Source organism: Pinus tabuliformis, chromosome 2_2 (genome assembly GCF_031772625.1).
Source record: "Pinus tabuliformis cultivar Carrire ecotype Pingquan chromosome 2_2, CPIR1, whole genome shotgun sequence".
In the NCBI taxonomy this organism is placed as follows: domain Eukaryota; kingdom Viridiplantae; phylum Streptophyta; class Pinopsida; order Pinales; family Pinaceae; genus Pinus; species Pinus tabuliformis.
The window spans coordinates 286,953,609-287,241,966 of NC_142300.1; the positions used below are offsets into that span (position 1 = coordinate 286,953,609).

The 288,358-nt window shown below is 40.1% G+C and overlaps 1 protein-coding gene and 1 pseudogene across 2 annotated transcripts; one reads left to right on the forward strand and one right to left on the reverse strand.

Annotated features, from left to right (window-relative positions):
• Positions 1–12,499: 12,499 nt before the first annotated feature.
• On the reverse strand, positions 12,500–195,160 carry ABCI12 (cobalt ion transmembrane transporter). Of its 2 annotated transcripts, none has more exons than XM_089404601.1 (7): positions 194,488–195,160; positions 121,720–121,836; positions 63,097–63,333; positions 13,369–13,533; positions 13,155–13,230; positions 12,879–12,943; positions 12,500–12,653 (listed from the first exon to the last, which is right to left on the reverse strand). In XM_089404601.1, the coding sequence occupies exons 1-7, from the start codon at positions 194,926–194,928 to the stop codon at positions 12,501–12,503; spliced, it is 1,254 nt and encodes a 417-aa protein (XP_089260727.1). In that variant the 5' UTR covers positions 194,929–195,160; the 3' UTR covers position 12,500. The 2 variants fall into 2 exon arrangements, with proteins under 2 accessions (XP_089260727.1, XP_089260726.1); XM_089404600.1 differs by having other exon boundaries at positions 12,500–12,656.
• Positions 195,161–212,785: 17,625 nt separating this feature from the next.
• LOC149192453 (putative membrane protein At4g09580) lies at positions 212,786–216,804 on the forward strand (annotated as a pseudogene).
• Positions 216,805–288,358: the final 71,554 nt, after the last annotated feature.

A 288,358-nucleotide genomic window follows, 5' to 3' on the forward strand; every position in this document is an offset into this window, starting at 1 on the left:
CTGTTACTTTTATAGGACTGTCTCCGTTAAGACTCTATTGGATATGGAGGGCTATAATTGAGATTGGGTCTATTTTTCTGAGCAGCTTTATTTCCCACTCTGTTTCGTCAACAAATCTGTGCTCCCAACTTCTTATCTGATATGACTAACATGGTCGGTCTACAAGTTTTGAATTTGGATCTTGGACTGCACATATGTGCATCCTCTGCATCCTCTGTGTTTCGTTCAACTGTTTAGGCTGAGTCTACATCTGTTTGAATGGGCGGCGGCCGGGCTGAAGCCGCTAGAATGGAAACAGAGGCTTAGCATTGCCCTCGATGTCGCCCCTGGAGTTAAGTTTCATTACATTTGTATGCGGGCACATTAATACAGAGATCCTTATGGAACCATGGGACAGTCTGTACTTTGCAGTGTCATTCAAATGAATCTTACTCATGTTTCAGAGTTTTCAACTTTCAAAGTTGGATAACCAGAAAATGAACTGTCACTTTTTAAGTTAGATTACTTTTATTATAAACAGATATATGTATTTTCACCCCATCCCATAAATCCAAACTTTCAGCCCACCTCCTTAAGAGTTTTTTTACTCTTGTTCATGGCTGGGGTAGCCTGGGGATTGGACATTTTATGATCTAAATGCTGACCGAAGAGGCCATCTACAAAATTCTGTTTTCTTTTTGTATCTGCCTCGTCTGTTACTTTTATAGGACTGTCTCCGTTAAGACTCTATTGGATATGGAGGGCTATAATTGAGATTGGGTCTATTTTTCTGAGCAGCTTTATTTCCCACTCTGTTTCGTCAACAAATCTGTGCTCCCAACTTCTTATCTGATATGACTAACATGGTCGGTCTACAAGTTTTGAATTTGGATCTTGGACTGCACATATGTGCATCCTCTGCATCCTCTGTGTTTCGTTCAACTGTTTAGGCTGAGATGGAGAACAAACACAGAGATTGAGCTGATATTTTTCTTGCTCAGGCTACTTAGAACGTAGAATCTATGAACTCTGATTATGTGTGTGATGATTTATGTTTTCTCTGGAACATTGTATTTTCATTATAATCCATAAAAAAACGTTTTATTTTTCTATTCAAAAAATGTTGGGATATACACATTATTGAATCAACTTTAAAATATTCAAAAGCAAACAATCAGTAACTTAAATGTTATATATGTTGAGATATATACAACTCTGAACTATTCAAAAGCAAACTATCCGTACATTAAATGTTATATAAGTTGTCCGTATATTAAATGTTATATAAGTTGGGATATATGCATCATTAAATCAATCATTGAATCAACCCTGGAATAGGGTGTATACACCATATGATTGGTCCAATCGGATATATATCCCAGCTTATACAGCATTTTATCCAATCCACTGATATTGCAAGGTACATATGCATATTGTTTGCGGAATTCAACAGATTATACGTAACCTGTTTCATTACCGGTTGTGTACTGGTTCATTTCACTCAGCTAGTATGTTTCTTTAACTAGGTTCCAGATATTACTTGGCGCCATCGTTTACTGCAGTCTCCCTGTGTTAGTCTTCAGCGCAAGCTTCTTCTACGGTCTACCTGATTACTATCTTAGCTTGGTGAAATGTTGAATCCTTGTGCAGTTCAGTGGGTCGCAATCCCACTCACGACCAGATCATTTTATGCTGATTTAGACGATCAAGAACAGAGAACAGATGAGGAAAAGTTGAGAATATAATGATTGAAAATGGGAAGAAAAGGGATGAATAATCCTATCAATAACAAAACACCTGTGGCAAATTCTCCTCTTTAACTATCTCATAAATGCATAGCAGTGACCAGATGCCCTCTGCAAGGCCATACCTGTGGAAAATTCTCATCCTAGACTATCTCATAAATACGTAGCAGTGATCAAATGCCCTCTGCGTGGCCATCTAATGATGAATGGAAATGTTAAAAATCACATCTGAGATAATCAATAAGGGAGAAGGAGATGGCTTTTGCATCTGTTAAAGCTATTACAACATAGACTTATGATTTTCCCACAGAGCCCACAAGCCAAGAGATAGATGCAAACATAGTTTGCCAATGTAAACGTTTGGGTTCAGACTACAAAAAAAAAATCACATATTTGTAAAATTTAGGGTCTAAACATACCAATATTAATTGCATGAATTAAATCAAATCACAACTATGGAATCCCACCAAGGTACCTACTGCCACATTTAGGGCCAGAAATAAAAATCAGACAAAGTAAGGACCTTAATGACAGTATGTCATGTGAGGAAAAGAATCAAAGCCTTTAGGTGATTTGTGAATTCCTCAAGCTTTTTTATATATCATTATTCTGGGTCTTGTTATTTACCTTCACACAGAGACCATATGCCGAAAGACACAGGCAAACATAATTTTGCCAATATCAAATTCTGGGTCCAAACACATTTGATCAAATCACAATTATGTGAATATGGGTCAAACATAAAGATATTAATTGTACATGATCCAGTCAACTCATGACAGGAAACCTTCACACAGAGACCACATGCCAAAAGACACAGGAAAACATAATTTTGCCAATATCAAATTTTGGGTTCAAACACATATGATCAGATAAAATCACAATTATGTGAATATGGGTCAAACATAAAGATATTAATTGTACATGATCCAATCAACTCATGACAGGAACAACTGAAGTTCTGTAACCTAGCTTTTCTCATTACATTACAGCACCTTAGGTAACCCACTGCCAAATTTAATACCTTGAACAGCAATAACAATTAGCCAATCTCAGAACCTTAATTGCACTGTGTCACATGAGGAATGGAATCAGAGCCTTTCGGTGACTAGGGAAGTCCTCAAACAGAAACTTTTTCATATACCATGACTTGGTTGATATGCTTCTACCCACCAGAATGAAGAACATCATGGCAACTACACAGAAAGCAAACGGAGTCTGGCAGATGAAAGCTACGCCCAGGAATTCAATAAGCTCGAAAAAATAATGGGGGCAAACCACACACCCAAATAGGCCTCCTTGGGGAATACAGTACAGTTTCACTCCATCTTTGCGAAGCTTCGACAGCAAATAATGGTGATAGAAGTTCCCACTGATACCCACAATGAACAGAACTATTCCCAAGGGTATCAACTTTGCTCTCTGCTTATGTGTCATTACTTTGCACCATTAGATGATATGTTAGACGATTGAGCCATCTTGAGTCGTTGGATCATGTTGAGATAGCTGCAACTCCTTAACTGTCTGAGCAGCGCATCTGCTTCGTCTCCTTGGGTACTGTATCGATGGCGAGGAGAAGATGCTGGTGTACGAGTATATGCCCCAGGGGCCGTTGAGTTTGCATCTGTTTGAATGGGCGGCGGCCGGGCTGAGGCCGCTAGAATGGAAACAGAGGCTTAGCATTGCCCTCGATGTCGCCCGCGGAGTTGAGTACCTGCACAGCCTTGCACGGACGAGCTTCATTCACAGAGATCTGAAGCCCTCTAATATCCCTCTGGGCGACGACATGAGGGCCAAGGTCTCGGATTTCGAGTTGGTCAAGCTGGCCCCTGATGGAAACTTTTCTGTTGAAACCAGGCTGGCCGACACTTTTGGTTATCTGGCCCCTGAATACGCAGGTATGCATGGAATCACTCCATTTCATTCCATTGCCCTCGATGTCGCCCGCGGAGTTGAGTACCTGCACAGCCTTGCACAGACGAGCTTCATTCACAGAGATCTGAAGCCCTCTAATATCCTTCTGGGCGACGACATGAGGGCCAAGGTCTCGGATTTCGAGTTGGTCAAGCTGGCCCCTGATGGAAAGTTTTCTGTTGAAACCAGGCTGGCCGGCACTTTTGGTTATCTGGCCCCTGAATACGCAGGTACACATGGAATCACTCCATTTCATTCCATTGCCCTCGATTTCGCCCGCGGAGTTGAGTACCTGCACAGCCTTGCACAGACGAGCTTCATTCACAGAGATCTGAAGCCCTCTAATATTCTTCTGGGCGACGACATGAGGGCCAAGGTCTCGGATTTCGAGTTGGTCAAGCTGGCCCCTGAGCCAACGTGCTTTCAAGGGTTGCAGTTTAATGCACATGCTACATAGGAGATAGGTGTTGCCACAGTGTTCAGCCATGGGATGTTCAGCTCACAACTTACTTTCTCTGCCAACGGGCCATGTGCCTTGTAATGGTACATTGATGCTTGAAGGCCTCATTCAATCAAATCTGCAGGGAAATATGGAAGGAGGAGTGGCAGCAATCTGACTATCTGAGTTCGAGTCCTAAAATTGAAAAAATCTCGATTGTTTTAGGAATTCTCCAACATTTGTACCTCACTCTGCTACAGTGGGATCATATTAGAATATGTGAAAACAAATATCTAAACATTTTAATTCCTTTGAATAGTGAGAGTATCTAGCTTACCAATCTTCTTTGGCCCTGTTATGGCATAAAAAATATAAAATCTATTTTGGTTCATGGACCATCTTCAGCTTTTGATTGTGACCTATGTCATGTTATAGGGTATGTTTCCAAAATGGCATGTCCCTTTGTTGAAATTCCATTCCATATTAGTATTCTTCTGTCTTATCTTTAGCTTTAATCTTGTGACATCTAATTTATTGCTTTTTGATAGTCATGGTTACTCTTCAGTTTTCTTTGAACCCAAGAAAGAACAGAGTAAAGTTTCTTATTCCTTTGAATAGTGATAGTAACTTTCTAGGAACTTTCTCAATAGTCACTGTAAGGAAGGAGGAATATAATTGCTTTTCATGCAAGTTCCTGGGTTGATGTGATAGCCTCCTTGCACAAAATTCCTTTGTGCAGTCCCATCATTGCTTTGAGTGGTCTCAAACATTTCCAAAAACCATTTTATACAATTGGTTTATAACGGCTTTGCCTTTACAAAAATCTAGCAAACCTTCTTAGGCCTTTCGTCCCTCCACCATAGTCTGATCTTGAGGTTCAGGTCTCTTTTAGGGCTTGACCCTTTTCGGACTGCAAGTTGGCCTTTTCAATTTTGTTTTAAGCCCATCCACCTGGCTAAGCATTAAACTTCCTTTGTACAGTGCCATCATTGCTCTGAGTGGTCTCAAACATTTCCAAAAACCATTTTATGCAAAAACTGTTTTATGACCCGGGTGCGGGTGTTTTCAAAGAGCATTAATGGGCTCACTTAGAAACGCCAGCGCAAGGACCAGCCAGGTGATGAATTGGGCCCGGATCCAGGCTCACTGCAGTCGAAATCTGACCAGCATGCAGATGGAAATAAATGGCCCATCAGGCCGAGATATGGAAACAGTAGATATCAGAATGGCGCCTCCTGTTCCCATTGTTCATCCCCTGATTCGTAGCTATTGTCCGCTGTAGGCAAAGCTCGCAGGTACCAGAACAGCTACATGAAAACGTTGTTGGCACCTTAGTTGCATCGATTTTGGAAATGGCCACCATTTCTCCCACTCCATGCTTTGCCCTGTAAATCCTGCTCAGAGGCCCTCTTTCTGTAATCAATCCCCCTCCCCAACTGAATATCCCATTGATGTGCTCTCAGTCCTCACCAGGATGGTAAGGCATCAAATGAGGAGTCGATTTGGAGGTTCTCGGGGAGTCAGAGCGAGACCTCATACTCCGCAGAGCTCGGCTCCCCCTTCCCCTCCTCAGGACCAGGAAGATGAGCCTCAACCCAGACCTCAACTCAGACACTATTCCTACGCGCGCAGTAGGCGGGGGCGTGGGATGGAGTTAAGGGATCCGCTCAGAGATTTTGGGCTCCATTTTGTTATTTCCCAGCAGAGTCCTAGCTATGCCTCTCACACTACCCATTTCAGGCTCCATATCCATCTAAATAAACCTACTATCACTGCTAAGGTGACCGTTGTCTTCACTGAAGAAGAAATGTTGGACAGTGATCAAGTGACAAGCTCTAAGGAGCATTCTCAGGGGATGAGAGCCCAGGATATGAGAGGAGTCAGGAGAAAAATTCAAAGGATGATAGCCAGGGAATCAGGCATAGCAGAATGCATGGTGACAATGAGCATGTAGACGACTTTCAACGGGCGGGTGGCTGCTCTGCAGTCATGGCTTTAATGGTGGGGTGTGTTGGCAGATCAAGAGGCACCCAACAGATGGAGGGGCCTACAGGCGATGTTGAGAAGAGCGATGTGGAGAAAAAGGAAGACGATTTGGAACAATATGTGTGTCCCGTGGTCGAGGAAACTCCGGAGGAGTAGAAAAAAAATTGATGTCCTCTGCCAAATGCAGCCACCCATGAACCAAATCGGCCTCAGGCAGGTCACGGTTTGGTCCAGTCGCTTGATATTTTTGCGTATGTTTAGCAGTTCAGTAGTTTTGTTGGTTTGCTGTCATGTCCAATGTTGCTGAGTTGCACCTTTTTTCTGTGTCACAAGGTCGTATTATGGTGTCTATTGATGTCAGTTCAGGGTTATATGGTAACTGTTTTGCAATTTCATGCTGGTTTCCCCAATCTGGGGCAGTATCAACTGTTTCGATGAAAGCTAGAAACAGAGTTTGAGGCGGGGCCTCGGTGTAATTATATTTTTGCCTTTTTTAATTGAATTAGTCTTACTTAGAAAAAAAAACTGTTTTATGCATCCTATTTACTTTTCCAGCTATTGTATGATTGTTGCTATGGTCCGAAATTAATTTCTACATTAATTAAATTCAATAATTGATTTGTTTGGTTGAGATCATAAGGGAAAGAATCACTTAGGGCTAGAATTTTATACAATTGGAACAATGCACAATGGGTTCATTATTGAACAATTAGAAGCTAAAATGCGAGAAATTTCACAATGGATTCATGATTGAAACCATTAACTTAAAACAAACATGTTATTTTTTAATCACCTTGTCAATTTCGAATAGTCACAACTATGGAGCAATTTTAAGGTAACCTTTCATGAGGTGAATGCTCAATTTGAAAGAAGTTTCAACTTAGAATAGGGTTGGTTATGCCGATATTAGTCAACAGTGTCAATTTTATAAATTGAGAAAGAGCCAAAGCGGACATGCTATTGCCAAATCTCCTTGCTCATGTAGAAAGGGAGTGGCATTACACTTGACAACTCCTTAGTTACCTCAAATATCATTTCTCAACTTTTACCTACATTGTATTTTTAATTAGTAGCATGTCGGATAACCTTTGAAGGAAAAAATCAATTATAATTGAATTGTGGAATGGTAATATTCAAACCTTCAAGTGAGCAGCTGCTTTCTTTTTGTCGATGAAGACACCTGTGGGTTCAACCACATACTCATTTGTTGACACAAATATAAGTTCCAGGCCTGTACAACATACTAAGTACCAGGCGGGTAAGCTGTTCAGAGCTTTTAGATGTTCCAGAATGGTGCCAAAGGTGAAGTTATTTGGCTTAAAAAAACTCTCCTCATTTCACCAAAAACATTTAGGGCCTCATGGCATTACCCAACGCAGGCCTTGACAATGGTGCCAAAGCTGAAGTTGTTTGGCTTAGAAACACTCTCCTCATTTGACCAAAAACATTTAGGGCCTCATGGCATTACCCATTCTTTGCATATCATCAAATTACAGAACCTGAAACAATTGCACAACATCTCTCCACCATTATGTACAACATCGTTTTCTCTGGAAACAACAATACTCATGCAAAACCCAAATTCCACAATACGAATTTTCCCAATACAAAACCCACAACATAGCTCTAGTGTTGCTACTACCCAATGCCCTAAAAAATGTATACATTATTTGGCATTAACTGCATTTTGCAATTTAGTATTTAAACATTAGCCGATGATGATAGTAATTGTTGCTAAGCTTGAATAAATCTCTGTTTATAGTTATGACAAACTTTATCGGTCAGTTGGTTTAACCTTGTATGTCTAGCTAAGCCAACTTCAACTCAGTTTGGTGATTCTACAACTAGACCTTAGTCGATATCAACTCCACTACACATTTTTACATCAACTCAACCAAAGCTAACATGAACTTGGCTCATTCAGTGGACTCAATCAACAAAGACTTTAAGTAACGGGAAACTCAATCATCATGGCTTATCTAATTGTTTCTAACATGTGTAGGTTTCTGAAATTGTTAATTTACAGTTTTAACTATGTTTCAAAAAGAATAATCATATAGAAGTTGTTGTAATAAATATCTTTTTTATTATGTTTACGAGCTTAGATAACCACTCATTTAGAAACAAATTGAACATGCTTCTTGCCCTTTCTCCACACCCATTTACTCTAACAATGGACATAGAGCATGTATATTTATACCTGTGCGTTGGAAATACCATTTTATACTTTAATGTTTATTATTTTTGTTTTATTATTATTACTTGAATTTCTTCTTAACAAGTGGTTGTGTTTCTTTTCCTTTTAGTGAAAGTATGGGCTCCAATGTTGGCTCTCTTATTATGGAGTATAATTCATCTTTGAGAATTTTTCAATTATTAAATTAGGTTAGTCAATTGCTTAAACTATTAAATTTATTTCAAAAAGTTTTTGTTACTTTATAGGTTACACACTGGCTTGAAATATTAAACTTATTTCAAAATGTTTTTGTTACTTTATAGATAAGGCGTAGATTTCTTGGCTCTGTGATGAAAATAATGAAGGGAAAGTACATGTTAATCTGTTACTTGTGCTCTTTGATGGAAGTTTTGTAATGCATGACTGAAAAATACATGGTGAGAAAAAAATGCATATTATGCTAATTGAGGAATTTTTTTCGCTTGTCAAACTTACAGTATTCAATTTAACACACTAACACTTTACAACAATGAACTAACAATATTCATGATGAAAATAGCAACATGGAAGATTTATCTGCATAATTAAAAAGACAATATGGGAGATTCCAATCACGTTCCAAGGCATTTTTTAAAATGTGAATGTGACAAAAGGTTGTTGTGGAAGGTGGTGTCTGTATATGGGAAATTTCTTGATCATTGTATATAATCCTAATGTTGATAGATATGTCTACTAACTGGTTTCAGTTAATGGGGCATTGATTTGAGTGTTCAATATATTTTTATTCTTTATCAAAGTATTCTTTTGTTGTATTTGTGTTCTTCAATTTATGCCTTACGGCGTTTCTTTTGCAACATCTGGTGCAAATGCTAGTTATACTTCAGAAATTCAACCTTATAAAAGCAATAGAACAGTAGAGATCACAATGCACAAAGAGAGCACAAGATTTACCTTGGGAAAACTCACTAAGGGGAAAAACTCAGCGACCTTTTCAATAGAGAAATTCTTTATTTCAACAAGAGACGCACCGAGACCTCTAGTCAACAACTAGGTCAAACTGACCTTCAACAATTCTATGGTCAAACCTAACCTTCACCCTCTAAGACAAGCCTCCAAACTGATCCAGTAACTCGACCCTCTTTTTCTACCCTAGGCCTTATTTCAACCTCCTGTCAAAATCCCAGAATTTCAGCTCCCTGCAGCTACCCATAAATTACAGCCCTTGCAACTGCAACTGCCCAAAAAAATATGCATGCTAGAGGGAGAGAGTCCTTCCACACGTGTGAGCTACATAAAGAGAGAAAGAGGTAAATTTTGTCTTTTTTGCCCTCCTTGTCCTTCGCTTGGATGCCCAAAAGATTCTTGATGAGAGAGATCGAATTGTTGTCTTGTGGAAGCGGTCGAACTGCCTTTATATAGTGTTTTGTTGGGTCAAATGGGTGTGTCCTTTACTTGGGTTGACTTGACTTGGAGGGAGGCCAACTTGACTAACTTTGGAGCCAAAATTTCAAATTCAAAAATTTAAATTTTCTTCTTTTAAAAAGTCCAAATGGACATGACTCAAAAATATAATTTTCTTTTGACTCTAGCATGAAGAACATGCTTTACAATAATCAATATAAATACATCAAGGACCAAAATATACATTATGAAGACCGACCATAGTTACAAAATTCAAAACAAATAATATTCTCATTCTCAACTAAGCCCAATAGGTAATTAAAGGGAGAGCTTCAAATTCAACTAAAATTTTTTCCACCCACTAAGGTTTGAGTGCCTCCACAAAATTTATTCCACTCCAATGTTTAACCTCCCTAGGGAGAGTTATCACTACATCCCAGATTTCCATGGAAAAATGACAACCAACAAGCATATGAATCATAGACTCAAATCTACTCCTACACATGCGACGCCAACCCATATCCTTAAGCATCTTTTGAGTGGATTGCCCCATTTTAAAACCTTGCTTGATAGAGCCATCCAAAGAAAAATTCTAGTCTTTAATGACACCCTGATCTTCCAAACCTTCTGCCACCATTGCTTGATTTGAACTTGACCATCAATGAGCATTGTCTCATGTCCTAACCCTATTGTATAGCAATTCCCAACAAGATTTTGGCCCACACTAATTAATCCTCCTCATATCTAAGTGTAACATTGTTTTTTTTAAAGCGAAGATTGTATTGCCTCAAAAAATAAAATGTTCCAATACATCAATCATCCAACCACTTTCAACGTGCTTTATAGCAAGCAGTCTCAATCTACCCAATGGCAAACCAAATAGTTTTGACCACCTACTTATAGAATAATTTGTCCAAAACTTTAAGAGTTTTATCAAATGTAGCATAATTAAAATATCTATCGCATAATCGCAAAACAAAAACCTGTCAACAATAATTTAACTAGGAATCAGAGGAGGTAGCAGGTGTCAAATCCTTTGCACTTGATCATGGATGGCCTAATGTCGCACGGAATATGATGCTCAATATGAGCTAGACAAGCATCCATTTTCTCCAAACAGGCCCACTGGTTTCTCTGTACACGTTTCACATCCACAAGACTTGCAAATACATTATACCTTTCAGCCTACTTCTCATTAAGAACCCTTTCCAACAAGGTTTTCATTTGCCAGTAGAGAGATAAGGCTTGAAAATATTGTTGTTTCCTTCCCCTGGTGTTATCAGGGTTAGGAACCCACTGCCCAATTTCCTGCATGAGCTCTGAATTAGAGAGAGTTTGCCCATCTCTAAACGTCATAAACTCCAAGTGGTGAATTTCACTGAGTTTCAGGGGGCAATTGGAATGTCTCAACAACCTCTTGGGCCTATTGTTGGGCTCAATTGCAACCCTAAGGGTCGCAGCCTCCCCCCGCCTGCTTCTCATGCACTGGCACTACAGCTAAGTGTAGCATCATGAGATGTTAATCTTTGAATGGAAACTTTCCACTCCACATCTTGATCCTTTAATCCTAGATATTTTGTGTTCAACCACCTTCCTTCCTAGAAAAAAGGACCTCCCAAAGAACTTACCTCTACCAAAGAGGTTTTATTTAGAGTTATTAGAAACAATCACAATCGCATAAACAACCTAATATTGTTGCCACCATTGTTCCAAGCATTCACCCTAGTCTAATGTCTTTTCCATCTATTGTCTTCTCACATGTAAATTCCCAACAAGGGGGGAGGCTTGAGCCAAAGCTTTATTATTATTGTTATTATGATGCAATGTTTATTTATATATTTTATATTCATTACAATTAAGCATTAAATATTTAAAAAAAAATAGCGGGTTAGACATATAGACTTTGATTTGGTTTTCTATGAGGATCACTAGAAATCGACCTCTAGATATGTGTTTCATATTGGATCTAGTTTGATTGTTTAGTGTTATAAAAAACAATGCTTTTCTCCTTATTGACCATGGAAGTTGAATCAGATAAGCATGGAATTATGGCATTAATAGAATGTGGATTTGCAATATGATGGAAGAGCTTCAGTTTCCTCATATGGAATTGACTACAATGTATTGTAACAATCAGAGAGCAATGCAAGTGGTTCATAATCCTATTGCACAAAGTGAGATGAGGCATATTGAGCTTCATGCACAGTATTTCAAACAACCAATACAAGTTAATGCAGTGACTCTTGTTATAGCATTTCAAACAACCAATACAAGTTAATGCAGTGATTCTTGTTATAGCATTTCAAACAACCAATACAAGTTAATGCAGTGACTCTTGTTATAGCAGGATAGATAATCGAATTGAAGTCATTGATAGAGGACAAGTTTGTTAAACTTGGGTTTTGCTTGAGATCTAAGGTGCTATCATTATGGGAGGGTGCTGAGATAATGCCACCTCTTGATTTAAAATGGGATTCCAATATTCACCATCTCAGCTGTTTTACTGACATACCTTTATAATGCAAGAGGTATGATCTTTAACTTTTTAAAATCACCGTTTCCATTTTACAATGCAAGAGGTATGATCCTTAACTTTTTAAAATCACCGTCTTCATTCCACATTGCAAGAGGTATGATCAAACCGATGGTCTGTAAGAGGTGGTATTTAGATCACATCCACTTCAATTCATTTTCCTTGATAATGGAGCTCTTGCTTCCAAGATTGAAAGAAAAGAATCTTATATGACTAAATTCAATTTAAAGTTTTAGCCGGATGAAGCAAATCAAGTAATCGATATAAAATAATTACATCTGGACTGGAAAACAATGGCCTTCCTCATCTGCTTAAATCAGGAACCGTTTAGAAATAGATATATTCATATAAAAGTGCTAGGCCCATCAGTCCACCAAGCAATACAATTGCTACTATATCTGCTCTCTGGATTGAGAATTTTGTTAGTAAATAAATCTTATGATCCCCAGCATTTCCATGGAAGCCTCGGGCCATCATTGCCTGCTTAAGAAAATTTCAATAAGAGCAAATTTTAATACAAAAATAAGTCAAATATCTCTAGAATCCAACTTCCAAAAGAATTCAAAACGCTTCCAAAGAAAATAAGAATGACAAGGAACAAAGTGACAGGCATTGCCATTTAATGAAACTTCTTATTGCATAAAAATAGTAACATTTTGAATCAATTTGGTGCCATATCTTTATATTTGCAATCCGCTGAGTTACCTGTGAAATATGTTCTGCATGATTAAATAGATTGTTGAAAATGCGCCGTAGGTAAAGAAAGAGAACTGCAAGAGTAAGCATGAAATTGTCATCTGATTTGGTAGGCATACTTACACAAGATAAAAGTTAGAAAGTGCAGCTGTGCCTTTTAAATACATAAATGTGGGCAAATAAATTGCTATAAGCAAGAAGAGAGACAGCAATCATTTTTCTCCACTGGCACCATCAAGGTGATGCTCTAGATGAGGATTGGAACTTAGATGTTTCTTTACTCACTGTCAACAGTCTCTAACAGTGTCAAATTTTTCCAATTTATCCCACGAGCTACGATTCCCAATGCTATGTTCCGCACCTGTCCAATTTAAGACTATCAATCGACGCATGTTTTGACTCCACTATAGTCCACTAAAAATCACTAGAAGAGCAAACATAGCAATACATTCTGATCATAAAATTGTAGATCAAGCCATTAAATCAAATTGAGGGTTACCTCATCAAACACAAGGCTGATAAACCGAAGAGAAAGTAAGAGTGTGAGAACTATTTCATCCACTGGAGCTCCTACATGTGCTAAAGGCAGCAGATACCACCGTAAAGCAGCAGCCAGCTGTTCAGGCATTGTTGTTGTCAGGCAAAGGCTTGCACTTTGCAAGACCTGTAAAGAGAATTGAAATATTCAACAGCTGAATCAACTTTATGAATACCATCATTAAATTCAAGTTGAGAAAAACAGCTAGAATATACAAACTGTTAAAAGGGGTTATGAGAAATAATATGATTGATTTAAAGCCCTTCCACAGGCTGAGGATCCTCATTATGATACACTGCACTGGAAAATAAGCAGTTGAACAAAAAAACATAGGTGCAAATTTAGATGTGAAGATTCTGTGAATGTGTAAGAGGAAAGAGAGGTAGTTACATTGGCCTAACATCCCTCCCTTGTATAATGTAATATAAAAACTTAAGTCTTTACAATTTGATCCACTGACATTCAATTGTCCTTACAGTACAAAAGAGATTATTAATGCTCAATAGATCATATACATCAGGAAATCAATCCAACAGCATAGGATCCAAAAAGGTATAGGCAAAACTCAAGAAAGTGCTAAGACAAAACTTTATCCCTCCCTTTTCCAATTTCCATTGACATGACAACTTTGGGAAGCTGCAAGATAATGGGACGAATTAAGATCCCATGCCTGGAAATTAGTCAAAGAATGTTTCATGCCAAATACCAAGTTCTCCCAGCTCAAAAAGATATGAAGACAATAGTAAAAGTCCAGCAAGGGTATTAGGGTGGTTGCAAGGGACAACAGCAGCTGAAGGAGGACTGTAGGCTAAAGGAACATGCCCTGGTAAGTGAATTGGTTTGTTGATTTACTTAATTTGATAGAGCAGTAATATTTGAAGTGTTGTACGTGTTGGTTGTTGGGTAGATGAGAGCCTAAAGGACTTGGCCTCATCCCTAGGTGTATTGGTCAAAGGATGACCTGCTATTGGAATTGTACAGGGATTGTGAAGGGCCACTGTCCTTGGTGCAGGGGCCCTACGTTTTCTTATTGAAGGACTAATAAGAAATAAGTTTTGGGCCATAAATTTCGTGTATTGCACATTGATTTGATTGCTAGTATATTTGGTTGTGCAAAGTTGTTTTAAAGTTAGGCATCTTTAGTGTGTTTATGTTTCCTACCTAAGGCATAGACCAGACCTGGTGTGTGTGGATTTCAAACATGGTTTCAAAGCTACTTTGAAGAGCAGTTGGGTCAGAAGTGTGCACAGGGATCAGCTCTAAGAGGGAGCTGAGTTGTCTTGCTATTGAAGGAAGGACAGCTGGTCAAGATGGTTTCTAGCTTGAGGTTTGAGGTCCAATTGGAAGGGATTTCAAACTACAGTTTGTGGAAAGAAAGAATCAAGCTAGTATTGTTCGTGAATGATTTGTGGGACTATGCCAACACTGAGATCAAAGCACTTAGTGATGCAGCAGCTTTGGCTTTGCATAACAAAGCAGATGCAAAGGCCAAGTTGATCATTCTTTACAGAATTAAGGATCACTTGATACCTCATCTCACCGGGAAAGACACTGCATGGCACATATAGAAGCTCTGATAGCGTTGTTTCAGAACAAGAACGAGAACCGGAAGATGGTATTGAGAGAGAAGCTCAGGAACATCAAGATGACAGGTGGTGAGAACGTAACTTGTACCTCACAAGGATTCTGCAAGTTCGTGAAGAGCTTGCAGCCATAGGGGACAATGTGCAAGAATCAGAGTTGGTGAGGACGGCAATAAAGGGCTTCTCAGAGCAGTGGAAGCCATTACTTAAAGTAGTCTCATGAGAGAAACTTCCAAATTGGAACAAGTTATGGAATGATTTCATCCAGGAGGAACTTCAGGATGAGGATCTTCAGCAAAAGACTGATGGGGAGAATGTTCCCCTTGCCAGTAAGTTGAAGAAGGGCAAAGGGAAGTTCAACAATGGCAACAAGAAGAAGGACTTGAGTAAAGTTAGATGCTTTGCATGTGAGGAGTATGGTCATTATGCGAGCAAGTGTTCGCACAAGAAGAAGGACTTGAGTAAAGTTAAATGCTTTGCATGTGAGGAGTACGGTCATTATGCGAGCAAGTGTTCGCACAAGAAGAAGAAAGGAGGGAAAGAGAAGAAGCCTAAGATGGTGGTGGTTGCTCCAACTATAATCAACGAGGATGAGTTCGCTAGAAGATTCAATGAGAAGTTTTCTCTAATCTCTCATTTCTTCGAAAGCACCATTCATGAGGGTGCTTGGTCCATAGATAGTGGGTCGTTGAAGCATATCACAAGATCACAAGAAGTATTTGAAACCCTGACCGAGTGGGACTCTGAGTTACATATAAAGATTGGTGATAAGAGTCAACATGCAATCAGAGGTGTTGAAAAATGTAACTAGGTTCGGTCTTCATAAAATGTATTTGTCAAAAGAATTTTTATTATTGTTACAATGACTTATTAAAGCATGGGTTTCATGCTTGGGTCACCATTTTATTAGGAAAAGTCCCCATTGTGGACTCCTAGGATTAATAAAGAGTCATGAGAGTTATTGTATATTTTATGAGACCCTTCTTGGGCTTTCGAATGATGTAAAAAGAATTATTTTTTAGTCAAAAATGAATTATGTAACCTCCACACCAAGTTGGCCTCAAGAAGATCAAGTCGGCCTCAAGGAAGGCAATTCAACCTCATTGGAAGGCTATATATACAAGGCAGTTCGACTTCATTTGAGTATCTCACTCTCTCAAGCATAGTTCGATATTTGGAAGCTGGGAAGAAGTGCGAAGTTGAAGGAGAGGGCTAAAAGGAGTGCGAGTTTGGTCAAGAAGGAAGGAAAGAAGAAAATTGAAGTTTTGGTGTGTGTGTCTCTCTCTCTCGTGTGGGCTGGTTTAGGAGATCGAAGTCTCCTTGTCAAGGTCGAAGTTGTTGCTGATGCCGGAAGCTGCCAAGTCAAAGTTGTTGCTAATGTCAGAAGTTGTCAATTCAAAGTTGTTGCTAATGTCAGAAGCTGCCAAGTCGAAGTTGTTGTTGATGCCGGAAGCTGTCAACTCGAAGTTGCTAGGGTCGAAGTGTTGTTGCTACTAGGTCAAAGGTTGGATCGAAGAAGAAGAGGTTGGCTTGGTGTGGAGGAGGTCTTTGTCTAGGTTGAAGAGTCTCAAGGAAAACTATTGAAGGAAGATATTTTGACTGGGTTTTCCCCTAGATAGGGGTTTTGCCCTGGCAGAGTGCCTACATCTTGTGTCTTGTGTTTTTGTGATCTTCATGCACACATAATTTGGTAATTGCTTGATGAAATATAATATAACAAATAAGTAAAAAGAAGCCAACATAATTCACAAATAATTTTCAAGAAAGAGAAATCTAACCCTAATCCTACTAGAATTGATTTCTCAACATGGTATCAGAGCAAAGGTCAAAGAAGATTGAAGATCACTTCATTGGCTTGAAGGAAACGATTACTCCCTCTATGATAAGAATGAGATTCAATACTGCAGGAACCTATATCAAAAAAATCTTCTACCACTTATTCAACAAAGTCAAAAGTCAAGGGTTCTTCGCTGCCCTTACAGTGGAATTGGGAGATAACAAAAGCTATTAGAGGCATGGGATCAACATCATTAACGCTGAAGAATGGAGCTAAGATGGAGAACGAGGAAAAATACAGTTTAAGGATCTATTGAAAGTAATCTAAGGAACCTCAAGGAGTTGATTAAAGGATCATATAAGGAGACCTTATAAGGAAAGAAGCTTAGTATCTTCAAGGACAATGTCTAACACAATAAAGGAAGAGAACAAATTAGAAGAATCATTCAATTACAATGCTTGGAAGAAGAGGATAGATCTCATCCTCGAAAAGAATAAAGTCTTGGATCTAGTAAAGGGAAAAGTGAAGAAGTCTACAAAGAAATCAAGAAGTCTAAAGGGCCGAGAAAGAGGGGACGAGGATCAAGCAAACCTTGCCATGGAAGATTCACCAAAGAAGAACATGATGGAAGGACCCAAAGTCAAAGACCTATTTGCTAGGAACTCTTAGGGACTCTATCCCTTGCATCCCTCAAGCTTGGAAGGAGCCCTTACCAACTTCCAAAGATAAGTATCTTACTCCTTGTATTGTCTTTTATATTTGGGTTCCCTTACTTATCTAAGTTTGTTTATATTAAATACTAATCACATTTCTAGTCATAGTTTTAGATAAGACTTGTTGAATACTCAAGGAACATGGAAGAAGGCTTCACAATACAAAGCATTGAAATTACAAGGTTTGTTAAGAAACAAGAGGTATGTTTTGAATTACAAGTTTTGCTCTTTCCATATTCATTCTTGATAAGCTAATACTAACATATTTTTGTCTAGCTTTCTTGAATCTTAAAGATTCTTGATTGGGCGATTCATCATTAGATAAATCTACCCTCTTCATATCTTTGATTACTCTTGTGGAACCCTAGAAATGTTCACTGTGAAAACCCTAACTTACTGGTATGATTATGTGTGAAATCCAAACCTACTTAGGGTTATTGTTGAAAGAAAATCTTTGATGTTTTGATGAAGTCATGTTTGGGGTTTTGGTATGGTTATGGAAACTCTAACTTGTTAGGGTTGAATGGTAATGTCTAAAATCCCAAACCTTTGAAGTATTGATAACTTAGGTTTTGCTATGTTTTGTATTGAAACCGTAGATCATTAGGGTTTGGTAGAGTGTATAAGAAAGACCCTTATAATGTCTTAAAATGAAATCCTTGGCATGTGTGTGTTTGTCTGATAAAACCCTAGTCTGATCAAGTTTGTTATATGTCTAACTCTTATTGATATTTGTGTAGTTGGGTTTGACTAACACATGTTATGATGTGCTTGTGCATGATGATGGAATCCTAGATATATGAGTTGACCTAATTGTTGATGGTCATGAGTCCTAGGGTTTGGAACTAAGCCCTAGTCGAAGTTTGATTCTCTAGGATGATAGTATTTGTGAATTCTAGGGTTTTGTAATCAAACCTTAGTAGAAGTCCAAATCTCTGATATATGATGACTATGTGATAATTTGAGATTTGTGTAAGATTGTTGAAATCTGAGTTTTAGTTATGACTGATGTTTGATTGTTTGAGAAAATCTAGGGTTTGCAACAAACCCTAGTGGAAGCTAGTCATGTTGTTACTTTGAATTGAGTTGTGATTGGTTTTGGTTGTTAAAAGCTCATGTATGAAATCTAGGATCTCACACTAAATCCTAGTGAGAAGTCTAACATATGAATTCTGAAGTTGTTAGATACATTGTAGATCTATATTTGTTTGAATTGTTTCTAGGGTTTGCAATATGATGTAGTAGGGTATGTCATACCTCTAAAAGAAACATTGAAACCCTAGATGTAATGAAAGTTATTATGAAATGCTCAAAGTCTTGATGAAGTAGTCTAGGGTTTATGACAAAAACCCTAGCAAGAAGTTGAAGAGTATGTGTCTCTTGTTTGTAATTAAGTTTGGGCATCTGATATATAAAGTTGAATGCTTCCGTGATTTTGATATGGTTAACTTCATGCTTCTATAGATTTGGTTGTACTTGCTATCTAAGTTGTGCAGGTACACAATCTTCAAGATGGTGAAGATGTTCATAAAGTAAAGTTGATGTGATAAGCATGATGTGAATAATGATGGTCATGATAACTCTGATGAGAAGGATGGAAGCCATGAAAGATTCTCTGATGTCATAGAAGTTGAGCCCCCTAAGTTAAGAGGGAGCTTGAATGAAAGGAATCTCCCTAGGTTAAGAGGGAGCTTGGGTATATTCCTTGTATAGGAATGATTAGATCCTCCCTGGTTAAGAGGGAGTGATGGATATGGTTCTCTATTTCATGTGTCATGCACTAGACCAGGACTAACAATCGTAAGTTTTAGTGAAGGCCATGAGTGAGAGAAGAAAATTGGAGAATGTGTTTTGAAGGGTTGTTGAGATAAGAAAAGTCGGATCGATTTGTGGAATATGTTATTGCATGAGAAGTAGGATAGGAAGTTGTATGGATGAGGAATCTTTGTCAAGATTCATTAGGAAAGCTCCAAGTCCTACTATGAAAAGTTGAGAAGCAACATCCAGATTGTCTAGAAGACCCTAGAGGTTTGTATCTATTTATGTACATTTGAAATTTTGTTACTGATTGGGGTTGTGTTTGTACAGGTAAATCTCTCAGAAGTTTGATAGCATGTTTTACATGCCTAGAGTCATCGATCAGTTTGATTGGGAGAGATTTGGTGCCGATCTATTTGATCGAGGAGGATTTGTTACCGATTGGAATAATCAGGAAGTTCAGGCTTTGTGTGTGAGACAATCGGGAGGACATCTGATCGACACTATGTGTTGATATCTAGTTCCAGAGTAGGGAGGGTGGCATTGGTCGTAGAGCTTTGACCTCGGATACACACCTAGATCCCTGGGTTGATGGTTAGTAAGTAAGCCTGGTGGTACCTAGAGAGGTTGAAACTTTGAAAGCTTTGGTCCATCTTAGTCCCACTTGTATAGATTTCCCTGGTCAAGAATCTAGTCCATGGCATTACGGTGCCTAAACTGTTGAGAGACCTTGGATAGATTGCCCTGGTCAGGAATCTAGTCCATAGCATTGCAGTGCCTAAACTCTTCATAGTTCATATAGTTTGAGATCTTCCATATGAATACCTCCATAGTTAAGAGAGAGCGTTGAAAAATGGTTCAGTCTTCATAAAATGTATTTGTCAAAAGAATTTTTATTATTGTTACAATGACTTATTAAAGCATGGGTTTCATGCTCGGGTCATTATTTTATTAGCCAAAGTCCCCATTGTGGACTCCTAGGATTAATAAAGAGTCATTAGAGTCATTGTATATTTTCTGAGACCCTTCTTGGTCTTTGGAACGATGTAAAAAGAATTATTTTTTAGTCAAAAATGAATTATGTAACCTCCACACCAAGTCGGCCTCAAGCAAATCAAATCGGCCTCAAGGAAGGCAATTCGACCTCATTGGAAGGCTATATATACAAGGCAGTTCGACTTCATTTGAGTATCTCACTCTCTCAAATATAGTTCAATATTTGGAAGCTGGAAGTTGGAGCTAGGAATAAGTGCAAAGTTGAAGGAAAGGGCTAAAAGGAGTGTGAGTTTGGTCAAGAAGGAAGGAAAGAAGAAAATCGAAGTTTTGGTCTCTCTCTCTCTCTCTCTCGTGTGGGCTGGTTTAGGAGATCAAAGTCTCCTTGTCAATGTCGAAGTTGTTGCTAATGTCGAAAAGTCAAAGTTGTTGCTAATGCTGAAACTTGCCAAGTCGAAGCTGCTGCTGATGTCGAAAAGTCAAAGTTGTTGTTGATGCCGAAATTTGCAAGTCGAAGCTACTGCTGATGTCGAAAGTCGTCAAGTCAAAGTTGTTGCTAATGCCGGAAGCTGCCAAGTCAAAGCTGCTGCTAATGCCAGACGCTGTCAAGTCAAAGTTGCTAGGGTTGAATCATTGTTGCTACTAGATCGAAGGTTGGATCAAAGAAAAGGAGGAGGTCTTTGTCTAGGTTGAAGAGTCTCAAGGAAAACTATTGAAGGAAGAGATTTTGACTGGGTTTTCCCCTAGATAGGGGTTTTGCCTTGGCAGAGTGCCTACTTCTTGTGTCTTGTGTTTTTGTGATGTTCGTGCACACATAATTTGGTAATTGTTTGATGAAAGATAATATAACAAATAAGTAAAAGAAGCCAACATAATTCACAAGTAATTATTAAGAAAGAGAAATCTAACCCTAATCGTACTAGCATTGATTTCTCAACAAGAGGAATGGGGACTATACCATTCAGGATGGAGTCAAGTGGATTGATGTGAGTCCAGATGTACATTGGGTACCAAAGCTCAAATGCAGCATGCTTTGAATATCAACACTTGACGCAAAGGGGTTTGAAGTTATATTCTGAGATGGAAAAATGATGTTGAAGCCCAGTGGATCTAACGCTAGTCTAGGAGTGGTTCTTGGATTCAAAGGGAATGGTTTGTACGAGCTAAACGGCAAGCCTATTGACCAAGGAAAGAAGAAGGTCACGAAGACTCAAAGGGAGTTCACAGATTCAGAGGGAGAGTCAACAACCCTAGAAGAGTGCACCAAAGGAGACTTCCACATCTGAGAAGGAGCCATGGAATGGCTTATTGGCCTATCTGGAAAAGAAGAAGCAGGAGGCTTCTAGTAGCAGGGACACTTCCAAGGAGGGTTTTGATTTGGCAGTAGGTTTTGCTTCTGTGATGGAAGGTGAAGTTGATGATGAATGTTGAAAAGCAGTCATGGAAGATGATTGTTTTCTAGTGTGAGAAGCAGAGATACTTCCAAGGGATGGAAGTACTGCGCTCGCTAAGAGGGAGTGTTGAGATTGGGTAGCATCAGGAGGTACCCTCACATGCCCTTGGGGCTAGGCTTGTGAGAGAGAAACACCCACAAAGTGACCATGTGGGCAATGCACCCAAAGTTTGGGGTGTTTGACCCAAAGGAGAGGGCTTGGAACCCAAGGAAAAACATTTATAATTCTAATTTAATTAATAAGTCGACATAAGGGTCAAGTCAATTGAAGTCGACCAGCAAGGCCAAGAGACACACCCCTTGGAAAAGTATAAATAAAAAGGGCAAGGACATTCTTCTTATGTGTGAGGAGGCAAAAGGACCTCGCTGCAAGCAACAAGCTTTGGAGAAGAGTATAGCCACAACAACAGTGAAGAGAGGAGTATCTTCTTTTTTTAGCCTGGTTAGAGTTGTTTGGACAGCTAGAGGACAAGCTACAACTACAAGGAGGACAGTCGAATAGGTCGTAGTCAAGGGGGCCACAAGCTAACCGCAAGGGATGGGAGGCCTAGAGCAATTAGACAAGGGTTGGTTGATGGGCAACTGCAGCCAAGTTAAGGTTGGCCGCAAGGCCGAACAGGGAGAAGAAGGTTGGTTGAGTTGTAAAAGGGATTGAACAGCAAGGGTCATGATCTAAGGGAGTAGGTCAAGGTGGTCTATAGTGGGCTGAGGTGGTCAGTACAGCTACAACGACCTAGCAGCAAGGTTTAAGGGTTGCTGAAGAAGAAACAGGCTAACAGCAAGGGTATTAGGGCGGCTGCAAGGGACAACACTAGTTGAAGGAGGATTGTGGGCTAAAGGAAAATGTCCAAGGAAGTGAATTGGTTTGTTGATTAACCTAGTTTGCTACAACAATAGTATTTGAAGTGTTGTAGGTGTTGGTTGTTAGGAAAATGAAAGCCTGAAGGACTTGGCCTCAGCGCTAGGTGTATTGATCAAAGGATAGTCATAGATCTAATATTGGCACTGTACAAGGATTGTAAAGGGCCACTATCCCTAGTACAAAAGCCCTAAGTTTTCTTCTTGAAGGACTAATAAGAAATAAGAGTTGGGCCATAAATTTTGTGTATTGTACATTGATTTGATTCCTGGTATTTTCCATGATGCAAAGTTGTTCTAAAGTTAGGAATCTTTAGTGTGTTTATGTTTCCTAGCTAAGGCATAGACCAAACCTAGGGTGCGTGGATTTCAAACAAGTCCTACCTTCCCAAGGTTGCTTTCCCTCAAGCAACTGCAAACTAGGATGTTGCAAGATTTTATCTCTTTTCCACATGGCATCCTCAATTGGCAAGTCTCTCCACCTGATAAGATATTGACCTGATTGCTCTACTCCTTAACTTCATTTCCTTGACATCCAAAATCTCCTCAAGAATCAAAACCAATTTCCCCTCCTCATCTAGTGGGGGTAGCTCAGTTTAAATAACCACCTGCTATCCTATTGCCTTCTTGAGGCAGGATACATGGAAAACATTATGGATCTTGTTACTATCTTGACGCTCAATCTCATAAGCCACTTCCCCAACACTCTTTATTACCTTGTAGAGACCATAAAAACATGATTTCAATTTTACGCACCACTTTTCTTTTGTGAGGTTTGTCTATATGGTTGTAACCTTTAGAAAAACAAGTCTCCTTCCTCAAAGTTGCAATCAACCCTATGTCTATCTACATACATCTTTTGTTGATTATGGGCAACCTATAAGTTTTCCTTAAGATCCTTGAGGACATATTGGGTATCCTATATCCAATATTTGGACTTGGGAGCTCTACTATCCCCAAAAGCCAACTCCATAAATGAAGGAGCATTATAGCCATAAAATGATCGAAATGGTGTCATACCAATGGAAATATGGTAAGTGGTCTTGTAGAAGTGTTCACCTAAATGCAACCACTTAATCCAAGTCTTTTGCTTCCCGGACACATAGTTAACATATACCTCTCAACCCATTTGTTCACAATCTAAGTCTAGCCAATCGTCTGAGGGTGATAACTAGTACCAGGAGTCAACTCTATGCCAACTAACCTGAATAGCTCCTACCAAAACACACTGAGAAGCATGTTGTCCCAATCACTGACAATGTGTTTAGGCAATCCATGAAGTCTAAACACCTCCCGAAAAACAACTCTACCACCTGTGTTGCCTTATACTATGATGAAATCGCAAATAACTGCACAAACTTGGTCAACCAATCAACAACTACATAAATACAATCCTACCCTACACCTTCAGAAGGCATATGATGAAATCCATGGACACACTCACCCACTTGTGCTCTGGAAAGGGCAAGGGTTTAGTGCCTAATTTTGCAATTAACTAGACAGTCACCAAAATTTACCAATTTAATTGCAGATACCTACCTGGATATATTGCATTGTTGTTGTTCCCACTCCTGCTACCAAACCAACCTTTTCCTCATAGCCTACTGGGATCAACCTATTTGGTTCCCAGATCTAGAAGACTTTGAAATTTAGTTCTTCTAGGCCCTGGGCCGAAAGCCCCAATAACAATTGCTCAAACTTCCTCCTTTGTCTATGGCTCTCTCAGTATTTACACCTTTGTCTTCGCTTTCCTCTAAAGAAAAAAATAATCCCCCTCTTGCAGTCCATTTGACCCTCTATATCGAAGAGATTTCTTCCTCCCCATGAAACCTCTCCACCGCCCTTGCATAAAAATCTTCTTGACTCCTCCTAACTACCTGCCACCTGCAATGTTTTTATGACTCTTAGGTGGTCATCGTCTTCCTTGTGTTAATATATGTATATATATTAAATGACTTTTGAATTTACTAAATGACTTTTAATTCTTATGTAATGATCCTAAATAGGAATACAAGTGATATAAAGCAAATAATCTGTGCAGCAAATTATAAAAACGAAATACACATTAAACATCCATAGAAAAGCTGGAAATATGGAATTGTTGAGCCATTTTATTAATTTTCCGAAGGCTAAGTACAATGGATGACAAGATGGTGCACCTGGGCTTGTCTCAATGGACAAGCATGACCAAACACAGGTGAGAAAATGGCTGAACTGAAGGTTGTCCAACTGCTGCACCAATCTGCACTGCACTGCCCCAGAAAATTGCCTTTTTACTGAAGTTCGAATGGTTGGAAGGTGCACTTCTACTACCCAGAAAATTATGTGCTTTTAACCCCGAACTCCTTGGCCTAAACCCAGAAAAACCCACAAAGGATTTTGGATGGTTTAAACTTTTGAAATTCGACCCCCTTGGGGCCCAACTTCAACTGCAACTACAAAACTCGGCCTGCTAGAAATTGCTTGTAAATCCTCCCGAAAATGGTCCCAAAGTGTTGGGTTGGCCCCTGTTATCAAATCTCTAGCTTCCCGAATGGGCTTCCGGACTATGGCACCTACTCCCAAGCTCCACAAAAATTGTTGGAATGGCCTCTACACTGTCCCCTAGCCCAGCAATTCGAACTGCTGGAATGTTGGCTCTACTGGCAATAAAACTTAACAAGAATGTTGATCTATTACTGCTCTCTCAACCCCCTAACTCTCCCAACAAACACCTGATCTCTAATGGCTCCTAGCTCCCTCTGCATATTCTCCAGCAGCCCAGAAATGTGCACTCCCTGCGCTACGTTGAATGATGGTGTTGTCTCACAACCCCGGAACTCCTGAAAAACTTGTGGAACTGCCTCTCTAGGGCGGGCACGGGCGGTCCCCCGAAGTAGAGATTGAATCTCCCGGTTGCGAGATTCGTGGCTAAATAGTCGGTTGACTCAGCTAAACATCAAAGCGAACAGTCAAGCAATTTTGTTTGCAAGATGTAAGAATGAAACCCAAAATGAGAGTTGCTCCCTCCTTATAACTCCTTGGACCTCCCTAGCCTCATGTGGGCCCCTCCATCCACTTATTCGACTTTCCCTCCAAGCTATTCGAATGGGCTAATTCGATCTCTCATGTAGGTGGCCCCCACATTCCACTAGCAACCAAATAAAGTCGAATTGCCTCCTAAGTCCCGAAGTCGAAAATGATGGGTTCTCTTCCTTAGCCAAAATTGTGCAAAATTGTGTAGCAACACCCTGTTACAAATGTATTTGAGAAGGGACATGCCAGTCCTCCCCTCCCAAATGTTGCTTGCCCTCAAGCAACCTCAAAGTTGCGTGCTCCAATATGTGCTCACCCTCCCAGGAAGCATCCTCATCCGGCAAGTTCTTCCAACGCACCAAGAAATCCATGATGGTCCTGCTCCTTAGTTTCTTTTCCCTGCTCTCCAAAATGGCCTCCGGTTCCAATACCAAGAGGCCCTCATCATCCAATGGGGGTAGATCAGCTGTTGCTGTCACCTGTTGTCCCAACAACTTTTTAAGGCATGAGACATGAAAAACATTGTGGATCCTGCTCCCTTAAGGCAGCTCTAGCTCATAGCCCACCTCTCCAACTCGTCTAATCACCCGGTAGGGCCCATAGAAGCGTGGTTGTAGCTTCTCGGCCCCCTTCTGCTTCAGCGTGGACTAACTATAACGTTGCAACTAGAGGTATACTAAGTCCCCTCCTCAAAATGCCTCCCCGTCCTGTGTCGGTTTGCGTATACTTTTTGTTGATTTTGGGCTATCACCAAATTATCCTTGAGAGCCTTGAGGATATCTTGGCTCTCTTGGACCTAGTATTTGGCCTTTGGGGCCTCGCTGTCTCCAAAACAATGTCAACAAAAGATAATGCATCATATTCATATAGAGCATAGAAAGGAGTCATACCAATGGACATGTGGTGTATGGTGTTGTAGCAGTACTCGCCCATATGCAACCACAGAATCCAAGCCCTCTGCTGACCGATCACGTAGTTCCTCATGTACCCCTCCAACCACTGATTAACCCTCTCGATCTAGCCATCTGTCTGAGGATAGTAGCTGGTGCTAGGAGTGAGCTCAGTCCCTACCAATCTGAAGAGCTCTTGCAAAAAGCCCCCCATGACCCTGTTGTCCCTATTGCTCACTATGTTCTTAGGGAGCCCGTGCAACCTGAAAATCTCCCAGAAGAATAGTTTTGCAACCTATGCAGGCGTGTATCTGGTGGGGATGGCGAAAAAGTGGGAAAATTTGGTCAACCTATCGACCACTACGCAGATGCAGTCCTTCACTGCACTGCGGGGAGCCTTGTGATGAAATCCATAGAATTACTTTCCCATTTCCCCCACGGATGGGAAGTGGTTGTAGCAATCTTGTGGGGTGGATCAATCCCCCCTTGTTCCTCTAGCATGCCTCACACTCCTGTAAGTGCTGCAACACATCCCCCTTGAGGCCCTTCCATGTGAATCTCTCCCTAACTGCCATATAAGTTTTCCAGAAACCCTGGTGCCCGGATAATGGTGAATCGTGTGCTGCCTGGAGCACCCTTTCCGTCAACTGCAAGTTGGGTACTGAGAAAATGCGCCCCTTGTAATAGATGACCTCATCCATCATTCGATAACGCTCATCTGCATGGGTACCCTCCAATACCTCGCACGCCCTCCTGTCCTTGGAGTACTCCACCAACCGCTGAGCCTTTCAATCATGGCAGATGCTCATGAGGGATAACCCAGCTGGCCTTTGAGATAGAGCACCAGCCACTACATTGTGCTTCCCCCGCACATACTCTATATCTAAGTAATAGGTCTGCACCTTGCTGACCCATCTCTGTTGCCTATCATTGAGACCCTACTGCCCCATGAAGTGACGAAGATTGTTGTGATCAGTCTTCACTCAAAACCTATTGCCCACTAAGTACTAATGAAATTTGGCCAATCCATGCATGATGGCCAGCATCTCTTTGTCATATATGGAATATGATAGCTCATGAGGTAGGAGCTTCCGACTCTCGAAAGCAATGGGATGCCCCTCCTGTGACAATACTGCTCCAACTCCTACCCCGAATGCATCACAGTCCATGGTGAATGGCTGGGAAAAATCCGGAAGTGCCAAGACTGGGCAACTGCTCATCGCCTCCTTGAGGCGGTCGAAGGCAACCTGTGCTCCATCAGTGCATATGAAAGCGCCTCTCTTGGTCAAGTCGGTCAAAGGTGTTGCCAGTTGTGAGAACCCCTTGACAAACTTCCTGTACTAGGTGCAAATGCCCAAGAAGCCCCTCAGCGCAGTCACATCTCGAGGTACTGGCCAATCCCAGAAGGCCCGAATCTTCTCCTCATGGACCTTCACCTGATCCAGATTTAAACAGGAACGCAATAAAATACCGAGATAACCATAAAGATAGATATGCAGCGGAAATAATACTTCATTTCATTATTGTAAAATACTGAATTATGCTTACAAACAGAAATGGAAATAAACCAGCTAGGGCAATGGTAGCTTACCCCTGAGAAGAGATGTGGTGGCTACATGCCTCTTTACTCTATTACAATGAGGCTCGAAGGCCTATTTATTGTTGAGAAACAATGGAAAACCCTTAACATCCCAAAACCTAACCCTAGAAGATAAAACACCAAATTGTGGGCCCCGTTTGGGTAAATTGATACATCAATTTCCTAGGGTCGTAACTTTGGCACCCGATCTTCGTTTGACACGTACAATAGCTCGTTAGAAAGATCTATCCGAGAACTATAAAAATTTGGGAAGAGACCCATGTTGCTCCCAGATTTCCCAAAAAACGTCATTTAGGGCCTCAAAACAGCTTCGGAAGTTCAGGACCCAAAAAACTGCTAAAAATAGTAAATTGTGCTACAATTACGGAAACTGAAAACTGAAAGAGACAGTTGTGGGGGTCCAAATGGGATAGGTGGGTGGCGACCAACATCCACCTGGATCATCATCCCATCAGCACCAATGATATGCCCTAGGTAGAGCATCTATGTCAAACCAAACTCACACTTGGAGAGCTTGGCATAAAACTGTTGCTCCTCCAGAATGCGTAGTACCTCCTCCAAGTGTTGGAGGTGCTCCTCCCATGTCCGACTGTAAATCAAAATGTCATCGAAGAAAAGTAGCATGAACCTCCTCAACTATCCCCGGAAGACATGGTTCATGCATGACTGGAAGGTGGTCGGAGCATTAGTCAACCCAAATGGCATGACCAGGAACTCGAAGTGCCCATAGTGGCACCGAAAAGTTGTCTTAGGGATATCTTGATCCCTCACACTAATCTGGTGGTACCCTGAATGCAAATCGATCTTAAAGAAGTATTTGGCTCCTCTAAGCTCGTCCATCAGCTCAGCTATGCGGGGAATGGGGTATTGGTTCTTCAGTGTCTTTTGGTTGAGGGCCCGGTAGTCAATGCACATCCGAAGGGTTCCATCCTTCTTCTTCACCAGTACCACTGAAGAAGCAATGGAACTAGAACTTGCCCTGATATGGCCCAATGCTAGCAGCTCCTGGATGGCCTTCTCTATCTCATCCTTATCATCCTTATAGGCCTTGGGATGCCTATAAGGGGTGGTGATCACTCCCTGCACACCTGGCTCCAACTCAATAGTGTGCTCAAATCCCCTATCTGGTGGCTGCCCTGGTGGAATGTCCCCAAACACCACTACATACCTGTCTAACAAAGCCTGTATGTCTGGTGGTGGTGACTGAGCATGTCCCCTAGCCTTTCAGATCCTCATTTCAACTGCCCATGCAATGTCCCCATGTCACAGGTCTGCCTCCATCCTGTGGGCCGAAACTGTCTGAGGTGGATAAGACTGCATGCCTCTCAAAACTACCAATTTGCCATCCGGCCCAATGAACTCCATCTCTGGCTTCCTCCAATCTGTCGTGACTCGCCCAAGGGAATACAACCACTGGACACCCATCACCAAGTTGGTGTTTGGCACATCGACCACAAACAAATGATCTGTCATCGAGTAGTTCCCCATAACTATTGTCAAGGAAAGCACATATCTAGTGCATTGTATGGTACAATCACTTGGTACTAGGACTGAAAATCCCTTGAACTCGGTCGTGGTGAGGCCCCCCTATGAACCAACTGGGCATCTATGAAATTGTGGGTAGCCCCACTGACACACTTTGCCCCTGTACAATGCCTCTGATCCTCAATGTCAAAAATTTGGGAATCCCGCATAAGGAAGCAAGGACTCCCCCGCCTGGGGCAAGGGATGCCCCACCCTATGGAGGTGGTGGTGGTGGCCCTATATCTGTCGAAATCTCACCATATGCCACACCACAATCCTGCTCCACCTCGTCCTCCTGGACACTGTCAAAAAAAACCTCAATGTAGTGTGCTCTACCGGCAGTGCACCGATGGCCTAGTGCCCAGGGCTCCCTGCATGTGAAGCACAACTTCCTCCTGCTGAGGTACTTCCATGTCTCATCATCTAACTACCCCCTCCCCTATGTGGTCCTCTGAGGTGGAGGTCTATTCTCATGCCCCTTTTGTGGAAAAGGGGTCTGTGCAAGAAAAGGTGCTCTAGTCTTCGGGATGGCCCCCTGTAGATCTCTGGTGCACAAAACTACCTCCTACAGCGTGGAGGGTCTGCTTGACTTCACCAGTCCACGCAGGGGCTCAAGCAAGCCCTCAATGAAGGTATACACCCTCCTAGCCTCAAATAGATCCAGAACCATCACTGATACTCGTAGAAACTCTAAGATATACTCCTCCGGGTTGCCTGTTTGGCACAGTTGGGTCAGCTCTCTGAAATGGGCCTCTGGATCTCTCTGGTCAAAACGCTCCATCACCCTCCTGGTGAAGTCCTCATAAGAAGCCACGTGGGCATGCCCTAGGATGGTCAAGCCATGAAACCACCAATCATGGGCTTCCCCCTCCATGTGCAATGTGGCCATCTTGATGGCTTCCTTCTCTGTCATCCGGTTGAGTTGGAAGTAGGTGTCCATCTTCTCAACCCAAGCCCTACTTGTGCACTCGGCAGTGCCATCGAAAGTAGGGAAATACATCCTTCTTATGATCCTCTGTAACTCGTAGTTTTGGGCCGCCTATCCTCCGTAACCCTTACTCTTCTCACTCTGCTTGAGCTTGCAGTAATCTCTAAAGGAGAGGGCTTCCTTAAAGTCTTCATCCATAGAGTTCCACTCTCTGAAATAGTCTCCCATTTGAGGGGGGTCTTCCCGCCTTGCAGATTCAATTTGTGCCACTAGCACGAAAGAAGGCAGTGTAGCACGAGTTGGCCCGCTGGTTGATGGGTGTTGCGCTATTGGTGAGGGATGATCGAATGGCTAAGAGGCCCCAAAAGTTTCCCCAAATAGAAACCCTCTAGGAGTGGTCCTCTCCCTATTCTGCGACTTGATCTCTTCCAGCATGTCTTTCTAACCCTTGGCTAAGTCATTCAGGACCTTCAGGAGGTTGTCAAAAGCCATCTCTTCCCTACTCTTGGGTTCCACCATGTCCTCCTCTACCACTGCTTTCCCTCTGTCCTCTGTGTCTAGAGTAATCTCTAGCTCTCTTTCTCTACTCCGATACCTCTGCCTTCGGTAGGTGATGTATTTTTGGTCCCCTTCTTTCATAGGAGACAATCCCCACAGTTGAGCCAAGAACTAGGCTCTGATACCACTGTAATGATCCTAAATAGGAATACAAGTGATATAAAGCAAATAATCTGTGCAGCAAATTATAAAAACGAAATACACATTAAACATCCATAGAAAAGCTGCAAATATGGAACTGCTGAGCCATTTTATTACTTTTTTGAAGGCTAAATACAATGGATAACAAGATGGTGCACCTGGGCTTGTCTCAATGGACAAGCATGACCAAACCCAGGTGAGAAAATGGTTGAACTGAAGGTTGTCCAACTGCTGCACCAATCTGCACTGCGCTGCCCCAGAAAACTGCCTTTCTGCTGAAGTTCAAATGGTTGGAAGGTGCACTTCTACTACCCAAAAAATTATGTGCTTTTAACCCCGGACTCCTTGGCCTAAACCCAGAAAAACTCACGAAGGATTTTGGCTGGTTTAGAATTCTGAAATTCGACCCCCTTTGAGCCCAACTTTAGCTGCAACTGCAAAACTTGGTCTGTTGGAAATTGCCTGTAAGTCCTCCCCGAAATGGTCCCAAAGTGTTGGGTTGACCCTTGCTATCAAATCGTTGGCTTCCCGGATGGGCTTACAGCCTATGGCACTTGCTCCCGAGCTCCACAAAAACTATTGGAATGGCCTCTGCGCTGTCCCCTAACCAAGCAATTCGAACTGTTGGAATGTTGGCTCTACTGACTATAAAACTCAGCAAGAATGTTGATCTATTGCTACTCTCTCCGCCCTCTAACTCCCCCGACAAACACCTGATCTTTGATGGCTCCTAACTCCCTCTGCGTATTCTCCAGCTGCCCAGAAATATGCACTCCCTACTCTGCACTGAATGATGGTCGTATCTCACAACCCCGGAACTCCCAAAAAACTTGTGGAACTACCTCTCTAGGACAGACACGCATGGTCTCCCGAAGTAGAGGTAGAATCTCCCGCTTGAGAGATTCGTGGCTAAACAGCCGGTTGACTCAGCTAAATAGCAGAGCAAACAGTCAAGTGGTTTTGTTTGCAAGATTTAAGAATGAAACCCAAAATGAGAGTTGCTCCCTCCTTATAACTCCTTGGGCCTCCCTCGCCTCACATGGGCCCCACCATCCACCTATTCAACTTTTCCTCCAAGCTATTCGAATGGGCCAATTCAAACTCTCATGTGGGTGGCCCCCACATTCCACTAGCAACAAAATAAAGTCGAATTGCCTCCTAAGTCCCTAAGTCGAAAATGATCGGTTCTCTTCCTTAGCCAAAAATTGTGCAAAATTGTGTAGTAGCACCCTGTTACAAATGTATTTGAGAAGGGACATGACATCCTACGTACAAAGTTATTTAATGGATTTTGTATGTAAAATTATGCTATATATGTGAAGAGATATTATTCTCTAAACAATAAGATTTTATATACAAACGTAATTTCTATCCATAACTTTTAATGGAGTCAGGTTTTAATGAATTTATTAAATAACTTTTATGATGATTGACATCAATATCAAATGCCAAACAAATATTGTATATATATGATGATACACATTAATGTCAATAAATTCCATTGAACAATTAATAAGTTATTACATGAACATTTGAGTTTAACTCGATTATACATTGGGTGTTACACCAAAGTAATCATAATGATTTATTTAACTCAGTTTACTATTAAATGATTTTATTAAATGGATTTAATTAATGGGTTTATTAATTATAATTTTACTTTAAAAGGTTCATTAAATTTTATCATAGAGTTCTAGACTTAATACATTCATGAAATTCCTAATAGTTAGATATTTAATTTAATACTAATTCATTTATCTATATTTAGGCATTCATCATAGTCAATTAGTAGGTACACTAGTGCACTACATGAGATGCATGCATATGTAGCTATCATAAGCATGCTAATAATCATATTCTATCTGTAATTCGAGATGGGTTATTACAAAGGGTTGTAGTAAACCTACGAGATGAGTATGCTCTGACTTGTTTTGCTAACAAGTCATACACTCCCTCACATGTCTCGGTACATCATCCTTAAGGCCCTTCCAAGAGAACCTCTCTCTGATCTCTTTGTAAGGTTTGAAATGCCTCGGGTACCCTACTAATCATGAGTCATGAACAACTCTAAAAATCTTCTCCTTGAGTGCGGACTCAAGGACTAAGTAGAACTTATCTTTGTGGAAGATAATGTCATTCACCACTTTGTACTTATCATCCTGAAAGTGTCCATCCATCAACTAGCAAGCAAAATTATTCTTCGAGTACACCAACAAGTGTGATTTCCAATCAATTGAAATCTTCATAAGAGAGCATGTTGTTGGTCTCCTAGAAAGGGCATCTACAATAATGTTCTTCTTGCCTTCATATACTCAATGTCAAAGTCATAAGCTTGTATCTTTCTTACCACTTCTACTGCCTCCCATTCAAATCCTTCTGCTCTAGGAAAAACTTTAAATTGTTGTGTTCAGTCCGAACAATAAATCTGCCACCTACCAAAAACTACCTAAACTTCGCCAAGGCATGCATAATGTCGAGCATCTACCTGTCATAGATGGAGTAGAGTGTCTTTGCTCCCTGAGCTTCCGACTCTCAAATGCTATAGGATGTTTGTTTTGCATCAAAACACCCATATACCTTCTCTTGAAGCATCAAATACAAGCACAAAGGGCTTAGTGAAATCAGGAAATGTTAAAATTGGCAACTAGGGCCAAACTCCATGTGGGTCACCTTATTTATGACAGCTGATTTTTTTCTTGGATTCCTCTCTCCGAGAGGTGTAGGATTGATCTAAAGATCAGCCGATTCCAACATGTAAAAATGAAGATATGAATTTATTTGTATTATTGAAAAATTGTCAAGGTCGGCCAGCAAACAAAACAAGCATTTTAACCCCCAGCTCATCTTCAACATTGCATATAAAAGGAGGAGGCCTCAAGTCATTATTTGATCATCTCATCTCATGATCTCTCTCTCCACTTGTTTGGGTATGTCTTCTCAAAAGGAGGACGTGGTGGAAAGAAATATCTCAAGCCCTAGCCATAGCCTAGAAGGAGCCTTAAGACAACGTGAAGGAGCCTGGAAGGACAGCGTGGGAATTTCTGTGTGTTGTAGATGACAGCATGGTGAATAAGGTTGTTCTAGGGCATGAAACAAGGACTATTTTAGGTGTGTTTGCTAGGCAGGGACGTCGCAGCCATAAGGAGAAGTAATTCGTTGAAGAGTTCTGCCCTAAATGGCTAAGGACAAGTCAGCGTAGGGCTCGATATGTATGTGGTTGGGTGCTGGCAGGTGCAGACAGCTAGGCCGAGTTCACGAGGAAGATAAACGTTGTTGTTTGGGATTGTTTGGGTAATATTTGTGAAGGTCGGAGGCTATAGCAAGTTGTTGTGCTAGGCCACAGGCCATAGCACACAGCTAGAGGTTGCGTTAAGGGTTGTCAAGGGTGGACAACACCTTTAGGAGGCAGTGTGGCATGAGAGGAGGGTCTCCAAGGTGGACCGCAGCCCTACAAGGGCTTGTTTGTTGACTGTGTGGTGGAACTAGTGCTGCAAGATGTGTCCTAACCAGGAGTGCAGCAAACAGCAATGCAAACAATGTTGCAGCAGTGTTTTGTGGAGGGATGCTGGATTGATGGTGTTTGAGCTCCTCAAGGGTATGTCACAGCTCTCTTAGGGACTGTTTGAAGACTGTCAAGGGAGTTTAGGGTTGCAACAAGTGCCCTAACCAAAACGGCGATCAACTGCGGAATGTTAACAGAATTATGAGCAATGTTTTGGGTTGATTGAGCTTACTGTTGAAGGCTGAAGTTGACTAGGCTTGACCAAGCTACTTAAAGGAAGAATTATGCCCTGTTTGACTAGCATTGACTTTTCTGGTCAGGGCTTATCTGCTGCTGTCATAAATTATCAGAATTGTAATTTGTACTATCTCTCTCTCTGCTGAACTATTGAAGAATATAAGAAGAATTGATCAAGGGTTCCCCACATTGGGGTTTGTCCTAAGTTGCAGGAAACGCAGGGGGAGGGTCCGTTTCCGTACGGAAACGAAACGGAAACGCGTTTCCGCGTACCGTACGGCCTGGAAACGCGTTTCCGGCCGTACGGGCACATTTCCCGAAATGGAAATGTGCCCGTACGGCCGGAAACGCGTTTCCAGGCCGTACGGGCCCCGTTTCCTCCAAAAAATCACTTGTTTTTTAATTTTTTTTTTTTTTTCTAATTAGTTTGTAAATTTTTTTAGGGTTTCTAAGCTATTCTAGAAACCATTTCTAAAGTTTCTAAGCTGTTTAAGTAAATGTATCATTAATGCTTTATGATTGCACATATGTATATTAATAATTTTTAAATGTTTTTAATATATATATATATATATATTATTATATATATTCGCGTTTCCCCGTTTCCAAAATTTGGGGAGGTCGCGTTTCGTTTCGCTTCCCCGTTTCCCCGTTTCGTGCAACTTAGGGTTTGTCCCTGGCTAGTGCCACATCTTGTGTCCTCTTGTCTTGGCTTGCCTTCTATTGTTTATGTTTATGTTCTATCTACATTTCACTATCATGTTGATGTGATTGCTAAACTGGATATTGATATTGGGCTAATAAATAAATTGAAGTAAATTGCTCTTAAGCATAGAACATACCAAAAATTAACATGGTATCGGAGCTCAGGTGAAGACAAAGCCCAAGCAAGAGTGAAAGAGCAATCACCGAAGACAGTTGGACAAGGACAAAGGCTCAATGGTTCCTCATCCCACTTCCCCACTGAAGACAAGCTCCGTGAAAAGTCAGACTATCATGGATGGAAGATGTCTCTTGATCTAACATTGGAAGAACAAGAAGTGTTGGATTATGTGAGGGGTAAAATCCTTGAGCCTCCTTCAAATGCACCGGCAGCTACAAAGAACAAGTACAACAAGGTTGAATTCAAAGCGAAGAATATTATCAAAGATTCCACTGGCAAGCGTCTGGTGACCTACATCTCCGATCTAAACACCTCCAAGGAGATCTATGACAGGTTGGTCAGTATGCTCAAGGTTAGTGAAGCAAATCAAATTTTATTTCTCAAAAAAAAATTGAAGGATATTAAGAAGGGCAAGGACGAGGATATTCAATCCTACTTCTTAAGGATCACTGAGATCAACAATGATCTTCTGTCAATTGGAGAGGTCATTCCTGATAGGGAACTTACTATCACTACACTTGGAGGACTCCCACCCGAGTGCTATATATTTAGAACTACTATTCTTAATAATGATCGAATTCCAGGTTTTGAAGAATTGATGTCGAGATGGATTCAAGAAGAAACAAGAATGGTGGAGCAAGAAATGCCTTCTAATAGAGGCAACCCCACCGCTTTCTCTGCTCGTGCCAAAAGGAGAAATAATGCAGGGTCTAAAGGTCATTTCAATGGAAAGCCTAGATCTAAGGGTGGAAGGAAGGGCAGGGGCTTTGTTCACAATAAGTTTGGCCACTATGCAAGGGAGTGTCCAAATAGAAGGGACACATCACATGATGATGATCACAATCACTCTAGGGGCAACTTCAACAACAAAAATAGAAGGAATGGCAAGTTCAATGGCAAAGGAAAAAGGAATGCGAGACGTCAAGGAAATGGTCAACCCTCCAAGAAAGCAAGGAACTCCAGGTATGAAGAATCAAATGTTGTTAACAATAAGCAAAAGGAGTACTATCTTATATCTACCCTCTCCACTACCTCTTCTCCGAACACTTTGGGGAATTGGCTAAATGATAGTGGTGCCTCGAGGCACTTCACCAGGTACAAGGAAGCTCTCTCTAATCTGATAGAGAACGAGACAAACTTGGAGATTATTCTTGGCGACGATGCCACCTATCCTGTAAAGGGAGTAGGAAATGTTACCCTTCAATTGAATCAGGGTAACACGATTCATTTACAAAGAAGTTATATGTGTACCTGATCTTAAGAAGAACCTGGTGTCCATTTCGACAATGGAAGACAAAGGATACAAGGAGGCATTTATCGATGGAAAGGTATGTGTTTGGAAAAGAAATTTTAAAGATGCTTTTACTCTTAGGTTCCGGGTTGACACTTTGTATCAAGTTGGAGGAAGTCCATTAGGAGCCATGTCTTGCGACACATCTCTACAATCTGAACTATGGTACCGGAGGTTTGCCCATCTTCATTATAAGGCTCTTCCCAATGTGAAACAGATGGTGACAAGCATGCCCGAGTTCAAAGTAGAGAATGAAGGTAGATGTCCAGGATGTGTCATAGGAAAACTTACAAGGGGACCATTCCCCTCAAGTAATAGCAAGACCACCGATATATTGCAGTTGATCCACTCTGACATTATCTGGTATGATCCCTGTAAACTCTTTCGGAGGATACTTATATTATCTCACTTTTACGGATGACTATTCTCACAAGACTAGGATCTACTTTTTGAAAAAGAAGGATGAAGTGTTCACTTGGTTCCGTCACTTCAAAGCAGTGATCGAAAACCAATCCGAGAAGAGAATCAAGATATTGAGCACTGATAATGGGACTGAGTACAAATCAAATGAATTCCATGACTATTGCTGAGAAGCTGGCATTAAAAGGGAGTTGGCTTCTGGATTTGAGATGAGGGACCTAGGACTGATGCACTACTTCCTAGGGCTGGAGCTCTGGCAAAAGCTAGGAGAAATTTTCCTAGCTTAAGGAAAATATGTTGTGAAGATATTGGAAAGATTTGGGATGGTAGACTGCAAGTCCGTGACTACCTCGATGGAACTTAACTTTAAGAATTTATATGGTAGTGTTGTCGAACTTGACTTAGGAAATGCTTTTGAGTATTGTCAACTCATAGGAGAGTTGATGTTCTTGGTGAACTCCTGTCCAGACATATGTTTTGCAGTTAATACATTGAACCAATATAAGGTTGAGCCTCATCATTTACATTCTATTGGTGCCAAGAATCTTTGGGGCACAATCACTCATGGATTGAGATACACTGTCGGAGATGTGAGGCTGCATGGTTATTCGGATGTTGATTGAGCAGGCAGTGTGGTAGATCACAAGAGCACTTCTGGGTGTTGTGTTTCTTTGGGTTCTGCTTCGATATCCTGGATGAGCAGGAAGTAGAAGTTGGTTGCCTTGAGCACCGTTGAGGCCGAATACATAGCTGCAAGTATGACCTCTTGTGAAGCTTTCTGGTTGAGAAAGCTCTTCAGTGAGTTGTTTGGACATGTGTTGGATACCATCGTGATCCTCTGCGACAACCAGAGTGCGATCCGATTATCAGATAATCCTGTATTTCATAATCGCTCCAAGCACATAGATATCAGGTACCACTTTATCCGGGATATGGTACAATGATGAGCAATAAGGCTCCATCACATTAGGACTGATAAGCAGGTCACCGACATTCTGACAAAACCCCTGGGAAAGGTCAAATTCTTGACTTTCCAACAACGACTAGGAGTCGTGGAGAGACCCTCTTCTGAGAGTCCTGCATGATATGGACATTGATCTTTGGGAGCTCTAAGGGGCTTGGGGTACTTCTTGGAGCAATGAGCAACCATAGGGTGAGTGGTTCAGCCTTCCCCTAGTGGTTTGTTGTGTACAGGGTGAGTGGTTCAGCCTTCCCCTGTGATACCCCGTGGCAACATGTAGGTAGGATGAGTGGTTCATCCTTCTCCTGCTGAGACATCCTACCCATGCAGTCTGGGACTCATGGGAAGTACCTCTCATTTGGCCAATGAGTAGGGAAATGAGGATAGGGACCATAGTACTACCGATGGACGCATCGTGTACTACCGTACTCCCTATGCTAGGATGATATTGATCTGGGATCAATTGGAACTGACTTCGGGTCAGTAAGAGTGGTATGACACACTCTCTTTATTGGAACTGACTTTGGGTCAGTAAGAGTGGTATGAGACACTCTCTTTTATCTGGGACTGACTTTGGGTCAGTAGAGAATGGTATGATACATTCTCGATCACTTCTTCTTCTTCATAGTTCAGCAAAGCAAAGCAGTGTAGAGTAGTGCATTGATGGTAGAGATAGTACCAACTGGCAGATGGACGAAGAGATGGAGTTCTCCCTAGTTGAGAGGGAGTGTTAAAATTGGCAACTAAGGCCAAACCCCATGTGGGTCACCTTATTTATGACATCTGATATTTTTCTTGGATTCTAGTACCAACTAGTAGATGGATTAGCAGATGGAGTTCTCCCTAGTTGAGAGGGAGTGTTAAAACTGGTAACTAGGGCCAAACTCCATGTGGGTCACCTTATTTATGAAAGCTGATATTTTTCTTGGATTCCTCTCTCCAAAAGGTGTAGGATTGATCTAAAGATTATCTGATTCCGACATGTAAAAATGAAGATATGAATTTATTTGTATTATTGACAAATTGTCAAGGTCAGCCAGCAAACAAAACAAGCATTTTAACCCCCAGAGCATCCTCAACGTTGCATATAAAAGGAGGAGACCTCAAGTCATTATTTGATCATCTCATCTCATGATCTCTCTCTCCACTTGTTTGGGTATGTCTTCTCAAAAGGAGGATGTGATGGAAAGAAAGATCTCAAGCCCTAGCCGCAGCCTTGCAGGAGCCTTAAGACAGCGTGAAGGAGCCTGGAAGGATCGCGTGGGAATTTCTATGTGTTGTAGATGATAGTGTGGTGAATAAGGTTGTTTTAGGGCATGCACCGAGCACTGTTTTAGGTGTGTTTTCTAGGCAGGGAAGTCGCAGCCATAAGGAGAAGTAATTGGTTGAAGAGGTTTGCCCTAGAAGACTAAGGACAAGTCAACGTAGGACTAGATATGTATGTGGTTGGGTGCTAGCAAGTGCAGATAGCTAGGTCGAGTTCATCAAGGAGATAAACGTTGTTGTTTGGATTTGTTTGGGTAACATTTGTGAAGGCCGAAAGCTACAGCAAGTTGTTGTGCTAGACCACAGGCCATAGCACACAGCTGGAGGTTGTGTTAAGCGTTGTCAAGGGTGGATAATACCTTTCGGAGGCAGCGTGGCATGAGAGGAGGGTCTCCAAGGTGGACCGCAGCTCTACAAGGGCTTGTTTGCTAATTGTGTGGTGGAACTAGGGCTGCAGGATGTGCCCTAAACAGGAGTGCAGCAAATAGCAGTGCAAACAATGTTGCAGCAGTGTTTTGTGGAGGGATGTTGGATTGATGGTATTTGAGCTCCTCAAGGGTATGTCGCAGCTCCCTTAGGGACTGTTTGAAGATTGTCAAGGGAGTTTAGGGCTGCAGCAAGTGCCCTAACCAGAACAGCAACCAACTACAGAATGTAAACAAAATTATGAGCAGTGTTTTGGGTTGATTGAGCTTACTATTGAAGGCCAAAGTTGACTGGGCTTGACCAAGCTAATTAAAGGAAGAATTATGCCCAGTTTGACCAACATTGACTTTTTTGGTCAGGGCTCATCTGTTGTTGTCATGAATTATCAAAATTGTAATTTGTACTATCTCTCTCTCTACTGAACTATTGAAGAATATAAGAAGAATTGATCAAGGGTTTCCCCACATTGGGGTTTGTCCCTAGCTAGTCTTTTGCTATTTATGTTTACGTTCTATCTGCATTTTACTATCATGCTGATGTGATTGCTAAAATGGATATTGATATTGGGCTAATAAATAAATTTAAGTAAATTGCTCTTAAGCATAGAACATACCAAAAATTAACAGGAAATGCCAAAACTGGACAAGTGCTCAACACCTCCTTGAGCTTGTCAAATGTCTGTTGAGCTCCATTTTTCCACCTAAAATCCCCTTTCTTTGTCAAATGTGTTAAGGGTGCACCCAATTGCAAAGACCCCTTAACGAAGCAACTATAATAACTACATAAACCCATGAATTCTTGTAACTCTGTAAGGGTCCTTGATGTTGGCCAATCTAATATGGCTTGGATCTTCTATTGATGTACCTCTACACCCTACGTACTGATCACATGGCCCAAATATAAGATCTTTGTCATGCCAAATTCGCATTTTGACTCCTTGGCATATAACGACTGCTCCTCCATGATACCCAATATCTCATCCAAATGTTTCAAGTGATCCTCCTATTGCCGCCTAAATCCACACCTGGGTTAATTTGACAAAAAACCTTTAACTCCACTTGGTGTGGCCTTGGGGGCAAGTCTCGAGTTGAGCAGTTGTCACTCAAATCTCAACTCCTTCGTCTAGGCTAACTCCTAGTGAAGCCAAGGGCAGTAGACCATATGAGACAACATAGGCTTAGGAAGCTTTAACAAAAAGAAATATTAGTTCTAGAAGTTAATTATAATTGACCAAGATACATTCAGCTATCAATATCAAGATTTACAGCAAATGACTTCAAAGCATGTAGATAGAATCAATGAGCATAAACCACCATAACCATCCACCATAAGGGTTATAACCTAAGTCACCGAGTTCGGCGAATTTAATCCTTCGGATTCGAAATTCACCGAATCTCAAAGCAATTCGAACAAATTCGTTTTTGTTCGTCGAACTTCATGCTGAACACGCACCTATGGTAAATTTGCAAAAATATATATAAAAATCATCAAAAATTCGATGGAGTTCATTTTAGGATTTGTTTGGTTGGGTGTTTTCCAGGGTTTATAATTAAAAAAAATAGAATTGGTAAAAACATAGGCGAGTGTGAAACTCTCACTCTCACACTCGACCATTGACTCCTGCCGCTACTACCTACACACTCATCCCTGGACCCTCAGTGCCGACTCGACCTCTCATGCATCCAAACTCTCACTCTGCTCTTGAGTCTCCACCCTGTAGCCAAAGGAAGTGTTTTGTTTTATACGCTCGTGATTGTTAGCAATAGCCGATGTTAATGAGAGTGGACATAAATAGAAGGGAGTAGGTGAGAATTTTCATTGGCATTAGTTTTTCATCTTAATAATTCTCAACATAAACACTCCATTAAAATTTCACAAATCCAGTAATGTAATTGACAAGACTGGTGGATGTGGACATTTCTAGGATTTGTCATCTATGGGTCAATTTATGGAGCATAAATGTGGCTCACGCTATGATGAATGATCTCTCATATCTCTATTGCAATATTCCTCACAAATTTAAAGAGCATTGTAATTTGTGACAAGCATATGTTGTATTGTTAAAAACTTAAATGTCATGACAAATAACCCATTAAACTGAACTCCTTAATCCGATAATTTATTCTTGCAGCACTGATACACCAAGTATAAGCACTGGAATTCGATGTCATCTTCACTAAACATACATTGATGAATCAAGCATGCTGTAACAGTGGTTTATGTATGTCACGTGTCTTTTTGCCTCCTTAAAATTGAATATATATATATATATATATATATATATATATATATATATATTTCAAATTCCTGTATGTCAAATTTTATGTCGAACTTTATCAGCAAAATTTTAGGTGTCAAACTTTATTCGAATTTCAAGGTCGTCGAACTCGAACACGAACACTAACACGGTGACTTAGGATATAACAACAAAGATGAATGAACGAAATACTTTTAAAGCATAAGATGTAGCAAGTAGATACCAATGCCCAATGTAAATACTTGTGAAAGTATATATTCCAAGTAAAGGACAATAACTTTGAAAGTAAAATGCCTAGAAATAAATGCTTGAAAAAATGATTGCTCAAAAGTAAATGCCTTGAAAGTAAATGTAATTGCGTGAATAAATAAAGTACTTAAAAAAAGGTGCTTTGGAAGTGTAAATGCCCAGAATGACAGAACTTTGAAAGTAAAGGCAATGACCAAGTACGAGACTGCTAAAATCGAAATGTTTTGAAGTGTCTCTTGTTTTGTTTTAGTTAAAGTTAGGTTCTCACTTGAATTAAGGTAGATTCAATCTGTGAGTGTATCACATGCAAATGTAATTGCAGAAATTAAAACTAGTTAGAAATCAACTTCCTCTTCAAGCCTTATCCTCGTTGGGGCCCCAATCTCAGAATAAGAAGTCTTAGAACAGGACGGGTCTCTAGTTAATCTACTTCAACTACCAAGCCATTGGAACTTGCTAGAGGCTTATTGGAAGAAAATGAAAGAAACTAATGATATTAGATCTAATCTAAAGCAAGAAAAGAATGCTACTCTAGATTACTTCAATAATTAGATCACAATTAGATTGTTGAAATGAAAGAGAAACTTAGCTAGATTGCATGAAATGAAATTGACTCAAAAGCAATGCTATCTACTCTAATCTTATGATGTGATGATCTATTCTAAGTTAATTTTAGATTCGATCCACAAAAAGAAAACCATGAAAATGCACACCCACAAGAAGATCTCCAAATGGGGAAGAGCGATGCTTAGGGGGATTTCCCCTAACTCCCAAGAAAGGGTACAATGCTTTATTAGATCCCTTGTGAATAAGCGATTGAAATCAAGAGAAGGAAATCCCTTATAAATGAAGGGATGGAGGGAAATTGAAAAAGTTATAATGAATTACTTGATAGATCAAAGGGAAAAAAAATGCTCAATGAAAAGTTAAAAGGTAAATTTCATTGGTTTTACAATAGGAATGTTCTAGATTGTCTTGGGGTTCTCTAGATCCTCAATGTTGGACGAAATTCGCCAGCATCTCCCTTTGTTATGGCAAGGGTCTGTTAAAAACCAGCAAACAAATCAAGTTAGAATGTGACAAAAAATGGGATTAAAACACCTTAAAGCTACTTGCATATGTTAACCAAAACACTAAGTAAGAATCCCTATGACTAAAGCTAAATTCCTTCACTAAATAACCAAGAGAAAACCAAGAAAAATGTGGTCTTCTCTTAGTCAATCTACTGCAGTTAGAACTGTTGATTTGGGGTAGCATTGGATGTGCTCTAGCCACGAAATTTGGTGGAGAGGTTGGGGCACATGAGATCTCCAATACCTAGAAAGGGTTTGGGCAGATTCTAAACAGATCAGGAGATATTAAAATAATTAATATTTTTAATGGAGTCCCTAAGTCTAAACTTAGGGAAAATAAAATATTAGTGTGTATTAATATGAATCTATGTTAGAATGGTCCAAAAGACATGGATCAAGCCAGATCTAATCTTAGCCGTTGATTAGGAACTTAATCTCGGTCGTTGAGATATCAACAGGAAAAATATAAGAGGAGGCTTGAGGGTCACTTGGAGAAGACACCAGAGTAATCAGTTATTCTATTCTCTAGAGCGGCGTTTGCTAAGAGAGATAGAATCAATGATCGGGAGAGCAGCTAAGGGGAATTGAGTACAGAGAAACAGAGAAGGCAGAGATTGTGTCGGGAAAGCAGCGCAGCAACCAAGGAGAGTGACACAGAGCCAGCAAAGGCTCACGCAGAGGTAGCCAAGTGATGCGCAGAGCACCAGAGAGGCCAATGTGTTTGACGCAGAGGCCCAGAAAGCTGACACAGGGCCTCCTGGGGCTGACGCAGGCCAAGAAAGGCTGACGCAGGGCTAGCGTGGGACAGAGAGGGGCTACGTAGTCTAGATTAGGCAAACGTTGGGGTTGCAAAGCAGTTTTGTGTTGAGGAGCTGTCGGAAGGATTTTCTGGGGTTTCAGCAAGAAGATTCCTCTCGAACTGTGAGGTATAGCTACTAAGGAAATTCTTTGTTGGGTAGGCCAATTTCGGCACCCAGATTGTACTCTGATATTGCTTAATAAGAAAACCCTCAGATAGTTGCACCAGTTTTCCCGCATTGGGTTTTTCCAGGGACATTGGTCCAAAAATAATGGTGTCATGTGGTGTGTTTGTTCTTGTTTCTTTTAGTTGTTGATCTGTAATATGTTGAGCATGCACTAGTGTTTATTTTCAGTATTTACATTGTACATAACTTGTTAAGGAAAATAACAAGTAGGTAGGAATAAATCAGATAAAGTGCATGGAAGGTTTCTAATCTAAATAAACTTAGAAACTTCAACATGGTATCAGAGCGTGATTGCAGATCACAAGAGGACTAAAAGACATTAGTCGAGCAGAGTAATAGCAGCAGAAAACAATTGTCCCGAGGTGACAGAAGTTGTTTCTAGTAGAGCAGCAATAAGGAAGGGTGACACAGTGCCTGCATCATCAAGGGTGAGTCGGGAAGAGGCAGCGCAGAGGCTAAGGAAGGCAAGAGAAGCCTCACGCAGAACCACACAGTAGTTGGGAGGGCTGACATAGTTGGCTGAGGAGGTCGGGTTGCAGTGTCGGGATTGCGCAAAGCCTAGGAGCTCCCACCTGCAGGTCGTTGGGGTTTAGAAGGCTATGGGAATATTGCAGAGTGGAGCTGGTGAGGTACTGTAGTCAGAACAGTACCTGACAGAGCAAGGCCAGAGGAGTTGCTACCGAGGCTTTCTAGCCGAGGAATCCGGATCAGTGGTGTGGTTGCACAAGACGATCAGAGTAGGGGGCATCTCGACAGCGGCAGAAGGATTTCCAGGAGGGAAATCAAGACTCAGAGGGAGTACAGAAGAGAACTTCCAAACGGGAAGTAGGAGTCGAACAGAGAACTTCCAGACGGGAAGTAGACTCAGCAAGAGTCGAATAGAGAACTTTCAGACAGGAAGTAGACTCAGCAGGAGTCAAACAGAGAACTTCTAGGCGGGAAGTAGAGAGACTCGGAGGAGTCGACAAGAAGAGCAGAGAGATGGCCATGAATGGGTTGAGGGATCAGGACAGGTTGGATGAGGCATCCAACTTTGTCATCTGGAAGGCCAAGATCCTGTTTGTTCTATGTGCCATGAGTGCTCACACACCACTTGAGCGGAAGTGGGGAGACATCGAGATGTAGTCATGCGAACTACAAGCAATGAGGGGTAGGATCCTTGAGGTACCAAGCCTCTTGGATTAGACCTTGCTATGGGAGCCCTGACAAGGAGTAGCAGGACTGGCTGAGTGGGTAAAGACGGATGCGGATGGAGCGGCAGAAAGAGCTACAATGCAGGAGTCCCGAGACAGCGAGAGCTAGCAGGCTGCAACAGTGTGAGAGGCACAGAAGTGTTGCACCAGTGCAGGAAGGCACAGAGAGGTGTGCAACGGTGCGAAATGCAGGGAGTTGTTGCAGCAACGCAGAAGTCAGAGAGAGGAAGCACTTGTCGACGGTAGAGGGAGCTTCAGCATCAGTGGGTGTTTCTATCCCAACAGGGAGGTCAGTTGGGAGATCAATTACTTACTTCTCAGTAACTGAGTTGGAGTGCAGCAATGAGCAACACGATGCAACATGATGAGAGGAGGTGCAGTGCGGATGCAGTGCTCGAAGAAAGGACTAGCAGCAGCACGGATGCAGAGGGAGTTGTCGTACAGATGTAGCAGTGGCAGTTGCAGAACCATGGGCAGCAGTACAGGAGGCAGCAGTGCAGAGGATGTTGGGCAGGAAGGCCTAGTATCAGCACAAGTACCGATGCTGGATGATCAGAGTAATACTCAGTGAGGAGTATTGCTAAAACACAGTCCTCGCTAAGAGGGAGTGTTGATTTGGGGTAGCATCGGATGTGCTCTAGCCACGAAATTTGGTGGAGAGGTTGGGGCACATGAGATCTCCAATACCCAGAAAGGGTTTGGGAAGATTCTAAACAGATCAGGAGATATTAAAATAATTAATATTTTTAATGGAATCCCTAAGTCTAAACTTAGGGAAAATAAAATATTAATGTGTATTAATATGAATCTGTGTTAGAATGGTCCAAAAGACATGGATAAAGCAAGATCTAATCTTAGTTGTTGATTAGGGACTTAATCTCAGTCGTTGAGATATCAACAAGAAAAGTATAAGAGGAGGCTTGAGGGTCACTTGGAGAAGACACTAGAGTGATCAGTCATTCTATTCTCTAGAGCGGGGTTTGCTAAGAGAAATAGAATCAGTGATCGGGAGAGCAGCTGAGGGGCATTGAATACAGAGAAACAGAGAAGGCAGAGATTGTGTTGGGAGAGCAGCGCAGCAACCAAGGAGAGTGACACAGAGCCAGCAAAGGCTCACGCAGAGGCAGCCAAGTGTTGCGAAGAGCACCAAAGAGGCCAGTGTGTCTGACACAAAGGCCCAGAAAGCTGATGCAGGACCTCCTAGGGCTGACGCAGGCCAAGAAAGGCTGATGCAGGGCCAGAATGAGACAGAGAGGGGCTGACACAGTCCAGAATGGGCAAACGCTGGGTTGCAGAGTAGTTTTGTGCTAAGGAGCTGCTGGAAGGATTTTCTGGGGTTTCAGCCGGCACGAACTTGCACAATTACTTTTGGAACACATGGTTCATGCAAGACTAGAAAGTAGTAGGTGTGTTGGTCAGCCCAAAAGGCATAACCAAAAACTCAAAGTGGTCGTAGTGACACCTAAAAGTTGTCTTAGGGATATCCTAATCTCTCACCCTAATCTGATGGTACCCTGAACATAAATCTATCTTAGAGAAGTACTTGGCTCCTCTAAGGTCATCCATAAGCTCATTTATGCGGGCAATGGGGTACCACTTCTTCAAAGTCTTCTTATTAAGAGCCCTATAATCAATGCACATCTACAACGTACCATCCTTCTTCTTCACCAAAACAACTGATGAAGCGAAGGGACTAGAGTTGGGCCCAATGTGCCCCAATGCCAGCAACTCCTAAATAGCTCGCTCAATCTCATCCCTATAGGCCTTGGGATGTCTGTATGGGGTTGTGATGACTACCTGTACCCTTGGTTCCAGATCAATAGTCTGCTCAAACCCCTTGTAAAGTGGCCGCCCTAGTGGGATGTCTCCAAATACTGTCGGATATCTATCTAGGATGGCCTAAACATCTAGATGTGGTGGTCGAGACTGATGCCCTGCCTCTTAAATCTTCAGCTCCACTACCCACTCAATGTCCCCATGCCTTAGGTCTGCCTTCATCCTATGTGCTAAAACTGTCTGTGGTGGATACGAATGCATGCCCCTCGGCACAACTAACTTCCCATCCGGCCCTGTGAACTCCATCTCCAATCTTTACCAATATGTGGTAACTCACCCAAGAGAATAGAGCCACTAGACACCCATACCCACATTGGTGACTAAGACATCAACCACAAAGAAGTGTTTGAAGATTTCTGTGGTGAGAATCTTGAGTATCTTGAGAACTCAGAATATGATCCACAGTAGCCATTTTCGTGTCGGCGTTTCAAGTCTATAACAAGACTAATCGTTAGGACAAATCCACAAAGAAGAGCAAGGATGAAGGGAAATAAATATGGAATGGAAGGATAAGAAATGAGAAAGAGTCGACCAACTAACCATAAAATTAATTTCAAGGAGAGATTATGAAGAGAAAAATCACTAAATTATTATGGGGAATTTATTAGTAATTGATATTATTAATAATAATAATTATCATTATAATTTTTATCAAGGATAATTATCATTAATGATAAAGCTAATAATCTTTTATTATTATTAGTATTAACTATTATCATTATTAGTAATAATTTATTATTTACTACTAATAATAAAGTTAATTAATAACAAGGCCACATAGCTAGCGTTCATGCCACTTAGTTTAAATATAGTTAAATTAAAGTAAAAATACTGGCTCTAAAGCAATTGTATTATATAAAAATTGTATTCTCCAACTCAAACATACAGTTAATGTTGCATTGAATATTAATTTGCATTTACATTTGAAGTATATTAGTTAGCCCGCCTAAAAATTTGGCTTTTGTGCAAATTGGAATAAGTTAATAACATGGTCTCACATTTTTTTTAAACACTATGGATAATCATAGTAATAAAATAATTGTGGAACTAAATAAAACAACATTAAAAAATTATACAGTTTTTTTTAAATATGTTAATGTTTATTGTTCAATCTATATGAATTGATTTAAATTGTTTTAGTTATTCTAATTGTATATATTTATTAATTTTTATTATGATTTTATTAATTTTAATAATATGTAATTAAAAAATAGTATGATTAAATTATGAAACTTAATCAATCATAAGAATTGTAAATTTATTATGGAACTTTTTAAGTTACAAATAAATTTTGTTACAATATTATAATTTATCAATATCACATGCAGAAAAACTATAATAAAATTTATTCTTACCTTATTCATAATATCAAAAAAAAAAATCAAAATTCATATTTTAATGTAAAAACTTTAATCAGCCCATTAATTAAATGCCTATTTCTTAAGGACAACAAATCCCTAGTTTGGTGAAAGGAGGTGGAAACGTTACTGGGCACATTGATTAAAATGGGTTGAGTTCGACTCACGTGCCACCTTGAGCATAAATATTATAAAAAAGAGAGAAACCTAGAAAGTTAATTTTTATTTTGGTGCATTCTATGACAAGTGAATAATACGTGATTTGAGTGGAGTTCAAGAAAATCGTATCAGCAACCCACATCTTCATGCTTACATCAATCTGTTTATATCAACCAATCCTCACAAAAAATTGGGGAAGAAAGGTCGTTCAAATATGGCATGACATATTCTCTGTGTATAATCTTCGTGTCTGGATTTTGTCTGGTAAGATTGTTATTGGCTTTTTTTATCACATTTATTTATTTATGTGACGGTGTTTACTGTTTTGCGTAGGCATTGTAAAGTGGTCTGGCTTGTTGGGTTGTGGGGCCAAGCAGATCATGGAGGCTTGTACCATGATTAATTGACTTGATGAGTGTTTTTGAGTATGAAACAACCAACCAAAAGTTCAGACATCGCGTCCAAATACTTTCAGTGCTTCCTCATCGAAACCCTCCTCTAATCAACAGCTTTTCCTCCTAACACCCGCGAAAGCATTCGTCAATTATGAAACGTTAATAGCAATCCTTTATGTTGATGTCCACGCTTAAGATTTGCTTGTACTCTTATAGATTTTATTGTACTTCTCTGATTGTCTCTGATCTTATGCCACGAAGTTGTTGTTCCGCAGAACGAATTTGACGGCGGCCAATATCCGTGACGCATCAACAGCCACGCTGCTACAGAGCATTTCGGCGATTCCTATTTCCAACCCCATAGAAAAGTTACTGCGCTTGACATGCGCCCTCGATAGTCCCATCCCTCGATAGCCCCATATAACACGCCGCTTGTTTTTTTTCCCTAGTCATCACCGCGCGTGTGTTATATCTGGTTATCGAGGGCGCATGTCAGGGCACAATAACCCCCATAGAAAAGTTATTGCGCCTGACATGCGCCCTCGATAGCCCCATATAACACGTCGCTTGTTTTTTTTCTCTAGTCATCACCGCGCACGTGTTATATCTCGCTATCGAGGGCGCATATCAGGGCGCAATAACTTTTCTATGGGATTGGAAATAGGAATCGCCGAGCAATTTATCATCTCTATCATAAGTTGCAGTACAATACGACATGACCCATGAGCCGTATAGGCTTCAGGCCTGGCAAATCGGCGGCGGCATCATCATATCACAATAAGACACAACCACACCAATCAAAATTAAAAGAAAATGAATTAAAATATTTTTAAAAATATATTATTTTTAGTTTGAAAGGTAAACTTTATATATAATGGTTTAATTTTAAGTCAAACTTAAAACTAATTTAAAGTCAACAATATATCGATTGCGATATATCTGCCTGTAGCAGGATAATAATAACAAAGCTAATAATTTTATTATTAACTTTATAGATTAATAACAATTATAATTAATAAAGTTCCTAATAATAATTATTGATATTAAAATTGTTTAATAATATTGATAATAAAGTTTTAATTATTAGGGTTTATAATTGTTATAGTTAGGGTTAATTATTATTATTGTATGTTATTAATGATTAAAATAGATATGCAGGTTTATGTTATCATTATTATTAAATTAAAGAATAAAGTTAATAGTCATTATTAATGCACTATTAACATTAATCTTATGATAAGGATATTAGTATTTTATTATTAAAGGGATGAATTGTTCTAATTATTAGTTAAGGATTATTAAGGATGGTATGGAAGGAATAAGGAAAAGGTTATGTAGTGAAAAGATTTTAGAGGGGGATGAATGTGAGGGAGAGGGCAGGAGGGAGAGGATTAATGGGGTAAAAAGGTCGGGTGGGGATGATGGGAAGCGATCTAATCTCAGTTGTAAGTTGTGGGGTCTTGGGTGAGTAAGAAGATCCAACTCCTGCTTACTTCCAAACCCCCATCTCTATTAAGATTGTGAGGATGCTTTATAATTTCAAGGGCTTCACGGATCTTTCGTTTATACTGATGCTTCTCTTTAGCGATTATCTTAGTGTCTTCAAGGCAAACATGGTGACATGTCTTTGTTGAGTGCTCTGCAAGTGCTAAAGACCAAGTTCTACCATTTTTTATGTCAGTGTCATGTTCTTTAAGTCTTATTCTGAAGGATCTTCCTGTCTCTCCAATATAACATTCCCCACATGAACACATGACTTTATAAACACCCTTTTGTTGGAGGTGATCCGGACTGTCTTTAATTGATCTCATCTTCTATCTTATGGTTGACAAGGGCTTGAAAGAGGTTTCAATATCTTTCTTTCTGAGAACCTTGGCTAGTTTATCTGTGACTCCTTGAATGTATGGTAGATAATCCTTCTTGCTAGTAGCCTGGGAGCTTGTTGCAAGGGGTTTTAGCTTTGTTATTATTATTAATTAACTTTAATATTATAAATAAAATAAAAAAATTATTACTAATAATGATAATAATAAAAGGTTATTAACTTTATCATTAATGATAATTATTCTTAATAAAAACTATAATGATAATTATTATTATTAATAATATCAATTACTGGGGTGGCAGGAGGGCAAGGGATTCTCATTAATCCTGAAGGAAACATCGAAGACAGATATGCTTGGGGCCTGGGTAGGAAGACAAACAATCAAGCTGAGGCTTATGGTATGTTTCTAGGACTATCCTTGGCTCAAAAAAAGGGCATCAGAAAGATCCAAGTCTTAGGAGACTCAATGTTGATCATAAAACATATGAAATACAATTCATCAGCAAAAAACATGAACCTAAATCAAATTATTCAGAGATCCCAAGGTATGATTCCCTTCTTTGATTTGGTGTCGTTCTTTCACATCCTAAGAGGGAATAACCAGGAAGCAGATAAGCAAGCAAATTTGGCTTGTTAGTTGAATGCAGAAAGAAGTATAGTGAATGAGATAGAGGAAATGATATGCATTCCCTAATCTTAGTCATGGGTTCCAAATATTGGTCTGAGGTTGGCATTCTTGGCTCAACCAAGAGTTTAGAAAGGCAAAGCAATTTGGAAATTTTAAGGATTGTAACACATTATCTCTCCTTACCCCCTCCTCTCTCCATTCACTCCCTATTTAATCCCTCCCGCCCCTTCCTCCCCCTCCCCTCATCTCCTATTTCACCTCTCCTCCCTAGCCCCCGTCAGTGCCGTCACCCTTCTCCTTCCCATCCCGTTAAGCCTCCCATCCATTTCGTTCCTCCTCCTCTCCATTTAGTTATGGCACCCTTCTCCATTTCATTCCACCTCCTGCTCCTCAGTCCCTATCTCATCGGCCTTTACTCAGCCCGGCCAGTCCTCATGCCTTGTGGCATTGGTAGTCTCACCTCGTTGCAACAATGTGGCTGCATCCATCACAAAGGTACTACACTTGGGTTAGGGAGACCTCATAGCGTGATAACCCAACCCCCATAACATAGAATCTGTTGCAATGGTCGACGATCCAGCATAGGAGATGGTAAGTTAATGGGAGAGCGTGAGAAACATTTAATCCCTCTGCTCTGAACTACTCAGACCACACGTGGGAGGAAGGTGTGGGTTAGGATGAAGGACAAGGAGAATAGATGGGAAATTATGGTGGATAGATGGGAAATTAAGGTGGAGCATTGGGATCTCAGCTTCATGAGTACCAATCTCTAGTACTGCATCAAAATCTAGACTTGCACCTTCTATAAATGGGGTAACGGTTTGATATGTTGTCATGGATTATGGTTAATCTTTGCTCAAGTGGTCTCTGCGAAAGCCTAGTCGCTGAACCTGGGGTCACTGAGCAAATGCTGTGGGTTTTGGGTCAAAGGGCTAACCTTCAGGATGGTCTCTGGAGGCGTATGCAGTGAAGAGGGGAAGTTGTGTGTTGATATGCAGAGTGTTGGTTGTCTGAGTGAGGTCAAGAATTGTGCAGGTAAGCTAAGTCAGGAGGGGGAGTTGGAGCAGAACATCGTGGGCTTTGGGTTAAGTGTCAGGAACATTCCGGAGTTGGGTGTCTGCATCATATTGGAGACTAGGTTTTCAGGTGGTTCCCTGATGAAGATCATGAGCGTGCACAGTAATTCAGCAGAGGAAAGCTCTTTGTCTGGTTCTTGGGGCCATCGTCGGCCTAGGATAGGGGGGTCGAAGGAGGTAAAAGCTTGGAAAGGTGGCAACAATAGGAATGCCTATAAGGACTGTGTGCAAGAGCATTTGGAAATTTGGGAAGGTTTGGATATTCTGCAACGGTGTATCCATTAGCAGCAAAAGGAGGCTCTGGCCATGCAGGAGCAACAGCTCCAACAGGAGCGCATCAGGAAACTGGAGGACGAGGTGGATGCGTTGAGATAGCAAATTGAGCATCTAAAGCTCAAAATTGAGGAGAACAACCAAAGGAATGAAGAAGAATTCACTGGACTTGATCTTAATAGTCCAGCACCGATGGAGGAGTAATTTGTTCTCTCACTCAATTTAAAAAATGTTTTTGTATGGCAAACTACAAGTGTAAATATTTACTATTTCAGTACTGTAGAATGTATAGCCATAGGCTACCAGTAATGGGAATATTTTGTAAGAAGCATAGGGAAACTCTCACGGAAGGGATGGGGAACAAATGAATTCTCAGATGCCCTTAGTAGGCTCGAAAATATGCTGTAAAATCTTGATTTTGAACGCGATCAAGCGCGATTTATATATATAAATATACTACTCATTCTGGTTATAAAAAAAATGTATCAATTACTAATAAATTCCCCATAATAATTTAGTATTTTTCTCTTCATAATCTCTCCTTTGAAATTAATTTTAGGATTAGTTGGTCAGCTCTTTCTTATTTCTTATCCTTCCATCCCATATTTATTTCCCTTCATCCTTGCTCTTCTCTGTGGATTTGTTCTAACAATGAGTCTTGTTATAGACTTGAAACGTCGACACAAAAATGGTTATTGTGGATCATATTCTAAATTCTCAAGATACTCAACACAAAGAAGTGGTCAGTGACTGAATAGTTCCCCATGTTCACCGTCAGAGAGGGAACATACCAGGTGCACTGCATGGTCCTATCCCCTGGCACAAGGATTGAGAAGCCCTCAAAAGTCTCCATGGGAATGCCCCTCCTCTGTACCATTTGTGCATCAATAAAGTTGTGGGTAGCCCCACTATCCACCAATACTAAGACACGTTTCCCCTGCATTGTGCATCTGATCCTCAAGGTCAAATATCTAGGAACCCCTCACAATGAAGCAAGCACTCCCCCAGCAGGTGCGAAAGGTGCTCCCTCAAGTGGTGGTGGTGGAGGTGGTCCTCCTGTTGCATGTGGTTCACTGACACCTCCATCTGCCTCCTGCTCCACATCATCCTCATGGTCGTTGTCAAAGAAGACCTCAATATAATGGGCCTTGCCCATGGTGCATTTGTGGCCTGGAGCCTTGTTACCGCTCAAACTAGCAACAGTCCTAGGAGGGGTTCCTATAGAGAAACTACTATGTCAAGGGGTAACAATGGAGCAATAGCCCACTGTCACCTCAACTAAAGCTCCCTGCTCTTTACAGACTTTCACTGATGGGAGGAGACTCAGTATAAGAGGAATCACAAGGATGAATAGATCAATGAATGGGTGGAGAGTGATTCCTAGAGCCTATTCACAAGAGAGACTCAATTAAATGGTTTACTTGCTTAAGAAGCAAGGTGATGGGCTCTCTAGGAAGGGCTAAGAGGATACTTAAGCCTAGGTTTGGAGAATATCCCTTGACAAGAGGTGTCCCAGACCTAAGAATCCTTAAGGAGAAGTGGCTTTCATGTGATCCTTGTTGAATTTGAGTTATCAAGTTGCGGGACCATAAAGAACCCGAGTGGACCCAAACTAGGTCAAGGGTGTGGAGTTGATCAACAAAAGAGGGGCTTGACGTGGTTAAGGAGGAGAATAGGATCAAAGAATTAATTTTCTTTTGAAATTTGAATGCAACGATCCAAATGAGGGCACTAACCCAAATCAACCTAGGGAGAGAAATGATCCTTGAGCTAGGGCTTGCGATATCTCGGGATTCCACTGTTGGATTGTGCTCAAATTTGGAGGACCCCTTGAGAAGACCCCAACGTAGTTGTGGACCAATTTTCAAGGTGTTTGGAAGGCTACAAAAGTTTTGTCTTGATGCCCTAAGTGACCCTCTAGGGTTAGGCATAGAATTGGGAAAAGAGAAGAAAAGAAAGATAAATTTGACCACCAAGGGGTTGTGAGGATCAATGTCTTGTTTTTTGGGCTTAATGGAGTCACGATACACATAGATCGAGAATTCTCGTGAGCTGAGGAGCCCTAATTGACCTTCGCTAGCCTTTCTAAGTGCAACAACTAGGTTATTAGGGATTTATACTTCAAATTTGCAAAAGAGATGAAGTTTCGAGGTCTTTCAACCTAGGAGGCGCCTCTAGGAACATTCACCCAATCCCTCGAGAGCAACACATGTTTTAAATCATTTATTCATAGGTTTCTAGAAGAATTTTGCATTATTATAACCCATACAAGAATAATGACAACAATATCATGCAATAAACAAGTAAAATAACAAGTATAACATTAAAATTTCACTTACATGAGAGAGAGAGTATATCCATTCATCAACTTTGCATTAGAAAGAAGCTCCAAAGACAATAGCGAAAATCCAAACATCATAGTGTGTCAAGAATCTCAAAAAAATTTACCTAGCAGCAAGTGTGAAAATCTCTCTAGAGATACTAATCCAATCCAAGTGATGATGAGAGAATTGAATCATCCTCTCATCTATTTGTACAACTCAAAAGGGGATTTGATTTGCCTAATTGGCCTAATTTAACCCCAAATAATAAAATAATACACAATAATGACATGACATGGTGACAAGCCCACCAAGATAGCTCAATAATACAAAGAAAAGCCTCTCAAGAAGGAAAAATAGTGAACATTATGAGTCGTTGGCCCATTGAGGAGGCCTAGTGGAGTCCAAAGTGTGCCAATCAAGAGAATAGGCTCCAATCATAGTGAGCAAGGGGTTGGCCCCATGATATCCAAGCAAGTCACATGTGGTGTCCCCAAGTGGGTGTGGGGGCACAACGACATCCTCATGTGTCTCCAAGTGGAACAATAATGCCTGTAAACCATCTATAAGGGCTAGGATGATGACATAAGCCCTCCCTTTGTCTCCTATGGTTAAACACATCCTTATCTGGACCCTGGAACCTCTGCCAAGTGTGTGGTACAAGTGTGAAGCCAGTTGGGCATGGTGATCTAGGTGCATCATCCTCGTCCAAAGGTGGAACACGAGCAATCACTGAATGGTGTTGGGGATCCATGAAGTGCTCTCTACTATGGTGGAGACCCATGGATCTCTACGCTCACCCTACAAGTGCCACTATGACCCTCTGGAGGGCTCAAATCTCATATAGTGAGACCAAACCCCAAATGGAGACCCCCCTGCAATCCTGTGTAAGATCCAATGTGTCTCCTTGCCTTCCAGTACAGCAAATCATTAGAGTAATTGAGTAAAAGAGATTACAAATCATGGAAAACAAGTAGAACTTCATAATGGCATGCCCTTCCATAGTGGTCTTTGGCATGTATAAGTGTCTCCAAGCTCAATAAAAGGTTTAACCAAGGACTCTATTAGGTGGTTTCAGCCTTTAAAGGGGGTGACATGTCCATGGTATATCCATCAAGTGGTGGTGGCATGTGATATAATGATGGGATGGAGTGGGGATCAAGGGAAGGCTCTAAGCCACATGCTATGGTACAAGGGTAGCTATAACAAGGGAAGCCCACACTTGAGTATATGAGTGTAGGGGGGAGAAATTGTGGTACGAGTTACCCTGGCCTTTGTTTTACCACCCTTCTTCATATGCCTTTTTCCTTTAAATGTTTTTTCTTCATAATTGCTCAGGGCTGCAGGGGATGAAAGTATGATGTGTAGAGTATAGTAGTCGATACCCCCTTAAGGTGGGGTGGTTCATCGCCCACTAGGGGTTGGGACAATCATGGGTTCCTTATTGATGGAGGGGGATCATATAGGGCCCATAGGAACCAGGGTGATGGCCATAGATAAGGGGTAGAGCTGATGTTTGGCTTTTGCCCACATGTTAAATTTGTATGTCTCGGCCATCTTTTGCATTTTATGGTACATTTTCCTAATGAGAGCGGCCAAATTATGTTTTTTCATTTTGTTTTAGCTGCATTAACCTCCGGGGCATCATTTCAAGCCCGATCCAAGGTGTGGACAAGGGGAAGGGGAGGTTAACTCCTTGTGGACCTAGTGGACAAATGTGGACCTAAATGGGAATAATGATGAATGGGGTTGTCATGAGCGGAAGGGGAGTGATGTATATGGTATTGGGAAGCAGGACCACGCAACCAAAATCAGGGTTTCCCATGTAGTGCTAACCCTAAAGCTTAGTAGCCAATAAAGGAAATCCCACCGGACTAGGATACAAGGTTAGGCATCAAATTAGGTAGAGGAGACAAGAGTACAGACCTAGTCCACTCTTTCCGTCGAATCCCCCCACTAATCCATGCCCACAAGTGTCCATGATAAATAAACAAAAATACCCAACTACATAATGAAAAGCCATACCTTTGGGTTTGGAAGACCCACCTTCAAACATACGATCATAACAAATGGGCAAGGGACCACATAGCTAGCTCAAGTGGCGGAGAAAATAGCACATCGAGCTATCTGGTGACTGCAAGGGGCTGTTGGCTGCCAACTGAGGACCATCTAGGAAAAACAAAATCTCCATTGGATATCACCCACAAAGTGGTGGGTAACAAGCCCAAGGCTCCTGGCAGGTGAAGCATAGCTTTCTCCTCCAAAGTTCCCTCCTAGCCTCCTCATCCAACCTCCCATGTGTTGGTGCCTCACGTTGTGGTGGAGGCCTAGAGTCTCTACCCCATTGTTGGAATATGAGTCTAGTGGGTACCTGTGCTCTGGTCTTGGGAAGCGCATCTTGCAAATCCATGGCTCTTCCTACTATATCCTGCAAAGTGGTGGGCCTGTTGGATCTCACCAAGCCCCTCAGTGGCTTTGCTAACCCCTTCACGAACAAGAAAACACTCCTTGCCTCCGATAAATCTAGCATAATCATTGATATCCTCAGAAACTCAGAGATATATGTCTCGGCACTACCGGTCTGCTTGAGATGTGTCAGCGCTCTGAAGTGCTCCTCAAGGTCTCTCCTCTCAAAATGCTCCAACACCCTCTGTGTGAACTCCTCATAGGTAGTAACACCTACATGCCCCAAAGTAGCCAATCCATGGAACCACCAATCATGAGCCTCTCCCTCCAAGTGCAAAGTGGAAATCTTGATTGCCTCCATCTTTGTCATTTGGTTAAGCTGGAAATAGACATCCAGCTTCTCAACCCACACCCTGATTGAGCTCTTAGAAGAATCGTCAAAAGTTGGAAGGAATAATCTTCCCACCGTGCACTGCAAATCAACGCCATGTGCATAAGCTCCCCCACTCGGCCCCTTGTTCTTGTTGTTATTCTTGAGCTGGCATAAATCTTTGAAGGTGATGGCATCTCTAAAATCAACCCCATATGACTGGTACTCCAAGAAGTAGTCTCCCATGGGCATATCCCCCTACCTGTGCTGCCCTCTAGTACCAGATGCTAGAAATGTAGGGATAGTCGACCTAGGTGGTGCATTATAGATGTGGGCCGTATTGTGTGGGTTTATGGCCTGATGGTTCAAGTGTCCTTGGTGGTGTAAGGTACCTGAACCCTCTCCCAAATGGATGTCTCCTTGGCTACCCTTACCTCTATTATTACTGCTATTTTGTTGTCTCAACTCATCAATACCCTTGGCCAAATCATTGATAGCCTTCAAGAGGCTATGGGCAAAGTCCTCTTTCCTATCTCTGTCATTAGGATTATCCTCCATGTCTGGTTTCTCAACCTCCTACTCAAGGGTTTCTGGGTCAGAGGTAATTTGTAGCTCTCTTTCCCTGCTTCTATACCTCTGCCTCCTATAAGCGATATTCTGCTTGTCCTCTGGTATTATAGAATGAAGGGTTTCCCACAGGCTGAGCCAAGATTATGGCTCTGATACGACTGTAATATTCTGACTATGAAAATATAATGATAAACCACAACATGCATGCCATGCAACTCAAAATAAACCCAAACTGAAGTACAAAAGATAGCAGAATATGAGTTGAGCCATTTTATTAACAAAATATGAGAGTACAATGGATAAAATGAGGAACCTAGGCTTGCTACTGCAAGCTGGTCAAAAACCCAAGTGTAGAATGGCTGCCAAAGTGCAAGTACAAGCTCCCTCTAAATGCATGTGTTGGCCCAATAAATCTGCTATTGTTGGCTGAGTAAAAATGGTTGTGCAATGCTCCAAACTGCTCCAAAATAGTTGAAACTCCAGCAAACCCCCTATCTCAACCTGCTCCACCAAACCCAGAAAGGATTTGGCCACCCGAATGGACTCCCGAAAACCCACAAAATGGTGCGAGTTCCCAAAGAGACTAGTTGCACGCACTTCATGGAATAATGCTAGAAAGCCCTCCAAAATGCTAGCAAAATCCAGCCAAACACTCCTCTGGATGCCTCTACAAAATCCCAACTCAAATCAGCCCCAAATGCTTATCCTCCTAGATCCCACAAACTGCCCACGAAATGCTTTTGTGCAACGTCCTGGAAATGTGCCAAAATCACTGCAAAATCCCCACTGAAATAAGCCTAGCTAGTACCCCAAATCTCCAGCAAATAATGATCCAAATCTCTCCCTAGAAGCCTGGCAAAAGATTTTCTTGTTGATTTGGGATAGCATCAAATGTGCTTTAGCCATGAAAATTGGTGGAGAGGGTAAAGCACATGAAATCTCCAAGACCCAGAAATGGTTTGGACAGATTGTACCCGGTTTGGGAGATATTAAAATAATTAATATTTTTAATGGAGTTCCTAAGTCTAAACTTAGGAAAAATAAAATATTAATGGGTATTAATATAAAACTGGGTTAGAAGGTTCCAAAAGTCATGGATCAAGCCAAATCTAATCTTAGCCGTTGATTAGAGATTTAATCTCAGTCATTGAAGGACGTACGAGAAAAGTATAAGAGAAGGCTTGAGGGTCAGTTGGAAGAGGCACCAGAGTGATCAGTCATTCAATTTGCTAGAGCGGGGTTGCTAAGCAAAGTCGAATCAGTGATCAACAGCAAGGGCCAATGAGTACTGGGCAGAGAGGCAGAGACAGTGCCAAGAGACCAACACAAAATCAGAAAGCGGGAAGCAGCAGCCAGAGCAGGGCATGCAGAGCCCAGCAGAGACAGCACAGAGGCCAGAGGGACTGCATCATCCACGTAGAGGACAAAGGGAGTGACACAAAAGATCCCAGAGGCTGCACAGTGCCTCCAAGGGCTGACGCAAAGGGGTCTGGGGCTGACGCAGAGGCCAAAAGGGCCAACGTAGAGCTTCAGAGATGCTGGTGAGGGTTTTGTGGGACATGTTTTCTAAATACCTGTTTCTGAATAGAGAGGTATTGCTGCCGTGTATTTTTCTCTGTCAGGTGAGCTGGTTAGCCACCCAGTTGTAGTCAAGAAAATATTGCATAATAATATACCCTCAAAATAGCTGCACCGGTTTCCCGCATTTGGTTTTTCCAGGGACACTTGTCCAAAAATAACGGTGTCACTTGTGTTTTTGTATTCTTTCAGCTGTTGATCTCTAGATGTTGTGACTGTATTGTGTTTTTTTCGGTATTTAACTATTTTAAATAACTTGTTCGAATTTAAAGAAGTAGAAGAAATAAACCAGCAGAATACAAATTAATTTTCTAACGAATAGACTTCGAAAATTCAACATTGCTCCACAACTAGCTCCCCCAAGAAGTATGAATTCCCACCTACTGTGCCCACTCTATTGAGGAAACTCCACGAAAACACCTGAAAAAACCTCCCTAAACAGCTCTCCAATGTAGTGTAGATGACCTCCTATGGCTGGCACTCGAATTCCACTGAATGTAGAGTGACATTTTTGCATGGTAACCTCATGTGCTAAGCAGCACTATGTAGTCTTGGCTAAACAGCCCAAGAGAACAATAAAGACAATGTAAGATGATCAAACGTACCAAATGGAGGCTCTCTCCTCATACTTATACTTGTTGGTCCCACCTTCCTTCTGTCTCCTCCAATTCGCTTTGCCTCCCACAAATGCATACTAGCTTAAGGGGTGCGAATTCCCCTTTGGATGGCCCCCACTTCCCACTAGCATTTTAATCTTTCCCTTTTTCTAATGTTTGGCTATGCTTTCTCCCACAAAATGAAGTGATTCTCGCTTTTCCACCCACTTATCCTAAGTTGAACCAAAAATTAATATTACTTAGACAAAATTGCAAAATTGGTGTAGTAGCTGCTATGTGAATTTAAGTAAAGGGGGCATCACAAGCATTCAAAGAGCATTTTTAAAGCTCCAAGGAGCATTCTAGGAGTGACCTAAGAGCATTCTAGTAGTGCTGCTCCCTAAACGCTCCCCACAAAAATAGGGAGCACTCTTAAATAGCTGGGCACACACCCCAAAATTTGCTCCTAGGAGGGAGCATTCCAAAATTGTGCTCCTGAGGGCACTTCTAGAATGCTCCCTCTCAAAGTGCACTTTGGGAGTGAAGTGCATGTGGGGTTGGGGGAGGAATGTGGGGTTGTTTGGGGGGGGTTCCTCTCTGCAGCCTTGATTCAAACATGCCCAGAAAAAGCTTTAAAAAACCCCATTAACTTCATTTATACCATCTTGAAATTCTTCCAGTGCTTACACATTAATGAAACAAATGCATCTTGATACCAAGAACAGGTTGTATACTAGATTGAGCCAATGTAATGATTGAAGAATATGATATGGCCACAAAGAAGTTGAAAGGAAAAATCAAGAATGACAGGGCTGTATCGACATGAATTTCAGATGGTTTCTTGGGGAATCACAATAAAATCTGACACTCTTTCATGCATATTTATTTACCACTCCCTTGAGAAACCAAACCAGAGCGAAAACAGGGAATTTCGGCATCATCAACAAGCAGTCCAGATTGTTCTTAGGGGAAACCACAAATAAAGTTTAGCAAACAGAAGTCAACCCTATTTCCAGCATGTTCCCTTCTCCCGCTATGGAAACCAGACATAGAAACTAAATTTGGGAATTTTAACAACAGATACAGTAAACATTGAGATGCCTCAATGATGGCTTCTTATGTCAAATGCAGCAATACAGAGATAACATGCAGGTTTTATGATCAATTCTGAACAGGGATAATCCTACTGCGTGCCACGTAAACAATACAATGTGTCTTGTACATGCAGTGGTTACTAATACAACTATTAACTCCATTAAAGCATCACATACAAGACAAACAACCATAAAGGAATGATAGCATCCATCAATGGGGCTCTGTCAACTCAGCAGTAAAAAAATATATGGAGGTCCAACTCTCACTTCAACCAACATTAGAACAGATAAAGCATTGCCTAGACTGATTTGAAGAATAAATTGGAGACTATGTGCCTTTAAGGATTGAACTCTAAAATACCGTATCATTAACTTGTAGTTTGAAGATACACAGGAGATACCTTGGACCAAAAAAAGGTTTTAACCGTACCTTTTTTAAAAAGAAATTCATTTGTCTCTTTCTACCTGAGAGTATACCTACTGCTAAGAAGAAAATACTTATTTGGAACTCTTCCACTTGATGTTCCTAATAAACTAACTTACTCTACCTCAACTTTAATGCATGTCAAATATAATTAGATTTCGCTAAGCACAAGCAAGAAGGTAAAATGGAAAGAGAGTGAAGGTTATGAAACCCCACAATACAAACACATCAGCTGCTTAACTTACAGCAAATGACAAACATGAAGCTGTAGTAGCTAGCGATAGACCTTTCCTGGTGAGCTGCAGTGGACCCAACTTCATAAGAACATATGAATAAGCCCCCGGAGCTGGTGGTAGGTTTGGCAGATGCAGCATATGTGCTGGCGGTGTACGCGTCTGAACTAGGGGTGGAACTCCATCTGTACTCAAGGCTAACATGACAAATAAAATGCCTGAAAGTAGAGACATTCGGGTAAGTTGATCCTGTCATAAGAAGAGGTGATTGTCAGGAATCTTCATATATAGGTGGTTAAATGCTCAAATTGAAGAACAAGTTATGCAAATGCCCAAGTATATCTAATCTAAAATATCCTCGCAGTTTAAATGAGTTATCAATATGAATAAACATCATGAAAAAGAGTAACAATTAGTGTTAAGAATATGACTTGAATCATGAAAGCCCAAAACAATTATACTTGATCACTGTTTAATCTTTATATCAGAGCATTGCATAATAGTTGTGGCCCTCTGACATACCTTGCAATAGACACAGAATGCCATGGACATTCATAAACGATGGCACAAGGTTGCACAGTCCAAGAGGACAGAAAAACATAAATAATAACTGTAAAGATACAAGAGATTTTATATGCAGTCAAGAAGAATGTCATATTTATAGTACATAAAAGACATGACTATCCTAAAATACATGACTCTATATAATAATTATTGATATAAATAGTATAAATTATGAATATTACATGCCCTCTCATCTCAGGAGACTTTGTCATTGAAGCACAAGGAAAAAAGATAAAAAGATCACCATAGCTTGGAGCCATATTCATGCATTGTAAAAGCATCAGTCCATCCAAGGTTGGTTTTCCTCAGAAATATATGTTGATAACATTTTTTAATGACATTTCTTTTTTTATTGGTCCAAGTAGGTCTTCAGGAAGAATCACATATAAGTGTTGTCTTTGTACAAAATAATGTGAATGTTGACAAGTCGACTGATTACAGTGACTACTTCATAATAAGGATGACAATAGGGTTTTATTGAAAATTTATTTTTCTTGATTTCAACTTTAGGGCTCCACTGGTTAAATTTAAGCCCTGTACTAATATCTCCGTCAAATACTTATATTGATTTATCAAGTGATAAAATTCTTAAGTAGTGAAAAAATCATTTTTAAATTCAACCAAGTCTGTAGACATTTCTTTATTAACAAACTGCTTTTGAATTTTGAAATTGATATTTCCTTCCAGCTTAGTTGTTTGACTTTGGTAAGCAAGGTTTGCTTGTGGTTTTTCAAATGGGAAATTTACTTATCTTTTCTTAACAAAACTTTGTCAAAATTTTGCAACTTTTTTCTTTTGATCTTACTCCTATTGCAATTTCCAATTGCTTTGAATCACAATATCTGGCTGAGGGTGCCATAGTTTTAATACTCGGATCAGTTCGACTCAAAACCAATTTAACGAGTTAAAAGCCGATAGGAGACCGAGTCAACTCATCCTTCAGCTCAGCTTAGCAAAACCAATTCAAACCGCTACAAACCAACATGAAGTTTGAAGTTTAAACCTTTCACCTGAAGCACTATGTTAAATTGGCAACTAGGGCCAAACTTAATGTGGGTCATCTTATTCATGGCTAATAATATTTTTATTAGATTCCTCTCGTCGAAAGGTGTAGGATTGATCTAAAGATCATCCGATTCCGATAAGTATTTATGGAGATATGAATTTATTTTGATTATGGAATTATTATCAAGCCGACCTACAACTCATGTAGGCTCAGAAGCCCAACAGTCGCATCTATTCAAACATCAACGTTGTGTATAGATACAAGAGGACTTTTCCTCATTTGCACTCACTCATCTCATCACATCTCTCTCTTTCTACTGCACAGAAAAGAGTCTCTTCTCTACTGCGCAAAAAAGGGTCTCTCTCTCACACATGTGAAGCCGGAAGTTGCTGAAACTGAAGCTGCAACTGCAGATCCAAAATTTGACCAGCGTGGACCATCAAACCTCCTCTTCTGATCTAAAATGTAGGTTCATCTGAACCTCCTTTGAACGCTGCAACTTTTGGTGGTGGAATCAAGTCGATCCGCAGGACGGTTTGCGAGATATCGACTGCCCTAGTTTGAAGGAAGCTGCTGAAACTGAAGCTGCAACTGCAGATCCAAAGTTTGACCAGCGTGGACCATCAAGCCTCCTCTTCTGAACTACGTTGTAGGTTCATTTGAACTTCCTCTGAAGGCTGCAACTTTTGGTGGTGGAATCAAGTCGATCCGATAGATGGTTTGCGAGATATTGACTGCCCTAGTTTGAAGGAAGCTGCTGAAACTGAAACTGAAGCTGCAACTGCAGATCCAAAGTTTGACCAGCGTGGACCATCAAACCTCCTCTTCTAATCTGTGTTGTAGGTTCATCTGAACCTCCTCTGAAGGCTGCAACTTTTGGTGGTGGAATCAAGCCGATCCGACGGTCGGTTTGTGAGATATCAACTGCCCTAGTTTTGATGATGAAGCAGCTAATGTTGATGCTGCTGATCTAGAGTTTGCTACTGCTGATATAAATCAGATTTATTGTACTATTTCTCTCTACTGAATTACTGAAGATAAAAGAAGATTTGATCAAAGGGTTTCCCCACACATTGTGGGGTTTGTCCCTGGCTAGTCGCCACATCTTGTGTCCCTTGTCTTGGCTTGTTTTATGTCGATCGTTTAATGTTCTATCTGCACTTTACTTTATGTACATGTGATTACTAATCTATGGAATATAATAAGAAAAAGAAGTAAATTGTTATAAGCATAGAACATACCATAACTTAACATGGAATCAGAGCTGAGGTGAAGACAAAGCCCAAGCAAGAGCAAGAGAAATCACCGAAGAGAAGATTGGCAAGGCTATCCTAAAAGAACTATGGGGTCCTCAACACTCTTTCCTGCTGAAGACAAGCTCCGTGAGAAAGCTGACTATCACGGATGGAAGATGTCTATCGATCTAACCCTAGAAGATCAAGGAGTGTTGGACCATGTAAGAGGCAATATTGTTGAGCCTCCATCAAATGCATCCGTTGTTGCCTGGGACAAATAGAAAAATGGAGAAGTCAAAACAAAGAAGATCATCCGGGACTCTATCGACAAGCACTTGGTGGCCTACATCTCTGAACTAGACACCTCCAAGGAAATCTACGATAGACTAGTGAGTATATTTAAAGTTATGATGCAAATCAAGTTTTGTTTCTTAGAAATAAACTGAGGGAAATCAAGAAGGGTAAAGATGAGAGTATGCAAGCATACTTCTTAAGAATCACCGAGATCAAGAACGATCTCCTATCTATTGGGGAGACTATTACAGACAGAGAAATGGCACTCACGACTCTTGGAGGATTACCATCCGAATGGTACGTGTTCAAGACTACTCTTTTGAACAATAATATAATTCCTAGTTTCGAGGAATTAATGGCTAGATGCATTCAAGAAGAAACAAGGGTAGAAGAGCAAGAAATACCCATGCCTAAAGGTCCTCCTGCTGCCTTTTCTTCTCATGCTAAGAAAAGAAATAATTCCGGGACTAAATCAAAAGGAAAGGCTGGACCTAAGGGTGGAAGAAAAGGACGATGTTACATCTGCGATAAAGCAAGTCACTATGCAAGGGAGTGCCCTGATAGAAAGGACTCACACCGGGACGATGATCAAAATCCCTCTGATGGCAATCAAAGGAATGACAAATTCAATAGCAAAGGTAAGAGGAGAGCTAGGAATCAAGGAAGAGGACAACCATTCAAGAAGGCTAGAAATTCCAGGATGTATTAAATGCACCTGACCTCAAAAAGAACCTGGTGTCCATCTCGACAATGGAAGACAAAGGCTACAAGGTAACTTTCAGCGATGGCAAGGTACGTATATGGAAAATTAATGTTAAAGATGCCTTTACGCTTGGGTTTCGTGTTGATTCATTATATCAGGTCGATGGAAGTCTGCTAGGTGTCATGTCTTATGACACATCCCTTCAGTCCGAACTTTGGCATCAAAGTTTTGCCCCCCTTCATTATAAAGCTCTATTCAGTGTAAGACAAATGGTGACAGGGATGCCTGAATTCCGAGTAGAGAAAGAAGGTGTATGTCCAGGATGTGCCGAAGGAAAGCTCAAAAGGGGACCATTCCCCTCCAGCCAAAGCAAGACCTCCGATATATTACAGTTGGTTCACTCAAGCATATCTGAGGCTGGCATTAAGAGGGAGACTACTACACCACGTACTCCTGAGCAGAATGGTGTGGCGGAAAGGAAGAACCATACAATTGTGGAAGCTGTCTCTATGGGTAGATGATGTAACAATTCCTGATGTGGAGGAACCCATGGATCCTATTTATCCACCTGAGCCTTCCTCTTCTAGGAAGAGGCCTTCATGGCTTAGGGGGATACTTGATGATGCTAAAGGACATGCTGCACCCCGAGGAACCTTCTGTGAAAGTAAGAAACCTAACAGGTATCAAGGATACCTGACCATCATGAGCACGATCATACAAAATGAGCCTTCATCATTCTCAGATGTCGTCAAGCATAAAGTATGGAAGGATGCTATGACCAAAGAATATGAGTCTATTATGGAGAATGATGTCTGGGAAGTAGTTCCCAGACCCCAGGACAAGACAATTGTTACTTCAAAATGGCTTTACAAGATAAAGCTGCAGCAGATGGAAGTACGGAATAGTATAAGGCTCGTTTTGTTGCTCGTGGTTTCTCCCAGAAGGAAGGTATAGACTATGATGTGATATTTTCACTTGTTGCTAGATATACGACCATCCGCTTGATCATAGCCCTTGTGGCTTCACAAGGATGGAACCTACACCAGATGGATGTCAAGACCGCGTTCTTGCACGGTTCGATCAAAGAAAAGGCTTATGTGCAACAACTTGAAGGATTTGAGATTTATGATTGAAAATCTCATATATGCAGGTTGAAGAAGCCTCTCTATGGGCTGAAGCAAGCACCCCGAGCATGGTATGAGAGGATCGATAGCTACTTGATGAAGCTGGGATTCACTAGGAGTGAAGCCAATCCTAAACTTTACCTTAAGGTTGAAGATGACAATCCTCTCATACTAGTGTTGTATGTGGATGACCTCTTTCTAACAGGTGCATACCCTCTCATTCACAAATGTAAGAGGGAGTTGGCTTCTAAACTTGAAATGAAGAACCAAGGACTTGAAGTGTGGCAGAAGCCAAGGGAAATTTTCCTATCTCAAGGAAAATATGTGGTGAAGATTCTGAAAAGATTTGGTATGATGGACTGCAAGCCTGTGACTACCTCGAGGATCTTAAGTTTCAGAAGTTATATGGTAGTGATGTCAGACTAGATTTGGGAAATGCCTCTGAGTTTCAAAAACTCATTCGCGTTGATGTTCTTGGTGAACCTTCGTCCGAACATATGTTTTGCAGTTAGCATTGTGAGCTCATATTTGGTTGAGCCTCACTAGATTGGCGCCAAGAATCTTCTGAGATGTCTTCAGACACAATCTCTCATGGATTGAGATACACTGCCGAAAATATGAAACTGCATGATTATTCGAATGTTGATTAGGCAGGTAGTGTGAAGGATCACTAGAGCACTTTTAGTGTTGTTTCTCTTTGGATTCTGTTTCGATATAATGAATGAGCAAGAAGCAGAAGTCGGTTTCCATAAGCACCGCCAAGACCAGATACATATCTACGAGTATGATCTCGTATGACGCTGCCTGGTTGGGGAAGCTCTTCAGTGAGTTGTTTGAACACATACCACTGTGATTCTCTGTAACAACCAGAGGTGGGATTCGATTATTGAGGAATCCCGTATTCATCGATTGCTCCAGCAGATAGACATCATTTGGGATATGGTAAGTCGATGAGCAAGAAGGCTCCGCCGCATTAAGATGATGTACAGGTCGATACACCTTGTCAAAGCCCCGAGGAAAGATCTAATCTGTGATTTTCCCAAACGACTTGGAGTCGTCAAGGAAACCTTGTACAAGGGTCCTGCATGTTGCATACATTGAGCTCTGGGAGCTCTGAGGGCTTGCGATTCTTACTGGAGCAACATACGACCATAGGGTGACTCACCCTCCCCTGGTGGTGCGCACTGGAACAAGAAGATTCGCTCTCTTGTGGGACAAGATGATTCGCTCTCTTGTGGAACAGGATGATTCGCTCTCCTGTGTGGCAGGATTGATGTGTTCTCCTGTGAGGCCTGGATTGATGTGCTCTCCATGGCGATTGTAGCAGGATTGATGTGTTCTCCTGCGAGGCCTGGATTGATGTGTTCTCCATGGCAATTGTAGCAGGATTGATGTGTTCTCCTGCGAGGCCTGGATTGATCTGTTCTCCATGGCAATTGTAGCAGGATTTATGTGTTCTCCTGTGAGGTCTGGATGGATGTGTTCTCCATGGCGATTGTAGCAGGATTGATGTGTTCTCCTGTGAGGACAGGATTGATTAGTTCTCCTGTCGAGGCATCCTACCCATGCAGTCTGGGACTCATGGGAAGTACCTCTCATCTAATCAATGAGAAGGGAAATGAAGTTAGGGGCCATCGTAGTATCAATGGACGCATCGTTGTATCTACGGTACTCCCTACGCTAGGATGACCTCCATTGATCTGGGATCAATGATACTAGTCTGGGACCAGTGGTAGGAGTGGTACATTCTATGACACTGACTTCGGGTCAGTTGAGACTGGTCTGGGACCAGTGGTACGCACTCTGAGACTGACTTTGAGTTAGTGGAGGATGTCACTGGTCTAGGACCAGTGGTAGGAGTTGTACATACTATGACACTGACTTCGGGTCGGTTGAGACTGGTCTGGGACCAGTGGTACATACTCTGAGGCTGACTTTAAGTCAGTATGATACATCCTCGATCATTTCTTCTTCATAATTCGGACAAAAGCAGAGCAGAGCAGAACAGAGCAGAGCAGTACAAATCAGTACAGGGCAGAACAAGACAAAGCAGAACAGGTAGAATAGAGCAGAGCAGGGCAAGGGTCAGGCTATACAGGGCAGTGCATTTGATGGATGAATAGTAGCGACCGACAGACCGATTGCAGAGGAAGTTCTCCCTAGTTGAGAGGGAGTGTTAAATTGGCAACTAGGGCCAAACTTCATGTGGGTCATCTTATTCATGGCTAATAATATTTTTATTAGATTCCTCTCGTCGAGAGGTGTAGGATTGATCTAAGGATCATCCGATTCCGATAAGTACTTATGGAGATATGAATTTATTTTGATTATGGAATTATTATCAAGTCGACCTACAACTCATGTAGGCTCAGAAGCCCAACAGTCGCATCTAATCAAACATCAACGTTGTGTATAAATACAGGAGGATTTTTCCTCATTTGCACTCACTCATCTCATCACATCTCTCTCTACTGCGTAGAAAAGAGTCTCTTCTCTACTGCGCAGAAAAGGGTCTCTCTCTCACACATGTGAAGCCGGAAGCTGCTGAAACTAAAGCTACAACTGCAGATCCAAAATTTGACCAGCGTGGACCATCAAACCTCCTCTTCTGATCTGCACTATAGGTTCATCTGAACGTCCTTTGAAGGCTGCAACTTTTGGTGGTGGAATCAAGTCGATCCGATGGACGGTTTGCGAGATATCGACTGCCCTAGTTTGAAGGAAGCTGATGAAACTAAAACTGCAACTGTAGATCCAAAGTTTGACCAGCGTGGACCATCAAACCTCCTCTTCTAAACTACATTGTAGGTTCATTTGAACCTCCTCTGAAGGCTACAACTTTTGGTGGTGGAATCAAGTCGATCCGACGAACGGTTTGCGAGATATCAACTGCCCTAGTTTGAAGGACGCTGCTGAAACTGAAGCTGCAACTGCAGATCCAAAGTTTGACCAGCATGGACCATCAAACATCCTCTTCTGATCTGCGCTGTAGATTCATCTGAACCTCCTCTGAAGGCTACAACTTTTGTTGGTGGAATCAAGCCGATCCGACGATCGGTTTGTGAGATATCGACTGCCCTAATTTTGATGATGACGCCACTAATGCTGATGCTGCTAATCTAGGGTTTGCTAGTATTGATATAAATCAGATTTATTGTACTATTTCTCTCTGCTGAATTATTGAAGATAAAAGAAGATTTGATCAAAGGGTTTCCCCACACATTGTGGGGTTTGTCCCTAGCTAGCCACCACATCTTGTGTCTCTTGTCTTGGCTTGTTTTCTGTCGATCGTTTAATGTTCTATCTGCACTTTACTTTATGTACATGTGATTGCTAATATGTGGAATATAATAAGAAAAATAAGTAAACTGTTATAAGCATAGAACATACCCTAACTTAGCACACTAAGAGGTCTATTAATGCCTATATTTGCATACCTTGAAACTATGGTGGGATTGTAATCTAACACTTAGAATGTGATATACATTGGAGATCATTTTTCCCCTATGCTGAAGCGTGTTTTTTGTAATGTTCCTAAGTGGTAATATGAGTGATATTCTAAACAAATAAACAGTACAACAGCATAAAGTTAAAAACATGCATTATACATCCATGGAAACATTGTAAATCTGAAACTGTTGAGCCATATATTATAAAATCTGAGAGCATAGGTACAATACAAAATGGAGTGGTGCACCTGGGCTTGTCTCAAGGACAAGATGGACCAAACCCAGGTGATGGAATAGCTGAGCTGAAGGCTGCCCAGTTGTTGCACCACTCTGCACTGTGTTGTCCCAATAAAACTGTGGTCCCGTTGAAATTCAACCTGCTAGAATGTGCCCAAAAACCGCCCAGAAAATTATGTCCTTTCAGCGTTCGACCCCTTGGACAAAACCCAAAAAAAAACCAAAAGGGAATTGGTTTTGACTTTGGATTTTCGGGCTCCTTGGACCCTCTCCCCAACTGCTACTACCAAATTCGACTTACAGGAAACAACCTGCAAATCCCTCTGAAAATACCCCTAGAACGTTGGGTTCACTTGTATTGACTAACTCCTTGCTCCTTGGATGACCCTTGGCCCGGATAACTGCTCTTCCAGCACCACGAGTTTGCTGTCAAAGGCCTCTGCACAGTACCTCTGTCTAGAACGTCAACTGACTGCTGCACTGGTCTAGCTGGCTGCTACTCCAGCAAAATTTCCTTTTCTATGTTACCTCCTCAACTCCTGGCTCTCCCAGCAAGCTGTGAATGTCGTTTTGTTGATTTCCAACTCCTCCTGCATGTTCTCTGGCTGCCTAGGAATACGCAATTTCCTCCCAGCACTAATGGCTAAAGTGTGTGACTGTACCGGACTCCCTGAAAACTCCTGTGTAACAGCCTCCCTAGCGCGGGCATGGATGGTCCCCCGAAGAAGAGGTTGAATCCCCCGCGTGAGAGATTCATGGCTAAACAGCCGGTAGACTCGCTAAGTAGTAGAGCGTACAAAAGGGTGTTTGTTTGCAAATGTTCAAAATGCTGCAAAATGAGAGCTCCTTCCCCTTTTATCACCTTGGGTCCCCTTAGCCTCTTGTGGGTTCCTCCTTCCACTAATTCGATTCCCTGCAACGCATGACTTGGCCAACTTCGAATTATTCATTGGGTGGCCCCCACATTCCACTAGCTACCAAAAATAAAGTCGAATTGCCTATAGTTCCTAAGTTCTGCATGTGGGGTCCTCCACCTAAACCAAAAATGATGCCTAAATTTTGTCGCTGCACCCCGTGACTAATATATTTGAGAAGGGACATGTCACTTTCCTTTTCCCTATTTTGCGGTTTGAGACATGCAAATACCTTGGAATACTAAATCTTTCCAGCGCATTTTCTAACCATTCCAAGTGCATTTCAACTTTGGAACCATATTCAACTGAAAAGTTTCCCTTTCATATCATGTACTTGTAAGATGTAACCGAGATGTATTGCCTCTCAAGGTAATTATTTGGAAGAACTCATGTTTAATTTTTTTCCTGCAAATATGGTAAATGAAAGAAATTTCCCTGTAAAATTCTTGTACTTGTATCACAGTAGACATTAAAAAATGCAATTATTAGAGGATTCAAGATTATGTCTCACCAGCATTGTCATGTCCCTTCCTAAATCATTTTGGAACAAGATTAATTTTTTATTTGTGGGGCCAATTTTGGAGCTAGTGGACCCCATTCGATTTTATTAGGAGAATAGACTTAGGAAAAGTTATTTGTGTTGTAGTTAAGTTACACACTCCCTAGTTCGATTTGCATGGAGGTGGTTAAGTTTTGCATGATGCTGGTTAAGTGAGGGCCTACGATAGAGGACAAATTGGAGGGAAAAATGCTCCACGAAATCTATATAAAGAAGACATCTCTCCTCATCTCATTCATTCATCTTTTTGGTAATATTGACTTCTCTTTGGTCGCTCGAGTTGCTTAGCCGAGTCACTTCTTGTTCAACAGGGGTTCTTCAAGCGAAGAGCTCACCCTTTCTTCGAGGGACTTCGAGTGCTACCCTAGGAAGGTTTTCTTTCATTTCTTCAGTAGGAGGATCTTAGTGTGATTCTCAGTAATTGCATCCATCTCCAGGTGGTGCATATTACTAGAAGACACAGTGAAGAGGAAGTTTAGTTTTCTTGCTACTTCTTGCAGAGAAGTTTGGGTGAAGGATTTTTTGGAGATTTGGGAGAAGTTTTGGAGTTGGAGGAGTGTGCTACTTCGCAGGGTGATTTTCGCACTTCCTGCGCCAGCGCAGAGGCAGCACTGGGTGTTCATGTGGGGGGTAAAGTATCAATCTTTGAGCTTGAACTTTACCGTGGAGGTTAAGGGAAATATTTGGAGAAGTGATTGCTGCATTTTCATGAGATTGGAGGAGGATTTCGTTGGGGTTTATTGCAGGCCATATTTTGGAGTAGCTTGGAAGGCGTGGGGGCATATTGGAGGTCGATTTGAAAGTTCACAATCTGGCCAAACCATTTCTAGGTTTTTCTGGGTTTTCGTCAAGGATCTCAGATATAAAGTTTCATAATTTTTTGAGTAACGGAGGTGGGGTTTTCAGTCGTATCTTTGCAGCAGACAGTGCATAATTGCTAGGGATTGCGTAGGGCATATAAGAGGCCGAATTTGGGAGATGGGGTTTTCAGCCGTATCTTTGCAGCAGACAGTGCATAATTGCTAGGGATTGCATAGGGCATATAAGAGGCCGAATTTGGGAGGTTGGGTTCAGCCCAAACCCTTTCTGGGTTTTTCTGCGTTTTTTACAAGGATCTCAAATATAAAGTTTCAACATTTTCTGAGCACCACAGACGGGATTTCTTACAGTTCCTTTCCAGCCAACAATGTAGTTTCTAGGGACAACGCAAAGCATTAGAGGAGCAGTCATTTCCAGCTTCGAGATAATTGTTTTATCACCTGCGTCCTGTCAAGCTTGTCCTTGAGGCAAACCCAGGTGAATTTCTCCATATTATTGTACTTGCTCCATTTCATTAATAAAATGGCTCAACTGGTTCTTACTTCTAGAGTTTTAATAAGCATTTGCTGATTTTTTTTATTTCCTGTGTCACAAATCAATTTTGTTTTGTATATCACTGTTTATTTAAGTTTGGAACATTACAATGGTATCAAAGCATGATCTTGCCCCAATTGTGGGAAACTAGCCAGAAGATCATGGAAGCTTTGGGTATAAGTGCACAGTGACTGGTGAAACCAGAGACAAACCCATGGCTCAAGGGAAATCCAGTATGCAGAAATTCTGGGGTAGAATTCATTGGGACGATGGGAGGTTGGCCCAATTGAGGAGGGTGACAAACCAAACCCATCCTCACCTTTACAATAGAGACATTAGAGGTGAGCAGGTCGTGGGGGTGCAATCATCTACACCATGTGGGGAAAGTCGACAAAATCAAGGCACCAGATCTCCTGAAAAGGTGCATGCGTGACAGGGACAGTTAGAGGGTGAAACCAGGGGGCGCTTTTGTTGGTGGAAACTTGGCTTTAGACATCAAAAGCCTGAGGAGGAGGTTGAGCATGATGTTGAAAGACCACAGGATGGTGAAGAGCACATCGATATACCCAGTGTGGCATAGGAGTCACCTTTATTAGATACCTCTTTGATAGCCCCAGTTGACACCTTGGCGGAGAGGATAGAGCCTACACACATAGAGCCATCTGTTGAGGAGGTGCCACCCATGGATGAGATGCTGATAGTTGTTGAGGTATCTAGAGTTGTGACTGAGTCTGCAGGTGATAGATACCCACGACAGTTTCATCAGTTCCAGGCCAACCTTCTAGCATTGAGAGAGGAGGCCACGACAATACGAGAGGCCATTCTACAACAAAAAGAGGAGCTAGAGGGCATGAGAGTGGTTTGTCCTGAGTCAGCAACCAAACTGACTCGCATTAGGGAACGGTTGGATTCCCTAATGGTACAACTAGAGTGCACATTAGAGCATCAGAGCAACCCTCTTCAAACATACATAGATGGGGCTTGTAGCATCAGTAGTTTACCTTTGCACCTTAGAGAGGGAGAGGCAGAGCCACCTCGACATATTTTATGTGTTGACCAGGTTGATGAGATGAGGCGACATGAGCAACACAGGGTGCAGCATTCGCAAGATGGAGGGCTTGTCCTACGTATGGGAGTTCGTACATTCAATCCCTCTCTTGGGGTTGGATGGCGAGAGATTCTGAGTTGGTACCCGATGGAGTGGGCTATGGAGATGGTAGTGGACCGATGTGAAGCTCAGCAGGAGCTTTCAGGCATTAGGGATACCGTAAGCCCATACTGCAACTGGGATCCAGGTGGGACTACCTATCATTCCCCAGATATGTTAGTTGAATATGGTCGTGGTGGTGTAGTTGGCCTGGCAGTTGAGCACACATTCGTTAGGGGAGTCTTAACCAACACTAGTGGCCAGCCAGTTTATGGACAGACTCCCTAGGTCGTTTTGGTATGATGGTCGTGCATTGGATCACAGGATGACCAACATACTCTGGCAGGAGTTTGTCGAGGATGTGGCATTGGCAAGTCACCAGTCAATGCCTTGTATATGGAGCTGGGGATTCTTCACATTTGTGTGGGGAACAAAGGACATGGAGGGGCAGAGCAGTGGTGGCATCACTACTGGTACATAGGGAGATTCACTTCTTGGATCCCTCGGGAGGTTATGGAGGGGAGATCCCCTCATTGGAGAGCATGGTGATGCGACGGTGGAGGTGATGATACAGGTCGGGTGCGGGCCAACGCATATGGACACAGCTTTAGGCCATCACATCCAGGGATGGGTAGGAGCATCTAGGGTGGAGCAGTGGTCTGCAGATGGGCATGGAGACGCATGGGGGTGTGCCATAGTATGTTGGACTGTGTTGTGGAGTGGGAGTGCCTCACATCGTGTTGAGTACATGCAGGGAGTGACAGGTGCAGTGACACAGGTGGGACACAGGATGGTACAAGATGGTATAGCCATAGCTGGGAGTACCCAGTGGTGTACCGGGACAAGTTGCAACGTACAGTGGCATGTCGAGGAGTGCGGCGATACTAGGGGGTATGCAATGGTAGATGATGTGGTGCAATGAGCGCTTGGAGTTTTGCCTCCCAGGAGACTTATGGACAAGGGCACTACGTGTACCATTGGATGCAGCCCACCTAGGATCGATGAGGACATTGTTGAGCATCTAGGGACACCATGTTTAGTGGAGATAGGGCTTCAAGGGGGTTATTAGTAGATTCGAGACAGAGAGGGGGTTGTCCATAGGATTACTCTTGAGCATTCCGACAAACTCTTGATCGTACCCATCCTCGGTGTTGTTTACAGTTGTAGAGTGTTTGTTTGTTGCCCCTTGACACTCTCCATTCAGGCAACAGGGCTTGGGAGGCTCCTCCTAGGCAGTTGGATGAGACACCTCGTGTCATGAGTCGGGATGAGACTCTCCAATTGAGGCACTTGGTAGGTGCACGAGTTGACGAATACAAGCTTAGGGATGGCATGGTTGATTGTCAAGGTAGCATATGTTCCACCCCTAGGCTCACACTTGGGGAGGTGACCAATAGGGAGTTACATGGTGCTTTTTCAGCTAGACAGCTTGAGGCGTTAGGTGAGCATGAGGTGCAGAGGACGGTAGTCCTTGTTGGCAGGATGATGCCTAGGCTTCCGACAGTACCCAGGCACATCATCAGGAGCTGGGATAGCAGATCTCATTGTGTGATTTGGCAGGCACAAAGCAGCTAGATATTCGTGGCACAGGTTCTTGATGCTTGGTGCCTACCTATTGGATACCTACATGAGGTAGAGACAGGGCACAGAGGGGTCCCAACAACTAGCAACATATCACAGCAGCAGGCAGAGAGGATTGGGGGTTCTGGACCTCCAGTATGGTTATGGGATCTAGGGATCCAGTGGATTGGTGGGATACTCCACTCCTCAGTGAGCATGGTCGAGATGACAGGCGGACACATGGGGGATCATTGAAGCCCTCACCATAGGATGAGGCAGATTGTTGCTCAGGATTGGGGCTAACCATGGAGTGATAGGCGCCGACACTGTTGAGTCGCTTTGGCAAGATTGGCCTAGCCTCCATCATTGCATGGATTATGATGAGAGTTATGGGAGAGGAGGCTTTGCTATGAGCATGCTAGGAAGTCAGTCATTACCAAAGTGTCACGATGTCAGCAAGATAGGTTCCTTCTGCGATGGGCAAGGGATTCTAGCATAACAAGGCTGCGCAGTTCAGCTACCCATAGAGGTGAGCAAGTTTCTACAAGGGCAAGTCATCCAAATATTCCATTTAGTTTCCATGATTCATTGATGGCGTGGGAGACTTCATCAGCATGGCAGATGGCTAGCAAGAGGATTGCAAGAGGAGCTCATGCATGAGAGGCTTCAGTCACATGGGGATTGAGTTATATCTTCAGGGGCCCACAATTAGAGTGCATGGGGTGGACTATTCGATAAGGCAGCTTCATGAGGATTTGGATGGAGTTTCACATCGTCAAGATGCTCTACATTTTGGCAGTAGACAGAGGGGTTCTAACGCCCCTATCTATCAGGATAGTGAGTGGAGCAAGGGGTGCTTCACATTGATCAAGTTGGCTTGGGATCCTGGTATTGAGGGACTCCTTCACTATAGGATAGTACAATGATCGGAGACGATCCAATGGCATATTTGGAACCCTAATGAAGTTGGAAGTGACAGTGGGGATCCACAGTCAAAGAGGGCACTTGTTGAGGCACTGCTTGAGGATAAGCAATTTTTGGTGTATTGGAGGAGCTTGCCGGATGAGGATGCTACTTGGGAGGGTGAGCACATACTTGAGCATCTAGCACCGAAGCTGCTTGGTGACAAGCAACATTTGGGAGGGGAGGACTGTCATGTCCCTTCCTAAATCATTTTGGAACAAGATTAATTTTTGTATTATGGGGCCAATTTTGGAGCTAGTGGACCCCATTTGATTTTATTAGGAGATTAGACTTAGGAAAAGTTATTTGTGTTGTAGTTAAGTTACGCACTCCCTAGTTCGATTTGCATGGAGGTGGTTAAGTTTTGCATGATGGTGGTTAAGTGAGGGCCCACGATGGAGGACAAATTGGAGGGAAAAATGCTCGATGAAATCTATATAAGGCAGCTCACCTCATCTCATTCATTCATCTTTTTGGTAATATTGATTTCTCTCTGGTCGCTTGAGTTGCTTAGCCAAGTCACTTGTTGTTTAGCACGAGTTCTTCAAGCGAAGAGCTCACCCTTTCTTCGAGGGACTTCGAGTGCCACCCTAGGAAGGTTTTCTTTCATTTCTTCAAGAGGAGGATCTCAGTGTGATTCCCAGTGATTGCATCCATCTCCAGGTGATGCATATTACTAGAAGACACAGTGAAGAGGAGGTCGAGTTTGCTTGTGGCTTCTTGCAGAGGAGTTTGGGTGAAGGATTTTTCGGAGAGGAGGCATAGGAGGATTGTTGGCATTTGGGAGAAGTTTTGGAGTTGGAGGAGTGTGCTACTTTGCAGGGTGATTTTCGCACTTCCTGGGCCAGCGCAGAGGCAGCACTGGGTGTTCACGTGGAGGGTAGAGTATCAGTCTTTGAGGTTGAACTTTACCGTGGAGGTTAAGGGAAATATTTGGAGAAGTGATTGTTGCATTTTCATGAGATTGGAGGAGGATTTCATTGGGGTTTATTGCAGGCCGTTTTCTGGAGCAGCTTGGAAGGCGTGGGGGCATATTAGAGGTCAATCTGAAAGTTCAAAATCCGGCCAAACCATTTCTGGGTTTTTCTGGGTTTTCCTGGGTTTTCGTCAAAGATCCCAAATATAAAGTTTCATAATTTTCTGAGTTGGGGTGGGGTTTTCAACCATATCTTTGCAGCAGACGGTGCATAATTGATAGGGATTACATAGGGCATATTAGAGGCCAAAATTGGGAGGTTGGGTTCAGCGCAAATTCTTTCTGGGTTTTTCTGGGTTTTTGACAAGGATCCCAGATATAAAGTTTCAGCATTTTCTGAGCACCAGAGATGGGGTTTCTTGCAGTTCCTTTCCAACGAACAATGTAGTTTCTAGGGACAACGCAGAGCATTAGAGAAGCAGTCATCTCCAGCTTCGAGATTATTGTTTTATCACCTGGGTCCTGTCAAGCTTGCCCTTGAGGCAAGCCCAGTTGAATTTCTCCATATTATTGTACTTGCTCCATTTCATTAATAAAATGGCTTAGCTGGTTCTTACTTCTATAGTTTTAATAAGCATTTGCTGATTGTTTTTATTTCTTGTGTCACAAATCGATTTTGTTTTGTATATCACTATTTATTTAAGTTTGGAACATTACAAGCATTTTGCTGACAAACTCCATAAAGGAACTTTTAAGACATTACCATGAAACAAGATAAAAGAAAAACTTCTAGAAAGCTTCGCTTTAAAAAATGGTAAACTATGCAATGCTGTGAAAACCTTGTAGGCTTTTGACTTATTACTCCCACAGAAGAATTGTGGGTTATGGCTTTATAGAATGGATGTTGTGCAGCATTCTGGGATATCTGATGCTAACAAAAGCCCCAGAGATGTTCTAGAACTAGAATTCCATGCCATTACATTGGCACCTGCAGTAATGGAGCTTCGGTTCATTTAGCTTTAACTAGTTTGAATTCTTGAAGTGCTAATCATTGGTATGCTTCTTATGCCTCTAATGGTTTGGAATATTAAAAATAGTTTTTCATTAACTTCAGTATTTTCTGTATTTTTTTGAAAGCCAAGTCATTAAAATCAAACTGTCTGAGTCAAAACTCGAGTTAATAAGTGGCCGAGTCCAAGTCCGAGTCCAAGTTTTAAAACTATGACTGGTGCACCATCTATATCTATTTGGGAGGTATCTTCTGTACATGATTTTGTTGAAAATTATGTAACATTATCTTATTTTATTATGTCAAAGTGACAAACATTTCATTGTCATGTTTAAAGAAATAGTAAACAACATTTCATCCATGTTGAACCCAAAATTATAACAACATTATCCCACATAGACACAACTTTAAAATGGGATTTTGAAACATAATCGCCGATTGTTGTTCGTTTATTTCATACACTTTTTCACCTAAAATTAGGTTTTTAATTGTGTTTGGCTTCAAAATTTGAACTTGATTCACAAATTCAATATTAGTGTGATTGTTAATCTCATTGTTGGCAATAATTTCTACTAGGAGGGACTTAGGATAAGTTTGGGACCTACTCTAGAGTTCTTTGAGATTCCCGTATGCAGCAGGAATATTAAGGGCGTGCTATCTGGCAGTTCCCCATCATTTTTTAGAGGGTGGGACTCCACAAACAACCTCCATAGGTAAAAGACATCAAAGTGCATGTCATTGTTATTGAGACAAGAAAGATAATGCTATAAAACCAATGGAAATAAAAAATACACTGTAGAACATTCCAAATTGATAAATGGTATCTGTAGTGCTACCTTTTATACCTGCAATTAGAAAGTATTCAAGTCCAATAAAAAGATGCAATCCTAGGGTAACAATAGAATATCCACCCACTATCACCTTGGTGGACACTTCTCTCAGTTTAGGTTGGCTTTCATCTAACAAAGGAGGGGTTCCCGAATAGGATTGTGCAATCTGTCTTTTAAACCCTTGAAACCAAGGCCATTGAGAGAAGCAAGTGGGAGCAAGAAGCAGAAGAGTTGGAAGCAGTGGGAAGTGCAATTTTCAATAAGATTCTGAGAGCACAGTGTTTTGTGAGCATTTTTTTATATAATACATATTTTGATGCATATATATTCAAAAAAAAACACGCAAAATGTTGAATCAACTGCTGAAAACATGAACATAGATTTAACTATTGAATTAATGATGATCATTAATGCATGAACCATTTAGTACACATATAACATCAATCATCTAGTAGTTATAACTTATAACATTGATATAAAATGATCAATCATCAACCTTCAGGTTTCAATACACAAAATTTGTCATCAAAAAAAACGTGACACATAAAAAAGACCACGAAATGAAACAAAGCATCATATTCATTACCAAGGATTGTAAGATTCAGTCAACAGTTCAAAGGTAGGTTCAAAGTTCAAACTAAAATTAGCATAGAATGTTTACAAAATAAGCCATAACAAATACAAAGTACTAAGTTCTAGAGACTACTTCTAAGCAAGGAAAATAAAAAGAGAACTTCTAGCTTTTTTCTTGTGATCTCTCAAGAAGAGGAGCAAAGTAGGTGGGGGTGTTTGTGGAACACAACCAGCAGCTACATGGCCTATTCGATCTTATTGTACTTGAAGTCAAAATGTAATTTATTTGTCAAAAGAAAGTGAAAAGAATTTTTATTATTAAATTTATTTGACTTATTAAAGCATGGGTTTCATGCTTGGGTCAAATGTATAGGTCAAGCCTCCATTGAAGGCTTTAGGGTATTGTCAAAGTCAATGTGTTGATTGGTTAAAGACTCCTCCATCATCAAGTCAACCTCCTCATCGACTCCTTCAAGTCGGCCTCAAAGAAACTGTCATAAAATGAACTCATGTCGGCCTATAACAAGACGCAACTCTTCATGAACATATGTCGGCTTATTTACATGTGGCAACCACTATATATACCAGCCTAAGTAACTCGCATCAAATACAGAGACACAAGTTCGGATCTCATCTGAAATCTAGTTCAGACATCACAGAAGTAATCACAGTGAAGAAGCTCGGATTGTTTCGGTGTTATCACAAGGAAAGGAGATCGGATTGGTTGCTAGACAAACTTCACTGTTATGAAAGAAAACCATCTTCACTCTTATCACAGTTTTGGGCTATCACAGTGAATATATATCGGTGCTATCTCAAAAAGGAATTTTCGGTGCTATTGATCACAAGCATGCAGATTACAGTGAAGAGATGAACTTACAGTGACCACAGAATTCACATATATCACAGTGAGGAGATTCAGTGAAGAAGTTTGGTGCCTGTGTAAGGAAGAAGTTCAGTGCCCGATAACATCACAGTGATAAGGATTCGGTACAAGCATAGAGATGAGGTTGACTTAATGGATGGAGGTAGTCTTGAGTCTAGATTGTAAGAGTCATGGTCGTCTCATCTTTTGAATCTACTAAAGGAAGAATTTTGTGACTGGGTTTTCCCCTTGAGGGGGGTTTTGCCCTGGCAGCGTGCCTATATCTTGTGTTCTCTTCTATTTGTTGCTTCGCATTATCTTGATAATAAGAAAAGATAATTATGAGATTTAATACTAATAATGAAAACATCACAAGTTAATGTCATAATAAGGGAAATCGATTTAACTGCCACCTATATGGATTTTCCAACATGGTTCAGAGCTATGGTCAAAGGTTAAAGGCAGTTTGAAGAACACTCATCCATCTTTGAAGCAGTCTCAGTGAGAAGTTCTGTTTGCATTGAAGATCAAGATCCAAGGACATTTCTGAGCTATATATTCTGAGGTATATTGAAAGGATGGAAAGCAGATTATAGTAAGCCAGTTCATTCACACCTTGAGGAAAAAGACAAATCAAGTAACAAGGTTTTACTTCAGTGATATCTCAGAAGAAAGAGGCTCGGGTCAATCTCAGAAGTTTCAGGCTAGTTCGATGCCATTACAGTCTCAAAGACTATCACAGGTATCGGTATAATTACAGTGGTAAAGAATCTTGGTATGCCTGCAGTAATAAAATCATGGGATCTCGGTGCAACTACAGTGATGAGATCTCAATACAGTAATGAGATCTTGGCACTATCTCTATGAATTAGTTCTTGGTACAAGGTCTAGATACAGTAAATAAGGCGGTGCTACCATAGCAACAAAGTCTTAACAGTGAGAAGGTTTCAGTGTTACTACAATAACACAATTCTGATGCCAACAACAGAAAAAGGATTTTGGTACTACCACTAAGATTCGGTGTCACAACAATGTGAAGGATTCACCACAGTCAAGGGATCGGTGTTATCACAGTAAAGAAAATTCAGGACTGAAGATGGATAGTCATTGCTTGGGCTATATCTACAACAAGGACTAGGTTACTATCTCTATGATGATGAAGACAGGAATGACACTTCAAGTATATAAATACAACCTTGCCATAAGTTATCAAATAGAAACATGAATTTGTGTCATCTCATCCGAAGTTTGTCCTATAGTCTTGAAGATCTGATTGGATAAGTCTGGAGCACAAGGTACCAGCACAAAGAAATTCAAGTATTAAGATACAGTTAAAGTCAGAGGTATGTAATTCTCAAGATACGTATGTGTCTAAATTTCTATTGTCTTAAAGGTACGTATGTGTCTAAATTTCTATTGTCTTAAAGGTACGTATGTGTTTACAAATAAACTAGGATGTCAAGTAGAAGGTCCTACTAATGATTGAAAGATGAACAACTTATCATAGGATTCCATCCTCCATGATTATGTAAAAGAACTAACTTGAGAAGTTAGATTATGTCCTTGGTATCACATGTTGTGCTTGTAAGTATGTACTACATGTATAAGAGATGATGGCTTAATACAAAGAGAACCCTTCAAGAAATCCTTCAGGTTTGCCAAAGAACATCCCCAAGTATCTCCAGGTATGACTTTGACAATACTAGGGCTCATTCAAGAGAGAGGCACAATAAAGGTACTAGGCTCCAAAGAAGCAAATCGCTCCCAATGAAAATCCCTAGAAAACAAGGCTCAAGACCTAGGGTTTTGAGGTTTCTCAATGGTAATGATTATTCACAAGGTCAAGGCCCTAGGGAAAGGGTTTCTTATAATGATATTCAACCAATCCAAGGCTCATGAAACCCTCAAGCAAGATCTCAAATTGAGGGAGAAGAAACTAGGGTTTCCCTCTTAAAGCAACACTTGGGGCAAGAGATTGTATGGATGAAATATGAGTCAATGCCCACCAAATTGATAGATTAGGTAGCCTAAACCTATCTCTTGATGTTTAGGCTCTCAGATCACCAAAATGCCTCCTCCCTAAAATTTTGCTCCAAGCCCTAGATTTTTGCCCTAGCCTTAAAGGAGCAAATTTGAGAAGAGAAAAATTTAGGTTGATCACCAAAAACTTGGACTAGTGCCTTATCCTTTGGGCATATGGAGTCAAGGATGCTCAAGATAAGCTAAATTTGTTGCTAAGGAGGTCAAAATTTAATGCCCTAGGTATCAAAATTCCAGCATTTACCCTTTGAATGATAAATGGAGTTTGGTGGAGAGTTATAAGAATTCCTCCACTAGGAACATTCATTACATGTTATACAGTGAGTAACATATGCAATTCTCAACTATATAGCCTTTAAAATTAATTTTCAACAAGTTAAGAAACAAATTAGCATACTCTAGAAGCAGCAATTGCATACATTAGACAGTTTCAAAATGAAAATCTTCAATAATAAGCACTTACAAGATAACGTGTAGTATCCCATCCACCCATCAAAGAAATAGGTCCAAAGACAATCCAAAATAGCTTCCACACATCGAAATGCATCCAAGAATACTCTAACAGCCAAGAAGGAAACAAGAGCGAAATTCTCTATGAGGTCTAAATTCTCCAAGTGATGATGATGAGAGAGTGAAATGATCTCTCTCAAATTTATACATAGCTAAATATCTCTAATTTTAGCCTAAAGCCCCTCAAATTGTAAAATAATGGGCTTGATGCTAGGTGAGGTTACAAGCCAACCTCATGGCCAATGAAAAACATAACAATTAACCCACAGAAGAGGTCGAAATGTTGACATCATGCACATGTAAGCCCTTCTAAGGCATGTGTTGGGCTCCTCCAGTGCCAAATTGTTAAAATTGGTAACTAGGGCCAAACTCCATGTGGGTCTTCTTATTCATGGCAGATGATATTTTTCTTGGATTCCTCTCATCAAGAGGTGTAGGATTGATCTAAAGATCATTTGATTCCGATAAGTATTCATGGAGATATGAATTTATTTGTGTTATGGGACAATTTGTCAAGGTCGGCCAGCAACCAAATTGCCCCCATCTATCCTCAACATTTTACTATAAAAGGAGGTGGCTTGCAAGTCATTTGTCACTCATCTCATGTGATATTTTCCTCTCCACTCGTTTGGGTTTTGGTGGAAGGAAAAGTCACTAAGAGTATACGTTGCCCTAATGGATGCCCTAGACCCTAACGTTGTCATGGAGGAGGCTTTAATGAAACTACAATAACGTAGCAAGGAGAGATCTAATTGCAGGTCTAGGAGAGACCCTATTCCCTGTCCTAAAAGGCTCCCTATACACTGTCATGTAAGGGATGCCTAATTCCTATACGTTGTCATGGAAGGGATGCCTAAATCCTATACGCTATCATCCTAATGCTAAACGTTGCCATGGATGATCTAGTCTCCTAGCCGCAGTACACGCAGCAAGAAGGGACACTTACACTCTGTGAAGGGAAGGCCTTAAACCGCAGTTTGAAGAGGCTTTCATCTAGCCCTATCCGCAATAAAGGAGGTCCACTCTCAGCTCAAGATACGCAGCTGTAGCTGCACTAACCACAGGCCTGATCCGTAGCTATTGTACAGCCCTCACTCTCAATCCAAACAAGGTGACTACAACACTATCATATCTGGCCCATCAGCTATAAGGAATAACACCTAACCTCATCAAGTGAAAGGTCACATGGCCACATGTTGACGGTGCTGGATCCACCAACATGTCAAGGGGATCTCCCGGGTAACAAGTCCCAATTAAACCTCAGACCATTTGGTGTAGGAGTCCCAGCAGTGGGTCGTAAGGTAATGCCTTGACTGTGATGTCGCACAGAGGCACGTAAGATAACTCTGTCAGCAGAAAGGGTGTGACTGATGCAGAGAGTCAAAGAATGTGTACGAGAGGTTCCAACACTTCGAAGGGAGAGGAAGGTGAAGGTGAGTTCTAGGTTGAAAGGGATCAATCCCAACTCGGCTAGGAACACACCACACAAAGGACATGCATAGCTTCTGGCGAAGCAGTCCACTCGGATGCGATAGTCACAACATACAAGGTAAGATAACACGAACAACACTCACAGATCAGTCCGAGATGAGTGTGACAGTTGATATAGCAAGGTTCATGAGAAAGGTTTGTCTGATGTCTGGCAGAGAAGTCGACATGGACGGTGACAGCATTAACAACATATGCAACACATTAACAACAAGATTCATATAATTGCATACAAATCAATTCATATACAAGTACGTAAGTTAAACAACATATATCATTAAGGCAACCGAAACAGTCCAACTACAATAACAACATATGCATGAAAATGTGTTGCCTCTTATTATTAAAGAAGTGTAAGTCACAATCATACAATACACCATGTAAACTTGCTAGCCCCAATAGTGGAACGTTACAGCCACATCCGCCTACTCCTCCAAAGAGATGTACTAGCTCCGTGCAGTGGAGAAGCCAAGGCGCGTTGCAATACTGTCCAAGCCTTCTTCAAGATAGTCTTAGTAGAAGCTTGGCTGACCAAAGGACTATACAATGAGTTATGAAGGACTATTTATGGCAAAGGGTGGGGTGACAGTTCAACTACCCTCATGACTCTTCACCTACTCTATGACTGTTACATCCAACTGTTGACACTCGACTTACATTTGACATGACTCAACATTACAATGCACATGTACTCATGTGAGACAACATGGCTTGAGCAAGCCTTGCAAGACATCACTGACACTCGGTCCGCTATGGTGATACAAACTCTTTGACATTCTTGTGATGGTGAAGCTAGTGAGCTGATGCCAAGCTTGGTCATCCGTGATGGTGTGCGTGCACCTCATGGTGACATCTTGTTGAAGCGAACTCTTGCCTTCGTTGCAACCAGTGCATTGGTTCGGCCCCTTCATCCAACTCATCTGCTAACATGCGCATGGTCTTCTTGGGTACGATTGAACTGGCAACACACTGATGCATAGTGTCCGTGCTGATCTTCAAGTGTGTGTTGGTGGTCATGCGCATCAACTTGCCAAAGTGCATGTTCAACCCCAGTTGGACTTGCTTCTTGTCTTCGCCTTGGTGAGTGTGTTGAATGGGTTGGATTGCATGCGTGCGCTCAACGACATGCATGTTGTTGGATCCTTTGCATGCGATCAACAACACTACTCACCATGTTTGCTCTGTGTCAGCTGTTGGGATGGATCCTTAACTTGTACTGGCGCAATTTCATCCGTGAGTGCATGTTGCGCCCATTGTTGTTCCTATTCCTGCTGCAACTCATTGGATTGTCTGTGCAGCTTCATGTTCTTCCTGAGTTGTTGCTTTAGCACATGCAACTCCTTCTTTGTTCCATCTTCTGCCTTCGCGCGATCTTCATGTCGCGCCGTCACTTCATAGCCTGAGTCTCCAAAGTTGCTTTCATTATCAGTGGATCTGCTTGATCTTGCAACTTTGCTCCGCCTCTATGTTGTCAACAACCTTCCTCTTGCATTCATTGTGTTCGCTTCATTTGTTGCATTCGTTGCATTCGGTATGCTGCCTTCAGTTGTTGTTCATGATGTTGCTCGCTGTGATGTTGCTTCTTGATGTCCTTGTCCACGAACAACTTGATGTCTTCGTGAGTAGGTAAGCCCATGGACACTTGATCGACTGCATCCCCAAGCGTGCTCTGAACGGTGTCTTCATCTCTGCTCTCTTGGAAACCATTGTACCTATACTGCTGAGAGGCAGATGAACACCTGTGATACCTGGAGACATGGAAACACTCATAGCAAGCAATTTGTCAGTCGAAAACCAAAATGAACATGAGAACTGACTTGCAACATACCTGGGTGAATGATCATGAAGGTTGCGCAATTTTGGCAGGGAGGTCGGGGGACCGACTGCCGAGATTGCACAAGGCACAGTCCAGGCTGCTAGGAGACTGACTGACTGCTGGAACTACGCAATGCACAGTGCAGTCTGGCTGCTAACCGCTGGGATTGCACAATGCGTGATTCCAGCTGGGAAGGACTGTTGGCCCAGGGACAGATTTGCGTAATTTCTTGGGCCAAGCAGCCAATGTCCTCCAAAAATGCGCAAAACAATCCTAGAGGCCAGTGTTGGGCAGGAATGTGCAAATTTGGAGAGGAAGGTGAGCCTTCCTTTCCTAGATTGCACAATGCAGCCTTGGTGAAGGCAGAGCCTGGGCCAAGGTTGGCCCGACTCGCCGACGGGCAACTGAAAGCAAGTTAGTGAATGCATGGTGACACTCAGTGATAGCAGAAGTGATCGACAGTGTATGCAAAACATGAATGAAAGATTCAGCAAACAAATCAACATGCATGTGGGTGAGGCAGTTCGTCTGTTGGGCGAACGTCCGTCATGCATGCGGCAGCAGTGAGATAGCAACGAAAACTGAAACAGCGCTAGGGTAAGCTAGTATACATGTAAATGACAGTAAGCGTTCAAAGAAATCAAGCATACAGTATCCCACAAGCGAAAGCACAAAAAGCGACAGAAATGCAGCACAATGCATGGGAAGCGACCTTACCCCAAAACAGTTGAGTTCAATGTGTCAACTGCTCCTAGATGTGATGTGGGATGTCAAAGCTACAAGGTTGATGTGAGGAATGAGCTCTGCAGCATCCAGTTGATGAGTTTTGATAACATCGAGGCTATGACGCGCATGCCGCAAATCTAGGGGAAGCGACACTTGGAGGGAGGTTTCTGAATCGTTCCTTGCATGTAACCTCCAACTGCTAAACATAGATCCCTGAAACAAGGGATGCCTTTGCATGCTGCCTTGGGAGAAACAGCCCATGCATGCAAGTCTGTTTTGCTCAGTCCCAGAGGGAACTGGTCAACTCAGCTGCACATGCAAGAGACTGCTTGACTGCTGGAGAAAAATGTGCATTCCTAACTGTAAGTTGGGCTGACTTCCCAAGGGGATTGCGCAATTTCTGGGCCCAGCAGCTGACTGCTGCCCAGATTTGCGCAAATCCTGGGCTGAACTGCCTATTGATGGGAAAAATTGCGCAAATCCTGCTGGGAGGGTTGGCTGGCAGGATTGTGCAATCCTGGAGCCCAGCAGGCTGTCAGAGGGAATTGCGCAATTCCTGGAGGGAACGTTGGTTGCCCTCCAGAAATGCACAAATTTCACTGGGAAGCTGCTCAGCCTGCAGCTAGACCAAGTCCGGATGAGTAGCCTGTGAAGGGAAAAGATCAAACTGTGATCGACAGGCTGCCTTTGAGCAAGAAAGATACTGAAGCTTGAGGACTTGATGAAGTAAGGCAAGCTGTTGTGAAGGTTGGTAGGGAGGCTCCAAAACAGGCTAAGGCAAAGTTTTGGAGGGTGGTTGTAGCTGCTACAACACTTGGCGACACACTGGTAGAATTCCAGCTCTCTGAATGGACCTTGTTCGTGAAAAGCAAGTCTAACACCTCCGAAAGTACTGTTCAGCTCTCAGCTTCACACTAGCTTGATTGTAAGATGTAGCATCCGCCAGACTCTTGGTCGATTGACACGCATTCCAATCCAAGGCAACACAATTGTTTCGATTAGGGTTGAGGGGTTTATAAGTGCACAAGCAGTATAGCCGTCAGAGTCTAAGTTTCATCTCTGATGTTGCTCCACTGCCAGCAAGGCTGGATAGTACCCCGGTGGAGTCACAAAGGAACACAAACATGGCTCTGCTGCCAGCAAGCTTGGTCAGTACCTCGACGGAGTTACTTGCATCACCTCTCTGCGCAGGAAGCTTTTCTCTTCTTTTGCCTTATTCATTTTTCATTTTGAATTTTTTGACTTTTCCTTCTTTTCTTTTCTTCATTGTGCATAGCACTTATTCATTTCAGAGGCAGAAGAGGAATCCCGACTTATTAAGAGCAGAAGAGGTTGTTCCAGCAGAGAGGTAGTTTATTGTATCTCTGGCGTGCCTGTTAAGGTTTTCCCCCTCACCTTACTCTACTTGATTGGGCTGACAAGGGTTAACCCAAAAACAACCGACTAGAGAAGGTGACACTAGTAAGCACGCAAGCGTTGTGTTTACACCAGGGTTCACTTCAAAGAGAACGTATTTTCCTTCGAATTATCATGGATTAAGAGTAACAAGTTCATCATACATAGGCAAGATGACAGATAACCAAGTAGTGATAGTTGTACAAACCCTCTTGTACTTTACCCAGCTCGTTTCATGAGTCACACATGGTTTCATGCGAACTAACCTACGAATGAAACAAGCGAACGAACTAACAATCAACAAAGCAAAGCAAGAGTAGAAGCAAAAATGAAAGTGAAGCAAGTAAACAAACAAGCAAGCAAACAAACAAGCAATCAAAGCATGAAAGCAAACAAGCATGCAAGCAAACAACTGAAAGCAAACACTACTCCTACTCCTACACTAACGGTGCATGGGCCTGATCACGTGAAGTGATACTTCCAATGCAACCATCGGCACATTGGTAGACCCATGTTGGTGAAGGCTTGGTCCGCGAGTAACCCAATCGTGTGGACTAGCATACAAGAAAGATATAACAGTGAAGACAGCCACACTTCGTGTTTCAAAGTGCCCACGGGACATAAGTGAGTGCATGTGCATGACAAACAGTCCGTGGACTTATCATGGTGTTATGTGACACTACATGCAACTTTGAAGCAAAAGCACACTCTTGACTGAGACATGCAAGCAAACGAAAGAAACAAAGATAACTTGTGTCGCGAACGAGTGCTTGCAATGTAAGACTCCTCCAATGCATGAGCAATGGGATTATGCAGTTCGAGTGGAGGAAGTGTGATCTATGAGTGAGATGAATCTTCAATGCATACAGATGAGTGATGAGGAGCCTCGAGTGTTTGAACAATTCCCTGATCGGAAGCAAAACCAATCTCAGGACAGCGAGGGCCTAACATAACCATCAACGAGGGCTGAAGTGCCTCGACGGTTTGTGGGGTTTCGACTTCGTTGATAGATGGATCTTCGTAGACCAGAGGCTTAGACAGATTAACGAGTGAATCAACATCATGATCAGATAATGAGGTGAAGAGATCACGACAACCAAGATCAGAAAATCCAAGATGTTGGTCAACATCCTCATGATTTGACGAATCACATAGAGGGGTAGATGAGAAGGAAGGATGTTCACCCTCTGCATTTCCGGAAAGAGCAAATGAAAGATCAAGTGGATTTTCAATGAATGATTGGTCCTCTTCATTGTTGGATGATGGGCTAACATACGGTGTGTCCTACGAAAGATCAACAATGGGTGCATCCGTAGATGAAGACACACATGCAAAATCATGGATGGCAGGTTCACCAACGATGTTAGGAAAGAACAGAGGGGGCTCGGACGGAAGGGAGTCATCCTTTGCCGAGTGTTGATGCTCAAGCTCCCACTCATACTCTTCATGAATGACAACGCATGTTGGTTGTGCAACACCAACTCCGTCAGTGGGTTGTTCCTCATTCACAACAAGTGAAGAGTCCGGAATGGACAAACACAAGACAGCATCATCCAGAGGAACACCTGGGTGCGAAGACGGAGGTCGAAAAAAGGAATGCATATGAGAACTCGAAGGACTCACAACCAAATCTGCGCGAAAATTGTGTGGAGTGATGTTGGGAGGGTGTGAAGGTTGAACAAGTGTGTGAACATGATCCTCAACATCACAGGGCGATGGTGGAATTATTGAATGAGAGGGAGGCGGACAATCCGTTGAGACAGTGCCTGCTCCCACATGAGATTGCACAGTTCCATCAATGAAGAATGTTGAGTGAGGCTTGATATCAAGCTTCCTATTGGGTCGAGCTGATTTCTTAAGGCAATACTCGAACCGGTCCCAAAGATAAGAAAAATTCATCTGGCTCTTCGAAGCTTGAAACTACAAGTCACGAAAGCGCTGCCAAAAATCAATAACGGATTCATGCGGAGCCCTCTGTTGTTTTAACAGTTTTCGGTCAAGATGGTCTGGATCAAAATAATAGAACATGTCTTCAATAAGATCACAGAAGTGCTCACATGAGTGCACGGTGTCAGCCGGTAGACTGAGCACCCAACGAAATGGGGATTCGCAAAGTGTGAATGCAAGCAGCAGACCGGCCTATTCATCAGTAAACTCATCTTCTTCATAAATCATGGAAAGGAAGTTATGTAAGTGCTCAGGCCAAGCCACTTCGCCTTCACCATCATACGTGTGAATGGACAAGAGATTGAAAATCTTCCCTGAGATGGAGACATCTTCACGATTCAAAAAACACCTCAAGGAAAGAAGAATGCAAGACTCCATGAAAGATATGCAAAGGTTCAAAACTGCATGAGAGGACACCGCTTGTCATCAGGCCCTCCTAGCGCCAGAAATGTTGACAGTGCTGGACCTACCAATATGTCAAGGGGATCTCCCCAGTAAAAAGTCCCAATTAGACCTCAGACCGTTTGGTGTATGAGTCCCAGCAGTGGCTCATAAGGTAATGCCTTGACAGTGATGTCACACAGAGGCAAGTAAGATAACTCTGTCAATAGCAAGGGTGTGACTAATGCAGAGAGTCAAGGAATGTGTACGAGAGGTTCCAACACTTTGAAGGGAGAGGAAGGTGAAGGTGAGTTCCAGGTTGAAAGGGATCAGTCCCAACTCGGCTAGGAACACACCACACAAAGGACATGCACAGCTTCCGGCGGAGCGGTCCACTCAGATGTGGAGACGAGTGTTGCGGTTCATATAGCAAGCTTCATGAGAAAGGTTTGTCTGATGTCCAGCAGAGCAGTCGACATGGACGGTGATAGCATTAACAACACATGCAACACATTAACAACAAGATTCATATAACTGCATACAAATCAGTGCATATACAAGTACGTAAGTTAAACAACATATATCATTAAGGCAATCGGAACAGTCCAACTACAATAACAACATATGCATGAAAATGTGTTGCTTCTTATTATTAAAGAAGTGTAAGTCACAATCATACAATACACCATGTAAACCTGCTAGCCCCAACAGTGGAACGTTACAGCCACATCCGCCTGCTCCTCCAAAGAGATGTACTAGCTCCATGCAGTGGAGAAGCTAAGGCGCATTACAATATTGTCCAAGCCTTCTTCAAGATAGTCTTAGTAGAAGCTTGGCTGACCAAAAGCCTATACAATGAGTTATGAGGGGCTATTTATAGCAAAGGGTGGGGTGACCCTTGACATTCCTCTTTGTGACAGTCCTCATGACTCTTCACCTACTCTATGATTGTTACATCCAACTGTTGACACTCGACTTACACTTGACATGACTCAACATTACAACAACCATGTACTCATGTGAGACAACATGGCTTGAGCAAGCCTTGCAAGACATCACTGACACTCGGTCCACTGTGGTGAGACCAACTCTTTGACATTCTTGTGATGGTGAAGCTGGTGAGTTGATGCCAAGCTTGGTTGTCCGTGATGGAGTGCGTGCACCTCATGGCGACATCTTGCTCAAGCGAACTCTTGCCTTCGTTGCAACTGGTGCATTAGTTCAACCCCTTCATCCAACTCTTCTGCTAACATGTGCATGGTCTTCTTGGTTATGGTTGAACCGGCAAGACATTGATGCATAGTGTCCGTGTTGATTTTCAAGTGTGTGTTGGTGGTCATGCGCGTCAACTTGCCGAAACGCATGTTCAGCCCCAGTTGGACTTGCTTCTTGTCTTCGCTTTGGTGAGTGTGTTGAATGGGTTGGATTGCATGCATGCGCTCAACGACATGCATGCTGTTGGATCCTTTGCATGTGATCAACAACACTGCTCGCCATGTTTGCTCTATGTCAACTGCTGGGATAGATCCTTAACTTGTACTGGCGCAGTTTCATCCGTTAGTGCATGTTGCGCCCACTATCGTTCCCGTTCATGCTACAAATCATTGGATTGTTTGTGCAGCTTCATGTTCTTCCTGAGTTGTTGCTTCAGCACATGCAACTCCTTCTTTGTTCCATCTTCTACCTTCGCATGATCTTCATGTCGTGTTGTCACTTCATAGCCTAAGTCTCCAAAGTTGCTTTCATTATCAGTGGATCTACTTGATCTTGCACTTTTTTCCGCCTCTATGTTGTCAACAAACTTCCTCTTGCATTCGCTCCACTCGCTTCATTTGTTGCGTTCGCTGCATTTGGTATGCTGCCTTCAGTTGTTGTTTATGATGTTGCTCAATGTGATGCTACTGCTTGATGTCCTTGTACACGAACAACTTGATGTCTTCGTGAGTAGGTAATCCCATGGACACTTGATCGACTGCATCCCCAAGAATGCTCTGAACAGTGTCTTCGTCTCTTCTCTCTTGGAAACCATTGTACCTGTACTATTGAGAGGCAGATGAACACATGTGTGTTGATTTGGGGTAGCATCGGATGTGCTCTAGCCACGAAAATTGGTGGAGAGGCCAAGGCACATGAGATCTCCAATACCTGGAAAGGGTTTAGGCAAATCCTAAACAGTTTGGGAGATATTAAAATAATTAATATTTTTAATGGAGTCCCTAAGTCTAAACTAAGGGAAAATAAAATATTAATGTGAATTAATATAGAACTGTGTTAGAATGGTCCAAAAGTCATGGATCAAGCCAGATCTAAGCTTAGCCGTTGATTAGGGAATTAATCTCAGCCGTTGATTTGTCAACGAGAAAAGTATAAGAGGAGGCTTGAGGGTCACTTGGAGAACACACCAAGAGATCAAGATTTCGACTTTCTGGGGCTGGGTTTGCTGAGAAAGTTGAGAGAGTGATCAGAGTTGTAGCTGAGGGGTAGTGAATATAGAAGCAGAGAGGCAGAGATAGCACCGGGAGGATCAGCACAGTAGCCGGAGAGAGGGACGCAAAAGCAACCAAGGGTTCATGCAGAGCCAGCCAAGGCTCATGTAGAGGCAGCCAGGAGCTACACAGTGCCTCAGAGGGCCAGCGTGGGTGACGCAGAGGGCCAGAGGGCTGACGCAATGCCTCCAGAGGCTGACGCAGGCCAAGCCAGAGTGACATTGGGCTAACGTTGGGCCAGAGAGAGGCTGACGTTGGGGTTTCGTGGGGCAGATTGGAGCTGTGGAGCTGCCGGAGTGTTTATTTGGGGTTTCAACCGGAATATCTGCTTCCGAGTAGAGAGGTACTACTGTCGAGAGTTTTCTCTGTTGGGTGAGCCGGATTTGGCACCCAGATTGTATTCTAAAATGCTTAATAAATCAAACCCTCAGATAGCTGCATCGGTTTTCCTGCATTGGGTTTTTCCGAGGACATTGGTCCAAAAACAACGGTGTTAGTTGTGTGCTTGTTTCTATTTCCTTCAGTTGATGATTTGTAATGTGTTGATCAAGTACTTGTATTTATTTCCAGTATTTCCATGGTAAATAACTTGTTAATTAATAGAACATTTAGGTAGGAATAAATCAGTAAACTGCATGAAGGGTTTCTAATGTGTCAGACTTAGAAATTCCAACACTGTGATACCTGGAGACATGGCAACATTCATAGCAAGCAATCTGTCAGTCAAAAACCAAAGTGAACATGAGAACTGACTTGCAACATACTTGGGTGAATGATCATGAAGGTTGCGCAATTTTGGCAGGAGGTCTGGAGACCAACTGCCAAGACTACACAAGGCACAATCCGGGCTGTTGGAATTGCACAATGCACAGTCCAGTGTGGTTGTTGACTGTTGGGATTGCGCAATGAGCGGTTCCAGCTGGGAAGGACTGCTAGCCCAGGGGCAAATTTGTGCAATTTCTTGGGCCAAGCAGCCACTGTCCTCCAAAAATGCACAAAACAATCCTGAAGGCTAGTGTTGGGCAGGAATGCACAAATCAGGAGAGGAAGGTGAGCCGCCTTCCTTTCCCAGATTGCACAATGCAGCCTTGGTGAAGATAGAGCCCGGGCCAAGGTTGGCCCAACTCGCCGACGGGCAACTGAAAACAAGTCAGTGAATGCATGGCAACAGTAAGTGATAGCAAAAGTGATCGACAATGCATGCAAAACATGAATGAAAGATTCAGCAAACAGATCAACATGCATGTGGGTGAGGCAATTCGCCGGTTGGGCGAACGTCCGTGCAAAACAGTTTCATGCATGCGACAGCAGTGAGATACTAAAACAGCGTTAGGACAAGCTAGTATACATGTGAACGACAGCAAGCATTCAAAGGAATCAAGCAAACAGTACTCCACAAGCGAAAACACAAAAAGTGAGAGAAATGCAGCACAAGGCATGGGAAGCAAGCTTACCCCAAAACAGCTGACCTGAATGTGCCGACTGCTCCTAGATGTGATGTGAGATGTCAGAGCTACAAGGTTGATGTGAGAAATGAGCTTTACAACGCCCGGTTGATGAGTTTTGATAACAACAAGGCTATGACCTGCATGCCACAAATCTAGGGGAAGCGACACTTGGAGGGAGGTTTCTGAATCGTTCCTTGCATGTAACCTCCAATTGCTAAACATAGATCCCTGAAACAAGGGATGCCTTTGCATGCTACCTTGGGAGAAACAACCATGCATGCAAGTCTGTTTTGCTCAGTCCCATAGGGAACCGGTCAACTCAGCTGCACATGCAAGACACTGCTTGACTATTGGAGAAAAATGTGCATTTCCCACTGTAAGCTGGGCTGACTGCCCAAGGGGATTGCACAATTTCTGGGCCCAGCAGCTGACTGCTGCCCAGATTTGCACAAATCCTGGGCTGAATTGCCTGTTGATGGGTAAAATTGCGCAAATCTTGTTGGGAGGGTTGGTTGGCATGATTGCGCAATCCTAGAGCCCAACATGCTATGAAAGGGAATTGCGCAATTCCTGGAGAGAAGGTCGGTTGCCCTCCAGAAATGCGCAAATTTGCTCAGCCTATAGTTGGTCCAAGTCTGGATGAGCAGCCTGTGAAGGGAAAAGATCAAACTGTGATCGATAGGCTGCCTTTGAGCAAGAAAGACACTGAAGCTTGAGGACTTGACAAAGCAAGGCAAGCTGCTATGAAGGTTGGTAGGGAGGCTCCAAAACAGGCCAAGGCAAAATTTTGGAGGGCGGTTGTAGCCGCTACAACACCACAGTAAAAGAGGTTTCAAAGTTGAAATGACCTAAGGCCTCAAGATGCTATTAAGGGGTTCTAGATTCACAATAGATGACAGCGTTGTACCAAGGTAATGAATAATCTTGTTCCGAGATTTATCTAGGCCTGTTGAAATAATTTACAAGTTACAACTTGCTGCTTTGCTAGGTTGCAAGCCATAACAGCCGATAAGGCTGTCCTAAGGTCACAATGCAGTGCGTATTATATAATGGTTCAACGTAGTGCACAGTGATGGGTACAGCAGTGAATGGTGCAGCATAGTGCACAGTGGCGGATACAACAGTGAATGGTGCAGCATAGTGCACAGTGACAGTGGTGCAGCACAATGATGCATAGTGCAGCATGATGCATAGTGCAGCATGATGAATAGTGAAGCATGATGATGAAGAGCAGAATGTTGGGTACAGCATGATGAGGTACACCTCAATGATGGTGCAGTATGGTGCAGCACAGTGATGATGGACATGATGATGGTGCAGCATGGTGCAGCACAGTGATGATGGACATGGTGATGGTGCAACACAATGATGATGGACATGGTATGATGGTGCAGCATGGTGCAGCACAGTGATAGGTACAGCAAGGTGATGGAATCACCTGTGTTCAGATCAGCTACCTCATGTGACATCTTCTTAGAGAAAATCTCTGCTCTTATTTTGACAAGTCAAAGCGTTGACTTCTGATGTATATGTACTATCTCTCTCTCTAAGCTGAACTATTGAAGGACATAAGAAGAATTGATCAAGGGTTTCCCCACATAGGGGTTTGTCCCTGGCTGGCGCCACATCTTGTGTCCTCTTGTCTTGGCTTGTCTTCTGCGATTTATGTTTATGTTCTATCTACATTTCACTATCATGCTAAATGTGATTGCTAATCTAGAATTGATATTGAGCTAATATGGAAAATTTAAGTAAATTTGCTATCAACATAGAACATACCTAAAATTAACATGGTATCAGAGCTGAGGCGAAGACAAAGCCCAAGCAAGAGTGAAAGAGCAATCACCGAAGACAGTTGGACAAGGTCAAAGGCTCAATGGGTTCCTCATCCCTCTTCCCGGCTGAAGTCAAGCTCCATGAAAAGTCTATCATGGATGGAAGATGTCTCTGAATCTGACATTGGAAGAGCAAGAAGTGTTGGATTACGTGAAGGGTAAAATCCCGGAGCCTTCAGAAAATGCACCAGCTACAAAGAACAAGTACACTAAGGGTGGAAGGAAAGGCAGATGCCTTGCTTACAATAAGTTTGGCCATTATGCGAAGGAGTTTTCGATTAGAAGGGACACATCACTTGATAATGATAACAATCATTCCAGGGGCATCTTCAATGATCGAAGGAATGACAAGTACAATGGCAAAGGAAAAAGGAATGCAAGTCATCTAGGAAATGGCCGACTCTTCAAGAAAGCGAGGATCTCCAGTATGAAGAACCAAATGTTGTTTCAAATAAGCAAGAGGAGTTCAGCCCTCTTCACTACCTCTCCTCCGGACACTTTGGAAAAGTGGTATATTGATAATGGTGCTTCAAGGCACTTCACAGGACACAGGGAAGTTCTCTCTAATCTGAGAGAGAAGGAAACAACTTGGAGATTATTCTTGGACACGATGCCACCTATCCCGTAAAGGGTGTAGGGAATGTTACTCTTCAATTGGATCAGGGTATATGTACCTGATCTCAAGAAGAACCTGGTGTCCATTTTGGCAATGGAAAGGTTTCAAGGTGGCATTCATCAATGGAAAGGTACGTGTTTGAAAAAGTAATTTTAAGATGCTTTTGAGTTCAAGGTTGGCAATTTGTATCAAGTTGCAGGAAGTCCATTGGGGACCATGTCAGTTGACACATCTCTTCTATCGCACCGGAGGTCTGCTCATTATGGGGCCCTACCCGATGTGAGACAGATGGTGAAAGGGATGCCTGAATTCAAGAAGAGCATGGAAGTGCATGTCCGAGATGTACTGAAGGAAAATCTTACAAGGGGACCATTCCCTTCAGGTAGCAAGTCCACATGTTTGGAACAACCCGAGGGGTTTGAGAATCAAGATCGGGAATATGATGTATGCAGGTGGAAGAAAGCCCTCTATGGCTTGAAGCTAACACCCCGGGCTTGATATGAGAGGATTGATAGCTATCTAATGAAGCTGAGATTCACTAGGAGTGAAGTCGATTCAAACCTTTGCTTTGAGGTTGTGGATGATAGACCTCTCATACTTGCACCTTATGAGGACGACCTCTTTCTGACAGGTGTAAACCCTCTCATTTGCAAAAGTAAGAGGGAGTTGGATTCCGGATTTGGAATGATGAACTACAAGCTCGTGACTACCTCGATGAAGCCTAACTTTAAGAAGTTATGCGGTAGTGATGTCGGACCTGATTTGGGAAATGCCTCTAAGTTTCATAAACTCATACTAGCATTGATGATCTTGGTGAACTCTCGTCCGGATATATGATTTGCAGTTAGAATGCTGAGCTCATATATGGTTGAGTCTCACTGGATTGGTGCCAAGAATCATTTGATATATCTTCAGGGCACAATCTCTCATGGATTGAGATACACTGTCGGAAATGTGAAGTTGCATGATTATTCTGATGCTAATTAGGCATGCAGTGTGGAGGATCACAAGAGCACTTCTAGGTGTTGGTTCTCTTTGGGTTCTATTTCGATATCCTGGATGAGCAAGAAGAAGAAGTCGGTTGCTTTGACCATCGATGATGCCGAATACATAGCAATGAGTATGGCCTCTTGTGAAGTTGTCTAGCTGTGAAAGCTCTTCAATGAGTTGTTTGGACACGTGCTGGATACCGTCGTGATCTTCTGTGGCAATCAGAGGGGGGTTTGATTGTTAAGGAATTTTGTGTTCTATGATCGCTCCAAGCATATAGACATCAGGTACCACTTTATCTAAGATATGGTACATCGAGGAGCAAGAAGGCTCCATCGCATTGGGACTGATGTGCAGGTCACTGATATTCTGTCGAAGCCCCTGGGAAAGGTCAAATTCTTGACTTTCCGAGAACGACTAGGAGTCGTGGAGAGACTCTCTCCTAAGGGTCTTGTAAGATATGGACATTGAGCTCTGGGAGCTCTGGGGGGCTTGGGGGTACATCGTGGAGCGATGAGCAACCATAAGGTGAGTGGTTTAGCCTTCCCCTAGTGCTCTGCTATGTAGGCAAGATGAGTGGTTCATCCTTCTCCTACCGAGACACAGTCATAGGGCGAGTGGTTTAGCCTTCCCCTAGTGATTTGTTGTGTACAGGGTGAGTGGTTCAGCTTTCCCTTGGGATACCCCTAGGGACATGTAGGCAGGATGAGTGGTTCATCCTTCTCCTGCTGAGACATCCTACCCACGCAGTCTGGGACTCATCGGAGGTACCTCTCATTTGGCCAATGAGTAGGGAAATGAGGATAGGGACCATAGTAGTACCGAAGGACGCATCATGTTACTACCGTACTCCCTATGCTAGGATGATATTGATCTGGGATCAATTGGAACTAACTTCGGGTCAGTAAGAGTGATGTAACTCACTATCTTTAGGAACTAATTTCGGATCAGTAAGAGTGGTATGATACACTCTTTATTTGGGACTGATTTCGGATCAGTAAGAGTGGTATGAGACACTCTCTTTTATATGGGACTGACTTTGGGTCAGTAGAGGATGGTATGATAAATTCTCGATCACTTCTTCTTCATAGTTCAGCAAATCAGTGTAGGGCACTGATGGCAGAGATAGTACAGTCTGGTAGATGGATTAGCAAATGGAGTTCTCCCTAGTTGAGAGGGAGAGATAGTGCAGTCTGGTAGATGGATTAGCAAATGGAGTTCTCCCTAGTTGAGAGGGAGAGATAGTGCAGTCTGGTAGATGGATTAGCAAATGGAGTTCTCCCTAGTTGAGAGGGAGTGTTCAAATCGGCAACTAGGGCCAAACTCCATGTGGGTCATCTTATTCATGGCAAATGATATTTTTCTTGGATTCCTCTCATCGAGAGGTGTAGGATTGATCTAAAGATCATTCCATTCCTATAAGTATTCACGAAGATATGAATTTATTTGTGTTATGGGACAATTCGTCAAGGTCAGCTAGCAACGAAATTGGCCCCATCTATCCTCAACGTTTTACTATAAAAGGAGGTGGCTTGCAAGTCATTTGTCACCATCTCATGTGATCTTTTCCTCTCCACTCGTTTGGGTTTTGGTGGAAGGAAAAGTCACTAAGAGTATATGCTGCCCTAATGGATGCCCTAGACCCTAACTGTTAAAATTGGCAACTAGGGCCAAACTTCATGTGGGTCATCTTATTTATAGCAACTGATATTTTTCTTGGATCCCTCACATCGATAGGTGTAAGATTGATCTAAAGATCATCCGATTTCGATAAGTATTCATGGAGATATGAATTTATTTGTGTTATGGGACAATTCGTCAAGGTCGGCCAGCAACCAAATAAACCCCTCTTGTGCTCAACGTTTTAGTATAAATAGAGGTGCCTTGAAAGTCATTTGGATACACATCCTCTTGGTGATCTCTTCCTCTCCACTTGTCTTTGGGTTTTGGTGGGAGGAAAAATCTAAAGAGGATACGCTGCCCTAGAGGATGCCCTAGATCCTAACACTATCATGGAGGAGATTTTAACGCAGTGAAGAAAGGGTTCTACGCAGCTAGTCAAGATGCCTTCTACGCAACCCTAAAGGAGGAATCTTGGAGGAGCCCTAGCCACAGGTATACATGCCCTAGCTATAGTCAAGGAAGGAAGTAAAGTATAAGCCCTCAATGTTGTCAAGAAAAGGCTCTCTAGTCTAAGGAGCTTCAACACAGATCTAAGAAGTACTAGAGGGAGCCCTAGCCGCAGTGAAAATGAGCCTACACACAGCTGAAGGATAAGCCCTCATACGCTATCCTAAATACCGTAGCCACAGGTCATGATTTGTTGTCACAAGTAACCCTCAAACCGCAGCAAAAGAGAACCTTGATCTGATGTCTGAGTAGCTCCTAAACCGCTGTCCATAAGGATCCTAATCCGTTGTCATAATGGAGACTCTAGCCACCGTATTGAGAAGAGTTATATATGTTGTCTAGTAGAAGGTCATGAAGCCCTAGCAACAGTGAGGAGATCTGAAAGGAAGATGTATTACGCTGTCAATCTAGAGACCTAATTGGCAGCCCTCATCTAGCTCCTATTTGCCATCATGAAAAAGGTCTTATATGCAGCTCTATTAGCTGCAATAGAAGAGGCCCTAATCAGCGGCATACAAAGACCTAAGACACAGCAAGAAGAAGTGGTCTTATGCCGCAGCTAAAGGAAGTATTTCATCAACGTTAAAGTCACATTGTTGTAGGTGACAGCGTGACACATTTGAGATCTGTTCTGGGCATACTGTGCAGCAATAAGGCTGATTGGTAGACATTGTTCTTCAAGGGTAATAGTTGGGTACTGTATGATAACCTTGCTTGCTGCTGGGCTAGGCCACAGGCCATAGCCAGCAGCATATTGTGTTAAGGGTTGCACAAGGATAAGGACTAAAGGTTGATGTGACTGCTTGTGTGGTCAGCATGTTAGACAGCTTGGTTAGATGCAACAGTTGGATGCAGCATGGTATTAGAGACAGCAGTGAAGTGCAGCATAGTAGTCATTGAGTGCAGATCAGTGATGAGTGCAGCATTGAGTGCAGATCCGTGATGAGAGCAACTTAGTGATTGGAGCAGCACAGTGACAGGAGCAGCAGCATGAAGTGCCTAGCATGGTCATTAGGTCTAGCACTGTGATGATGAGTGCAGCATGGTGCTACATGGTGAGGTGCAACATATGGATGAGATGCAGCACAATGATAGGTGAAGGAGTCACCTTGGAGAATTAGTTGAAGCAGCATGTCTTCAACTAATCTCATGTAGAGATGATCTTTTCTCTTATCTTGAAAGTCGAAGTGTTGACTTCTGTTGTAAATGTATTATCTCTCTCTCTCTCTCTCTCTCTCTCTCTCTCTCTCTCTGTGTGTTGAATTATTGAAGAACATATAAGAAGAATTGATCAAGGGTTTCCCCACATTGGAGTTTCTCCCTGGCTAGCACCACATCTTATGTCCGCTTGTCTTGGCTTGTCTTCTGCAATTTATATTTATTTTCTATCTGCAGTTTAATTTAATGCTGATGTGATTGCTAATCTGGAAAAGGTATTGAGCTAACTCTGAAATTTGAAATAAATTGCTCTATCATAGAACATACCTAAAATTAACACTAATGTTGTCATGGAAGCTTTAATGAAACTACAATAACACAGCAAGGAGAGATCTAATCGCAGGTCTAGGAGACACCCTATTCGTTGTCCTAAAAGGCTCCCTATACGATGTCATGGAAGGGATGCCTAATTCCTATACGTTGTCATGGAAGGGATGCCTAAATCCTATACGATGTCATCCTTATGCTAAACGTTGTCATGGAGGATCTAGTCTCCTAGCCGCAGTACACGCAGCAAGAAGGGACACTTATACTCTGTGAAGGGAAGGTCTTAAACCGCAGTTTGAGGAGGCTTTCATCTAGCCCTATCCGCAATAAAGGAGGTCCACTCTCAGCTGAAGATACGCAGCCCTAGCTGCACTAACTACAGGGCTGATTCGCAGCTATTGTACAGCCTTCACTCTCAGTCCAAACAAGGTGACTACAATGCTGTCATATCTAGCCCATCCACTATAAGGAACAGCACCTAACCTCATCAAGTGAAAGGTCACTTGGCCACAGTAAAAGAGGTTTCAACGTTGAAGTGACCTGAGGACTCAAGATGTTGTTAAGGGGTTCTAAATTCACAATAGATGACAGCGTTGTACCAAGGTAATGAATAAGCTTGTTCCAAGATTTATCTAGGCATGTTGAAAGAATTTACAACTTACAACTTACTGCTTTGCTAGGCTGCAAGCCATAGCAAGCAGCTAAGGCTGTCCTGAGGTCGCAATGCAGCGTGTATTATATAATGGTGCAGCATAGTGCACAGTGATGGGTACAGCAGTGAATGGTGCAGCATAGTGCACAGTGATGGGTCCAACTTTGAATGGTGTAGCATAGTGCACAGTGATAGTGGTGTAGCACAATGATGCATAGTGCAGCATGATGCATAGTGCAACATGATGAATAGTGAAGCATGATGATGAAGAGCAGCATGTTGGGTACAACATGATGAGGTACAGCTCAGTGATGGTGCAGCATGGTGCAGCACAGTGATGGTGCACATGGTGATGGTGCAACATGGTGCAGCATAATGATGATGGACATGGTATGATGATGCAGCATGGTGCAGCAAGGTGACGGAATCACCTGTGTTCAGATCAACTACCTCATGTGACATCTTCTTAGAGAAGATCTCTGCTCTTATTTTGACAAGTCAAAGTGTTGACTTCTGATGTATATGTACTATCTCTCTCTCTCTGCTAAACTATTGAAGAACATAAGAAGAATTGATCAAGGGTTTCCCCATATTGGGGTTTGTCCCTCGCTGGCGCCACATTTTGTGTCCTCTTGTCTTGGCTTGTCTTCTACGATTTATGGTTATGTTCTATCTGCATTTTACTATCATGCTAAATGTGATTGCTAATCTGAAATTGATATTGAGTTAATATGGAAAATTTAAGTAAATTTACTATTAGCATAGAACATACCTAAAATTAACACAAATCGTGTGTATAGGGCTCCATAAATCATGATCTAGGGGTTGGACCCTAAATCTCCATGCAAATCATCTTGTGGACCCCAGTTTTGTGTTTGGGGCACAAAACGAGTCTCATGGGTCTCCTGGTGATATAATAACCTAATTTTGCTCCAACATTGAGGGCTCCGAGGATGGTGCTAGCCCTCCCATGTCTCAATGGGTGATACAAACCTCATCTAGGTCTCGGATCAGTTGCCAAACCACGTGATCATTGATAAGTTAGTTGGGGCAAACTAGTCCAAGTGCGTCATCTCATGAATAATGTGGGGAAAAGTGTAGATTGTTGGGGGTGTTGTAGGTGCCCATGGAGTGGAATGATGCTCTGCAAGTAATAGGAGTCGTGTGGCTCTCAACGCTTCACCTATAGGGTGTCATATGCTCCTATAGTGGACTTGAGACCTAGTTAAGTTGCCCATCCCATCATGAAAGCCACCTGCCAATCACACACAATGTCTAGTGCTACATCTTTTCCATCAAGTACAATAATCATTTGTGCATCTAAGTAAACCAAGCTTGTTAGTCATGGGCAAATTGACACTTCATACGGGGCTTCCCTTCCAAATTTGGGGCTTTGATCACGTAATAGTGTTACCTCTCTAGGTAGGAGTGGCTAATAGACGACCTTATTAGGTGTTCCCAACCCCTAAGGGGAAACACAGGTCCCTAGTAGATCCTTCAATCAATAGGTGGCATGTGAATAACGATGGAACAGAATGGAGATAAAGGGGCTCAAGGCCAAATGCCATGGTCAAAGGGGTAGCAATAATGAGGAAGTCCACATTCTAGCTATAAATATATGAGAAGGAGCAATCGTGGATGCATGAGTTACCCCAGCCTTTATTTTTCCACCCCTCTTATTGCCTTTTGCCTTTTCTTGATTTTTCTTTATATTACTACTTGAAGCTCTAGGAAATGAGAGCATGTTATGTATGATGTATAGCAGTGGTTACCCCCTTAAAGGTGGGGCAGTTCATCGCCCACCAAGGGTTGGGACATGCAAGGGTTCCTTTTAAAGGTGTAATAGGGAAACATTGGCCCCGAGAATCGGGTGAGGGCCATAATGATAAGGGGTAGAGCTCACACTTGGCTTTTGCCCACGTGCTAATATTAATGTTCTAACCATCTTTTGCATTTTATAATTTTCTTTCTTTTGTTTCTTGCTTGTGGCCATGATATGCTTTTACTTTTCTTTTAGCTACATCAACCTTCGGGGCAATGTTTCCAAACCCAACCTAGATATGTGGAGAAGGGAAGGGGGTGTGCCAGCACCCTGTGGACCCAAAGAGGGGAGATAATGAATAGGGATTATAATGTATGGAGGGAAGTGATAAATATGGAATGGAAAAACGGAACCACGCTAACAAAATCGGGGTTTCCCAAGTAGGGCCCTTCCTAAAACGATGGGCCAATAGGGGAGGTCCCACTAGACTAGGATTGAAGATTAACCCCTCATTTAAGGTGAGGGAACAAAACCACGGTGAAAACCCTTCTTCCAAGTCACCCAATAATCTATGCTAAATGCCCAAATGAAAAACAAGCAATAGCACCCGATTGCACAATGGATAGGATACCTTTTGGATCGGATTGCCCACCTTCTAACATGTGCTCTTGACAAATGGGCAAGGAAACATACAACTTATGCAAGTGGCACATCACATTGGCTATAAGGTGGGTGGCTATCAAGGGTTGTTGGCTGCCGGATGAAAGAAAATGAATAGGAGAAAATTTCTCCTAGGGGTACCCACTTTTGGTGGGTAACATATACCAAGAATATATGACTAAGCAAGAACTGAGATGTCTCGTATTGACTACAAACAAAGTAAATCTGAGGCCACCTATTCCTCTAGCCTCCTCACAATAGGCTTAACATGTCATTTCGGGGAATTGAACTTGGGTACTCTTGACACCTAATCATCAGGATTGGGTGAATAACTAAAATTGATGTAAATAAATAATAGAAAATATGAAGAGTCACCAGGAGATGAAATGAACAGTCTCTCCCTCATGTATATAATAAAGACCAACCTGAATGAATATCTTGAATTGTTTTGAGGAGTTACCCCCTGGTCTGACATGGTATTAGAGCTAGCGCCATTTTTGGCTTCCAGCTCCATTTTTGTAACTCCCTTCTGCCATTTCTTCAGAAATTTGTCCTGCATTTTCCTGCCATTTTCTTGGTGATCTAACTCTGTCCCTCTGCCTCCACACTGGATTGAACACTGCCAAGAGTAATAACTTGTGAAGGAAATGAAGCGTTTTGAAGCGTTTTTCATAAACTGCTCTAGTGGTTTGTAGGTTGCGCAAGAGGATGCAATTGTGGTGTGAACCATCTCCAGCACACAAGCCGTCGGCAGACCAGCGTATTGGGCAACAGTTTCGGGACTGGCCCTCTCCTTACACTCGGCACCAGAGGTAACCATGCTCGGTGGTATCACGTTGTTCTCTGCCAGGTAGAAGAACACCTCTGGTATTCTTCGAACAAATCTGTTTACATATATTTTTTTATGAAATATGGTGAATGTCGTGAGCGTGGATGCATATGTTGCAATGCTAACCTCCAACAAGATATTTTGTTATGGGTGATCTTCTTGAATTTCGTGATAGAACATAGAACGCTTGGTCTCCACGGTTGGTATCACGCTGGTGCGGTGGCTGCTCCACATTGAACGCTCCCATAACCACTCCACGGCCCTCCTCCAATGCTATTGTTGTCCTGCAGCTGGGCGAATGTGACAGTCTAATAAAGAGTTGTTTTGAGGAACCCATCAAATCTTGTGTTCCATGAAATTTGGGGCCACACAAGAGGCACTCCAGACATCTCTGCGCCACTTGAAGAATGATCATGAGAGGCTCCTCTCCTGCGCGAATATATAACTCCACCATTATCATATATTGCCCTCCTCCATACGCTGTCACCATTACGGTACCTCTGATATATACATCAGAACTATATTTTACTACAGCGCAATTTTTTTTCTCTTTTACACAGCAAGTGCAAATTGTTTTACCAGTAGAAGAGCGATTTTTTTCCCACAGTACACAGATTTTACAATGCATTCAATCATATCTATTGTGGGAGTAGTTCTCACTGGCAAGGAGAACTATCCTGAGTGGTCCCGGAAGATAAAACACACCCTCGTTTTCAATGAGTTGTGAAAAGGAGTGTGTGTTGGAGACGGAGACAAAGAGCCAGAACAGCCTACCTTAGACAAGGGGTTCACCATTTGGGAAAATAAGAACAGCAAAGCCTATGCATTAATTGCAGCATCTATAAGTGAAGAGGTGAGTTGCCATATTTCGCCATTTTCAAATGCTTTCAAAGCCTTACAAAAACTGAAGGAACTCTACGACTCACACTCTGCACTTGAAGTTGTTCAACTCATGATTAAACTCTTCACTCTTGAATTACAAAATAATAATCCTCTTGCTCTTGTATCCGAAGTAAAATCTAGAATGCATGATATCAAAACCACTAAGGTTGAATTGGATATTCCTCTTATCGCTTTTCTCAAGGCACTTTATCCTACTTACTCCAATTATCTTGAGTCATTGCAAGCAAATGGAAATCTCAAAGATATTACCTTTGACTCTCTTGTGAAAAAATTCGTTGACAGAGAGAAAGCTTTTGGAAAGAAGATAGCCACTAAATCTTCTGAAGAGGCTGTGTGCCTTGCTCATAAAGAAAAGAATCTTGCCCAAGATTCTTCTAGAGGAAGAGGTGGTCGAAGAGGAAGAGGAAGATATTTCAGAGTCAGGGGGACAGACACTCTCAAGGAGAAAAGTCAGATTTGCACTGCATACGCTGCAAAAGAAATGGATCACATGATGCCTCCACATGCAAGTTACCTTGGGACAAAATTGAGCAGTAAAGAAACCAACCCAAAGGTAAAACTAATGACACAGACAAAGGTAAAGCACCTGAATCCGCTCATTATGTTGTGGCACAATGTAATATTGGAGTAAATGAAGATTTATTTAATGCTTCACTTGCTTCTTGGAAAAATGATTGGTTGCTTGATTCAGGAGCAACTTGCCACATGACTCGTAGAAAATATTTTTTTGAAGAATTTACTGACAATGTTGATGGAGCAGTATACTTTGCAGACCAATCAAAACTCAAACCATCAGGGCTTGGCACAATCAAGGTTAAATTGCCTGGTCTTCCAGACATCCTTCTGCATCATGTTCTATATCTCCCATCGCTGAAGAGAAACTTGTTGTCCTTGGTCCACATCTACCAGCAAGGTCACTCCATTCATATGTTTGATGGCAAGCTTGAGGTGAGAAAAGCATCTGACCACTCACTTGTCATGAAGGGGGTAGAAGAAGAAAGGCTTCTCAAGCTGCAAGGTACCTCTGCTCGTGCACAACATTTCTCATACAATTCTCATTATGAAGAAGGTACACTTCCATCAAGTTTATTATGGCATGCTACATTTGGACATTTGAACTATGACAGCCTCCGCTTGTTGAAGAAAAATGGTGTTACTGGTTTGCCTACAATTCCTAGGAAACTTAAACAATGTGATGCTTGTATTCTAGGAAAGCAGAGTAAACAGAGTTTTCATGATACACATTCAAGAGCACATACAAAACTTGAACTCATTCATTCAGATTTATGTGGTCCGATGCCTGTTCCTTCTGCAAATGGAAATAAATATATGATGACATTCATTGATGACTACACTAGAATGTGGGTTTATTTATTGAAGAACAAATCTAATGCTTTTCAAACATTCAAGAACTTTCATACATGGATTGAAAATGATGCACAATCTCATATTGGCTCTATTCGCACTGATAATGGAAAAAAATACACTTCAAATGAATTTGAAAACTATCTTCGCCAACATGGGATCAAACATCAAACAATTGTGCCTTATAATCCCCAACACAATGGTGTAGCTGAAAGAATGAATAGGACAATCTTAAATATGGTGCGGTCCATGATGTTTTTCAAAAATGTAAAATTGATGTTTTCGGCTGATGCAGTTCTATGAAATGTGGTATGGGCACATTCCTTCGGTAAAGCATCTCATGGTCTTTGGTTCTGTTATCACTCAGATTTTCCCAGAAGTTGGAAGAAGAGGGAAAGGGGTCTGAGGTAACCACAAACCAACTTTTAGGTATAGAATCTAGCCAATCTGTATCCAGAGAGGGCTCTCTCTTTAAGGTTTAGCTTTGTTTTGGAAGATATTAGGCTAGTTATGAAAGCTTGAGGGGTTTTAATTGTGTTTGGTAGTGAAATTCAGTAGCAGAGGGGTAGGACTGAATATTTTAGGCCATTGGGCTAATGGAGTCAAAATAAGATGGCTCAACTAGATTTGGTTTCTCAACAAAGGATGGCTTCATAGGGCAAAATAGCTAAACAAGGAGCAAATAGAGACTTGAAAAGATGGAATGGACTTAAAAGAGATGAAGTGCAGTTAAGAATCCTTCAACATGTTTTAAGAGGAGGGAACTTGGATGATCACCAATAAAAGCAATTAAAGATTTTTTACTAAATGATCAAAATGAGTAAACTAGGAAACAAGAGCAATTAAGAATTCACTGCTTATGCTAGTTTAGAGGAAAACATTTAGAATAAAAACGATTGAAAACAGATTGCACTTAAGCACTTTCTGAATTATTCTTTTTCGTTTTAATATTCAGATATGAAACACAATTGATATAATAAACAAGAAAACAATAACACATGAGATATAAGATACTTATTTGTCCGGTGTTTGACACATGAATCCTGTGAAAAGTCCTTTGTATTAATTCTTCATCCAGCCAGCCATGCAAGATTTGTCCAACAACACTTTATTCCAAAGTAATCAGTTTTACAGCAATGTCTAAGAATCCACCCTCAATACTCCGAATGAGGGAGTATTTATACAAAAACTTACAATAAAATATCTCATAACAAAGAGAGATATATTCTAGGATGACTAACTATATGTTACATGAAAATAGAGACAGATGGTCTCGTAGATAGAAGATAGAGGCAAACTGATGGCTTGTTGTCCCTATTCTTGTGAATGTGCTGGAGGCAGGCCCTATGATTTGGCATCTTGTTGTCTTCTTTGTAATTCTGTGCTAGCTGCTCTGTTTTTCATCTTCTTACTGATACTCTTTGACCTACTCTGATACTCTTTACCTGTTTGATCCTTATTTATCTTTTGTTACCATCATTGACTATGGTAAAAAATGGAAATTTACCTTTTTACCAAGGGTAAATCACAAAATTTCTGTCATATCTGTCCACCATTTTTCCTGTGGTATTCTAGTCCTTTGAAGTTTTCTAAGGATCTCATCAGCCTCGGTGTATTTGAAAAAATTAGGTTGAACTTGGAACAGATGTTTTATTTCATGCTCCACATAGAATAGGTTCTCTAGACTGTCAAAAAGAACTCTGCCTGTAGGTAATGCCTTTGGTGCAGCTGCACTACCAGATGAGTTGGCCTGGTTGTCTGCATACTTAGCCAACTTGTCAACATAGTCTATCTGTGTCATCAATTTGTCATTGATAACTAAAGGACTGGGAAGTCCTTTACTCTGCAATATGCCAAATTTCTGCATAAAATCATCAATTTCCTCTTGCATGTTTAGGCATCTCCTTTCCAAATTTTGCATTAGAGACCTTTTAGTTAACACCTTCTTGATTTCCAGAATAGTCCATGTTCTGTCTTCAATGCCCACTTCTTCAAGCTGGTGCTTATTCTTAGTATTCAAAATATTTATTAGTCTAGTAGCTTCCTCAGGCATCCTTCCTAATTCTTCCTTAGTTCTCTGGACTTCTTCAAGAGCTAGCTTTACCAAATCAATCTGCTCAAAAATTATTTGTATGGATGGCCAAACATCATTTATTGATTGAGTGATGTTGGTCCAAAGAATCTTCCTAATATCTGCTAAGGGTTTATCAAATGTGAGGTCTTTTTCTAATGATTTCACCTTTTGTTCTAACCCTTTATTTTCCCTCACCTTTTCTGCAAAATTTATCTTTGAAAGATCATATTTTTGTTTTAAGGTAAGAAATTGTTCTTTTACCTTTTGTAACTCTGAAACTTGGAGCTTCAATTCCTCCATTGATTTTATCAATTCTTCTGTGCTTAGACCTGAAGTACCTACTTGTGTTGTTCCTGCTGTTGTTGTTCCTGCTATTACTTCTGTTGTGACCACTGGGACATTTGGTGCCAAAGCTGTTCCAAGTGTTGAGGGGACTGCAGTGGAAACTACTAGTATCACATTGGGAGGCTGAGAGGTCGACTCTCCCTGCTTGTCCTTCAATGATTTTTCTATTTCTTGTTCAGTCTCCTTCAGTTGTTCATTAAGCTTTAGGACTAAGTCCATAAGCTCTTCTTCAGACCTTTGTTGTAGGATCTCAGCAGTCTGTGGATGCCTTGAAGAAGGCAACTTTAGCTGCTTTCTTAAGGCAGCTATGTCTTCATCTTTCTTTTTAATTAAGGCTTCTACAACCTTCACATCTTTTGGATCATGACCCAATCCAATGATCAATTCTTCTAAATATGTAATTCTATTGTCTTTAGCCTATGAGGAGGCTTTCTCCAGCTGTAATTGGGCAGTTGTATTATTCAAAGAATTTTCTAGTCTTTGGGCCATCATGGCCTTGCCAGTCAATGTAGAATAGACCATCTCCCCTGTCTATTTGTGTAACTCAATCTGGTCCAAGGGATGAATGTCCTTTGCCATGACCTCAAAATCGGTTTTGAGGTAATCTACAGCTGATTGAGGTTGTTGCACTTTGGGTTTGAAAAAACTCATTATCATTTTACCTTCTTTGATGTCATAGGCTGACATCAACCTATTCTGATTAGTGGGAGCCATTTTCAAATACTGATTGTAGACTTGGATCCTTAATGGCTCATTTATGGCTTTTATTTCTTTAAACTTCTTTTTGATATCTGGATTGTCTTTTCCTGGGGGCCTGAAAGATGATACTTCAGCACTTTGTTGTCTCTCCAACTCCTGTCTCTATGAGCTAGAAGGTGTCCCACCTACTGGGAAAGTTTGATGACTATCTACACCTTCTTTTCTTTGACTATCAGTAGTTTCTTCAAAAAATTCTTCTTCTGAAAGAGGATTTAGCCTATGCCTCTTAGCACCAGGTTGTTTTGAGGGTCCACTGGCAGGGGTAGCTACTTCCCTATCTCTCTTTTTGTTCTTTTCCTCATTCAGAGGAGTCTGCAAGATTGGGGGTTCTCCCACATTGACTTGAGTTGGAGGAGTGTGTATGTGGGCCTGCTCCTTAGAAGTTTCAGGCTGTTTAGACATTATTGACTGTTCTGTAGCCTGAGTGCTTGTCTCTGTTTCTTTACCTTTGGATGTCCCTGTAAGTGGTGTATCGGTCTGCTATGAGTGCCTTTCAGAGGTCCCAATTGTTGAGGCACTTATCCCTGATGCTGACTTCTGAGAAGTCTCAAAATGTACCTGTCCAAAAGAATCTAGGTCAAGAGTCTTTTCAAGATCTTTCATTACATTTTCTATGTTGACCTGCTCACTATCAATTTCTACTAAGGTTCCTTCCCTCCATTCATCCATGTTGGCAAATTGTTCAATCTCTAGGATTCTGTGGTGCAAATATGGTGACAGCCTATTCTTCATCCTTCTATCACAGATAAAGCTATGAGGGTCATATGGAACCCAACCAAAACTTTTGTGTAATTTAAGATAATCTTCTAGAATTTTCTCTGCTTCTTTCCCTGCTTCTCTAGTGTTGCAAATGAAAGGACCTAATTAGTGTTTGATTCTGAGTTGTGCTTTTTTTTAGCTTTAGTAAAATGACCCAGGTCTGAATTTATCATCTACCTATAGTATTCCAAAGCAAACAGTCTCATTGGAACATATTTTGGTAGCTTGAAAGGGGAAAGTTCACACCCATACATCCTGATTTCCGTATAATTCTGGTATAAATACCAGTCACCCACTCTGTACTGCTTGGAGAGAAGAAGGATCATTTTAATGTCACCACTGATCCTGGGAGGGGAAATCCCTGTCAATAAGGTGGTTGCTGAATGAACAAACTGATCAATGAACTCATTATATGAGTAAGGGGAATCAAAGGATTCATGGAAGATGGAAGTCCAAAAAATAACAGAGCTTGGATTGCCCTTGGTATCAAGTTTCATGACAGGGAATGGGAAATTATCTAACTGATAATAAAGCATGAGATGATATATGAAGGTGGTATATTTGAAAACTCTTTCATTCTCCAGTCTCATGAACTGGTCATGAATTTTATCAGCAATAAAGGAGGCATAATCATACTTGACAGCAGGGGGTTGTCCAGGAGTAAAGATTGACAACAACACTAGGGTTAACTCATCAACATACTCACTAGTGTTGAATCCCATAACTAAAGATATCATATCAACTATGAGTCTTCCCATATCTGTGAAGAAAGTTTGCATATAAGGAGGTGGGCCCTTAGGCTGATGTTTCTGTAGTATGAAAGTCTGACAGAGGCGATTAAGTTCAGATTGGGATAATTTAGTTGATTTCTCAAGTAAATCTCCAATGGAAATGGGAGTGAGAGCTTGACTGGGGTGAAATTGTAACATCTCATTGATTGATTCAGCAGTTATTGGAAAGAGGACTGTTTGGCTAGGCGGTTGGGGTCATAATTGGCATGGCATTGATGAATTATATCAGGGAAAACATGGACTGAGGGGAGAAAGTATATGGGAAGATTGGATTCCCACAGTCCTATGATATCAGAGCCATTCAAGTAGTCATCTCTACTTTGGCAAAAGACTTTGAGGTGATTTTTATCAATGGTAAGGTCTTTTATTTGGAAGTCCTTATCTGCCAAAGGCAGATAGTCTAAATCTCGATGAGGGGCATTAATGGGTGCAACATTCAAAGCCACCGGGGTTTCCATTTCTGGTTCTTGTGGATTCAAAAGGAAACTGTGGTTTTCTTTGTGAAATAGGCAACACAGAGGCTATGGGGGATTTTAAATGACGAAAATAATAACTGAATTATAATGAATTTGGGCCTTTTCGTCAAATTACAGTGGAAAACAAGTATTTGCAGGGTTTTTGTCGGGAATTCGATAAATACCTTTCTTTGGGGGATGAGCAATGAAATGCAGGTATTGGGTGCGACTGGAGGGTTTTGGTCGGCGTCGGCTGCAAGGTTTGGAGCAGGTTGGCGACTGAAAGCTCGAACTAGTTGACCTCGACGTTCGTTTGCATGGGCGCACAGGTTTACCGAATAAAACAGTGAAAATGATTTGTTTTTGTTTTATTTACAAAGTCAAAGATTGGCGGGTTTTTGGATTTTAGGCGGGTGACGTCAGTGGCAAACGACATGATGTTTTTGTCGTTTGTGGGAGGGCGGTAAACGGTTTTATATCGCACCGCTTATGGGGAAGGGCAGTATTTAGCCTCGAGCCAGCGATTCCATAGATCGGTTGACGCGTGGCAGGGTACTGTTTATGAAACCACTTTGTGATCGCACGCTAACGTGCGGTCACAAAGGGCCGTGCGATATGTATTATGGCCGTCAGATATGGAAGGAGTGATCAGACGGTTGTCAGGGAGTATGATGTGACGGGGTTTTAACAATGGCGGGCCCAATGTATTTAAAAATTATTTAATCACATCGAGGGCGGCGGGATTCGCTGGTGAGGTTATTAATTAACCGTGAGGGTTAATTAATCTCGTTTAATGTAGCAGAGGGTCGAGGTTCTTAATGGGTTACTGATTAACTCATTAATCCTATTTTAAAACAATTTATGGTTATATTTAACCGGGGAGACATATATAATATTTCGGGATTATTACATAATTACAATAATACGGAAGAGGGTAAACTTTATAAGGGATTTATAACTTAATACAAGTTAATAGTTAATATGTCATAATAAATGAAAAAGCGCTAAGTAAAAAAACATTTGATGTGTGTATTTAAACTTAGGCTTAAAATGAAAAAGGGTTTTTATGAGAAAGATTGCAATTTTCCTAAGTAAAATAGAATTTTACTTAGGAAAAGACCTATGAAGATGAATGAATGATTTATGAATGGTTTGTAAATACCTAGGCTTTATAAATTATTGGGTTGAGGGTCAGGTCCCTCCAAAAGTCAGAGAAATGCTCTGAGCCCCCCTAATTTAACAAATACCTTAGCACTTAGGGGAAATTAGTGAAAATTTGGGGAAAATTAGTAGGCGAGTTAATTATTCTGACTTTGTTTTGCTTGAGATGTTTTCAATATAATACATGCCTTGGCCTTGTGATGAAAGTAAAAGATTAACACATTTAGAGTCATCATTCATCACATATAATTCTGCAACCATCATCTACCTACCCTACCTACTTTAACCTAGCATTTTTACTTCTTTATTTGGGTGCACTTAGACTGGCAAACCCTTATCAAACTTTTCTTTTCTTTTACATGGCAATGCCTATCTAAGTCTACACTTATTACATCCAAGGGCTCAGATTAAACTGTTGAGCTCCTTTTTTCACTCTACCTATCTACTTATCTACCAAGATTACACTGTTTGGTCAGATCTTTATTCTCTATTTCTACAACATAAAATTGAAATATGAACTAGCCAAGCTTAAACTGTTTGACTATTCATGAATTGTGGCATAAGTTAACAATCTACACACAATTGTTTATTATACAAAAGTAAAAAAACAGTGGCATTTAGACTTGCACACTTTCCTTGGTCTTTCTTTTTGTTGGGGTTCATTTTCTTTGATTTTTTGACCATCTTTTATTCTTTTTACCCTTTGATTTTTCTTTTAGGGTATACCCTCTTTACATTTTTTAAATTTTTTTATTTTTTGAAAATATGGAAAACCTTTGCAACAAGGAAAGGTATGAACATATTACATAGCTCATCAAGTCAATCATGATATATGACACCTATTGGTATAGGGACATAACAGGTTCCACCTGTTATGCCTTGATACCAAAGGTACATAGAAACAAACTTGGTGCAAGAAGTCGTAAGTGTATCTTCCTGGGGTATTCAAACACCTCCAAAGCATATCGTCTCTATGATGAAGTCAATAAAAAGTTTGTTGTATCTAGAGATCTAATCTTTCTTGAAACATCCAAAACCGACAATGTTGTTGAACGACAACTTGATCGCTTGGATAGATTCGCAAATGCAAAATCATTTCAAAAATTTGATAATCAGATTCCACATCTTGAAGGGGGGATTCCTATACTAGATCAACCTGTGGAATCTTCTTCTAAAGCACTCTCTCCCCCGCATGAAACTCCAACAATGGATGATACTTTAAGTGATGTGATTGATAGAATTGGAAGACTCAATCTTGATTCAATCCCAACTCAATCAACGGAGCAGCCTAGACCATCTAAGAAAGGTCCCCCAAAGTGGTTGACAAAGACACTTGAAAGTGTTCATCTTGATGAGGTTGGAAAGACGGAAACTAGAAATTCAAACCAGCAAAATGGAGGTGATATAGATGACTCTAATTCACCTATTGATATGGATGTTTCTTATGATTGTGAATTGAATTTGTCTATAGATTTGAACCAACTTCCTTCAAAGAAGCTGCTTCTCATGATGAATGGAAAGAAGCGATGCAAAAGGAGTATGATGCCCTGATAAAGAATGGCACTTGGAAGCTGGTTGATCCTCCATTAGGAACCAAACCAATTGGCTGCAAGTGGGTCTACAAGAACAAGTATAAAGCTGATGGCTCATTTGACAAGCACAAAGTCGGGCTTGTGGCAAAAGGTTTTGCATAGAAGGAAGGGGTCGATTATGAGGAGACTTTTGCCCCCACAGCAAAATGGGCTACCATCCGGACACTCTTTGCCCTAGCAACTCAGAACGGTTGGAAAGTCCATCAAATGGATGTAAAAATTTCCTTCTTGAATGGAGATCTAAAAGAGAATGTTTTTATGTCCCAGCCTGAAGGATTTGCTATGAAAGGACATGAACATAAAATACGCAAACTTGTGAAATCCTTGTATGGCCTCAAACAACCACCGCGAGCCTGGTATGAAAAACTAACTGAGCATCTTCTGAAACTCAATTTCAAACATTATGATCTTGATGATGCAACTTTGTTTGTCAAGAAAGTCGGCAAAACAGTTGTATATCTTGTTGTATATGTAGATGATCTTTTGATGACAGGGAACAATGGGAGCTACATTGCATCCATAAAGAAGTAATTGAGGAAACGTTTTGAAATGACTGATTTGGGCTATGTTCACTACTATCTTGGTATTGAAGTAACTCAACATCCGAAATCCATATTCCTTTCTCAAAAGAAGTACATTGGAGATCCGTTGAACAGGTTTGGCATGACAGAATGTAATCCTGTGACTACTCCAATGGAACAAAACTTAAAGCTCACATCCATTGAAGGAAAATAATTTGAAGATGCAACAACGTATAGACAGCTTGTAGGAAGTCTCAACTACCTAACTACTACTAGACCAGACATTTCATTTGTTGTTGGAATCCTCTCCAGGTTTATGCAAAAGCCTTGTCAAGGACATTGGTCTGCTGCAAAAAGAGTTCTAAAGTACTTGATGGAACTCAAGACTTTGGAATCAAGTATACACAGGTGGGCGACTTCAACTTGATTGGATACTCTGATTCAAACTTCGATGGAGACAAAGAAAGTGGGGTATCTACTTCAGGTTATGCTATGAGTCTTGGATCAGGAGTTGTTTCCTGGAGACCACGCAAACAATCAGTGCCAACAGATTCCACAACAGAGGCAGAATATGTGGCAGCAGCTAAGGCAACAAAAAAAATTGTGTGGCTGAGGAAAATTCTTGAAGATTTGCAGGTAAAACAAGTACAATCAACTCCACTCATGATTGACAATACCTCGGCAATAAAGTTGGCCAAGAACCCAAAGTTCCATGATCGAACGAAGCACATCAATACTAAGTATCATTTGATTCGACATCATATTGAGGCCAAAACAATCCATCTCCGCCATTGTTCCACTAATGAGCAAATTGCAGACATCTTCACCAAAGCACTTGGAAGAGAAAATCTTGAAAGATTCAGAACGATGCTTGGAATCACCAACATCCCTTCAGATTAAGGGGGGGAATGTTGACACCTAATCATCAGGATTGGGTGAATAACTGAAATTGATGTAAATAAATAATAGAAAATATGAAGAGTCACTGGGAGATGAAATGAACAGTCTCTCCCTCATGTATATAATAAAGACCAACCTGAATGAATATCATGAATTGTTTTGAGGAGTTACCTCCTGGTCTGACAGATACAGAGGGAGTTAACGGCCCGTTTGTTGGGCAAAAATTTGCCTGTAAGCATGTGATTCAGATCATTAATTGCTTCCGCTAAATTTTTTTGTTAGGAACCTAATTGTGTGTTTATTTAGTAATTTATTGCTTGGAAATAAATACCAAGTGCTAAGTTGAGGAAAATCTAACAAATTTGGCTTTGGAAGCTTCACGTGGGACTATTTGATTAGAAGATGGAGCAGACTATCGTTCACTATGATAATCAGAGTTGTATCAAACTCTCGAAGAATCCGGAGTTTCATGACAAATCAAAACACATTCATATCAGGTACCACTTCATTTGAGATTATGTGCCGAAGGGGGCAGTGAAGATGCAGTGTGTACCTACGGATGAGCAAGTAGCAGACATCCTAACCAAATCTTTGATGAAGGGCAAATTTCTGTTCTTCGGAGGCAAGTTGGAGGTGGTCCAAAACACCTTCCTCACTAAGAGGGAGTGCTGAAACTGTAGCTTGGTAGGTGATTCTGCATTGGTCAAGTGCCATAACATGCAAAGAATCATCATAATTCTCTCACAAAAAAAATTTATTTAATTATTTCCTAAGTTTGGACCTTAGGCATAAAGTCACTAATTAAACTTTTTTACTTTATTGGCCAACTTTTATAATGTTAAAAGGGTCAACAAAAGATTATATCGTGACCGTAGATCTCAAGTGTGGAGATGCAATCTCAGCCCTCCATCACTTTGGAGATTAGGTCAGAAATTATAAAGAAGGAAATAGGCTATTGGAGAGGCAGATTGATTTGGCACAAGAGACTGGACTTTGAGTTGAGAAATAAGAGGTCGTACTGACAGCAAGAGAAGACAGCGAACGGGTCAAGTTTCAGGGGCAGCAAACAGGACGAGTTTGGACAACAAGCAAACTAGTTAATCTGGGCCATATAGGCCGAAATTCTCAAGGTTGTACATGCAGAAATTACCAGGGCCGTGCAGTATGAAATAGCTGAGTTGTACAACTCGTGTTTCCTGAAGTTGTACAGCAGTATTTTCTGGGACGAATAGGCCGCACAGGGCAGACCGTGACAGGGAAATTGTTGAGTATTTTTTGCTGCTGTAAATTTTTAAAGTGTGCACTTGCTATAATTGAATTTCCAAGCTGAATAGAAGCCCAAACTTTGTTGGTTTTCCCCACATTGGGGTTTCCAGGGTAAAACTGTGTCAAAATATTTTTATGTGCTTGGTTTTCTGGTTATTTTATTTCTGTTGTGCATGCTGAGTTAGGAACCCAGTGTATTTGGTGTCATAAAATTCAGATCTGAAAGTTAATTTTTATTTATGTTCTTAATATTATTTTATATCATAAAATCTGGCCTGGGTTCAAGAAATCTAACACTTTTCAATATTCAAAAAATGCCATAGACATTCATAAGAAAAGACACAAGGCCATATAGTCCAAATGGATAATAAATAAATAAATAACGTGAAGATACAGATGATGGTGACGTGCAATTGAGAAGCATCATATATATAGTATGCAAGGGACATGACTAAATCTAAAGGACATGACCTTATATAATAATTATTAATGTAAATAGTTTAGATTAGGTAGACTCTATACTCCTCTTAAAGGCATGTTGCTCCATTTCAAAATTAAGTATTAAATACACCAAAAAAATGGGAGAACCATCGTTAGCTAAGCTCCAAGTGGTAGAGACACTAGTTGCTTGTGAAAAAATACAACACCTATCATTGAAGCATAGTATTAGCACACGATGGCTCTGGAAATCAATCCAAGGATCACCCTATTGCAAATATCGCCCATTGAGGATTAGACCAAAAATATTTACAGTTGCCAAATAATTTACCAACATACGCTTCATCATACGAAAATACAGCAGAATATTAATTTTGGTGAACGAATGCTTGAAACTTAACAAAGAAATTTGCAATCAAAACTAGATTGCTGACGTAACCTCATGAATATCTGCGATAGAGACACTAGTTACTTTTGAATAAATAGTAATACAATAAGAACTAGCATCGAAGAATAGTATATGCACATGATGGCTTTGAGAATCAATCCAAGGATCAGCTATTGCAAATATCGCCCAATGAGAATTAGACCAAAAAAATTTAGAGTTGCCATGCAATTTACCTACACAGACTTCATCGTACTAAAATACTGCAGAATATTAATTTTGGCTATCGATTCCTTATAACTTAACAAAGAAACTTTGCAATCAAATTAGATAGCTGAACGAAACCTCATGCATATATTTTTGTCAGAGAAGCTAGAAGTCTTTACTTGACTGAACTGAATTAAGAAAGGATGTCCAAGCATACTTGCCAAATGTCACGTGGAAGGGTCCATATTGTTAATAATGCCAAAAACAAGACCAACCCAACACGAATAACCATATGAGACCTGGATGGCAACACTACCAGGGCCAAAAGCCATGCCTGCATCCATGACCCAATTGCACAAGTAAATTAATGGCACAGCAAGAAAAGGTACTAGCAATATAAAAGAGAGTAAATGCAAATTAAATAGTAAAATGACATTATTAAAAAGGAAAAAGATAATCATAACAAAGTTACTATGGTGGACACACTCGAGGAAAAATTAAAATGTATCATATTGTGAAAAATATTAAGAAGAATCTAGATTCTACACTATCGAACAAAAGTTTTAAAGAATATATTGTTTATTTTTAACCTATTATGGAACCACTTACTTATGCTCATAAGAATTAGAATAGAAAATCGATCAGTCACTTTTTCATCCTGAACACTCATGCAGCACCAACAAGGTGTAAGCAATACAAACGATAAGCAAGATGAGGCAGAAAGGCTTAGTATAGGCTTGGTCACATGAAAAAATGTTATTAGATAATCTAGCTACTTACCATAGAACTTAAACCTCTAAATTAAATGTTATTCGATCAGGTTGTTACCAAACAACTATTTTTGATAAGATAGTTTCAAACTTTTTATTGTAACATTTACATCCCATAGAAGCTCTAAAAGCCTAATATCTAGATAATATTTTTGCACAGAGCAACATGAGGTGCACTCCACATCTCAGTATGGATAAGAAGCATAGAGCAACATCCACAATGATAGTAAACTAGAATGATATAAAAGTTGAGGTACTTGTGTCCCATGGCAATTTGGCTTGCTATCCATGTATGCAGTAGTAATATGTTACCTTTTCTTCTTTCATAGGCAGCATATTGTGTTGCTGTCTATCTTTTTCAAAAGAATATATATTATTTCTCCCATAACAAACCACACCCATGTCTTCCCAAGAGTGCATGGGAAATAATCATGGTAAAGCCATCATAGTATCATACACATGCTAAGAGAAGCGTCTCACTAATGTCATATATAAACCTTGACCATTTTTGGCCCAAACAAGCTTATACAGGTTTAAGTAAGAGTTCACACCCAAACTTCAACGGAGATACAATATAAGTGCTAACTAAATTTGGAATGCCACCTAATAAATAATGATGAAGCATAGCATACATTGTGGTGTATATATAGTCATGCTATAACTCTACAAATTGTATTATGTCTTTTGAATCACTGATTCCTTCCCATGCTCAACTATGTGCTCTTCCTCATCAAGTTAGGTTTCATTGTATTTGTCCTTATTCTATCATGCCTACTACTTATGTCCACAATGCTTTCCCACGGCCCATATCTGTCACCTCCTCTACATCCATAGAATATAAGAGGTCCCCTTCTCCTTCCTCTTCCAAAACCACAATGGCTTCGGGCCCTCGACATCAGAGTAATACTCAAGGATAATAAGACTGGGGTAATAGACCTTCAAAAGATTCACATTCTCACTCAAATTACCGAAGTACCTAAGCTTGACTTATCCACAATTCCAATGGATTTGATTCAATCATCCTTTCTCTTCTTGTCGTTTAGAAATCTTGTTCCAACCTGAAATTTCATTCTAAGGCTTCCTCGATAAATTTTGGGAAGTGTTGTAGGAACCACCCAACCCCACTGCTCCAGACCCCAAAATCTTGCTTCCAAACAAGAGTGCTATAGGAGCACCCCACAAAGTGCACTACCAAAAAATAGAATTGTGCTCTAACCTCAATTTTCATGCTCCCTGGAAATTTGGAACAATCACACTCCTATGCGCACTCCAACATGCTAGACCGCACTCCTGTACACACTCTCATGACACTCCTAGGATGCTCCCTCAACACTCCCTAGAGGCTACCTAGGTGCTCCCTAATAGTCATGTTAAATTCTTAAAGTAAAAGTTAACATTATCATTAATTGTTTCGGGATGTTTGAGAGTGGTTCCAACCTCATCGAACTTAATATGGAGAAAATAGAATTTCATATCCCATTCAAACTTTAGCAAACTTAACAGTTTTCAAGATTTTGGGATCAATGGGATTGTTGCATTTCATTGGATTCTATCACATATGAGTATATGTGACTAGCATTTAATCAAGAGCACCAAGCCCTATATGTACCCTGTTGAAGTTGTAACTAGTGTCATTCTTCATAATGTAATCTAAATCTATCATTGATGTATTTATTATATTCTTATTTTAGTCCAAGCATGTTCTTCATGCTTATAGAGTCAAAAAGGGTCAAGAAGAATTTATTACAAGTCAAAGAAAAATATATTTGAGTCATGTCCCATTTGGACATTTGTAAGAAAAAAAAAAATTTATTTTTATGTTGATTCCTAAGACCACAAAATATCAAGTCAGCCCTCCTTGGCCCTCCAAAGAGACACTTGTTCGACCTCGAGGACAGCTATATATAAGAAGCAAGTTCAACCCTCTTGAAGATCATCCATTCGATGAACAAGAGAACATCTGAAGCAAGCAAAAAAGAAGAGAAAATAGAGTCAAAGGAGAGATAAAGACGAAGTCAAAAGACAAGACAAATATTCTAAGTTGACCGAATCTTGACCTTGAAGCAGCTCGCACGTGTGACTGTAAATTCTGTGACAAAGGCTGAATTTCTGAAGTTGCCACAGGCCGTATTTCAGCCCCCTAATTGCAGGTCTGAAATTTCAGAGAGTTGACCAGATTTGGGACAGTTTGACCTTCATTGACTTTGACTAAAGTTGAACAAATTTGGAGGTGACTTGGAGGAAGGTTGGACTTGACATTTTGGTGGTATTTTTGGGTCTTGGTCTTGGAAATCTCATTTTGATCTGATTCTATAAGAAAAGGATTGTTGGGTTTTCCCCCTTGTGGGGTTTTGCCTTGGCTTGGAACCTAATTTTTGCTAAGTTACAGGAAACACCCCTCCCAAAACCCAGAAACATCGTCCGACATTTCGGAAACGGAAACGGAAATGGGTACGATACAGCACGGAAACGTTTCAGTTTTTTGGAAATGCAAGATCCTAATTCTAAAGCGTTTCTATTTTTTTGGAAATGCAGAATCAATGTTACTTGGGAGCGGGAGCGAAAGCGGGGAGCGAGAGCGAAAACGGGAGCGGGAGCGACATTTTCAGAAGCTCCCGGTTTGGGAGCGAATCCCGGAGCATTTTTTATATAATATATATATTTTTTATATTTTGATACATATATGTCAACAAAAACATGTAGAATAATGAATTAGATATAAAAAACATAGATTGAACCATATAAAAACAATCATCTAGAAGTTATAATCTTCATCAACCACGTCCACAAGTTAGTAACATAGTAACATACAACATATTGAGTCTCATGATTCATCAATCTTAAAGTTTCAAGCTTTCAAAATTCAATATATAACATTTATCATCATTGATCACCAAAGTTGTACTTGTAAGCTAAGTGTAACCATTACAACAAATAATATCTAACATGAAATGAAATGTTATAAAATGAAATGAAATGAAACAACTTTCAACTTTCATGAGGCATCATATTCATAATTCATTACTAATGAGTTATAATTGCCAACTTCAAACTTAAATTGTCATATATTGTTTAAAGAAATATCATAATAAATATGAAAGTTGTCGATAGTTATAAAAGCTACTAGAAACTAGAAAAGAGAAGTAAATTTATTATCTATTTCTTATGCTTGGGCCTCTTGCCACCACGAGAAATGTCTAATTTTTTAGTCTTGTTGGAAAATCAGGATCTTTGTCATTAATATCACCCTCTAAGCATTAATATCCAGAGGTATCTTTGTCATTACCTCTATATTTGTATAGGGATCTTTGTCATTAATGTCACCCTCTAAGCATTAACATAAGATAGAAAAAGCATAGCATGTCAAGTCAAGATTTTGTTTGAGTGATGCGTACATTTTTAGGAGGGTCATGATAGAGGAGTTCGACAACCAATGTCACTAACATCAAGGTACATAGAGGGATTGGTGCTCTTGATTAAATATGAGTTCCATACCCTAATACATGACAAAATTCAATGGAAACATTGCAATCCCCCAATCCTAAAATCCTGAAAAACTGATCAGTCTGCTGGATTTTGAATGAAATCTAAAATTCTACTTTCTCCATATGAAATCCAATGAGGCCGAAACCACTCTCAAACATCCTGAGTCATTTCATGGTAATGTTAAAAATTTAAGTAAAATGATGAAAATGAAGATTAAGGAAAATGTCACTTTTACTCTAAGAATTTAACATTACCATGAATAGCATATCAATACTAGGGCCTAGACTTGATCATTAAGCTGCCCCACTCAAAAATTATTTGTTTCTTTCAAAAAAAATGCATTTCGAACATTACTACAAAAAAAAATTGGAAAAAGGCAAAACGCTCCCGAAAAGGCAAGGAGCGAAAAAAATTTTAGGGAGCGCGCTCCCGAAATCGCTCCCGCATGGAACGCGGATTGGGAGCGAAATCCGGGGGGGAGCGCTCCCCTGCAACATAGCGCAGAATCCTATTTTTGAAACATTTCTGCCATTTTTAAGTGTTTTGGATCCATTTCCAGAGTTTCCTGACTTGGATATGACGTTGAATGCCATGTCTCATATGATTTTGTTTGATGAGAAGGCACCAATAATCGCATCTTCAAGTGGACATGGCAGCAATGCACCCACTCGTGGAGAGGATCCAAATGATGATGTGAATCTTAATTTCATGGATGAAAACATATTTGATGATATGTAAATGTAATTTATGATAATGTTTTAAACTTTTGAACAATGGGCATTGAATACCATAATATGTCATATGATAGTACACTGCCAATCATAGTTCACTTTTGTAATTTGTGTTATGTAATGTGCATTTAGCATTATTAATTTTGGTGATGATGTTGATGATTGAAATTGGAAACAAAAACTTGATGATATGTTGAATGTTATAATAATTTCTAATGATGATGACAATGTCTATGCTGAATTGGTGGTGATGATTCCTTTATGTGGAATTCATGATGATGACAATGTTTACGCTGAATTGGTGATGTTGTATAATTGCATGATGAAGAGAACAAAACAAGTAATAAGAAAGCAGCTAACATTCACAAGTAATTATCAAGAAGAGAAATCAATCTTAATCTACACTACACTTGGTTTCTCAACATACCCCAATGTTGGTAGTATTGATTGATGAACCCCTTTATCATGGCCTAAGCAAAAATGTAACCTTCACTCAAACCAAAATCATTGATCAAGCACGTTAAGATTTTGCTACCATATTTTAAGGTTTGGACTACGCAGTTTCATCAAAATTGGGTGGTGTCGACTAATGTCCCTAGAGGATCGAGGTAGAGGCAAAGGCTAGACAAGAGGTAAAAAATGAAGAATGATACCAATGATGAGGATCCCAATATAAACGATGGTGGAACATTGTTTTTCAAGGAGTGGTGGAACACAAAGTTGTAGGAACCGACACCCCCTCCCGGTTCAAGAGGTGGATTCGCATCTCGGATAGATCTGCCCCCGATCCCTAGGAAGAACCGTGGTTTCACCATTTTTTCATGGTTCCTAAAAAAACAGAATCACGATGGTTCCATGCACAGTTTCGTTGGCCCAAACTGCGGTTTCAGCATGGATCATCGCGGTTCATGACCGGTTCCAAGATAGGACAGGGTGGTTCCGCGGGTAAGTTTTATTTTTACTTAACCAATGTTTGACTTGGGATTCAAGTGAGCTAAGGGTGAGTTAGGAAAACGAGAGGATGAGGTTAAAGGCATTTCCCCCCTCTTTTCCTCATTCTTGCATCTTTGGAGAGCTTGGAGAAGAGAGGAGATACCTATTGAAGAAAGTGTAACTAGGTTCGGTCTTCATAAATGTAATTTTGGTCTTTGTACTTGTAAAAGAAAAGAATTATTATTTTTATAATTATCAAGAATGGGTTTCTTGCCAATTTGATAGGTCAAGCACATGTTTTAGTGCTTCTAGAAAAGTCAAAGAGTCAATGTAATTGTTGAAGACCCATATGGGCATGTTACACTATGTAAATCTAAGTACCAGAGTCAAAGAAATATGTCAAAGGTGATCCTCCAAAGCAAAGACACGTCTCCTCTTCAAAGTCGGCTCAAAAATGAATTTTTGGTGCACTTAAAGTCAAGTCGGCCTCACTAGCTCAAGTCGGCCCAATAGGAGGGACAGACTCCTATATATAGGGCCATTCAACCTCATCAAAGAAGCAAGCAAGTGATCTCTGAAATCAGCGAAGGACAAGTCAAGAAAGAGGTGCGAAAAAGGAGCAAAAGGGTGCTTCTAGGGCAGCAAAGAAAGAGAAGAAGAATCTGAGTTTTGGGTACTATTTTTAGGGCTCTTTTTTGTCACACGTGCGAAGGTAAGAGAGGACATTCTGCTGCTGCAACATGTCAGAAATTGCAGCCCTACAAGAAGTTTCAATTGGGTGAAAAAGAGGCTCCAATTAGGCCTCCATATCAAGTGAAGTAGGTCCCACATCTAGCAAAGAAAAAGAGCAAGTAAAAGGGTTTATTTCAAGCCCTAGATCAGCCCCACGTGCGAAGAAATCAGACCTGCAGTAGGGTAAGAGGATCAACCTCTCAACTCGGAAATATTTCTCAAGGAAGATCTCATTCTCTAGCATAAGTATCAAGGGAAAGGAAGATTGCCAAGCAAAGTAGAGAAGGCAAGGAAGACACCAAAGAAGAGGTCTCTAAGGAGACCTTGGGTTTCTGCAATTGCTAGAAAAAAAGCTATCAATTGTCGGAAGAAGTGCTAAGGAAGAGATCAAGGTGCAAAGCAGAATAAGGCATTGATTGAAGGACAAAAGGAAGAGAGACTATTTCTTGTGCTTGGAGGATCTACTAGTCAAGGGTCTAGGGTTTGGCATTTGTCAATTGAAGCTTCAATAAGAGAAATTTGCAGAAGGTTTTCCTCTCTAGGAGAGAGATGTTTTGCCCTGGCTGAGAGCCAATATCTTGTGTTCTTATCTCCTTTTTGTTTTGGTAACTGTTTGATGAAGTAAGAGAACACACACTAATAATTATAAGAGAAGATTGTGGTAATAATAAAAGTAAAAAGTACTTCACAAATAGTTATCATCGTAAGAAGAATCATTATAACCCAAATGCCCTAGATTCTTCAACATGGTATCAGAGCTAAGGTGACACATCAAGGAAGGGCATCTCGAGAACACATAGAAGATTGAAGCATCAGGATCAAGAAGCAAGGTCACACAAAGGTTAAAGTATCAGATCCACAAGCAAGGGTTCCAGATCCATCAAAGACAAGGAGGATTACTATCTCCCCTCCTAGATCCATCAAAGAAGACTACCATCCTGGGAACAAGGAAAGAAGAAAGCCTTCCATCTAAAGGCATCTACAAGAAGGTGCATCCAAGAAGAATCTCGATCAAAAATCCTTCATATTCAAAGAAGAGCACCCAAGATCTAGGCTCATCATTGAAGATCTCTAGAACTACATATTGAAAAGTCTTCATCAAGTTGATCTCTCATAAGGCACCTTGAAGGAATCATCTTGAAGAACTCCAAGATCCAAGAAGTCAAATCATCAAATCTTCAAGGAAGCAGCAAGGTCTCTTCACAACATCTCTCTCAAGTAAGTATATTTTTATGTCCTCTTCTGGAAATATCAAAAAAAATTGCAAGGAAAGCAACAAATTGGTTGGGACTGCTAATTTCCTTGCATGGAAAAAAGAGGATTGAACTATGTTAATTTTATGGTATGTTCTATGCTTAGAGCAATTTACTTATATTTCTTATTATTACCCACAGATTAGCAATCACATGTACATAAGTAAAGTGCAGATAGAACATTAAACGATCAATAGAAAACAAGCCAAGACGAGACACAAGATGTGGCGGCTAGCCAGGGACAAACCCCACAATGTGTGGGGAACCCTTTGATCAAATCTTCTTTTATCTTCAATAATTCAGCAGAGAGAAATAGTACATAAATCTGATTTACATCAGCAACAGCAAACCCTAGATCAGCAACATCAACATCATCGGCATCAGTGGCATCAGTATCATCGGCATCAACCAGCATCATCATCATTGGCATCACCGGCATCATCATCATCGGCATCAACGGTGTCATCGGCTTCGCCGGCATCATCGGCTTCACCGGCATCATGGACTTCACCGGCATCATTAGCTTCACCGGCATCACAGGCATCATCGGCATCACCGGCATCATCGGCTTCATCGGCTTCACCGGCATCATCAGCATCACCGACATCATCAGCATCACCGGCTTCAGCGGCTTCACCGACATCACCGGCTTCATCGGCATCACCGACATCATGTTAGGATCTCTCCTCCTAAAACCCAAAGACAAGTAGAGAGAGGAAGAGATCCAAGTGTGTGTAGAAATGACTTGAAGTCCTCTTCTATTTATACTAAAACGTAGAGGTTGAATAGACATGACGTTTGGGCTTCTTGAGCCTACATAAGTTGTAGGTCGGCTTGATAATAATTCCATAATCAAAATAAATTCATATCTCCATGAATACTTATCGGAATCGGATGATCTTTAGATCAAACCTACACCTCTCGACGAGAGGAATCTAATAAAAATATTAGCTGCCATTAATAAGATGACCCACATGGAGTTTGGCCCTAGTTGCCAATTTAAACACTCCCTCTCAACTAGGGAGAACTTCATCTGCAATCTGTCTGTCAGTTGCTACTATTCATCCATCAAATGCACTGCCCTGTGCAGCCTGACCCTTGCCCTGCTCTACTCTATTCTGCCTGTTGTGCTTTGTCTTGTTCTGCCCTGTATTGATCTATACTACTCTGCTTTGATCTGCTCTGCTCTGCTTTGTTCTGTTCTGCTCTACTTTTGTCTGAATTATGAAGAAGAAGAAATGATCGAGGATGTATCATACTGACTCAAAGTCAGTCTCAGAGTATGTACCACTGGTCCCAGACCAGTCTCAACCAACCCGAAGTCAGCGTCATAGTGAGTACAACTCCTACCACTGGTCCCAGACCAGTATCATCCTCCACTGACTCAAAGTCAGTCTCAGAGTGCGTACCACTAGTCCCAGACCAGTCTCAACCGACCCGAAGTTAGCGTCATAGTAGGTACCACTCCTACCACTGGTCCCAGACCAGTATCCCAGTCTCAAAGAGTGTACTACTGGTCCCAGACCAGTCTTAACCGAATTGAAGCCAGTGTCATAGTGAGTAGAACTCCTACCACTGGTCCCAGACTAGTATCATCCTCCACTGACTCAAAGTCGGTCTCAGAGTGCGTACCACTGGTCCCAGACCAATCTCAACTAACCCGAAGTCAGTGTCATAGTAGGTACCACTCCTACCACTGATCCCAGAATAGTATCGTAGTCTCAGAGAGTGTACCATTGGTCCCAAACCAATCTCAACCGACCCGAAGTCAGCGTCATAGTATGTACCACTCTCACTGGTCCCAGATCAATACTGCACTGACCAGAGGTCAGTCTCAGACCAGTCTCAACCAACCCGAAGTCAGTGTCATAGTGGGTACAACTCCTACCACTGGGCCCAGACCAGTATCGCAGTCTCAGAGAGTGTACCACTGGTCCCAGACCAGTCTCAACCGACCCGAAGTTAGCGTCATAGTATGTACCACTCTCACTGGTCCTAGACCAGTACTGCACTGACCAGAGGTCAGTCTCAGAGTATGTACCACTGGTCCCAGACCAGTCTCAACCGACCCGAAGCCAACGTCATAGTGGGTACAACTCCTACCACCGGTCCCAGACCAGTATCATTGATCCAAGATCAATGAAGGTCATCCTAGCATAGGGAGTAAAGTAGATACAGCAATGCATCCATCAGTACTACTATGGTCCCTATCCTCATTTCCCTGCTCATTGATCAGATGAGAGGTACTTCCCATGAGTCCCAGACTGCATGCGTAGGATGCCTCAACAGGAGAACTTAATCAATCCTGTCCTCACAGGAGAACTAATCATCCTGCTACACAATCGCCATGGAGAACACATCATCCAGGCCTCACAGGAGAGTTAATCATCCTGCTACATAATCGTCATGGAGAACACATCATCCAGACCTCACAGGGGAACTAATCATCCTGCTACATAGTCGTCATAGAGAACACATCATCCAGACCTCACAAGAGAACTAATCATCCTGCTACACAATCGTCATGGAGAACACATCATCCAGACCTCACAGGAGAACTAATCATCCTACTACACAGTCGTCATGGAGAACACATCATCCAGACCTCACAAGAGAACTAATCATCCTGCTACACAATCGTCATGGAGAACAGATCATCCAGACCTCACAGGAGAACTAAACATCCTGCTACATAGTCGTCATGGAGAACACATCATCCAGACCTCACAGGAGAACTAATCATCCTGCTACACAATCGTCATGGAGAACACATCATCCCGACCTCACAGGATAACTAATCATCTTGCTACACAGGACAGCGAATCATCCTGTTCCACAAGAAAGCGAATCATCATGTCCCACAAGAGAGTGAATCATCTTGTTCCACAAGAGACTGAATCATCTTGTTCACAGTGTGCACCACCAGGGGAGGGTGAGTCATCCTGTGGTCGTATGTTGCTCCAGTAAGAACCGCAAGCCCCCAGAGCTCCCAAAGCTCAATGTATGCAACATGCAGGACCCTTTTACAAGGGTCTCTTGACGACTCCAAGTCGTTTGGGAAAATCACAAATTTGATCTTTCCCTGGGGCTCTGACCTGTACATCATCTCAGTGCGATGGAGCCTCCTTGCTCATCAACTTACCATATCGAAATATCCTAGATAAGGCAGCATCTGATGTCTATCTGCTGGAGCAATCATTGAATACGGGATTCCTCAATAATAAAATCCCACCTCTGGTTGTCACAGAGAATCACAGTGGCATTCATCATGTGTACTCACTGAAGAGTTTCCACAACCAGGCAACTTCATTAGAGGTCATACTCGTAGTTATGTATCCGGTCTCGGCGGTACTTATAACAACCGATTTCTGCTTCCTGCTCATCCATGATATCAAAGTAGAATCCAAAGAGAACTGGCACTGAGAAGTGCTCTAGTGATCCTCCACAATGCCTGCCCAGTCAGCATTCGAATAATCATGCAGTTTTCATATTTCCGGCAATGTATCTCAATCCATGAGAGATTGTGCCCCGAAGATATCTCAGAGGATTCTTGGCACCAATCCAATGAGGCTCAACCAAATATGAGTTCACCATGCCAACTGCAAAACATATGTTCGGACGGAAGTTCACCAAGAACATCAACGTGATTGAGTTTATGAAACTCAGAGGCATTTCCCAAATCTGGTCCGACATCACTACCATATAACTTTTGAAAGTTAATATCCTTGAGGTAGCCACAGGCTTGCAAGTTATCATTCCACATTCAGAATCCAACTCTCTCTTACTTCTGCAAATTAGAGGGTCTGCACCTGTCAGAAATAGGTCATCCTTATGAGGTGCCAGTATGAGAGGTCTATCATCCACAAGGGGGTGTACTTGCTATGAGTAGTTGACACATAGTGGTCAACATCTGGCTCCATTTGGGGACACGTTGCTGCACTGCAGGAATGTGAGAATCCAGAATCTGCATCCACGCAATACACAATAAAACATAAGTAGCGTCCATCCAAAAAATCATCATATAATATTAATCACATGAAAGATATAAGCTCTTCATTTATTAACTATCTAGAAAAGTAAATCTAATCCTAAAACAAAAATGAAAATGCTGAAAAAACAAAGGGTAGGGTTAGAAATACAGAGGATGCCCCATGGCATTAGATGTGTTCAATATAGTGTATACTGAGCATTTGCCTGCTTTCAGGAAAATTTGTCGACTGCTTGTCGGATGTGCCATGTCCAATTCTGCATATGGTAGGACTCTTTCCTATCCGAAAATCAAGCTGCTCCCGGCCGTCTGATGCATCAAATCTTCTTCTCATTTTCTTCCTCTTGCGCCTTTTCTTCCTGGCAAGCTGTATCACTGATGACGTGGAACTTTCTGCTTCAAAGCTCTCAGATGAAGTATGTAAGATATGCGTGACATGTCTTCTCCATCCTGCATCTGATCTTTATCGTTTTTAATTTTATCTGGATCACCTTCAATTAACCACCTTTCAATCCAACCAATGACCTCCTCATAATAAGATGGAGCTTGTTGCAGTAAATGAGAAGGCTCATGATCTATTGATGTTTCCTGGTTTCTTTCATCCTTAATCCGCTGTTGAAATTTATGTACCTGTATTGTAATGGCATTTATCTGGCTAGAGTGTTCAACTCTCATAGTTTCCCTAGCATGATCTTCTTCCATGGTCAATAACTTTTTCTGAAGACATATCTGATTAACTTCCATATCTTTTATTACTTTATCGTCTCTTTCCTTTATGGTCATCAAGCAATGCTGCATAGAGTTTATCTCTTCCTTATGATTTGCTTGCATGGTAGCTAACTGATTATTATGATCGAATGTCATGATAGTCATTTCTTCATCCATAGTTAATAACTTGTTTTGCATAGAATTAATTTCCCTATCATGATTAGCTTTCATGGTTGTCATATTTTCCTCTAAGCCTGATAACTTGCTTTGCATAAAATTAATTTTTGTGTCGTGATTAATCTTCATGGCCTCAATTTCCTTAGCATGTTGATTTTGCGTGATCTCCATCTCCCTATTATGTTTTTCCAGGTGGGTGCATAAAGTTCTCACATCATTGGCGTAATTAGTTTGATTGATCTCCATATTTTTTACCAGCAACATTAGTTCTTGTATAATCTGCATTTGATCTTCCTTTTCATTGTCATTTGTTCCTGCTTTTCCACTATCATGGATTTGATCTGCAATAGTACAAGTGGATGGCACATTCTGATATGAAGAACTGTCTTGGAATCTTTCACCGACAGCAAGACCTTTTATAAGATTACTTTCATTCTATTGCACAATTTTAGGGGCACAAGGCGAGCTATCTAGATAACCATATCTATCTTTAAAAGCATTGACAATGTCTTGTAAAGAAGTGAAAGAATCCTTAGGACAATTGTTAAACCAATTCAAAGCATCACCCTCTAAAGAAAAGACAAAAAGACGCATTTTGACATCTTCATGATTATACTGAAGGGGTCTACAATATATGATCATTATACGAGTAAACAAGCCTAGATGTCTTTTAACAGCCACTGAATCACCAGTTGAGAACAAAGGTAATTTAGAAATGGCCACTTCCGGAATATCATGGAGATCATCAATAAAATGACATGGTTTAAACGAATAATCCATGATGAATAACGAGGGACCAAATGGATGATAGAACGAGATCTCTGCTCAAGAAAATCAATAGATGAAAGAAGTGGAGTTGCCACTTGAACAATGAATCTAATTCTAGGATCCAAAAAGCAACCAATAAGCAGATATCAGGGAGGCTTCTTGTCTGGGAAAAATAAAAGAAATGGAATGGAGTCGCCACCCAAACAAGAAACGAACTCCAAGAAGTTGCGGAGCAAAGGACGCTTGAGGAATAACAAATATGTGTGTTTGCAAGTCTGTCGTGAATGAAGGTTGAGCAGCAACAAAGAGGGACGCAGTATGGTAGAGATGCTGAGTGATGGAACGGCATGGGAAATGGCAGCTCACGTAGAGGACAGGGTATGGGAGCCACAGGAAATATCGGATTGCCCACAGAAAAATTTGAAATTTTTCCTATAATAAAAATGAAACCTGTAGACAACAAAACTGAAGAAACTGATCAGAAAACAAATGGCCGGAAAACCCTTTTAAGATTTACGAGGCCTCTTAAAATTTTGAACCAGCTGCTTCACATTGTCTACTGAAAAACCCCGCAAAATTTTAAAATCTATACCTGCAACCTGCAATGGCAAAAACAGAACACCGAGAAGTAAAATGTGCCAGAAACAAACGTGAAACCCTAAATCAGCTAAAAATTTACAGTATTTACAGATCTAAGGCTCTTTAGAAGCCAGATTTGTCAATAATCACAGTAGTATTTTCAGAATTTAATTTTAACGTGAGACACTTCGGAAAACCCTGCATGCATTCATAAAAAATTTCAAATGATAAGCCCGGGATCAAGAACTGGCTGGGCTCTTTCAGAAAACACAATCCGGGAGTTGGCTGGTTCAGCCAAGAACTTCCCCTAACGCCCGGTAATCTGGAAAAAAAAATTTCCTGCACAGCTTAAAATCAACCATTAACATAGAGGGAGAAAACAATAGTGAAACCCAGATCAAATGGAGATACCTGCCACTATATTTCAGAATCTAAACTATCATTCAAACCCCAAAGATCAGACAAGATACTTGTGCCTAGATCAATCTTCATTAAGCTATCATCAATGGCTGAAAATAAAATTATGCAGAAAAATAAAACAATCTTACAACATTTCCAGAAGAGTAACACCAACAAGATTTTTAACCCCAAAGTCTTTCTTTATTGCACAAAAAAGACTACAAGAGAGCTTTCTTTAGCACCAGACTCTCAGATCCAATCTAATCTCAAATGACCCCTAGCACCCTATTTAAAGGAAAAATTCCCAACGGCTAGTTCGAGTGATCCATGTCAAACTAATCTCGACCGTCGATGAGGATCAAGATATCTCTTAATCTCATCCGTCGAATTTTTAATGCATTAAAAAATTGAAATTTTGCATTTATTTACTCAAAATATTATTATTTTATTATTTTTAAGTTTTTATTTTATTTTATTATTTATTTCTTTTTTATTATTATTATTTGTTATTTTTATTTTTTTATATCTTTTATATATATATTCTTTTTTTATTGTTCTTTTTTTATTTTTTCAATTTTTTAATTTTTTTTTAATTTTTTATTTATTTTTAAATAGGTCCTCGAACTTAGCCTTTGGAAAAAATTCCCTAGGACCTAGGACTTAGGACTTATGAAGGGATTAAAACATTTTCTAACCCTCAAGACACTTTACATCATGACTTTTACAACTTTACATCTCAAGGGGGAAAACCCATTTGACATAGACCCTCATAAACCACCCAGTTCTGCAACCAAATATAATATAGCAGATCAACACACTAGGATTCCTCTAAGATTCTAATGACAAAATTCATTCCGGCTTTGGGGTTAGGCTGAAGGAAAACTTTGCCGATCATGGATTGGTGAGACAAAAAACCTTCTGGAACGTAGATTATCACTAGAAAATTAAGTCCACCTAGGCAATTTACATACATGACTCAACTCTGCTAAGATTATTTACAATTCACACATGCAGACTGGGTTTACAACATCAATTGGTCAAGTCGACGATGACTATCGAATGGCACGGACATGTCAATCAAGCGCTATCCCTTTTGCGAAGAAAAGGGGGTGTACTTGCTATGAGTAGTTGACACATAGTGGTCAACACCAATAACATCTCAAATGGCACACACATATGCACCCCTGGTTAAATCAAAGTTGATCACCCATGGAATTGGGTAATTTCGTGGGATTAAAAGGACTTCAGAACCTTGGTAATATTTTTTATATGAACAACGCTCTTCAATGTGTGCTCCACAAACCCGAGCTAGTCAAGGCTTTTTTTGGAGATTATCAAGAACATATAAATCATGATAATCCTCTTGGATATAAGGGCAAGTTAGCAACAGTAATTGGTGAGTTATTGAGGAAAGCATGGAGTCCTAGATTAAAATTTGCACCAGATACATTTAAACAAACAGTTGGTGTTTTAAATCCCAATTTTGAAGGTTATCGTCAAGAGGATACACAAGAGTTCCTAATTGTATTGTTGGATGGACTTCATGAAGATCTAAATCGCGTGAAAAACAAGCTTTATACAGAGATTGATGATGACAATGAATGCTCAGATGAGACATTAGCAAAGACATATCGTGCATACCATAAAGCACGGGAAGATTCCATCATTTAGGATTTGTTTGATTCCTTTACGCATCTACTAGTTACATTTCCCAAAAATCTAAAAATGACAATTACAGTGCTTAGCAGTGATGGCATTGAAAGGCCTGCACAACATATAGTACATTGTGAAACTAAGATTCTGATGACGTTACCGCGTTTGTACTCCATGCAGAAGGACAGGGATCTCGCGGTGTTCCTTGCTGGGTTTTTGTTCCGGTTGGCAGGGAACAAATATGGCCTAGTTTGTTGTTCCGATTGGCAAGCTACAAATACAACCTCGTTTTTTTTATCAAAACAGGTGCCCAGAACTACAGAGTTGCAGGTGGAGGTCACGTGTAAGAATCCACAGATAAATCACATCATGGAGACCATTTCCTTTGGTAAATTGATCTATTACATCCTGGATGATCCACGCACACCCACTGTCTAGATATGGCCTATGCCTCATCCGTTGTGCAAATATCGACTCTGCCTATTGCAGTGAGGCATTTCATCGGCACGCTGCTAAATCACTTGAACAGGGGCCCTGGTTGCATACAATGTCCAAGATATAAGATTCATCACAGAAAAACAAACATGAATTTATCTCCCGATTCCGGAAGCAACCAGAGATATTATTATCCCGTAGATAATCTAGATTCTTTGCCAACCGAAGAAAAAAAATTGTTTATTTGCACTCCGTTGTCAAGAGGCATAATGTATGGATCAACAAGCGTCTCGGTAAATAGGCGTGGTCAGCAATCAAACATGCGTTGGAGTTTTGGTTCTGATTAATTTCCCAATATCGTTGAACCTTTTCTGCGGCGGAATTGTGGTGAGCAGAGAACAGTGATCCGCCGTGACTTTTTAGTGGGAATTACGAGGCGTGATGAGTTACATTAATTGGTCACATAATTAATCGTATACATAAATAAAAATTAATTCAATTAATTTGTAATTAATATAAGTTAATCGAATTAATTTATAATGAATATAAATTAATTTAATTATGGAAATATATATATATATATAGTATTACTAAAAAAAAAACTATATTAAAAAATAAATAAAAAATAAAAAATTAGAGTTATGAAAAGAAAAAAAGATTAAAAAAAAAAAATCAAGGGAATAGCTACATGATGAGAGGATGGCCAGATTATATACATCGAGACGACAGACACTAAGTGAAGAAAATCCACAGCATTAAAGCTTTGAGGACAAAGCTTCCGAAGGAAGAGGCTATGTTATGAATATAATTCATAACAAGTAAATAAATAAAATAAATGTAAATATTAAATAATCAAACACTGATTATGTTAAATAATCATTAGTTAAGTGGAAAGGCATGTATAAAAGACATGCCTAATCATGAAAGGTCACTTTCTTAGGTATAAAAGCAGGGCTTCATTGTAAGATTCATCGTCACTTATACATTTTTTATATAATAAATTATTATTACAAATACCTCTTGTGTATTTCCACATTCAAGCCTCCAAGCTATCAATTTTCATGCTTCAGTAACAGTTTTTATGCTTCAAACTCCTTCTCCCTTCGGCATCAATGTTCGCTGCAACTTTGTTTCTAGGTACATCTTTCGTTGTTCGAAAGAACCTTCATACAGAGAAGACAAAGCTTCCCACATCTCTCGGGTTGTATCTTTGCCCTGCAAGTGTGAGACCACATGATCTTGAACTCCATCGAGTATGAACCTCTTCGCCTTCCCCTGCTCGGCCTTGTACTTCTTCTTTTGATCATTGTTAGCGGGAACAGCCAAAACACTCTTGACGTATGCTTCGAGATCGTATTCCTCCAGAACAACTAAGATTCTGGTCTTCCATATGACATAGTTGGAAGCTCTTTCCAACCTGTCCTGATCTCTAAGCCCATGCAATGCCATCTCACCCAACTGTCAAACTAACTCCTCTAGTCACTGCGCAGCACTACTGCCCGGCAAGTGAGAAGTTCGAATTTTTTTGGCAAAAAGCTCTCTGAGGAGAAAATTCCCATTCTATGTGTCTTTGCTCTTTTCCGACGGATTTCTGCCTTAGCAGAAACTGCGCCCTTCAAGCATTGCGTTGAGGCTATGCATCACTACCTCTGCCTCTGCAAGTTCACAATTCGGAAATTGTACCTCTATCGACTCTCTAAGAGAGAGATTTCCTCGGAATCTCTGCTTCCCAGCAAGGACTACGCAATCCCTTCAAAGGGATTCGAATTGTTGCCAAATGCAGTTATTGGCCTCTCTGCTCAGCGTTGGATCTACTATTCTAGTTTCAAAATCATTCCTCTGATACCATGTGAAAATTCCTAATCCTCAAGGAACCCTTGCTGCAACAAATCTGAATCTACTTCACCTACTTGATTTTAATATACATTATCAAGTTATTCTTTGAATACTGAAGCAAATTACTTCTGCAGCCTACGATACTTTAATATTTGATTACATGAAACAGAAAACTGAGAAAATAACAAGATACATAGGACACAGTTGTTTTTGGACAAAATAGTCCCCGCAAAAAACCCAATGCGAGAAAATCGGTGCAGCAACTCTGAGGGTTTTCTATTATTAAGCAATAATTAAGAATACAAATGTTGGTTTCCTTCCCGGCGAACCAGTAACAAAGAAAATACAATGGTGGAAAAACTGAGTGAGTTTTACCTCACTTCAACTGGCAGATTTCGGCTGATCCGGCAGCAAAACTGGCTAACCCCAACTACTTCTGCGCTAGCCCTGCGTAGGCCCTGCATCAGCCCTATAGGCTCTGCATCACCTCTGTGTTGTTTCTTTTGCCCACTGCGTCAGTTTTCCCGACAATTCTGGCTTTCTGCGTGGAGGGCAGCTTCAACTTATGTGTTGGCCCTTTTGGCTCTGCATCAGGCCTGCGTGGGCCCAGATTGGCCTAGCGTCAATCCTCTTAGCTGTTGCGCTGCCTCCAGTAGCTTCTCTCCGCCTCTCTGTCAGTACTCCCGAACTATCCCTGCCCCTTTGTTGCAGAATGATCACTTAGTTCAAATTCTCAGCTTCCTAGCCCCAAAAATCGAACTCCAGATCAATTCGTTCTCTCCATGTGTGTTTCTAAATGAACCCCAAGCCTCCTTCTTATACTTTTCTCGTTGAGACTTCAACAACCTAAATTAAGCCTCTAATCAACAGTTAGATTAAAACATAACTTGATCCGCCTTTTAGATCATCCCCACCCATATTTTGATTAATACCCATTAATATTTCAATTTTCCTAACTTTAGACTTAGGGACCTCATTAGAAATATTAATTATTTTAATAAAATACATTCCGAGTGGAATTTCACCAAACGGTTTCTGGGTTTTTTACTGTGCCTTAGCCTCTCCGCCAATTTTCATGGCTAGAGCTCATCTGATGCTACCAAAAACTGAATGCCTGTCCAACAAGGCCGATATGTCTGGAGGTGGTGGTTGGGCCTACCCTCCAACCTCTGAAACCCTCAGCTCCACTGCCCATGCTATGTCCCCATGTCGCAAATTTTCCTCCATCCTATGTGCTGAGACTATTTCGGTGGATATGAATGCATACCTCTAAGGACCACCGATTTGCCATCCAGCCCAGTGAACTCCATCTCTAGTTTCTTCAAATCAGTAGTGACTCGCCCAAGGGAGTACAGCCACTGGACACCCATCACCACGTTGGTGTCTGGCACATCGACCACAAAGAAATGGTCCATCATAGAGTAGTTCCCCATAACTATTGTCAAAGCGGGCACATACCGAGTGCACTGCATGGTACGGTCACCTGGTACCAGGACTGAAAAGCCCTCAAACTCGGTCGTGGTGAGGCCCCTCCTCTGAACCAACTAGGCATCTATGAAGTTGTGGGTAGCCCCACTGTCAACTAAGACTGACACCCACTATCTCTGTATAGTACCTCTGATCCTGAATGTCAAGAATTTGGGGACCCCGCGTAAAAAAGAAAGGACTCCCTCGAATGGGGCAGAGAGTGCCCCTCCCTGTGGAGGTGGTGGTGGTGGTCCCCTATCTGTCGAACTCTCACCGTCCCGCATACCACACTCCTGCTCCATCTCATCCTCCTAGTCACTGTCTGAAAAGACCCCAATATAATGTGCTTTGCCAGTAGTGCACCGATGGCCTGGTGCCCAGGGCTCCCAGCAAGTGAAGCACAACTTCCTCCTCCTAAGGCCCTTCTGTGTCTCATCATCCAGCTACCCTCGCCCCTGGGTGGTTCTCTGAGGTGGGGATCTAGTGTCATGCCCCTTCTGGGGAAAAGGGTCCGTGTAGGAAAAGGTGCTCTGCTCTTGGGGATGACCCCCTGCAAATCTCTGGTGCACATAACTACTTCCTGTAGCGTGGAGGGTCTGCGTGACTTCACCAGTCCACGCAGGGGCTCGAGTAAGCCCTCTATGAAGGTGTATATCCTTCGAGCATCTGATAGGTCCGATACCATCACCGAAACTCACAGAAACTTTGAGATGTACTGTTGTGGGTTGCATGTATGGCAAAGTTGGATTAGCACCTTGAAATGGACCTCTGAATCCCTCCGGTCAAAGCGTTCCACCACCTTCCTAGTGAAATCCTCATATGAAGCCACATTGGCATGCCCCAAGGTGGCCAAACCATGAAACCACTAGTCGTGGGCTTCCCCCTCCATGTGCAGCGTGGCCATCTTGATGGCTTCCAGCTCTGTCATCCAGTTGAGCTGGAAATACGTGTCCATCTTCTCAACCCAAGCCCGAGTAGTGCACTTGGCAGTGCCATCGAATGTAGGGAAGTGCATCCTCCCTATGGTCCTCTACAACTCATAGCTCTACGTGCCCTGTCCTCCATAGCCCTTGCTCTTCTCATTCTGCTTGAGCTTGCAGAAATCTCTGAAAGAGAGTGCTTCCCTGAAGTCTGCACCCATAGACTACCATTCTCTAAAGTGTTCTCCCATCTGTGAAGGGTCTTCAGTCCCTACTGGTTCAATCTATGCCACAGGCACAAAAGAGGGCAGTGTGGCTCAAGTTGGCCCACTTGCTGATGGGGGTTGTGCTGCAGGTGAAGGGTGATCGAATTGTTGAGAGGCTCCAAAAGTTTCCCCAAATAAGAATCCCCTAGGGGTGGTTCTCTCCCGGTTCTGCATTTTTATCTCCTCTAGCATCTCTTTTTGCCCCTTTTCTAAATCATTCAAAGCCTTCAAGAGGTTGTCAAAAGCCATCTCCTCCCTGCTCTTGGGCTCTACCATATCTTCCTCTGCTACCACTGCCTTCCCCCTATCCTCTGTGTCTAGAGTGATTTCCAACTCTCTTTCTTTGCTCTGGTACCTCTGCCTCCTGTATGTAATATTTTGTTGGTCCCCTTCTCTCATAAGAGAAAATCCCCACAGTTGAGCCAAGACCTAGGCTTTGATACCACTGTAATGTTCCTAAACAAGAAATTAAGTGATAAACAAAGCAAGCAAACAGTGCAACAATCAGAAAAACGAAATACACATCAAGCACCCATGAAAACGCTAGAAATAGAGAATTGTTGAGCCATTTTATTAAATCTTCAGGAGCAAATACAATGATAAAAAGGAATGGTGTACCAGGGCTTGTCTCTAAGGACAGGCGTGACAAAACCCAGTTGAGCAAATGTTGATCTAAAGGCTGCCCAACTGTTGCACCAAAACTTATCTGCGCTGCCTAGAAACTGCACTCTCTGTTGGAATCACTGCTTCCAGTGCTCAGAAAATTATAAGATTTTAGCTCCCGACTCCTTAGCCAAAACCCAGGAAGGGTTTGACCTAGTTCAGACTTCTGAAATTCAACCCCCAAGGAACCCAACCTCTACTGCAACTACAAAACTCAGCCTATTGGAATGAAGCTCGAAAACCTCCCACCAACTACCCCAAATCACTAGGATGAGCTCTCCTATGAATTTCCTTGCTTTCCAACTGAGATTCTGGGCTGTAGATCTTTCCCTCAAGACCCACGTGTTTGCCTGGAGTGGCCCTCTTCACTGTCCTCCAAGACTAGAATTCGAATTGCCTGTTTGTTGCACTCCCTTGCTCCAAAACTCCTCCTGAGTTCTGACCCACTAATGTCCTTTGAATTCCCTCGTTTCCCTGGCTAATGGCTAGCCCAATAAAGCTCCTCCCTCTATTACGTGTTCTCTACCTGCTGGCCCAAAAATACGCACTTCCTAGTGATGGTTGAATGGATGTGTTGTGAATACTCCTTGGTGCTCCTCAAGATGCTATGGAACTACCTTCCTAGGGTGGCACTCATAGTCCCCCGAAGGTAAGGTTGAATCTCCCGCTTGAGAGATTCGTGGTTGAACAGCCAGTTGACTCGGCTAAGCAGCTCGAGCAAACAGTCAAGTAAATTTCGATATGCAAGAGTGAATGAATCACCAAGTGAGAAGCTCTTCCTCCTTATGACTTCATGGGCCTCCCTTTGCCTCATGTGGGCCCCTCCAACAGCTATACAAATTCCCTCCAAGCAATTCGAATTGCCTAGTATGCATTCCCACGTGGGTGGCCCCCACCTTCCACTAGCAAACTAATCTGGCCGTATTTCTCCTAAGTCCCTAAGTCGAAACTACTTGGGTCCTTTTCCTTGGCAAAATTGTGTAAAATTGTGTAGAGACAAACCCTCTTACAAATGCTTTTGGGAAGGGACATGACACTTCATGCAACCTTGGTGGAACATGCATGGCAGTGTTACCCCACATCTATGACATTTGGCAACATGGATGCTTTTGCGATTGGTGAACACTTTTTTTGTAGAGAGGTGTTTAGCAACTAGCTTAGTTTATTGTTTTAGAACTTTCAGTCATCATATTTTGATGTGTAGATGGCCTATTTTGTAAACATAACTATTTGGTCACGTTATTGTTAATAGTTACCAAATAATCTATTTCATACCATAAGTCAACGGTCTACTTTTGTTAATTTTAATCAACAATGGTATGTTCTATGCTAAGCACAATTACTTCAATTTTCCTTTAGCAGCCCAATGACAATTTCCAATTTAGTTTTCCAATAGCAATCACATTAACCATAAATCACATTGACAATAACTGTAGATAGAACATGAATAACAAAATGCAAAAGACAAGCCAAGACAAGAGAACACCAGATTTGGTAGATGCCAGGGAAAAATCCCAAGATGGGGACAACCCTTTGATCAATTCTTCCTATTATTATATCAAATCTTCAGTATAGAGAGAGAGAGAGAGTACAAAAAGTCAAAATTTACTTTCCAAATGAAAGTCAAAACAGCCCTATCAAATCTGCAGTCAAATGCGACCCTAACCAAAAATTCAAAGATGGTCAATGCAGCAGCAAAACATCCCCTTTGAAGCTCGAACAATGGCAATCAAACTCAGCCTTTAGCAGTGGTCAAAGTCAGCCCAAAACAATCACAAAATCTGCGGTCAAACTTGGTCAACCTAAAGTCAACCCTGTAGTCAACGTAGGCCAAATAGCCTAGAAAATCTTGATTTTCGTTCCAATCAATGTAGCTTGGTCAAACAGAGTCAAACCCTCCAAAATCACAGTCAAACTTGGTCAACCAATCTTTAGTCAACGTTAGTCAATGTTGTTCAAACTTCAGTCCACTTCTGAAATTTTTGACCCTGTACTTCTACCTAAAATTCGTCCTCCTTGCCACACGTGTGAGCAAGAAGATATGCGCAATAGTTGTACGAACCAATGAGAGAAGGAGAGAGACGAATGTGTGAGTGAGTGAGATGCCAAATGAGGTTGGAGGTCACTTATATCTATACAAGTCGTTAAGGGTGAAGTGACATGTCTCTTGGACTTCATGAGCCTACATGATGATGTGGCCGACCTTGACAATTTGCACATGTGTGGGCATAAATTCAAAAACATTTCTACTTGTCCAAATTTGATGATCATCAGGTCAATTTTGGTCCTCTTGCAAAGAGGAATTCAATGCAATCATCATATCAATCAAATGAGCTATCCAAAGTGGAATTTGGCCCTCGTTGCCAATTTTAACACTCCCTCTCAACTAGGGAGAATTCCACCTGCCAATCCATCCATCATCATCAATCATCATGCCATCCTGTCGTCATGTACCATCTTTGTATTTTATCTCTGCTCTGTTGAACATTGATATAGATAATGAAGAAGAATTGATCGAGAGTGAGTCACAAGACATTGTCACTCTCCATTGACAAAAGTCAATCTGCATAACCAAAGGTAGAACCCCGATCAGACTTGATCACAGATCAAGTTGTTGAACACCATGCATCCTAAACATAGGGAGTACGATAGTACACAATGCGTTCATCTACAGTGTTATGGTCCCTATCCACTTTTCCCAACTCATTGGCCAGATAAGAGGTACTCCCCATGAGTCCCTGACTACATGGGTAGGATGTATGTGGGGGCATCCACAAGAGGAGGTGAACCACTCATCTTGCTCGTATGCCATAGGAGAAGGTGAACCACTCATCTTATGCATATATCATCAATCGTAGGGGAAGATGAACCACTCACCCTACACACGTGTCATCAATCGTAAGGGAAGGTGAACCACTCACCCTACACACATGCCAACCATCATGGGGTATCACAGGGGAAGGTGAACCACTCACCCTATACACAGCGCACCTATAGGGGAAGGTGAACCACTCACCCTATGGTCGCTCATAGCTCCAAGAAGTACCCCAAGCCCCCAGAAGCTCCCAGAGCTCAATGTTCAACTCAAATGGGACCCCAATGGGAGGGTCCTTCCACGACTCCAAGCCTTTCTCGGAAGGCTAAGAATTTGACCTTCCCCAAGGGCTTCGTGAGGATTTCAACAAGTTGCTCATCAGTCATGATGTGTTGGAACCTTATTGCTCCCCGTTGTACCATATCCCAGATAAAGTGGTACTTAATATCAATGTGCTTGGAGTGGTCGTGGAACACAGGATTCTCTTAAAGGCAAATCCCACTTTGGTTGTCACAATAGATCACAGTGGTATCCAACACGTGCTCAAATAGCTCACTGAAGAGCTTCCTCAACCAAATAGCTTCACAACAGGCCATACTAGCTGCAATGTATTCGGCCTCGACGGTGCTTAGAGCAATCGATCTTTGCTTCCTACTCATCCAAGAAATTGAAGCAGGCCCCAATGAGAAGCAACATCCTAGCGTGGTCTTTCAATCCACCACACTGCCAACCCAGTCAACATCAGTATATCCATGTAGCCTAAAATTCTGGTAGTGTATCTCAGCCCATAGTTGATTGTGCCACGGAGATAATAGATATCTTAAGAGATTCTTAGCAATAATCCAATGTATGTGATGAGGCTCAACCATAAATTGACTCAGCATATTCACAGCGAAGCATATGTCTGAATGGGAGTTTACCAAGAACATCAAGGCCCCCACAAGTTGTCGATACTCAGAAAGGTTTGCCAATTCAGGCCCAGCAACACTTCCACATAACTTCTTGAAGTTGAGTTCCATCGGAGTAGATACAAATTTGCAATCCACCATCCCACATCTCTCTAATAGCTTCACAATGTATTTTCCTTGAGAAAGGAAAATCTCGCCTGGCTTTTCCCAGACCTCCAGGCCTAGGAGGTAGTGCATCAGTCCTTCATCTCGAACTCGGAAGTCAACTCCCTCTTGCATTGATAAATGAGAGGGTTTGCACCAGTCAGAAAGAGATCATCAACATAAAGGACCAAAATGAGAGGCATGTCCTTTTCAACCTTGAAGTATAGGTTTGGATCAACATAGCTCCTTGTAAATCCCAGCTTCATAAGATAACTGTCAATCCTCTCATACCAAGCCCTAGGGGCTTGCTTCAACCCATAGAGGCCTTTCTTCAACCTGCATACATGTGTCCTTCGATCTTGTACGTCAAATCCCTGAGGTTGTTCCAAGTAGACCTCCTCCTTAAGCGAGCCATGCAAGAAAGCAGTTTTAACGTCCATTTGGTGTAGACTCCACCCTTGAGTGGCAGCTAGAGCAATAATAAATCGGATAGTGGTATATCAGGCAACCAGTGCAAATATCTCGTCATAGTCCACTCATTCCTTTTGAGAGAAGCCACGAGCTACAAACCTAGCCCTATGCTTTTTAGCACTCTCATCAACTACATGTTTGATTTTGTAAAGCCATTTAGAAGTGACCACAAATTTGTCCTTGGGTCTAGGCACCACGTCCCAGACATCATTCTTCATGATCGATTCATATTCCTCATTCATCGCATCCTTCCATACTTGGTGCTTTACGGCTTCTTCCGAACATGCATGGTTCAACTTGAACAATAGTACTCATAGCAGCCAAATATCCTTGGTACCTACTCGGCTTCTTACATTCACGAAATGTCCCTCTTGGAGTAATATGTCTTTCAGCATCTTCAAGAGTATCTTTGAGCCATAGGGGTCGTTTCCTTGAGGTAGAGGTATCACCAGGAAGTGGATCATTAGGATCCATTGGACCATCAACATCGGTCATAGGCTCATATGTCAAAGGTTCATCTTGTTTTTCCATGGCATCATTATTGTCCTTCCTTGGAATAGGAAGATCCCTAGCTTTCCCAAGGGCAGTATCTTCATCAAAGGTGACATCACAGCTTACTTCCACGTCTCTTTGACCAAGTACATAGATCCTATATGCCTTTGAATTTTCATTGTAGCCAACGAATATACCCCTCTTCCCAAAAGCTTCCAACTTGTTCCTTTTCTCTTTGGGCACATGAAAATGTTAAAATTGAAACTACGATCAAATTCCACCTTGGACAGCTCATATGATGGAGATGATGATGGCATCGAGTTTCTCTTTTCGGGAGGACGAAAATCGACCTAAAGATTACCTCATTTGGACAAGCAAAAGTTGGTTTTTGAATTTGTGTACCCACACATGCACATTTGGACAAGTCGGCCTCAACATCTAATGTACATTATTGGTCATCCATGAAGTCTATAAATACAAGTGACCTAGAGCTCATTTGGACACCAACCAAGCATCTTCTTCTCTTGTTTCTGAATTGGTTCGCATAGATTCGATGGAGAAAAGCTTACATAGGGTCCGAAGTTTTAGGTTTGCGGCTCATACGAATTAGGGTTTCTGTTTTCTGGTAGCACGCATGTCACTAGGCTAAATAAACCACAATCACATGCTTACAAAGGCCAAGAGAGCTACTGGGAAGCTATAGTCGCTTGCATGTCAACCTAAAGGGAGCGACTGGGGTTTTGAGCTAGGATTTCGCATTTGATTGAAGTTGACCATGATCAACTGAAAGCTTAAAGGTTTCTCTATGTACCACAGTGACTTTGAAAGTCTGTTTCAAATTTGTATTGAGTTATTTTGCTGGATGATATTGTATTAGGCTCATTGTACTCTCTGCTGAACATTTTATGACAATCTAATAGAAGACGAATTTCAAAGAGTTTTCCCCCTTGTGGGGTTTTTCCCTGGTCTTTGACCAAACCTGTTGTCTCTTGTTGATGTGTTGATTGTCTCCTTTGTCATTGCATTTATTGTTCTATCTTCAATTACTATTGATGAATGGAAAGACTAATTGTAATTAGAAATATTGTTATTTGAAGTGTGGAATTGGGCTAAAGTAATTGATACAGCATAGAACAATCTGAAAAATTAACATGGTATCAGAGCTAAAGTGAAGGACAAGCCCAAAAGGAGACAAGCTTTGAAGTAATCATCTTTGGAAAGTTAAAAGAGTCGATCCATTCAAAGTCAAGATGACTTCCTTCTTCAAGGAAAATGAGAAGTTGGTGACTCATCCAATTTTACTACATGGAAAGTCAGGTCGGAGATCATAGCTGATAACAATGATGTTTTGGACTACATTCAAGGAAGAGTACCTGGGCCTTCGAAAAATGCTTCCGGTGCTGCCAAAAACAAAGGTGAGTTAAAAGAAAAGCATATTATAGTTGATGGTTTACAAGATAATTTACTTGCATATGTTGGAAACATGAGAAGGTCTAAACACATGTATGATAAGATAGTTGGCATGTATGAAGTCAACAATTTGAATGAAATTATCTCCTTGAAAGATCAACTCAAAGACACCAAGATGAACAAAGGAGAGTTTGTGAAATCCTACATAATGAGGATATCTCATCTTAGAGATCAATTGCAAAGAGTTGGGGAATCTGTGCCTGACAGGGAATTTGTGATCGTGACTCTAAGAGGTCTCCCTCCTATTTGGGAAACCTTCATTACTATTATAAGCAACAACAATGTCCTCCCGTCATTTGATGAAATTGTTGGAAAGCTCACTCAAGAAGAGTCAAGGATGATATCAAGAGGAAGGATTCAAAAGCATGAAGAAGGAGAGCCCGCTACATTCATCACTCATGATAAAAAGAAGAAGAAAGGGAAAGGAGGTCCATCAAATTCAAGAAAGCCTCCTCCTCGAAATCCAAGTAGAAGAAAGGAATACATGAACATCGAATGCTACAATTGTCATAAGAAAGGCCACTATGCTCGAGATTGCCCCGAGAAGAGAAATGGACCATGTTATAATACTAGAAGCAACAACAACAAGTTCAATGATCAAAGAAGAAGAGATGACTGAAGAAATGACCACAATGGAAGAGATGAAAGAAGAATAAGAGATGCTCCAAGTGACCATGAAGAAGATCGTCGTCCTCAAAAGAAGTCAAAATTCTCCAAGTATGAAAGCAATGTTGCAAATCAATCTGAATATATTCTTATTTCTGCCCTTACTAGTTCATCTCCTCCGGATTCGTGGGATAGTTGGTTGGTTGATAGTGGGGCCACTCATCACTTCTCTGGTTATAAGGAAGTTCTCTCTAATTTGGTAGAGAGGGAGTCAAATTTGAAAATCATTCTTGGAGACAACTCCACTCATCCTGTTAAAGGTTTTGGGTCCATCAAATTTCATTTGAATTATGGGGAATCTATTTTGCTACATGATGTGATGTATGTGTTTGGGTTGAAGAAGAATTTGGTATCAATATCCGCTTTGGAAGACAAAGGGATGAGGGTTTCCTTCATCAAGGGAAAGGTTCTTACTTGGCCTGTTGGATCACCTATGAAAGATGCATTCACATTGGGATCGAGATATGAAGGACTCTACAGGGTCACTAGAAGACCACTACTAGCATTGGTTCATAATACTAATCATTTAAGCGAATTATGGCACTAAAGGTTGGCTCATCTACATTATGATGCTCTTTCAAAATTGGAGAAATTGGTCTCAGGGATTCCAAAGGTTCAAGCCCAACATGATGGAGTATGTCCAGGTTGTGCGAGTGGTTGTGCGAGTGGAAAGAAGACAAGGGGACCATTCCCCTCTAGTGAGAACAAGACAAATGACATCCTCCATCTCATTCATTATGATATATGTGGTTCAATGCCCATGTAGTCTATTGGTGGCCATCTCTACTACATCACATTCATTGATGACTTTTCAAGGAAAACATGGATATACTATTTGAAGCATAAGGATGAAGCCTTCAAAACATTCAATGAGTTCAAAGCATTGGTTGAAAATCAAACAGGAAAGAAGATCAAAATATTCAGGTGCGATAATGGTGGAAAATACATGTCAAATAATTTCATTGACTTTTGCAAGAAGGAAGGTGTCAAGAAGGAAACAAATCTGTCATATACTCCCGAACAAAATGGTCTAGCTGAAAGGAAGAACAGGTTCATAGTAGAAGCTACCTGACCAATGCTCCATGATCAAAAATTTCCAAAGTTCCTTTGGGCCAAAGCTTCACATGCTGCCGTATATGTTCAAAATAGGGTGCCTCATCAAGCTTTAGAAAACAAGACCCCCGAAGAAGTGTTTACAGGTGTCAAGCCCGACATTGGTCATCTCCGCATATTTGGATGTCTTATATATTTCCATGTGCCAAAGGACAAAAGGAACAAATTGGAAGCTACATGAAGAAAAGGTACGTTTGTTGGATATTGTGAAAATTCTAAGGCATTTAGAATATATATTCCTGGTCAAAGAAAGGTTGAAATTAGCAGGGATGTTACATTTGATGAAGAATCTGCCCTTGGAAAAGCAAGGGACCTTCCTCTGCCTCCTCCTCCTAAGAAGAATGATGATATGGATATTCTAAATGGTCCTTTCGTGCCCGAGTCCGAGACTAATATTGTTGATGATCCCATGGAGCATATGGATCCCTTAGATCCTCCTCCAAGTGATCCTCCTACTAGCAAAAGACCACTTTGGCTCCGTGACACTCTACAAGATGTTGAGAAACATGTTCCCGTTCAAAGATCATTTAGAGAAAGGAAGTAGCCATGCAGGTACCAGGGATATGTTGTAGCCATGAGTACTATGATTCAAGCCGAAACTTCCACATTCGAAGTTTTATCAGATGGACGTGAAGACTGCATTCCTCCATGGCATGTTACAAGAAGAAGTGTACGTTGAGCAACCATAGGGATTTGAAGTAGAGGATCGAAAGACACATGTTTGCATATTTAAGAAGGTTGTGTATGGTTTGAAGCAAGCCCCCAGAGCATGGTACGCCCACATAAACAGTTATTTGGTGAAGTTGGGATTCACAAGAAGCAATGTCAATCCCAACCTCTACTTCAAGGTAGGCCAAGGTATGTCACTAATTTGGTTTTATATGTTGACGATCTATTCTTGACAGGTAGTGAGCCTCTAATAATCGAGTGTAAGAGGGAGCTAGCCTCTGAATTCAAGATGGACCTTGGACTCATGCACTAATTTCTAGGCCTTGAGGTGTGGCAAAGGCCAGGACAGATTTTCTTTTCACAAGGAAAATATGTTGTGAAGCTATTAGAGAGATTTGGAATGACAGAATGCAAGTCCATGGCCACACCGATGGAAATGAACTTCAAGAAGTTATGTGGAGAAGCTACATAACCCGATTTGGCAAATCCATCCGAGTATAAACAGTTGATTGGGGCTCTGATATTCCTTGTGAACACCCGTCTAGACATATGCTATGCAGTGAATACAATGATTCAATTCATGACCAAGCCTCTCCATGCACAATGGACTGCTGCCAAACACATTTTGAGATATTTGCATGGGATGATAACACTTAGTCTAAGATATTCTATCAGGGATGTTCGACTTCATGGATACACCGATGTTGACTAGGCAGGAAACGTTATCGATAAGAAGAGTACGTCTAGATGTTGTTATCATCCTGGATCTGCCATGATATCTTAGATGAGCAGGAAGCAGAAGTTTGTAGCGTTGAGTACCACTGAGGCAGAATATATTGCCGCTAGCATGGATAGTTGCGAAGCAGTTTGGTTGAGGAAGCTCTTTGGAGAGCTATTTGAGCAGGTCCTAGACACTACAGTAATATATTGCGACAACAAGAGTGGGATCCGTCTGGCAAAGAATCTCGTATTTCATGACAAGTCCAAGCACATAGAGATTCAATATCACTTCATTTGAGACATGGTGTAGAAAGGAGTCGTTCGTCTCCATCACATATCGACAGATGAGCAAATTATAGATATTCTCACCAAGGCTTTACTGAAAGGGAAGTTCTTGGTCTTTAGAGAGCATCTTGGACTGATGACGTAACCCCTCCTGATAAGGGGCATCGCTGATTGAGGACATTAAGCGAGCTCTTCCCCCCTATTTGAGATCTCGAGGTGCGGAATTGAGATAGAGGGCTCCTCGGGTTGAGGGATCTCCGGAAAATAGGGTTTCAACCCTATCTGTTACCCATAGGGTTGGAGTAGTAGGTCACCCTATCTTGGTCTTCGCAGAGTATACCCCAGTTGGCATCATACCCACAAGCTGGGCTTGTTGGGATTGTCCCTCCCTGTCTAGCCGACAGGTTGACGAGGCATGGAAGCGAGTGATCCTTACCTCTTGGTAAGTCGGGTTTCTCGTCCAAGCTCGAATTATGATGCAGGTGCTCTACCACATGACTCTTAAGGGTCATTTTTGGGAAGATCGGTAGGCAATAGGATGGGTTGAGTAGTAGCTCCCCTATATCACCTATTGCTCGATATGGGGTCGTAGTAGTAGCTCCCCCATGAGATTCTGGGTTGAGTAGTAGCTCCCCGATGTGGTTTCGGATTAAGATATGCTCTCTGACGAGATAGAGAGTGGTAACTTTTGCTCCCTGACGATTCTTCTTCTTTAGATTCAAGAATGTTTCAACAGATAGAGTTGAGCAGAGATGGGACATATGATGACATATTGATAGATGGACATATTTTGATAGGTGGAATCCTCCCTAGTTGAGAGGGAGTGTTAAAATATGCAACTACGATCAAATTCCACCTTGGACAACTCATATGATGGAGATGATGATGGCATTGAGTTCCTCTTTTCAAGAGGACCAAAATCAACCTAAATATCACCTCATTTGGACAAGCAAAAGTTGGTTTTTGAATTTATGTACCCACACATGCACATTTGGACAGGTCAGCCTCAACATCAAATGGACATTATTGGACATCCATGAAAGCCTATAAATACAAGTGACCTAGAGCTCATTTGGACACCAACCAAGCATCTTCTTCTCTTCTTTCTGAATTGGTTCACACAGGTTCGACGGAGAAAAGCTTGCACAGGGTCTGAAGTTTCAAGTCTGCGGCTCGTACGGATTAGGGTTTTTGTTTTCTAGGTCGCACACATGTCACTGGGCTAAATAGACCATAGTCACACGCTTACAGAGGCCAATAGAATGACTGGGAGGCTATAGTCACTTGCATGTCAACCTAAAGGGAGCAAATGAGGTTTTGAGCTAGGGTTTCACATTTGACTGAAGTTGACCACAATCAACCGAAAACTGAAGGGTTTCTCTTTGTACCACAGTGACTCTGGAAGTCTGTTTTAAATTTGTATTGAGTTATTTTGCTGGATGATATTGTATTGGGCTCATTGTACTCTCTGCTAACATTTTATGACAATCTAATAGAAAAAGAATTTCAAAGGGTTTTCCCCTTGTGGGGGTTTTCCCTGGTCTTTGACCAAACCCGATGTCTCTTGTTGATGTGTTGATTGTCTCCTTTGTCATTGCATTTATTGTTCTATCTTCAATTACTATTGATATTTGGAAAGACTAATTGTAATTGGAAATATTGCTAATTGAAGTATGGAATTGGGCTAAAGTATGTCATGTCCCTTCCTAAATTAATTTGGAACAAGAATAATTATTGTATTTTGGGGCCAATTTTGGAAATATTGGGGCCCATTCAATTTTATTAGGAGATTAGACTTAGGAAAAGTTATTTTTGTTGTGGTTAAGTTATACATGGGGGCCATCCACACTAGGGAAATACCCACTACCTAGTTCAATTTGAATGGAGGTGGTTAAGTTTTGCATGGAGGTGGTTAAGTGAGGGCCCACGATGGAGGTAAAATTGGAGGGAAAAGTGCTCCACGAAATCTATATAAGGAAGGCAACTCTCCTCATTTGATTCATCTTTTTGGCATATCGATTTCTCTTTGGTTGCTCGAGTTGCTTAGCCGAGTCACTTGTTGTTCAGCACGAGTTCTTCAAGTGAAGAGCTCACCCTTTCTTCAGGGGACTTCGAGTGCCACCCTAGGAAGGTTTTTCTTCATTCTTCAGGAGGAGGATCTCATTGTGATTTCCAGCAGTTGCATTCATCTCCAGGTGGTGCGTATTACTAGAGGACGCAGTGAAGAGGAGGCCGAGTTTGCTTGTGGTGTCTTGCAGTGGAGTTTGGTTGAGATATTTTCTGGAGAGGAGGCATAGGAGGTTTTTTGTCATTTTGGAGAGTTTGGAGCTGGAGGAGTGTGCTTCTTTGTAGGGTGATTTTCGCGCTTCATGGGCCACCGCAGAGGCAGCACTTGGTGCTCACATGGAGGGTAGAGTATCAGTTTTTGAGGCTGAACTTTACCAGGGAGGTTAAGGAAAACATTTGGAGAGGAAATTGCTTCATTTTCAAAGCTTAGAGGATGTTTACGCTGGTGTTCCTTGCAGGTCCTATTCTTGAGCAATTTGGAGGACGTAGGGCATATTGGAGACTGAATTTGGGAGATTGGATTCAGGCCAAACCCTTTCTGAGTTTTTGTGGGTTTTGGCCAAGGAGCTTGGGGTTAAAGTTTCAGCATTTTCTGAGCACCAGAGACAAGGTTTCTTGCAGTTCCTTTCCAGCCAACAGTGTAGTTTCTGGGGGACAACGCAGAGCATTAGAGGAGCAATCATTTTCCAGCTTTGAGATTATTGTTTATCACCTGGGTTCTGTCAAGCTTGCCCTTGAGGCAAGCCCAAGTGCATTTCTCCATACTATTGTACTTGCTCCATTTCATTAATAAAATGGCTCAGTTGGTTCTCACTTCTGGAGTTTATTGAGCATTTGCTAATTGTTTTAATTTTTCTGTGTTATAAATCGATTTTCTTTTGCATATCATTGTTTTTTAAGTCTGGAACATTACAAAGTAATTGATACAACATAGAACAATCTGAAAAATTAACAAAAAATACATGAGACAACCAAATATTCTAAAATGAGAAACATCAGGTTTCTTACTAGTGAAAACTTCCTTGGGTGTCTTGAAATCCAATGCTTGATGTGGGCTCCTATTTTGAACATATACAGCAATGTTGGCAGTTTCTCCCCATAATAACTTCAGTAGGGGTCTTGATCATGGAGAATGGCACGGGTGGCTTCCATAATTGTTCGATTCTTCCTTTCAGCAACGCCATTTTGCTCAGGAGTGTGTGGGACAGTTGTCTCCCTCTTAATGCTAACCTCTCTGCAAAAATCAATGAATTCATTTTATTCATATTTGGTTCCATTATCGGTCCTTAATATCTTGATCTTCTTTCCTATTTGATTTGCCACCAAGACTTTGAAAGAACGGAACCATTTGAACACTCCATCCTTCTTCTTCAAGAAATAGATCCACGTTCTGCATGAGAAGTCATCCACAAAGATTGCATAATAAAGGTATCCTCCCAACGATGTTATGGGCAACATACCAGATAGATCGGAGTGGACCAATTGAAGAATATCAGTAGTCTTGCTTTCACTAGAAGGGAATGGTCCCTTTGTAAGTTTCCCAGTTGCACAACCCTGACAAACACCTTCATGGTTCATATTGAATTCGGGCATACCTGTGACCATCTTCCTTACCCCAGGTAAGGCTTTGTAATGTAAGTGGGTGAACCTCTGGTGCCATAGCTCAGATTGAAGAGAAGTATCGCTTGCCAAAGCTCCCAATGGACTTCCTCCAACTTGATAGAGACCATCAACCCTAAATCCAAGAGTAAATGCATCTTTAGGGTTTCTTTGCCAAATATGTACCTTTCCATCAATGAACGCTACTTTGAAGCCTTTATCTTCCATTGCAGAAATAGACACCAGGTTCTTCTTCAAATCGGGCACATACAACACTTCTTGTAGATGAATGGTTTGACCTTGATTCAAGTGAAGAGTAATAGTACCTATCCCTTTCATGGGGTAGGTGGCATTATCTCCAAGTATGATCTCCAAATTAGTCTTCTTTTCAACCAAATTTGAGAGGGCCTCCTTATACCCAATGAAGTGCCTTGAGGCTCCACTATCAATCAACCAATGATCCAAAGTATCCAGAGGAGAGGCAGTAGATAGAGTGGAAATAAGATAAAAACTCATTTTGTTCTTCTACAACATTACTTTCATCATACCTGGTATTTCTTATCCTTTTGGAAGGCCGGCCATTTCCATTTTGAGCAGCGGGAGCATTCCTCTTTCCTTTGTTGTTGAACTTGTTCCTTTGATCGCCATTGCCTTTGAAATTGTTATTATCGTTGTTGTTGTTGAAGAATCTAGGGCAAAGTAGTGTAGTGTGATTCTTCGTTACTTGATAACAATTTGTGATGCACTTTGACAATTTATCTTCTTCTTCTTATTAGTGTGTGTGTTTCATCAAACTGCGACCAAAAAAAAATAACAACACAAAGTTTGGCTCTCTGCCAGGGACAAAACCTCTCCATTCTTGAGAAGGAAACCCTTGGTAAGTTTTCTCTTATTGAAGCTTCTTATTTGAACAACTGCCAAACCCTAGATCCTTGACTAGGATATCTTCCAAGCATAAGTCAAATCCTTCCTCTTTTTGCACTATAACTTCCGGCACATGGACCTCTTTCTTCCAGCACTTTGCTCCTTAGTACTTCGTCCTTCTTTTGTTGCTTGTCTAAGTCAGACTTCTCTTCTTCTTAGGAGAAACCCTAGAACATTAGGGCTTCTTTACTTCGCTATAGAGAGAACCTTCTTCGCTTTCCTTAGGAGACCTTGTAGACCTAGTTATACATCCGAATGAGGCCTCTAAATGTGTTGCCTTCAACTGTTGTCAAATCCGCAAAAGTTCACTTCTGAAATCTTCGCACGTGTGGACAGAAACCCTAAAACAGTCCTCTTATCTTCGTTGTCTTTTCCTTCCTTCTTCGCTAGATGGGGAGGCCTTATAGGCCTTGTTTATTAGCCCAAAATAGAGATATTTGTCACTGTGATTTTCCTACTGTAATGACCGCAGGCAGACCTTCCTTTCTCGCACGTGTGACTGTGTTGACTCTAGAAACATAGTCCCTTCAACCTCAACTTCTTTCTCCCTTGCTTCGCTGCCCTAGAAGACTTCTTTTTCTCGGCTTCCTTCGTTAGACTTATCCTCTTTCTCTTGCGGATTTCAAAGCTTCATTGATGTCAAATGAGGAGTGGATAGCCTCTATAAATAGAGGTTTGTCCCTCCTCTTTAGGTCGACTTGACTGTCCATTAGGCCGACTTGATAGTTTAAACATAATTCATCTTTTATTCATTATTTCGCTACTTGGAGACTTCGTTGATGCTAGGAGAGGATTTGACTTGGCTTGGAGGTGTTCCCATGACCTTGTATGTTGACATACATGATGTAACATGCCCTCAAAGGGTCTCATCATAATTACATTTTGACTTTGACTCTCTAGAAGCACTTCAAAACGTGCTAGAACCTATTTTCAATGAGCAAGAAACTCATTAGCAAATAATATCAAAATAAATTTATTTTTCTTGAATAACTACAAATATCAAAATTACATTTATGAAGACCTAGCCTAGTTACATTTCCTTCAACAGTTGTCATCCCTTGGAGTATTTTTCTTGTGAGGACACTCTTTAGCATAGTGGTCAAACCTGTTGCAATTGTAACACCTTCCTTTTCTTCCTTCTTTGAATATCTTGTTGAATCTTTGACCATGTCTCCTTGGACCAGCATTATTTTCTCTCTTTACATGAGCGAAGAAAGCAGTAGGTTCATTTCCATTTAAGGGCTTGTCTCTCTCCATCATCCTCGTCTCCTCTTGAGTGCTTCTAGCCAATAACTCATCGAAACCAGGTATCATGTCATTGTTGAGAATGGTGGTGACAAATACATCCCATGGTCTTGGAAGACCTCCAAGAGCAATAAGCGAGAGCTCTCTATCAGAAATAACTTCTCCCATAGATAGCAAGTCATTCTTGATTTGTGTTATTCTCATGAACTAGAATTGAATAGACTCCCCTTTATCCATCTTGATGTCCTTCAACTTGTTCTTGAGAAAGTGGATTTGATTTGCATTGTTTTTTTTTAACATCCCAACCAGCTTATCATACATCTCCTTAGATGTTCCCAAATCAGAAATATAAGCAACCAAATGCTTTTGAATGGAGTCTATGATAATTTTCTTAGCTTTGACCTCACCTTTCTTAAACTTCGTCTTTGCAGCAGCAGGTGCATTTGAGGGAGGCTCCACCACTTTTCTCTACACATAGTCCATTGCATCATTCTCTTCCAAAGTCAAGTCCAAAGTCATTTTCCATGCATGATAGTCAGATTTATCATTGAGCTTGTCCTCGGTCTTGAAGTAGGATGTAGAAGCCATAGAGACTTGTCTAATAGTCTTGTCTAACAAATCTCTCTTAGTGATTGCTTTTCTCTCTCTTGCATGGGCTTTGTCTTCACCTGGGCTCTAATACCATGCTAATTTTAGTTAACAATGGTATGTTCTTTGTTTAGCACAATTACTTCAATGTTCCTTTAGCAACGCAATGACAATTTCCAATTTATTTTTCCAATAGCGATCACATTAACCATAAATCACATTGACAGTAACTGTAGATATGTTAAAATTGGCAACTAGGGCCAAATTCCACCTTGGGACAGCTCATTTGATGGAGATGATGATTGCATTAAATTCCTCTTTTCGAGAGGACCAAAATTGATATAAAGATCATCTCATTTGGACAAGCAGAAGTGTGATTTTGAATTTATGCCCATACATGTGCAAATTGTTCAAGTCGGCCACATCATCGTGTAGGCTCAAGAAGCCCAATGGACGTTTCTCTTCACCCACAATGAATTGTATAAATACAAGTGACCTCACACCTCATTTGGCATCATCATCACTCACACACATTCTTCACTCTCCTCTCATTGGTTCGTACAGCTATTGGGAAATTTATCTCTCTCACACGTGTGGCAAGAAGGATGAGTTTTCTGGGTGAATTGCAGGACTAAATTTCAGGCAGCAAACCAAGTCTAACCAGTGTTGACCAAGGGGTTATTGACCAGCTTTGACTGCGATTTTTGGAGGATCTTTTCTGTCTCTTTAGGCCGCATTTCTAGGCACAAAAATCAAGGGAATCTGGGCAGTTTAACCAACGCTAACTTCAGGGTTGATTGCAGTTTGACCGCAGAAAATTACAACAATTTTTTATCTCTCCTTTGACCGAGTTTGATCGAGCTGTTTTGGGCTGACTTTGACCTCTTGATCAGGCCAAGTTTGACAAGGGAAGACCGAGTTGTTTTGAGCATGATTTATTGTTGATTTGACCAATGTTGACTTTTTGGTTAGGGCTGAAGTTTGACTACAAAAATTGACAGGATTGTTTTGACTTTGAATTGGGCAAGTCAATTTGACTTTGTACTCTCTCTGTTGAATTTTTATATAATAATAAGAAGAATTGACCAAAGGGTTTTCCCCACATTGGAGTTTTTCCGTGGCATCCTCCAAATCTGGTGTCCTTTTGTCTTGGCTTGTCTTCTGCATATTGTTTTATGTTCTATCTACTTTTACTGTAAATGTGATTAATGGTTAATGTGATTGCTAGAGGAAATCTAAATTGAAATTGCTATTGAGTTGCTCAAGGTGTTGAAAAGTGTAACTAGGTTCGGTCTTCATAATGACGTGTAATTGTAATTTTTATAAATAATGTAAAGAAGAAAAATAAAATTATTATTGTAATGCTTGCTTCATGGGTTTCATGAGCAATGGATTTTATTTTTAGATGGCACCCATTGTGAGCCTTTAGGATTTGTCAAAAGAGTCAATGTCGTGTATAAAGAACCCTTCTTGGGCATGTTACAAATGTATATGAGTCTATAGGATTTGTCAAGTAGCCCTCCAAGACAAGCACAAGTTATCCCTCTTCAAGTCGGCTTCAAGATGAAGTAGGAAACTCATGTCGGCTCACCTAATTTGGAGACACAACCCTTCATAAGATCATGTCAGCTAATATTCATGGGCAGACTACTATAAATAGGCAGCTCGGCCTATTCCACAGAAGTAAGTTCGGATCTCTTTGAAATTCAAATGACAAAAATTGCAGAGGCAAGTTTGGATAGGATTGCAAAAGCAAGTTCAATGAAGGAGCTCGGATAAGGGTACAGGATTGCGGAGATAAGTTCAGTGCTATCTCACAATCAAGGGAAAAAAATTGTCTCGATACAAGGAGAAATTTGGTGAAATTACAGTGATTAAGGTTCGGTATTATCATAAAGAAGGTCTCTTTGTCCCGGTGTCATGACAATTCCGAAATACAGTCTCGGTGCCATAATAGTTTGTTGCTATCACAGTTTGGTGACCATCTCAGTGTGCTCAGATAGGAGATGATCTCAATATATCCATAGTTCGTTTTGATGCTTTCACTGTAACTTTGTTTCGGTGCCTCCACAACAAGAAAGACTCGATACCACCACAGTATGAAGGAATCGATAAGGACTCAATGCCATCACAAAAATAAGACCTTTGTGTCATGTCAGTGACAAGGTCTCGGTAGTAACTATGTCTTGGTGCTAAGAAGGTCGAAGCGGAAAAGGAGTCAAGAAGAAGAAAAGAACAAAAGACAGTCAAGAGAACTAGTGTCTTGGTCTTGGAGTGGCTAATAAGTCAAGGGTCTTGGTCTTGGTATTCGTCAATTGGAATCTCTATAAGAAGAATTTGTGCGGGTTTTCCTCTCAAAGAGTGAGAGGTTTTGGCCCTGGCTGATAGCCTACATTCTGTATCTCTTGTCTATTTATGTTCATGCATTGGTAGTTGTTTGATGAAGAAGAACACTAATAACCTAAGTAAAGAAGATCCTAATCTAAAGAAGTAAAAAGCACTCACAAGCAGTTACTAATTGAAGAGAAATCACCTAACTACTGATGCCCTAGATTTCTCAACATGGTATCAGAGCTAAGGTGACAAAGTCAAGAAAAGGGCATCTAATCAAAGAGACACTCAAGGATCGAGTTTCAAGAAAGGCATCAAGGCAAGTCGAAGGATACCAAAGCGAAAGTTTAAAGATCTACATTGAAGAATCAAACCCTAGATCAAAGAAGAAAGTCTACACCAAAAGAAGTCTTGGGCTCATCAAGCAAATAATCAAGGCAACTAGAAGTTTATTCATCCAAGATAAGCATTTCTAGGACAAAGATCATATCATCTTGGAGAAAGTCAAAACTATTAGTTTTAGGATAACAATGGTATGTTTTATGCTTTAGAGCAATTTTACTACAATTTCTTTATGAGCCCAATATCAATTTCAGTTTAGCAATCACATAAACATGTAAGTAAAATGTTGATAGGACATAAACATAAACAGTAGAAGACAAGCCAAGACAAGAGGACACAAGATGTGGCACTAGCCAGGGACAAACGCCAATGGGGAAACCCTTGATCAAATCTTCTTTTAATCTTCAATAGTCCAGCTGAGAGAGATAGTACAATTTACAAATTCTGGTTATTTATAACAGCAACAAAAGAGCCCTAACTAGAAAAGTCAACATTGGTCAACAGGGCAGATTTGACCTCCAAAACAGCTCGGTCAAACCCAGTCAACTCGACCTCCAATAGTCCTCTAAATCAGCCCAAAAACATTATCGAAAATCACAGTCAAACTTGGTCGACGCAGAAGTCAAACACGCGGTCATTTCTCTGCAGTCAACGTTAGTCAAACAGTATGGAATGCCTCGATTTTTGTGCTCAAAAATGCAGCCTAGAAAACAGAGATTTCCGTCACAAAAATGCAGTCAAACAGGGTCAATGCAGGTCAAAGTCAGCCTCCTGAAATTTCAGTCTCCTGAAATTTCAGCCTCCTGAAATTTTGGCCAAATTTGGTCAACGCCCAAAACAGAAAATGACTATCTTCTTCTTCACACGTGTGGAGAGGCTGCCCAGAAATCCGTACCCAATCATGTGAAGAGAGAGAGATGTGTGAGAAGTGAAGTGTGTCCAAATGAGGAGGAGGCATCATGTATTTATAGGCAAACGTTGAGGATGAATAGACGTGATTGTTAGGCCTTTGAGCCTCCATGAGTTTGCTGGCCGACCTTGACAATTTGTCAATAATCAAAATAAATTCATAACTTCATTTGTACATGTCAGGATGGGATGATCTTTAGATCAATCCTACACCTCTCGGAGAGAGAAATCCAAGAAAATTATCAGTTGTCATAAATAAGATGACCCATGTGGAGTTTGGCCCTAGTTGCAAATTTTAACGCTCCCTCTCAACTAGGGAGAACTCCACCTGTTAATCCATCTGCCAATTTGTACTATCTTTGCCATCCATGCACTGCTCTACTCTGCTCTATTGAACTATGAAGAAGAAGAAGTTATCGAGAATGTATCATGCCATTCTCTACTGACCCAAAGTCAGTCCCAATCAAAAAAGAGTGTCTCATACCACTCTTACTGACTCGAAGTCAATTCCAATCAAAAAAGAGTGTCTCATACCACTCTTACTGACCCGAAGTCAGTTCCCATTGATCCCAGATGAATATCAGATATCCTAGCATAAGGAGTACAGTTGTACACGATGCGTCCATCAGTAGTACTATGGTCCCTATCCTCATTTCCCTACTCATTGGCCAGATGAGAGGTACTTCCCATGAGTCCCAGACTGCATGGGTACGATGTCTCGGCAGGAGAAGGATGAACCACTTGTCCTGCTCACATGTTGCAGGGGAAGGATGAACCACTCACCCTGTACACAACAAACCACTAGGGGAAGGCTAAACCACTCACCCTATGGTTGCTCATCGCTCCAAGAAGTACCCCTAGCCCCCCGAAGCTCCCAGAGCTCAATGTCCATCTCATACAAGACCCTCATAAGAGGGTCTCTCCTCGGAAGGCCAAGAATTTGACCTTCCCCGGGGCTTTTGTCAAAATATCAGCGACATACCATCAGTCCCAATGTGATGGAGCCTTATTGCTCCTCGTTGTACCATATCCCGAATAGAGTGGTACATGATATCTATATGCATGGAGCGATCATGAAACACGGAATTCTCTGATAATCGGATCCCACTCTGGTTGTCGCAGAGGATCACGGTGGTATCCAGAACATGTCCAAACAGCTTGCAGAAGAGCTTCCTCAACTATACTGCTTCACAGGAGGCCATACTAGAAGCTATGTATTCGGCCTCAGCGATGCTCAAGGCAACCTATTTCTACTTCCTGCTCATCCAGGATATCGAAGCAGAACCCAAAGAAAAACAGCATCTAGAAGTGCTCTTGCGATCCACCACACTGCCAGCCCAATCAGCATCAGAATAACCATGCAACCTCACATTTCCAGTAGTGTATCTCAGTCCATGAGTGATTGTGCCCTGAAGATATCTCAGAAGATTCTTGGCATCAATTCCATGTATACGATGAGGCTTGACCATAATCTGACTCAATGTGTTCAATGCAAAACATATGTTCGGATGGGAATTCACCAAGAACATTAGGGCCCCTATGAGTTGACAATACTCAGAAGGATTTCCCAAATCAAGCCCGGCAGTACTTCTGCATAACTTCTTGAAATTAAGTTCCATCAGAGTAGTCACGGACTTGCAGTCCACCATCCCAAATCTTTCAAGTAGATTCACAACATATTTTCCTTGAGAAGGGAAAATCTCCCCTGGCTTTTGTCTAACCTCCAACCCTAGGAAGTAATGCATCAGTCTTAGGTCCTTCATATCAAATTTGGAAGCCAACTCTCTCTTACATTGATGAATAAGAGGGTTTGCACCTGTCAGAAAGAGATCGTCCACATAGAGTACCAAGATGAGAGATCTATCATTCTAAACCTTAAAGTAAAGGTTCGAATCAGCTTCACTTCTTGTAAATCCCAGCTTCATTAGATAATTATTGATCCTCTCATACCAGGCTTGGGGTGCTTGCTTCAACCCATAGAGGGCTTTCTTCAACCTACATACATGTGTCTGACGATCTTGAACTTCAAACCCCTCAAGTTGTTCCACATAGACTTCCTCCTTAAGTGAACCATGCAAGAAGGCAATCTTGACATCCATCTGGTGTAGATTCCATCCTTGCAAGGCAGCAAGGGCTATAATCGAACGGATGGTGGTGTAGCGAGCAACGGGTGCAAATATCTCATCATAATCTACACCTTCCTTTTGAGAGAAGCCTCAAGCAACAAATTTGGCATTGAGCTTCTCAGCACTTCCATCAGCGCCATGCTTGATCTTGTAGAGCCATTTAGAGGTGACAACAGATTTGTCCTGGGGTCTAGGGACCACATCCCAGACATCATTCTTCATAATTGACTCGTACTCTTCGTTCATAGCATCCTTCCATACTTGTTGCTTCACAGCTTCTTCGAATGAGCAAGGTTTAGACTAAATAATGGTGCTCATAGCAATTAAGTACCCCTGGTACCTATTAGGCTTCTTGCTTTCACGAAATGTCCCCCTCACTGCAACATGTCTCTCGGCATCTTCGAGAGTTTCCCTCAACCATGAGGGTCTCCTTTTGGAGGAGGAGGGCTCATGAGAAGGAGGATTAATGGGATCCATCGGTTCTTCAACATCAGGCACTGGCTCTTGTGAATCCCCTGATTTCCTGCATCTGCTTCTTTGTCCTTCCTTGGAATAAGAAGGTTGCTAATCTTCCTTATGGCAGCGTCCTCATCGAAGGTGACATCATGACTCAACTCTACTTCTCTTTGACCAGGCACATAGACTCTATATGCCTTAGAAGTTTCACTGTAGCCCACAAAAGTTCCTTTCTTCCCAGATGCCTCCAATTTACTTATTTTTTCTTTTAACACATGAAAGTATACAAGACTACCAAAAATTCTAAAATGAGAAGCATTAGGTTTCTTACCGGTGAAAACTTCTTCGGGAGTTTTGAAGTCCAATGCTTGATGAGGGCATCGATTTTGAACGTACACAGCAGTGTTGTCAGCTTCTCCCCATAGGAACTTTGTAAGTCCTTGATCGTGAAGCATGGCACGAGTGGCTTCTATAATGGAACGATTCTTCCTTTCAGCAACACCATTTTGCTCAGAACTATATGCAGTAGTAGTCTCCCTCTTAGTGCCAGCTTCCCTGCAATAGTCATTAAATGTATTTGACTCATACTCGGTTTCATTATCGGTCCTCAATATCTTGATTTTCTTCTTGAATTGGTTTTCGATCAAGGTTTTGAAATGTCGAAACCAGGTAAACACTCCATCCTTCTTCTTCAAGAAGTAGATCCAGGTCTTGCAAGAATAATCATCCACAAAGGTGAGATAATATACGTATCCTCCCAACGAGTTTAAGGGCATCATACCAGATATGTCGAAGTGGATCAATTGCAATATGTTTGTGGTCTTGCTATTACTTGAGGGGAATGGTCCCCTTGTAAGTCTTCCTTCAGCACATCCCAGACATACACCTTCATGCTCTACTTTGAACTCGAGCATACTTGTCACCATCTGTCTCATATCGGGTGGGGCCTTAAAATGAAGATGGGCGAACCTCTGGTGCCATAGTTCAGATTGTAGAGATGCGTCGCAAGACATGGCTCCCAATGGACTTCCTCCAACTTGATATAAATTGTCAACCCTGAATCCAAGAGTAAATGCTTCTTTGAAATTTATTTTCCACACATGTACCTTTCTATCGATGAATTCCACCTTGAATCCTTTGTCTTCCATCGTCGAGATAGACACTAGATTCTTCTTTAAATCAGGTACATATAGTATTGTGTTACCTTGATTCAATTGAAGGGTAACATTCCCAACTCCCTTCACAGGATAGGTGGCATTGTCTCCAAGGATAATTTCCAAATTTGTATCCGAAGGAGAGGCAGTAGAGAGGGAAGATATAAGATAAAATTCCTTTTGCTTAGAATTTACAACATTAGACTCATCATACCTGGAGTTTCTTGTTCTTTTAGAAGCTCGATCATTTCCAAGTTGAGTAGCGGAAGCATTCCTTTTCCCTTTGATGTTGAACCTGACATTCCTTTGATTGTTGTTGTTGCCCCTGAAATGATTGTGATCGTCATCATGAGATGTGTCCCTTCTATTTGGACACTCACTGGCATAGTGACTGAACTTGTTGCAAACGAAGCATCTTCCATTCCTTTCATTTTTGAATCCTGGTCTTCCTTGATTTTGCTTCTTTGAACCTGCATTGTTCTTCCTCTTGGCATGAATGGAGAATGCGGTAGGATTATTGCTATTCGAAGGCATCTCCAATTCCATCATCCTTGTTTCTACTTGAGAACATCTAGTCAGTGATTCTTCAAAACCTGGAATTTTGTCGTTATTGAGAATAGTAGTGTTGAACACATGCCATTCGGGAGGAAGACCTCCAAGGGCAATGAGAGTGAGCTCCCTGTCAACAATAGCTTCACCGATCGAAAGAAGATCATTTTTGATCTCGATAATCCTCACAAAGTAGGATTGAATATCTTCACCTTTTCCCTTCTTTATATCCTTCAGCTTGTTCTTGATCAGTGATTGCTCCTCTCAGTGATTGCTCTTCACTCTTGCTTCGGCTTTGTCTTCACCTCAACTCTAATACCATGTTAATTTTAGGATAACAATGGTATGTTCTATGCTTTAGAGCAATTTTACTTCAATTTCTTTATGAGCCCAATATCAATTTCAGCTTAACAATCACATAAACATGTAAGTAAAATGTTGATAGAACATAAACATAAACAATAGAAGACAAGCCAAGACAAGAGGACACAAGATGTGACACCAGCCAAGGACAAACCCCAATGTGGGGAAACCCTTGATCAAATCCTCTTTTAGTCTTCAATAGTTCAGCAAAGAGAGATAATATGATTTACAAATTTTGATCATTTATAAAAGCAGCAAAAGAGTCCTAACCAGAAAAGTCAACGCTGATCAACAGGGCAAATTTGACCTCCAAAACAGCTCGGTCAAACCCAGTCAACTCGGCCTCCAATAGTCCTCTAAATCAGCCCAAAAACAGTGCCAAAAATCACAGTCAAACTTGGCAAACGCAGAAGTCAAACCTGCGGTTAATTCTCTACAGTCAATGTTGGTCAAATAGTACAAAATGCCTCGATTTTTGTGCCCAAAAATGCGGCCTGCCCAAACAGATATTTCCCTCACAAAAACGCGGTCAACCAGGGTCAACGCTGGTCAAAGTCAGCCTCCTGAAATTTCGGTCTCCTGAAATTTCGACCTCTTGAAGTTTCAATCCCCTGAAATTTCGGCTTCCTGAAAGTTCGACCTCCTGAAATTTCGGTCAAATCTGGTCAACACCCAAAACAAAAAATGACTATCTTCTTCTTCGCACGTGTGGAGAGGTTGCCCAGAAATTTGTACCCAATCATGTGAGGAGAGAAAGATGTGTGAGAAGTGAAGTGTGTCCAAATGAGGAGGAGGCATCCTGTATTTATAGGCAAATGTTGAGGATGAATAGACGTGATTGTTAGGCTTCTGAGCCTACATGAGTTTGCTGGCTGACCTTGACAATTTGTCCATAATTAAAATAAATTCATAACTTCATTTGTGCATGTCAGAATGGGATGATCTTTAGATCAATCCTACACCTCTTGGAGAGAGGAATCCATGAAAATTATCAGCTATCATAAATAAGATGACCCATGTGGAGTTTGGCCCTAGTTGCCAATTTTAACGAAAACCCTAGAAGTATTTATGAGATCCGCACTCTATCATCACCAAAGGAAACCTCAAAGAGTTTGTAGACTATTCAATCAAGAGAAGCAAGATCAAGGGCCTAATCATTATCTTCAAAACGTTCCAAGGTGTGTCCCCCTCATTGAAGCAAGGACCTCCTTATCCTTAAAGAAGATCATCCGAGGAGCATCAAGACATCTTCATCGATCATCATCAACAAAGGGATCAAGTTGAAGATTTTATCTTCACTTGACAAGTAAGTACCTTTTTCTTCTATAATCTAATCTAGTAAAATGACTTCGTTTTGCAAGGAGATCTATAAGTTGGTTGGGTCATCAAACTTCCTTGCATGGAAAAGAAGGATAGAAATAGTCCTCGAAGAAAATGAAGTCATTGATCATATCAATGGAAAAGTCTCCAAACCATCTGAAGGTCAAGTACTATCTGAATACATGGAAAAGGATCTAAGGGCTCAAGAGATTCTTATGGAATTCGTCAAAGATTCCCTCGTTCCCCATCAAAAGAGATATATGATAAGATGGTAGAACTATTCTCTAAAGATGCGATAAAGAAGGTCATATCACTTAGATCTGATCTACACAAATTAAAGGTATCAAAGGATAAAGGGTTATCTTCATAAGATCTCAACTGCAAGATCTGGGAGAGATGATTTCAGATAAGGAAATGATCTCCTTTGTTCTAAATGCACTAACTGATGAACAAGGTAACAAATGCCTATGAGGATAAGAAAGTTATTCCATTCAACAACTTGTGGTTTCTATGCAAGATAGAAGAAGACAAGTTGAGGGCAAAAAGTGTTCAAACATTTGTCAGAAGGAAGGGGAAGTTTGGAAAATTTGGTCCTCAGAAAGGAAAGAAGAACATAGCTAAGATTCAATGCTATAAGCATTACAGGAAAGATTGTCCTAAGCTCAAGAAGGGCAATATCAAGAAAGATAGAGAAGAAGCCCATTTCACCAAAGAATTAGAGGAAGCTAAAAGGAAGAAATCCAAGGAAGAGGAAAAGCATTAGAAGTAAGAGATCGTGACATCACCATAGGAAACATGAAGGATGTCTAGAACAAAATCTATGATAGTCAACTATGAAGGACATAGCTCTTGGTAACCTCATTAAAAGCTCAAGTGACACTTATGGGAAAAAGGAAGAAGCCATCTAGGACAAGACTCATCATTTACAAGGAAACATCTTCTGGATAGGGATATTCAAGATCTTCAAGATTCTCTGATGGAATCTTCATTGAAAGGTTCACCAATCTAGAAAGGAAGCAAGTGTTTCATCAGGTACTCCAATTTGTGGAATTCATGGGATGATATCATGATGACATAAGAGATGAAGCAGATCAAGGGGTTGAAGCTCTTTTCAATCAAGGAAGTTGCTGAAAGAAGCCTAGATGACCTAAAGGTGAATGAGGTATGTATGCTTGTACTCAATATTATAAGGTCATGTCGTATGGTTGCAGGTAACATGGATCACTGCTCTATATTGAGAAGCATGATCAAAGGACAGGAATCTCCTCCTATGAAAGGATGTAGGAAGGAATGGGTCACACTAGATGAAATCAACATAATATGTTCTCATATGGAATATGAGGTGATTGACAGTAATTGGAAGAAAATTGATCAGAAGCCCCTAGGAATGAAATGTGTGAAGAAATGAAGGAAGAGATCATGCAACCATGGAAGGAGGCAATCAACATCCAAGAACTGAAAGATTTGACTATGATATCTCCCAGAAAGATATGAAGACTCTGATGAAAGTCTGAAAAAGATGGAGACCTTGACAATATACATCTTTGGGAAATGTGTCAACTTGTATGCAGGATGTTGATGCCAATAGGAAGATGTCATAATGAAAGACCATCACAAAGGTAATTTTTTATTTTAAGTGTTCATTTCTTATTTTTGAACAAATATCTAGATGGGCTTATGCGGGACTGTCAAGGGAAGAACTGTGAATGTCTTCCAAGAGGACCATGTAGAAAGATGTAAGAGCCTTCTGAAGAACAAAACATAAAGAAGGCAGCATGACATGAAGCAAGGTCAGATGTAGAATGATGGATTGCTTTCGAATGAAAGGAATGATGACATGATAGACTCATGGATGAAAGTGATGGATGGTTTGTGCCCTATGAAGAAGTCCCAAAAGATGAAGACTCCATGACGAAGAAGAAATTCATGACATCGAAGGAAGGAGCTCTTCAAGCAGTTGGTTGTCTTTTCATCTCCACCTGAGGAGCTGTTGTAGGTCCGTAGCTAAGAGGGAGCCTAGAAACAAGTTTTTTTCTTGCTTTATAGAAACTTGGACGCAATATGTCCTCCCTAATTGAGAGGGAAAGATAGACACATCATTATGGTCTTCACTTGGGAAGACAGAATGGAGAATTGGGTAATCATCTGGCATCTAATGCTCTTTGAGGATGAGATAGGGCATCCAAGATAAGAGTAGTCATAGAGGACCGATATTCTTTGAGGACTGGGAATCCAAGATAAGAATAGTCCTAATGGAACACACCCTAAGAACCCGGGTGGGGTATGTTCCAGAAGAGACAATGATAAAGGTGTCTATAAATCATTTCTCTCGCCAGCATTGAGCTCAGATCTTGTGGAGAGATAGAGTTGTTAGTTAAGACCTTGCTAGGTGACAATGCTGGTTGATATGATGCTATACAGATGGGTTACCCCTCTGATTCTTCTTATGATAAATTCTTCAAATTGAGAATTACCAAGTATCATTATGAATACCTCCCTAGTAAAGAGGGAGTGTTGAAAAGTGTAACTAGGTTCGGTCTTCATAATGACATGTAATTGTAATTTTTATAAATAGTGTAAAGAAGAAAAATAAAATTATTATTGTAATGCTTGCTTCATGGGTTTCATGAGCAAGGGATTTTATTTTTAGATGGCTCCCATTGTGAGCCTTTAGGATTTGTCAAAAGAGTCAATGTCATGTATAAAGAACCCTTCTTGGGCATGTTACAAATGTATATGAGTCTATAGGATTGTCAAGTAGCCCTCTAAGACAAGCACAAGTTATCCCTCTTTAAGTCGGCTTTAAGATGAAGTAGGAAACTCATGTTAGCTCAACTAGTTTGGAGACACAACCCTTCATAAGATCATTTCACCTGATATTCATGGGCAGACTACTATAATAGGCAGCTCAGCCTATTCCACATAAGTAAGCTCAGATCTCTTTGAAATTCGGATGACAAAAATTGCAGAGGCAAGTTCGGATAGGATTGCATAAGCAAGTTTGGTGAAGGAGCTCGGATAAGGGTACAGGATTGCAGAGATAAGTTCGGTGCTATCTCACAGTCAGGGAAAAACTCTGTCTCAATACAGCAAGGAGAAATTTGGTGAAATTACAGTGGTTAAGGTTTGGTATTATCATAAAGAAGGTCTCTCTATCTCGGCGTCATGACAGTTCAAAAATATAATCTCGGTGCCACCACAGTTCATTGCTATCACAGTTTGGTGACCATCTCAATGTGCTCGAATAGGAGATGATCTCAGTATATCCACAGTTCGTTTTGATGCTCTCACTATAACTTTGTTTCGGTGCCTCCACAGCGAGAAAGGCTATGTACCACCACAGTATGAAGGAATCAATAAGGACACAATGCCATCACAGAAATAAGACCTTTGTGTCATGTCAGTGACAATGCCTCGGTGGTAACTATGTCTCGGCGCTAAGAAGGTTGAAGTGGAAAAGGAGTCAAGAAGAGCAGAAGACAGTCAAGTGAACTAGTGTCTTGGTCTTGGAGTGGCTAATAGGTCAAGGGTCTTGGTCTTGGTATTCGTCAATTGGAATCTCTATAAGAAGAATTTGTGTGGGTTTTCCTCTCAAAGAGTGAGAGGTTTTGGCCCTGGATGATAGCCTACATTCTGTGTCTCTTGTCTATTTATGTTCATGCATTGGTAGTTGTTTGATGAAGAAGAACACTAATAACCTAAGTAAAGAAGATCTTAATCTAAAGAAGTAAAAAGCACTCACAAGCAGTTACTAATTGAAGAGAAATCACCTAACTACTGATGCCCTAGATTTCTCAACACGAGGAACATTGAAGTAATTGTGTTAAGCATAGAACATACCATTGTTAACTAAAATTAACATGGTATTAGAGTCCAGGTGAAGACAAAGCTCAAGAAAGAGAGAGAAAAGCAATCACTAAGAAAAGAGTTGTTTGACAAGAATATTGGTTTAGTTTCAGTGGTGACTACATCATACTTCAAATCCGAGGATAAGCTCAAGGACAAATCTAACTATCATGCATGGAAGATGACTTTGGATTTGACTTTGGAAGAGAATGATGTTATGGATTGTGTAAAGGGAAAAGTGGTGGAGCCTCCTTCAAATGCACCTGTTGCTGCAAAGACAAAATACAAGAAAGGTGAGGTCAAAGCTAAAACAATTATCATTGATTCCATTCAAAAGCATTTGGTTGCCTATATTTCTGATTTGGAAACATCTAAGGAGATGTATGATAAGCTGGTTGGGATGTTCAAAGTAAACAATGCAAATCAAATCCTCTTTCTCAAGAACAAGTTGAAGGACATCAAGATGGATAGAGGAGAGTCTATCCAATCCTACTTCATGAGGATTACCGAAATCAAGAATGATCTTCTATCTATTGGAGAAGTTGTTGCTGACAGGGAGCTCACTCTCATTGCTCTTGGAGGTCTCACAAGAGCATGGGATGTGTTTAACACCACTATTCTTAACAATGACAAGATTCCTAGTTTCGATGAGCTATTGGCTAGATGCACTCAAGAAGAAACGAGGATGATGGAAAGAGACAAGCCTTCAAATGGAAATGAATCGACTGCTTTTTCTGCTCATGCAAAAAGGAATAACAATGTTGGTCCAAAGAGACAAGGTCAAGGATACAAGCAGGGATTCAAAAAAGGAAGAAAAGAAAGGTGCTACAATTGCAACAGGTTTGGCCATTATGCTAGAGAGTGTCCTTACAAGATACTCCACGGGATGACAATAACAACCACAATCACAATAATTTCAAAGGCAATGGCAATCAAATGAACAATAGGTTCATCAACAAAGGAAAGAGGAATGCTCTTGTTGCTCGATATGGTAATGGTCGACCTCCCAAAAGGACGAGAAATTCCAGGTATGAGGAAACTAATGTTGTAGAAAAACAAAAAGAATTTTATCTTATTTCCGCCCTCACTACTGCCTCTCCTCCGGACACTTTGGATCATTGGTTGATTGATAGTGGTGCCTCAAGGCACTTCATTGGGTACAAGGAGGCCCTCTCAAATTTGATTGAAAATAAGACTAATTTGGAGATCATACTTGGAGACAATGCCACCTACCCCATGAAAGGGATAGGGACTGTCACTCTTCACTTAAATCAAGGTCAAACCCTTCATCTACAAGAAGTATTGTATGTACCCGATTTGAAGAAGAACCTGGTGTCTATTTCTGCGATGGAAGATAAAGGCTTCAAGGTAGCATTCATTGATGGAAAGGTACGTATTTGGCAAAGAAACCCTAAAGATGCATTTACACTTGGATTTAGGGTTGAAGGTCTCTATCAAGTTGGAGGAAGTCCTTTGGGAGCTATGACTTGCGATACTTCTCTTCAATCTGAATTATGGCACCGAAGATTTGCCCACCTTCATTACAAAGCCTTACCTAGGGTAAGGAAGATGGTCACAGGTATGCCTGAATTCAACATAGATCATGAAGGTGTTTGTCAGGGTTGTGCAGCTGGAAAACATACAAGGGGACCATTCCCTTCAAGTGAAAGTCAAACTACCGACATTCTTCAATTGGTCCATTCTGATCTATCTGGTATGTTTCCCGTAACATCACTGGGAGGATACTTATACTATGCAATTTTTGTGGATGACTTCTCTCGCAAAATATGGATCTATTTCTTGAAGAAGGACAAAGTGTTCAAATGGTTTCGTTCTTTCAAAGCCTTGGTTGAAAATCAAACAGGGAAGAAGATCAAAATATTGAGGACTGATAATGGAACTAAATATGAATCAAACAAATTCAATGACTTTTGCAGAGAGGCTAGCATTAAGAGGGAGACAATCATTGCATACACTCCTAAGCAAAATGGTGTTGTTGAAAGGAAGAATCAAAAAATCATAGAAGCCACCCGTGCCATGCTTCATTACCAAGGCCTACCAAAGTTCTTATGGGGAGAAGCTGCCAACACTGTCATAAATGTTCAAAATAGAAGCCCGCATCAAGCATTGGATTTCAAGACACCCAAAGAAGTTTTCACTCGTAAGAAACCAGATGTTTCTCATTTTAGAATATTTGGATGTCCCATATATTTTGATGTGCCTAAAGAGAAAATAAACGAGTTAGAAGCATCTGGGAAGAAAGCAACATTTGTGGGCTACAATGAAACTTCGAAGGCATATAGAATCTATGTGTTTGGTCAAAGAGAAGTGGAAATAAGCCATGATGTCACTTTCAATGAAGATTATGCCCTTGGGAAAGCCAGAGATCTCCCTATCCCAAGGAAGGACAATGATGATGTTGCAGGAAAACAAGATGAATCTCCGATAGATGAACCGATTCCCGATGTTGAAGGACTGATGGATCCCATTGATCCACCTCCTGGTGATTCCTCTACCTCAAGGAAAAGACCTTTGTGGCTCAAAGACACTCTCGAAGATGCTGAAAGACATATTGCTCCAAGAGGGACATTTCGTGAAAGTAAGAAGTCGAACAAGTACCAAGGGTACTTAGCTGCTATGAGTACTATTGTTCAATATGAGCCATGTATGTTCGAAGAGGCCATGAAACACCAAGTATGGAAGGATGCGATGAATGAGGAGTACAAATCAATCATGAAGAATGATGTCTGGGATGTGATTCCTAGACCCAAGGACAAGTTTGTGGTCACCTCGAAATGGCTTTACAAAATCAAACATGGAGCTGATGGGAGTGTTGAAAAATACAAAGCCAGGTTCGTTGCTCGAGGCTTCTCTCAAAAGGAAGGAGTGGACTATGACGAGATATTTGCACCGATTGCTCGATACACCACTATCCGATCTATTATTGCTCTTGCTACCTTTCAAGGATGGAGCCTACACCAAATGGATGTGAAGATTGCTTTCTTGCATGGCTCGCTTAAGGAGGAAGTCTACATAGAACAACCTGAAGGGTTCAAAGTACACGATCAAAGGACACACATGTGCGGGTTCAAGAAAGCCCTCTATGGGTTGAAGCAAGCCCCCAGGGCTTGGTATGAGAGGATTGATAGCTATCTTATGAAGCTGGGATTTACAAAGATCGAAGCTGACCCTAACCTATATTTCAAGATTGAAAAAGACAAGCCTCTCATTCTGGTCCTTTATGTAGATGATCTCTTTCTGACAGGTGCAGACCCTCCCATTTATCAATGCAAGAGGGAGTTGGCTTCCGAGTTCGAGATAAAGACCTAGGTTTGATGCACTACTTCTTGGGCCTAGAGGTCTGGCAAAATCCAGGTGAGATTTTCCTTTCTCAAGGAAAATACATTGTGAAGCTACTCGAGAGATGTGGGATGGTGGATTACAAGTTTGTGACTACTCCGATGGAACTCAACTTTAAGAAGCTATGTGGAAGTGTTGCTGGGCCCAAATTGGCAAATCCTTCTGAATATAGACAACTTGTGGAGGCCCTGACGTTCTTGGTAAACTCTCGTCCTGACATATGCTTCGTTGTGAATACGTTGAGTCAATTTATGGTCGAGCCTCATCACATACATTGAATTGTTGCTAAGAATCCCCTGAGATATCTCCAGAGCACAATCAATTATGGACTGAGGTACACTGTCGGGAATTTGAGGTTGCATGGATATACAGATGTTGACTAGGATGGAAGTGTGGTGGATCGTAAGAGCACATCTGGATGTTGTTTCTCATTAGGATCTTCTTCAATATCTTGGATGAGCAGGAAGCATAAATCAGTTGCTTTAAGCACCGCTGAGGCCGAATACATTGCAGCTACTATGCCTGTTGTGAAGTTGTTTGGTTAAGGAAACTCTTTAGTGAGCTATTTGAGCACGTGTTGAATACCACCGTGATGTTCTGCGACAACCAAAGTGGGATTTGCCTTTCAAAGAATCTTGTGTTCCACGACCGCTCCAAGCACATTGATATCAGGTCCCACCTTATCCGAGATATGGTACAGTGGGGAGCAATAAGGCTCCAACACATCAGGACTGATGAGAAGGTCGCAAATATCCTCATGAAGCCCTTGGGAAGGTCAAATTCTTAACCTTCCGTGAGAGACTTGGAGTTGTGGAAAGACCCTCCCATGAGGATCCCGCTTGAGTTGGACACTGAACTCTGGGAGCTCCTGGGGACTTGGGGTACTTCTTGGAGCTATGAGCAACCATAGGGTGAGTGGTTCACCTTCCCCTATTGGTGAGTTGTATACAGGGTGAGTGGTTCGCTTTCCCCTGTGATACCCCATGATGATTGACATGTGTGTAGGGCGAGTGGTTCACCTTCCCCTACGATTGACATATGTATAGGATGAGTGGTTCACCTTCTCCTATGGCATATGAGTAGGATAACTGATTCACCTTCTCCTGTTGATGCCCCAACATACATCCTACCCATGTAGTCCAGGACTCATGGGAAGTACCTCTCATCTGGCCAATGAATTGGGAAACGTGGATAGGGACCATAGAACTCCCGATGGACACATCGTGTACTACCGTACTCCCTATGTCTAGGAAGCATGGTGTTCAACAACTTGATTTGGGATCAATTGAGGTTCTACCTCTGGACTGACTTCTATTAGTGGAGAGTGGTAAGGTCTTGTGACTCACTCTCGATCTATTCTTCTTCATTATTACATCATGGTTCAATAGAGCAGAGATGAGATGAGAGAGATGTTTCATGACGACAGAATGGCATGATGATCGATGACGTTAGATGGATTGGCGGGTGGAATTCTCCCTAGTTGAGAGGGAGTGTTAAATTAGCAACTAGGGCCAAATTCCACCTTGGGACAGCTCATATGATGGAAGTGTGATTTTGAATTTATGCTCACACATGTGCAAATTGTTCAAGTCGGCCACATCATCATGTAGGTTCAAGAAGCCCAGTGGATGTGTCTCTTCACCCACAGCGAATTGTATAAATACAAGTGACCTCACACCTTATTTGGCATCATCATCACTCACACATTCTTCTCTCTCCTCTCATTGGTTCGTACAACTATTGGGAAGTTTCTCTCTCTCACACGTGTGGCAAGAAGGACGAGTTTTTTGGGTTGAATTGCAAGACAGAAATTTTAGGCAACAGACCAAGTTTGACCAGCGTTGACCAAGGGGTTATTGACCAGCTTTGACTACTATTTTTGGAGGATATTTTCTGTCTCTTTAGGCCGCATTTCAGGGCATAGAAATCAAGGGAATTTGGGCAATTTGACCAGCGCTAATTTCAAGGTTGACTGTAGTTTGACCGCATAAAATTACAGTAGTTTTTCTCTCTCCTTTGACCGAGTTTGAGCACACTATTTTGGGTTGACTTTGACCTCCTAATCAGGCCGAGTTTGACCGGGGAAGACCGAGTTGTTTTGAGGATGATTTATTGTTAATTTGACCAGCATTGACTTTCTAGTTAGGGCTGAAGTTTGACTATAGAAATTGACAAGATTTTTTTGACTTTGAATTGGGCAAGTCAATTTAACTTTTGTACTCTCTCTCTATGCTAAAATTTTGATATAATAATAAAAAGAATTGATCAAAGGGTTTTCCCCACATTGGGGTTTTTCCCTAGCATCCACCAAATCTAGTGTCCTCTTATCTTGGCTTGTCTTCTGCATATTGTTTTATGTTCTATCTACTTTTACTGTCAATGTGATTAATGGTTAATGTGATTGCTACTGGAAATCTAAATTGAAATTGCTATTGGATTTCTCACAGAACATTGAACTAATTGTGCTAAGCATAGAACATACCATTGTTAACTAAAATTAACAAGATAGAACATGAATAACAAAATGTAGAAGACAAGCCAAGACAAGAGAACACCACATTTGGCGAATGTCAGGGAAAACCCCAAAATGGGGAAAACCCTTTGATCAATTCTTCTTCTTATTATATCAAATGTTCAGAAGAGAGAGAGAGTACAAAAAGTCAAAACTAACTTGCCAAATCAAAGTCAAAACAGTCCTGTCAAATCTGCAGTCAAATTCAGCCCTAACCAGAAAGTCAAAGATGGTCAACGTAGCAGCAAAACATCCCCTTTGAAGCTCTGTCAAAGGCAGTGAAACTCGGCCTTCTGCAGTGATCAAAGTCAGCCCAAAGCAGTCACAAAATATGCAATCAAACTTGGTCAACCTGACGTTAACCCTGCAGTCAACGCAGGTCAAATAGCCCAGAAAATCTTGGTTTCTATGCCAATCAATGTGGCCTGGTCAAACAAAGTCAAACCCTCCAAAATCATAGTCAAACAGTCCTTGGTCAATGTTGCTCAAACTTCAGTGAACTTCTGAAATTTTCGGCCCTATACTTTGTTGATTTTTGTAGCATCGGTTGTGTTCTAGCCATGAAATTTGGTGGAGAGGCTTGAATACATGTATTCTCCAAAACCCAGAAATCGTTTCTAGAAATTCACCTAGAAACGACTTAATTAAAATAACTAATCTTTTTCTAATGGTGCCTAAGTCTAAACTTAGGAAAAATGATTAATTAAAGGGTATTAATTAAGTCATGGTGAAATCTTCTAGAAGAAGACATGAATCGAGTTCTAGTTAATATTGTTAAAGCTGGCTCGGCTCCTTTCTTTCCCGGCTTTGCTTCTGGCTCTGATGCGAATAGAACCGACCGCTGCTTATGGATTCGGATCTTTTGATAGGGATTTGGGGTAGAAGGAACCGTGCGAATGGAAGCTGGCTAGTGAGATGGTGGTGGGTGCCGAGAACGATAACTGGCTATGGTAGTAGTGGCTGCTTCTGGACCTTTAGCTCTAGCTACTACTGCTGCTGGCTATGTTGCTGGCTCTATGAATGGAAGGGATGTTGCCATCGATTATGTTTTAATCTTGGTCGTTGAAGCCTCAACAAGAGATTATAAGAAGAAATTCGATGGGGGTTGGAGAACACACTTGGAGCCACCAGGAATTCGATATTGCTGGGAAATCGAACTCCAAAGTAGCAGTTGTGTGTTGCTGAAGGTGATTCAGTAGTTTCGAAGCAGTGAGAGAGGGACAGGGATAGTAAGGCCGAAAGGAAGTTTTTCCAGTCCGGTGAGTGCATAGCAGAGAGACAGCGTACTCCATAGAGAGGCAACGCAGAGCTGTAGAGGGAGATCTGTATTTTGCTGAGGAGAAGTCAAGATTCAGTGGCAGAAGCCGGAGTGGGAGCTCGGAGACCAGAAGATCGAGTTTGCAGAGCAACAGTTGATCAGTCGAGTAAGAGAGACGTTGGTCCAAGCAAGGCTAACGCAAATCTGCGTAGTGTGAAGCAGAGGCAGCAAGGAGTAGCTCATCTTGAGCTAAGGTCAGTGTCGAGTCGCCGGTGGAAGTGAGATTTTTCTCACTAGACTTATGCCAGTCATTTTCTCTGTATGGAAAGCTAGATTTGAGCTTCCATAGCTTTGTACTTAGATTTACTACTGCATAATAATAAAACCCTCAGTTGCTGGACCGGTTTTCCCAAGTTGGGTTTTTTCGAGGACATTGGTCCAAAAATAACAATGTTTATTGTGTGTGTGCATCTATTCTTCTAATGTTTTTATTTCTTCTGCAGTATTGTATTTGTGAAGGTTGCAGTGTATATGTTTCGATATTTGTCGTAGGAAACTGCGAGTAATTTGTTTGATTAATTTAACAAATAGAAGAAACATTATCAGTTGCTGCAGTAGGATTCGGGGTCATCGAATTTTCACATGTTATCATAGCACAGATAGAAGCCGGAGAGCTCAATAGCAGAAGAGGAGAGGGAGGTTCGAATTTCTACGTAGGCAGCAATTCGAAACCCTCTGAGGTAGCACAGTCCCTTGTACCAAGAGGGTCAGTTTTTGAGGAAATTTATTCTCTGGGAGAGTCGACAAAGGACCTAAATTTTTAGATCAAAGATTGCCAGAGGCAGAGGGAGTAGCAGCAGTTTCCTTGCAGAGCAGATCTTCAGCTGGGACGCAATTATTTTGCAGCAGTTTGCTAGTGCAAAATAACGTCAGGAGGAAAGAAGAGCACACAACGAGGGAATTCTCTTCTCAGGGGACTTCTAGCATAGAAGTTCAAATTCTCCTAGCAAAGCAGTAGTAGTTGTGTGCAGAATTTCTCACTCCAGAAGGGAGTGCGAATAGCTGGGTAGCAGCTGCGCAGAGGAGAAGAGGAGGAATTCGACATTTTTTTAGAGATGGCTTCAATAGGGTTGAGAGATCAAGATCGGTTGGATGGAGCCTCCAGCTATGTGATCTGGAAGGCTAAAATCTCTTGCCTTCTAGATGAACATGATCTCAAGACTTACATTGATAATGTGGTAGTTGTACTCGTAGATGCATATCACCTTAAGAAGTACAAGAAGGAGATGGCGAAAGCAAAGAGGCTGATCCTTGATGGGGTTCGAGATCACCTGGTATCTCACATCGCTGGCAAAGATATTGCCCAGTAGATGTGGGAGGCACTTACTATGCTATACGAAGGATCTTCCGAGCAACAGAAGATGTATCTTGAGGAGAAGCTGAGATGCACGAGGATGCAGAAAGGGTAGCATATAGACCTCTTCCTTACTAGGCTTCAGTCTATCGGGAACCAGCTGCCTTCAGTAGCATCAGCACCCTAGCCTACATAATTGGTGCGATTAACTCTGAACAACGTTTCCGAAGAATGGAAAGTTTTCGTCCAAAGTATAGTGGGCAAAGAATAATTGCTAGAATGGGATCGTATGTGGGCTGATCGGCAGCAGAAGGAGATGAGGCAAGATTTGGTGAAGAGCACCATCAATGGTAGCAGCAACAGTGGGACGAAGCAAGCAAAGGAAGAGGAAGATGTGCCCCTCGCATCAAAGGGGCGACAAGAGCAACGCAGGAGGAAGAAGGACGTTTCCAAGGTCAAGTGCTTCAAGTGTGGTGAGCTTGGCTACTGCGGCACTCAATGTCCTCTCAGAAAGAGGGGCAAGGAGGAGAAGCTGGATCAGCAGGCAGCATCCATAGAGATCGACAAGTTGTCCTTCAGATTGGAGGAAGAGTTTGCCATAATCACTGAGATACCTCCAGGAGTGAGGTGGGGTGGTTTTGTAGCCCCAGAGAGCTACAACATGGGCAAAATTCTTGAGGAGGTCCACCTCATGAATCAATACCTTGCTACAAGAGCCCATAGCATGTAGTAGCAGGACAGACCAGTGGCAGTTGGTGCAGTCAAGTGCCAGAGTGACAGATGCAGTAGCTAGTAATAGTCAGAGACTAAGCAGCGCAGAACCGAGTTGGCAGCAATGCAGTTGGTACAGAGCAGAGTCAGCAGCAACGCAGAGGCTTCAGTGACAGCACAGAGTCTAGTAGCAATCAGGACTCGGGTGACAAATGCATCATACTAACTACAGTTGGTTCAATATTTTGGATGCTTTTCTGTTGCAGTTGTTGCAATTGCAGCAGCAGCAGATGGAGAGGGAGTTGCAGTGTTGGCAGCAGTTTAGCAGTGCCAACAGCATGACGAATGCAAAGTTTTATCAGAGTTGCACAGTAGTTGGTGGGCAGCAGCAACCAGACACCAACAGCGTAACAAGAGGTGGTACAAAGACAAGGTGTTGCTTCAGTGGGTTGCAGCGCTAGAACACATTCCTCGCTAAGAAGGAGTGTTGATTTTTGTAGCATCGGTTGTGTTGTAGCTACGAAATTTGGTGGAGAGGCATGGATACATGTATTCTCCAAAACCTAAAAATCGTTTCTGGAAATTCCCCCTAAAGACGACTTAATTAAAATAATTAATCTTTTTTTAATGGTGTCTAAGTCTAAAGTTAGGAAAACTGATTAATTAAAGGGTATTAATTAAGTCATGATGAAATCTTCTAGAAGAAGACATGGATCGAGTTCTAGTTAATCTTAGCCATCGATTATGTTTTAATCTTGGCCGTAGAAGCCTCAACGAGAGATTATAAGAAGAAATTTGATAGGGGTTGGAGAACACACTGGGAGCCACTAGGAATTCGATATCGCTGGGAAATCGAACTCCAAAGTAACAGTTGTGTGTTGCTAGAGGTGACTCAGTAGCTTCGAAGCAGTGAGAGAGGGGCAGGGATAGTAAGGTCGGAAGGAAGTTTTTCTAGTCCGGTGAGTGCATAGCAGAGAGACAGCGTACTCCATAGAGACGCTGACGCAGTGCAGAGAGGTAGCGTAGAGCTTTAGAGGTAGATCCGTATTTTGTTGAGGAGAAGTTGAGATTCAGTGATAGGAGCCGGAGTGGGAGCCCGGAGGCCAGAAGATCGAGTTTCCAAAGCAGCAGCTGATCAGTAGAGTAAGAGAGACATTGGTCCAAGCACGGCTGACGCAAATCTGCGTAATGTGACGCAAAGGCAGTAAGGAGCAGCTCATCTTGAGCTAAGGTCAGTGTTCGATCACCTGTGGAAGTGGGATTTTTCTCACTAGACATTTGTCAATCATTTTCTTTGTATGGGAAGCTAGATTTGAGCTTCCATAGATTTGTACTCAGATTTACTATTGCATAATAATAAAACCCTCAACTGCTGCACTGGTTTTCCCAAGTTGGGTTTTTCGAGGGACATTGGTCCAAAAATAACAGTGTTTATTGTGTGTGCGCATCTATTCTTCTAGTGTTTTTATTTCTTCCACAATATTGTATTTGTGAAGGCCGCGGTGTATATGTTTTGATATTTGCCGTAGGAAACTACAAGTAATTTGTTTGATTAATTGAACAAATAGAAGAAACATTATCAGTTGTTGCAGTAGGATTTGGGGTCACCGAATTTTCACATACTCCTGTTTAAATTTCATCCTCCTTGCCACACATGTGAGTGAGAAGATATGTCCAATAGTTGTGCGAACCAATGAGAGAAGGAGAGAGAAGAATGTGTGAGTGAGTGAGATGCCAAATGAGGTTGGAGGTCACTTATATTTATACAAGTCATTGAGAGTGAAGTGACATGTCCCTTGGGCTTCATGAGCCTACATGATGATGTGGCCGACCTTGACAATTTGCACATGTGTGGGCATAAATTCAAAAACACATTTCTGCTTGTCCAAATTTGATGATCTTTAGGTCAATTTTGGTCCTCTTGAAAAGAGGAATTCAATGCAATCATCATCTCCATCAAATGAGTTGTCCAATGTGGAATTTGGCCCTAGTTGCCAATTTTAACAACTTTCTATTATACTGCTTAAAAAATTGTGTGTTTGTTTGTAATTGATAGAATCTAGACTCTCGATGGTTGATGCATGAATGATTAATCATTGATGTACTATAAATGCCATTTATATCTTCATTGATGTATCAATATACATGTTTTCATATATTCTACAACTAATTTGGCATTCTAGATGTTTTTCTTAAATATAAATGCAATATAACATATACATATATATATAGAGAGAGAGAGAGAGATGATCCCGAGACGCTCCGCTCCCAAAGATTTTTGGAGAATGATGCCCCCACTCTCCAAAAAGCTCTTCCAAGGAACCTTGTTTTTGGGTTCATAAATCTCATCTCCTTTTGGATGGAAAAACTCAATCTATTATAAATCTGCTAACCCTAATTTGAGGGCCCCTTTTCATTCTTGTGATCAAATTGATAAAACATTCAAAGTAATCAACCAATGACCGATCTGGTTTCCTATGCACCGAATTTCTTCAAGAAGAGTTGTTCATGTTAAGCTCATTTAATTTTTCCCAACTGCTGCCTACAATTACGGAAGTGAACTGCAGTCATTTCCTTAATTTCTGGAAACCAACTGCAGTAATTTCCTTAAATTACGGAAATCAACTGCAATTAATTAATTTCTTGTTGGAGCTTCTAAAGTGGTCCATTACTCCATCTGGAGTTGTCTACCATGATCTATGGAACACCTGACACATAGCCAACAAAAGCTTGATGGAAGCTTGGCTATATATTTTTTTGTTTGGTCCCCAAGCTTGCATCTCAATCTCCTTCAGTTTTACACCATCAAGTTGAGAGAGCAAAGCTTGGAAGTGCCCAGATTTTAGAATTCCTTTCTCTCATTTTCGTGTTGCCATGAGCCTATGAATTAAAGTTAATTTCAGGAATCCCGTTGGTGCTTGTACGTTTACGTAAACAGATAATGTGCTTATAAAGCTCACGGTAACATCGTTCCAATACGCTGTTGTTTGTTGCGTTGAGGAGTGTGCCTACTCCTGGAAGCGTGGAATATTACTTCCGCATGGTGGAAATTGTCTTCAATTTACAATTCGATTTGTGAGAGGCCAATACATTAGATTGGCAATTGTGAAAGACGATGGTAATCTGAGTGCTGATATTACATTGGTTGTGTGTTCAAACCACATCTCTGCGCAGGTTTTGGTTCCCCGTAAGAACATATGAAGGTCAATGTTTGTGGAGAAAGAAGCAAGCAAACATAAGAGCTGGACTGAATTGCAGCTCGTGGGTTTTGTGGAAAATAAAAGAAGAGACTGCCTCAAAGCTTAGCAGAGAGTTTGTTTTCTGAAGTGTGTTTAGCATCAATGGCCGGAGGTATTTATCTTGGGCATTAAACTTTCATTTTTTTAGATTCTTTAAAGTATTTAATTCCGCATATTAAGAATCGTTGTTTATGCTAACATTTGGTATCGGAGCCTTAATTTATCTCTGCCTTGATGTGTGCAAATTTACAACAGTGCTTTAATTTTATTTTATCTTGCAAGGAATTATTGCCGTAATTTACAGTAACATTGATATTTATTGGAGTTTTTACTCATACTATGTCACTTATAGTTCTAGTTATATTAGTACGGAGTAATATGGAGTTTATTTAAAATATCATTTTGACTTATTCCTTTCACGAAACATTATTTTTACTCTGGTTAAGATTTGTTTATAATTTTATAAGTAAATTTTTAAGTGTTTCGTCAGTGCGGTAATTGTTTCCACTTTTCATATTTTTTTTTAAATTGCTTCATATTAAACTGTGTATACGCCATTTCACTTAGCATGAAATGTGAAGTACTGTGTATAGTTTTGTTTATGCAATTTATGTAAGAAATAATGTCTAGTGATCCATATAATTTTAATTAATTAGAGAATAGCCACAGCATCTCTAATTAAATGGTGGAGGAACGATTGCGAGAAGAGGCGGAGGGGCTAGGGTTTCGCCGTTTCGGCTCTGGTTGCTGTAAGCGCCTGCGGCGGCGGGGCTTCCTTGGGTTTCAGGCCGCCCCCCTACCGACTTTGCTTGGTGCTCCGACAGGCTCGCTGCACCTGGTGGGGTATCGAAGTTTCTGCGGCTCCTGTATCTTGTGACGAGGTTTCAATCTCGGTCACCGCTACCCTCTTTCCTGCGGACAGCGCATCTCTGGTTACGGTTTTGCCTTGAGCTCTGCATTTGGGCGGCGGCGGAGTGAGACCAATCTCGGCGGCTTTCGGCTCATCCTCTGAGATTCTGTATTTGCATATTATAAAACAGAGTTCCGGTTTTTAGTGCTCCGTTTTTGGGCGGCGGCGGAGCAGCTTTCATCCTTTTCTGGTCTTCGGGGTTTTCGGCTCTCTTCGGAACCTCTATATTGAGGGTTCCTCCTAACCAGTGTTGATCCTTGGAGCGGGAGCGGGGGCTTGTCTGGCCTTATGGGGGCGAGGTGGCTGCCCCAGCCGCCTCTGCCCCCGGATCCGAATCTCCATAGCTCCTGATGGGCCCTGATGGGTTCACTTGCTGAGCTATGGGGTACTATTTTTGGTTTTTCGCTGGCTTACCTGGACAGTTATTGGAAGCGTTGAGGGATTGTGGTGTGGATCTGTCTCTACACCGATTCGTGCCGTCTCTTCAATGGCTTGTACTGGACGGCCATGTCTTATGGCTTCTTTGGACATGGGCGGTATCTTCCTCTGGCTTCCTCACAGCAGGAGAGTTGAGGGGATGGGGGGTGTGGCTATCTGGCTGCCCTTTTTCCATTTCGTGCCTCTCCTCTTTGTCTTGGCGGTCATTCGAATTTTCTGCTCTATCTACAGGAGCCTTTGTTATTTTTCTGTTTTTAGAATGAGATGGGTTGTGGTATCCTCCTGTTGAGGTTTACAGATCCATTCTTCTTGCTGCCCTGTTTTGAGGGTTTTTGAGTCAACGTTTATTTATTGTCTAAGTAGCAGGAAACGCTGGGCAGGGGTCCGTTTCCGTACGGAAACGAAACGGAAACGGGTTTCCCCGTACCGTACGGCGTGGAAACGAGTTTCCGTCCGTACGGGCGCGTTTCCCGAGATGGAAACGCGCCCGTACGGACGGAAACTCGTTTCCACGCCGTACGGGCCCCGTTTCCTGTAAAAAAGCACTTGTTTTTTAAAAAAAAAAAAATTCCTAATTAGTTTAGGGTTTAGCTTAGGGTTTCTAATCACTTCTAGAAAGCGTTTCTAAAGTTATAAAAGAGCTGTGCTTCTCATTCTCTCATCACACTATTCAGCAAGGAGTTTCTCTTGGAGATTGGCAGTTTAAGTAAATGTATCATTAATGCTTTATGATTGCAGTCTTGCACATATATATATTAATAATTTTTAAATGTTTTTAATATATATATATATATATATATATATATATATATATATATATATATATATTATTATATATTATTATATATATTCGCGTTTCCCCGTTTCCAAAATTCGGGGAGGTCGCGTTTCGTTTCGCTTCCGCGTTTCGTGTCGCTTCCCCGTTTCCCCGTTTCGTGCAACTTAGTTTATTGTTATTATTAGTTATTAGCTTGTTGGGTAGGCGTACACTCCTGTTGGGGTTTACATACCCTGTTTCTGGATGCCCTGTCCGAGGGCTTTATCTGCATACTTCCCTGAAGTATTGGTTATTGTAAGTGGTTTTATGCCACACTACTGCATATGCCTTGGCATCAACAGCATGTAATCTCTATTATCTCTTTTTTAATAGAAATTACGAACTCTATTTTCCCCGGAAAAAGCATCTCTAATTAAATAAAATTATATATTATGATTGGTTAGGATCACATAAAGATTATTTAGACATTAAATTGTAATTAATTATACTAAATATAATAAATTTTATCCCACAGGAATTTTTATTATATTTATGTAATTAATTAGGATAAAATTTCATAACTTACCCACAGGAGTTATGAATTAATAGTTTTATCATAAAGTCCAAAACTATGAATAATTGAATCTGCTTGAATTGAAAATTTAGCCCACGGGCAATTTTTATGTCATTAGATTCAATTTTGAGCATGATTTATATTGGTAAAACATGAAATTTTATTTAAGCCTCAATTTTAACATAAGCATGTGATTTTTAATTTTGATGCAGTTGTACAACCTGCAAATTTCTCTGAAATTCGTTATGATATCCCTGAACTTAAGGGAGATAACTATAAGGTCATGAAGGAGAGGGTTCTCCTTCATTTGGGGTGGATGGACATAGACTATGCTATTAGGAAAGATGAACCACCGGAACTCACTAATACCAGCACTGCAGCGGACATCACGCTTTATGAATGATGGGAGCGATCCAATCGTCTAAGCATGATGTTCATTAAGACTAAAATTCCAACTGGTATTCGTGGTTCCCGTTGATCAACATGAAAAGGTCTGAGACTTGTTGAAGGCCATTGATGATCAATTTGTCACTTCAGACAAGGCACTAGCAAGCACCCTAATCATGAAGTTCTCATCCCTAAGGCTCACCAGTGTGAAAGGTGTGCGCGAGCACATCATGCAGATGAGGGACACTGTGGCTCAATTGAAGAAACTCGAGGTTGAAATATCGGAGTCTTTCCTGGTGCACTACATCCTGAACACCCTTCCGCACCAATACAGACCTTTCAAAATCTCATACAACACACATAAGGATAAATGGTCAATTAATGAACTCATGACCATGTGTGTTCAAGAGGAAGAGAGACTGGTGATGGAACTAGGAGAAAGTGCAATGCTGGCAACGCGTGGAAAGGGCAAATCTCAAGCCAATCAGAAAGGGAAAGGTAAAGTACCTCCCCAAGCCGATATCAAGAAGGATTCCAAGTGTTTCTTCTGTAAAAAGAAGGGACACATGAAGAAGGAATGCGCCAAATTTCAGAAATGGCTTGCGGATAAAGGTAATTTAATCTCGTTTGTTTGTTATGAATCTAATATGGTTAACGTCAATATTAACACATGGTGGATTGATTCTGGATCAACAATTCACATTTCGAATTCCTTGCAGGGTTTGCAAAACCTAAGGAAGCCGGTGGGAAGTGAGCAAAACATCTTATCAGGAAGCAAGATGGGCTCGCATGTGGAAGCTATAGGAACATGTTATTTAACTTTAAGAAGTGGCTTTGTTTTAGAATTAGAAAAGACCTTTTATGTTCCAAGTTTTTCTAGAAACTTGATTTCAGTCTTAAGGCTTGTACCTTTTGGATATTCCATTAACTTTTCAGAAAAATCGTTCAATCTATTTTATAAATCTGATTATGTTGGGAATGGTATTTTGTCTAATGGTCTTTACTGCATTAATTTACAAAACAATGTCACTTATGATTCAATGCATGTTCACACTGGCACTAAAAGATGTGTTATTAATGAAGATTCCTCTAAATTATGGCACCGGAAACTAGGTCATATCTCCATAGAAAGAATTAAAAGATTGGTAAATGAAGGGGTACTTAATACTCTAGATTTTACTGATTTTGAGACTTGTGTGGACTGCATAAAGGGAAAGCAGACCAACAAGTCAAAGAAAGATGCCAATAGGAGTTCGGACATATTAGAGATCATACATACTGATATATGTAGTCCAGACATGGACTCACATGGTCAGAGATACTTCATCTCCTTTATAGATGATTACTCACGATATATGTATCTCTACATGCTTCATAAAAAGAGCAAAGTATTAGATGCCTTTAAGATCTTTAAGGCTGAAGTAGAGAAACAATGCGACAAGCAAATTAAAATCGTGAGATCAGATAGAGATGGAGAATATTATGGTAGATACACAGAAGATGGACAAGCACCTGGGCCATTTGCAAAATTTCTTCAAGAGCATGGGATTGTTGCCCAATACACCATGCCTGGTTCACCCGACCAGAATGATGTAGCAGAAAGAAAAAACTGAACATTATTGGACATGGTGCGAAGTATGCTTAGCAGCTCCAATCTTCCTAAATCCTTGTGGACTGAAGCACTTAAGACGGTAGTGTATATATTAAACTGAGTTCCAACCAAGGTTGTTCCTAAAACGCCATTTGAATTATGGAAAGGTTGGAAACCAAGTTTGCGACATATGCGCGTTTGGGGATGCCCGTCTGAAGTGAGAATTTATAATCCACAAGAGAAGAAGCTGGACCCAAGGACCATTAGTGGGTATTTCATTGGATATGCTGAAAGGTCTAAAGGTTACAGATTTTATTGTCCATCTCACAGCACTAGGATTGTGGAATCAAGAAATGCAAAGTTTCTTGAAAATGACTTGATCAGTGGGAGCGATCAAACCAGGAACATAGTTTCTGAGAAGGATCATTCAGAATCTCAACCTTCCACCTCAAGTCATAGATTGGTTATTGTTCATAGCACCCCTCAAGTACAAACTGGTGTTGAACAACCAATTGTTGAAGTTCCACAAGCTGCTGACGACATTCCAGTAGATCAGGTAGTTCAAGAGTTGCCAAGAACTTTTGAACAACAAGTTGAACCACATACTTCTCAGGAAGATGATGGTACAACATTAAGAAGATCTACTAGACCAAAGAGATCAGCAATTCCTGATGATTATGTTGTGTATCTGCAAGAATCTGACTACAACATTGGAGCTGAAAATGATCCCGAGTCCTTTTCACAAGCCATGAGTTGCAAAGAATCAGAATTATGGTACAATGCCATGAAGGAAGAGATGAATTCCATAAAGAGTAACGAAGTCTAGGATCTTGTTGAGTTGCCTAATGGTGCTAAAGCCATTGGATGTAAATGGGTCTTTAAGACAAAGAAAGACTCATTGGGCAACATTGAGAGATACAAGGCAAGACTTGTTGCTAAGGGATTCACTCAGAAAGAAGGAATTGACTACACGGAGACTTTTTCTCCTGTATCTAAGAAAGATTCCTTGCGCGTTATTATGGCATTAGTAGCCCATTTTGACTTAGAGTTGCAACAAATGGATGTGAAAACAGCATTTCTTAATGGAGATCTAGAGGAGGACGTTTACATGAAACAACCTGAAGGATTCCCCTCTAGTGATGGTGAGCAATTGGTTTGCAAGATCAAGAAGTCATTATACGGTTTAAAACAAGCATCCCACCAATGGTATTTGAAATTCCATAATGTAATTTCTTCTTTCGGTTTTGTAGAAAACATTATGGATCAATGTATATACCTGAAAGTTAGTGGGAGTAAAATTTGTTTTCTTGTTTTATATGTGGATGACATTTTGCTAGCAACCAATGATAAGGGTTTGTTACATGAGGTGAAACAATTCCTCTCTAAAAATTTTGATATGAAGGATATGGGTGAGGCATCTTATGTTATTGGCATTAAGATCCATAGAGACAGATTTTGAGGCATCTTGGGTCTGTCTCAAGAAACCTATATTAATAAAATTTTAGAGAGATTTCGGATGAAGGATTGTTCACCAAGTGTAGCTCCCATTGTGAAGGGTGATAGGTTCAATTTGAACCAATGCCCGAAGAACGGCTTTGAAAGGGAACAAATGAAGAACATTCCATATGCTTCTGCTATCGGAAGCCTAATGTATGCTCAAGTCTGCACAAGACCTGACATTGCATTTGTTGTGGGAATGTTGGGACGATATCAAAGTGATCCAGGTTTAGACCACTGGAGAGCTACAAAGAAAGTAATGAGGTACCTTCAAGGAACCAAAGACTACATGCTTATGTATAGACGGACAGACACTTTGGAAGTAATTGGCTACTCAGATTCTGATTGTTGGATGTGTTGGTTCACGCAAATCAACATCAGGATACATTTTTATGATGGCCGGTGGAGCTGTATCATCGAGGAGTGCCAAGCAGACCTTGGTTGCCACTTCCACTATGGAAGCCAAGTTCGTCTCCTGTTTTGAGGCTACTTTACATGGTGTATGGCTTAAGAGTTTCTTTTCTGGGCTTCGAATTATGGATTTTATCTCTAAGCCATTGAGAATATATTGCGACAATTCAGCTGCTATTTTTATGGCTAAAAACAACAAAAGTGGGAGTAGAAATAAACACATCGACATTAAGTATTTAGCTATAAGGGAATGTGTTAAAGAAAAGAAAGTGGTCATTGAGCACGTCAACACTGAGTTGATGATCGTTGATCCTTTGACTAAAGGCATGCCACCATTTAAATTCAAGGATCATGTAATGGATATGGGACTTGGTTCCATTATGTAGTTTCTCAATGTATGGACAATGTTATTTAATGAAATTCTTAATTATTGTGATTTTTTTTCATATTTATGTGCACCTTAAGTTGATTTGAGAAAATTCATTTAAGAAGGACCAAGAATAAACATAAGGTTTATTCATTAAGAAATTGTTTCCACATAAATTATAATAAGAATAAATACATAGTAATACATGGAAGATAATACTCATCATTAGAGGACTTATCGTCATGATTCATGTATCTATTACTTAATACAGATTATCAATGGGTTTTAAGATGAGACATTAAGATTGGAAGTATGGGCCAAGTGGGAGAATGTTAAGCTCATTTAATTTTTCGCAACTGCTGCCTACAATTACAGAAGTGAACTGCAGTCATTTCCTTAATTTCTGAAAACCAACTACAGTAATTTCCTTAAATTACGGAAATCAACTGCAGTTAATTAATTTCTTGTTGGAGCTTCTGAAGTGGTCCATTACTCCATTTGGAGTTGTCTACCATGATCTGTGGAACACCTGACACATAGCCAACAGAAGCTTGATGGAAGCTTGGCTATATATTTTTCTGTTTGGTCCCCAAGCTTGCATCTCAATCTCCTTCAGTTTTACACCATCAAGTTGAGAGAGCAGAGCTTGGAAGTGCCCAGATTTTAGAATTCCTTTCTCTCATTTTCATGCTGCCATGAGCCTAAAAATTACAAGTTAATTTCAGGAATCCCTCTGGTGCTTGTACGTTTACGTAGACAGATAATGTGCTTATAAAGCTCACAGTACCATCGTTCCAATACGTTGTTGTTTGTTGCGTTGAGGAGTGTGCCTACTCCTGGAAGCGTGGAAGATTACTTCCGCATGGTGGAAATTGTCTTCAATTTACAATTTGATTTGTGAGAGGCCAATAGACCAGACTGGCAATTGTGAAAGACGATGGTAATCTGAGTGCTGATATTACATTGGTTGTGTGTTCAAACCACATCTCTGCGCAGGTTTTGGTTCCCCGTAAGAACATATGAAGGTCAACGTTTGTGGAGAAAGCAGCAAGCAAACATAAGAGCTGGACTGAATTGCAGCTCGTGGGTTTTGTGGAAAATAAAAGAGACTGCCTCAAAGCTTAGCAGAGAGTTTGTTTTCTGAAGTGTGTTTAGCATCAATGGCCGGAGATATTTATCTTGGGCATTAAACTTTCATATTTTTTTATTCTTTAAAGTATTTAATTCCGCATATTAAGAATCGCTGTTTAGGCAAACAGTTCATAGTCCCAAGGCCAATATTCAACCCTTACAACCTATAAAAAATGTCTCATGAAATAGGCAATAAATCCTCTGTTCCATGATCCATCAACCTATTGAATGTAACTCTTCTACTGCACGTATGCATTGCTGTCAAGTCTTTTTATCTCAAAGTTTGCTGCTTCGTGATCAAAAAAATTTGGTGTCTAAAACATCGTAATCCCCATATTCTGCACTTTATGCTCAAGCTTGTTGCGCAGTGTCAACTTTGACTTTTAATTTAACCTCTCTGTCAAACTCTTTCTTATGTGGCATCACAATTGCCACATCTTGAAAGAACAAAATCCCTGCTAACATCCCTATTTATTACACGTACAAGATGCTTCCTATCAAGATATGTTCATTTTTGGTCGCAATAACCTAGTTATCTCCTCGTTCCCAAAAGCAACACTAACTCCTGCTTAAATCCTCACTCTAGAAGCACTGTTAATATCCTCATGGCTCTAACCAAAAAGGCAGTTTTTCTAATCTAATATTATTCTGTTTTCCGTGCCTCTCCTCTAATTTAGGATAGATGCTCCTGCTGCATCATAAGGGAATTAACAAGTACTAAATGAGACCAAATTGAAGAGAAGAGATAAAGCAGTCAGAATTTGGCCATTGTGTTTTGGATTGTAGCTGTGTAGAGGAGAGTATTTACACCATCTGTGCACAGCTATAGCAATCAAGAAACAGTATGAACAATCTATCAAGCTGTGAAAACCTCAATAATTCAAGTAAGTATTTGTTATAGACAAAGTACTGAGAAGTTGGAGTTGACCTAATCGCAAAATTTAAAATATAGAACACATTTGCATCCTTCTTCTCGTAGAATGAAATTTATTACTTTGATAAAATCCAGTTGTTCTGAGAAAAGCATTTTGAACGGTTTTGATGCAAATTTGTGATTGCTCATAATCGGCAATTTCCTAAGTTTGCAATATTGTCGATTGATTCTGTGCCAACGGGGAATTTCATTAACAACTGGTAAAAACAGAAACTCACCTGCTTCACTCTTGGATCCAATGAATGAAGAAAAGTTGGGGGAGAAGCAATGAATTGCCCAACAGGGGCAGAAGTTGCCCCTGCCACCATTCTGAATAACTTCTCGCCAATGAACTCCTGAACACCCACCAAGGGCAACACTCCTTTCCACTCCTTACCTCTTCTGCCTCTGCCTTCTTCGTCGGTAACAGCCGATAGCACTGTCCTACTGCCATGTCCCCTCTTTGCCCAATATCTACTAGTACATTTCCTCGAATCGACTGTGAATGCTGTTCTGAAAAGAATCCTCTCCACCGGGTACTTTGGGCAGAAGCTGCTTTCATTCGTACAATGCAAAGAAGCGAGAGAATTTGAGCATGGGTAGATTCCACGGAGCATCATCCCTGAACTGAAATGGGTGGAATGCAATCCATTGGCTAATGAAATTTGCTTATTGGTCATTGTTCATTCTTCCTCCTAAATTTCCCGCATCCCAAGCAAGACGTGAACAACAATCTGTGTGACCAACCACTTCCAACTGCTGCCCGATCCAAGCAAGTCAATTTCTTATCCATCCACGGATCGTGAATCAGTGAAGAGGCGTAAATTGTTACCTACAGTTAGATCACTAGATGCATTAAAATTATCGGCAGTTTCCATCCACACAGACTTAATCATTACAATCATGGTAAGCGTTAAAAAAGAAACAAAAATCGACAATATAACTATGTAGACAAAACAAACTACAGAAGAGGTGAAGATAAAAAATTATCTTACACTAAAGCAAGAAGGTTGGCGCCCAAAAATATAATTTATTAAATTTAAAAAATGGAAGATATAAATATTCAACTATTTTTAAAGAAAAGGATATTAATGGGACTTAAGTCAATTAATATAGTTTGGGTTTAATGGTTAAGAGTATGTGTTTCCTCTTAAGAGGTCATGCGTTCAAAGCTAAAGGGGATAAAGTATGTATGTCTTCGTAAACTTAAAGTGAAATTATTGCGTGGAGGTGGATCCCTTGTCCCACAAACAAGGGGATCTCATACACCAATTTGGTATCTGACTTGGTTGTGACTTTAAAATTAGATAATAATGATAATAATAATTATTAAAAACTCATTAAAATCAAAATATTGTAGTGAAGAAGTAAGACTCAAAATATGATTATTATGGCATTGCATAGCAATGACATATAGTTTCCACTTGCATGTAGTTATTATGTCTGTGTGAAAGATAAAAGGAATTTTTTTGGGTTTGGTTAATGTTAACATTATCCTTTTGTTTTTTCTAATGCGTTGAGCTCATTGTGTCGCCGCATCCCTGTTGGCCGGATAAATCGTTCTTGCGGACAAGACCAATCTCCCTAGTATCAACAGATATCTAGCAACAAGCAGGACAAGCAAATCTACCTTTCTCTAAACATATTGCGATTCATTAATAAAAACTAAAGAGGTGTTTTAGACCCTACCTTAAGTCCAACGCTAGTTTGTGGCAACCATGCTTCAAACGTCCGAAAGAGTTTCCTTTTGAGAACCTGCAATTATAAACAAGCACACATCAAATAACACCTACATAACTAATGTAATAAATCATATTCATCATGGTGATCAAGGAATCCATGAAATAAAACATAAAACACAGCTTATTGAGAAAAATAAACTTGATTGTATTAACTTTGAATATAGAAGAACTTTACAACCTTTGGTGCCTTGATGTTGTACAAGCTCCTCCTAGGGTCCGAAACAGGAATCTCCTCTACTTTGACAAGCCTCACACTCTTCCAAATGAGATCAACAAGGTATGTAATCTTTCCTCACAAAAGCTCAATTAGGAAGACTAAGTTCCAACAGCATTTCACCTCAAAAATCTTCAGCTTTCAACCCCCCAAGTAACCAGCCCAATGCTTCATTTTATAGTGCAAAGGAAGGAGGTTACAGGTCCACCTATGAAGGGATAGAGTCCTCCTTCAAGGGGATAAGCTCCTCACATCAAGGGGTTTTCTCCTTAAGGTAGGGGATGCATGAACCTTAAAGGAGCGAACTTGCCACCTCAAGATTCCTTTTAGAAGCTTCCAGAAATGACTCAAAATGAGTTTTTAAGAATGTACTTGCTCCTTTTTTACTTTTACAGGGGTCTGCACCCATTACACAGAGATAGAGCAGTCAGGTGCGCAGGGGACATGACCATTAGGAGTGGGATCGCAGGTAATGCTAAGAGAAAGTGTGGAACCAGAGTTTTAGAGACTTTTAAGGGATTTCTCTTATTTTCAAGACTTGACATGAAGAACTGAGGTTTAAAACTTGCAAAGGAGGAAAGTATGAGTGGTGATAGACTCACACAGATTGCCCCCTAAAGTGCGAAGTCTATAATAGATGAGGATAGCATTGGTCATCTAAGAAGAGTGAAGTACTTTATCATTTCAAGGATCATCCTGTGGACACCCCAGTCGGAACCTGTAAAAGCATTCAATACAAAATATATATATGTGAGCATATCATCACTGAGGTAGGCATTCCCATGCTTAGATCTAAACTGACTAGAAAACTAACTAAAATGCTCTGATACAGGAATGATTTTGTAATACATCACAAGTATAGACATATGTAGACACAGTATGGGCGCAGCCATCTGTTTATGAATAGTCCACTGTATAATGAATAACAAAATTCCTCGCAGCCTGGATGGTGGAAACTAGATCCAGGGTCTTGATTTCTACTTCCCGAACTAATACGATTCTATCCATGTGAATGAATGTGTCGAAGTTGAACATGGTAGAAACCACTTGATTACTAGTCAATGATGTGAGTTGTTAACAAGTGTGAGAGAAACCACTAGTAATGTCAATGGCTCTCGAAGTACTCAATACAATCCATGAAATGTGAATAGATGAGCTGATGTCGAACATGTCATAGAATCCTTTGATCAAAGGTCAATGATGCAACCTGTTTTCGAAGGCGAGAAACCTTCCATTAGGCCATGCAGATTCCAAGGTACTGATGATTTCTAGATCATCTTTCTAGATAATGAGCTGAAGTCGATAGAAAGCGATCTGTTGTAGGCAGGCCCACAACACGAAATCATAGATCAAGTTTGAAGAAATATAGTTGGCAAGGACTAACTCAGGGATGGTCAAGATGGATAATAGCTATTTTGCAGATGAATGGTTTATTTGAACTGACCTCTTGAACACATAACGACACCACAGATGGTTTGGTAATAATTGACCCAAAGCTAATACTCAAAAACCAGCTGAAGACTTTCAATATGGTTTGATTAACTGTTAGGCAAAGGATTTCCCAACCCAGGTGAACAAAAAGTGTCATGTTCAAGAGTGGTTATATGCTTTTCTAAAACACAAAGTATAACAAACAGGTTCATTTTTCTCTCTTTTCCCCCACTATTTCTAGCAGGTACCTCTTTATTTTTGACAAGCTTGAGGAGGATAACATTTGCTTGGTTATAAGCTCATCTTTCGGATGAGTCCAACTTAGTTTAAAATTCGAACCCTAAGAAGGAGTGGTTTGTTATTGGTTTTAAAATTGAACAAGTCCTTTACCGTTAAATTTTAACGAGTCCAGTATAGGAGAAACTCGGCGTTTTTCGATTTTAGGGAGACAGAAGAAAAACTTAAGAAAACTCCATGGATGTCCTTTTTCGTAAATTTGTGTCTCCCAAGCCCGAAAAAAGTATAAAATAATACTTGAGAGAACCGCTTGACCATTACGATCAAGGAGTACTTTTCATAATTAGTGTCCCTGCTCCGAAAAAGTAAAGAGCGATCAAAGACACATCGTTTTATAACCAATATCGAACTTGAAATGACAAAAGCCCGTCAATCTTTTCATGTTTATACAGTCAGAAAAGAGCTGTAAGTGGACCGTCCTTTTAATTCCGTTTTAACAAGTTTAAAAAGGAAAAACTCGGCAATCTTTTCATATTTTACGAATCAGAAAAGAGCTTAAAGAGGACTCCAATGTTTTTTGTTGAAAATGACCAATTTTCCCTGAAAAATCTAATATTCTGCACAAAAACTCAAAACATTACTCATATCTGTTTAAGACAAATAAAAATGCATCAAAAAGTTACCTTTTTAAAGTAAAACATAAATTAATTAATTAAAAATTCATTTATTCAAAAAAGCTTATAAAAAGGGCTTTTGTAAATTCATTTTTACAGTTTGACTCCAGAGTGAGAAGAGAGAGCTTTTGGGTAAGAAACTTCGTGTGAAGATTATGGAAAATCTGTCTGTTGGAATCAAAAATCGTCAACTCCAGGTAATCCACATCATCCTTATCTTGCATTTCAACTATTTGCATTTTGTTTTTAGGCTTCCATTTTGATTTTTGAGGGAAAAATTAGTTTAGAAATCCACTCGCGGGGGTCCGCAGGCGCAACATGCAGACCCTGCGAACCCTGAATTTTTTCTACAAAGGAAAAAGTCAGTGTTCCGCACCTGTCGCTAAGGACGAGTGCGGACCTACGCACTGTCCCTAACTAGCGGGTGCGGACCCCGCGAAATAGGTTTTAAAACTTCAATTTTTTCCATTTCCGCCCAAAAATTTTTGAACTAAAATGTTCTAATATGTCTTTTGTGCAATGTAGGACATACAAAATGCTTATTTGGAGGGAACGCGAGCATGAAGATGTGGACCTAGCCGCAATAAATCATCAACCCACATTGGATGCATTGAGAGCATGCGGACTATTTAAATTCTGGGCCATACCCGGCATGAGGGCCCAAGTAGACTTTTTGCAATGGCTGGTAGACAGGTGGAACATACAGGACCAGTGTTTCATGATTGGTGGCCACCAGCTCGAAATTGAGCTGGAGGACATATATTTTTTTACTTTTTTTCCCAAGAGAGGCAAACAATTATCTCTTTTCGGGACTAGGGCAGGTGGCCAGTCTGTCGCTAGTCTTCGATTGGAGTTTTGCAATGAACAAACAACAGACAAATGGATCGATATCAAAACTATCGCCCGTCCTGAACTTAAGGTTATCGCGTTCACTGTCACCAAACTTTGTGGAAGCGCAGCACTACATGTAGCTACCGGATCCCAAATGCGAATGGCAGTAGACTGTTATCGAGGCACCATCTTCAACTGGTGCGAAGTTGTGTTGGCGAATGTAAAAGGCCAACTAACTAGAGCAAAGAACGGACAACTAAAAAACTTTGGATATGGTTTCCTAGTTGTGAGCTCTAGTCTAGAGAGGGTCCCGATGTTGGTCCCACAGCATCTTTCCATTGAGGTTGGACTTCCCAAAGAGCCTAAGATAATGCGTTGGATTGCAGTTATGGCCCGTCATCCTGAGGAGGGTTCAGAGGTTGTTTGATTTCTGCCTGAGTATTTTCGTTGGTTGGAGAACCAACTTTTCGTGATTCAGGATTTTCCATATGCTGGGATGGATTATCGTGGTGACCCAGACATGACTCTTCCACCATGAGAGCAGTGGGATGATTCAGGTAAAATCATTCTCAACATTTTCTAAGTTATATATATATATATATATTAATATATATATATATATATATATATATATATATATATATATATATATATATATATATATATATATCTATATCTATATCGTCCAAAACTGATAATAAAAAGTTTCAAATGCAGATGTGGGTCCACGGCGACCAGCCGCTCTCCAGCCCTATGAGAGGAGACACCTAGCTGCAGCAGTACCGGCCCCACAGGACCAATCTATAGAGACCCTGACCAAATTGGAAAATCATCTAGAGTGTTTGACAGCAGATATTCCAAAGACTAGCATAGATGATATTCCACTTAGGTTACATCGTTATGTGATTGGGGTCCCAGGACCTTTCAGGAGGTTCCTTTATAGGGTGGCCCGAGCAGTGGTTTCTTATCGTGATCATCACCAGTGATAGGATGATCGCTTTTGTAGACTCACACGACATTTTATATCTTTTTGTATTATCATTTTTGTCGATCATAAGGTGTTTTTCAACCTATGATCGAAGACGATGTATATTTGACACACTTCTATGCTATGATATATCACTATTACTGGCTACCTTGTATAACATGTTATGGAATGTTTTTAAATTTACTGTTTTGATTATTGCAAATGTCTATTTAACATTCGAGAAGCAACTACATCTGCTAATGTATTTAAATATCTTGGAATATGCTAATATTCAATGTAGTCAAATTCACGTTCCAAGAGACGAACTCTCAAAAATAATCTTAATAACACTGGATTTCTAATGGCATAAACTCTGTTAAGCTGTAATACAACGAGTTCAGAATCTAACCTAATAATCAAACTCCGAATCCCAAATGAGATGGATTCAAATAATAACTCAATCACTGCACTATACTCTGCAATGTTATTCGTTGTTTGACCAATGCTTACCCCATGCATAGATACCAACTCATCAGAGGGTGAATAGATAACCCAAGTTGTGGAAGAATGTTACGTGTATTACGACAAGCACCATCAACAAAACCAATGTATGTTTCAAGAGACGTCGACATCTGCAATATCAAGAGTAAAATCAAGATAAGCAGGAATAATGATAAAAACACTCTCTAAACTAGGCACGCATTTCTAATCTAAACACACCAGCTAGAAAGAAACTAATCTAACAAAAATCTCCACACCCAGATTTAAGCATAATATCTCTTCAGATAAAGACCATTTATGGGTTTACCCAAAGAGACACCGTCAAAATCTACCAATTCATAGGCCCCTTTTGCCAGCTTTCGCTTAACAACATAAGGACCATGCCACATAGGTACAAATTTTCCAGCCCCTAGCTTATCGTTTGCTTGATCGTATAGTAAGACTAGGTCTCCTTCTGAAAAATTACGGGGTGTAACATTTCGATCGTACTGAACTTTTATTCGTTTGGCATGAGTTTCGATTGCTAATGCAGTGTCACATTGATTCTCATCTAGCTGAGCTAAGTACAACAAACATTTCTCCTCTTTGGAAGTGGCTGGGAGTAATTCTATGGCTATTTGAAATGACGGAATTTCACCTTCAATGGGTAACACTGCTTCCAAACCGTAAACCAGTTGAAAAAGAGTGAAACCAGTGGATGTTTTTACTGAGGTTCGATATGCCCAAAGTGCTTAAAATAACATGTTATGCCAATTCGACATATGAATACCAATGATTCGTTGGATCATAGTGACTAGAAATTTATTGATAGCTTCAACTAGACCATTAACCTGTGGGTAATATGGAGTAGAACTATCGTGATGCAGGCCAAGTTGATCTGTCAGTTCAGTCATCATGATGTCTCAAAAATGACTCCCATGATCAGTAATAATCGCTTGAGGAACACCGAACCTAGTAATTATATGATTGAAAACGAAAGTTGCAGCAGTTTTTTCTATCTGCCGAAAATGTAGGCATCGCCTCGGCCCACTTAGTAAAATAATCTACCGCAAGGATGATATACGCATGCCCCCTGCCCGAGTGAGGGTTACATGTAATAAATTCGATACCCCACTTTGTGAAAGGACCGACGGCAATTATAGGGTGGAGAGGAGCAGGTGGAGCACTCATCTTAAGATCAAAAATTTGACAATTGTGGATTTATGGGCCGCATAGATACAATCTTTAAATAAATATGGCTAGAAATAACCAGCGTGCAATATCTTTTGGGTTGTGGCATACCCAGACATATGACCGCCACATGCTCCAGAGTGACAGTCATTAAGAACCTTTTTAGCTTCTTCATGAGTTAGACAACGTCGGAAAACAGAATCTGCCCCATGACGATAGAGTGTATCACCAATAATATTGTATTGTTGGGATTGGAAACGTATTTTCCATCACTGAGATCGTGAAATTTCAGGCTGAAAAGATTGGGTTTGGAGATAAACAATGATATCTCCATACCATGGATCAAGAGTACTGATAAGAAACAAGGATTCGTCCGCAATGGGCTCTTCCGCCATAGTTTCAGTATCAACACGCGGGAAATCACACATCAGTTCCGCAAAAACCAAAGATTTCTTTGCCTTGGATTTTTCAAATTCCAAGTCAAATTCCTGCAGGATAACTATCCATTTGGAATACTTGCCCCCTAGCAATTGTTTGGTCAAAATATAGATCATAGGGTTACAGTCAGAAATTACTGTAGTTTTGCGTAATAAGATGTAATGACGAAATCTTTGGACAGCTTGAACAGTTGCCAAGGCCAATTTCTCCACATGCGAATATTTAAGCTTAGTTGGATTCAAAGTTCGACTAAGATAGTAAATCACATGTTCATTGTTGAATTCATCTTCCTGAACTAAAACCATCCCAATGGTGGAATGAGAAGTGGCGAGGTACAAAAAGTAATCCTGGTTGTAGTTGGGAGGATGCAATAACGATGCATGGGTCAACGGGTGTTTAAGTGCATCAAAAGATTTGTCAGCTATCTCATCCAAAAGAATGGAGTATTCTGTTTCAACAAACTGGTAAAACCCTTTGTTATCTTGGCGTAGTTAGGAATGAAACAACGTAAAAAGTTTGCTTTCCCTTGCAAACTTTGGAGTTGGCGAAGAGTCGAAGGAGAAGGTAATTTGACAATAGCTTCCACCTTTGAGGGATCGACACAAATGCCGGCTTTCAAAACAACAATCCCAGTAAACGACCTGTTTCTATACAGAAAACACATTTGTGTGGATTCAGCCTAATTCGATAATGCCTACATCTCATAAAGATTGCTCGTAAATGAGTGAGATGATTGGCTCTACGTAATGAATGGGCAGGTAAATCATCGAGATAAGGCTGCACAATGTGCTTGATGTCATGAAATGCGTAAGACATAGCTCTTTGAAAAGTTGCTCCAGCGTTCTTCAATCCAAAAGGTAATTTGCAATAAGAAAATGTCCCCCATGGACAAATGAAAGCTGTTTTTGGTTGATCAGCAGGGAGTATGTTGATTTGATTGTAACCGGAAAAACCATCCATAAAGGAGAACATTTCATTGTCGGCACAATCATCAATAATTTGATCGATATAGGGGGTTGGGTAATTGTCTTTAGGACAAGCTCGATTAATATCCCTATAATCAATACATATTCTTATCGTTCTTTGCTTTTTGTTAACAGGAACAATATTCGATACCCAATCTGTTAAAGGAATTGGATAAATGAAACCTGCTCGAAGTAATTTCTCAACTTCAGCTTTAATAGCAGCAGCTTTTCGCGGATGTATTTGACGCAAATGTTGCCGGATAGGTTTAGCATCCGAGTAAGTTTTAATTTCATGGACAACAATTGATGGATTGATTCTTGGCATTTCTTCATATGACCAGGCAAACACGTCGCAGAATTCTTGAAATAGGGCTTTATAAGTTTGGAGTTCATCGTTCGTACAGGAAGCACCTATATGAATGTTTTCAATAATTCTGGGTTTAACTGAAATGTCAATAGGAACCGTTCGAGAGATATTTCCCAAATTTAACTCAGAATCAGGATGTTGCAATGGATTTTGTGGTTCTTTGACATAATCAGTAGTAAAAATAGATGAAAAATCATTTTCAAAATGATCAAGCTCAGGTAAAAATGAAGATCGATGATGAAGATCTTCCCATGGTAAATCATCAACAGACAAAAGTTCACGAATATGCTCATCAGTATGAACAAGCTCATAAAAAGTTGTTGAAGCTGAGGTTGATATTGAAAGTGATTCTCCATGGACCACATTCATTGGATCAATTTCGGTTGAACAAGGGTCAGAAAATGACTGTACAGCCTGATATGCAATTTCAAAGGGACTCAAAGGCATCGCATCACCAAATGAATCCACCTCAGAATCGGAAGGTACGATCCAAGGATCATCAAAAGCAATAGTGTTCGATGAAATCATATGAATAGTTGCAGTAGAAGGCAATATGTTAGGAGGAGGAACGGAAAAAGTTCCTAGTAAACCAAAATCTTTAATCAATCCTACCCCAATATCCTTGTAAGGGATAGTTGTTTTACCAACATGTTGAATACTTTTAGAAGAGGCTGGGTCGAATGAAAAATAAGTCAGCTGGTCTATGGTAACAATCTCTCCATTATGAGGAAACTTGATAAGCCAAAAGACCGATGAAACAATAGCAGTCATAGCATAAGACCAACTGCGACCCAAGAGAAGGTTGTAATCTAGAGGGGCATCAACCACTTCCACATCTAGATTTATAGTTTTGCCTTCAACCCCTATAGGTAAATCCTGTAAAATGCTAAAAGGATGGAACCCATGGCCATCAAAAGCCTTTAGAATCATCGGGGATTGATTGAGTGTAGGAGAACCAAGTGATCTCCAACACTGGATCGACATAATACACGTAGAAGCTCCTTCATCAATTACAGTCCTAAAGCAAGGTCTGTTTTTTACTAACACTGGAATCTGGAAAGCCATTTGATGAGGTAGGTGAGGTGTACTATTCTCTAAATTGAAGATTATAAGGTTTGAATCCTGAATATCAACAAGTCCTATAGCCGACAATAGTAATTTACGATGTGTTGGACATGATTGCAGCACCTCCAAAGCCGACATTGCTGAAGGGGAAATAGCTAAGTCTTCAACAATGTTATAATTCTGAGCAGCTCTTGCATGCGGATTGAAAGCTGACTTCCGAAGTATACCTTTAGCAGGAGGTTTGATTACTAAGTCTGGGTTAGGTTTCTCGATCTGTAGCGGATTAGAACCAGAAGGAGTTGAAGTTGATGGGTTTGAATTAGAAGATTCTGCTTCCTTACCACCAACAGGATTTTTACTACCATAATCTTGCGATCGCATCGCAATCCTGACATGAGACATCATCATTATGGGTTCTTTTGAGGCATTTGAGGAAGAACCAATCATTTTACTATCTTGACTAGGAAAAGGATCCTTCAAGACAACAGGGATTTGAGAACCTTTGACGATTTTCGCAACCTCAGCTCGATGTGGGCAGTCTCTTGTAAAATGCTCCTCATCACAAATGAGACAAGGATAGCGAGGTTTACGTTTCTCGTTAGTAGATTCAGTTTTATCTGATTTCTCTTTTGAGTTTTGTTTATTTTTCTTCTTCCCCTTCTTTTTACCACCGGATTTTGATTTGGCTGTAGATGATTCTACGACATGAATATCAGCAGGAATTTCAGCGGAAGAGTCTCCTATCGGGGAATCTGGTAAAGTTATAATAGGAGAAGAATTCTTTGAAGATTTCTTCTTGCTTTTGGTACTAACTGAACCAATCATACCATCAGCAACATGAGACCCTGAAGGAGCTGCAGTTATTTGATTTTGTTTCGGAAGGTCGGGGATTTTTTCGTGTAAAGTACCCAACTGTGTATAAACGAGGTCAAGGTACTGAGCCTGAGCAATTACTTGCTCTTCAGTAACAACTCCTGCTTTAGCTACATCCTCAGTGATTTTAGGTAATAATGATTTAACAAACCATTCTGCTAAAATTTGATCTAGAATAAAAACTTTCACTAAACGTCGTCTACGTCGCCATTCATGAATATGATCTGAAATATATGTGGACGTTGACTGTTTTAATGAAGTTAATAATTCTGTGCCATTGTCATATCTGACAGGCAACTGAAAATGAGTTAAGAAAGAAGTGGCTAACTGACTAAAATTATAAAAAGAAGCTCGTGGTAACTCAATGTACCACTTGGCAGCAAGACCAATCAGAGTGCGTTGAAAAAGACGTAAGCGAATTGAATCATCGATAATGGAATTAGATGCACACCAGAGGTGATAAGTCATCACATGGTTTGACGGATCCTCTCCTGATTTACCCTCAAACTTTGGGATATCACTGGGCAACTTATTCGACATTGGTGGCCAAAACGGAAGATAATTAATTGGATCGTTCATAAGGCGCGACAAATCAGGTAAATCCAAAGTTGCTATAAATGGTAACTGACGGTTAGGGTCGCAAAAACCTTGGGTCATAAGACCAGCCCCAGGAGGAGGATATCCAGGATAACTTGGAATTGGATTTGCATTTGGAATATTATATCCTCCCGGAAAACCAGGATTAACCAGACCAAATTGGGGTTGTTGAGGTTGCTGATAAGTATATCCAGGGTACGGTTGATACTGGTAAACTGGGCTTTGCACAACAGGACCGAATTGGTACTGTCCCTGGTATGGTTGATAAGTGAATTGCGGTTGACTTGTGACAACCGTACTTGGACCAAGTTGTCCTACAGGCATTTGAACCGAAGTTTGAATTATAGGTCTCGACTGAGGTAAAGAGGCTTGAGGAGTTGATGCAGGAACAGTAGAAACCGGAGCCACCGATACTCCAGAAGTAGGTGGGGTAGATTGAACAAAAGCTGCAGTAGTTGCAGCAGTCGTTTGAGGCGGAGTTCGAGGCGAACTAGGCCCAGACTGATGAACTACACCAGGTGCAGAAGTTTGAATAGTAGGCTGGACAGGTTGCTGGGTTGAACCAGAAACCAAAGGTTGTCCAGATTGAGATGACAACTGCACATTAGGTTGCAAAATCTGTTGAGTTTGAGATGGATCCCACACCATGTTCATTTTGGGGTATGGACCCATAAAAGGTTGAGCATATGAAGGGCCATAACCGGGTTGAGCATAGGGCTGATAATTAAATGGTACATTTCCAGCTCCTTGTACAAATGATTGACCAGAAGGTGGTTGGAAACCTTGAGTTGGGTACTGACCTTGAGGTTGATAACCTTGAGGCACGTACTGAAACTGGGGTTGACCTTGAGGTATATTGATACTAGGGTTGACCTTGAGGTATGTACTGAGTCTGGGGTTGACCTTGAGGTATGTACTGTCTCAAAGTTATGTACTGTCCCGAAGGTATGTATTGTCCTTGAGGTTGCCCCCCAGGTGGTAACTAACTACCTTGAGGTTGCCCCCCAGGCGGTAATTGAGTACCTTGAGGTTGCCCCCCAGGCGGTAACTGACTACCTTGAGGTTTCCCTCCAGGCAATAACTGACTACCTTGAGGTTGCCCTCCAGGCGGTAACTGACTACCTTGAGGTTGCGGATTTGGAATAGTACCAGACATCATAAGAATTTCTTCTACGCTCAACGGTTGAGTTCCGTTATTACCAGTTGATATCCCATGTTCAATTGGTTGAGGAGATGCTCCTGAAAAAGTACCAGTGAGTGACTGATACCCAGAAGGAACAGAAGGACCGCCATATAAAAATGTTTCCGGTGTTTGGGAAAACATGGATGACTATCTCGACATATTCAATGGAGGATAATAACCTCTAGGTGTTGGATGAAAAGGAATTCAAGGTGGTGAAAAACTAAGACCCGGATTTTCTAAAAAGTTGGTCAATGAGACGTACCAAGCGTCACTCCTAAATGGACTGTATAAAATTGATTCATGCTCCCTAAGTTCTAAAGTTGGTTGATTTTTAGGGAGAGTTATATCTTCTTCCGGACTAACAAGTTCTTCAATAGAAATGAGTCCAGAAGGAAGATTTTGGGTAATGATACTTCCTACCTTGGGTGAACCAAGACCACTAGAAGTTGGAGAAGCAAATCCTAAAGATGGAGTAGCAGCAGGTTCGGTTTCAGGTTCTTCAGCTAATTCACTGGTAGAAGAAATACTACCAGTAACTTCGGAAAATGAAATTGGTTCAGAAATATACTCTGTTGCTTGAACTTGATAATCAAGATGAACAATTAAAGAAGACTCTCCGGCTTCCGGTGACCCAACTCTACTGTCACTAGGTGATACAAGAGCTCGTAGCCCTTCAAGCTGGCTTGGTGTATACTCGGGAGGTTGCCCCGAAGTCTACGGGATTGTCTCGGTAATTCAGCCATGATTAAATATTTAATTACTTCACACGCAAACAAAGAAAATCTCAATAAAACCACCTAAATTCTCTAAAGAACCAAACAATTGAATCACACGCCTAAAAAATCTAAGAGTTCAAGCCACATACAAATATTAACTTTTCGTACCAAAAACACTAGTTGGTGATGAAATCCAACGTCGCAGAATTCAATACTGAAAGGGCGGTTGGAACAGTTACCCCGAAAACCTGCTTAATGAAACAGACTGGCATAAGTTTCTTCACAAAACCATCTCGAGTGAAGAGAACCCCCCAGAGATTCCAATTGAGTCTAGTCGACATCTGCTCTAGGTATAGTGAGACCCATCCTTTACCGTCACCTTAGGAAAGAATCTTAAGATTATGGTCACTAAGGATATCAACAGTAACAAATACAACTGGGGGAACAATCTATGATTCGATCTACGCGCAAGGGCAGAGTAACAAAGCTCAATCCCCTTGAAGGCTCCTCGACATGATCAATCCGAGGTTTACCAACAAGTGACCCCAGGCTCCTCGACAATGGTTAATCCGAGGTTTACCATTTTTAATATGCACAAATCTTCTATCTCTCCCAGTGAGACAGACTTGATTGTCTCAAAAGTTCGGACATGATCTCGTGATTGACTCCTTTAAGAGGAGCTTCCCAGATTATATCAATTACAATTGGATTTATTTCCTACTGCAAGATATAGCTACTTGTTTGTTTTAACTATCTTGGAGAGTTAATTACTCCCTACTCCAAGATACTAGCCTAAGCTATATTGGTGATAAGAGCCCTAGAAATAAAAAGATTGCTAGATCAATTTTAATTAAGCGTTATTTTTATGGGTTGTTTCTTAAGTCAATAGGTATGGAGATGAAACTTTGATGGTGTGAAGACTCAACTCCAAAAACACTAAAAAATGCACCTAAGATGATAAACAATCCTTTTTCCTTCAATGAATTTCTAGCTAAAAGAAAGAGTTGAGAATGCAATTCTTTGAAAAACAAATCTTTCCTTCAACATGTAAATGAAAAGAAAATCTTTTTTGTCTTTTTCAATAAACTCAAAACGAGACTACTAATTATGCTCACAAAAAATCCCTTTCTTTTTCAACACTCAAAAACTACAAAAAACAATTTCTTTCAAAAGAGATTCTACAATTTCTAGAAAACACTCAAAACTATAAAAAACTAATCTTGAGATCTAAAAACTTCTAAAAACCTAATTGAAATAAAAGCTTTAAATCTTTTTGAGGACGTTTTACTTAGTTATTCAGTAAACTAAGGATTATTTCGTTCATAATAAAAAATCAATCAAAAAAACACCCAGCTATGTTTTCTTTTATAAAAATGAAATTCAAAACTTACAAGCAAGTTCGTTCAAAGCTTTGCAAAGAGAAAACGAAATCTATTTCTTAGCAAGGGCAGATTTCGCAAATCAGTCAAACTCATCAAGAAGACAAAAAAGACGAGGGTAATCTAAGGTTTCTTAGGCTTCTAATCTCTGAGTCACTACAAAGACCAAGCGAAAATCAATCAAGGCACGCAAAACTTCTAGAAAATCACCTAAAACAAAAATGCCAATGGAACTCACTCACAAGAGATTCTTGACAGAACACATGCAGATCTAGGTAGACACTAAAAGTCATAAATAAAAAACTAAACTTAACTGGACGAAAACATTTTAGGTTTTTCAAAAATTTTAACAGGGTCCGCAGGCTTCTAGTAGAACCAGATGTGGTACCGCTCTGTGTACTAAAGGAAAAATGCGGAGAGGTCCGCACTGTCTGTAAAAAGAAAGTGCGGTTCCTTGTAAACTTTGGAAAAAAAAATAAAAAAATCCAGATCCTAAAAACTACCCATTCCCACACACATCAAGCAAAAACTAGAAACATTGACAAGTTTCTCAAGTCAAAGAAAAAGGAAAAAAAAAAAAAAAAAAAAACCAAATTCAGTTCCCTAGCGAAGTCGCCAGTTTGTTGGCCGGATAAATCGTTCTTGCAGACAAGACCGATCTCCCTAGTATCAACAGATATCTAGCAACAAGCAGGACACGCAAATCTACCTTTCTCTAAGCATATTGTGATTCATTAATAAAAACTAAAGAGGTGTTTTAGACCCTACCTTAAGTCCAACGCTAGTTTGTGGCAGCTATGCTTCAAACGTCCGAAAGAGTTTCCTTTTGAGAATCTGCAATCACAAGCAAACACACATCAAATAACACATGCATAGCTAATATAATAAATCATATTCATCATGGTGATCAAGGAATCTATGAAATAAACCATAAAACACAGCTTATTGAGAAAAATAAACTTGATTGTATTAACTTTGAATATAGAAGAACTTTACAACCTTTGGTGCCTTGATGTTGTACAATCTCCTCCCAGGGTCCGAAACAGGAATCTCCTCTACTTTGACAAGCCTCACACTCTTCCAAATGAGATCAACAAGGTATGTAATCTTTCCTCACAAAAGCTCAATTAGGAAGACTAAGTTCCAGCAGCATTTCACCTCAAAAATCTTCAGCTTTCAACCCCCCAAGTAACCAGCCCAATGCTTCATTTTATAGTGCAAAGGAAGGAGGTTACAGGTCCACCTATGAAGGGATAGAGTCCTCCTTCAAAGGGATAAGCTCCTCACATCAAGGGGTTAGCTCCTTAAGGTATGGGATGCATGAACCTCAAAGGAGCGAACTTGCCACCTCAAGATTCCTTCTAGAAGCTTCCAGAAATGACTCAAAGTGAGTTTTTTAAGAATGTACTTGCGCCCTTTTGACTTTTACAGGGATCCACACCCATTACACAGAGACAGAGTGGTCAGGTGCGCGGGGGACATGACCATTAGGTGTGGGACCGCAGGTAATGCTAAAAGAAAGTGCGGAACCAGAGTTTTAGAGACTTTTAAGGGATTTCTCTTATTTTCAAGGGTTGACATGAAGAAATGAGGTTTAAGATTTGCAAAGGAGGAAAGTATGAATGGTGATAGACTCACACCGATTGCAGAATGTTATGGTGACAATATTTTGTGCAACAATCCCCGAGCCATTTACGAGGGTTGGCATAAGAATACAAACATTTTTTAATGAGGGGTTGGTTGTGTGTCTCGTTTGGCCTTTCATGATGTTAGGTTTCAGTGCTTCTAACACTTCCAGCTAACAGGGTTTTGATCAACGACATTGATGCATTAGGGTTAGATCTATGACGGAGGATGGAGGTTTGCGGTTCTGAGAGAAATTTCTCAATTTGACTATGCCGCTTTTGAGTTGTGGGTTCTTCAATAACAATTGTTCACCATTCATCAATACCTCGGCCATGTCAATTTTTCCATTGCCAGGTCCCTCCTTTGATTTGTGAGAAATCTCTCTTCAACCAGTTATGGTTTTGAGCACAGGGTTTCTTCATTTTTATTACATTGTTCATGCCCAAACATGAATTCCTCTAGACTTATTGACTCATTTCCATGTATGTGGCCAGTTGCGAGGCAAAAGGGATCATTCAGAAGGTCTCTCTTAGAGACTTTATTGCTTGGAGGTGAACCCTACTAGACATTGTGCACCGATCTTGGTCGGGTGGCTAAATGCAAGGTGGAATGGATGATCTTCATTAAAGTCAATGGGTTTCTGACTTATTTTTATTTGCATCTTGTTTATGTTCTCTTTCTTTTTGAGGTGGTGGAAGGGAGGTTGAGGGATTGATTTATTTATATGGTATTTTGTGGTATTGTGGCTTGATTTTGTATGAATGCTTAGCTTTAAGAGGTTGTCAGTTGGATATTGGTATTTTTCTTAAGGGCTAGGAAGCAGAGTTTGGAGACACTAGGGTTTGGAAGAGATATAAATGTGATTTTTTTATATAATTTGAAATTATTGTAAGGATCTTCTTTGGATGAACATAAGCAACATGTTGTATTTGAAACTATACAATTATTTGAGGTATTAGTTGTTTTTGTTGTCGGTCTTATCAACAAAACTAGGATTTGTGGCAATTAGGGTTTGGAATTATTTTTTTGGGAGTGGGGGTTTTGAATAAGTGATTAGAACATGCTCAAAAAAATGCAATTTATGAGCCAACGGTTGTTGAATTTTACTTCTGCCATTCTTTTGCGGAGTTGGAAACAGGTTTTTCATGGGGAATTTATAGTTATGCACTGATAATTATGACTACAACACCATCTTTACCTGGAGATAAATCATTATAAGTGACTGCAAATTTTATACTTTTCTGATCTCTTTGATGGTGTTGCTTGAATCACATCCACTTTTTATTTGCTACGATGGAATCAATTTTTGCAGAAACTAAGGTTCGAATAAGGATCCACTTTTCATATTATGGTGTTTACTTGGGATGCTCAGAGATCAACGAAAGAAATCTTCGAAGGTCATATGGATCATCACAGTGTAGTATGTGTCATTGAATATTAATCCTTGCATCATGTGAGGAGAATTAGGGAATCTTAAAATTAATTTATCATTATCAATTTAATGTCAATGAAGTCAGGATTTAGAGGCTTTCCACCTTTACAATGGTGTCAAAATCCCACCATGAAGGTTGAAGCATCCAAGTGTTCATACATACCTTCCCTAATGACAATGTCAGTGTCCAGGATTCTAACAATCAACACTGCAAGGCAAAGGAATGAAGAGAGTGGAAAGACTCTGTCACCAACAAGTGAAAAATTACACGATGGCAAACTCGAGGGTAGGTTTCCTTTGACACGGTGGGAGTTTGTATCATCTCTTACAATTTTCATGTTATTTGTTATAGGTCTCCTAAGTATATATCTGACAATGTTGAAAGCAGAGTATGAAATCCTTAAGCTTCCTCATAGTATTCCAGATCTCTGATTACTCAAGTAAGTTTCATCTGTTGCTTTGCCTTACTTTTATTAAGGCATCGTTATTTCTATGTTGCATGAATATTCTTGAATTTTCTTTTTTCTTTTCCTAAGATGCCTTAGTTTTAAAGTTTGGCATTGTTGTAGTAGAGAGCTTCAAAGAAGGACTAAATTTTATTGCTAGTCAAGTTGTTGTCAATAAAAGCCCAAGTTAGTACCATGTAGGCCTTAATACTTTAGAAAATTCAAGTTTTCAAATGCAATAGTAGCAATATAGTGGATCTTATAGATATTGTGGCAATCAAGACCAGTTAGTTTTGTTGCAAGACACAATTGAATTCTCCCTGGGCCATGTATCTCTTGATTTTTTATTATGCACTTATAGTCTGAACGTTGAAATGCAATTTTTAGGAAGAGTGCTTCAGGGCTGAGACAATACCTTCGAACCCATTCTCAACCAAGTTGCCTTTACGTAAAGCATGTTTAGAGATTCCCATACCAACTTTTGAATCCAAAAGATTTCATCACACTTTTCAAGAGTTATTAAGGATGAGTGATGTTGATTGTCAATGATTTTAAAGGAAGATTGGTAGCTTCAAAAGGTTCAAGGCATTGAAATCATTGGTCATAAAAAGATTTCGTGAAAAGGCTTGAGTACTAGAAAACCAAAAAAGTTGTCAAACTTCCCAGTCAAGATTGTTAGTGCTCTTCTTTTACTAGAAAAAGCAAATTTCTAACCTAACAATTCATAGAAATAAATTGTGTCTTGATATGTTACTTGGCCCCCAAAAATGTTCCTTTGTAAACCTTAGTTATGTAATTGAAAAATGGCATCAACAACACACTACACGAAAAGTTACAGATTTATAGAGTTTTTGTCTATAGATTTGTACTCTTTTAGGAATAAAAGAAATCATATAATAACATAATCATTTTGGTCATTGTTTTTCTTGTGAGCCATTTATGTCTTCCTCCAATAGAAGTGACTATTCATCATCTCCTCAACAATATATCTTCTTACTTATCATTTGTGCTATGCTTTTATGGGACACTGCAACCCTTTTCTTTTCTTTGTGTTCTTGATTTTCTTGCATGAATGAAAAGAAGGATGTTAAGTAAACAAACCCAAAGACATGAGAAAAAGGTCTATTCGTTTCAATATCATCCCAAGGGTCTATATATTTTCAAGTTCCTTCTTCTATACCTCTTGTCAAAAGGGTTCAGTATAAAAGTCAAGACCAAAGTACTCTATTTCCAATGCATCCTTATGACCTCATAGCATGGTTAAGTTCACATATTACCCATTACTAGGTATGGTGATCTGGTGCCTAATATATGCGATCATTTTAGTCCAAGTGAAGAGAGTTGATGAATTTACTTGAGTTTTTGCCATCATATCACTTGTTGTATAAGATTTTTGCGGTGTTTTAAGTGATTAGCTGAGTTGATTTTGTGTGCTTGGTTGAGTTGAATTGTCAAATTGCATGATTATTAGAAAAAGTGTTACGAGTGGTTTGGGAACAATTTGGTTACTTGGATGTGACATGGGAATGATTGTGATTGTCATGTTTATTTGTTTGATTTTTCTATTATGTTTTTTCCTCTATTCTGGCACTAGGTTTTCAGTTGAGTGTGATTCTGTTTTCTATATGTGCATTCCAACCATTAGTAACATAGGTGGGTTGTTTTCTACTTTCTGCACTATGCAAGTTGTAAATCATTGTTTCGATGTGTTCCAGATTGTGCAAATGTATCCTACCTGAAAATGTCACAAATTAGGTGTGGTTTCAAAACCGTGTAATTTGTCTCATCTGGGTTTATATTCTTAGCTTGTACATGTTTGCATTTTCAATAGTGCAATGTTGTATCTACATATTCAGATAATTGGCTCATACATGTAGAGTGGAACATTTAAATGCATTTTTCTATTAAAGTGTTTTTTTTTTAATATATTAATTTATGATATTTCTATTTGCAGAGACCAACTTGGAAACTATACCAGAAACTACACAGCTCAGTTTATATGTGGCAGCTATTGTGCCACATACATTTCTATGTAGACATTTATGATTCCTGGTACCATATTCTTATCACTACTAGCCAGAGCACTCTTTGGAGTAACCAAGGGCATGGCCTTGGCTTTATTTACTACAACTATTGGTGCATCATCCTATTATTTCTTGTCAAAATTGATTGGGAGGCCCATTGCTTTTTGGTTGTGGCCAAAGAAACAAATATTTTTTCAAGCTCAGGTATATATTTTTTGTACTTTATTAGATACTTACAGACTATATGCATATTGACAATAGTGACATGTCTGCTAACCTCCCCAATACCATATTTGTTTTCTTTCTCTTACATTCTATTTAAATCTTGTTTGTAATTATTAGCTTCCAATGGGGGAGGGGGGAATTGAAATGCCTACATTATATAGGAATGCTCTACTTATTTTACAACCAAACATGTAGGTGTTGTAGAAATTTTTCATTGATGTCATTGGTGTCATTATATTATCTTATGCTATCTCGAGGAGAAAACTGACCACCAACTACTTGGAAACACTTGTTATTAATTGTTATAGAGTGGTTACACAACCTTTTGCTCATTAATCCTTGAAATGTCAAATTTCGTAACAATTATAGTTAATAAAAATATGGACTTGTTTTATAATTTTTATGATATTAGGAAATACAATTCCAAAGTTTCATCTATTATTTTTAACTTTGCTTACACTTTATTGCAAGTAGCTCAATGCAATGAAAGATTGTTGAGCTATATGCTCTTCTTAAGGATAACACCAATGTTACCAAACACTTTCATAATTCTGGTATCGCTAATTGTGGATGTACCTTATCACATTTTCTTCTTTGCAACATTATTTGGTCTTCTTCTAGCTACCTATATTACAGTTCGAGTAAGCTACTTCATCTATTGAAATTCACAATTACTAGTTTATATGTATAATTTCAAGTCCCCAGTTCATTTTTCATGTTGTTTATGCAAAGATCTTTTTCACAATCTAATTATAGTTTTAGAACTATTCACAACTTCACATGTTAGCTGTAATTTTTCCATCTTGATGCTTTTAATATTTGTTCTTTAATAGATTTTAAACTACAAGACGATTATAGTTACTAACCAGTTTGCACTGCATTGCTTAGTAGTTTATTGTTTCGATGCCCTGTATCGAGAGCTTTGAATATGGTATATGCCACTTTTCAAATAGTAGCTTCTTGTCTCTATAATACTTCTCTCTTGGTAGATGGTAGAAACGATGACCTTTTTTCACGCAAATAGTTCTAGGTAGGTTGTTTTTACATATATGGTTATGATGATTGCTACCAAACTACCTATTCAATAATTTGAATCCGTGTATTTTTAACAACAGTTGAGTTCAAAATTTGGATGGACTGATAAAATAGAATGGTTTTGTTAGTAATTTTTGCATTTCTTTAGTAAAATCATCAAATATCAATAAGCAAGACAAAATGTGGACTGATTTTCAGTTGATTATTGATATATCTAATTTTGAGCTTTCCTTAAACTATTTAGTAAGTTGGTTGTACAATTGATTTGTTACTGTTATTTTTGCAGGCTGGTCTAGCTCTTGGAGAGTTAAGGTCTGTGTCAGATTTGTATGATTTCAAGACATTTGTTGTATTGTTTTTTATTTTCTTTGTAACAGTTGCTCCTACAATTGTAAGCAAGAAATAGACACATGAATAAAATGGAGTTTATCTAAAATTGATGGTTGTTGTCTATGTTATGGTTGGTACAATGGGAATTGATTTGGTTCTTTAGCCCTCGACTAGGACAACCTAGTCGTTGAAAATTGTGCCAATGAGGCAGATTCAGAGGGCCTGTATAGGATGTTCAATCACATTTATCAAGGAAAGATTTTGCAAACTGTCTTGAGATTTCATTGATTTATGTCATGTGATTATTGCGCCGGTTTTGTTGATAAGCTATCTTTTTCACGGAAACAATAATCATGCAATCTGAAGACAACTCTTCTTATGCATGCTTTGTAACATGCTTTTCTGATCTGCCATCACAACATCTTATATTTGATTTGTTGTTCCCTATATGAACACACTTAGTTTTTGGATTTGACGGTAAGGGTTAAGAGTATATAACTAATGCAAATTCAATTTGCTGCATAAATCAACAAATTGATGATGTTGTTATGCAATTTAGACACTTTTGACAATGTAGTGTTAAATTTTTCGAAGTGTTCTTACAATCCAGGCACTTTACAATTTCGTGTTGTGCTGACCTCTGAGCAATAGTGTGATACCAAGGATGCCTGGCCTTTTTGTGTTTTTTTTTGCGCTTTTGTTTTGAAATGTGAATATCATATTTATAATTAGGAAATTCACCTCATCTTTTTAATCTTATGCTTTCAATTTGTACTTGCACATTTGTTCAAGCATATTACCTTTGTTGTTACGAATGTGGATTCCAACATATCAACTTGTTTTCATACACAGGTATGCAGGTGGATATCAACATATGTCGACAAATATCTTAATGATGAGGCACGTGAGATATAGGCTTGTATACGATATGTCACAACATTAAATGCTACATAGGTGGATATTGCTTGCCCCAACATATCGACTTGTTGCAATACACATGTACAGAGGTGGATACCAACATATTATCTTGTAGTCTTTTGCATGGTACATTGTAAAAATCTTTTGTTGCATGCAGTGCTTTATAAATCAACTCTGAGCATTACAATTGGTGTGGGATAAACATTGAAAAACATATAATGAATTCTATAGGGATAGAACATTGGAGATATGGTTATGTAAAATGGTTGGATTATTTTAATTGTTTGAAGGCTTATTACTCTTATTTTTAAAATGGGTCATGTCACTGTTGAAAATGGCAAAAATAAATGCTAAAAATAGCATTTCAGGATATACTCCAACTCTATTGGAAATGACAAAAAATAGAAATGCTAAAAATAGCATTGTTATAAATAGCATTGCTATAAATAGCATTTCGGGATAGATTCCAATTTTAATTAGTCCTTGAATTAAAATTTGAATTTAGTCTCACTAGCTGTTTGAAAAATAATTAATAAATTCATCTTGAGTTAATTAGTTGGAGAAAATCAAACATGAAGTCTATGTCAAGATATGCAACAGTTATTCCTTTGATTGAGGAAGTTATCCCTTAATTAAGGAGATAAGGATGAGTTGTATTTGAGTTGTAATTAGTTAGCTCAGTTAACTGAGTTAAGTCCAATTAAATTAGTTCCAAACAGTTGGAGGAACTAATTGTGAGTTCAGTCAGTTAATGCATGCATGCATGCAACTAGTGTTCTCCACATAACTGAATATTCTTTCATAAATAACTCATGCATGTTAGTTCAAAGAAAGACACAGTTGAGATTAAAGGAAGGGACAATGTACTATCAGTTGGAGGAATTTTCCTATATAGGAAACTCATCCATGCAGAAGGAATTATCTCCTTCAGGATTGCGCAGTTATTTCAGAGGTTAGTGAGAAGTGTGTGAGGTAATTACACACAGGTGGCAGCTTTAGGACCTAGGATAAACTGCGCAAGGAAATAGGAGGCTTGGAGGACTGAAGGAAGGCATATGTGTTTTCTATTCTGTCTATGAGCAGCAGTGAGGGATTGTACTGAGAGCTAGATAGCTTGTGAGCTAAAGCTTTGTGTAATCCTAAGATATTTCCACTTGTATGATAATACAGATAGCGAGGTATTTAGCTGAGGATTTCCCCAGAGTATTCTTCTGTGTTCATGTGTGATGGATTACTTCTTCATCTGTTATATGTGTTCTATTTGATCTTGCTCAAAATCGATTTAGCTTCCACAAGTTTGATTGTAGAAGTAGATTAAGTATATTGCTTTAGTTACATTGCATTATCAGTTTAATATACATGAGAATTTCTACATGGTATCAGAGCTAGCTGATCTATAGAGAAATTTCTACAGTCACTAGTATATTTATAGTGTGATGTTTGAACCATTAAGAATTAAAAAGAATAGGTTGAGGTTCAAGTGCAAAAAACTCGGTAGAATAGTGCAAGTGAATCACATTGTAGCAATGAGTTCATATGGGATAGATTTGCAGGAACAGATTTTGCAAGAAGGACAACATGATGACAAGTATCAACAACTGAGGCATATGTTATAGCAGCAGGGTGAAGGTGATAGGGATGAGGAGTATCATCTCATGGCATATGCCTTGGTCAGATTCAAGAATAGGGTTTATGTGTCAGGCGACAGTTAGCTCAAGAAACTTATCTTGAGGGAGTTTCATGTCAATCCATATTTAGGTTGCCACAAAGTATTAGAAGACTCTGGCGGAAGTTAAGAAGATCTATCATTGATCGAACTTGAAGAAAGAGGTGGTTGATTTTGTTGCAAGATGTTTGGACTGTCAACAAGTAAAAGCATAGTGTAAGCATCTAGGTGGTTTATTATAGCCAATTATGATTCCAGAGTGGAAATGGGAGCTCATTTCCATGGACTTCATTACAGGTTTGTCAAGGGCATCGAAGCAACATGATTCCATCATGGTTGTAGTTGATAGATTAAGTAAGGTAGCTCACTTCGTTGCAGTTAAGTCTATGAATCCGGCTAGCAAGGTAGATCATATTTTAATGAGATTGCATGGTGTTCCTAAGAAGATCGTATTAGACAAAGATGCCAAGTTCACTTCCAGGTTTTGGAAGGAGTTGTTCGCAGGTTTGGGGACAGAGTTATCTTTTAATGCAACTTATCATCCGCGGATAGATGGATAGGCAGAGAGGGTTAACGAGATTCTTGAAGTTATATTGAATATGTATGTCATGCATCAGCAACAGAAGTGGGAGGAGTATCTTCCACTGTTAGAGTTTGCATACAATAATGCATATTAGGAGTCCTTGAAGATGAGTCTGTTTGAGGTTCTTTATGGGCGGAGTTATAATACTCCTATCATTTGGAGTGATCCAATTAATAGGCTATTGATTGGACTGAACACATTGGCAGAGATGGAATAGGAAATGCAATTTATTAAGAAGAATTTGAAGGCAGCATAGCACAGGAAAAAGAGTTATGCAAATCAACACAGAGCATTCAAGGAGTTTTAGGTTGAGGAGCATGTGTAATTGTGCATCAAGCCCAAGAGGATCTCTTTGAGGATTGGATCATGTGCCAAGCTGGCACCTCTGTATTTCGGGCCTTTTGAGATCCTTGAGAGGATTGGACCAGTGGCCTACAAACTTGCACTATCGCAAAAGTGAAAGTCCATGATGTTTTCCATGTTTCATTACTTAAGAGATATTTGCAGGATGTTGATCAGGTGATTGATTGGTCTATATTGCAAGTGGAACCAGAGGGAGAATTCTAGCCAAAACAACAATGCATATTACAATGAAAACAACTCATGCTCCAGAATGGAGTAATCGAGCAAGCTAAATTGCAGTGGAATCACTTTGGGCCTAATGAATCTACATCGGAGATGGTTGATCAGATGTGGGATTTATATCCTTCATTATTTGTTGGTTCAAACAAATGAGTTTTGGTATATGCATATATATATATGTATGGTTGTAAATACCACAATGAACTCAGTTATAAAGCTTCATAGGCAATATGTTTTGTTTTCAACGGTTTGTTGGTTAAAGGTGTCATAGAACACTGAGGATGGTGTTCCCCCAAGGGGGAGGGGGATTTGTAACAGCCCGAGTTAAAGTTCATGTAATAAAGGCTAATAAAGGAAAAATAAGACCAGGGTCATGGGACACGTATTCCAAGTTGAATGTTGGGAAAGCACTATAGTAGGCATCACTTTTGGTTTATTAATGCCTATGGAAATTGGCAAAGGCAAAGAGGAAATAATTGGCATTTATTTATGAAAATAAAGGAAAACATGAGAAAATGGAGGTGAAGAGACACATATTTGCATGCTAAGGAAAGTAGAGGAAAAATGAAGGAAAATGAATAAAATAGAAACATCAATAATAAAAAGGCATCAAAAAACCAATTCACAACTTTTGTCATTTTTCAGCGTGGGTTAGGTGAGAAAGTGAGAAAGATCTCCAAAAGGAGGAAGCAAGCAAGCAAGCAAAGGAAGGAAAGGAAAGCAAAGGAGAGCCAAGTAAGGCAAAGGAAAGCAAGGAGAAGGTTGGATCAACAACTTCAACAAGAAGATTTTGCAGGTAACAAGTTGCATGTGTGATTTCCTAGCTGAGGCGTGAATGCATGATACATGCATATGTTTATTTGGTTCATTTTTTGTCATTGGCACGGGTTTTTTTCGGGTTTGACAGTGGCTTCAACCTTGCCTTTCCATTTCTTAGATAGCCATGGTGTGATGGGATTCATTTATTCATTGAGCTTTGGATTGTCAGAAGGTTTTGGAATCGGGTGAGGTGGTCTCAAGAAAACTCCCAAGGGTTGGGGGTGGAGATGGTTTTCTCCAGAAAGCCCTCAACAGGTGGGTGGAGACAGGAAAATTCCTCAAGGTATGGTGAAGAAATTTTGAGGCATCCAAGCTTGGTTTGGTTTTGTGATCTCAAGATCGATTTAGGTGAGATCATGGTAGTTTAAGGGTGGAGGTGGTTTAACCTCTGGATTCCCTTGGTTGTTTATGTCTTGGTTTATCCCATGAGATCCCACATTCATGCTTGGAATATGGCACGGAGGTGATTAGCTGAAAGAAATATTTGGTTCAACTCAATCTATGGTCGAGTGGTACGTGGAAGTCCCTGACTTGGTTGGCTTTTGCATATGTTAATAAGAGTTATTTTCCTATTGTGATTTATGAGCACTTGTACTTGTTATTATGTTTCTTTGATGGTTGTTATGGCATGGTTAATGTTCTGGTTTTATGTTGGTTATAAGCATGGTTTTATGATGTGCTCTAACTATGGCTCTTATTATGCTTTGATAAGTTATTGAATGGTTGATAAATGCATGGACTAACAAGTGTTGTTGTAGCTAATTGAAAGTACATTAGACCTTCTTGGTGATTCTTAGATGATGTTCAAAGATTTATATTAAGACATGCATCCATGTCCTGTAGCTTAGATGTTTACCATATGTTTGACAAAATGTCTAGTGTGTTCTAGGCTGTCTCGATCATGTTCTGCCTTGAAGTTTGAATGATTAGTATTGTCGTTATCAGAAATATGGTTATGGAAAGTTACATGAAGTTTTGGACAATGGTGTGGAGGGTAGCCTGGAAAAGTGGCTCATATTCTGGAATTGAAAGCACAAAATTGGATATCTAAGGTCATAATTGCATGGAGTAAGGTTTGTGAGTGCAATTGGAGGCTCACAACCATATGAAAACAATGTCAAGGGTGTGGTTATAGTTCTAAGTCAGAGAAAAAGGGTTCCAACTCAGGGATTGGTCACCTAGGGTGGTTTTTCATCCTCTAAGCGATTTGTGGTTCCTGAGGAAGGTTAGTGAGACTCAGTTGTAGGCCCCACTTCCTTAATTGGAACTAGGAGATTGGGTCATGTCATAGTAGCACTCTGCTTCACATTTACTGGGAGGGCTTGTAAAAGTGGGTAAATGTGTGGGGTGGCGTGTTACATTAGGTGAAATCACTGTGGTTGGGATGGTTTAGCCTCTAGATGCCCTAGTTGGTTTCTTTTTAGTTTATCCCATGAGATCCCACATTCATGCTTGGAATATGGCACGAGGGTTATTGGATGAAAGAGAGATTTGGTTCAGCCTAATCTATGGTCGGGTGGTACATGAAAGTCCCTGACTTGGTTGGAATTTGAAAATGTTATTATGCGTTGATTCTTATTGAGATTAATGAATGCAAGTTATGATTTTATTTATGATTTTATGATTGGTTGTCATGGTTCTAATCTGGTTAAATGTTGGTTACATGCATGGTATATTTCTCATAATATGATGTGCTCTAGTTATGGATCCATTCCATGGTTTGATGGGCTCTTAGTTATCTTATATGAATGCATGAGCTAATGTGTGTTATTGCAACTAGTAATAGAGGCAACAAGCCTTCTTGATGATTCTCTGATGAACTTAATGAATTCATGCATTCATGACCTACAGGTACCTTGTCTACCAAGTGTTTGTCTAAATGATTTTCATGTATTTGATAAGTCTGAGTAGGAATAAGGCCAAGAATAGTAAATGAAGACTCCTACAGGTTAATGATATATTTTTGGAAGATTCTGGGTAGTTCTAGGCAGTTATCATGGATCTAGCCTTGAAAATCCATAACAATGCTTTTGGATGTAGTCTCTTAATTGAAAAATTTCGGATGTAGCCACATGGAGGATGGCATGTGTGTGCAGTTGGAGCCTTCTAGCTGCATGGACAACTTGGCATGCATGCATCTAGCTTGTGAGGTGAGTCAAAAAGGTAGTTCCCATCCAAGAAAAGTTGATTAGTTGATGTTTCTTGACACCTCGATGATCAGGTGTTCCTAGGGGTTGCAATAAAGATTAAAGGTAGTAGGCCCCACTTCCATAACTGGAACTTGGATGTTGGGTCATGCATAGTAACTCTCGGCTCATGTTTACCTTGGAGAGCTTGTAAAAGTGGGTAAATGTGGGGTGGGGTGTTACAGGGTGGTATCAGAGCAGTTTCGTTCCTTGTAAACCTTTCTTTGGTACCAATGTTATAGAGTGGTATCAAAGCAAGGTTTACAGATTGGACCAAGGGTGAATCCAAATAGTTATGGTTATCATGCATGCAATTATTGTTTCAGTTTTGTATTGTCATCTTGATTCATGCATGATGTTGATATGTTGTTGTTATTATTATATATTGTGCTAATCTGAACTAACTTGTGCAGATGTAATAACCTCCCCTAAGATACATTGAGATATGATCTTTATTATGTTGATTTTTGTAGCTTGGGAGGTACTCCAAGCCTTGAGGATCGAGGTTTTGGAGGAAGGAGCTCCACAAGTGGGCTTGAAACCTAAGCCTGGGGTTCTGCCCTCATCGATGTTTGGGCCAAAACCATGATGATATTGGACATGTGTTGGATGGAGATGATATAGGAGATTGAGACAAATCTAATGCAATGAAAACCATCGAAATATGAGATGTGGAAATGGAGATATTAATTTTTTATGTGTAACAGTTGGGTTTTCTCATGAAAATTCAGATCGTCTTATGTTAAAGTAAACCCACAAGGGTGTATTTGTTGAGCCCTTGAGATTCATTTATAAAGAGGTGTCGTGTGAGGTTATATGAAATATCATTGAGCAAGAATGAGAGGCTCGTATTAGAGAAGGAGATCTATGTTTGGCCGCAGGAAGGAAGGGACCCAACAAAGGTGAAAGAGGTATAGGTCATGCCCTCTTTCTAGACTGTTTGGGGACCTAGTATGCACAGGTAGGAGGGAAAATCTGGGCAATAATAAGGAGAAACATTATAGTTGGAAAGGCTGAGTTTCCTTGTGTGTTTGCAGGTCAGAAAATGGGGTTTTTTTTAGGCCGAGTTGGGTAATAGGCCCTCCAAAACAAGACCGTATTCTTATGAAGAAGAAATGAAGGATAGAGGGATTTAGTGAGTGTCTTTGTGACGTTTTTCAGTTAGATAAATATGCCCTAGACAGGGCCAAGTGAGTTCAGGAGCAGGTCGAGGCTTGAGGGTCAAGTTTGAAGTGATTTTGAGGATGATAAGGGTGGTTTCCATTCTGTTTTGATAGGTCGCAATATAGAAGGTTGTTTTGGTCAGTTTGTGAGTAGTTTTGCATGGGTTATACCCCTGTTTTATAAGGTCGAAGCCCTAGGAGGAAGCACAGGTAGGCCACAGGCCATACCTTGCCTAGAACAAGGTAACGTGAGGGTGTTAAAGGGTTGGTAATTAGCCCTGAGCAGTAGCAAGAGGAACGAGAGTATAGGAGAGACAAGGCCACAACTGATGAGGAGGGTTTTGGGGGAAGAAAGGAGTGTTGTAGTAGTATGGTTGCAACCCTAACTAGGCCCATGACCCACAACAATTGAACAGACCATTAACAAAGGTATGTATTGTTGATGAGTTTGATGCTAGGCATTTAGTGTTTAGGTTGGACATTTGTTGGATGACTGTGGCAGCTAGAAGAAAATGTTTCTTAGTGGGAAGATGCTACAGTAGGAAGTACACTTCCCTAGGAAAGAGGAAAACAACATAAGAAGTTGCAAATGGCCTCTTGGATGATGGTTTGATGGTGTCCTACGAGAGTACTAGTTGATGGAGTTTGTTAGCATCCAAGAGGAAGGGTTTCCTAAGTGTTGGATGCCCTAACTAGAAGAAAATGCTACAATAAGTACTGGTCACTTGTGGACTGTTGGAGGAGAGCGTGAGAGTGGACCAAGTGTGGATAGTGATTGGGAATTTTAAGTCTACTGGAGGACAACATGATAATGCCTAAGTTGGAGCCCGATGTGCACCATCTTCATGGAATTAGATGGTTGCTAGAGTGGAAGTAGTTGAGCTCAAGGTTTGATCAACCAAAGGAGTAGTTGAGCAGCCCTAGACTTGTGTGTGGAGAAGGACTTCTACAACAGATGATGGGAAATCCTCTTAGCCTATGTTCATTGTGGGAGATGGACATATTGTGGTGATAGGTGGTAGCCCTCCGTGCCAGTTGTAGCGGCTACAACCACCCTCCAAAAATTTGCCTTAGCTTTGTTTTAGAGCCTCCCTACCAACCTTCATAGCAGCATGTCTTGCTTCATCAAGTACACAAGCTCTGGTGATTTTCTTGTAGAGAGACAACCTGTCGATCAAACCTTGATGCATTCCCCTCACAGGTTGTTCATCCGGACTTGGTCCAGCAGCAGGCTGAGCAGCTCCTTTAAGAATTTGCGGAAATCTGGAGGGAAACCAGCATTCCCTCAATAAATTGCGCAATCCTGGTTGGTAGCCTGCTGGGCCCCAGAATTGCACAATTTTGCTGAGCGAGCTTCACCCAGAAAATTGCGCAATCCTTCCCAGCTAGGCTGCTCAGCCTAGAATTTGTGCAAATCTAGGCAACAGTCTGCTGCTCAGCCCAGAAATTGTGCAATCCTTCCCAGTTGGGCTGATTAGCCTAGAATTTGCTCAAATTTGTGCAACAGTCAACTGGTCTACCCAGAATTTGCGGTAATCTTTTGAGTAACCAGCCCAGCTCCCAGCCAGAAATGCGCATTTTCTCCCAACAGTTGAGTAGCCTCTTACATGTGTAGTTGAGTTGACCGGTCCCCTCCGGGACCGAGCAAAACATACTTGCATGCATGGGTTGCTTCTCCCAAGGCAACATGCAAAGGCATCCCTTGTTTCAGGGACTTATTTTTTGCAGTTGGAGGTTACTTGCAAGGATCATTTCAGAAATCTCCCACCACGTGTCGTTTTCCCTAGCTTTGTGGCATGCGCGTCACAACCTCGATTTTATCAAAACTCATCAACATGATGCTGTAGAGCTAGTTCCTCACATCAACCTTGCAGCTCTGACTTCCCACATCACATCTAGGAGCTGTCGGCACATTCAGCTCAACTGTTTTGGGGTAAGCTAACTTTCCATGTCTTATGATGCATTTCTGGCGCTTTTTGTGTTTCCCTTCGTATTAAGGTTGTCTGCTTGATTTCCGTGAGTGCTTGTTGTTGTTTTGATAAATACTAGCTTGTACTAGCACCATTTCAGTTTTCGTTAAAATCTCACTATTGTCGAATGCATGAAACTATTTTTCACGAACGGTCGCCGATTCAACGATTCGCCTCACCCACATGCATGTTGTTCCATTTTCTGAATCTGTCATTCACCGTTTGCATGCATGATCATTCTCTTATGCTTACACTCAGTATCACCATGCATTCACTTTCACATTTGCGTTCAGTTGCTCGTCGACGAGTCTGGGCAGCCTAACATGGTATGTTTGTAGGAAATAGAAGTCCAAAAGATGAAGAGCAGGATGATGGATTATAATTCACATGACTCCTCATACAGGCTCGAAGTGAAATTAGTGGAGTGCTAAAAGTCACTTGAGCAGCAAGGAGAGGAATATTCTCTTGATCTAACAGATACATTAAGAAGTCTGAGGTCAGAGATTAGAATTTGTAATGCAGATAATAACAGGTTGATTGAGGTATAGGAAAGACTTGCAAAGGCTCAAGAAAAACAAGCTGAAGTTAATGTAGTGATTCTTCAAAGCCTTTCAAACTTATGGAAGCAAGGACAACTGGGGATGAGTCATGGATATAGGCAGGAGGAGAATACTAATGGGGTATATGAGAGTAGGTCTAAGAGAAGATATAGGTTGGACAATTATGATACAGTGAAGAGCAACAAACTCTTTAGTACACCTGACAAGAGGACCGGTTGTTAGAAATAATTAATGGAGCAATGAAATACACAAAATATTGTAGAAACACAAATACAAAAATGCATAGAACGAGAGACAAATATACGTGGTTCACCCAATTTGGGCTACATTCATGGAGAAACAACCAATCCTTCCTTTTATATTATCCAACAAAATGAAGAGATACAAATTACAAAAAATCCACTATAATTTCCTCTTTGCTCTGACACGGTCTCCTCTCTCTTTCTCGCTCAGAATAATAATACATATCTACAATACAACTCCCTCATATAAATCGAGGGGTTGCCTTCTAGGGAAAAACCCTAGATTAAATGTACCTTTTATCGTCAAACATCTACAACTACGAAATTACAATATTTTAGAAAGCAAATTATCATCTATGTTTAGCTTCAGTGGGGGGGGGTGTGGGGCTCCAAACATGCAGCCCCCGCCCCCCCCTCCCATCGGGGATTTGGATCCAAAATTGGTTGAAATAGGACCTTTGAATTAGGAAGATAATCAGGCTCCACATCCAACACTGGTATGCAAGGGTTTGATTCTAGCTCTTCTTCCAGGAGACATCATCACCAACATCATAGGAGGAGCGAGTACCTGCTAGAGGAATTTGAGAAAGCCAAGCCTCCTACTGTTGACGGGGAGATGAAGAAATCAGAAGATGTAGAAGCATAACTTTTTGGGATGAGGAAATTTTCAGATTGCATGATTACTCAGAGAACATGAAAGCTAAGATAACCACCTTCAGTCTGAAATGAAACGTACATATCTGATGGGAAGATATTAAGGATGTCAAAGGCATCAGATAAGAGAAGCTGACTTGGGATGAGTTTGAAAGACTCTTCAAAAATAAGTACCCGTTTGAAATATATTATGATGGAAAGGCTAAGGAGTTTTATGAGCTCAGAATGGGTTCCATGATAGATGAATAATACACAACCAAATTTCTAGAATTGTTGAGGTATGTGCCCTATCTCAAGGATGAGAAAGAAAAAATACAAATGTTCATTAGTGGATTGCCATTTTCATTCAAAGATCGAATTGAGTTTGATGAGCCTCGGTCTTTGGAGGAATCCATAAGGAAGATGAGGCATTGTTATGAGTAGTCAAAGCATAAGCTTGAGTTCAAGTGTGATTGGAAATGTAATGAGAAGACTAAAGGAAAATGGGCTAAGAAGTGAGGAAGATCTCAAGATGCAGGTGAGAAGGAAAATGCAGCCCCTCATAAGAAGTTTAATGGAGCTGAAAAAGGACATGGGTCTCAGCTTGGAGAGAAGTAAAATAAAGGCAATGGTAGGGAATCGTTAAAGTTATGGATTTGTGATAAAGACCATTGCAAAAATCATTTTCCATTGTACCAGAGTGGCAGGATATAGTTCTATAGTGCTCTGGAGGTGCAAACAATTGCGTATGTTGGTCAAGGCATTCCCCGAATCTATGCAACACTTGATAACAAGAAGAAACCATCAAGCATCTATTATTGAGATGGAAGGTAATCTTTGTGATCAAGTTGTTTCCATTTTGATTGATCTTGTATCTAATTATAGTTATGTTAGTCCATACCTAGTGGATCCATGTCGTTTGAATAAAGAAGTGCATACAAAATCTTGGTTAGTATAGTTGGCTACAGGGACCAAGAGAAGAGTTCACCATTGGGTGAGATCTTGTGCATTTGAGCTTAATGGCATTCCTACAACAACACACCTAAATGTGCTTCCTTTGGGTTCATATAGCATGCTTTTTGGCATGGATTGGATGCTTACTCACAGGACCAAGGTAGATTGTTATGAGAAGGCCATTGAGTGCTTGGATGATGAGGGAGAAAAGAGAATCTTGCAAGGAAAAAAATTCTACATCAGTGAGAATGGTTACAACTATGCTAGCTAACTGTAGTTGTAAGAAAGGGTGTGTATTATTTGCAGTTCATGTTTCCAATGAAAAAGGGAAGGATGTTGAGGATGATGAGGTCTTGAGAAAGTATCTTGTCTTGCAACAGTTTCAAGATGTGTTTCTTCCAGAGATTCTAGAGTTTCCACCTCACATAGAGGTAGATTTCTTTATTGAGTTGGTACTAGGAGTAGCACCAACATCTAAGGCACTAATCAGGACGAGCACATCGGAGTTGGTGGAATTTAAGTTGCAACTTAAAGAGATTATTGATAAGGGATACATAAGTCCAAGTGTGTCGCCTTAGGGTGCACCAATGTTTTTTGTAAAGAAGAAGGATGGTACTGTCAGATTGTGCATTTATTGTAGGAAATTGAACAAGGTGACTATCAAGAACATGTACCCATTGCTTCAAATTGATGATTTCTTTGATCAGCTGAAGGAAGCAACAATATTTTTGAAGTTTGATCTAAGAGGAGGATATCATCAAGTGCGCATCAAAGAGGAAGACATCTACAAGGCTACATTACGTACAGGGTATGTGCACTATGAGTTTGTGGTGGTTCCTTTTGGTATTACCAATGCTCCAACCATCTTCATGTGTTTGATGAATAATGTGTTGCGCCCTTACCTAGATAAGTTCGTGATAGTGTTTTTTGATGATTTATTGGTATATTCAAAGAATCATGAGGAGCATGCAAAACACTTGACAACAATATTGAGATTGTTGAGAGAGCATCAATTGTATGCCAAGCTTAGCAAGTGCAGTTTCTTTCAGTCTTAGATTCATTACCTCGGACATGTTGTTTCCAAGGAAGGAATAACAATGGGTCTGGAAAAGACTAAGGTTATCATAGAGTGGCCAACTTCAAGGAATGTGGATGAGGTCAGATAATTCATGGGACTAGCAGGTTATTAAACGTGGTTCATTAATAACTTATCCAAGATTGGCTATCCTATCACATATTGTAGAGAAAAGGGAAGAAGTTTGAATGGACTGTTGAGTGTGCAACTAGTTTTGATCAGCTGAAGCATTTTCATACCAATGCTCTAGTTTTGAATATTGCAGATCCTGATAAGGAGTTTGTGGTTTGTACAAATGCATGTAAGGAAGGAATTGGTGGAGTCTTGATGCATGAAGGACATGTAGTGTGCTATGAATCAAGGAATCTAAATAATCATGAGCATAACTATGTGACTCATGATCTCAAGTTGGAAACTATCATTCATGAATTGAATATGTGGAGACATTATCTTCTTGGCAGGATGTTCATCTTAATGAGTGATCACAGTGGAAAGAGCTATTTGTTTTACCAATCCAATTTGAATGCAAGGTAAGCTTGATGGTTGCTACTCTCAGTGAGTTTGATTTTGAGACCGAGTCTATCAAAGGCAAAGAGAACAAGGTTGATAATGCTCTCAGTAGGAGAGCGCAGGTGAATCATTCTTCAGCTGTGAGCTCTTATAAGACAGATTTACAGTAGCAGATCTTATGTGCAGGGCAACATGATGAGAAATATCAGCAATTGAAGAAAATATTGAAATAACAGGATGAGGGTGATTAGAATGGGGAGTGTTACCTCACAACAGATGATTTGGTCAGATTTAGGAATAAGATCTATGTGCCAGATAACATTGAGTTGAAGAAGCTTATTTTGAGAGAGTTTCATGTCAAGCCATATTCAGGCCACCCATGATATCATAAAACTTAAGAAGTTCTACTATTGGCCGAATTTGAAGTAAGAGGTGGCTGAGTTTATTGTAAGGTGCTTGGACAATCAACAAGTGAAAGTTGAATGCAAGCATCTAGCTAGTTTCTTGTAGCCTATTCTGATTCCAGAATGGAAATGGGAGCTCATTTCCATGGAATTCATTATAGGTTTTCCCAGGGCATCAAGGCAAAATGACTCCATCATGGTTGTGGTTGACAGGTTAAGCAAGGTAGCTCACTTCATTGTGGTGAAGTCTACAAATTCAATTAGTGAAGTAGCTCGAGTCTTCATCAGGGAGATACTGAGGTTGCATGGAGTTCCCAAGAAGATTATATTAGACAAAGATGCTAAGTTTACTTCCAATATTTGAAAAAAATCCTTTGTAGTATTGGGGACATAGTTAGCTGTTGGGCTAATTTATTGACTAAATTAACACAAGTATTTAATTATCAATTCGGGTTTGTAAAACTTGGAGGCAAATCCACTGTATATGGACATCAGATATAATCAAGTTTAGAAGATAAATTTTGAAGATTTAAATAAGTACATATTACAAATATAAACCTATTTTAACAATTTCTAATTCACTTATGTAATATATGAGGGAAGAGGCTCCTAACTTAGGAGAACCAGGTTGTTCTTCCCTACAATACTACATTCATGAAGATAAATCTAAGAGCACTAATTAACAATGGCTCATGATGCAGAAGATGTAAAATAAGATTCTCCTAACTAAGGAGGTCCAAATTGTCCTTCTTCACAATCCTACTATATCACAATCACCATTGCTTCAAACCAGAAATGCATAAATAACTTCAAATGAGAAATGGAGAATGAAATTCAGTTTTAGTTCAAGATCAAATAGAAGGAGAATTTAACTTAAATTCTTGTGTGTCCCTTCATATGTAGATTAGAATTAAACCAATATTCATTCAGCAATCATCACACATCTAAATACATTTGAAACAAAAACTAGTCTATGAAAACTATGAAAATTGAACCAGAAGTGTACTTAGCTTGGTGTGGGGGCCCTCCACCCTTGCCTTGCACACTTGAAGAAATCTCAGCTACAAAAACTTCAGTAGATCAACCAAGCATGAACAACAAATTGGAATGAAACAAGTTCTCCAAATTAGCTCCCAACTCAAATTATACAACAATTACATACAAATTCCATTACAAAAGCCATCAAAGTCTTGGCTTTAAATAGAGGTTTAATGAAACAAACTGATCTATATTATCTCTAACACTCATATCTAATCATATCCACCTATCTAGGTCGAACTCATCCAATTCATCCCAAGAAATATGGTCAATCCCATAAAATCTCAAAACTGCCCTATTTCCTAGGGATTTTCTGGTGACTAGTCATGTTTGACCAGCTTTGACCGGGCCTAATAAAGCTTGTTCTGGCCGAACCAAGTGGAGTTAGCTTAGTCCTAGTTCCCAAGCTGTCCATCCATGCATCAAACTCGAGCCCAAGTGTCCTGCAAATAGGTCAGCCACATAGCTATTACGGGAATTTCTGATTCAGTCCAAAATTGCACTTGAAACTCAATTTTCATAAAAACTTCCAGAAATTGCAAAATTAAAATTAAACACCTGAATATGCATAAATTACATCAAAATGAGATGGATGTGATGGAAAATGGATGAAAAATATAAGGATTAAGTAGGTTTCCCTAAGCAAAAATAGACCAAAATTGAGGCCCAACATTGGCCTTCAATACAACTTGATCATCTACAGACAAGTGGACAGACAGATAGAGTTAACAAGATCCTTGAGGATATGTTGAGGATGTATGTCATGCATCAACAGAGGAGGTGGGAGGAGCATCTTCCACTAGTGGAGTTTGCTTATAATAATGGGCATTTGAATTCCTTGAAGATGAGTCTATTTAAGGCTCTCTACATGTGGAGTTGTAATACTCCTATAAGCTAGAGCGATCTAGTGAGTAGGGTGTTGATTCGAGTGGATATGTTTGCAGAGATGGAGTAGGAGATGCAGGTTGTTAAAAGGAATTTAAAGGCAACATTGGATAACAATAAGAGTTATGTAGATTAACATAGAGAATTCAAGGAGATTCAGGTTGTGGAGCATGTTTATTTGCACATCAAGCCCAAGACAAGCTCCTTGAGGATTATGACATGTGCCAAGATGGAACCTCGGTATAATGGGCCTTTTGATATACTTAAGTGGATTGGACCAGTGGCCTACAAAATTGCTTTGCCGTCATCGAGAAAACTCCATGATGTTTTCCATGTTTTATTGCTTAAGAGATATGTATAGGATGTTGATCATGTGATTGATTGGTCTGTATTGCAGGTGGAACCAAAGGGAGAGTTCTAGCCAGAGCCACAATGCATATTGCAACGAAAATAACTCATGCTCCAGAACTAAGTAATAGAAGAAGTTAAAGCACAATGGAAGCACTTTGAGCCCAATGAAGCTACATGGGAGATGGTTGATCAGATGCAGGCATTATATCCTTATTTATTTGTTGGTTGAAGAAAATGAGTTTTTGGTATATATATATATATACATATATATATATATATATATATATATATATATATATATATATATATATATATGTATATACATATATACATATATATATATATATATATATGTATATACATATATACATATATATATATATATATATATATGTATATATATATATATATATGTATATATATATATAGATATATGTATATAGATATATGTATATACATATATATATATATATATATATATATATATATATATATATATATATATATATATATATATATATATATATATATATATATATATCATTGTAAATATTTCATCGAGTTGTGTTATAAAACTCCAATAAGCAATATGTTTGTCATTGTAAATACTGCAACAAATTGTGTTATAAAGCTCCAATAAGTAGTATGTTTTGTTTTCAACAGTTTGTTGGTCATAAGTGTCATAGAACACCAAGGACGGTGTTCTCCCAAGGGGGATAAGTTTGTAACAACCCCAAGTTGATTTTCCATGTAAATGGAAGGACATTAGAAAGGAAAAAATAAGACCAAGGTCATGAGACACGTATTACAAGCTGAATGGAGGGAAATAGTTGAAGTGGATATCACTTGTGGTTAATTAATGGCTATGGAAATTGACATTGGTATTGGAAAAAGGTAATAAATTGAAATTTAATACAAGAAATAAAGGAAAATAGGAGAAAAGGAAGATGAAGAGACAAGAATATGCATGCAAGGGAAATTAGAGAGAAAATAAAGGAAAATGAAAGAAAAGAGGAAAAAGAGAGGAAAGGACACCAAACATCAATGATAAAAAGGCATCTGAGGAACAATTTACAACTTTTGGGATCAAATTTTGATAATCTTTTGATCAGTTTTAGTTTTGGACAACTTTATTTTGCCAAGGAAGAAATTGTAGTCAAGAGAGAGAGAATAAGCAAGGGAGCAAGCAAGCAAAGGACAAGCAACAAAAAGCACGGGAGTGCAAGGAGAAGAATAGAAGAGCAGCTACAACATGAATATTTTGTAGGTAATAGGTTGCATGTTTGATTTCGTTGTTGGGATTTGAATGCATGGTGAATGCATTTGGTTTACATGATTACTTTGTTGTCACTGGCATGGGATTTGCTTGGATTGATAGTGGTTACAACCTTGCCTTGCCATTTCCTAGATAGCCATGATGTGATGGGATTCATTCTTAGTGGAGCTTTGGATTGCCGGAAGATTTTGGATCCCGGTGACGTGGTCTCAGGAAAATCCCAAGGTTTGGGGGGTGGAGATGGTTTTTTCCAAGAAGCCCTTCATAGGTGGGTGGAGACATGAAAATTCCTTTGGGTATGGTGAAGAAATTTTGAGGCATCCAAGCTTGTGTTGGTTTGGTGATTTCTAGACTGGTTTAGGTGAAATCGTTGTGGTTGAGGGTTGAGGTGGTTTAGCCTCTGGATGCCCTGGTTAGTTTTTTTTGGTTTATCCCATGAGATCCCACATTCATGCTTGGAATATGGCACAAGGGCGATTGGATGAAAGAGAGATTTGGTTAAGCTCAATCTATGGTCAGGAGGTACGTGGAAGTCCCTGACTTGGTTGGAATTTGCATATGTTATTATGTGTCGATTCTTATTGAGATTAACGAGCACAAGTTCTAATTTTATGTATGATTTTATTACTGGTTGTCATGGTTCAAATCTGGTTAAATGTTGGTTACATGCATGGTATATGTCTCATAATATGATGTGTTGTAGTTATGGATCCATTCTATGGTTTGATGGGGTATTAGTTATCTTGTATGAATGCATGAGCTAATGTATGTTATTGTAGCTAGTAATGGAAGGCAAAAAGCCTTCTTAGTGATTCTCTGATGAACTTAATGAATTCATTCATTCATGACCTACAATTACCTTTTCTACCAAGTGTTTGTCTAAATGGTTTTCATGTATTTAATAAGTCTGAGTAGGAATAAGGCCAAGAACAGTAAATGAAGACTCCTACAAGTTAACAATAGAGTTTTGGAAGATTCTGGGTAGTTCTAGGCGGTTGGCCTGGAGCTAGCCCTGAAAATATGGAATAGGGCTTTTGGCCACAGTCTCTTAAATGAGAAATTTCGACTGTAGTTGCACAAAGAATGGCCTGTGCGTATGGCTAGAGAATTTTGGCCACATGGACATCTTGGAATGCATGTGATTGGGCTGTGAGGCGAGTCAAAAAGGTAGCTCCAGTGCAGGAAAAGTTGATCAGTAGATGTTGCATGACATCTGGGTGATTTGGTATTCCTGGAGGTTGCAATAAATATTAAAGGTAGTAGGCCCCACTTCTATAAATGTAACTTAGATGTCAGGTCATGCATACTAACTCTCTGCTCATGTTTACCATGGAGAGCTTGTAAAAGTAGGTAAATCTGGGGTGGGGTGTTACATGCCTGCGCATATCTTAAGGAGGGGAAGACATTTTCACTTGATGGAGATTGGGTTGAGTGGAAATTTAATGTCGAAGTGGTTTGGACCAATTTAGAATTTTTCTCTTTCCTTTTCCTTAATCAAATCCCGTTCAAATCAATGAACTTTGGCCATCTCCTAAAAAAGAATGAATTTCTTGGGATTTTAGCTGTTTCCATGTACTACTGAATTTTTTCTAGGTGGATAGCTTCCTTGGTAAATGGATTGTATATCACTTTTTGACTTGAATTTTACCCCTTGTGAATTTCCACTTCTTTTTTTATTATTTTTCAATTTGAAAGAATGTTTATTTTTCTCCCAATGATTATTTTTCGGCTAATTATTTGCTAGTTTTTGCAAAAACTAGGAAAATTTTGATTTTGAGGGGTGAATAATCACTTTTTGACCCTTAAAATGTGTCTAAATAGAAATTCAAGGTGTATAGGTCTAATTTTGAGTACTCGCACCCCCTAAAACTTCTGTAGACAACACTTATTACATCTTACATCAAATATGATTAAAACGCTCGACCGGTGGGAATTTTTTAACAAATAAAAATTGACGCTTAGACTTAACCAAATTCTGTGAAAATTTAGAGATGATCTAGTATGGTAATATACATTGACTCTAGACACTAGGACTTAGCTAAGACTCTACCATCAATCCACACTTTAGCTTTGGGGTATATCTCGAAGAAAAACTCAACTAATTATAAGTGTTAAAAGGAACAAATAATTACTAAGGAAAAAAAACTCCCTAGAGTGAACTCACTTGTTAGTAAAGTCCTAAGATACCTAGGCCTTTTTAGATGACCCTTTTTCATCATACTAGAATCATTTTTACAATGTCCTCTTAGGGTTGCGGGATCTAAACAACAAAATGATGATAGGAAGGAGATGAAGTATGGAATTTTGACTGGTCTGATGATGCTACATGAATTCTTCAAGTATACTTTGATCATGGAGTCTTTGAAAAATCTTCAATTGTAACTTTGGTAGTCAGCATGGACCTTAGGCTTTCCCTAGAGCTCTGAGTGTTATTCCCTCTGTCATGTAAGGCCTACTTTTTGAAGGTAAGTAGTTGAATGATTCTTCCCCTCTTTTAGTCTATAATGCTGGTAAAGATGCCATTGTTTTTATGGCCCTTTGTTTATGAGGGGGGCCTAAGGGCAAACCTTCCTCATCTCAGGATTTTTCTTAGAAAGATGTTTTCCATGCTCAGCCTTCCCTAAAGGACAATAAGTCCCATGCGACTCCTGGGTCATTTTTGGTCAAAAAAATCTAAGGAAGTTCCCTCCTTAGAAATCTACCACCCTAATATTGAAGACCTCTATCAACTCTATGCAATTCCAACCATAATTTGTTGTTTCAATGGTTTATGGCCCCATTCGACCTTTACCAATGGATCCATTCTTATTGGGCCAAGAGTTGCAAGGTTATTTTATTCTCCAAAGGCTTCTTCATTGTGGAATTTGTTGAATCAGAAGTCTGCTAGAAAGTTTTATCTAAAGGGCCCTGGATCCAAGACAATGTTGGATTGTTCCTAACCCCTTGGTTTCCAAATTTTGACCCTTCTCCAACAATCATTACTAAGCTACCAATATGGGTTTGACTTCCTAATCTTCATGCTCACTTGTGGCACTACTCAATATTTTAGGGCACTGGAAACTCCTTGGGTTATTTCCTTGCAATTGATCCTTCTCGTGGGCAGCTTGGCATTTAAACATATGGCAAGATATATATGTTGAAATCGATATCAGTAAAGGGTTGCCAAACCAAATCAACTTAAAATTGGTGATTTTCATGGACACAAGCTTTGGACTATGAGAATACCACTTTTTGTTGTCACTTCTATCATCAAACACACCATTTACAGAATTGTCGCCCTCCATTCAAATCTCATCGGAATCGAAATATTCGAAATTCTAGAGCTAAAAGTTGGAACCCATGTGAACTGCCTCCTATGGAGGGTGAGACTCCCTCCATTTTAGACAAGGATGATGAAGGATATGATGATGAAATGCATTTAGTGGATAAGGTTAAGCCTTTTTCTTCTCAAAAGCCTCTTTAGGATCCTAGTGTGAACCAAGTTCTTTCGGCAAGCACAAAGATAGTGAATAATAATGATTCTTTGGGCGCATTGAAGCGAGCTCATGAGTCGGCTTCTTGAGACTCTGACAAGGATTCCCCTTCAACAAACAATGATAATATCATATCACTTTGATAAACCTGCCTTCTAAAGCTTCGGTCAAGGTTTCAAAGGTTGATTTGAGGACCTGACCCAATTTAAAAAAGAAAAAAAAAGAAAAAAGAAAAAAAACGTTGATTGGAGGACCTGACCAAATTTGGGTGATTCTCTTGCAATTGTTTTTTTTGTTCCTCTATGTCTCGAGGACTTGACCCAATTTGAGTGATTCTCTTACAATTGTTTTTTTTGTTCCTCTGTGTCTCCTTTGTTATTCTTAATCTCATACACCTCAGCTAAGTTCTTGTTAGTATATAAAATGTTGTGCAAAAAAAATCGTCATAATTATATAACATTATATCATTTCTATTAATCAATAAAATCTTTAATAATTACGAAAAAAAAATTGATTTATTAAATATCTTGAAAAAACAATTTTGTTAATGTATACCCTTTTCCTATATTAAAAAATAATTAATACATGACATTAAATTAACACATTAAAACATTTAATCCCTTTAAATACTTAGAAAAATCGTTTAAATTAGATTTGAACTAACTAATTTACATATATAAATATAAATGTCATTATATTGATATTAAATATAAACATCTAAAAAAATATAACTAGTGATTAGTTTGAAATGAATTCTTTTAATTTGATGATGTAAATATCATTATATTGAGATTAAATATAGTTTTATATATATTAAAATAATTTTTATTCTTTATAATTTATTTTTCAAATATTTTTTTTTTAAAAGTAAATAATATTATTAAAATTAAAGAAAAATAAATAAATTTTACAAGTAAAGAATATAAAAATTGAGTTATTTTTAAGTTCTAAACTTATTTTTTATGATAATGATGACTAATGTCCACTACGATCAATATGGTCTCTCAGACCTTAAGAAAGTAAGAGATTAGTTGAGATTCTTTAATATTTTATTTCAATAATCGAAAGAAGAGAAGAAGCATTGATAAATCACCATAGTTATGTTGACTTAACAAGTCAAGAAGGTTGGTAGTGTGGAAAAGATTTTGAAAATTAGAACATATGTGAGTAAGAGTGTGGTGGTCCAAGAGAAAGTGCTTTTCATCTTCAACTCTCTTAGTATTGCAAATGTGACCAACTCTTTCATTCCAAGGTGTTTTCGGTCATTTTCAGTTTGAAGCTCATGAGTATTAGTTCTTATCTTGGCAATGTTTGTTTCTTCTTAGCACTCGTCAAGACAAAAAGATAATTTGAGTTATCAAGGTTGGGGTTGATCACCTCCTTAGAATATCTTAGCTTCCTTTTTACCTCAAACTCCTTATCCTCCCACTTATCCCTAAATTTGGAAATAACAATATTTTTAATGTTATCCTTATTCTTTAGGATGATGTCCTCTTTTACCTCCCAATGTTCTAGCCAAGATTGGGCATCCTTATGCCAACCTCACTTGAGCTGGAGGTGGGGGTTTTAGCTAGAGTTAGAAGCAATTTTGGGAAACCTCTTAGATTCCACGTTGTATAACTTCTTCTTATACATGAGATACCTAATCATAGTCATGCTTACAATGGGGGAAAGGCTAGCTTCAATCATGAGGATAGGATAGGGAGTATTTCCTTTAATCTTGAGGTTGTAGGTTACAAATTGCTTTTGGATCAGCTCATATCTTCCTCCATGATTCTTTGGATATACTGCAACCCAAAACTTCACATCCATATAAAATCACAGGGGTGATGAGGGTCTCAAAGAGGAGCTCTTTTTACTCCATGCCCAAAGACCAGTCGACATAAAATTGTTTTCAAGCCTAATTATATTAGATCTTTTCAAAAAGAGATAATTAAAAAAAAACATCTTTTGCATTAACAATTGATTTTTTTTATTTTTTTTGGCCCCGGTAAATTTTGGAAATTCTATTGATGGTATATAAATTTACATCAATTTACATATACTAGGTTTATTTGGTGTGTCACAAGGGAAACCAAACCAAAGATCGCATAACGTCATAACTATTGTCCAAAATTTGATTACGAGTGTTTAGACCTGATACAAATGGAGGGAAATTATCAATGATGCCCCAATAGAGGGGAAACCAACAACCAAAAAAAAAAAACTAGATAATCCATGGTAGGGAACATAAGAGTAGACTTGAAGGATGAATTATGCATCAAGAGGATAGGGAGGTATCTAGATTGATGGGATGGGCCACTGTCTTGCTGCAAGGAGGTACTAAATATATTAATGGAAAACCCATCTCCAAGTGTGCTAAGTGACCCTCCATGTTCAATAGAATTAGCTTTAGTTCCTCCTATCTATTCAAGAAATTGTCCTGAGTCTCTCATCGACAGACAAGCACTTTCCCTAAGAGAAGTTTAATATGTCAATAAAAATCAATGGTTTGGAGATAATGATTGTGTTCCCCCCTTGTATTACCAATGTTAGGAATCCATATCGACTACTCCATCTAAACCCTCTTAATAAAAAATACACTGACATTCCAAGCGAAAATCTTCCTTTGCATCTTGAATTTCCTACTAAATTTCGACTAGAGTGCATTCTTGTTGATGCCTCAAAATTCGTTGCACCAACATGGGGGATAACCACCCTGTCCAGACCTTAAAGAAGATCCTTTTCTGTTTGGAGTAGTGGCTCAGACTGGTTTAACTAGGTTCAAGTACCTTTTCCTAATTACTACCGGTTTTACTGTATATCTTTAAATACCAATAGCTATGGACATCAGATCAATTCTTCTAACTAATCAGGCAAGAAGAATGACCCTTAAGTTGTTTTTGTGGAACAACCAAACCAATCTAAAGTTTTTCCTCTTTAAAAAGAGGGCTTATAAAATGTAAGATCTATGATAACACATGCAAGACTAAGTCTATATTGCAATTAATCTAACCTATCTCGATTGAAGGAAAGGGTAACCCTTCTCTCAATCGAGAGCCAACTTAACTTAATGGGAAAAGAAGCTTTAAATAATTATAATTAAGATGGAGGAATTAGATCAAGGAGATAGTACACAAGATCTGATTACTCACTAACATAAATACTAACAATTAAACACTTAGTAAATAGTTACATAAGTGCCTATTGAAAATATATTCAATTCCTTATTTATCATATGCATAAGAACTACAAAGATTCATGATGAGTTACTGAATTAGCTCAAATAAGACATCATGTATGCAAGCAAACAATTATCATCATAAATCAGATGATAGCTTGCCGACCTAAGATTATAACTATCTATTCCTATTCAAACTTCAACTCTCATATTAAATCTAAAATTAAGCCTGTAGAATAGTCCAAACAGATTTTTAAATGAATTGACACTCAAGATTCAAAAATAGTGCATGAATCCAATTATTAACTCATACATTTAAAATATAAATTGAAAGACTAAAATAAGAATTTATTTAAGTTAAATCCTGTAAACAATAATGTTAAACATCATTAACTGAAATGATCCTTTATTAATAAATGAAATCAAATGATAGATCCTCACAGAATGCGAGTAGTGTACAATCCTTTGGAGTTTGTAATCGATCTCTGCTTGTAGAAAATGTCTCCTCCTTTCAGCAGTAGTGCATGACAAACAAGAGCTTCTCCACCAACATATATAATCCACAGTTACAATATTACAAGCTTCTCTCCCAAGGTTCGGGACCTATCATTCTATTAAAAAAAAAAGAGGTACAATAGTGCAAGCCTCCAAGGCTCTCTCTTTCGAATCCTCTGTCTCTCATTTCATACAACAAGCAAGCTTAAATAGTAGAAAAACAACTGAATCTATTGTGTAGAGCATGGAGGGCATTTAAACAAATCCCTTCAATAATGCTTAAAGGAAAATAGTTTTTTGGTAGGAATTTCTGGATGTGATTTGCTGTCTTCATCGACTTTGTTTGTTCCATCGGATTATCTGGATGTTTGTCTGTATGTTTGAAGTGAACTGTCGCTTATCAGCACAAATGTCCTCTTCTGTCATGAACCTGGAATACAGAAAACATGAATCGATAAGCTAAAAATAAATGAGACTGGTAAGCGAGTTTCATTTGAAACAAATCACATTTTTTGCAGGAAATTGGGATAAAAATGTAGAGCATAATAAATCTTGAACACAACCATCATGGAGAGGAATGCAGAGTGAGGTCTGTGATAAGAGAGGCAGACTTTATGGTCTTTTTTGCAAATCACAAAATAGACGCTGATGAAAAGGGGAGGCTTAGTCGTTTTAATTGAATTGCAAGAAATACCAATCACAATCACTTTTAGACTGAGGTAAAACTCAGAATAATCGTAATCACTTTAATAATAGGAGTGCTCCTAACAAAATCTAAAGGGGGGCTTTATCAAATCACATCACAATTAGAATCAATCAAGGAGCAGAACCTATCCTTATTGCAATCACACTTTACATCTTGATCACAATTGCAGTTATGGAGTGGCTGACTATAATAAGTGGCTAAAAGAATTGTGATTTGCGATATGCGGGATGACATGATGGTGACGTCACTATGACGTGGTAGATCCATGTGGAAAGATGACATGGCGGATGACATGGAAGATGATATGGCAATGGAAAGGATCTTATTGCTGATCACAATCACATTTGACAAGAGTCTTTGGAACAGGTGGCATGGCTAATAGAACTGTGATAGCCGCAGACGCAAAATTTTTATGAATCACAGTTGAGCATTTCCTCGGGTCTGGGCCATATTGCAAATCACCATCGCAATCGGCATGAGGCATCATATCACAATTGCAATCAGCAGTGTGCAAGGATTAAGAGTGTGATTCTTACGATTGCGTGGACGTGGGGCATTTATGAATTGGAGTGAATAATCCTGTTGGGTCTGACTATTACAATCGCAATCGAAAATCCGAAGGAGGTATGACCCTTTGGTAACTGTGATAGCCGCAGATGCGGGGGATTTATGGATTGGCATCCGTTGGGTCTAGACTATACCGCATATCGCAATCAGCTAAGGCTAAGACTTAAGTTCCATCATTATTTCAATCTATGGACGCGGGGATTTATGAACTAGATTAACTTTCCTGTCGGGTCCTGGCTTAAAATCGAAATTGGTTAAGAATTAGCGGAGGGGTCTTTGCCTTTTGAAACTTTTGCGATGCAGGAAAGTGGGGTTTTGATAAGTCAAAGTTTTTAGTTTATAACTCATATTTTAATTGAACTTCGGTTTATTAATTTTATTTTGATAACCGAATATTGTTTAACACTTAAGGCTTTTAAAGCAAGTATAGTCTTGGTCTCGGGGACTATTTAAAATTTGTTTTTTGATAATCAAGGTTTAATACTTGGTTTTTAAAAAGCCTAAGTATTAAACTTCGGTTATGGGATTTTATTAACAGTTTTTTGTGTTTTTTTTTGTTTTTGTTTTTGTGTGTGTGTGTGTGTGTGTTTTTTTTAGAGGGTCCCCATATTTTGTGAGACAAAATGATGGGGGTGTTGTGGCCAACAATAGTTCTTGGTAGTGGTATGCGAGAAACTAAGCTTGAAAATGGGCATGAGAGATGCCCATAGAGGCGCAACGTCTTCCTCCTTGACACAAAACAATCTTGGACTTATCATGGTGATTAGGGCATGAATAGCATGAATAGAGTAGAAATATGCAAAGTAGAGGGGTTAAGAAGGTAGTGTTACCCACTAAAATAGGTAACTTATAAGAGACATGTTTTTCTCCTATCTTGGACAACGGACTAACCAGAAACCCTACACATTGTTCAGTGATGATTATCTTCCATTTTTCTTTACCATTTACAATATTCATGCACCTCCCACCATCCAACATTCCTGTTGAAAGAGGGGTGGCCACTACTCGACATGTACTTTAACTATTTTGAAATATAGTGCTTTTACTTAATGTTTTGGGAATTTTAGCATGAATAAAGGGTGATCTGGATGATTAACCAAACTTGAATTTAAACTTGTTCTCTCACCTTACCAGGGATGTTAGTTTTTAGCCCAAGTCCAATGGACCTCCTCTAAGGTATCAGGGTTATAGGAGGGGCACTACTTGGGAAAAATAGATTGAAGTATCATGTCCATTACCATTCCATACTTAATATCTTTCACTTGATACCGCATCCATCATTTGGTTTAACTGTCATTGCTTCATTTAAGTTTGGCACTCACACATCCACATCCTTGAATAGGGCAGGAAAATTTTTCCCCAAAGGTTGATGTATCTCCAATAATGAAAAAACATAAGATGGCCACAATAAAAGAAAAAGAAAAGTTAAAAATGAAAAATATGGTCATGACATAATTAGCATGTGTTAAAAGGATAACATGAGCCCTACCCCTCTCATTAGCCATCACCTGGTATTTGAGCACTTCATGGCCCATCTCATCATAAGGAACCCTTGCATGTACCAACCCTAATGAGTGAGAAACTGACTCATCTTGAGGGATAAAACAAATGTTATATCATAAAGAGCAAGCTTTGGTCCTTGATTTATGCACCATTTGAAAGCATTATAAAAAATAAGTAAAAGGTGCACCAAAGGGGTGGAAATAGTAGGTCGATGAAAGGGTTGACTCATGCCCCCATGATTGCTCCATTAATTACATATATACACTTTGTATCTGTACCTCCTGTTATCACCCTAAAATCTTTGTCTCTAAGCTTTGGTAAGTTGCCTTGTTTCTAATCATAGTCTTATAAGTTTTGAGTCAGCTCATCACAATAAGTGTCATTCTCATTTACAAACCCTTCTTTTAGTCATGGTGTTAAAGGGTCTCTAGGTCATTTCATGCTTTAAGAGTTAGGTCATAAGGTTAGAAGTCTTTCAAGGTCATATCTCTTTTCCATCAAAGTTTGACAGCCTCATTCCATGTCTTAGAAGCCTCACCATGAGTTTGGAAGTCATATCTCACATTACTTTGGATAAATTTTCAAACTAGCTTCGAAATCACTGAACTAGGCGTTTTCGTAGCGTGCTACGAAACCCCTGTAGCAGCCTGTTTTAGCAGAAAAACTCTGTTTTTTGCTTTTACTAGTCAATTTCAAAAAGCTTTCCTGAGCAGCTGAGAACTTAATTTTTCAAACTGAAAGAGTATTTTCTTCCTAACATGCTGCACTACAAAAACCTCTTTCAGTTTCTTCAAATTCGTTCTGAGGTGGGAGGAATTTATGGTTAAACTTGCGCTACGAAACTGCTGAAAGTCAAGCTTTGTCTACTGGTTTTAGCAGTCTTTTTCAAGATCAGTTTCTGGTCACATGAAAGGGTATTTTGGAATTTTGAATGAGGTTTATCTTCACCAAATCTCCTACTACAATAACCTATCTCAATTTCTTCATAAGTGTTTTCAGTTGGGAGATAATAAGCTTTCTTTGAAACCCTAATTTCAGAAAACGGATTTTTCCTGTTTGCCACGTGTTTTTCAAGGACAGTTTCTGGACAGCTGGAGTAATGTTTTCAAAAACCAGGAGAGGTTTTTGTTCTGGACAACATGGGATACAAAAAACTCCTTCAGTTTCGTAAAATGTGTCATGGATGAAGAGATAAAGGCTCTGTACCACGTGCCATTTTCAGGGATCCTAAACCTAAAAACAGGGAAACATGTTCCCTAATTTCTAGGGTTTGTCTTCAGCAGTCAGATGACCACGTGGGAGGCTTCATCAAATTCGACTTCATGGAGTGTTAGGTGTCAAAGAATGCTTCAAATGTCCATATAAGGTTGTTTTAGTCATAATAAGGAGTTACACTCCTAGTTGTATTAGGTCTCTAGGACTACTAGTTAGGTGTCAAATACATTTAATGGTTTGTTTTATGGTTAGAATAGGTGTCACTGATGGAAAATTCGAATTATCTTGATGAGGGATGATGGAATCCTAATTGTAAATGCTTTATATAGAGCAAGAGGTCGAATTAGCAGAGGGTTGGAGACTTTTTGGCTCAGCTGCTGCTCTATGTGCAGACTGTGTATATTTTTAACCTAATGCAGATTTCTACTTAGACAACTCAAGATTCATGAAGAGTTCTTTTATGTTCTTGTTATGATGGCATCTTCCAATACTTACATTGCAGTGGTGTTTACTTATGATACTCAGAATTCATCACTGATGCTCTGACTTCCTTCATAGATAAACTTACTATGTTTCACTGTTTTGTATTGTCATTTCTACACTCGAACTCTATAATGCCTTGACTTCCATGCTAGGTAGAATGCTTTGGCTTCACTACTCAGGATTCATGAAGGATTTCTTATATTTAGAATGTGTGTTGTCCTTTCCTTAGTTTTGTTTACAGTTTCATAGGTGCACAATCACTCAGAATTCACTGATTGTGCTCTGACTTCCTGTGTGCACTTATGAGCTGTGGTTCCATATGTGTGTTGTGTTCTGAATATTCAAATGCTGAATGCCCTGACTTCATGTTAAGCTGATCTTGTTGTGGTACTGAAACATACTTTGACTCCATAGCCCAATGGTAGCCAACCTTCATTTTTCAACCTATATACATATACAATTACAAACCATAGAGTTAGCCATCTATTCATATCTTTAATCTAAATCATTAACCCTTTGAGAGAGCCCTCTCAGGCTGAGGAGGCTAAGCCTTAGTCAAAAGTTGGTTTGAAAGAGTTACTTGAAGTCTTCCTGGTTTGCAGCCTTCCAGGGCCTGATTTTGAGATAACATTTTGGTGCGTCTGCCGGGAGTCTGAAGATTATTCATTCCCGAAATCAATGGCTGAACTTCTGAAGGTAGCAGGAGCTCAAACATCTTTTTGAGGCTGCAAAACTACCTTGGCGACTCCACACATCAAATAAGAAATTGGAAGGTGACTCCACTGCTAGAAGATCAGTAGCTTGATGAAGTTTCAAGATGAGTTCCACTGCAAGAATGAATGCCAGGTATGCTCCTATGAATCGGTCTCATATCCATGGTTTTCCAAATCCTATGCCAAAGGTTGATTGGTTAGAGGATCTTCCGATATTCAAAGATGAAAAGAAAGACAATGCCGCTCTTCATTTGGTTAGGTTTCATATGCATGTACGCAGTCTTAAGGTTCACTTTCCTGAGGATTGTCTCATGAAGATGTTTATGACCACTTTAGAAGGAAAAGCATGGTCTTGGTATAAAAGTTTGGAAAATGGTTCATTATATTCTCTTGCTGATTTCCATGATGTGTTCTATGACATGTATAAAGAATGTCATCCTTCCTTATTGTTGCTCAAAGATTGCTGTAGACATTCTTTAAGTCTTATTCAGTACTTGGAGGATTTTTATGATGATGATGAATTTATGGATGAAGAAATTTTAGAGGCTCTTCATAACAATGCATTTCAGCACCAAGAAGAAAGTATAGCATCTCATGAAATGCAACATGAAGATCAGCAGGGGTTCACTTGTGAAAACCATGTTTCATCTTTTGATATGAATGAAGAGATGCAGCAATATTCTTAGTCTTCGAATCATAATGAAGATAAAAATGATTATACACAACAAGAAGAAATACTGGAAGAAATTTTTTATAATCCTCAGGTAGAGAAAGCGGTTGATCATTTATGTAATTCCTTGCAGCAGATTACTTCAAAGAATGATCACATTAGTGAGGAAAATTACATTGTCTATGGGAATCATGCAGAAAGGCAGTTGGATAGCACATCAAAGGAATTTTGTGTGGCTAAGGATCAGTTGTTTAAAGAGATAGAATGTTATGATGATTATCAAAATAACCATGTTTTCTTTGACCCTATAAATGAATACATGGCAAAGTTTTGCACATCAGCATTTCAATTTCATTTGCATTATGAAGATCATATACATTATAAGTTGATTTGGTCATCTCACTACCATGGTTATTTTGAGGTTGAATGCAGTCAAGAGCCTCCAATATCATAAAGGACAATTGATTGGCTTTATTGGAAATATCATGTTGCTTGAGCTACAAGTGGAGATTGCAGCTGATAGGGTAGGTAGGAATGTGCAAATAAGCTCAGGGTAGGTTGACTGAGCATCTATTTCAGTAGGTACAGTTTGAATTCTTCTTACAAAAAATCATTCAAGGCTTGAGGAGGAAATTGGGCAGAAGTTCAAAGTTTTCTTCTAGAGGATGGATAGCGGCACTGGAGCTACAGGTTCTTAATGTACCACAAGGGCACACTATCCCTAGTGGAGCCACTGTTATCACCCTAAAATCTTTGTCTCTAAGCTTTGGTAAGTTGCCTTGTTTCTAATCATAGTCTTATAAGTTTTGAGTCAGCTCATCACAATAAGTGTCATTCTCATTTACAAACCCTTCTTTTAGTCATGGTGTTAAAGGGTCTCTAGGTCATTTCATGCTTTAAGAGTTAGGTCATAAGGTTAGAAGTCTTTCAAGGTCATATCTCTTTTCCATCAAAGTTTGACAGCCTCATTCCATGTATTAGAAGCCTCACCATGAGTTTGTAAGTCATATCTCACATTACTTTGGAGAAATTTTCAAACTAGCTTCGAAATCACTGAACTAGGCGTTTTCGTAGCGCGCTACGAAACCCCTGTAGCAGCCTGTTTTAGCAGAAAAACTCTGTTTTCTGCTTTTACTAGTCAATTTCCAAAAGCTTTCCTGAGCAGCTGAGAACTTAATTTTTCAAACTGAAAGAGGCTTTTCTTCCTAACCTTCTGCACTACAAAAACCTCTTTCAGTTTCTTCAAATTCGTTCTGAGGTGGGAGGAATTTATGTTTAAACTTGCGCTATGAAACTGCTGAAAGTCAAGCTTTGTCTACTGGTTTTAGCAGTCTTTTTCAAGATCAGTTTCTGGTCACATGAAAGGGTATTTTGGAATTCTGAAGGAGGTTTATCTTAAAAAACTCTCCTACTACAATAACCTATCTCAATTTCTTCATAAGTGTTTTCAGTTGGGAGATAATAAGCTTTCTTTGAAACCCTAATTTCAGAAAACATATTTTTCCTGTTTGCCACGTGTTTTTCAAGGACAGTTTCTGGACAGCTGGAGTAATGTTTTCAAAAACCAGGAGAGGTTTTTGTTCTGGACAACATGGGATACAAAAAATTCCTTCAGTTTCGTAAAATGTGTCATGGATGAAGAGATAAAGGCTCTGTACCACATGCCATTTTTGGGGATCCTAAACCTAAAAATAGGGAAACATGTTCCCTAATTTCTAGGGTTTGTCTTCAGCAGTCAGATGACCACGTGGGAGGCTTCATCAAATTTGACTTCATGGAGTGTTAGGTGTCAAAGAATGCTTCAAATGTCTAGATAAGGTTGTTTTAGTCATAATAAGGAGTTACACTCCTAGTTGTATTAGGTCTCTAGGACTACTAGTTAGGTGTCAAATACATTTAATGGTTTGTTTTATGGTTAGAATAGGTGTCACTGATGGCAAATTCGAATTCTCTTGATGAGGGATGATGGAATCCTAATTGTAAATGCTTTATATAGAGCAAGAGGTCGAATTAGCAGAGGGTTGGAGACTTTTTGGCTCAGCTGCTGCTCTATGTGCAGACTGTGTATATTTTTAACCTAATGCAGATTTCTACTTAGACAACTCAAGATTCATGAAGAGTTCTTGTATGTTCTTGTTATGATGGCATCTTCCAATACTTACATTGCAGTGGTGTTTACTTATGATACTCAGAATTCATCACTGATGCTCTGACTTCCTTCATAGATAAACTTACTATGTTTCACTGTTTTGTATTGTCATTTCTACACTCGAACTCTATAATGCCTTGACTTCCATGCTAGGTAGAATGCTTTGGCTTCACTACTCAGGATTCATGAAGGATTTCTTATATTCAGAATGTGTGTTGTCCTTTCCTTAGTTTTGTTTACAGTTGCATAGGTGTACAATCACTCAGAATTCACTGATTGTGCTCTGACTTCCTGTGTGCACTTATGAGCTGTGGTTCCATATGTGTGTTGTGTTCTAAATATTCAAATGCTGAATGCCCTGACTTCATGTTAAGCTGATCTTGTTGTGGTACTGAAACATACTTTGACTCCATAGCCCAATGGTAGTCAGCCTTCATTTTTCAACCTATATACATATACAATTACAAACCATAGAGTTAGCCATCTATTCATATCTTTAATCTAAATCATTAACCCTTTGAGAGAGCCCTCTCAGGCTGAGGAGGCTAAGCCTTAGTCGAAAGTTGGTTTGAAAGAGTTACTTGAAGTCTTCCTGGTCTGCAGCCTTCCAGGACCTGATTTTGAGATAACACCTCCATTAGATGGTCCCTTGAATACAACACTTAGCCATAGAGACATTCTCTTATGTTGCCTCTTATTTTAATTAACACCTATGAATTGAAGGATTAGCGCTGGAAATGTCACCTCCCCTTAGAGGCTGGAAGTACCTAATAGGAATGATTACTTAAAAAAAGGTAAGGAACACTTCTACAAGATTTGGTATAGTTAAATATTTGATGGTGATCCCAATTTGAAGTATTATTATGCCCTCAATAGTTAAGAATGGTCCACTGTAATGCATATATGGTTATTGTCTCTAATTAATGGTTGTTTTCACTTGAGTTTGCAATGGTTATTCTAGGTGGTCTTGCACAAAGTAGATGAGGCCTTGAGGTCACATTATTCCACTAAGACTTCACATAATGATTAGGGTGTATTATACTTCTAGAGATCATGATGACCTTGCACATGTAGTGTTTCCCTTCTAGATTAGATCGTTAGGCACTTTGATGATCTTGACAATTGATTGATGCCCAGATCACCCTTAGATGCCAAAATGCTTATCTTACTTTGCTTGGAATTAAGGATTCTTGATGATGGACCTAACAAACCAAAAATGCTCCTAGGCTAGCCTTGATACTACTTGATGGGCATGACTTGATATGAAGCCCAGATGATGATGATCACCTCTAAGATGATTAAGAGGGTTTATATTACCTCATGGAGTCCCAACATTGGAGAGAGAGTACGCTATGTTGTCTAGATGGCACCCATGGAGATGACGCAGTGCATCCAGAGTTGGATTTTTGATACATGGAGATGTTTTCCAGGCTTTATTTGAGGACCCTTCCTCAAATTAAGGTTTACCATGATGCTTAGAGACACATCCAACCCTTGCATTTCACTTTTGGAGCATTTTGAGCCCTAAAAAGGTATGGTGTCATGCATAGAGAGACCTTATGGCTCACACGCGTGGGAAAATGTTGGCATATTTTATGTTGTTGAGCTATTGGGTGGCTTGAAACCATTTACTTTGTGTTTTCTAAAAAAAATGTATTTAGGGGACTTTAGTTGAATTAATGGAAGTGATAGACATGCCATAAAAGGAGGATCACTCCATCCACTTTTTCATCATCATTCTTGTGGATTTCAACCTCTTTAGAAGAGCTCAACTTAGCCTTTGTATTTTTCTACTTGTCAAGATGTCATATTTTATGGAGGTTTTGTTATTGGAGACTATTTTGTGTATTGGAGACATCTTTTTGGGATTGAAAGAAGGAATTTTCTCGGAAAAATTATGAGTGTTTATTGCATATATTTTATGGTTTTACATGTAATGGAGTATTGGTATGGTTTTCTATTGTCCTCGGTCTAAATGAAGTTTTTTTATTAGAAAGTCTCGGTGAGATATTGCATGTTTAATTTATCCTAATTAAACATGTAAACATCCCTCTTTAGGTCTTCATGGTATCATCCCTCATTCACATTTAAATCACATAAATTTTGAACATGATAAGCCAATGTTGGTTGACCTTTTTCAATTTGATTGTTGTAATAGGCAGCCTGATTGCTAAGGTCTTGTCCTCCAACCATATTCCTCCTCATGCTACTCGCACCATGTCCCTAAGGACATCAATGAGAGTTGTATGCCTGAGATAACTATTGGGTGAGAATCCTTGAAGTTAATTGATTACTCCATATTGAGGCCGCAAGAAAGAATTAGGAAATGTAGGAAAAATATGGATTCTCCCTCTCCATCCTCTATCCCTTCTCATGGTAGAAAAACCAATCCATGGTTCATTTATTTTCCCACCTCCCACCATTATGATCCAACATGTGAGTATTATGATAACTATGATGCTTCCTTGTTTTCTCTCATGATTAGTCATAGGGGAAATAGGTATGATATTGATCTAATGGTATGTTGGCTACATTGGTTATCTGACTATACTTAGGTGGTGTATTATATGCTAGCATAGGTTAGAGTAGGTAATTTTTTATTGCAGTCTATATTAAATTGTATTTAGATAGACCTTTTCTTTTTTAGTATGGACTTTTACTGTATAAATGCAAGGGTGACAATCAACACCTTGTACACATACTAGCAAACAAGTTGATTTAATTGTGTAGGTAATAGGTATACAAGCCCAGGGATTGTTGGGGTTCTCATGAATGCCTTATTTGAGTATATGGAACATGCACTATACAGTGAGCACATGTCCCCATGTTAGAGCTAAATGTTACCAACCAAAATGGGTAACCCTATAGGAGAAAATTGTTTCTCCTATCTTGTAAAACTAACCAACTAGTATCCCTACATGTTGCTCATAAATGATAATATAACACCTTCCTCCTCCATTTTCACGAGGCATGCACCTCTCGTCATCAATAATTCCTCTGGAATGAGGGTGGGCCACCACTCGGTAGGTACTTTAACAAATTTTCAATCAAGTGCTTTTACTTTTAGCATGGATAAATGGGTGATGTGGATGATTGACCGACCTAGGTTGTAAACTTGTTCTCTCACCTTACTAGGGGGGTTAGTATTTATCCCTAGTACGGTGGTGACTGCTTTAAGGCCTTAGGGTTATAGGAGAGGAACTACTTGGGAAACTTGGGTTGAAGTTGTGTGTCCATTACCATTCTATACTAAACATATTCCATCATTCCCTTGATGTGACACCCATCCTTCGGGTTAAATATCATTCCTTCATTGGGATCTGACAATCACACATCCACATCCTTGAGTAGGGTTGATTTTTTTCCCTAGAGGTTGATGTAGCTACAAGAATGAAAATGCACAAGATGGCCACAATATATGTTATAACCCTATTTGCCACTCCATTATAGTGAGAGAAACCCAAGTTGAACTTACCTTAGTCGCTGGCTAAAATGCATCCCCTTTTCACCTTTAATTTTGATTATGTGAGATTTATCCCATGTTAAAAGAGTGAAATTACATAATTGAGCAATTTCTCATACTTATTTTGCCAAAATATTATAATCATGAGATAAAAATTATTTCATAATTGAGATAATTGAGAAAAACTCATAATTGTGAAAAATGTTTCTAGAGTTTGTCATTCCCAAGGAGATCAACTTGACCCACTTGTGTATGAATTGGATATGTGTCTGTTATTTTTGAAGTTTCCTAACTTCTCAAGCCCCTAGGTATTTAGATACATTCTCCTAAATGATAGAATAAACCTATATAATCTCACCAAGAGGAAAGGGAGAAGGGAGAGTGAGAATTATATTGAGATGTTGCTACCTTGATTTAGAGATTGGGAGACATACTTTGTTTTGAGGTCATATTTCTCAAGAGAGGGGGAGACTATGCCAAATTTTGGAGATTATATCTTATGCTTGAAGGTATAGTTGTACAATTTGATTATTGATTAATAGATATATATGACCTTTCAGATTTTTACTTGCAATTATTTGTTCATGTTATTGTTTATTGCTTTGAACTGACAATCTTTTGCAAAAGATCACTTATTGTCCTTGTTTGTTTATGCTTGTGTCCAGGTTTATATCGGCGGTAGATGAGAGAGATCTCATAATTGGAGCAAGAGTATTCTGCATTGAACTCAAGAGCCTTCATCAATTTGTGAGGATAACGGGTGCGGGTTCAAACCCTATAGAATTAGAGAATATAATTGCTTGCTTGTATGATCATATGGTTGGGTATTTTCTCTTGTATCTATTAGCCATTTCTTTTTTCTATCTGCTAATCCTAACAAGGCATAGGATTAAGAGCAATAACTCCTCGCGTGTAGAATTTACAACAACAAAATTGGTGTTTTCAATGAGAGGCTTTTCTCTTTTCCCCTCTATGCCTTGAGATATCTTATTTTTTGTTATAGATATGGTTTCTTGTGCTCTTCTTCATTTTTCTAAGAAATTTCAAATCATTTTCAAACATTAATCCGATAATTTTAAGCCACTAGGGAGTCTAACTTGTTTTGTATTGGATCTATTCCCTCTTTGTTGATATCTTTTCCTCCCTTTGTGATTTCAGATTTCTATCACTTTCATTGATTTTTCTATTGCTATATGACCTTATATATCTCTATTTGCCTCATCTCTTTCAGATCTGAAAAGATCTCAGATTGAAACCTTCATTTTAAAAAAAGAGAGGAAGCAATAGGCCTCAAACGTTTTATCAATTTCTGTTCCTTTATATATTTAATTTGATGAAACTAACCACAAAAATGGATTCCTCTCCAAATTTTACCCATAAAAAAAAATCATTGAAAAAAGACTTCAGATCAGGAAGTTATGGCCATTTGAAGATCAACTAGTTTGTTTTTCCACCATCTGCACGTGCTTGCAATAACTAACTGAGTGAAAAATTTGCCTTGTAACCTTATATTTTCAATTGTTTTCATCTCAATTTGATCTATTTTTTTAGATCTATTTTTCCTCTATTTGTTTGAGTACAAATACGCAGTTGGTTTGATTCAAATCTTGTTTCTGGTTTGAATTTGGCTTTGACTGAATTCTAGAGTTCCTAGTAGAGTTGTTTGTGCTTCAATTTGAATGTTGATCACTTTGATTTCACTTGAGCCTTTTGGATCTATATTTCAATTTCATTAGTAGCTGTTGATTACATCATATCTGACTTTGATCTCTCATTTGTGAGTTTGGTGCATTTATTAAGCAAATTATAGGGTCTTCTTGACACCTTCTTTCGCTTGTATTTGCATATTTTGTCCTCAAGCTTTGGATCTCCCTTTTCAAATTTGTCATTATTACTTGGTATATGGTTTAGATCTTGTTTTATATATGTAATTTATTAGTGTATTTTTATATGTTTTGGTTCCTTTCTCAACTTTGAGTTTTCATTCAATTCAAGAGATTGTTTGCTTGCTTTCGTTTGCGATTGGTGGTGTTTTCTCTTTGATTGTGCAGTTGTCATTTAAAGAAGTTTATTTGGGTGTGTCTTGTTTGATTTTGTTATCACTCCTTTGTAATATTATTTGGGCCTTCTTTCCACTAGGTTTCGGTTTTGACCTTTGTAGAACTTTGTCTATTGTTGAAACATTGTGCTACAACCCTAGCTTGTTGACATTTCCTTCCTTTTATTTCACTTTTGGCTTTATTTTTTATTGCTTAAGAGTGTTTGTTTGACTTTGGCTTCCTAGATTTGATGTTTTTGATGTGCTTTTCATTCTAGCTTGGGGACCTTTTGGCCTCTTTTCAATTTTTCTCTTTTTGGTTTGTTTTTGGGTTGCAATTTTTATAACTTTGAGATTTTGCATTTAGTAATTAGTGAGAGGTGCATTTCGTAGGCATTGGTGTGTTTTAAAGTGAAAGAATCTTACCCTCTTGTAGTTAGCATTCGTGCAATTGAAAAGAAGAATTTTCATATAGATGCATTATGATTACTAAAAAGAGTCACCCACACCATCTAAGTTCCACATCACATCCCAATTGTGTAAACAACAACCACTTAAAATCAACGCGATAATAAAAGCAACTAGATTCATCTTTTTTATTTTATTGGTAGTGCACCAACATTAGCTTTGGCTAGGGTTTTGGATATAGGTGTGTAAGTCAACTGCTCCAAGACTACAAAACAAACTTAGCAGCTTGAGTTAAGGAGTGAAAAATCCTTCATCATCCCGCGACAAAACTAGAGCGCTTCAAAAACCTCATTCAGAGGGGGTTAGGCTAGGTCACAGTGCAGGTAGTTCTCTTAAAGGCCACCCACCTCATATCAGGGAATCCTGTGTTGTGGTTGACTACCAATAATCTCAAGACCTTAGTGGCTATTCCTAAAAAAACTACCTTATAGGTGGTGGTTGTGGGAGGAAACCATACCTCTTCCTTACCTTCCTATGGATATCTCTACTTGTCGAATTGGGACCCCGCAAGTAACAAGTCTCTTGGAAGGCCATATAAAACATATTAATAGGATTGGTTTACTTGTGTGATTACCTCTTAAGACGTTTCTAGTGCGTGTTGTTTGGTCTGAGTCCAATAGTTTGGCCTTAGGGTTGTTTGTAATAACTTAACTTGGTTAATTTACATTTATTCACCCTGGCTGAACCAAGTTGCCGCCAGTCACGTTATATTCACGGTTTTCCTCTTGAACGAGGTGGAATTGCCACTCTTTCTTGGTGAGTGCTTGTCAGTGCTCAACACTTAGAGAAACCCATAATTTTGGAATCTATACTTGAGCATTCTGGTAGTGATCAGGTTTCTATTGAAACATTGGTTGACAGCTCTGCTTCCCCTTCTAATCCACCTTTGACTGATCCTTTAGGACCAGAGTTATTGCACCTGAACCTTGATGGTTCAACACATGCCTACATATATGTGCCTGTATATGTATTTCCTATGGATAATAGTAATTCTCCTTTACCTTTTGCATCAACAATTTCAACTACCATGTCATCATGTCCACCTTTGAGTGTCGTTGTGTAGAAAATATGATGGTAGGTTAACCTAATAATGAAATATAAATCAAAGTAGAATACTATAACCTACTTCTACTATCAATTTGTGGAAGATTAAAGATCGAGCTGAACAATATAACTAGAAGAAGAAGAACCAATGGCACAATACACATGAAAATACTTTGGGGAAAGTCTCAGCTAAAAACCCCACACTATTGTATTATCATACATGGTGGAAATACATAGGAATTATACAAAGCCTTAGCTCTCACAGCTAGCCAGCTCTCAGTACAATCCTCATGGATGCCCATAGGAAATATTGGCTTCTCTCTAGCCTTCCTCTCTGCCCTCTAAGCTCCTATTTCCTTGCGCTGTTCCTTGTGGATGATTCCTAGTTACCAAGTGGAAAACCTTTTTTTTTATACCAAAACTATGCAATCTTAAAGGATTTATCCTTGACTGCATGCATGAGTTTTCTCCAGGAGAAAACACGTGCAACTGATAGTACACTATCCTTGAAATTTAATCTCAATTGGGTCTTTCTCAGAATAGACATGCATGAGTTTCTGATGAGGGAATCTTTAGTTAACTGGAGTAGAACTAGTTGAGTGCATTAATGCATCAACTGATTGTTAACTCACTATTAGTTCCTCAAACAATTTGGAACTAATTTAACTGGACTTAACTTAGTAAACTGAGTTAACTAATTACAACTCAAATATAACTCAATCTTATCTCCTTAATTTAAGGGATAACTCTTGCATGACTTCAGAAAGACTTCTAACTTGAATTTCTCCAACTAATTAATTTAAAATAAATTAATTAATTATTTCCAAGTAGCCGTTAAGACTAAATTTGATTTTAATTCACAATTTAATTCAAGGACAAATTAAATTGGAATATTCTTGTTGCCATATTTCAACACTCCCTCTCAACAAGAAAGAGATTATCTGCCACCCTGATCCTGTCTCTATGGAACTCAAATTTACACTTTAACAATGCCTTTGTCAAAATGTCAACATCTTGCTCTTCTGTCAAAATATACTGCAGCAACATGATCTGTGAAAAGCCACAGGCAACAAATTTTGCCTTATGCTTCTCCAAACTACCATCAGCAGCTTGCTTTACCTTGTAAAGCCAATGGGAACTCACAACTGACTTGTTCTTCGGTCTTGGAACCACGTCTCAAACACTGTTACGAACTGTGGAGTCATACTCCTCCACCATAGCATCAACCCAAATCGGCTGTTGCACTGCTTCCTCAAAGGAAGATGGCTCGGTCTCAACACATTCCCCAGCAAGGGACATGTATCCAGTGTACCTCTCAGGTGACCTCCTTTGTCTACACTGAGAAGATGGTGCTCCCACATTCTCTCTCACATCCTCCAACAATCTGTCAACTTATCTTGTGCTTTTTTGTCCATCTTTGGAAGATTCTACTTGAGTGGATGTCTCCACTCCTGGAACCTCTGCATGCGGCTACTCCGCATCAGTCTGAGGCTCCTCCTCCTTAGGAACCAAAAGTTCCTCCATAACCTATCATTGGAGCTCCCTCTCAAGGGAAACTCACATGGCCTTCTACTCATCAAATTTGAGATCTTTGCGAACCACTCTCCTCCGACTAGTAGGCAAGTACACCTGATAGTTGCGAGGTGTATCAGTGTACCCCACAAATATCCCCAACTCTGCTGTCGGCTTAAGCTTCTTCCATGCATCCTTTGTCACATGGAAATATACCAATGAGCCAAAGATCTTGAAGTGACCCACATCTGGTCTCTTATGGGAGAAAGCTTCCTCTAGTGTCTTCATCCCAAGTATGCGATGCGGGCTTCTATTATGCAAATAGACCGCTGTGTCGCATGCCTCAGCCCACAAGCGAAGTGGTAGGCCTTGGTCATGCATCATTACCCGAGCTGCCCCTACAATAGTTATGTTCTTCCTCTTGGCCACCCCATTCTGCTGTGGGTTATGAGGTGCCCTCATCTCTCGTTTAATTCCTTCCACTGCATAGAAGTCCTTAAACTATTGAGAGGCATATTCTCCACCGTTGTCACTTCTCAAGGCCTTGATCTTCTTCCCTGACTCTTTCTCGACCAAAAATTTGAACTCACAAAACTTTGTGAAGGTTTGGTTCTTCTTCTGCATGAAATAAATCCAGAATTTATGAGAATAGTCATCAATGAAAATCACATAATACCTTTGCCTCGCTGTGGATGCCGTCGAGAATGGTCCACACAAATTAGTATGAACTTGCTCTAGGACGGCCTCTGCTCGACTGTCTCAATCATGAAAGGAATACTTGGTGTACTTTCCCAAGGTACAACCTTTGCACGTGTCAACTTGCTCAATTTTACCTTTGGGAAGTCCTGTAGATATTTGTTGCATTATCTTTAAAGCCCCATGATGCAAATGGCCTAAATGCATGTGCCACAACTTGTGAATGTCTTGGCTTTGCACCAATTCTGCTTTCGTACTCAATGTTGCACAATCATCTACCTCTAGTTTATAGAGATTCTTCACCCGAATCCCTATCCTCTTGGTCTGATCCGTGTCTACGTGTCTTAGGAATGCCTTTCCTTCACTGAAGACAACATCGTAGCCTTTGTCCTCCAACATCGCAACCGATACCATGTTCTTCTTCAGTCCAGGCACATACATCACATCTATCAAGGTGAGAGGAGCTCCATGCTCCCTCTGAAAAGCAACTGTGCCCACTCCTGAAACACTATACCTTCTGTCGTCACCCATATCTATGTGCATCTTGAGGTCTTTGTCCTCCAAGGCACTGAATAAATTTTTATCACCAGTCATGTGGAATGAGGCTCCACTATCAAGATACTAGACACAACCCATCATCGATGACACCATGCATGCAATGAGGGTAAATTCCATTTCGAACTGAGAGGCTAATTCCTCACCTTCCGATCCTTGTGAGGATCCCTTCTTAGACTTCTTTGATGGGTAATTAGTCACATAATGTCCCATCTTGTGACAATTAAAGCATCTTATTTTAGACATGTCACCCTTCTTCCCTCCATGAGAAGAATTTGATTTGAAATGGGAAGCCTTCCCCTTCTCTTTCCTTGCCTTACTTGCTAAGGCCATATTTTCTTCCTCATCATTCTTGGATGAAGAACCATGTCGTGTGGTCCTCCTGATCTCCTCCTGCATAAGATCCGACCTCAGTCGTTCCCAATCCGACAATTTTTCCCTTCCATTCATAGAGTCTTGGTAGCTATTCCAACTCTTTGGAAGGCCAAGGAGAGCGAGGCTCACCATCTCATCATCGGTAGTGGTTATTCCCACACTGCCAATCTCATCTCTACAGGTGGTGAGCTTGTTCAGATATGTGGAAATAGTATCGCCCTTCTCCATCTTGATTCTTCGAAGCTTATCCTTGAGCGCCAATTTCCTCTAGTCGCTACTGTTTTGGTAGAGGTCCTTCAATGTCTTCCACATTGAAAATGGAGTATCCTTCCCATGGAGACTCGAGACAATATGGTCTCGAAATCCCTCAAGGATGATCCGTCTCGCCTTCGCCACACACTTCTTCCACTCAACCAACTCTTGTGCATTAGTTGAAGCTGGCTTTGGGATTTCTTGATCAATGAATTTTTTTCAAGCCATTGTCTTCTAATACAGCCTCCATTCTATCTTTCCCTGCTATGTAATTCGAGCTACCTTCCAAGGCATACTCGAGTCTCAAGCCATAGAACACCATTGGCCAACCTTGAAGTATGATATGAATTCGATTTGCACCTGCAACCTCGAACTTCAAACTTTGAATTCTCTTCTCAGTATACTGTTCATAGCTTCGATACCATGTAGAAAATATGATTGTAGGTTAACCTGATAATGTAATATAAATCAAAGCAAAATACTATAACCTACTTCTACTATCAATTGTGGGAGCTTAAAGATTGAGCTGAACAATATAACCAGAAGAAGAAGAATCAATGGCACAATACACATGAAAATACTTTGGGGAAAGCCTCAGGTAAAAACCCCACACTATTGTATTATCATACGTGGTGGAAATACATAGGAATTATACAAAGCCTTAGCTCTCACAGCTAGCCAGCTCTCAGTATAATCCTCATGGATGCTCACAGGCAATATTGGCTTCTCTCCAGCCTTCCTCTCTGCCCTCCAAGCTCCTATTTCCTCGCATTGTTCCTTGTGGATGATTCCTAGTTACCAAGTGGAAAACCTTTTTTTATACCAAAACTGCGCAATCCTCAAGGATTTATCCTTGACTGCATGCATGAGTTTTCTCCATGAGAAAACACATGCAACTGATAGTACACTATCCTTGAACTTTAATCTCAATTGGGTCTTTCTCAGAATAGACATGCATGAGTTTCTGATGAGGGAATCTTCAATTAACTGGAGTAGCACTAGTTGAGTGCATTAATGCATCAACTGACTGTTAACTCACTATTTGTTCCTCAAATAGTTTAGAACTAATTTAACTGGAATTAACTTAGTAAACTGAGTTAACTAATTACAACTCAAATATAACTCAATCTTATCTCCTTAATTTAAGGGATAACTCTTGCATGACTTCAGAAAGACTTCTAACTTGAATTTCTCCAATTAATTAATTTAAAATAAATAAATTAATTATTTCCAAGTAGCTGTTAAGACTAAATTCGATTTTAATTCACAATTTAATTCAAGGACAAATTAAATTGGAATATTCTTGTTGCCATATTTCAACACGCTGGACCTACTCCTTCATCAACGCCTCTCACATCCTCTCGGGGCATACTATCAGTTTCCTCTATGGCTCCCACAAATTTCCTTAGTGATTTCATGTCTACCCCTGTGTCTACACTGACTATGTTTGTTAATCCTAGTCAACCTATAGGGTTCGGAATTTTTACCCCTAGTTTTGCTCAACCTACAATTTCTGTTCGTCAGATGAGCATGGTAACTTTCAGAAATATGTGGGGAGGATCATTTGTTGCTTCTAGCCATCCTGGGGGCAATCTTGCTTCAAACATTTCCCAAACCTAGTATAGTTCGTTATTTTGAGGGATGCCAACCTATAGTACCTTTCCTAGAGTGGCTAGTTTTCCTTGGGGCAACCCTACTGTGAGCATTGTCACACCTAGAGTCATCCTCCTTATGTTGGTGCTACTACACACGCTGGTCCATCTGCCCCTTTCGGGTACACTCCCGTTAGAAGTCATGCTCTCAAGGGTATTATGCTCTCTTGGGACATTTACCCTTGGGGGGGGGGGCTCCTTTCACCAGTCATGCTGGCCCACATGCTTTATATGCTAGGATGAATCCTTACCAGAGTCAACAACATTTACATCATAATCCTTATATGGGGGGACCTCATGGTTGGTCTGACGGCTCTCCTACCTATGACTCGTTTAGTCAGCTCCATAATCCATTTTTATCTTCACTTGATCTACCGGATCTAGAAAAGCTGACAAATGACCCCATCCGACATGATCCTTGGTGGCCACCTATGCCTACAAAGTTATCGTCTGATATCCCAAAGTTTGAAGGCAAGCCTGGACAAAATCCATCCAGCCATATTACTACTTACAATTTGTGGTGTTCGTCAAACTCTTTAGTGGATGATTCGATCAAATTACTCTTGTTCCAACATACATTAACTGGAGATGCTTCCAAATGGTACATTGAATTGGACACTGCATCTTACAATGATTTTGCATCCTTGGCCCAAACTTTCTTGACCCATTTCCAGTTACCTACGAGATATGACATCGATTTCGACCTTTTGTCCAACTTCAAACAAGACGATGCCACCTCGATTTCTGATCATATCCATTAGTGGCAACGTCGCAAGAGGTTGGTTAGAACCAAACAACCCGATGAGATATTACACAAATGGTTCATTCGATTGTTAAGACCTCAAATTTCCAAATATGTGCTTACGTTTAGAGTTGTCACTAAGGAGAAAGCCATCTTAGCTACCTAGCTACTGGATTTGATCCATTCTTAGTTGGCCACGCTCTATGAAGTACTCCTAAATGCTCCACAACCTTCCATTGACCCATCTAAACCTGCTCCTAATCCACATGTTGATGGTGAGATCGAGTCTGTTTCCGATTCCGTGAGCCAACTTGCTACCCAACTTGGGAAATTGGTTGTAACATCACAAGCACTAGCAAGTGCATCTGGATCTACAAAAGAACCTCCTTCTGAGCATTCCACTAACATTCTTACAACAAAGTCCATAGTGGAAAATAACAATAAAAAACCTGGTGGTAAGAAGAACAAGAAGAATAAATAGAAAAATCAAGATGCTTAGGAGACTCAACCCAAACCGACCAATCAGGGAGGGGGCACGCCTGAGCATCATCGTATGATTAAATTACCTTGTAAAATCTATCAAGGTGAACATTTAACTCATGAGTGCCCTCGGATGGATGAAGTTCACAGGCTTCTGGCACCACCACTTGCTACCCAACAACCTGTTGTTTTAAATCATCCATTCCTTGCACAACCCCAATAGAAAATGGTTGCACAACCTCCTCCACCTCCGCAAGGGGGTAGCGAGGGGAAAATGGTTCGTCCGTCCTTATGTGCCAAGAGAAAATTAATGTGGCCACACGAGCTAAATCCTATGATGTTCCCAAGTCGAGTTCTTCTCCTAAGGACTCACCCACACCACTTCTCTCCACTGGGCCTCTCATGTTAGATAAGATGGTGGAACCTGTTTATCACCCGCATAAGGGTGTCATTCGTAAGGCAACACACAATCCATCTTCCCGGGATGTTCAACATTATAGTATTGTTGAAGATCTAGCCCAAGATCCCTGTTCCATGTTTGCCTTGGAGGTTTGCAAAGTCATCCTCAACAACACAAGGGTTTGTTGTCTATGACCGTTGGAGTATACCCCTACGGATTGAACCTTATCAAATTTAATGTTGAAAAGGTCATTGTTTTCCTATCTCACTAGATCACCTTTCAAATTACTATGCATGTCTTTCACAAGAATATTCATCGCACTCTTGTAGATGAAGGCTATTCTACTTGTGTCATGTCAACATCTTGCTGGAAAGATTTCATCTCTCCGACGCTCACTAAGTCTAATACCATTCTACAAGAATTTTATGGACATAATTTTGTACCTAAGGGGGTTCTTCCCATTTTTTTCCATTGATATAGGGGGTAAACCATTTATGTTGATGTTGAAGTCATTGATGTTGCTTTGGATTATAACATGCTCCTTGGTCGTAGTTGGTTTTATGCCATGAACGCAATTGTATCATCTGCATTTTTCCTTCCTTTCTTTCCTTATGATGGAAATATTGTTACCATTAATCAACTTGATTATTGCGTGCCATCGACCCAAATTTCCACTACGAGGAACTTAGTCCCACTTGTGGGAAATCACCCTGCTCAGTATGAGAGTGTTAGTGCGAGCTGGTTTAAAACCTCATCTCTTATTGGGGTATCTCCTCAATTACCACTGCTCGACATTCCTTCATCCTCTTCTAAAGATCCTATGCATATGATCTCTTTTGACACCTGTGAACCCCATATACCTCTTGATCCTTAGGTGGTTTCGCATGCTCTTATGGAAGTTGATCAAACTACTGAGCATCCTTCGCCACTTTTAGTGGAAGAGATTACATCTTTGACCGTCCTGTCAGTACCTCCTAGCATTGGCCAGAAAATCCATACTCATATGGAATATAACCACGTTCATTTTCCCACACGTGTCATCACTTAGTATGTTCCATGTCACTCTAATGACAAACCCCCTTAGCTAGTCAACTTGAAAGTCATGGATCTACCAACTGATAATCCTAGGGAGATTATGCCTCTTCCTACCTCTAGTCTCCTTGATGTGAAAGAAGAAGAGCTTGGCAACATCAATATTGAAATGATTTAGGGGGCATATCCTCATCCCTTAGAAATGTCACCCCTGGACCGAGTCAAGTCTTTGGATTCTACTACCGAACTTACCAATGAATTTCCCACATGTTAATGAGTGTCTTGTACCCCCTTTATATCTAGGTCCTCACTTATGTCCTCGGGTTAATTATGAGATCATGACTATGTTATCATGTCCCTGGCATGGTTAACCTTTCAGGATTGGGAAATTTTATTTCCTTTGGCATTGTCCCACATTGGTGAGACATTTGGTCCCCTTACCCTCCATGAGTTCACATATATAAATCCTTGGCTTGTGCCCAACAGTGGGCACACTTTGACGTGACCTATTAGACTGAGTTTCACTTGTACATATTGTACATATGAGTGTGATTCTTTATCTCATTTTTGGTTTGGTGTGTTATGCAAGTATATGTCATGCCTTATTTATGCCAAAAATCCATTTTTTTAATTCAAAAAAAATAAAAAACACATGATCTTATTTTTACCTTATCCATGTTTATTTCTTTCATTATGAGATTTAAACATGAGTCTAGTATTCCTAGATGGTTTTTATAGGAGACAGTGGTGTTTCTATTGTGACATCCATTGGACCTTAGGTGCATTTCTCTTTAACTAACATTTAGGGGTAGGTCACATATTGTCGTCTCCGTTGCATTTTTTACTGTTAATGCCATCATTGTGCCTTAGGTTTGGCCTCGTCAAGTTGCGAATTTAGCCACTTTATATTATACATGTTGTCGCTTAGCGGTAGAGCTTACCTGATCATGGCTACCCTAGTATAACACCTATTTTCCGTCTTGGTGTCCATGCAGTCATTTTATCCTCTTTTTGGAATCCCTCCTTCTGACCCACGATGACCTAGAATCTGAGCTTCATGTCCTCTTCTTCATCATATTTCTGGCTACACCCTAGGAGGATTCCACCATCTTATCCAGTGTGATTTCCACTTTCTATATGCCTATTTCTGCACGTTGAGCCTTGGTTTCTTCTATCCCCTCATCGTCGTCTTCTTGGCCTACCATTTTATTTCACTTGGTGTTTTATCCTTTCATGAAGGAACAACTACGATGAGTGGTCCTATTAGCCAGCCTCTTGTCCTCTTTACATCATGAGCAGTTCTATCATCACCAAAACTAGTTGTTACCCCTTATACCACTCGTTCCTCCAAGATGAGTTTTCTTTAAGCTCTTTTTAGACTCCTTAAATTAGAAATTTTTTTCGAGTGAACTTGTCTCCTTCATGCTCATTAAAGTACTTTAAGGTCATCTATTCACTATAAGTTTAAATCTTTTCCGAACTGAGTAGACTAGTTACGAAAAAATAATACTCTAGTATACTATGGCTAGAAGGTTCTCCCTTGGATACTTTTATCTCTTTTTCAGGCTTGCAGGACTAAACTTACGAAAAAGGAACTTATAAAAAAAGAAAGGGAAGGGAACACTCATCTCCATTGTCATCAAAATGGCAACATCAATCGCATTGCCCTTGAACATGGCACCTATCTGCATCATTATCTCACAGTTGGGTTTTAGCTTGCCTAAGAGTTGTACCATTTGTATGAGTCTATTTACTCCTCTGGATGGTTACTCTTCTAGTCATATGGAGTGTGCCTCAATTCCTCCTATGTTATTGCATGATATCACGTGGTGCTCATTAGTCATTCTTCCAAGTCACTTTTGTATCATGCTGCCATGTGTTCAAGGGAAGTCTTAGCCTATGACGACCATCTATAATTACCTGTTGACCTTTTTGAGTTGGGCATCCCTGTGCAAGTTGTACTTCATCATCTCATGACTTCATCTATCCATCACATCATGTTGGTATGTTCCGTGTTGAACGATGGGGGATACATAAAGGCCCTCCTTCTCTTGTCGATTTCAGCTCATTATCCAGGAGCTTGATCTAGGAACTAGTAATACCTTGGAGCTTGCAGACCTCAGTGGTAGGATTCCTTATGATTGAAAGTGGATGTAAATCATTGACTCCTGATCATTCGAGTTCACTGGTGTTCGATGTCAGCTCATCTCTTCACACTTAGTGGACTGTACTAGGTAGATTGGGGTCGATTTTCCTCATTTGTGGATTCCCTCATGTCTATTACTGGTTTACCTCATTGACTGGTAATCAGACGGTTCCTATCATGCTCGACATCAACACATCTATTTGCATGTTGTATATTCGTACCATCGGGGTTATGTCAAAGACACTGGGTAAGGGACATCTCACTCTTATATGGCATCCTTTGCAGGATGTGGAGTTATGTATCATTTATGTACTTTGAGGGCTATTTTGGGGCACCTCCTATCTGTTATGTGTCCATATCCCCTCTGATGTATAGTGTAACATAGATCCACATTGTATTTACTCGTGGCTATGCTATATTTGATGAGTCACATGGATCCAATATGTGTTCTTCATGGCCACGACTTAGCATTTCATGTCATGGATCCACAATGTATGTTTTGGCGGCCATGTTCAGTATTTATTTATGACCGAGCATGGGAATGCCCGCCTTGGGGATGTTATCAGCATAAATGAGACTTCAACATTTGGTGTCTTCCAATCTGGATTCTTGGCTTTGTCTCCTTCCTCCCATTTCAACCTCTAAGCTCTATTGTAATGCATTTTCGCCATCAATTTCTCTTCTAACCTCATGCATTAGGGGGAATATGTTATAAACCTATTTGCCACTCCATTATAGTGAGAGAAGCCTAATTTCAGCTTACCTTAGTCATTGGATAAAATGCATCCCCTTTTCACCTTTTCTTTTACTTAGTGATATTTGTCCCATGTTAAAAGGGTGAATATACATAATTGAGCAATTTCTCATAATTATTTTTCCAGAATATTATATTTATGAGATAATAATTATTTCATAATTGATATAATTGAGAAAAGCTCATAATTGTGAAAAAGGTTTCTAGAGTTTGTCATTCCCAAGGAGATCAACTTGACCCACTTGTGTATGAGTTGGCTAGGGGTACATTATTGTAGAAGTTTCCTAACTTCTTAGGCCCCTACATGCCTAGATACATTCTACCAAAGGATAGAATAAACCTATATAATATCACTAAGAGGAAAGGGAGAAGGGAGAGTAGAATTATATTGAAATGGTGTTACATTGATTCAAATATTGAGATACACAGTTTATTTTAAGGTCATATTGCTCAAGATAGGGGCAATCTTCCCCTCCCTTGAGAAATATGACCTCAAAACAAAGTATGTCTCTCAATCTCTGAATCAAGGTAGCAACATCTCAATATAATTCTCACTCTCCCTTTTCCCTTTCCTCTTGGTGAGATTATATAGGTTTATTCTATCCTTTGGGAGAATTTATCTAGACACTTCGGAGCTTGAGAAGTTAGGAAAATTCTACAATAATGGACCACTAGCAAACTCATACATAAGCGGGTCAAGCTGATCTCCTTGGGAATGACAAACTCTAGAAACTTTTTCACAATTATGATTTTTTCTCAATTATCTCAATTATGAAATAATTATTATCTCATAATTATAATATTTTGGAAAAATAATTATGAGAAATTGTTCAATTATGTAATTTCACGCTTTTAACATGGGATAAGTATCACATAAGTAAAAGAAAAGATGAAAATGGTATGAATTTTAGCCAACAACTAAAGTATGTTGAACTTTGGTTTCTCTCACTATAATGGAGTGTCATATAGGGCTATAACAATAAAATAAAAAGAAAAGTTAAAAATGCCAAAGATGGTCATGACATAATTAGCATGTGAGAAAAAAATCCTAGCATGAGCCCTACCCCCGTCATTGGCTATCATCTAATTCCTAAGCACTTAATGCCCCATGTCATCATAAGGAACATTTGCATGTCATAATCTTGAGATTGAAAATGACTCATCTTAAGTGGTCAAATAAATTTTATATCATAAAGAGCAACCTTTGATTCCTGAGCTATGTCGAGGAAAGGGGTGGAAAAAGTAGGCCAAGGAAAGGGGTAACTCATGTCTCCATAATTGCTTCCTCCATTACATTTATACACTTAGGAGGTGACCTCAATTAGTTAGTCCCTTGACTATGACACTTAATCATGGAGATATTCCCCTCCATTGCCACCTATTTTCATTAACACCTATAAATTGAAGGGTTGACCTTGGAAATGTCACCTCCCCTTAGGGGCTAGAAGCACCTAATATGGTTGATTACCTAACCACCTATGCAAATGTAGAGACACTTTTATGAGACTTGGTCTAGTTAGATATTTGAAGTTGATCCCCATTTGAAGTATTATTATGCCCTTAATAGTCAAGTATGGTCCAGTTTAATGCAACTATGGTTATTGTCTCTAATGAACCATTGTTTTTACTTAAGTTTGAGATGATTTTTCGAAATGGTCTTGCACAAAGTAGCTAAGGCCTCGAGGGCATGCTATTCCACTCCTACTCTACATAATACCAAGATCATGCTATACTTCTCTAGAGCATGATGACCTTGCAGATACAATGTTTCCCTTCTTCAACAGAGCATTGGGCACTTTTATGATCTTGACCATTGATTAACACCTCGGAGCACCCTTAGATGCTAGAACGCTAAGCTCCCTTTGCTTGTAATTGAGGATTCTTGATGACGTGCTTAAGCAGAACCAACATGCGCTAAGGATAGAAATGTCACGACTTAATGGGTTTGACTTGATCGAAAGCCCAAATGATGATGATCATCCCCAAGATGATTAGGAAGCACTTGTATTACCTAGTGGAGCCTAAAACCTTGAGAGAGAGTACATTGTGTTGCCTAGATGTCACCCATGGGGATGATGCAAGGATCCCAAAATTGGATTTTTGATACATGGATACATGGATATGTTTCCAGGATTCATTTGAGGACCCTTTCCTCAAATTGAGGTTGATCATTGTTGAAAATTGTAAATAGGTTTGGTCTTCATACTGATCTAATTGTAATCATGGCATTGCATACTTTGTATAAAGAAAGAAAAAGAAAGAAAATTAAATTATTGTTCTATATAAGAATGGGTTTCATGCTCAATTTTAGGTCAAAATCATGTTCTTCATGCTTGTAGGTGTAATGTGTCATAGTCCCATTTGAATTCATTGTAATAAAGAAACATATTTATTTTTTGAAGAAAGAGCTGGTTATTTCTCCAAGATCAAGTCGGCCCTAGTCAAGAACAAGTCAGCCTAAGGGAGGGCTATTTGACTCCTCAAGGAGGTTATGAATACAATGAGCTCGACCTCATTTGCCTTACTCACTCATCTATATTTAAATCTGCAATAATTAAGGAGAAAGAGGGCTAAAAGGAAGAAGAAAAGAACAAAGAATCAAAGTCTCTTGGAAGGTCTCTCTCTCTCTCTCTCTCTCTGTGTCCACATGTGTGAAGTCAGGGTTTCTATGTAGCTATAGTTTTAGGAGGCTGAAATTGCAGGGCTAAAATTTTGAGGAGCAGTTGCAGGGCCAAAATTTCTGGATGAAATTGTAGTAGGTTGAAGCTTGGAAGCTGCCTTAAAGAAGACCTTGTTGAGGGGTTGACTTGGTGCTTGGGAGAATTTGGGGCTTTGGTTTTTGGGTCTTGGAAATATCTTTGTGAACAAGTTCTATAAGAACAAAGGCATTCTTCTGGGTTTTCCCCATGGAGGAATTTTGCACTAGCTTGGAGCCTATATCTTGTGTACTTTGTCTTGCTGTGATCTTCATTATTTTGGTAATTTCTTGATGAGCAAGATATAGTAATAAAATGCACACACACATCACGCGTAATTATCAAGTTAAGGAATATCTATATAATCTCTAAGTCTTCTGATTTTCCAACATGGTATCAGAGCTAAGGTGCAAGGAGGAGACTGAGGATCATATCCTAGTTAGCACCATGACAAGATGTTGTACCTGCTGCTACACCTTCCAAAATTTTGGCTTGCACTAAAATTTTAGAGCCTTCCTTGGTCTTTTCCTTGATTTTTTCAAACACTTAAGCTCATTTCACGAGCTTTCTTGAAGTTTTTGACCACTTTTGCTTATTGGATTAACTGTTGTATTTCGGCATGTTTGACTGTTATGTAATGTTTACGAGCATTTTATAGTGGTTTCGAAGGTCAATATTTGTGTAAATGAGTTGTCCTAACCATGTAAACATCTGCTGCACTCATACATAAATTCTTGGGCACTGTCGCATAAGTGTCATCACGGTCGTCCCAAAGTCTATCTTAAGTGTCGCACTTGTTGCATCTTGTCATGAAGAAGTCACACACATGGGAATGCTTTATTTGTTTGTTCCGATGATCTATGTTGTCATGTCATCAAATTATGCTAAGTGTGTGATCATGGTTCAAGTTCATCACGAGTCCATCTCCCTTCCCACACTTAGCCATTTTCGGAAAATCTTCCTAACCAGGCAACTTAGCTTCATAGGGCCCTAACTGAGCTACGTACTGCGCAATATCAGCCCTCATTGATGTGACCTTGCTGCCTGGAATTTCGTAGTGTGTAATCACTATCCTCCAAGGATGTGGTTCTGTGCAATTCTAGAGTCCAGTAGCCTTCCTTGACCCGTAGAATTGCGTAGTTGTGCCTCCAAGTGTGCCCTAAACTGCAGGATTAACACCTTCAACCCTCAAGATTTTCCCTTACCTGCTAGAAATGTGCAATGCACAAAGTGCCTAGCCTCCCTTGGCCTCCAAAATTGCATAGATGCTTCCTCCAGTGCACTTCCCTCAACCGGAATTCACTGTCTCTAGAAACTGCGCAGATTTTCCCTTCAAGCCTCTCTATTGCCCAGTCCCCCCCTTGAATCTTGAAAAAAACAGTTTGTCCTCCCATGGTCTCATCCTGCAACAACCACTTCTTTCCTGAGCTGCACAATTCTATCCCTTAGTGGGAACTGTGCAATTTTTCTCCTTAGTGAGGACTGTGCAGAAAAGTTTCTTAGTCAAGCTTGAGCCGCTCTCTGCGAAGTTTTAATGATCAAGCTTTCTCCCTGTCAGATGTAACTACATAATGTGCAATCACTGAGCCCTTCCTCCCAATCTATGACTTGTCCTAGGCTCGATTCATGGATAATAATGCATCATCTTAGATTAGGAAGTTTTCAGCTTGATGTCGTCCCGTCATGAGTGAATTGCAGGAACAAGTACACTACCAAGTCATGGAGAGATGATGAAGAAGGAGAAGAAGGATGGAAGCATGCCTAAAGACTCACTTGTAGCTAAACTTACAAATGGACCTATTAAGAGCAAGAAAAGGAGACAAAAGTTTGCAACCACCTTCCAATATCGAAGATCATTGAAGACCCCGCATCACCAAGCTATATGGAGGAGAAGAGAAAGCATATCCAAGAACACATCCAACTCTAAAAAACAACGATGAATTGAAATTTACACATCGTCAAGCCAGTCCATGTCAGCAGCGTCATGTCAAGTCATGCCATGAGTTGTCATATGCCACATCACTATGGTGGACCATGTATACTGTCATCAATGTATTGTAAAGTGGAAGTCCAAGGGACACACATGAATATGAAGAGTCATGTAAGTTGAAAAGTCATAGGAAGTTGAACAATCATGAGGGTAGTCAAAGAGTCACAAGGAGGAAGCATCACCCCTTGGTTATATATACCCCCTCATTGTATGAGCAGATGACTTTTCATCTTGGCTCCTCCCCCAAGGCATTTGAGAGATCATCTAGTTCTTTAAGGAGAAAGGAGTGGCTCCAATGTCCCACTACTGGGGCTAGTTATGTACAATGTAAATATGTGCCTTGGAACTTTTGTTTAATAATAGAAGCCTTTTAAGGCCAACATGTTCTTCATGCATGGACTATGAATGTTTGTAATACTATTCTATGGACGTTTGTATTTCATGTTTTTTGGTACCAAGATAATTGAACTATTTCAATTATTTTAGTCAGCTTATCTTATTGAGAATGTGTTGTAATGGTTGTTATAGTTGTCCCATCCTTGTGGACTATTCTGCAGGATACTATACATATCATTCCTTGTTTGTTGGTTGTTACGATTGTCGCAACCCCTGTGGACTATTCCACTAGATGTTAAACATATCTTTCCTTGTTTGTTGGTTGTAACGACTGTCGCATCCGCTACGGACTATTTCGCTGGATGTTAGACAGGTCCTTCTGGTTCATGTCTGTCTCTTCCTATGTGGTACTATTACCTCTCACTTAGAGGATCACTTTTATTCCCTCCTTTGCAATAGAAGAACCTCGATAGAGTTGCATTGCACACTCACTAGGCACACTCCCCTTGCTTTTCGAAGATACCATTGCATCACTCTCTTGTGCTAACAATTAAAGCCAAGGAAAATCTTTAAGGATTTGGCAACCGAGCCTTTATACTGGATGGGACTTCTACACCAAACGGTGTGAGGTCTGGTTTGAATGTCATATCGGGGAGATCCCCTGAATGTTGGTGGGTCCAACACTGTCAACACAAGGGTTATAAAGAAGGGTTTCAATTTTCTTGGGAATCTCGCTACCTCCATCAAGGGTTGCATATTGAAGGTCATCTACAAGTTAGAAAAGAAAGTAATAAATGGAAGTTTTCTCTCCACTTTATTTGTCACTTTAAAGGACGAAAATGTAAGGGTTATTAATAATGGCGCCTCCAGAGATATGACAAGAGAATTCGGTCAACTTCAAACCCTATCTAAAAGAAACTCCTCTCACTCAATCAAACTTGGATACAAAAAGAGATATACAGTGAAAGACATTGGATCTACTTTTTTGGAGCTCGAGTCTGGTGGAAGCATTCACCTCAACAATATTTTATATGTTCCGGGTTTGAAGAAAAAGTTACTTTCTATTTCGTGTCTAGAGGATAAGGGTGATAGAGTTTCTTTTGTTGATGGCAAGGTTTTGGACTGGAGTAGGGGATCTAGTATTGATGATGCTAGGGTCATTGGGATTCGTGAGGGGACATTATATAATTTTTTTACACCTATATCTCATCCCATAGTCCACTTGGATGTGAGTCCTTCCTAACTATGGCATAGAAGATATGAACATCTCCATTATAAGATTTTCCCATCTCAAAGTCAATTGGTCAATGGCATCCCCGATTTGAAGGAAGAACATGAAGGAACTTGTAAGGGATGTGCTCTAGAAAAGAACGTGAAGAATCCATTTGTAAGAAGTGATACCATATCTTATGAAGTTTTATATCTCATACACTTAGATGTATTTGGACCTATGGAAGTTAAGTCTCTTGGTGGACATCAATATTATGTGATATTCATTGATGATTTCTCAAGGAAAACCTGGATATACCTCCTCAAGAACAAAGATGAGGTATTCAAGAAGTTTTAGGAATTCAAGAATGAAGTGGAGAATCTAACCAAGATAAATATCAATACTCTGAGGTCCAATAATGGTGGAGAATACACATCCAAATAACTAATAACATTCTGCAAAGAAGCAAGGATTAAGAGGGAGCTCATTGTTCCTTATAATCATGAAAAAAATGGCGTGTCTGAAAGGAAAAACAAAACTATAGAATAAAGTGTCAAGGACATGCTACATGATAAAGATATCCCTCAATTACTATGGGGAGAGGCATGTGTGACAACTATTTACTTACAGAACTGATGTCCTCACACGATTCTCAACAACAATACTTTGGAAGAAGCATTTACAAGAAAGAAGCCAAGTGTGGATCATCTTCGTATATTTGACTGTCTTGTGTATATAGATAGACCCAAGGAAAAAATAAATAAGTTGGATCCTACCAGTATAAATGGAATCTTTGTTGGGTATAATGCTTCATCTATGGTGTACATAATATAAATTAAGGAGGATCATCAAACTGAAGTAAGAAAGGATGTCATTTTTAATGAAAGTATAGATTACAACAAATCGAAGGATGTTCTAGTCGACTTTGATGAAGAAGAGATATTTATATTTTAGGATATCTCAATGGAAAATTATAGTCAAGATCTGGCACCAACTAAAGAAATTGTTGAAGGTCCTAGTGAGCCTATGCAATAAGCGTCCGTTCTATAAAATCAAAAAATGCTTGCTTGGTTGAGAGCTACTTTATAAGAAGTAGAAGGATACACATCATCGGGGACCTTCAAGGAAAGTAAAAGACTGAAGAGGTATTCTGGGTATGCTGCATATATGAGAAATATCATTAAAGAAAAACCATCCTCCTATGAAGATGCAACTAAACATCAAGAGTGGATGAATGAAATGTAGGAAGAATACTAGTCAATAATGAAGAATGATGTCTAGGAAATTGTCCCTAGGACAAGTGACAATCTATAGTCATTTCAAAATGGATTTACAAGATAAATCACATTGCATATGGGAACATTGATAAATACAAGGTAAGGTTTGTAGAAGAGACTTCTCACAGAAAGAAGGTATTGATTACGAAGAAACCTTTTCTCCTACAACTAGATATACAACTATAATATCGATTGTTTCGTTGGTTGCTACCATGGGATGGAACATCCATCAAACGTATGTTAAGACAAATTTCCGAAATGGGACTATTAATGGGGAGGTTTAAATTGAGAAACCCTAAGGATTTGAAATAAATCAAAGGGATACTCATGTCTGCAGGTTGAAGAAAGCTCTATATGGATTAAAGAAAGAACCTAGAGCTTGGTATGCAAGAATGAATGAATACCTATTGAGACTTGGTTTTAACAAGAGTTCTGCATACCCTAACCTATACATTAAGGTGATACAAGGTGAACTGGTCATTATCCTCTTATATGTGGATGATATACTTGTTACAGGAGTAGAGCATTAAATTCAGGAATGCAAGAAGTAATTAGCATCTAAGTTTGATATGAAATATCTTGGGATTATGAATTACTACTTGGGACTAGAAGTTTGGGAGAAGCCATGTGAGATATATCCTGGTCAATGAAATATGTGATCAAGGTTCTTCATAAATTTGGTATGATGGATAGAAATCATATGATGACTCCTATGATTATCAATTTAAAGAAGTTGAGGAGTTGACAATCTAGTTTGGTGGAGCCTACTAGCTACAAACAATTGATTGGGTCCTTGATGTATCTGGTAAATACAAGTCCAAACATTTGTTTTGCATTGAATGTCCTTAGTCGATTTTAGATGGAGCCAAAGCATGATAATTGGATTGCAACCAAGCATATTCTAAGATATTTGCATGGGACCATACATCACTGCCTCCAATATACTGGTAATGAAATATAACTAATGGGGTATACTGATTCAAGTTGGGGTGGCAGTGAGACAAATGGTAGAAGCATAAAAGGTGGATGCTTTAGCCTAGGGTCTTCCATGGTCTCATGGATGAGAAGTAAGCAAGATACAATTGCTTTAAGTAGTGTTGAAGTTGAGTATGTTACTGCAAGAGATGTCTGTCGGGAAGTTGTTTGGGTCAGGAAGTTATTATCAAATCTATTTGAAGGACCACTTAGCCTTACACGTATACATTTTTATAATGAAAGATGTATAAGAATTACATATGACATAATGTTCTACACTAGGATGAAGCATATATATAATAAGTACCATTACATCAGAATCCTGGTACGAGATGGGGTCATGGAGCTGCATTATATACCTATTAATGAACATGTAGCATATATTATGACAAAATCATTACCAAACAATATTTGAGAGACAAGCTTGTTTTGGTATACATCTCTTCCCTCATTTGGAGGGAGTGATGTGGATAGTTCTTGTCTTTATGGGTCAGGCACTAGACTAGGACTAAAAACCATAAGTCTTAGTGAAGGCCATAAATAAATAATGGAGTCTGGAGGATTGGATAAGCATCTAAGATTGGAACTTATTTTGGATTGTAGGAAAATAAGTTTGTTGACCGATACTCTTTGAGGATGAGGTAGGGAAAACATGTAAGAGTAGTCGAAGAGGACCAATAATCTTTGAGTATTCAAGATTATGAATCCAAGATAAGAATAGTCCTAAAGGGACATAGCTGGTAAACATTCGGATGGGGTATGTGCCTTATAGGTAGTGTGGTAGCTTACATAAATCATCCCAACACAATGCTCTCAAACTAGGATGAACTTGTCTAGTTAAGGCTTTCAAGGTAAATGTTAGTTATAATATATATGCTTGAAAAAGATAGCTTATCAAGCTGACTCTTCTTATGAGAATGCTTCAAGATTGAGATTACTTGTACCTTGTAATGGGATTATGAATGCATCCCTAGTTAAGAGGGAGTGTTGAAAATTGTAACTAGGTTTGATCTTCATAATGACCTAATTGTACTCACGACATTGTATACTTTTTATAAAGAAAGAAAAAGAAAGAAAATAAAATTATTATTTTATATAAAGCATGGGTTTCACACTCAAGTTTAGGTCAAAAGAACGTTCTTCGTGCTTGTAGGTATTTCTAAGACAAAGAAGAAATTATGTCATGTATCATAGTCTCATTTAGACTCATTGTAATAAAAACAAATATTTAATTTTCCAAGAAAAAACCAATTATTTCTCCAAGACCAAGTCGGTCGTAGTCAAGGAAAAGTTGGCCTAAGGGAGAGCTATTTGTCCCCTAAAGGAGGCTATAAATACAAGGAGCTCAACCTCATTTGACTTACTCACTCATCTCAAGTTTGATCTGCAATAGGGAAGGAGAAAGAGGGCTAGAAGGGTGAAGAAAAGAAGGAAGAACCAAAGTCTCTTGGAAGATTTCTCTCTCTCTCCCTCTCTTTGTCCACATGTGTGAAGTTAGGGTCTCTATGTAACTATAGTTGCAGGAGGCCGAAATTGTAGGGCCAAAATTTTGGACGAAATTATAGTAGGTCGAAGCTTGGAAGATGCCTTGAAGAAGATCTTATTGAGGGGATGACTTGGTGTTTGGGAGAATGCAGGGATTTGGTATTTGGGTCTTGGAAGTCTCTTTGTGAATAGATTCTATAAGAAGAGAAGCATTCTTCTGGGTTTTCCCCTTGGAGGGGTTTTTCCTTGGCTTGGAGCCTATATGTTCTGTACTTGGTCTTGTTGTGATCTTCATTGTTTTGGTAATTGCTTGATGAACACGATCTAATAAAGTAATATAAGGCCAACACACATCACAAGTAATTATCAAGTTAAGGAAAATCCATATAATCTCTAAGTCTCCCGATTTTCCAACAATCATGATGCTTAGATACACATCTAGCCCTTGCATTTCACTTTTGGAGCATTTTGAGCCCTAAAAGGGTATGATATCATGCTTAGAGAGGCTTCACAATTCACATGTGTGGGAAAATGTTGTCATATTTTATGTTTTTGAGCTATTGGGTTGGCTTGTAAACCATTTACTTTATTTCTATTCAAAATTTAGCCTCTTTCATAGTGAAAATTTACATAAAAGGGCTCATGTCATTGACCCTAAGTAATTTAAGCTCTAGTAAAATCCTAATCCTATATAAAGCTTCAATTGAGGGCTTATTTGAAGGTTTGCCATTGCCTATTGTTGATATTATATTTAAGTATACATTTTCCTTGTGCTTGCATGTTTATATTCTCTCTTGTACAATAATATCTCGAAACCCTAGGTCTCAAGTATTCTTTTCAAGGCCTATTTTATGGTATGTTGTTTCTAGACCATAAAGAATTGTGCTATAATCCAAATATGAAGTACCTTTATTAAACCTTTCATTTACATCACCTTGAATGTATTGACCTAGAATACATTTTAGGTGATATATACTAGTAAGACTCCCATGTGGTGAAATTCCACTAAAGAGTAGGAGGTGAAGTGCTAACGTGATAGTAGCAACCAACTCATTGTTATGTCTTAGTATGACTCTCACCTTGTGAGGCCTCTCGCAAGGCCTTCTTTTGAGGCAATAGGTAGTCGCTCTAGAGGATTAGAGATTTCACTCATGAGAGCCTAGTCATAGTAATCTAACCAAGAGAGTTTACTTCTACATCTGGTTATGCTCCTATACCACTAGGTGTCATATTTCATGATTGACTGGTAAAATCCAAATATGTTCATCCTTTCCCTGCTGCAAAGATTCCATATTTTCAAAAGATCAAAAAAAAATTAAAAATGAAAAGAGGGTATGCCCTAAAAGAAAGATCAAAGGGCAAAAAGAATGAAATGGTCAAAAAAGAAAAGAAATGAACCCCAAAAAGAAGACCAGGAAAGTGTGCTAGTAAAAAATGCCACTACTATTCTATTTTTGCAAAAGAATCTCATTGTGTGCAATTGGTTGACTCTTGCCACAGTTGATGGATGGCCAAACAACTTAATCTTGGCCAGTTCAGGTTTCAATTTCTTGTTTTAGAGATAGAGAATAAAATCTGTCCAAACAGTTCAAGCTTGGTAGATAAATAGTTAGATAGAGAATCAAAGGTGCTCAACAGCTAAATCTGAGCCCTTGGAAGAAATAAGGGCAGTCTTAGATAAGATTGCAGTCAAAAGAAAAGAAGAAAGTAAGGGTTTGCTAGTCCAAGTGCACCCATGTAAAAGGAAGAAAAAATGTTAGGAACTGTAGGCTGGGTAGGCAGTTTTAGTGTCGCAGAAGCAGGCTTATGATTAATTTTGTTCCTCAAAGATGTTCATCTTATTATTATCATAAGTACAATGGTAGTTGTTTGGTTACAAATCAACTAATGCATGTCTAACTTCCCCTCACATTTCTCCCAAAATCACTTACTGACCTCCCCCAAAGGATATTGAGATATACTCAATATTCCTAAATCACTCCATTTCATGAAAAGCCTGAGAAGTATAACATTCTTGCCATAGGCAAAGAAGCCACATTTCTGGTGTAAAACCCTTTTCATTTCCCTAAGCCTAAGTTTTTGACTCTACCACTTAGTGCTTTTTGTTCAAACATATCTCTCGTTCTAACACATTAACTTTATTATATAAATCCCCATATAGTTTGTTCCCCCCCGTATTATGTAAACCTATGAAAAACACCAAAAATTTAATAAATCCCGCCCCGGTTAATTACGGCCATATCTCGGTTTACAGAGGAATTATAGGTTCATCTGCAACCATATAATAATCCTCCCCGCGCGCAAATATTCAAAGGTTAATTAACACCTGGTTAATTAATTGTTAAAATACCCGACAGCCAATCAGAGTGTCCCCAATATGTTTAAAGTCATTGTTTATATGTGTGGGTCCCCGCGCCGTAGCCCTCCGCCAGCTCCATTGAGCACTGACCGTTGGATCTAGGCCTGCGCATCTAACGGCCCACGATGATATTGCGAGGCCCTCCATTGTCGATATTTACCGCCCGAGGAGCCGACGATATTCTTGCCGTACCTAGGACACACGGCGCCCTCTCGACATGCTTGCGGCCCCTCCACCCAAAACCACCATAGCGCATAAGCGGTGTGAACCAATATCGCTTACCACCCTCTCACTGACCTCGTCTGCTTACGTCACCTCCACATCATCGCCATGTCAACATTCGTACCCAGCGTCGCGACAAAACATCACGTCTTGATGACACCATCCAACCCAAAAGCGCCAAAAAGCCTGCAAAGCCGATTTTTTGTTAAAAAACCCGTAAAAAACGTCATTTTCGTTCATTTTCATTTGTTTGTTTCCCAAGACTGTTGCATGCAAAATTACGTCCAGTAGCTGCTGAAGCTCCAGTCCGCCACCCCAACTAGCAAAGTCCAGCATCCTGCTCTGCATCGCGTCAATCAACCTGCCAATTGCACTCGTGCGCTTCCAAAACACAGGTATTTACCCCGTCTCACCTCCCGAACCTGTGTTTTTGGTTTTCCTCTGCAAAATTGTACCTATAGGAGCCAATTCTAAACTCAAGTAGTCCATAATTTCTATACCAAGGTACCCATAACTGCTCTATAGCCTTTTTTCCACAGAAATTCAACCTCCGAGTTAAAAACACAGACAATTGAAAAATGGAAGCCCCGGTGGCCCTCAATGTCGTGCCTCTCAATGCTCCTCATACTGACGAGCATCATTTGCCCTTGGCCGACGAGATTTCCAAATACAAGACCCGATTAGTTGCCAAAATCATCTTCATACCTTCTGCCTAATTAGAAACAATCATTTAAACAACTCTGATATCTATGGAATATGGGAATCCAATCTCCCCAAGTATTACCTTCCCTCAATCAATGTGTTCCCAGATATTATTCGCCACTGTTGTGTCAATTATGACCCTATCAGTAAAGCAGTTATGACCACATCACAAACTATTATCTTTTACATAACTGCTGAGTCTATCAATAAGATGTTACACTTTCATCCAGTTCAACCTCTTTCTCCTCTTTCTATGGGATTTTTTCTTGAGCAAGGCTCACAATTGTCCACTGCAGAAATAGCTTGGATTGCTAAGTTATTCATGAGACCAGATTGCCAGCCCCAAGGTCCACCTCCTTATTTACATGTCTGGTTCAATGAGATTGGAAGAATTATTCTTGACATGATAGCAACAATCTTGGGATTTAGGTCCAGTGAATATGTGGATGAGATGGTCCTGGTTCTGTTATCCACCTTTACTCTAGGACAACCACCTGCTATTAAGTATGACTATGCCTCCTTCATTGCTGACAAAATCCATGCTCAATTTATGAACTTGGAAAGAGAAGGAGTGTTTAAATACACAAGTTTCATATACCATCTACTATTGTATCATCATCTAGACATTTTTATATTTCGCATTAGGAAATTGGATTCCAAAGGAGAGAGGAGGTCGGTAATCTTTTGGACCCCTGTCTTCCATAGAATTGGTGAAACCCCTTATACCTACTGTGAATTCATTGACTTGTTTATACATCCCGCTTCCACTCTATTGATAGGAAATTCTCCTCCTAGGCTCTCTGGTGACATAAAAAAGATCTTACAGCTCTCCAAGAACTACAGGATAGGTGACTGGTACTTCTACCAGGATCACATTGAAATCAGGATATATGGCTGTGAGCTGTGCCCTTATAAGCTACCCAGATATGTGCCTATGAGACTGTTTTTTCTGGAATATTTCAGGCAACTTATTAATGCAGATTTAACTCACTTTTGGAATGTGAATAAAAAAGCTCAGCTGAGGATAAGAAACCAATTAGGCCCCTTTATCATTAACAAAAGGGAAGCATGGGAAGATGCTGATAAAATATTAGGGGAATACCTTAAATTGAAGAAAAGCTTCTAGTGGGTACCATATGACCCAAATGGTTTTATAAGTGACAGAAAAGTAAAAAACCGGCTGTCAGCTTACACACATCATAGGATCTCAAAAGTAGAACAATATACTAATCAGGATGAGTGGATAGAGGGTACATTAGTAGACGAACTTACTCGGCAAGAAAAAATGGAACAAGCTATGAAAGATTTAGAAACGACCCTTGACCTGGACTCTTTTGGACAGGTATATTTAAAGCTGCTTCAGCAAGCCGAAGTGGGTACATCTTCTGCTGGGACTTCACAACGACCTGTACAAGAGGCCATCACACCAGTTTCAGGTTTTTCAAAGGGCAAGGAAGTGGCAGGCACAGGGCAGCAAGAAATGACTAATCAACAGGAGCAAATTCCTCCAGTGCAGACCAAAGCAGCAGAGATACCAACACTACAGACTCCTCTAAATGAGGAAAAAGGCAAGAAAAGGGACAGAGAAGAGGCCACACCCATCAGTGGACCTGAAGAGTAGTCAGCTGCAAAGAGGCAAAGTCTCAATCCTCTATCTGAAGAGGAAATCATTGAAGAAATAATAGAAAGCCTAATAGGTGAGAGGGCAACCAGCCCACAGACCTCCCCAGTGATAGACACATCAACCAGCTCACACAAGCAGGAGCTGGAAAGGCAACATAGTGTGGAAGTTTCATCCACAAGGCCACCAAGCAAGCAGACCTTTGATGTCAAAAGAACATTCATAGAAATAAAGGCTAGAAATGATCCATTGAGGCTGCAAATTTATGACCAATATCTTAAGATGGCCCCCACAAAACAACAAATATTGATGTCTGCCTATGACATAAAGGAGGGAAAAATGATCATGAGCTACTTCAAGCCCAAGGTGCAGCAACAAAAATCAGTAGCTGACTACATCAGGGAAAATCTGGAAGTCTTGTCCAAGGACATTCATCCAATAGACCAAATTGAGTTGCACAAACAAATTGGAGAGATGGTGTATTCTACACTAGCTGATAAAGCAATGTTGGCTCATAAACTACAAAACTCATTAGAGAACACCTCTGCTCGGCTAGATTTAGAGAAAGCTTCTTCTCTAGCAATGGACAACAGGATCAAATCCTTGGAGGATATTATTATTGAATTGGGACATGATTCCAAAGATGCTAAAGGCATGAGAGCACTGATGAAGAAAAAGGAAGAGGACATTGCTTCCCGTAGAAAACAACTCAAAATGCCTCCTTCTATGCATCCACAAACAACAGATGTTGTACAACAAAAGACCGAAGAGGACATGATGACCTGCTCATGAGGTTGAACGAGAGATTGAGTGAGACAGAGCAGGTATTGGAGAAAGCACTACAAGAAAAGCAGGGAGAGTCGACCTCCCAGCCATCTCAAGTAACTCCAATAGCCACAACTGCCCCTCCCACAGTTATAACAACAGTGCCTCCCACTGTCCCGACATCAACAGCAGGTACCTCAGCAACAACACCAGGCAGCAGTACAGCCATGACCACAGAGCAATTAATTAAAGCCATGGAGGAGTTGAAACTCCAAGTATCTGAATTAAAGCAAGTCAAAGAAAAACTGGCAAAGATTGAGCAAAGCTATGATAAATCTAAAATGAATGTGGCAGAGAAAACAAGAGAAGTTAAAGCATTGGAAAATAAGGTAAGAGCCTTGGAAAAAGATCTCTCTCTGCATAAGCCTCTGGCAGAAATCAGAGAAATTTTGTGGACCAACATCATTCAATCACTTAGTGGTGTATGGAGGTCTATTCAGACTATTTATGAACAGATTGATTTGATAAAAGTAGCCCAAGTAGAAATTCAGAAAACAAGAGCCGTATTGGGACAGATGTCTGAGCAAGCTAACAGGCTAATACATTTTTTGAATACCAAGACCAGTGAAGAACTGCAAGCGCTGGATATCAGAGATAGAACAGGTACCATTCTAGACATCAAGAGAGTTCTGACCATGAGAAATATAATGCAAAACTTGGACAGAAGATGCCAGGACATGTAGGTAGAGATTGATTCTTTCACAAACAAATTTACAGTCCTGAATCAAAAAGGTTTACCAAGTCCTGTGGGAGATAATGATCATTTGATGAAGCACAAAGACTATGTACACAAGTTAAATACATTTTCTGTCAATCAAGCTACTGCATCTTCAGGTACTTCAGAAGAAAAAGCACTTCCATCTGGCCAGTCCCTGTATGACAGCCTGGAAAATCTTTTTTACATAGAGCATGAGGTGAAGCATCTGTTCACCATCCCACCCAATTTATTCAGGTACACAGATGCTAATGAGACTTTAAGGAAGCTATAGAGACATAAAATACCAGGACCAGAGTGGTGGCATAGCATGGTAGAGATCCTGTAAATTTATCTTTGATTAAATCAAAATTGTGCATCCCCTGTTACAAATGCATAGAACAAAAAATAACCACGGTCCTCGGGTCAAAATGCATCACATCAGCGTTAAAGGAAGTGCAGCCAAAGTAGAAAGATCAATGCAGAGCATCCGTAGGAAACATCTGGAAACCAACTTGCCATGCCTACCTCCAGTACTTCTCATAAAGACGGATCGACCAACACAACACAAATTCATTGCATCTATTTATTGTCTCCCTGTTTTCAAGACTGTTTGTCTCTATCTATGTAAAAGAAACATTAATTGTGAGCAGATATTTATTTCTATCATATATTTTGCATAATATTTTGACATTTTTGTATAAATACCCCCCCCCCCCCCCAAACGAAGTATTTGGGGTTGGTTGGTGGTGGATGTTCATAGTTGTGACTATAATACTGAACAATTTTGGAATAAAAAGGTTGTTGGAACCACTTTTTCTTGCTCACTGAATGAAGAATTGATGCTAAGGACCATGTTGCAGAATTCTTGAAACATTTCATGGATCAATAAGTCTCTTCTAACTTGCGTTTTGTAGTTTCTGTGTTTATTATATCATCCATGTCTCATGATCTAAATAATAGAGAAAAAGAATAACTCAGAATTTGCTTGGCTGCACTCTATGTTCAATCTCTGTTATTATTAATGTTTTCTTTAGAATTAGCATAAACAATGAATCCTTAATTTCTCCTATTTCCCCTGGTTCTTCATCTTGAATATTAGCTGAGGAATTCTTGATTGCTCCTTAGCAGTAATCATCCATTTTCCCTCTGTCAACATGATGAAGGATCCTTAATTGCCCTTCACCCATTGACTCCATTCCATCAGATTTCAGCTTATAAATCGTCCCATGTTTAAGTACCTTGCTCTGTAATAAATCCTTTGATAAGAAACTTAACCCAGGAAGCCATCTTTCCTTGACTCCATTATGCCCAATGTACTGAAATGTTTCAGTTTTGCCTCACTGTTCTATTGAGTCCCCCATCCTTCCAACCAAACTTTAAACAAAACCCTTGCACTTCATAACTAGCCTAATATACATCAAAACAAAGCTAAATTATAAAGAGAGAGCCCTCTCTAGATGGATATTGGCTAGGATCTGTGTCTAAAAGATTGGTCTATGGTTACCCTAGCCGTATTCCCTTTCTTACAACTTTTGGGAACAACCTGAGTGATAACATCATTGGCGACTCGACTGGGGAACTGAATAATTGTTTGTTACTGGTGTTTATTTTCTAAAGCTACAGATGGAGCTTGAAGTTAGCCAGGTAGCCTTTGAAACTAATTTTGCTATGCAATTAAAGGAGTAAATAAAAGCTGCTTCAGTCTATCTCTAGTCTAGTTTTTAGACTTTGAACAGTTGTCTCAAATACTTGATTAGTTTCCTTGTTCCAGTAGATCTTTAGGAAAATTCAAAACTCCCTTATTTTAAAACTTCCTTCAAGACATTGTTAAAGTTGTATCCTTCAAATATTTCAAGAAAAACCAAAAATATATTTAGAAGCTGTCTCCAAAGAAGAAAATCCATTACACAAGATCAAATCCAGATCCGAATCCCCCACTTGTGTTTCAAAATCCAAATCTTTTTCCTAAGCACCTTAAAAGCCAGCAGAACCTAATCTAATCTGAGTTTACTCCTGGAAAAGCACCAGTCATTTCTCCCATTACTGTTGCTTCTCCTAGTTCACCATCAGCACTTCAAACCATCTTTTCCACTCCCCCACCCACAACACATATTTCAACTGTTATCCCTACTCTTCCGACTGTTACACTTATCTCTGTAAATATGGCAAACCGATATTCTCCCCTGTAATTACCTGCAAATCCAGGGGCTATGCCTCAAGATTACCAAAGAAAAATCACTTATTTTGATGGTACTAGCACTTATACAGCTCAACAACACACCAAGAAGATGATGGATTATTTTGAGAACTATGAGATTGATGATGATGATGTCAGAATGAAAATTTTTGTCCAAAGCTTAACTGGAGATGTTAGAGCCTGGTTTAGAGCACTCCCTGCAAACACTATTGCTGATCCGGAAGCCCTTTATCAGACTTTCTTAAACAGATGGGAAAAGAAAAAGGATCCTCTCCATATTTTATCAGAATATGAAAACTTAAAGAGAGGTCCACAAGAAACTGTTCAGGATTACTGCACTAGGTTCAACAATGTATACAATGCTATTCCTCAGAATCTTAGGCCTCCACCAGACTTGGCCTTGATCAAATTTCCTGATGCATTTGACTTTGACATGGCATACCAGCTTAGGGAAAGAGCTCCTTGAAGCCTAGAAGACATGCAGAGTATAGCTGTTAGTGTTGAAGCCAACCTGATTTCTAAACGAGCTCGAGATAGAGTCGAAAGAAGGATACCCATCAAAGAAGAACCTTCTGCATTTGAGTATAAATTAGACGCTATCATTAAAGGAATGGATAGACTTGGTGATAGAGTAGAAACAATTGAGAGAAAATCCCCTTGTGATGGGAAACCAAGCAATACTGGAAGAAACCCAAATTTCAGAAAAAATCTGAATCCAATACTAGAAAGGCTGGCCCTGACCAAAACATTAGACCTCCATTCCAAGAAAACTATGCTGAAGCTTCAACTTCTAATGAACCAACAGAAGACATTCAAATTAACTTAATGGGTCTCAATAGTGAACAACAATTTTTTTGGACTCAAGATGACCAAGAAGCTCACACTCTTAATCAGTTTCAAATCCAATCAGGTGAACCATTTGATTTTAGGGAAGGATATGATACAACCATCTATGAGGTTCACAAGCAATACAATCTGAGAGGTAGAAGGATAGACGTCCCTGAAACCAGTAAGCAGAAAGAAACCAAGCAACCTACCAAAGCTAAGGTTAAGAACCCCCTTGTACAAACTTTTCCTAAAACAATTCATAATCCAATTCACCCAATAGTTGAAGATATATCAGACAATCAGCAACCTAGTAAACAACCTTCAACTTCCATTCCTCTCAAAGGAACTGTGGAAGAGCCTCCAGAAATGGACTTGGAAACGGATTCAGCCCATAACACTGCTCTTGATAAAGGAAAAAACACTGAAAGTACAGTAGAAAAAGAAAGTCTTGCTGCCCAAAATGAAAAAATTCAAACATAAAAACCTTTCAACCTTGAGATCGAAATAGGCAAATTGAAGATAGCAATTCCATTGTCAGAATTGGCTAAGCATGATATCTATAGAGAACAAATCAGCAGATCACTTCAAATTTCAGAAAACAGAGATGCAGTAAATATCCTTGATGACCAACCAGAATTAATTTTTGGTCCCGAAGTAAACGGTAAATCGGTAGATGGAGGGGTTCCTCCTCTCTATGTAAGTCGAATATTCATGACAAAATACTACACAATGCAATGTTTGATTCTGGAGCTTCTCATAATCTAATGCCCAAATCTGTGATGGAAAAGTTGGACCTAGATATCACCAGGCCATACAAAGACTTGTTCTCTTTTGATTCAAGCCAGGTCAGATGTCTAGATTTGATCAAAGATGTATGTGTATCACTAGTTCAATACCTTGCCAAGACAATTTTAATGGATGTAGTGGTAGAAGATATTCCACCAAAATATGGCATGTTGCTATCCAGATCTTGGGGTGCAAAGCTCCAGGGATCTTTACAATTGGACATGTCCTATGCCACCATTTCAGTATTTGGCCAGCCAAAGAGATTATATCGAGAAACCTTGATGAAATACGTGGTTAGCAGCCAGGAGAAACCCCAGAATTTTCCCATCTATTCCATGCATTCTGATATGGACTCCTTCATCTTATACAATACTGAAAGTTACCCTCCAACTGATGACAAGGTTCTATCATTTGCACAAGAAGAAATCATAAATGTTAAATCTAGTGATCAGATTCAAGAAATTTCTGTGAACAATGGTATATCAGACACACAAGGGAAATCATATCAAACTGAAAATCCAAGTCTCCCTAGTAAGAAAATTTCTAAGATCCCTGATACTAGCTGTAATCAAGAAATCCTATGGTATTTGGAATTTGATGGATCTGTCAATAAACTAGGGGCTGGAGCAGGAATTTGGATACACAATATGGAAAATGATCATGCTGAAGGATATGCATACAGATTGAATTTTAGATGCACAAATAACATGGCTGAATATGAAGCCCTCTTGCTAGGACTCAAATTGATCAAAAGTCTAGGGGCAGTTAGGGTATCAATTTTGGGAGACTCTGATTTAGTTATTCAACAAATGAAAGGAAACTTCCTCATAAATGATCTCAGATTAAGATCTTATAGAGGGGCAGCAATTGAAATACTC

What these genes read in the sequence shown, in the direction of transcription:
- ABCI12 (XM_089404600.1), bottom strand. Translation starts at nt 194,928, where the DNA reads ATGACCAATAAGCAAATTTCATTAGCCAATGGATTGCATTCCACCCAT. An exon ending in CTTCATGTTTGTCATTTGCT is followed by an intron (nt 13,534 to 63,096) that starts GTAAGTTAAGCA and finishes TTCTCTTTACAG; the next exon opens with GTCTTGCAAAGTGCAAGCCT. An exon ending in ATGCAGAACATATTTCACAG is followed by an intron (nt 12,657 to 12,878) that starts GTAACTCAGCGG and finishes AATTTTCTTAAG; the next exon opens with CAGGCAATGATGGCCCGAGG.